The sequence below is a fragment of the Staurois parvus genome, unplaced genomic scaffold (assembly GCF_062004578.1).
Source record: "Staurois parvus isolate SC_StPar_1 unplaced genomic scaffold, SC_StPar_1.0 ptg000783l, whole genome shotgun sequence".
NCBI lineage: Eukaryota > Metazoa > Chordata > Amphibia > Anura > Ranidae > Staurois > Staurois parvus.
The window spans coordinates 3,494,097-3,747,500 of record NW_028318579.1 but is presented as its reverse complement, the minus strand read 5'-3'; the positions used below and the strand labels follow the sequence as shown (position 1 = coordinate 3,747,500).

At 43.8% G+C, this 253,404-nt stretch overlaps 1 protein-coding gene across 1 annotated transcript; it reads right to left on the bottom strand.

Moving 5' to 3' along the window:
- Nucleotides 1-10,638: 10,638 nt before the first annotated feature.
- On the bottom strand, nucleotides 10,639-237,626 carry FAM135B (family with sequence similarity 135 member B). Its single transcript, XM_089654648.1, has 20 exons — nucleotides 236,887-237,626; nucleotides 134,567-134,662; nucleotides 131,130-131,209; nucleotides 121,041-121,180; nucleotides 118,304-118,374; nucleotides 116,748-116,921; nucleotides 100,955-101,081; nucleotides 95,854-96,007; nucleotides 90,276-90,325; nucleotides 71,839-71,994; nucleotides 69,350-69,423; nucleotides 66,077-66,231; nucleotides 63,872-65,681; nucleotides 41,024-41,184; nucleotides 38,202-38,293; nucleotides 35,433-35,530; nucleotides 31,554-31,705; nucleotides 21,461-21,571; nucleotides 16,257-16,370; nucleotides 10,639-14,294 (listed from the first exon to the last, which is right to left on the bottom strand). Exons 2-20 carry the CDS (start codon nucleotides 134,641-134,643, stop codon nucleotides 14,089-14,091), a joined length of 4,002 nt encoding a protein of 1,333 aa, XP_089510774.1. The 5' UTR covers nucleotides 134,644-134,662; nucleotides 236,887-237,626; the 3' UTR covers nucleotides 10,639-14,088.
- Between the last annotated feature and the right edge of the window lie 15,778 nt (nucleotides 237,627-253,404).

The window sequence follows — 253,404 nt, the reverse complement described above, 5'->3', positions numbered from 1 at the left end:
CAAGGTTATAACCCAGGAACCCAGGATTCTCAACTAAAACAGGTTGAGGGGCTCTAGGTTTGCTTAATACAGAGGAAACTGTTTTTTTAGTTTCCTCGTTGGTTCGTAAGGCTGTTTTCGGATCTGGGGCCTGGTGATTTCTATAAATACCTGGAACATTTAAATCATTTATTTCTATTTGGCTAATAGGTATTTAAAAAAAATAAATATGAACAGAAAATAATTGCAGATAAGCAAAATGCTAAAATATAACATCATTTTTATAAATTATTATTAATTATACATTATTTATTATTATTATTAATAATAATAATAATAATAGTAATATATATATTGTGGCAGTGTGGTATCCTGTCATGGTCTAAATAAATTATTATTAATTATACATTATTTATTATTAATAATAATAATAATAATAGTAATATATATATTGTGGCAGTGTGGTATCCTGTCATGGTCTAAATCAAGGTTATAACCCGGGATTCTCACCTAAACAGGAGGGGCTCCAGGTGGTTTGCTTAATGCAGAAGAAACTGGTTTTTCATTTTCCTCATTGGTTCGTAAGTCTGTTTTGGGACCTGGGGCCTGGAAATTTCAAAGTGATTTGGGAGGGATGAAACCTCCAATCCTGGGTCCATGTTTTCTGAACCCCCAGAACAGTAATTGCACAGGTGTGTCACATGATTGGAAAAGGTCCCGATTGCAAGGGGAGATCGGGACCTTTCCGTGAGTCACGGACATATGTGCTGGGAGCTCGCAGGGCGTGCGCTCTCAGCACATATGTTTTTTCTAATGGCAGGCAAATATGCGGCCGCTCGGCTTCAAGGCCCAGACACCGAGAGGCCGAATATTTGTGTGCACTCGGCCTCTAGGGGTTAAATAAAATTGGGCACAAGTGACCCTTAAAAGCAAGAAAGCGAGTGGCAGTGTACTTCAAAGCTCTACCCTTGATGCTAGTTTTCACAATATATATATATATATATAAAATCATTATATATTTCTATTTATTTATTATATATTGCTATCTATTTATATATATATATATATATATATATATATACATACATAGATACATACATATATACATACTCACTGACCACTTTATTAGGTCCACCTTGCTAGTGCCAAGAAAATCTCCCCCACACCATTACACCACCACCACCACCAGCCTGAACCATTAATACAAGGTAGGATGGATCCATGATTTCATGTTGTCTACACCAAATTCTGACTGGACCATCTGAATGTCGCAGCAACCAGTCTGCCCATTCTCCTCTGACCTCTGACATCAACAAGGCATTTTCCTCCACACAACTGCCACTCACTGGATATTTTCTCTTTTTCAGACCGTTCTCTGTAAACCCTAGAGATGGTTGTAGCGTGAAAATCCCAGTAGATCAGCAGTTATTTAAAAACTCAGACCAGCCTGTCTGGTACCAACAACCATGCCACACAACTGCCACTTGCTGGATATTTTCTCTTTTTTGGACCATTCTCTGTAAACCCTAGAGATGGCTGTGTGTGAAAATCCCAGTAGATCAGCAGTTTTTTTAAATATTCAGACCAGCCCGTCTGGTACCAACAACCATACCACACAACTGCCACTCACTAGATATTTTCCCTTTTTCGGACCATTCTCTGTAAACCCAAAAGATGGTTGTTGTGTGTGAAAATCCCAGTAGATCAGCAGTTTTTTTAAATACTCAGACCAACCCGTCTGACACCAACAACCATGCCACGTTCAAAGTCACTTAAATCCCCTTTCTTCCCCATTCTGATGCTCAGTTTGAATTTAAGCAAGTCATCTTCACCACGTCTAGATGCCTAAATGATGACATGCGATTGGCTGATTAGCAACTTGTGTTACCCAGCAACTGAACAAGTGTACCTAATAAAGTGGCAGGTGAGCGTATTTTTGTAATTTTATTAATACTTACAATAATGTATAATTGATGTACAATTAATGCATAATTGTAGCTATATATTTATTCTATAAATAAATGATACATTATACATTAGAATGATACATTAATTATAAAATTATTTTACCAGTTATTTATGCAATTTATGCTTTTCCATGGGGCCATGTAAAGTAAAACCTGTCAAGTGATCTCAAGTGTTTAAAAGTAAAAGTCCAAAAATGTGCTTTCTATCATTTCTTGATTACTTTACTCTTTTTATACTCTTTTATAACTTTTATACTCTTTTTCTGTGTGCCGTGACAAAGCTTCATCTTGTCACACTGTCAGACAGGGAACATTTCACACAGGATTCTCACTGGTAGGTAAGGGGCTCCGCAATGTACTGTATGTGCTGAGTGGAGAAAATTGTTTTTGCAGTTTTCTTTGGTGGTGGTAACTCCTAGTTTGGGTTATGGAGTCGGGAGGCTTTGAAGAGTCTTGACAACATGACAATACACCGCGCCATCACAGTACCTATATGAATCTAGTTTTCTTTTTTTTAATTTTTATTTTTTTTACTGGGGGCTTAAGGTTACATCTTAAATCCAGGCAGATATAAAATTTGGAATGGCAGTTTTACAATTTTATATGGCAACTGCAAGCCAAGTGACAAATGCAAAGCCGCTTTTACAAACGAAGAGAAGCCCGCATAGCCCATTAACCTCCCTGGCGGTATTCCCGAGTGTAGCTCGGGGTAAAGTTTCAGCACCACAAGCGGTAACCCCGAGCTACACTCAGGAATACACTGTAGCGTTGCTCCGGGATCTCTTCTTCACTTACCTTGTCCTTTGCTCCCGCGATGTCCCCCCTGCAGTGTCCCCTGTAATGTCCTCTGGCCGATGCCGGCATCTGTCATCTGGGTTCAATTCCCTGCGACGTCGGGACGTACGGGGGACGGAATGGCGGGAAATTTAAAAATGTCAAAATGTGACATTCACTAAATACACTAAAATCACATAGTATAACATTACTATATCAAACCATTTCACATACATTTTGTCCCGAGTGCTTTGTCCGGCGCCCTGCCTGCATTTTTACTGTTCTTTCTGCCTGGAAACTGAGAAAAGTCCATGGCGTCCAAAAAGCGTCCATTTAGGTCAAAAGCGGTTTTAGACCGGCTAGAGAACAGCGATAGTAAATCAGAACCACTTGCAGAATTGAGTGATAATGATTCGTGGGGGAAATTCCTCATCAGACACTGAAAACGATTCTGCAACTTTGCTCAGCGATGTGCGAGCTTGGAGCTATAGTTCAAATTTCAGTGTTTTTGGTTTGATTATATTATTGAATTAAATTTATTATTATTATATTATTATTTTTTATGATTATTTATTATATTATAATTTATAATTTAGTGTTTCAAGTTTTATCATACCCGGGATGTTTACTAGACTCTTGTTCGGACAGATTTCAGTGAGTTATTCCTAACAATTACAGGCCTACAATAAAAAAAAGACATATCTCCATGCAAAAAAAATGTACCGCTTATGGCATAGAAATATGGACATAATCAGACCGCTAGGGAGGTTACTATATTTGGCCCTTTTTATCTTGGCATACTAATTAAATTCTTTATAGATGCAAAAAAAATTCTAATTTCATATGTGTCAATTATAAAAAAAAAAACTAGGGAATCTAAGTGTGAAGAACTACAGAATGGAAATGGCATAACCCATTGATTATGTTTTCTTTTTACAATTCTGAAAAGGAACAAGAGGAATAAAGCAGCAATCGATTTCCAGCCATTACAAATTGGCTCTTGAATGGTTTCTGTTCTCCCAGATCAGAAATGAAATAACAATCTTAAAACATAGTTTCTATTTTACATGTGTGGCTATTTTAATTTATTCTATCATGTATGAAGATATTAAATATTTTATTACACTAGGACAGCGTTTATCACCCTTTTTAATAAGAAGGAAACCTTGAATCCCTGCAGAAGCCAATTTATTGGGGGTTAGGGGGACATTGCCCGTACGTTTGTGGCCATTGGGAAGAATATTCCTTTAACATTTTTGCCTTCCTCTGGATCAACTGTGGGTATAGGATAATAACTTTTTTTTCTTTTTTTTTTGGTTGAACTGGATGGACTTTTGTCTTTTTTTCAGCCAGACTACCCACATAAAAGAAAAATATATCTGAAATATATTTTAAAAATATTCTTCCCAAATATATTGACATATATTTGAAATGCTACAATTTTGGCAATAGTCGATATGTTTCAAAATGTGTTTCAAAATGTATTTATTTATATATTTATATTATTATTATTTTATTAATATATTTAATATATATTATAATATATTTATTATATATATATATTATTATTATACAGTATTTATATAGCGCCAAAAAGTTTGCTCAGCGCTGTACATTATAGTGGGGGGACAGTACATGAGACAATACAGTAACAATACAATACACGAGGGGTACGAGGGCCCTGCTCCTTGGAGCTTACAATCTAGGAGATATATATATATATATATATATATATATATATATATATACACTGTATGTTGAAATGCGTTTTTATGACATAAAATATGAAAAATATTTTTAAAAATACGTCTCAAATATACTGTATGTCTTTAAAAATACAAATCAACATTTTTGGAATGCATTTACAAATATATGTGAAAATATATGTTAAAATTACTTTTTTTATATGTTAAAAAAATATGAAGAATATATTCAATAAAAATATATTTTTAAAAATATATTTTTTTTAAATATGTTTTTCAGATTTTAACTTATAAAAAGGTAATTTTAACATATGGTTTTACATATATTTGTAAATGCATTCCAAAAATATAGATTTGTATTTTTAAAGACATACAGTATATTTGAAATGTATTTTTAAAAATATTTTTCTTATATTTTGTAATAAAACGTATTTCAGCATACAGTGTATTATGGCCAAAATTGTAGCATTTCAAATATATGTCAATATGTTTGGGAAGAATATTTTTAAAATATGTTTCAAATATATTTTTCTTCCATATGGGTAACTATATGGTGCCCACTAGGCAGAATGTTCCCCTTACACTGGTGGCCACTTTGAGGAATGTTCCTCTTACACTGGTGGCCACTTTTAGGAATGTTCCTCTTACACTGGTTGGCCTTGTGAAGAATGTTCCTCTTACAGTGGTGGCCATTGGGAAGAATGTTCCTCTTACAGTGGTGGCCATTGGGAAGAATGTTCCTTTTACATACGTGGCCATTGTGAAGAACGGTCCTTTTATATAGGTGGCCATTTTGAAGAATGTTCCTCTTACAGTGGTGGCAATTGGGAAGAATGTTCCTCTTACAGTGGTGGCCATTGGGAAGAATGTTCCTTTTACATACGTGGCCATTGTGAAGAACGGTCCTTTGTAAGAGGAACATTCTTCAAAATGGCCACCTATATAAAAGGACCATTCTTCACAATGACCACGTATGTAAGAGGAACATTCTTCCCAATGGCCACCACTGTAAGAGGAACATTCTTCCCAATTGCCACCACTGTAAGAGGAACATTCTTCAAAATGGCCACCTATATAAGTGGTGGCAATTGGGAAGAATGTTCCTCTTACAGTGGTGGCCATTGGGAAGAATGTTCCTCTTACATACGTGGTCATTGTGAAGAATGGTCCTTTTAAATTGGTGGCCATTTTGAAGAAGGTTCCTCTTACAGTGGTGGTAATTGGGAAGAATGTTCCTCTTACAGTGGTGGTAATTGGGAAGAATGTTCCTCTTACTGTGGTGGCCATTGGGAAGAATGTTCCTTTTACAGTGGTGGCCATTGTGAAGAATGTTTCTCTTACATTGTTGGCCATTGGGAATTGTGTTCCTCTTACATTGGTGGCCATTGAGAAGAAGGTTTCTCTTACATTGGTGGCCAATAGGAAGAATGGCCCCCCTTACAGGAAGCTACGAAAATCATTGGTGTCATGCTGCAATCTTCCAAGTGCTGCTGGACCCAAAACTATGTGGGCACCATCAAATGAGAGTTCAATCAGCCACAGCTCAAGGAACCCCTAGTAACCTCTGGAGAAACCCATGGGAACCCAAGATTTCTTGGTGACACAACTCTGCATAAGGTTGTCCAATTTTAAATATATTTTGAGGGGATATTTTAGGAGGAACATTACAGTGGGATTATGTACTGCACTGTTGTGTGTGAGCCTAGTAAATGTTCTTAAAGTAACTAAATAAAATAAAAAATTAGCATATGACTGTGGCATGTAAAATCCAATGACATTGGGGCCATTAAAAAAATAAATAAATAAAAAAAAAATATATAATTTTTTTAAATTATGTATTTAATATGAACCTGACGTAGCACGTACTACATGCAAGTTTTGTTAATTGAAACATTTTTAGGCCATGTCAGCTTTACTTTAATTGGTTGCATAATACAAGAAAGGTTTCTATTGCAGAAAACAGCATACTCCATAAATACAATACCTCTGTTTGTTACCCCACTCTTTTTAGAATATTCTGGAAAAGGAAAATATTTTAGAAGCAGCTATACATGTCTAAATTAATACAAACATATTTTATATATTGAAATATATCTGGTTAATACTATAAGATGATGATTATTTTTTTTTTTCAGCATTAGTATCACAAACATACATTAAAATCATTTACATGATAACATTTGTATAACATTCAAACAGATATACATTACATTTTGTACAATTTTATAGAGGAGGTGATCCCAGATGAGTTTTATTTACAAAATTTACATCAGATAGTGCCTTCTTTTCAAGCAGAGGATGTATGCCACACTATTTTAACTATTTACTAAGCTGTTATTGCTAGAATGTTGAAGTGAGTTTTGGTGGTGTATATACTGTAAAAAAATACCTCTCATTGCTGGTAGCATCCAAAGTTATTTACACCATAGAAAAATTACTATATACCAGAGGTCTATTCTATGTTTTTGTTTTTGCTCCATTTCACAATATAATAATAATAAAAATAATAATAATAATAAAAGTATTGTTATTATTATTATTAATAATAATAATAATTATTATTATTAATATTATTATTATTATTATTATTATTAATTAAATAATGGCAAAACCATAAAAAGCATGGATTCAAATGAGACAAAAATATACCCGTGTTTCGGTGATCATGTCTAAGCCTCTACAAAGAATAAAATGATATAAATGGATATAAAGATGACTTTATATTGTTTTAAAATAAATTACGGAGATATTCTGAAAATGCTTTTACAAAAATATTTTCAGAGCTATTTATTTTAACCTTTGAATATCACGGCTTCATACACCAAATAAATTATTTACAATTGAATGAATATGCAGTGCAGTTGTAATGTTAAGCACATAACTAACTAAACCTTTGTCTCCAACAGTTGTCTTTTTTTTAGTGGAAAAATAATCTATTTGAGATTTTTGGTTTTTTGGTTTTGATTTTATCCATAGCCCTGAAATAGATTACTGCTGTTTTTTTTTGTCTCCAATGTTATAAATTAAAATGTACAAAATAAGCTTTACTTACCAGACACTATATAAAATATAAAGCCAAAAAAAGAAAGATAATTACTGTACAGAGGGAAAAATCCATCAAGGAGTAGGGAACCAAACATTTTCATAGGGAACAAAATAACCAAGAAAATTATACACAATTGTTCCCTGCGATTTTAATTCCCAAAAAGTTGAAGTATTTCACATGTACATTTAGTGCCAATAAACATTATTTGTCCTATTTCTGGATGTTCAACCCATGGTGGCTTAAGTAAAAAATTTTAGTTGTTTTTATTTTTTAGATCTGTTTTGAATTTCTATGTTGGAGAAAAGAAAACACATCAATTATATTGTGAAATAAACCGTCTATTAGAGTAAATAAATATTAAAAAAAGCTGGGCAAAATGTATAAATGAATGTATCACATGTCAACACATAATTATATTTTATATGAAGGATAAATAGGCCAGAGGAAAAATAGCGATATAAAATAAATATGTCCAAAAGCCTATAACATCGCGCATCATGAATGTAGTAATCTCAATAGTTGATTTAATTAGAGCTGCTATTATACAATAATTTGACTAATAAAATATATATGTGAATAAAACCCCACAAAAAACAGCACTCTCAAGCTTCAACTATACATATAAAATAAGTGATAAACCTATAATAAATAATAATAAAGAAATAATATATAAATAAAATTAAAATGAAATTAAAAACATTTAATTTGGTGGTTGTTTTTCATTTACTTTTATTTATAAATTATTTATGTATTATTTATTATTTGTTTATCACTTATTTTATATGTATAGTTGAAGTTTGAGTGCGCTGTTTTTTGTGGGTTTTTTTCACATATATATTTTATTACATAATTATATTTGCTCACACCTGCCCAATAGAACCCCCCAAATGTTCTACAGAAATACCATTTTTCTGAAAGTTTGAGCATAGACATGTTCCTCCAAGCACACCCCCTCAATGGGTCAAGGACTGGGCATTGCATGTTAAAATAGAACTTCACTCTCTCGATCAACATTGACTATTTCCGTATGTGGCTAGCATTAGTAAATACATAGGAAAGTATATCATATTTATTGTAAACCTTTTTCTTTTTTTAACGTTTCTTCAGTTACTTCCTGGTTTCTTGCCTAGGCAAATGATGTCATACATCCCAGGAGTCTTCAGAAACGATTTTCTCTGCTAAACACTCCCTGCTGCTTGTATGCCTGAACTAAGGACAGAGGGATCCTGGAAAGTAAATGCTACGTGAATCATTTTCCCCTACTCAAGATAGCCACGACTAAGAAATGCTAGGGGCAGGGACGGACTGACCATTTGGAAACTCGGGCACTGCCCGAGGGCCCGGGGTCAGTAGGGGGCCCCATGAGATGCCCCTGTTACCTTTTTCATAGGCTTTTTTGAGTTTGGGCAAGGACACAGGGGCCCCATGATCCCCTATTGCCCGGGGGCCCCATGAGTTGTCAGTCCGCCCCTGGCTAGGGGGGTGTTTTTCAAAGTGATTTCTCAGCAAAATAAATCATGGAGAAATGGATGGGTGGGAGAGTTTGCTTTTGAATATTAACAATCAATTAAATTTCATTTTTTTCTTTGTGGTGCTCAGATACAGTGTTGTTCCACCTTAGGATGAGGGGTGGGGTGTCTCTGCTCTGACTTTGAACAAGTCCATATTGGCATAGGAGAGTAAAGGACTTCTGGGGCCCTTGTTGAGGGTCATTGTGAAGAAAGTATTGTATGTTTTTTTTTTTTTTTTGCATACCTTGTAGAGGATTTTATTTTATCTGTAGTTTTGGTTGCATATGTATGCAGAAGGAAAGGCACATGAAAGTTTGGGCTGAAAAGGAGGGGAAAGGAGGGCGGGGGCAGGGACGGATTGACAACTCATGGGGCCCCCGGGCAATAGGGGATCATGGGGCCCCTGTGTCCTTGCCCAAACTCAAAAAAGTCTATGAAAAAGGTACCAGGGGCATCTCATGGGGCCCCCTACTGACCCCGGGCCCTCGGGCAGTGCCCGAGTTTCCAAATGGTCAGTCCGCCCTTTGGCGGGGATTTGGGGAGTAGCAATAGGACATGAAATTTGAGTTGTTGGAAGAATTAAAAAGTCAGGATATTAGGAGGAAAAAAAATCCAGTGTTGTCATGAAAGTTACTTCCACTTGCCCTTGTAAAGAAGGGTTGGTGATTACGGGAGTGAGGAAGGGCCCCTAGGGTGTACTAGGGTTTGTTGGGAAAGAATAACTACTAATGTGGAATCACCCAAAGAGAATTAAAAAAGTTGATTACGGACTTTAGAGGCACTGCAACAAAGTCTTTAAAATCACTTTATTGTAGAAATGTAGACCATCACATAGCAAATACATACATATTATTCCGCTAAGAATGCAAGGCCCCCAAAGGGGGGTAGAGCATTCTATGCTGATTACAAAACTAGTCAAAAAATTATTAAAATTAACACAAATGTACCGTAAACCAGTAAGGGTATCAAAAGACATATAGCAGATGTCGATCTTTGTAATCACTTGGTAGTTACTCTGTAGTTACTCGACATGTTTTGTGAGAGTATGGCTTCTTCAGGAGTTACTTCATAAAGGAAGGATTGAATATAAGTATAACAAGATGTCACATAATATGAAATGATTTATTATTTATATAGATCCAAAAATACCTTGAGGTATCAGCTACAGAGCAGAAAGTGTGTCGGGATAAAAGATGGTAACGCATGGAGCAGCCGCATGTCAGGCAAGTCAGCATGGGGATCCCCCAAGGATGAAGCAACACTAGGTAGTCCTTGAAAGGGGGGGGTCTCGAGATCTAAAAAACCTTACCGGGTTAAGGTACATTTGTATCAATTCCAATAATTTTTTGCCGAGTTTTGTAATCAGCATAGAAAGCTCTACCCCTGTAACCCGGTAAGGTTTTTTAGATCTCGAGACTCACCCTCCTTTCAGGGACTACCTAGTGGTGCTTCATCCTTGTGGGATCCCCCTGCTGACTTGCCTGGCATGCGGCTGCTCCATGCGTTGCCATCTTTTATCCCGACACACTTTCTGCTCTGTAGCTGATACTGTTTTAGTCGAGGACTTAATTGTCCAGTGCTTATCTGTTCCTGTCCTAATTTATGACGCTAGCTTTGGAATGTGCGCACACTGAAAGAAACTCACGCTGACACACAAGTTCAGTCTATGAATACTTCTAGTTTATTATAATGAGAAAGTGAGCTTATATATGCAGAATGATGCGAGAGTCATGTGACAACAGCATAAGCATTATATTAGTCTTTGATTGGTCATTTCCACACGAAAACAATCTCTGTCATGGTATAGGTGTGATCTTCTTCCATCTTATCTTATAGAGAAGAAAAACATTCCTTTGTTTCCCAAATCACACGGTGGGAGGGGGTCTGTGTGTGTGAGCAGACATTTCTTAAGCAAGGATTTCTTATAGTACCACAAAGCCCAGCAGGCAGAAAATATTCACACAACATATGTATTAAAGTATAAAAGTAAATATTTATAAAACTTATAGAAATAGCGTATATATATATATATATATATATATTCAATTGGAAACTAAATAGGCATTTTACCAAATCCATCACAATACCTCAAGGTATTTTTGGATCTATATAAATAATAAATCATTTCATATTATGTGACATCTTGTTATACTTATATCAATCCTTCCTTCATGTAGTAACTCCTGAAGAAGCGATACTCTCGCGAAACATGTCGAGTAACTACAGAGTAACTACCAAGTGATTACCAAGATCGACATCTGATATATGTCTTTTGATACCCTTACCGGGATACGGTACATTTGTGTCAATTTTAATAATTTTTGAAGAGTTTTGTAATCAGCATAGAATGCTCTACCCCCCCCTCTGGGGGTCTTGCATTCTTAGCGGAATAATATGTATGTATTTGCTATGTAATGGTCTACATTTCTACAATAAAGTGATTTTAAATATATCTTTGTTGCAGTGCCTCTAAAGTCCATAATTGGCCTTTTTAATTGTCTTTGGTTTACCCTACTTATTATGATGGGGCATGGCACATGGGAGCCTGTTATATGCCCTTACAGTTCATCACTCTGTATTAGGTATCTTGCCAAGATATTACTAATGTGGAATGTTCATTGTTTGGGGAATTTTATCATAGCGCCAGCAGATCCTGGTGTGCCAAAAGAAAGTTTGATCGCCATGTTTTTTGACTATTAATTGGGCAGCACTGTTAAGAACCCGCTTTACTAATCGTAGTTACTGATTTCTTGTTATTGGTATGTTATTGTGATTATTTGCTACTTTTTATCAGGATCAGCACAAGGAAGGGGGGCAAAAAGAGCACATGCCCCAGGCACAGTGTTGCTATGTGGGGGGGGGGGAGCATGCTGGGAGCTTCAACCGCTCCCTCCTCCTGCACCTTACTAATACGGGTGACTTCAGTGTCTCATGTCAGCTGGAATGAAGTGGCCACCCCCAGCACTGGCCTTGTGCTCACTGCTGTAACTTGTTGTAAACATAGAAACTGACTTCCTTCGCTCTCTTCTGTGTTTATTATTGACAACATGCCTCTCTTGGTCTTGCACAGAGTACTCCCTGCCCTGTAGCATGACAGGCAGGGCCCTCTTTGTGGCAGTGGTTACTTCTGGACTGGGTGAGGGGAGGGAGCTGGGGAGTTGGTGGAAGAGCTCTGTACTAGAGGGGGGATCTGTACTGGGGAGGATGGTGGAAGAGCCTTGTAGTGGGTGGTGAGGGGGGGTGATGAAGGAAGACCTCTGTACTGGGGAGGATGGTGAAAGAGCCTTGCCTTGTAGTGGGAGGTGGGGGGGGATGAAGAAAGAGCTCTGTACTGGGGAGGATGGTGGAAGAGCCTTGCCTTGTAGCTGGGAGGTGTGAAGGGGGTGAAGGAAGAGATCTGTACTGGGGAGGATGGTGAAAGAGTCTTGCTTTGTAGTGGGAATTGGAGGGGATGAAGGAAGCGCTCTGTACTGGGGATTATGGTGAGAGAGCTTTGCCTTGCAGTGTCGGGTGGGAGGAGGATGAAGGAAGAGCTCTGTACTGGGGAGTATGGTGGAAGAGCTTTGCCTTGCAGTGGGAGTTTGGAGGGGTATGAAGGAAGAGCTCTGTACTGGGAAGTATGGTGGAAGAGCCTTGCCTTGCAGTGGGGGGTGGGAGGAGGATGAAGGAAGAGCTCTGTACTGGGGAGTATGGTGGAAGAGCCTTGCCTTGTAGTGGAAAGTTGGAGGGGTATGAAGGAAGAGCTCTGTACTGGGGAGTATAGTGGAAGAGCCTTGCCTTGTAGTAAGAGGTGGGAGGAGGATGAAGGAAGAGCTCTGTACTGGGGAGTATGGTGGAAAAGCTTTGCCTTGCAGTGGGAGGTTGGCGGGGTATGAAGGAAGAGCTCTGTACTGGGGAGTATGGTGGAAGAGCCTTGCCTTGTAGTGGGAGCTGGGAGGGGGATGAAGGAAGAGCTCTGTACTGGGGAGTATGGTGGAAGAGCTTTGCATTGCAGTGGGGGGTGGGAGGAGGATGAAGGAAGAGCTCTGTACTGGGGAGGATGGTGGAAGAGCTTTGACTTGCAGTGGGGGGTGGGAGGGGGATGAAGGAAGAGCTCTGTACTGGGGAATATGGTGGAAGAGCCTTGCCTTGTAGTGGGAGGTGGGGGGGGGGATGAAGGAAGAGCTCTGTACTGGGGAGTATGGTGGAAGAGCCTTGCCTTGTAGTGGGAGGTGGGGGGGATGAAGGAAGAGATCTATACTGGGGATGTTGAGGGAAGAGCTCTGTACTGAGGGGAAGGGGTGGGGGAAGAGCTTTGTAGTTGAGGATGATAAAGGAAAGGCTCTGTATGGCTGGGGGGGGGGGGCTTAGTAATGGGGGTGGGAGTGCGAGGGAAGTGCTCTGTACTGGGAGGAAGGGGGAAGAGCTTTGTAGTGTGGGGAGATTGTAAGAAGAGCATTGCACTGGGACAGGGGTTGAGAAAAAAGCTTTGTACTGGGAAAGGAAGGTCATTTTTGGGGCGTGCAGTTTCCCGTCTTCGTCATGGGCATTGGATGACCTTGTCCCACCATTTAATTTTGCTGAAAAGCTGTGCACAAAATATTCCAAAGTCAAAAATTGTGTCTGGATGGGTTATTTGAAGAATCTGTTGATGTTAATTTTGCAACCCTTCCATCTCCCCCCACCCGAGTCAAGTGCCCGTTTTTTTGGGACAACCCTGCCAGGCAAGCCACCTGTAAACACAGACAGGCAAATTGCCATTAAGTTTAGAAAATATTAGACTAAACAATACATAGTGACAAAGGTGAAATAATTATTGTGGCATTTACACCATAGTACAGGAAGAGGGTCTGAAATAATGGTGCAGCTGGGCCACAAATTCATTTTGACACAAAACAGTGGCTTGATTGAGGCCATTAGAGTCAAAGTTATAAAATGATCATATTAGTTATATACACTGCTACAGAAGTGTTCTCCAGAAAAACAAAAATATACTCAAATTATTGATGGGAGATAGATCCACTTTGTGTCCTTTTTTGCTGATATTCCTGTTATTTACTTATACAGACACTCCTCGTTCTTTTTGGTTTACAAGTATAATGGACAATCCCTACTTTCAGAATCCAGCGCTATTTGAAGTAGCTCAGGCCAGCCACGAGGAAAAACTTTTCCAAAAAGAGCTCGGAGTCCAGCACAGCAATGTGAGCGGCTCGTCCAATCAGAGTGTTGGCTGTGTTTGGAAGGGCATGAAAAACGTTGTGCCTGATCAGAGTGCAGTCCTTGGAGTCTATTACCGGCTGTAGCAGATTGTTTATCATTTCGGTGTAGATAGGACCTGGAAGAAAGGTAACAAAGTTGCATTTAGGCAGTGATCATTTGCATGTTGGGCAATGGATGTTTTTTGAGTACAGATAATGTTCAGGTTTGTTACTGTCAGGGATGCGGGTATGACCAGAAGTGTGTGGACTGACACAGGGAAACGCAGGCTTCAGATATAGTAAATAATATAATTTATTAAGAATAACAATACAAACGCAGTGCAAAACTAAACATAACACAGTGCAAACAAACTGAACCAAACCTCCAACAGATAACAAACATACGATACAAGAGTAGTCAGGCAGGCCGGGTCGGTAGCAAACGGGCAAACGGAGTACCAGGAGCAGGCGGGAGAGTGGTCAGGACTAGCCGAGGTCAGTACAGGCAGAGTTCAGGCAGCGTCAGGACAGCAGAAACAGGAACAGGAAACCAGGGCCAAGCAAACAGTACAACAAGGCACAGACTGCAGGTCTGGCCATCCCTTAAATACACCACCTGCAATCAGCCCCAGGTGATGGCTAATTGCCGAAGTGAGCCTCTGCTTGTTGAGAGCACCCGCTGGCCAGCCCTGGTACTGCAGCCCACAAGGCAGGTGAGTCCCACCACTATTGGCAAGTCCATTCCTGACAGTTACCATGGGTTGCAGAAAATCCCCAAAATTTTCAAATTCTCAACTTTCGCCCAAACGTTTACAGGTTGGCAGCAGAAATACACAACAACCTACAATGCAGGACATGGCCTTTGCCCCGTCAGAACCAAGAGCCATTCATTTGAAGTAACGGCTAGTAATTCCATAAATAGTGTATATGAAAGTGTGGGCTTGCAGAATTTCGCCCATGTACCCCAGTCCCTCCAGCGGCTGTACAAGAAGAATGTCTTCAAAATGCATCCCTAATAAAGGCATCTAGTAATCAGTGATGTGCATGGTGGTGGTCAGATCCATCTGAGGAACACCATGTAGGAAGGAGACAGAGCTGATCCCGAGTATTGGGTGCAAACTCCTACGTTGCCTGACCCTGTTGCCAGTGGCCACAAGGAAACCATATCAGGAGTTGTTGAGTTTTGCCTACAAGCCTCTAGCACAAGAGTGACATTTATGAGTACTTGCATTCTTTAGTTCAACATTAAAGAGAATTCTATGCCATGTTGGTACACTCTCCTGTCTCACCCCATGGCAGTGCCGGTTGTCCCATGCCTACTGTTTGACAATAAATTGCTCTACTAATAGCCAGAATAGAATAGCAACATTTGCCTCCCATAGACTTTAATAGTTATCTGCAAAGTTCACAAACTTCACGGAAATTGTGCTACACCGTATGTGAACCTAACCTGGGTGGATTTGCTGATCTCTATTTATGAGCAAAGCAGCAGTGCAAACCCAACAAATAGAACTCTGAGACACTCAGAGCTCACATAGTGCTGAGGATTTTCTGCCTCTAGCTCCATGTGACAGCGCTGGATGCCTGAACAGCCAATGGCCAATCACCAACACTGTCACATGAAAGGAAGAAGAGTTAGTCACATGGTCCCGTTTCCGGACGTACTGGATCTTTTGACTGGTTAAGTGACGTCTTTGGATCCTCTTCCTTTTCCAATCTTCAATACTGCAGAGACTGCAATGCTTATGATGGCAGTGTCCTTCTTGGCAGTATTGTACTGTGAGCCCAGTCTGTTATGATGATGATGATGACACCCTGGGCTCACAGGAAGTGAGTTGAATGATGCTGGGTGTCATTTAGCCCAGAAAATGGCAGGTGATGAACCTCGGAGTGGTATCGTAAGTCAGTGGGGGAAAGCACCGGGGAGGTACGTTTTAAAAGCAAAAGCTGCTCTAATTTTTTTTCAAGTTGGGCTATTTAAAAAAAAAATAAAACTTGTGCTTTAAGCTGAAAACATAAATGATTAGCAAAATTTAACATATAATGTATTTCCAAAGAATTATATAAATAAGCTCCTTGTGTGCTATAAGGTATAGTACCTGTATGCTTGTCCTTAATGGCGTTTTTGCACATTTCAATTCTTGCTGAGTGAAACGGAACATACCGATCTTGGGGAGATGCCACCAAAACAACATTTTTAAAGTACTGAAGACCTGTAGATAGCAAGATGTATATTTCACTGTTATATATAATGCTCCAATTTACAGGAAGTACGTACAGTATATTTGTTTGTAGATTGGATATATATGCATTTGAAGATATGGGCAGTATGTCCTAGTCCCAAGGAAGCGAGGTAGCCACAAAAATGCATAGAAATTACATTGTGAGGACATCTACTGATATGTTGTCTATTTATAATACACTCTGTATTTCTTATATATTCACTTTTATCAAGATTTGTGGCCCTTGTGGACTTTTTATGATATTGTTTACTTAGTAAAATCTTTTGGTGTTTTTTCAGAACGTTTTGTTGCTAGTTTCTTGGCGGTATAATTTAACCACTTGCCGCCCAGCCACTGTAGAAATACGGTGGCATGGCGGCACGGCTGGGCAAAACCACGTTTTAAAACGTGTGTTTTTAAAACAGGTAGGGGGCGCGCGTGAGGCACGCCGCCGCCCTACCCGTCCCGCCGTTACCGGCTATGTCCCGGCGATTAGCGGCAATCAGTGACAGAGAGCACAGCTGCAGTAGCTGTGCTTTCTGTCAGTTCCCTGACAGCTCCAGGACACGCTGATCGGGACAGAAGAGTTTATCTGTCCCGATCAGCGGTGTTCCCTGCAGTACACACCCCCACCCCCTAGTAAAACACTCCCTTCACACAGTTAACCCTTTCACTGAATAATAAAGTTAACCCCTTCCTCCCCAGTGCCATTAGTACAGTGTCAGTGTTTTTTTTTTTGCACTGATCACTGTATTGGTGTCACTGGGGATGTCAGTGACCCAAAGTCAGTTCCCCCCCAGTGTCAGAATGTCCGCCGCAGTCCCGCCATAAGTCGCTGATCGCCACCATTATTAGTATAAAATTTTTTTTTAAATCGCAGTATCTTTCCGGCCATTTGTAAACGCTATAACTTTCACGGAAACCAATTAATTTACACATATTGGGTTTTTTGTAGCAAAGACATGTCGCTGAATGCATTTTGCCAGAAATTTATGACTAAATTTCATTTTTAAATTTTTTTTTACTGGACATGTTTTATAGCAAAAAGTCCAAAATATTGTTTTTTTTCCCTCAAAATTGTCAGCCTTTTTTTTTTATAGAGCAAAAAATAAAAAATGCACAGGCAATCAAATACCACTGAAAGAAAACTCAATTTGTGGGAAAAAAAGGATGTAAATTTCATGTATGTACCATATTGCATGACCGCGCAATTGTCCGTTAAACTAGCGCAGCGCTGTATAGCAAAAAAATGGCGTAAATTACAGTATCTATACCATAGTTTGTAGACGCTATAACTGTCACACAAAGCAATCAATATACACTTATTGGGATTTTTTTTACCAAAAACATGGAGCAGAATACATTTTGGCCTAAATTTATAACTAACTTTGAGTTTACTATATATTTTTTATAGCTGAAAGTAAAAAATATAGTTTTTCTTCAAAATTTTTGGTCTTTTTTTGTTTATAGCGTGAAAAATAAAAAGCGCACAGGTGATCAAATACCACCGAAAGAAAGCTCTATTTGTGTGAAAAAAAGGATGTAAATTTCGTTTGGGTGCAGCATTGCATGACCACGCAATGATCTGTTGAATTAGTGCAGCGCCGAGTAGCAAAAAGAGGCCTGGTCATTAAGGGGCGTAAATCCTCAGGAGGGCAAGTGGTTAAAGTCCTGCATTTGTTTTTGGTGATTGCTGTTCCTTGTTTAATTTCTTCATTCTACTGTAGGCCATTATGTACATGACTGTGATGCTGTTCATAGTAACTGATTCTGGCCAATCAAGCGAGGAGAAGAAAACCATGGGCTGAACATGCCAGAAGATAAGGGTGAAAGAGCCGTTGCAGCAAGGTGAGCAGTGCGCCAGACTACATAGGTGCCAGGAATGGGAGCTAACGTAAGCCACTACAGTACCAGGACACTGCCGGGTGAAGGAAAGTTTCACTATATCTCCATGACAATGTGTTTCTAGTCCTCTGCCTCTTTGTCAAGTCATCTTACGTAATCCATTAACCCTACAGTATGTGCCTTGTGAGCTTTATAATGAATTTCCAACTATTTTGGTTTTCAGCTCATGTACTATGTGATGTTCAGAATGTTCAATTGCCATTACATGGTGCGACAGTATGTTTAGAAGATATATCATGGAGTCACATCACTAGACTGGGTAAGCTTACTTTTTGGTTTGTTTATTCACTAAAGCAATCTCTGAATGGCCCCCATGTCCAACAGCCAACCTCAGCGCGAGAAATGGAAGCTAGTGGAGATGACTGTAGTATACATTGCTACTAAGGTTGCGCCGAGACCAGTATCAGTGCCGATGCTGAGCATTTGCAAATGCTCCGATACCTAAAACCGAGACCAGTATCAGTGCCGATGCTGAGCATTTGCAAATGCTCCGATACCTAAAACCGATACCTTTGCAATGCAATTTGAGCCCATACAAAATAAATGGCTCAAATTGCACTGCAAATTGCACAGGGAAACTGCATGTGATTCAGACAGGAATTTCGCTTATAAATGGCAACCCGCCCCTAGAGTGCCACCGTCCTGCCCTTTATAAACAGCAGGCGGACGGCATGTGGTTAAGCACAGCGCTGTCCTTTTTAAAGCTTGCTACATGTGGCAGTCTCTCCCTTTGTGAATCTCTGGGTGTGCCGATGTACTCACTCTGTCCTCATTGCTCCCACTATTCCCAGGCATTGATCCAGTTCATACCATGTTGTTGAACTGATCCTCCTGAGCCAGCCCCAAACCTAGGGGATCCCTCCCAGCCACTGACAGTCTCCTCAGCACTCCCCTGTCAGCCTGACTCTCTCATATTTATGGGCTGCCTTTACCAGGCCTTCCAAACCTGGGATTGGTTAAGACTCCTATAAACATCTTCCGCCTACTGACTTCTGGAAGGTTCCAATGGTCCTCCAGAACCAGGTGGAGGTGATAGTGTCCCAACCTGTTAAGCCATCCAGTTTGACTTGCAGTAACCTGACCACAGTCACAGATTCAGACAATTACCGTGAGTCATACACAATAAATTTGCCTACACTATTCTAGTAGCTACTAGAGGGTGCTGCATTTGGATAACAGCATGGGTCTTTTAGGGGCAAGGTCATGACATTTATTTTCTCCCATTGACCCCCTGCAATCCTTCCTGGTACTAAGTGAGCTCCCTGTTTACAGTGATATTGTTTTTAACTAATCTAGGTGTTGAAAGTACACACAGAATATTATCTACAGTTGCAAGAAAAAGTATGTGAACCCCACAGTCTGCTGAACATAATACCACACAAACATTAGATGTTGCCATGGTTTAATTGCACATAACATGTAAGCATTCACAGTGCAGAGAGGAAAAAGTATGTGAACCTTTGGACTTAATAACTGGTTGACCCTCCTTTGGCAGCAATAACCTCAACCAAACATTTCCTGTAGTTGCAGACCAGACCTGCACAATGATCTGGAGTCATTTTGGACCACTCTTCTTCACAAAACTGTTTCAGTGTAGCAATATTCTTGGGATGTCTGGTGTGAATCACTCTCTTAACGTCATGCCACAGCATTTCAATCAGGTTGAGGTCAGGACTCTGACTGGGCCACTCCAGAAGGAGTATTCTGTGCTGTTGCAGCCATTGTTTTGTTGAATTACTTGTATGCTTTGGGTCATTGTCCTGTTGCATCACCCATCCTCTGCGGAGCTTCAGTTGGCGGACAGATGGTCGTACGTTTTCCTGCAAAATGTCTTGATAAACTCTGGAATTCATTTTCCCATCAATGACAACAATCCGTCCAGGCCCTGAGGCAGCAAAGCAGCCCCAACCATGATGCTCCCTCCGCCATGTTTTACAGTGGGGATGAGGTTTTGATGTTGGTGTGCTGTGCCTTTTTTTCTCCACACATAGTGTTGTGTTCTTCCCAAACAACTCAATCTTGGTTTCATCTGTCCACAGTATATTCTGCCAGTAGTGCTGTGGAATATCCAGGTGCTCTTTTGCAAACTTCAAACGTGCTGCAATATTCTTTTTGGACAGCAATGGCTTCCTCCGTGGTGTCCTCCCATGTACTCCATTCTTGTTTTATGTTTTCCTTATTGTAGATGTGTCAACAAAAATGTTAGCATGTGCCAGAGATTTCTGTAGGTCTTTAGCTGACACTCTGGGATTCTTCTTTACCTCATGCAGCATTCTGCGCTGTGCTCTTGCAGTCATTTTTACAGGACGACCACACCTAGGGAGAGTAGCAACAGTGCTAAACTTTCTCCATTTGTAGACAGTCTGTCTTACCGTGGACACATGAACATCAAGGCTTTTGGAGATACTTTTGTAACCTTTCCAGCTTCATGCAAGTCAACAATTCTTGATCGTAGGTCTTCTGAGAGCTCTTTTCTGCGAGGCATGGTTCACATCAGACAGTGCTTCTTGAAACCAATAAACCCAAATTAGGTGTGTGTGTGTTTTTTAAGGGCAGGACAGCTGTCAGCAACACATCCAATATCATCACACTGATTGGAGTCAAGGTTGGCTCACTCCTGGCTCCAATTAGCTCTGGGAGAAGTCATTAAGCTAGGGCCTCACATACTTTTTCCTCCCTGCACTGTGAATGTTTACATGTTATGTGCAATTAAACCATGGCAACATCTAATGTTTGTGTATTATTATGTTCAGCAGACTGTGTTCTTCTATTGTTGTGACTTAGATGACATTCAGAGCACATTTTATGCCCAATTGATGCAAAACTCCACGTAATCCCAAGGGGTTCACATACTTTTTCTTGCAACTGTATGCTCCATAACCCCTGAGGAAGCAGACCTTTGGTCAAAGAAACACGTAGAGGATTGGATAACAATGACTGTGACTATAAAAGAAATGTGATATTTGTATACTTGAATCAGTTTGTATGACAGGTTGATGAGTCCTGGTTAGGAGATTATATATTTATTCAGACAAATCTTTTTATTGTATTGTTTTTTTAGAAATATGCTTTTTGAAATAAAGATTTACTGTTTTTTAAAGATATGACAAGTTGTTGATAGAAATTAGTGCCAGTAGTGTCCCTTCTTTTCCAGTTTTGTTTCTATATTTACAAACCTGGTTTCTGGCTGAGCTGATACAGGAAAGATTTTCGCAGATCAGCGTTGTCCCTGAACGTCAACTGTAGCAGTGAGCCAGACTTCTTCAGCTTTTGCATCAGCCACAAGCCTGGGACGGAAATAAAACATATGATGATACATAGCTACATAGTTAAAAGGTTGAATACAGTTTTTCAGAGGCTCCATACATCTACAGAGGCCCCATACATCTACTGAAGTGAAATACATCTACAGAGGCCCTTACATTTACAGAGGTCCAGTACATTTACAAAGGTACAATACATCTGCAGAGGCCATTGCATCTACAGAGGTCCAGTACATTTACAGAAAGCTCATACATCTACAGAGGTCTATAAATCTACAGAGGTCCATACATCTACTGAGGTGAAAACATCTACAGAGGACCATACATCTACAGAGGTGAAATACATCTACAGAGGATCATACATCTACAGAGGTGAAATATATCTACAGAGGCCGCTACATCTACAGAGGTCCAGTACATTTACAGAGGTACAATGCATCTACAGAGGCCATTGCATCTACAGAGGTCCAGTACATTTACAGAAGCCCATACATCTACAGAGGTCCATAAATCTACAGAGGGCTATACATCTACAGAGGTTCAATACATCTACACAGGGTCATACATCTACAGAGGTATATACACCTACACATGTCCAGTACATCTACAGAAGTGTAATGCATCTACAGAGGCTATTACATCTACAGAGGTCCAATACATTTACAGAGGCCCATACATCTACAGAGGTCCATAAATCTATAGAGGCCTGTATATCTACAAAGGCCTATACATCTACAGAGCTCCACTACATTTACAGAAGCCTGTATATCTACAAAGGCCTATACATCTACAGAGGTCCAATACATATACAAAGGCCCATACATCTACATAGGCCCAGTACATCTACATGGGTCCATACATCTAGAGAGGTTTATAAAGCTACACAGGTCTAGAACATCTACAAAGGCCCATACATCTACAGAGGTTCAATGCATCTACAGAGGTCCATAAATCTACAGAGGCCCATATATCTACATTGGCCCATACATCCACAAAGGCCCTTACACCTTCAGTGGCCCATACATCTACAAAGTCCTTACACCTTCAGTGGCCCATGCATCTACAAAGCCCTTACACCTTCAGTGGCCCATACATCTACAGACGTCCAATATGTTTACAGAAGCCCATACATCTACAGAGGTCCATAAATCTACAGAGGTCCCTATATCTACAGGGTCCCCTACATCTACAGAGGTCCAATATATCTACAGAGGTCCATACACCTACAGTGGTCCAGTTCATCTACAGAGGTCCATACATCACAGAGGTCCAATACATCTACAAAGGCCCATACACCTACAGTTGTCAAATACATCTACAGAGGATCAATACATCTGTCAGGAATGGACTGGCCAGCAATGGTGGGACTCACCTGCCTTTTGATCTGCAGTACCAGGGCTGGCCAGCGGGTGCTCCCAGCAATCAGAGACTCAACCTTTCAGCCAGCTAACACCTGGAACTGATGATGCTGGGGTATTTAAGGGATGGCCAGACCCACAGACTCTGCCTTGGTGTTGTGTTTGTCCTGGGCCCTGTTTCTGTCCTGCATCCTGTTTCTGTCCCTCTGCCTGACCCTCTGTACTACGCTGCTTGTTACCTGTTTTGATCCCTGGCTTGTGACCCTGACCATCCCTCTGCCTGACCCTCTGTACTACGCTGATTGCTACCTGCTGAACCTGGCCTGTGACCCCGACCATTCTCTGCTTGCTCCCCCTGTACCTACCTGCCCAATTGATATTGACCCGGCCTGCCTGACGACGCTTGCTTGTATGTACTGTTATCTGTGGGTGATTGGTTGGGTTTGTTTGCACTGTATTATGTTTAGTATTGCACTGCGTTTATGTTTGTATGGTTAGTGTTAATAAATTGTATTGTTTATCACATATCTGAAGTCTGCGTTTCCCTGCATCAGTCACACACCTCTGGTCATACCTGGGAGCCCTGACATTACACCAAGGCCAATCCTGACCAGAAGTGGCTGCACAGGGAAGCCATCTTGGCTTGTTGATGGGAAGGATGGATCTTGATGAGGTTGAATATTTATATCTGCTAGTGTTTGATGACAGGGAGTATGCTTATCAAACTCTGAAGGAGTATCCCCGGGATGAACTGCTAGAATGTATACGACTCGCTCATGTTCTAGTAGATCAGGGCACAGAGTTCTCTGAGGTGCAGCCATTGATTGAGGTTTGTGCTGAGTTGGTTTCATCTGGTTCCCCCGAATGCAGGGATGAATTTTTGCCACCATTTAGTGCAGACCAGGTAGAGTCCCTGGTGTGGTTATTAGAGGATGATGTGGATTACTTTCTGGAGCGTTATTCTGCATGTTCACCACAGACACTAAGAGATTGTATAAACGCAGTGCAGTCATTGACCAGACAGGCTTTGTGTAAGCTCAGCTTTGTTCAACCCATACTGCAGACATGGACAGATTTGTTGCACCCAGCCTCAGTCAGCTTACAAAGACCCAGTCCTGCTTCTAATCTATTTCCTCAAAACTCTATTCCTGTATTCCCAACAGCTCCTCCTGCCCTGCTATCTACCGCATGTCAGTACCCTGTTCCCACTCGCTGCACCTATCCTGCCTTTAACCCTGTAAAAGAGCCCTCTGTAGCAACTGCTCCCTCTCCTGTTCCATCCTCCAGTTCTTCTCTGTCTCCAGCTGCTCCATTCGTTTGCAGACCTGCATTTACTTGCAGTGCTCCAGTAGTTAAAACCAGAAAAAAAACGAAAATTCTTTCCAACCAATACCATCCTGCCAGTATCCAAACCAGTGAGCCTGCCTTCCGTGGTTCAGCCTGAAGCCTCTACTCAGCCTGAAGCCTCTACTCAGCCTGAAGCCTCTACTCAGCCTGAAGCCTCTACTCAGCCTGATGCCTCTACTCAGCCTGAAGCCTCTACTCAGCCTGAAGCCTCTACTCAGCCTGAAGCCTCTACTCAGCCTGAAGCCTCTACTCAGCCTGAAGCCTCTACTCAGCCTGAAGCCTCTACTCAGCCTGATGCCTCTACTCAGCCTGATGCCTCTACTCAGCCTGATGCCTCTCTTCAGCCTGATGCCGGTACGCAGCCTGATGCCTCTCTTCAGCCTGATGCCTCTCTTCAGCCTGATGCCTGTATGCAGCCTGATGCCTCTACTCGGCCTGATGCCTCTACTCGGCCTGATGCCTCTACTCGGCCTGAAGCCTCTACTCGGCCTGATGCCTCTACTCGGCCTGAAGCCTCTACTCGGCCTGAAGCCTCTACTCGGCCTGATGCCTCTACTCGGCCTGATGCCTCTACTCGGCCTGATGCCTCTACTCGGCCTGATGCCTCTACTCGGCCTGATGCCTCTACTCGGCCTGAAGCCTCTACTCAGCCGGACGCCGGCATTCAGACTGATGCCTCTACCCAGCATGATGAATTGATCCAGCCTGACGATCCTATTAGGCCAGTTGACTCGATGCCCGCTGTTGATCCAGATGATCCGGTACCTGATCCGGTGCCCGCTGTCGAGCCAAATGACCTGATGCCTGGTGACCCAGTGCCCGCTGTCATACCTGGTGACCCGATGCCCGCTGTCGAGCCAGACAATCCGGTACCTGATGACCCGGTGCTCACTGTCGTGCCTGTTGACTCGGAGCCCACTGCCTTGCCAGATGACGCGGTGCCCGCTGTCGAGCCAAATGACCTGATGCCTGGTGACCCGATGCCCGCTGTCCAGCCAGACGATCCAATGTCTGACCCAGTGCCAGCGGTCATCCCAGTTGACTCGGAGCCCACGGTTGTGCCTGGTGACTCGGTGCCCGCCGCCCCGCCTGGGGGCCTGAGACCTGTCGTTCCGCCTAAGGGCCCGAGACCTGTCGCTCCGCCTGGGGGTCCGGCGCCCGCCACTCCGCCTGAGGGTCCGAGACCTGTCGCTCCGCCTGGGGGTCCGGCGCCCGCCGCTCCGCCTGAGGGCCCGAGACCTGTCGCTCCTCCTGGGGGTCCGGCGCCCGCCGCTCCGCCTGAGGGCCCGAGACCTGTCGCTCCGCCTGGGGGTCCGGCGCCCGCCGCTCCGCCTGAGGGCCCGAGACCTGTCGCTTCACCTGGGGGTCCGGCGCCCGCCGCTCCGCCTGAGGGCCCGAGACCTGTCGCTCCATCTGGGGGTCCGGTGCCCGCCGCTCCGCCTGAGGGCCCGAGACCTGTCGCTCCTCCTGGGGGTCCGGCGCCCGCCGCTCCGCCTGAGGGCCCGAGACCTGTCGCTCCGCCTGGGGGTCCGGTGCCTGCCGCTCCGCCTGAGGGCCCGAGACCTGTCGCTCCATCTGGGGGTCCGGCGCCCGCCGCTCCGCCTGAGGGCCCGAGACCTGTCGCTCCGCCTGGGGGTCCGTCGCCCGCCGCTCCGCCTGGGGGCACGATGCCTGTCGCCCCGCCTGGGGGCCCGATGCCTGTCGCCCCGCCTGGGGGCCCGATGCCTGTCGCCCCGCCTGGGGGCCCGGCGCCCGCCGCCCCGCCTGGGGGCCCGATGCCGGTCGCCCCGCCAGGGGGCCCGGTGCCTGCTGCTCCGCCCGGGGGCCCGGTGCCTGCTGCTCCGCCTGGGGGCCCGGTGCCTGCTGCTCCGCCCGGGGGCCCGATGCCTGTCGCCCCGCCCGGGGGCCCGGTGCCTGTCGCCCCGCCCGGGGGCCCGGTGCCTGTCGCCACGCCCGGGGGCCCGGTGCCTGCTGCCCCGCCCGGGGGCCCGGTGCCTGCTGCCCCGCCCGGGGGCCCGGTGCCTGCTGCCCCGCCCGGGGGCCCGATGCCTGTCGCCCTGCCCGGGGGCCCGGTGCCTGCTGCTCCGCCCGGGGGCCCGGTGCCTGCTGCCCCGCCCGGGGGCCCGGTCGCCCCGCCCGGGGGCCCGGTGCCTGCTGCTCCGCCCGGGGGCCCGATGCCTGTCGCCCCGCCCGGGGGCCCAATGCCTGTCGCCCCGCCCGGGGGCCCGGTGCCTGCTGCTCCGCCCGGGGGCCCGGTGCCTGCTGCCCCGCCCGGGGGCCCGGTCGCCCCGCCCGGGGGCCTGGTGCCTGCTGCTCCGCCCGGGGGCCCGATGCATGTCGCCCCGCCCGGGGGCCCGATGCATGTCGCCCCGCCCGGGGGCCCGGTGCCTGCTGCTCCGCCCGGTGGCCCGCTGCCTGCTGCTTCGCCTGGTAATCCGATGTGCCTCTGCCCGGAGTCCTGCCCGATGTGCCTCTGCCCGGAGTCCTGCCCGATGTGCCTCTGCCCGGAGTCCTGCCCGATGTGCCTCTGCCCGATGTGCCTCTGCCCGATGTGCCTCTGCCCGGTGTGCCTCTGCTCGATGTGCCTCTGCCCGGAGTCCAGCCCGGTGTGCCTCTGCCCGGAGTCCAGCCCGGTGTGCCTCTGCCCGGAGTCCAGCCCGGTGTGCCTCTGCCCGGAGTCCAGCCCGGTGTGCCGCTGCCCGGAGTCCTGCCCGGTGTGCCAGTCTTTGATATCCCGCCAGTTACCAGACCCGGGCGGTGGAACATTTTGCCCAGCTAGGACTGTTTGGAGCGTCCTGAGGCCGCTCCTTGAGGGGGGGGGTACTGTCAGGAATGGACTGGCCAGCAATGGTGGGACTCACCTGCCTTTTGATCTGCAGTACCAGGGCTGGCCAGCGGGTGCTCCCAGCAATCAGAGACTCAACCTTTCAGCCAGCTAACACCTGGAACTGATGATGCTGGGGTATTTAAGGGATGGCCAGACCCACAGACTCTGCCTTGGTGTTGTGTTTGTCCTGGGCCCTGTTTCTGTCCTGCATCCTGTTTCTGTCCCTCTGCCTGACCCTCTGTACTACGCTGCTTGTTACCTGTTTTGATCCCTGGCTTGTGACCCTGACCATCCCTCTGCCTGACCCTCTGTACTACGCTGATTGCTACCTGCTGAACCTGGCCTGTGACCCCGACCATTCTCTGCTTGCTCCCCCTGTACCTACCTGCCCAATTGATATTGACCCGGCCTGCCTGACGACGCTTGCTTGTATGTACTGTTATCTGTGGGTGATTGGTTGGGTTTGTTTGCACTGTATTATGTTTAGTATTGCACTGCGTTTATGTTTGTATGGTTAGTGTTAATAAATTGTATTGTTTATCACATATCTGAAGTCTGCGTTTCCCTGCATCAGTCACACACCTCTGGTCATACCTGGGAGCCCTGACAACATCTACAAAAGCCCATACCCCTACAGTGGTCCAATACATCCACAGAAGCCTATACATCTACAGAGCTCCATTACATCTACATAGGCCCATACATCTACAGAGGCCTATACATATGCAGAGGTCCATTACATCTACAGAGGCCCATACATCTTTAAAGCTCCTGTACATCTACAGAGGCCCATACATCTACAGAGGTCCAATACATTTACAGAAGCCCATACATCTACAGAGGTGCTATGCATCTACAGAGACCCATACATCTGAAGAGGTCCATACATCCACAGAGACCCATACATCTACAGAGGTCCATACATCTACAGAGCCCCATACATCTACAGAGCTCCATACATCTACTGAGGTTCATACATCTACTGAAGTCCATACAGCTACAGAGGTCCATACATCTACAGAGCCCCATACATCTATAGAGGTCAAATGTACAGTATCTACAGAGCTCCATACATCTACTGAGGTTCATACATCTACTGGAGTCCATACAGCTACAGATCCCCATACATCTACAATGATCTATACATCTACAGAGCCCTATACATCTACATAGGTCCATACATTTGCAGTTAAAAGTAGTTTCCAGAGATGGAATTTACAGAGCAACTGTTTAAAGTGGGCATAGCATTCAATACGATTTTTATGATAAGTGCATGCATTCTATGTGTAAGTGCAACACTGCCAGGTATTCATTAACTCTCAGAAAGATCACAGCACTCCCCTGGCACCACCTTCATCTGCTTTTCTTTCTAGAAGGGCAGCACCATCTTTGTTCAAGCATCATCCAGGACTTTGGTCAAGATCATCCTTGCCTGAGATGTTAGCTCATGCATCTCCTGGTGCTAATCTTGTCTATGTACAAAAAGGTCTGACACGGATAGTTTCTGCTGCAACCTCTCTCCTTGTGCATTGTTACAATGTAGCAGTTTTGGTGGAAGGGAGACTAAGGAAATGCTTTCTCCTGTATGCAGCAATTTGATGACATCATCTGAGCCTAGGCAAAGTTGCCAAACTGGACTTTTGCTATAAAAGGAGGAACTTTTCAGAAAGGGCTTTCTTAGTGCAGTTTGTTGGGTTGCTGAAAGGCCCAGTTTTTGTAATCTTGGAATGTAAACACTTTTTAACCACTTCAGCCTGATCACTTCAAGTACTTCATGGGGGTTTGAGTGGTCATACCTGGATGATGCATGCAGCACACATATGTAAATAGACCTCTTGTGTATATCTAAAGTGGTAATCTGTAAAGGCTTTTAAAGCGTTGCCTGTGGATAATTTAATGTACGTAGTTTGTTGCCGTTCCATGGGAGTGCGCAATTATAAAGCGTAAGATGCTTGGTATCTATTTACTCCACGTAACATCATCTTTTCTATTTTACAAAAAATGTGCTATTATACTGTGTTTGCGTGCACTAAAATTCATTAAAGTGTATTTTTCCAAAATAATAGCGTTTGAAAAACTGCTGCGCAAATACTACATGACATAAACAAATTGCAACAACCATTTCATTTTCTAGGGCCTCTGTGTAAAAAAAAAAAAAATATATATATATATATATATATATATATATATATATATATATATATACCCATGCATATCTGTATATTCTGTCAGATAATGCACCACTTCGCCCAGAAAATTGTTGCAATTACAAATGGTTAGGCATTCTCATGTTTATTTTTTGGTATGACACAAAAATGTAGAGAAACAAAAAGCCAAATCTGACACGTTCCACGCAAAACCCCAAATATGGACTGGACAAAATTATTGGCACCCTCACTTTAATATTTTGTAGCACACTCCTTGGAAAAATAACTTAAATTAATGGCTTCCTGTAGCCATTAATGAGTTTCTTCCACCTCTCTACTGGAATTTTGGAGCACTCTTCCTTCGCCAACTGCTCCGGGTCTCTCAGATTGGAAGGGTTCTTTTTCCCAACTGCTGTTTTGAGATGTCTCCACAGGAGCTCTATGGGACTGAGATCTGGACTCATTGCTGGTCAATGCAGTCTTCTCCAGCGCTTTGTCTGAAACCATTTCTGGGGGCTTATTGACGTGTACTTTGGGTCATTGTCCTCCTGTATGACCTCTGAGGAAGACCCAATTTTCTGACACTGGGTCCTACATTGCATCCCAGAATTATTTGGCAGTCTTTAGATTTCATAATGCCATGAGCACAGTCAAGACATCCAGTGCCTGAAGCAGCAAAGCAACCACAAATCATCAGTGAACCTCCACCATGTGTGACTGTAGGGACTGTATTCGTATCTTTAAAGACCTCATTTCTTTTGCTATCCATGATGTAATAGCAGACGTGGTAACGCACATGGTCAGAATGGCACCAGTTGCACAACTCCCGATGTAAATAAGACAATGTCTTTTGGTGCACTGACCTATGAAGGTCAGTGCTTCCTGTGACTGTGCGTGCAGCCCTGTGCTGCCATCTGTTGGCGAATTACAAAACTAATCTCAAAACCTTTTGATACCACCTCGTATATACATATTTTTTTTTATTTCAATACGTTTTTATTGAGATTTTAAAGAGCACAAATACCTGCAAGTGCAGGGAAACAAAAGAAAGAGGATAAGAAAATGGTTGCCTAGGGCAAGTATCCACATACATCACATTGCAATACAGAGCACTAAAAGTAATAAAAACATCAACAGGCCATTTTCGGTATCAAGCTAACCATGGTTGCCAAGCTTTTTCAAAGGACTTCTGTGATTCTGAGAGCTACTAGTCTTTCAAATGAGTAATGCGACTGGGTAGTGGCTATAATTTCGGACAGATTAGGGGCCAGTTCTCCTCTCCAGTGTCTTGTGATGGTGAGTTTGGCCACCAGTAGGATGTTAGATACTATTTTACGGTAATCTGGCGGAGATCTGGGATTGCTAATTCCGGTTCTGGGGTAGCAAGAATTGCAGAGACACTGGAGAGAAGCTGGAACACACTTCTCCAGAAGCTACGGAAGTTTTTGCAAGCCCAGAAGATGTGGAATAGATTACCAACCTGACCACATCCTCAGCAGCAAAGAGGGAATTGCCCAAGGAAAATTGAGCAATGCGATATGGGGTAAGGTACCATCGGGTGGTAATTTTTTGTGTGAGCTCCCAATGATTAGCACAGTGGGGTATGGCATATGAAAAGCGAAGGGCTGTGGTCTACTGGGATATAGTTTGCGATATGTGTAGATCAGCTTCCCATGCTTGGATAAAGGAGGTCTTAAAATATGTTTGCTTATCTTGTAAGACATTGTAAAAGAACTAAATGCCTTTGGAGGGTGTAGATGATTGTTCATAGAATTTCCATATGTTGGTGAAAATTTTGATGACCAGGAGAGGGAAGGTGAGTAAGAAAAGTCTAATGGATGTTAGTTGAAGGAATTCGGGGTTGGGGATCTTATATTCTTCCTGCAAAACCTTCGTGTTCTTAAGTTTGTTGTCCGTGTAGAAGTTTTCTACCCAACACAGATTGTGTTTATACCAATGGACAATTTTCAGGTGTGGTAGTAAGTCATCAAGTGTTTCAAAGGGAAGTTTCACAGACGTGACCGAGATAGATTGTGTGGTGGATGAGAATAGTACTCTCCAAGCTAAAAGTGAAACTTGAATTGTGATGGGTAAGGATGGTAACAGAAGTGGTTTCCACATGTCAGCCCCTAAGAAAAGTTGTATTATTATTATCATTATACAGGATTTATATCACGCCAACAGTTTGCTCAGCGCTTTACAATATAATATATGCAGTATTTATATTTCCAGCGCAAGAAAGCCTGAGCACCAGAAAACACTTTCTTGCACCTTCCAAAAATATACCACCAACAATATGCGAATCCATAACACCCCCAAAAACTCACCTGTACTGACCAAAGTGCTGTTACTATAGAGAGTCCCCAGGTGGGGTCCAGAAAGGGAAAGGAAGGTGTGCAACTTGTTCAGATAATATCGGAATCGAGGGCGGGTGAGCACCGATCGGATGATGATGTTTCCCAGCGAATGCCCAATAAAACTGCAAAGAGAAAGAAATCACATAATGGTTTATTTTTCCCAAAAATGTCCAAACATTTACAATTAAATTGATGGAACCCCTAAATTAGTGGTATTCAAAGAGGAACTTCAGTCCCCTGTTTAGTGGCTCTACCCAACTCCCTACCATTCTGCCATTTTGGCACGTGAGCAGATGTCCCAGCCTTCAGGTCCTGCCAGAGACCTTCGGCACCTCTGCACACATGCAGGACATTTTAGGACACCAAAGGTCCGAGCCTTCCATAAACATCATCTTTCCACATGCTCAGGGAAAAGTGCTTGTGCCCATATGTGTTGAGGAATCTTACATGTGCGTTGATGTGTTGCAGGGCTCAGCGGGACATGAAGCCCTACAGAACATCTCCACATGCACAGAATTCAAGGGCGGGGAGAGGCAACACAAACTCCATTCTTTTCTACATGAGACATACATAAGGTCCTGTTCACACCTATGCAGTTTGCTTTTTGTCCATTTTGCAGTGCTTTTCACAGTTCGTTTTGTGTTTTTCTACATGCGTGTTTGATGTGTTTTTGATGCATCTTTACCGCATTTTGCATTTTTTTCAGCTCTTTTTTTTTTGTTCAAGTGAATTTGTTTTGTTGCTGGGCAGAATAAAAATGCAAAACGCCGCAAAAAAGCACTACCGTGCATTTCAGAAGCTTCTCCATTAAACTCTATTGTAGCAAAATTGCTGCTTTTTGCTTTTAAAAAAGTCCCTGACCCTTTTCCAAAAATGCAGCAGCTCAAAACAGCATAGGTGTAAACATGTCCCATAGCAAACCATGTTAAATGGACTGTAGTGCGTTTCTACATAAAGCACTAAAAAACGCATTGGTGTGAACGGAGCCCAAGTGCTGACTTGCAGCACAAACAAATCTTTTACATTAAAAAAAGTTATAGCCATTTGAGAGAGAGAGAGAGAGAGAGAGAGAGAGAGAGAGGAGGAGGCATGGCAATATGAGACACCTAAACGGTTAACCATAAACAATTGCTGTTTATTTTAATAAAATACTTGCTGTGAATGAATGAACTACAAGTACTGTTGGCCGCTGCAGCCAACAGCTTGTAGTTCTCAAAAAACTGCAAGAGCGCTAGTGAACGCTTTCATGGTTCATTGATTCTTCCTGCCATTCAGTAACTGTCTGCCCGTATAGGAGTTACAGGCAGACAGCTGACTGAGTTTTATTTACAGGCTGCAGATTAAAAATAAATAAATAAATAAATAAGTGTACATTCTTTTACTTGCAAAAAGATGTGCATTTATTAATTTTGTACATAAGGTGAATTTGGCCTTTAAAGAATTCACCAAACATCCCCATCTGGCTGAATCCACAGTTAGCCGAACTTAACAAAATTTCTGAGGGACTCCAGTGGTCCATATATAGGGTTAACTATGTCCACCATTTGTATGCTGAAAAAAACTTTTTAACCCTTTGTTTAATTGTAAGAAGGATTTCATATACAGTTGGGACAATGACCCAAAGCATACAAGTAATTCAACAAAACAATGGCTGCAACAGCACAGAATACGCCTTCTGGAGTGGCCCAGTCAGAGTCCTGACCTCAACCCGATTGAAATGCTGTGGCATGACCTTAAGACAGCGATTCACACCAGACATCCCAAGAATATTGCTACACTGAAACAGTTTTGTGAAGAGGAGTGGTCCAAAATGACTCCAGATCGTTGTGCAGGTCTGATCTGCAACTACAGGAAACGTTTGGTTGAGGTTATTGCTGCCAAAGGAGGGTCAACCAGTTATTAAGTCCAAAGGTTCACATACTTTTTCCTCCCTGCACTGTGAATGTTTACATGTTATGTGCAATTAAACCATGGCAACATCTAATGTTTGTGTAGTATTATGTTCAGCAGACTGTGTTCTTCTATTGTTGTGACTTAGATGACGTTCAGAGCACATTTTATGCCCAATTCATGCAAAACTCCACGTAATCCCAAGGGGTTCACATACTTTTTCTTGCAACTGTACATAAAACCTGAAAAAATGCCACCAACATACCTTCCAACCCACACCATCATGCCGCCTTCTCGGTACAGTTCTCTTATTGTACCCCTTAAAAATTCTAACCTTGAGACACCACTATTGTATCTAGCTAGAAATAAACTAACTTACCAAATGCTAGTGGGCACACATGGACTAGATGGACAGCCAGACTAACTATGTACCTTATATCTACATGTAGCGCTACCCCCTTAGGAGTCACTGAAGATTTGAGTCCCCTTATAGTGGATGGGGTAAGGGGTGTATGGGATGCCCAAAGGGAATGGTAACTGAGGACAATCTCCCTGGAACTAACTTTTTAAACAGCAAAAATTCTCTTCTGGAGAGCTAGCAAGCTTACTACCCCCCACCCAAGATATTCCTTTATTCACCTGTACTGGGTGAATCCCTGGGCAGGGGATCCAGTGAATGTCACTTTAAAAAGAAGACAGTCCCGGGTAGCAAGCTAATCCAGTTTCCCACTAGAGTGCTCCATCCCCTTTCTGGCCCAGAGGGTGTATGTCTACTCACTCAGTCCTCTGTCTGTGAGCTGATGGGTCGGCGGCTGCTCTCAGGCCTTCTGCTGGGCCACTCCTTCCCTGCTGCACAGATGGTCTTTGCTCTGGGGATCGATGAGGTCCTGAGTTTTCCTTCTTTCCAGCTTCTCTGCCTGTAGGTAAGCCCCTTCCCATTTGGGCTCCCTCCAAGGCTCCTGCTCTCCAGCCTCTCACTTCATCTTCCACCGAACTCTCCTGCTGCTGAGCAGGCTCTGTCACATTTGAAGGCTGCCTTGACCCCATGACAAGCCTCCTGCTTGGGGATTGGCCAAGGTTCTCCAACTGTGCAGGCCAGCCCCTCCTCACTCCCGCCTACTGCTTCTTGAATCTTCTCCAAGATTCTAGAGCAGGGGGAGGTATCAGGGAACTGGCCTGCAAAGCCTCTCAGCCCTGATCCGAATTTGACCTCCCTCTGACTATCACCACAGGCTGCTACTCAGCCTCTGAATAATAATTTAGCACTAGCTCCCCCTAGTTATCTAGGAGGGTGCTATATACACAAGAAAAGAAAGAATTCAGGTGACTACTACTATCGTGGAAGATGATCCAAAGTGGAACTTTGCCTGAAAAGGGAAGTTCAGCTTTTTCTAATCCTCCTCCTCTCCTCTAACATTTTTGTCAGTTTTATTTTCGGGACCGGGTACCTATCTCTGACAGGTATCTATCTCTGACAGGTATCCACTTCCACTTATGCTCAGATCTCCTTGGTATTCCAGCCAGAATTTCGGCAGAAGACAAATGAAGAACCGGCCTGGGTGAGGACAGAGATGTATCCCTGGACTGGTAAGTGTCTGTTTATCAAAAGTCAGAAGCTACAAATACTTTACTTTATTTTATTTTTTTTTGGACTGAAGATCCTCTTTAATTTGTTATCCTGTCCAGGGATAGATTAATACAAAAAAAATTCTTTACTATATTGACTTCACCCAGCATAAGCAATTTAAACTGGGTACATTACAATCCCCCACTTTGTCCCAAAATGTCTAAATATTGGCAATTTTATGCCCGCCATCTGGACATGTGCCCATGTAGAGGGGAGGGGGAGGTGTACGCGTCTGAAATAGTTCATCCAAAAGCACACAAAGTTCACATTTTAGTTTGTACTTCAGATCAATAACTTCTGAATCGCTGGAACATTATGATGTCTTCTCTCACCTTATCCTGGAGATTGAGAGGTTATATAGCTGTATGTGCTGGATAATCTCATCAATCAGCCTGTCAGTCATTGCATCAAAGTCGGCAAACGTGTCATTCTAAAAGAGGAATGAAAAACATCATAATAACTGAGTTTACAACAGAGGAAGAGAACATTGTGTGTGGTTCATACACTATATATTTTGAAAGTCACCCAGGCTTTTCAGCCCGACAGGTTGAGGGGCTCTTGGGTGTTAATATCATATAGAGGAGACTGGAATTTCTACTTCCTCAGAGATCGGAAAAACCTGCTTTGGGCTCTGGAGCACAGAGGTTTTGTAGAGACCTGGAAGGGAAGAAGCCACCAAACCTTGGCCCATGCTTCACCAGTAGCCAGCATTCTGATTGTGCAGGGTAAATATATCTTGGGAATATTAACTCAAGGTCATTCTTCCAAGGATTTGCCAATTCACCACTTACCAATTCTTATATTTTTACAGCATTTTGTACCCACTTTCTTAAAAGAAAGCTTCACAAAACATGGTTCTGCCATGAAGGGGTTTTCAGCACCAAAACACAAGCACTTCATATCAGCCTCCTGGCTTGCTCTTGTAGCACAACTGCTCTGGCCCTTGACTGTTCCTCCAGACAACTCTTTCTTGGGCACACATGCACTCCTGACAGCTCCCTTGCAGCTACACTGACCGCTTGCTGGAGTGGGTGGAGCCCTGAATTATTGCATGTACATAACTCATAAGGGCTGTGCATACCTGCACAATCAGCATGCTGCCTACTGGAAAAAAATATAAACCCAGAATTGGATACTTCATCCTTCCTACATGTGTACGAAGCCTCCAGACTCCAGGACCCAGATTTTTCCAATCTCTGAAGAAACTGGAAATCCTGGATTCTTCATATGACATAAGCAGACCTAAGAACTTAGCACAGAGATACGGGAAGGATCAATACAGGAAGAAACAGAGTCCTCCAGCAGAGCAGAGTATTTCAGTAGAGGAGAGTTATAGAGGAAGGAGCGGAGTCCTCCAGCAGTGCAGAGTATATCAGGAGAGGAGAGTTATAGAGGAAGGAGCAGAGTCCTCCAGCAGAGCAGAGTATTTCAGGAGAGGAGAGTTATAGAGGAAGGAGCAGAGTCCTCCAGCAGTGCAGAGTATTTCAGGAGAGGAGATTTATAGAGGAAGGAAGAGAGTCCTCCAGTAGTGCAGAGTATTTCAGGAGAGGAGATTTATAGAGGAAGGAGCGGAGTCCTCCAGTAGTGCAGAGTATTTCAGGAAAGGAAAGTTATAGAGGAAGGAGCGGAGTCCTCCAGCAGTGCAGAGTATTTCAGTAGAGGAGAGTTACAGGAAGGAGCAGAGTCCTCCAGCAGCGCAGAGTATTTCAGGAGAGGAGAGTTATAGAGGAAGGGGCAGAGTCCTCCAGCAGTGCAGAGTATTTCAGGAGAGGAGAGTTATAGAGGAAGGAGCAGAGTCCTCCAGCAGTGCAGAGTATTTCAGTAGAGCAGAGTTATAGATGAAGCAGAGCAGAGTATTTCAGGAGAGGAGAGTTATTGGAAGGAGCGGAGTCCTCCAGCAGTGCAGAGTATATTAGGAGAGGAGAGTTATAGAGGAAGGAGCAGAGTCCTCCAGCAATGCAGAGTCTATCAGGAGAGGAGAGTTATAGAGGAAGGAGCGGAGTCCTCCAGCAGTGCAGAGTATTTCAGGAGAGAAGAGTTATAGAGGAAGGAGTGGAGTCCTCCAGCAGAGCAAAGTATTTCAGGAGGGGAGAGTTATAGAGGAAGGAGCAGAGTCCCCAAGTGCAGAGTATTTTAGGAGAGGAAAGTTATAGAGGAAGGAGCGGAGTCCCCAAGTGCAGAGTATTTTAGGAGAGGAAAGTTATTGAGGAAGGAGCAGAGTCCTCCAACAGAGTGGAGTATTTCAGGACCGGAGAGTTATAGAGGAAGGAGCAGAGTCCTCCAGCAGTGCAGAGTATTTCAGTAGAGCAGAGTTATAGATGAAGCAGAGCAGAGTATTTCAGGAGAGGAGAGTTATAGAGGAAGGAGCGGAGTCCTCCAGCAGTGCAGAGTATTTCAGGAGAGGAGTTATAGAGGAAGGAGCGGAGTCCTCCAGCAATGCAGAGTATATCAGGAGAGGAGAGTTATAGAGGAAGGAGTAGAGTCCTCCAGCAATGCAGAGTATTTCAGGAGAGGAGAGTTATAGAGGAAGGAGCAGAGTCCTCCAGCAGTGCAGAGTATTTCAGGAGAGGAGAGTTATAGAGGAAGGAGCGGAGTCCTCCAGCAAGCAGCAGAGTCCTCCAGCAGTGCAGAGTATTTCAGGAGAGGAGAGTTATAGAGGAAGGAGCGGAGTCCTCCAGCAATGCAGAGTATTTCAGGAGAGGAGAGTTATAGAGGAAGGAGCAGAGTCCTCCAGCAGAGCAGAGTATTTCAGGAGAGGAGAGTTATAGAGGAAGGAGCGGAGTCCTCCAGCAGAGCAGAGTATTTCAGGGGAGGAGAGTTATAGAGGAAGGAGCAGAGTCCTCCAGCAGAGCAGAGTATTTCAGGAGAGGAGAGTTATAGAGGAAGGAGCGGAGTCCTCCAGCAATGCAGAGTGGTGGTATAGGGGTTCCTTTTACCCTAATGCAAACAGTTTGTGATGGATAATAATCTGCTTATCATTTTCTAAAAATGTTTACTTTGCCCGACAACCATAATGCACAAAAGCACACTAACATATAACACATTTTACACTCCATTGCACAATAAACATCCTAATTATACCAATATACATCCATACACACCTGATTTTTTTCAGACATAAGGAAGTCCAGATTTGACCTCGGTAGACCCAGCTCAAGAAACGTTTTGACCAATCGAAGATCTGCGCTGTTACCTGCAATATTTATTTGATTTTAAAATATTTGCATTTTATTAAAGTGTATCTAAACCCAAAACTCAAAATGTAATATAGTACACTAGTACTAGTTATTGGTGTGGTTACTGTATTTATTTTCTTTTTCAAGCTTCCTTTGCTTTATTTTCACCTGTTAATCCAGCACATAACATACTTCCTGTCCCGGAGTGGCTATGTCACCCCTCCACTGTATCTATGGAGGGAACCATGGTTGTCACCCTAGACTGCTCCCCTGATATGGACTGCAAACATGTCAGTATCTTTTCATCTCATTACATGGTAGGCAGGGCAATTGGTAGATTACATCAGATAGATAGTAAGGAAGATATTCCTTTGTGTAGCACACAGTTCTGGCAAGACCAACAGGTATTTTCTGTACTTGCTGAAAGGAGCATACAAAGCTGCGATATATTGTCTTGTTGTTCTTGGGTTTAGTTATCCTTTAAAGTTATCTTGTTCAACCGCAAAGTACTTAAAGTCCATCTCCAGGCAAAACAAAAAAATGTTTTCCCATGCAGTGGGGCTTTGTCCGCACTGCATGGGTTACCTGCTCTTTTTTTTCTAGGGGAGAGGATAATGGAGATATACTTACCTAATGCTCCGATCCTCCCAGCAACAAGACAGGTCCAGCACCCTAGCGCTCCAGCGCTCTTGAGTTGTGGACTGTACCTAACGTCATAAAGCCCAGAGCAGGTTCCATAGACCAGGAACAGTCCACCATTGGACTGTGAGGGGAGCACCATTTTTGGTGGAACGAAGGATCAGGTGAGTAAGCAGGTTAAATAGACCAGGAACAGTCGACCATTGGACCATGAGGGGAGCACCATTTTTGGTGGAATTATTACATTACATTACATCGAGTTTATATAGCGCCAAAGGGTTTGCTCAGCGCTGTACAATAGAGGGGGGGACAATACATGAAACATTACAGCAGCTACAAACAGCACACGAGGGGTTATAGGGCCCTACTCTTTCGAGCTTACAATCTAGGAGGGAGGGGGTAGTGGTACAGGAAGAAGTGGCTGTGGGGGATGGAGTGGTAGGAGGAATGAAGGAGAGCAGCAGTTAGGTGAGGGTGGGGTAGGCTTCCCTGAAGAGGTGGGTTTTGAGGGAGCGCCTGAAGGTGAGGAGGGAAGGTGACAGTCTGATGGATTGGGGTAGTGAGTTCCAGAGGATGGGGGAGGACCTGGAGAAGTCTTGCAGATGTGCATGTGAGGAGGAGACCAGGGAGCAAGATAGAAGGAGGTCCTGTGAATAGCGAAGGGTACGGGTAGGGTGGTACTTGGGAATCAGGTTGGTTAGGTAGTTAGGGGCAGTGTTGTGAACGGCTTTGTAGGTCAGAGTGAGTAGTTTGAATTTGATGCGTTGGGCGATAGGGAGCCAGTGGAGGGATAGGCAGAGGGGGGTGGCAGAGGTGGAGCGGCTGGTGAGGTGGATGAGTCTAGCCGCTGAGTTCAGGATGGTCTGAAGTGGGGAGAGCCTGCACTGGGGTAGGCCGGTGAGGAGGGAGTTGTAGTAGTCAAGGCGTGAGATAATCAGGGAGTGTACGAGTAGTTTAGTGGTGTCTGGGGTAAGGAAGGTGCGTATTTTGGCGATGTTGCGGAGGTGGAGCCTGCATGTGTTTGTAAGTGATTTGACATGAGATTGGAAGGAGAGGTTAGAGTCCAGAATGACTCCAAGGACTTTGGCTTGCGGGGCGGGATTGATGGTGGTGATGTTAGTAGTGATGGATAGGATGGGGGGGGGGCGCGGGCAGGGGGGAAGACGAGAAGCTCGGTTTTGGAGAGGTTAAGCTTGAGGAAATTTAGGAGGTGAGTGATGCGGGCGGAGAAAGTGGGGGTGAGGTGGGGGGTGGAGAGGTAAATTTGAGTGTCATCAGCGTAGAGGTGGTAGTTGAAGCCGTGGGAGTGTATGAGTTTGCCAAGGGAGGAGGTGTAGATGGAGAAAAGAAGGGGTCCAAGGACAGAGCCCTGGGGGACCCCAACAGAGAGGGGGAGGGAAGGGGAGGTGGCACCATTGTAGGAAACGCTGAAGGAGCGTCGGGATAGGTAAGAGGAGAACCAGGAGAGAGCGGTGTCTCTGATGCCAAGGGAGAGTAGTTTATTAAGGAGGAGGGGGTGGTCAACTGTGTCGAAGGCCGCGGAGAGGTCCAGGAGGAGGAGGACAGAGTAGTCGCCTTTGGCTTTGGCGGTTAGTAGGTCGTTGGTGATTTTGAGGAGGGCGGTTTCGGTGGAGTGTAGGGGACAGAAGCCGGACTGTAGTGGATCAAGGAGGTTGTTGTCAGTTAGGTGGGCGCTTAGGCGGTCGTAGACTAAGCGAATGAAGGATCAGGAATGAAGGATCAGGTAAATATAAGCTTTCGCCTCACCCCTACACAAAATTAGCAGTTGACCTGTGCAGTGCAGACACAGCCCGACTGCACAGAAAATCTTTTTTTTGTGCCCAAAGTTGGACTAAAGGAAACAGTGACAAATAATAAATCAGTAAACAAAAACACAAATGGCTATATGTAAGGTATTAAAGGCACAATTTACAATATTCTTTCGAGAGCTGTCATTCATAAGTGATAACCGAACCTGGAAAACATTTGCCTGCAGACCTGTCTGACTGACGGCAAACCATGCAGTTCAAAAACCCAGGCAATCATTGATCGTATGATCCAAAATGCAATTTGAAAATGCAAGAAATTAAAACAGCGACGTATATTACCATCCAGCCCATGCACACAGATCACAAGATGGATGCCATCTTCCAAGTGCTCCTCTTCTGGTGGGAAATAAGGAAGGTCTGAGGCCAATATGGGGAGGTCACTGTACATGAAACCTTCAAATTTCAGGTCTTCTATAAATTTTTCTTTAGCCTGGTGAAAACTAGAGAAAAGATTTATCAACAGCATGAGGGAAGCAATTGCAAGATATAGGTGTTGGTCTACTAAAACTGAAGAGTGCAAATCCTGGTGCAGCTCTACAAAGAAACCAATCCGCTTCCAGGTTCTATTGTCAATGCGTAAGTGAACAAACTGAAGTTGAAAGCTGATTGGCTACTATACACAGCTGCATCAGATTTTGCACTCTCCAGTTTTTGGAAAATCAACCCCAAAGTATTTAAATTGACCTACCTGCAATTTATAAAACTAGAGTAAAAGGATATTATGTTAAACAGCATGAGAGGTTGATATAGTAAAGAACTAGAGGCCGTTCACCCAGTTTAATTAATAAAGTTTTTTAACTATCCAATCATGTGTGAAAAAAAAAATTATTGGGATTTCTAAGGTGAAAACAATCTTATTTATTTACAGACCTAAGTGAATATTCAGTTTGGAAACATAGTCTCTGCTCCTCTAATAAATCATTAGTATATCACCCCGGTATAGTGTAACAGAGTGAGTAAAACACACATACAGTGGTGCAAAAAAGTATTTAGTCAGCCACCAATTGTGCAAGTTCTCCCACTTAAAAAGATGAGAGAGGCCTGAAATTGGCATCATAGGTAGACTTCAACTATGAGAGACAAAATGAGAAACAAATTCTAGACAATCACATTGGCTGAATTGGAAAGAATTTATTTGCAAATTATGGTGCAAAATAAGTATTTGGTCACCTACAAACAAGCAAGATTTCTGGCTCTCACAGACCTGTACCTTCTTCTTTAAGAGGCTCCTCTGTCCTGCACTCATTACCTGTATCAATGGCACCTGTTTGAACTTGTTATCAGTATAAAAGACACCTGTCCACAACCTCAAACAGTCACACTCCAAACTCCACTATGGTGAAGACCAAAGAGCTGTCGAAGGACACCAGAAACAAAATTGTAGACCTGCACCAGGCTGGGAAGACTGAATCTGCAATAGGCAAGCAGTTTGGTGTGAACAGATCAACTGTGGGGGCAATAATTATAAAATGGAAGACATACAAGACCACTGATAATCTCCCTCGATCTGGGGCTGCACGCAAGATCTCACCCCGTGGAGTCAAAATGATTACAAGAACGGTGAGAAAAAATCCCAGGACCCCACGGGGGGACCTTGTGAATGACCTACAGAGAGCTGGGACAAACGTAACAAAGGCTACCATCAGTAACACACTACGCCACCAGGAACTCAGATCCTGCAGTGCCAGACGTGTCCCCCTGCTTAAGCCAGTGCATGTCCGGGCCCGTCTGAAGTTTGCTAGAGAGCATTTGGATGATCCAGAAGAGGATTGGGAGAATGTCATATGGTCAGATGAAACCAAAATAGAACTGTTTGGTAGAAACACAACTCGTCGTGTTTAGAGGAGAGAGAATACTGAGTTGCATCCAAAGAACACCATACCTACTGTGAAGCATGGAGGTGGCAACATCATGCTTTGGGGCTGTTTCTCCACAAAGGGACCGGGACGACTGATCCATGTACAGGACAGAATGAATGGGGCCATGTATGGTGAGATTTTGAGTGCAAACCTCCTTCCATCAGCAAGGGCACTGAAGATGAAACGTGGCTGGGTCTTCCAACATGACAATGATCCCAAACATACCGCCCGGGCAACAAAGGAGTGGCTTCGTGAGAGGCATTTCAAGGTCCTGGAGTGGCCTAGCCAGTCTCCAGATCTCAACCCCATAGAAAACCTTTGGAGGGAGTTGAAAGTCCGTGTTGCCCAGCGACAGCGCCAAAACATCACTGCTCTAGAGGGGATCTGCATGGAGGAATGGGCCAACATACCAGCAACAGTGTGTGCCAACCTTGTGAAGACTTACAGGAAACGTTTGACCTCTGTCATTGCCAACAAAGGATATATTGAGATGAACTTTTGATATTGACCAAATACTTATTTTCCACCATAATTTGCAAATAAATTCTTTCCAAATCAGCCAAAGTGATTGTTTGGATTTTTTTTCTCATTTTGTCTCTCATAGTTGAGGTCTACCTATGATGCCAATTACAGGCCTCTCTCACCTTTTTAAGTGGGAGAACTTGCACAATTGGTGGCTGACTAAATACTTTTTTGCCCCACTGTATATACGTTATATAGTATATTCTTTGGCAGCCATTGTAACAACAACATCCGCCTATCCAAGGCCTGGGTTTGAAGAATCACCATGAAGGCCATGAAAAACATCAGGATCAGCAGGCTACCATTAGTTTTAGGGCTTGTGTGTGAGCAAATGCAGCATGCTTTCATATGCATTCAGATTCCATATGAAATCAATTTATAGATACAGTCAGGTCCATAAATATTGGGACATCGACACAATTCTAACATTTTTGGCTCTATACACCACCACAATGGATTTGAAATAAAATGAACAAGATGTGCTTTAACTGCAGACTGTCAGCTTTAATTTGAGGGTATTTACATCCAAATCAGGTGAAATGTGTAGGAATTACAACAGTTTGCATATGTGCTTCCCACGTGTTAAGGGACCAAAAGTAATGGGACAATTGGCTTCTCAGCTGTTCTATGGCCAGGTGTGTGTTATTCCCTCATTATCCCAATTACAATGAGCAGATAAAAGGTCCAGAGTTCATTTCAAGTGTGCTATTTGCATTTGGAATCTGTTGCTGTCAACTCTCAAGATGAGATCCAAAGAGCTGTCACTATCAGTGAAGCCATCATTAGGCTGAAAAAACAAAACAAACCCTTCAGAGAGATAGCAAAAACATTAGGCATGGCCAAAACAACTGTTTGGAACATTCTTAAAAAGAAGGAACGCACCGGTGAGCTCAGCAACACCAAAAGACCCAGAAGACCACGGAAAACAACTGTGGTGGATGACCGAAGAATTCTTTCCCTGGTGAAGAAAACACCCTTCACAACAGTTGGCCAGATCAAGAACGCTCTCCAGGATCTCCAGGAGGTAGGTGTATGTGTGTCAAAGTCAACAAAAAAGAGAAGACTTCACCAGAGTGAATACAGAGGGTTCACCACAAGATGGAAACCATTGGTGAGCCTCAAAAACAGGAAGGCCAGATTAGAGTTTGCCAAATGACATCTAAAAAAGCCTTCACAGTTCTGGAACAACATCCTATGGACAGATGAGACCAATATCAACTTGTACCAGAGTGATGGGAAGAGAAGAGTATGGAAAAGGAAAGGAACTGCTCATGATCCTAAGCATACCACCTCATCAGTGAAGCATGGTGGTGGTAGTGTCATGGCGTGGGCATGTATGGCTGCCAATGGAACTGGTTCTCTTGTATTTATTGATGATGTGACTGCTGACAAAAGCAGCAGGATGAATTCTGAAGTGTTGCGGGCAATATTATCTGCTCATATTCAGCCAAATGCTTCAGAACTCATTGGACGCCGCTTCACAGTGCAGATGGACAATGACCCAAAGCAGACTGCAAAAGCAACCAAAGAGTTTTTTAAGGAAAAGAAGTGGAATGTTATGCAATGGCCAAGTCAATCACCTGACCTGAATCCGATTGAGCATGCATTTCACTTGCTGAAGACAAAACTGAAGGGAAAATGCCCCAAGAACAAGCAGGAACTGAAGACAGTTGCAGTAGAGGCCTGGAAGAGCATCACCAGGGATGAAACCCAGCAACTGGTGATGTCTATGCGTTCCAGACTTCAGGCTGTAATTGACTGCAAAGGATTTGCAAGCAAGTATTAAAAAGTGAAAGTTTGATTTATGATTATTATTCTGTCCCATTACTTTTGGTCCCTTAACAAGTGGGAGGCACATATGCAAACTGTTGTAATTCCTACACCGTTCACCTGATTTGGATGTAAATACCCTCAAATTAAAGCTGACAGTCTGCAGTTAAAGCACGTCTTGTTCGTTTCATTTCAAATCCATTGTGGTGGTGTATAGAGCCAAAAATGTTAGAATTGTGTCAATGTCCCAATATTTATGTCCTGACCTCAACTCTACTGAACACCGTGGTGAATTGGAATTTAAATTCCGAGCCAGGTCCTGACCTCATAGTTTTGTTTTGTTTTTTTGGTTGAGTGGCCACAATTCCACACAGATACACTCCAAAATCTCCTTGTCAGAAGTGTGAAGGCTGATAGAGCCACAAAGGTCGATCAACTCCATTTTAATGCCCATGGGTTTGGAATAAAATGTCCAACCAGTTTATGTAGGCATTAGAGATGAGCGAATCGAAGTATCCGAAGTGGAATTCGAGTCGAATATCGGAAAAATTTCGATTCGTGCCGAATCCGAAAAACAGCCTAATTCGGACGCGCGAATCGAAATTTTTCCGAAAATGGCGGCTGACATGTGCGGCGACGGAGCGGGGATGTCGGGGAAGGCGCGCAGACAAGGCGCGCTGCCCCATAATGCATTCCTCAACGACATGTGATCGCATCAGCCAATCAGCAGCCAGCCAGCCAGCACTGTGTAATGGTCGAGGTATATATAGCGGCCATTTTGGAAATCTTCATTTGCCTGCAGTCATTGAACAGAGGCAGACCGCTCTGTACTAGGGACAGGGACAGAGTTAGGGCCACAGAAACGAGAATTGGGGACAGAGAGAAGTTACTTAGGGACAGAGAACCATTACTCAGGGACACAGACTTGTTAATGAGGGCCACAGAATCGTTATTTAGGGACAAAGAAACGCTAGTTAGGGCCACAGAATTCATACTCAGGGACAGACAGAATTGTTACTCAGTGCCAGAGAATTGTTACTTAGGGCCACAGAAACGTTATTAGGGCCACAGAATTTTTACTCAGGGACAGACAGAATTGTTACTGAGTGCCAGAGAATTGTTACTCAGGGACAGACAGAATTGTTACTGAGTGCCAGAGAATTCTTACTCAGGGCCACAGAATTCATTCTCAGGGACAGACAGAATTGTTACTCAGGGACAGACAGAATTGTTACTGAGTGCCAGAGAATTGTTACTCAGGGACAGACAGAATTGTTACTGAGTGCCAGAGAATTGTTACTCAGGGACAGACAGAATTGTTACTGAGTGCCAGAGAATTGTTACTCAGGGACAGACAGAATTGTTACTGAGTGCCAGAGAATTGTTACTCAGGGACAGACAGAATTGTTACTGAGTGCCAGAGAATTGTTACTCAGGGACAGACAGAATTGTTACTGAGTGCCAGAGAATTGTTACTCAGGGACAGACAGAATTGTTACTGAGTGCCAGAGAATTGTTACTCAGGGACAGACAGAATTGTTACTGAGTGCCAGAGAATTGTTACTCGCACAGACACAAAATTGTTACTTGCACAGACACAGAATTGTTACTCGCGCAGACACAGAATTGTTACTCAGGGCCACAGAATTCATACTCAGGGACAGACAGAATTGTTACTGAGTGCCAGAGAATTGTTACTCAGGGACAGACAGAATTGTTACTGAGTGCCAGAGAATTGTTACTCAGGGACAGACAGAATTGTTACTGAGTGCCAGAGAATTGTTACTCACACAAAATTGTTACTTGCACAGACACAGAATTGTTACTCGCACAGACACAGAATTGTTACTCAGGGCCACAGAATTCATACTCAGGGACAGACAGAATTGTTACTGAGTGCCAGAGAATTGTTACTCAGGGACAGACAGAATTGTTACTGAGTGCCAGAGAATTGTTACTCAGGGACAGACAGAATTGTTACTGAGTGCCAGAGAATTGTTACTCGCACAGACACAAAATTGTTACTTGCACAGACACAGAATTGTTACTCGCACAGACACAGAATTGTTACTCAGGGCCACAGAATTCATACTCAGGGACAGACAGAATTGTTACTGAGTGCCAGAGAATTGTTACTCAGGGACAGACAGAATTGTTACTGAGTGCCAGAGAATTGTTACTCAGGGACAGACAGAATTGTTACTGAGTGCCAGAGAATTGTTACTCGCACAGACACAAAATTGTTACTTGCACAGACACAGAATTGTTACTCGCACAGACACAGAATTGTTACTCAGGGCCACAGAATTCATACTCAGGGACAGACAGAATTGTTACTGAGTGCCAGAGAATTGTTACTCAGGGACAGACAGAATTGTTACTGAGTGCCAGAGAATTGTTACTCAGGGACAGACAGAATTGTTACTGAGTGCCAGAGAATTGTTACTCGCACAGACACAAAATTGTTACTTGCACAGACACAGAATTGTTACTCGCACAGACACAGAATTGTTACTCAGGGCCACAGAATTCATACTCAGGGACAGACAGAATTGTTACTGAGTGCCAGAGAATTGTTACTCAGGGACAGACAGAATTGTTACTGAGTGCCAGAGAATTGTTACTCAGGGACAGACAGAATTGTTACTGAGTGCCAGAGAATTGTTACTCGCACAGACACAAAATTGTTACTTGCACAGACACAGAATTGTTACTCGCACAGACACAGAATTGTTACTCAGGGCCACAGAATTCATACTCAGGGACAGACAGAATTGTTACTGAGCGCCAGAGAATTGTTACTCAGGGACAGACAGAATTGTTACTGAGTGCCAGAGAATTGTTACTCAGGGACAGACAGAATTGTTACTGAGTGCCAGAGAATTGTTACTCAGGGACAGACAGAATTGTTACTGAGTGCCAGAGAATTGTTACTCAGGGACAGACAGAATTGTTACTGAGTGCCAGAGAATTGTTACTCGCACAGACACAAAATTGTTACTTGCACAGACACAGAATTGTTACTCGCACAGACACAGAATTGTTACTCAGGGCCACAGAATTCATACTCAGGGACAGACAGAATTGTTACTGAGTGCCAGAGAATTGTTACTCAGGGACAGACAGAATTGTTACTGAGTGCCAGAGAATTGTTACTCAGGGACAGACAGAATTGTTACTGAGTGCCAGAGAATTGTTACTCGCACAGACACAAAATTGTTACTTGCACAGACACAGAATTGTTACTCGCACAGACACAGAATTGTTACTCAGGGCCACAGAATTCATACTCAGGGACAGACAGAATTGTTACTGAGTGCCAGAGAATTGTTACTCAGGGACAGACAGAATTGTTACTGAGTGCCAGAGAATTGTTACTCAGGGACAGACAGAATTGTTACTGAGTGCCAGAGAATTGTTACTCGCACAGACACAAAATTGTTACTTGCACAGACACAGAATTGTTACTCGCACAGACACAGAATTGTTACTCAGGGCCACAGAATTCATACTCAGGGACAGACAGAATTGTTACTGAGTGCCAGAGAATTGTTACTCAGGGACAGACAGAATTGTTACTGAGTGCCAGAGAATTGTTACTCAGGGACAGACAGAATTGTTACTGAGTGCCAGAGAATTGTTACTCGCACAGACACAAAATTGTTACTTGCACAGACACAGAATTGTTACTCGCACAGACACAGAATTGTTACTCAGGGCCACAGAATTCATACTCAGGGATAGACAGAATTGTTACTGAGTGCCAGAGAATTGTTACTCAGGGACAGACAGAATTGTTACTGAGTGCCAGAGAATTGTTACTCAGGGACAGACAGAATTGTTACTGAGTGCCAGAGAATTGTTACTCGCACAGACACAAAATTGTTACTTGCACAGACACAGAATTGTTACTCGCACAGACACAGAATTGTTACTCAGGGCCACAGAATTCATACTCAGGGACAGACAGAATTGTTACTGAGCGCCAGAGAATTGTTACTCAGGGACAGACAGAATTGTTACTGAGTGCCAGAGAATTGTTACTCAGGGACAGACAGAATTGTTACTGAGTGCCAGAGAATTGTTACTCAGGGACAGACAGAATTGTTACTGAGTGCCAGAGAATTGTTACTCAGGGACAGACAGAATTGTTACTGAGTGCCAGAGAATTGTTACTCGCACAGACACAAAATTGTTACTTGCACAGACACAGAATTGTTACTCGCGCAGACACAGAATTGTTACTCAGGGCCACAGAATTCATACTCAGGGACAGACAGAATTGTTACTGAGTGCCAGAGAATTGTTACTCAGGGACAGACAGAATTGTTACTGAGTGCCAGAGAATTGTTACTCAGGGACAGACAGAATTGTTACTGAGTGCCAGAGAATTGTTACTCAGGGACAGACAGAATTGTTACTGAGTGCCAGAGAATTGTTACTCGCACAGACACAAAATTGTTACTTGCACAGACACAGAATTGTTACTCGCACAGACACAGAATTGTTACTCAGGGCCACAGAATTCATACTCAGGGACAGACAGAATTGTTACTGAGCGCCAGAGAATTGTTACTCAGGGACAGACAGAATTGTTACTGAGTGCCAGAGAATTGTTACTCAGGGACAGACAGAATTGTTACTGAGTGCCAGAGAATTGTTACTCAGGGACAGACAGAATTGTTACTGAGTGCCAGAGAATTGTTACTCAGGGACAGACAGAATTGTTACTGAGTGCCAGAGAATTGTTACTCGCACAGACACAAAATTGTTACTTGCACAGACACAGAATTGTTACTCGCACAGACACAGAATTGTTACTCAGGGCCACAGAATTCATACTCAGGGACAGACAGAATTGTTACTGAGTGCCAGAGAATTGTTACTCAGGGACAGACAGAATTGTTACTGAGTGCCAGAGAATTGTTACTCAGGGACAGACAGAATTGTTACTGAGTGCCAGAGAATTGTTACTCGCACAGACACAAAATTGTTACTTGCACAGACACAGAATTGTTACTCGCACAGACACAGAATTGTTACTCAGGGCCACAGAATTCATACTCAGGGACAGACAGAATTGTTACTGAGTGCCAGAGAATTGTTACTCAGGGACAGACAGAATTGTTACTGAGTGCCAGAGAATTGTTACTCAGGGACAGACAGAATTGTTACTGAGTGCCAGAGAATTGTTACTCGCACAGACACAAAATTGTTACTTGCACAGACACAGAATTGTTACTCGCACAGACACAGAATTGTTACTCGCACAGACACAGAATTGTTACTCAGGGCCACAGAATTCATACTCAGGGACAGACAGAATTGTTACTGAGTGCCAGAGAATTGTTACTCAGGGACACCTAATCGTTGAATTAAATAGTATGTCAGACAACATGCAGAGGAGTGGCAGAGGAGGCAATGTTTTAGGAGCGAGCAGACGTGGCAGCAGAGGAAGGGGTCGAGGCAGCAGTATTCGCAGCCAGAGGCCAGTGCTCCCGGTGTCATCCAGCGGTCGTGTCTCCACCGACAACCCTGCCGTCATTGATTGGTTGGCTCGGTCGTCTTCCTCTTCCCAGGTCACCTCTGACACCTACAGCCAACGGTCGGTGGGTACGTCAGACACAACCGTTAGTTGGCATGGCCCGGGACCAAGCCCACTGAAATCACGTGTCCTCTACCTGCCCCTGTCCTTTGCTGTTCCCTCACCAAGCGAAGTATCGCATGCTGTGGGCTCAGCCCCACTGTACAGTGAGGAAGAGCTAACAGAGGGCGGTCAGGAACGGGGGGAGACATCGGCCTTTTCAGCAGCCAAGCGAACAAGTACTGGCGAGGAGAGTGGCTCGGTAGCCGGTCTAGAGACAGGTCTGTCTCCTGACCCAGACGCAGCCGAGGGGGCTAGTAGTGAGGCGGAGACCCTACTTGATGATGAGGAGGTTGATCGCACTTGGCAGCCTCGTCGTCATCAGGCAATTTCTTCCGCATCATCAGGAGAAGAGGGTGGCAGCTTGGCAGCGAGCAAAACAGTCGGTGGGTTGCCCAGGAGACAGCAGCAGGGTCGCATCAGTGTCAGTGGAGCCAAACGTCCACGGAGTAGAGCACCAGCTCCACTGCAGCCTACCACCACGGCCAGTAGTGGTGCCGGTGCGCACGGAGGAAGTAGCAGTCAGCCAGTGAAGAGTAGCGGGGGCAAAGTTTCCTACTCGGTGGTGTGGCAATTTTTCCTCAAGCCGCCCGAGGAAGTAAACGTAGCCGTATGTCGACTATGTGGCCAGAAATGCAAGCGTGGCCAGGGGGCCCATGTTGGGACTACAGCGTTGCGTCAGCATATGCAGCGTCACCATTCGGTGGCCTGGGAAAACCGTGATAAACATACGGCGGTTCTGCCTGCCCCAGCCCCCGCTCCATCACCCGCTCCGTTACTTGCTCCGTCACCCGACGTCGTCAATCGCCCTCTATCAGCCAGTCAAGGCTCCAACACCTCTGCTGAGGGGAGTTGTCGCTCATTGGCATCTTCCGCTCGTTCAGATGCTCCTTCTCCTGCTACTCCTCTTCTCGGATTCCGTCAACAGTCTTTCTTGGAATCCGTATCCAAGAGACAACAGTTTGCGAGCACGCACCCGACGGTGCAAAAGCTGAACGTCCTCCTGTCCAAGTTGCTGGTGCTGCAGTCCCTCCCTTTCCAACTGGTGGACTCAGCACCTTTCCGAGAAATGATGGCTTGTGCCGCGCCGCGGTGGAGAGTGCCAAGCCGTCATTTCTTTGCCCAAAAGGCAGTGCCAGCCCTGCATTCACATGTAGAAGAGATGGTGGGCCAGTCTTTGAGCATGTCGGTCTCTGCCAAAGTGCACGGCAGCGCCGACGTGTGGAGCTGTAACTACGGTCAGGGACAGTACATGTCATTTACGGCCCACTGGGTGAACGTGGTGCCGGCACAGCCGCACCAGCAACTTGGACAGGTCACGACGCTTTTGCCTCCACGTTTGCACGTCCTTGGTCCAGCAAGCATGTCCGCCTCTACCACCTCTTTTTCCGCCGTGTCCTCAGCCGCCACCCCCGTGCCAAGTCCCATTACCCGACCGGCATATCACATGTGCAGGGCGCAACGGTGTCACGCTGTGCTGCACCTGGTATGCCTTGGCGAACGTAGTCACACAGGGGAGGAACTGCTGAGTGTAATGAACAGAGAAATCGACAGATGGCTGTCTCCGCGCAAACTAAAAATCGGAACCATGTTGACTGACAACGGAAAGAACATGGTGTCTGCTCTGCGTCAAGGAAGGTTGTGCCATGCGCCATGCATGGCTCACGTGTTCAATCTGGTTGTCAAGCGGTTCCTAAAATCCACCATCCCACTGCAAGACATCCTTAAAATGTCACGTAAACTGTGCATGCATTTCAGCCATTCCTACACCGCAAAGAACACCCTCATTGAGCTGCAGCGGCAGAACGGAATTCCACAGCATCGCCTGATCTGCGACGTTGCAACAAGGTGGAATTCAACCCTACACATGTTAGACCGCCTTTACGAGCAGCGAAAGGCCATCACCGATTTCCTGATGTTACAAGCGGATAAAGGTACTCCCCTGTGTAACTTAGATGTCAGCCATTGGCAGCTCATGCGTGACACCTGCCGCTTGCTCAGGCCCTTTGAGGAGGCCACGCTATTCGTGAGTCGGCAGGACTATGGGATGAACGACGTCATTCCTCTGTTGCACGTCCTGGAACAAATGCTGTTAACAATGGCTGGTCAGGGTGCGGTAGACGTGGCGCACAGATCTCAACGCCACATGACCCCTGTGGGGGCAGGACAGGAAGAAGAGGAGGAGGTAGAGGAGGACATTTGTGCTCAGGAATTATTGAGTGAAATGGGTGGTTTTTCCACTCAGCGGACAGGAGTGGAGGAGCAGGAGCATCTGGTAGAGGAGGAGGAGGAGGAGACAGAGGACCCAGACGCACCGTGGCAGTATGCTGTGGAGATGGAGGCAGGGAGTCCCTCGCATTCCTTGGCACAAATGGCCCATAGCATGCTCGGTTGCTTGCGTAGCGACAGCCGAATAATAACCATCAGACAGAGGGATGACTTTTGGCTGTCCACCTTGTTGGACCCTCGCTACCGGTCCAAAATGGTGGCCTTTTTCACACCTGCTGAGAGGGAGGCCAAAATTACGTACTATAAAAACCACCTATGTAGTCAGTTGGTCTCTGCCTTTGTGCGCCAACGTCCATCCTCAGACACTGTGGGCCCTGTGCGCTCGCGTTCCGCTGGCATGGCAGCAGGGGAGGGGTGGGGTGGTAGGAGCAGTGGCAGCTCCACCAGCAGCGGCTGCCTCAGTCTGCAGTCGATGATGAGTAGCTTTCTTCACCAGCGCAGTGAGGAAACTACTAACCAGCCGCAGCAGCAGCAGCAGCATCAGGTGGACCTGGAGCAGGAGCTCAAACAACAGGCTTGGGCCTACTTGGACAGCACCCTGCCAACCGAGGTAGACAATCCCCTTGACTACTGGGCAACGAAACTTGACCTTTGGCCCCAACTAGCTGAATTTGCCCTTGAAAGGCTGTCATGCCCGGCCAGTAGCGTGGCATCGGAGCGCGTGTTTAGTGCGGCAGGAGGTATTGTAACTCCGCGGAGGACACGACTGTCCACCCAAAGTGTGGAGAGACTCACGTTTGTGAAAATGAATCAGGCGTGGATTAGTCTGGATTTCAAACCACCAGTTCCTGACACAACTGACTAAATCCGCCATGAATCATGCCTCAAACATGTGCCACTTTCAGGTCTCCTCACACTGCTGGTGTGTTAAATTTTTTGACATAGGGTGCAGGCAGATTACGGGCCTCCTATAGCTGCTGCCAGGCCCCTAATCTGCCATGGGCCCCTATATACCGCCTCCTCATGCTGCTGCCAAGTCCAGAGTCTGTCATGGGTCCCTGTACGGCCTCCCATTGCTGCTGTCTCCATCGCCACACTCTGCTGCCATGTGCCACTTTCAGGTCTCTTCACACTGCTGGTGTGTTAAATTTTTTGACATAGGGTGCAGGCAGATTACGGGCCTCACATAGCTGCTGCCAGGCCCCTAATCTGCCATGGGCCCCTATATACCGCCTCCTCATGCTGCTGCCAAGTCTAGAGTCTCTCATGGGTCCCTGTACGGCCTCCCATTGCTGCTGTCTCCATCGCCACACTCTGCTGCCATGTGCCACTTTCAGGTCTCTTCACACTGCTGGTGTGTTAAATTTTTTGACATAGGGTGCAGGCAGATTACGGGCCTCACATAGCTGCTGGCAGGCCCCTAATCTGCCATGGGCCCCTATATACCGCCTCCTCATGCTGCTGCCAAGTCCAGAGTCTGTCATGGTCCCTGTACGGCCTCCCATTGCTGCTGTCTCCATCGCCACACTCTGCTGCCATGTGCCACTTTCAGGTCTCTTCACACTGCTGGTGTGTTTAATTTTTTGACATAGGGTGCAGGCAGATTACGGGCCTCACATAGCTGCTGGCAGGCCCCTAATCTGCCATGGGCCCCTATATACCGCCTCCTCATGCTGCTGCCAAGTCCAGAGTCTGTCATGGTCCCTGTACGGCCTCCCATTGCTGCTGTCTCCATCGCCACACTCTGCTGCCATGTGCCACTTTCAGGTCTCTTCACACTGCTGGTGTGTTTAATTTTTTGACATAGGGTGCAGGCAGATTACGGGCCTCACATAGCTGCTGCCAGGCCCCTAATCTGCCATGGGCCCCTATATACCGCCTCCTCATGCTGCTGCCAAGTCCAGAGTCTGTCATGGGTCCCTGTACGGCCTCCCATTGCTGCTGTCTCCATCGCCACACTCTGCCATGTGCCACTTTCATTTCTCCTCACACACTGCTGGTGTGTTGAATTTTTTGACATAGGGTGCTGGCAGATTACGGGCCTCCTATAGCTGCTGCCAGGCCCCTAATCTGCCATGGGCCCCTATATACCGCCTCCTCATGCTGCTGCCAAGTCTAGAGTCTCTCATGGGTCCCTGTACGGCCTCCCATTGCTGCTGTCTCCATCGCCACACTCTGCTGCCATGTGCCACTTTCAGGTCTCTTCACACTGCTGGTGTGTTAAATTTTTTGACATAGGGTGCAGGCAGATTACGGGCCTCACATAGCTGCTGCCAGGCCCCTAATCTGCCATGGGCCCCTATATACCGCCTCCTCATGCTGCTGCCAAGTCCAGAGTCTGTCATGGTCCCTGTACGGCCTCCCATTGCTGCTGTCTCCATCGCCACAGTCTGCTGCCATGTGCCACTTTCAGGTCTCTTCACACTGCTGGTGTGTTAAATTTTTTGACATAGGGTGCAGGCAGATTACGGGCCTCACATAGCTGCTGCCAGGCCCCTAATCTGCCATGGGCCCCTATATACCGCCTCCTCATGCTGCTGCCAAGTTCAGAGTCTGTCATGGGTCCCTGTACGGCCTCCCATTGCTGCTGTCTCCATCGCCACACTCTGCCATGTGCCACTTTCAGGTCTCCTCACACTGCTGGTGTGTTGAATTTTTTGACATAGGGTGCAGGCAGATTACGGGCCTCACATAGCTGCTGCCAGGCCCCTAATCTGCCATGGGCCCCTATATACCGCCTCCTCATGCTGCTGCCAAGTCTAGAGTCTCTCATGGGTCCCTGTACGGCCTCCCATTGCTGCTGTCTCCATCGCCACACTCTGCTGCCATGTGCCACTTTCAGGTCTCTTCACACTGCTGGTGTGTTAAATTTTTTGACATAGGGTGCAGGCAGATTACGGGCCTCACATAGCTGCTGCCAGGCCCCTAATCTGCCATGGGCCCCTATATACCGCCTCCTCATGCTGCTGCCAAGTCCAGAGTCTGTCATGGTCCCTGTACGGCCTCCCATTGCTGCTGTCTCCATCGCCACAGTCTGCTGCCATGTGCCACTTTCAGGTCTCTTCACACTGCTGGTGTGTTAAATTTTTTGACATAGGGTGCAGGCAGATTACGGGCCTCACATAGCTGCTGCCAGGCCCCTAATCTGCCATGGGCCCCTATATACCGCCTCCTCATGCTGCTGCCAAGTTCAGAGTCTGTCATGGGTCCCTGTACGGCCTCCCATTGCTGCTGTCTCCATCGCCACACTCTGCCATGTGCCACTTTCAGGTCTCCTCACACTGCTGGTGTGTTGAATTTTTTGACATAGGGTGCTGGCAGATTACGGGCCTCCTATAGCTGCTGCCAGGCCCCTAATCTGCCATGGGCCCCTATATACCGCCTCCTCATGCTGCTGCCAAGTCCAGAGTCTGTCATGGGTCCCTGTACGGCCTCCCATTGCTGCTGTCTCCATCGCCACACTCTGCTGCCATGTGCCACTTTCAGGTCTCTTCACACTGCTGGTGTGTTAAATTTTTTGACATAGGGTGCAGGCAGATTACGGGCCTCACATAGCTGCTGGCAGGCCCCTAATCTGCCATGGGCCCCTATATACCGCCTCCTCATGCTGCTGCCAAGTCCAGAGTCTGTCATGGTCCCTGTACGGCCTCCCATTGCTGCTGTCTCCATCGCCACAGTCTGCTGCCATGTGCCACTTTCAGGTCTCTTCACACTGCTGGTGTGTTAAATTTTTTGACATAGGGTGCAGGCAGATTACGGGCCTCACATAGCTGCTGCCAGGCCCCTAATCTGCCATGGGCCCCTATATACCGCCTCCTCATGCTGCTGCCAAGTTCAGAGTCTGTCATGGGTCCCTGTACGGCCTCCCATTGCTGCTGTCTCCATCGCCACACTCTGCCATGTGCCACTTTCAGGTCTCCTCACACTGCTGGTGTGTTGAATTTTTTGACATAGGGTGCTGGCAGATTACGGGCCTCCTATAGCTGCTGCCAGGCCCCTAATCTGCCATGGGCCCCTATATACCGCCTCCTCATGCTGCTGCCAAGTCCAGAGTCTGTCATGGGTCCCTGTACGGCCTCCCATTGCTGCTGTCTCCATCGCCACACTCTGCTGCCATGTGCCACTTTCAGGTCTCTTCACACTGCTGGTGTGTTAAATTTTTTGACATAGGGTGCAGGCAGATTACGGGCCTCACATAGCTGCTGGCAGGCCCCTAATCTGCCATGGGCCCCTATATACCGCCTCCTCATGCTGCTGCCAAGTCCAGAGTCTGTCATGGTCCCTGTACGGCCTCCCATTGCTGCTGTCTCCATCGCCACAGTCTGCTGCCATGTGCCACTTTCAGGTCTCTTCACACTGCTGGTGTGTTAAATTTTTTGACATAGGGTGCAGGCAGATTACGGGCCTCACATAGCTGCTGCCAGGCCCCTAATCTGCCATGGGCCCCTATATACCGCCTCCTCATGCTGCTGCCAAGTCCAGAGTCTGTCATGGTCCCTGTACGGCCTCCCATTGCTGCTGTCTCCATCGCCACACTCTGCTGCCATGTGCCACTTTCAGGTCTCTTCACACTGCTGGTGTGTTAAATTTTTTGACATAGGGTGCAGGCAGATTACGGGCCTCACATAGCTGCTGCCAGGCCCCTAATCTGCCATGGGCCCCTATATACCGCCTCCTCATGCTGCTGCCAAGTCCAGAGTCTGTCATGGTCCCTGTACGGCCTCCCATTGCTGCTGTCTCCATCGCCACAGTCTGCTGCCATGTGCCACTTTCAGGTCTCTTCACACTGCTGGTGTGTTAAATTTTTTGACATAGGGTGCAGGCAGATTACGGGCCTCACATAGCTGCTGCCAGGCCCCTAATCTGCCATGGGCCCCTATATACCGCCTCCTCATGCTGCTGCCAAGTCCAGAGTCTGTCATGGTCCCTGTACGGCCTCCCATTGCTGCTGTCTCCATCGCCACAGTCTGCTGCCATGTGCCACTTTCAGGTCTCTTCACACTGCTGGTGTGTTAAATTTTTTGACATAGGGTGCAGGCAGATTACGGGCCTCACATAGCTGCTGCCAGGCCCCTAATCTGCCATGGGCCCCTATATACCGCCTCCTCATGCTGCTGCCAAGTCCAGAGTCTCTCATGGGTCCCTGTACGGCCTCCCATTGCTGCTGTCTCCATCGCCACACTCTGCTGCCATGTGCCACTTTCAGGTCTCTTCACACTGCTGGTGTGTTAAATTTTTTGACATAGGGTGCAGGCAGATTACGGGCCTCACATAGCTGCTGCCAGGCCCCTAATCTGCCATGGGCCCCTATATACCGCCTCCTCATGCTGCTGCCAAGTCCAGAGTCTGTCATGGTCCCTGTACGGCCTCCCATTGCTGCTGTCTCCATCGCCACACTCTGCTGCCATGTGCCACTTTCAGGTCTCTTCACACTGCTGGTGTGTTAAATTTTTTGACATAGGGTGCAGGCAGATTACGGGCCTCACATAGCTGCTGCCAGGCCCCTAATCTGCCATGGGCCCCTATATACCGCCTCCTCATGCTGCTGCCAAGTCCAGAGTCTGTCATGGTCCCTGTACGGCCTCCCATTGCTGCTGTCTCCATCGCCACACTCTGCCATGTGCCACTTTCAGGTCTCTTCACACTGCTGGTGTGTTAAATTTTTTGACATAGGGTGCAGGCAGATTACGGGCCTCCCATAGCTGCTGCCAGGCCCCTAATCTGCCATGGGCCCCTATATACCGCCTCCTCATGCTGCTGCCAAGTCCAGAGTCTGTCATGGGTCCCTGTACGGCCTCCCATTGCTGCTGTCTCCATCGCCACACTCTGCCATGTGCCACTTTCAGGTCTCCTCACACACTGCTGGTGTGTAGAATTTTTTGACATAGGGTGCTGGCAGATTACGGGCCTCCCATAGCTGCTGCCAGGCCCCTAATCTGCCATGGGCCCCTATATACCGCCTCCTCATGCTGCTGCCAAGTTCAGAGTCTGTCATGGGTCCCTGTACGGCCTCCCATTGCTGCTGTCTCCATCGCCACACTCTGCCATGTGCCACTTTCAGGTCTCCTCACACTGCTGGTGTGTTGAATTTTTTGACATAGGGTGCTGGCAGATTACGGGCCTCCTATAGCTGCTGCCAGGCCCCTAATCTGCCATGGGCCCCTATATACCGCCTCCTCATGCTGCTGCCAAGTCCAGAGTCTGTCATGGGTCCCTGTACGGCCTCCCATTGCTGCTGTCTCCATCGCCACACTCTGCCATGTGCCACTTTCAGGTCTCCTCACACACTGCTGGTGTGTTGAATTTTTTGACATAGGGTGCTGGCAGATTACGGGCCTCCTATAGCTGCTGCCAGGCCCCTAATCTGCCGTAGGCCCCTATATACCGCCTCCTCATGCTGCTGCCAGGTCCAGAGTCTCTCATGGGTCCCTGTACGGCCTCCCATTGCTGCTGTCTCCATCGCCACACTCTGCCATGTGCCACTTTCAGGTCTCCTCACACTGCTGGTGTGTTCCATTTTTTGTCATAGGGTGCTGGCAGATTATGGGCCTCCCATAACTGCTGCCAGGCCCCTAATCTGCCATGGGCCCCTATACCGACTCCTCATGCTGTGACGTTGCAACAACGTGGAATTCAACCCTACATATGTTAGACCGCCTTTACGAACAGCAAAAGGCCATCACAGATTTCCTGATGTTAAAAGCAGATAAAGGTACTCCCTGTGTAACTTAGATGTCAGCCATTGGCAGCTCATGCGTGACACCTGCGCTTGCTCAGGCCCTTTGAGGAGGCCACGCTATTCGTGAGTCGGCAGGACTATGGGATGAACGACGTCATTCCTCTGTTGCACGTCCTGGAACAAATGCTGTTAACAATGGCTGGTCAGGGTGCGGTAGACGTGGCGCACAGATCTCAACGCCACATGGCCCCTGTGGGGGCAGGACTGGAAGAAGAGGAGGAGGTAGAGGAGGACATTGGTGCTCAGGAATTATTGAGTGAAATGGGTGGTTTTTCCACTCAGCGGACAGGAGTGGAGGAGCAGGAGCATCTGGTAGAGGAGGAGGAAGAGGAGACAGAGGACCTAGACGCACCGTGGCAGTATGCTGTGGAGATGGAGGCAGGGAGTCCCTCGCATTCCTTGGCACAAATGGCCCATAGCATGCTCGGTTGCTTGCGTAGCGACAGCCGAATAATAACCATCAGACAGAGGGATGACTTTTGGCTGTCCACCTTGTTGGACCCTCGCTACCGTTCAAAAATGGTGGCCTTTTTCACACCTGCTGAGAGGGAGGCCAAAATAACGTACTATAAAAAACACCTATGTAGTCAGCTGGTCTCTGCCTGTCTGCGCCAACGTCCATCCTCAGACACTGTGGGCCCTGTGCGCTCGTGTTCCGCTGCCATGGCAGCAGGGGAGGGGTGGGGTGGTAGGAGCAGTGGCAGCTCCACCAGCAGCGGCTGCCTCAGTCTGCAGTCGATGATGAGTAGCTTTCTTCACCAGCGCAGTGAGGAAACTACTAACCAGCCGCAGCAGCAGCAGCAGCATCAGGTGGACCTGGAGCAGGACCTCAAACAACAGGCTTAGGCCTACTTGGACAGCACCCTGCCAACCGAGGTAGACAATCCCCTTGACTACTGGGCAACGAAACTTGACCTTTGGCCCCAACTAGCTGAATTTGCCCTTGAAAGGCTGTCATGCCCGGCCAGTAGCGTGGCATCGGAGCGCGTGTTTAGTGCGGCAGGAGGTATTGCAACTCCGCGGAGGACACGACTGTCCACCCAAAGTGTGGAGAGACTCACGTTTGTGAAAATGAATCAGGCGTGGATTAGTCTGGATTTCAAACCACCAGTTCCTGACACAACTGACTAAATCCGCCATGAATCATGCCCCAAACATGTGCCACTTTCAGGTCTCCTCACACTGCTGGTGTGTTCCATTTTTTGTCATAGGGTGCTGGCAGATTACGGGCCTCCCATAGCTGCTGCCAGGCCCCTAATCTGCCATGGGCCCCTATACCGCCTCCTCATGCTGCTGCCAAGTCCAGAGTCTCTCATGGGTCCCTGTACGGCCTCCCATTGCTGCTGCCTCCATCGCCACACTCTGCCATGTGCCACTTTCAGGTCTCCTCACACTGCTGGTGTGTTCCATTTTTTGTCATAGGGTGCTGGCAGATTACGGGCCTCCCATAGCTGCTGCCAGGCCCCTAATCTGCCATGGGCCCCTATACCGCCTCCTCATGCTGCTGCCAGGTCCAGAGTCTCTCATGGGTCCCTGTACGGCCTCCCATTGCTGCTGTCTCCATCGCCACACTCTGCCATGTGCCACTTTCAGGTCTCCTCACACTGCTGGTGGGTTCCATTTTTTGTCATAGGGTGCTGGCAGATTACGGGCCTCCCATAGCTGCTGCCAGGCCCGTAATCTGCCATGGGCCCCCGTACCGACTCCTCATGCTGCTGCCAGGCCCGTAATCTGTCATGGGCCCCTGTTGTCGCTTGTTGGCATATTCCGCTCGTTCAGATGCTCCTTCTCCTGCTACTCATCTTCACGGATTCCGTCAGCAGTCTTTCTTGGAATCCGTTTCCAAGAGACAACAGTTTGCGAGCACGCACCCGACGGTGCAGAAGCTGAACGTCCTCCTGTCCAAGTTGCTGCTGCCAGGCTCGTAATCTGTCATGCGCCCCTGTACCGCCTCCTCATGCTGCTGCCAGGTCCAGAGTGTGTCATGGGCCCCCGTACCGACTCCTCATGCTGCTGCCAGGCCCGTAATCTGTCATGGGCCCCTGTACCGCCTCCCCATGCTGCTGCCAGGTCCAGAGTGTGTCATGGGTCCCTGTACGGCCTCCCATTGCTGCTGCCAGGCCCGTAATCTGCCATGGGCCCCTGTACCGACTCCTCATGCTGCTGCCAGGCCCGTAATCTGTCATGGGCCCCTGTACCGCCTCCTCATGCTGCTGCCAGGTCCAGAGTGTGTCATGGGTCCCTGTACGGCCTCCCATTGCTGCTGTCTCTATCGCCACACTCTGCCATGTGCCACTTTCAGGTCTCCTCACACTGCTGGTGGTTTCCATTTTTGTCATAGGGTGCTGTATGGCCTCCCATTGCTGCTGCCTCCACCGCCACACTGTGGCTCCACACTCTGGTTTTGGCCCCGTGACTGCCCAAATGAGTGAAGTGTGCGGTGATTCTAAGATCGACGGCACTCATCTGCATGTCATACTGACTGACAGTATTATTTCTCTTCCCCAGCAGACTCCAAGGGCATTTAAATTAAAGGTACAGTGTTCTGCACTAATATTAAGTCTCTCTGAAGCCTAGAAACACCCTTTTTTAAGTTAAATTCACAGCGAATTTATTCGACTCGAATCGAATATTGTCCACGAATTCGCCGAATCAGTCGAATCGAATTTTTCATTTCTTCGCTCATCTCTAGTAGGCATAATGGTCAGGTATTCACACATTTTTGGCCATATCATGTAATTACACTACTTATATGCACTTGGTCTGCAACCCTGAAACAATAAGGAACTCATATTTCCTCATGTCAATATTACAACTCTATGATTTTTAATAGAGTGGAAATGTGTTCTACAATTTTTGGCCATTTGGCCCCACTATATCTTCAACCTCAAATTAGAGATGATTCTTCACCCCTTATGTCCTCCTTTTCACACTGAGCAAACTTTTTATTTTTTTACCTTTTTTTCTTGGTAAAAAATTCAGGACCACCATACCCCCCCCCCCCCCCCCCCGCCCTCCCCCAATGCACATCAATCACCTAGGCAAATGATGTGTATTATGCCCGCTGTGCCTGGGATATGCATGTCACATATTCCAGGAGGCATACTCTTTCTTTGAAAAAGGAGGAGGGGGCAAGCCTAGTGGACTGTGATTGTGAGGCCCGGATGAACCCAGAAAAGCCAATGAGCCTCCTGATGGCATCACATAAGAAGATGCCGGTGCAGGACTGACTGGGGAAATAATTCTGACAGGATTCTGCAGGACACTGCTGGATCCACTGGGTGCGTAAGTACCCTAAAGAGTTATAATCCTCAATAAAGTTTACATTGGTCCAAAAAAAAAACCATAATGGGATGGGGATGGTGGAGATGTGCTTTAATGATGATTTTAAGCCCACCTATGTTAAACTTACATGGTGGACCAAATCTCTCTGCTTGTATATTAAAGTGCACATATGGCCTCATTATATTACCAAGATCTTGAAGACTGACCAAATTAAAAACTAACTTTCATTTGCAGTAACTTTTGAATAAATATCATCACGGTGTGTCCAATGCAGAGGTCCACTTATCAAATAGAAAGGAATACTCTTTGAAAAACATAACAATGTGGAGTCTCACAGTGCTTCTTGTTTTGCATGTTAACCTTTATTGAACAAGCAGGGACACTATGTTCTTTTAATGACACATTTCATAAAATTCATCAAAGGGAATGCAAAACATGGATGGACATCTTTGTTGCTTCTTGATCAATAAAACTTTACATGCAGAAGCGGAAGTTCTGAATAACTTTGCATTTCTTCCCATGATGATAGGTGAAAAAGCCTGGAGTTTTACCAACAGTAAAAGTAGATTGAGAAGCAGTGGTTGGGATATGTAAACTTATAAAAACTTTGAAAAACACCAAAATGCCTGGTCTGGTGGAAATTATAGTACTAAGATGCCTTCGGCCCTCTTAACCCAACTGTCTTGTGCCACTTCTGCCTATCTACTGTATGTTGACCCACTAGTTTTATTATTACGCTGAAAAGATCAGAGATCATACATGGCACATAAAGACTGGGGGTGGAGATACTGGAAGATGTCCCATCTGTGGTAGAACACCTAGAACCTACAACTAACAAATGATGGCAAACTGTGACCCAATTTTGTTAGTAGTTCCATTTTGAGTTTATGGCCATACAGTATGTTAACCGCAAGCATATTTTTTCACTAAAAAAATAAACTTTTTTGATGTAGCAACAATTAGGAACCAAATGGACTGAACTGGAAGGCAAAGCAGCAAACTGTAGCCTTTTATTATACACAGAATTGTACTATTGATAGTAAGCAACATGCAACGTGGCAGCTGGAATGTTATCTCACCTAAGCATTCGTTCATTAACTTCTTCATCGTTATCTGAAGAATTCCCTGAAATAACCCCAAAAGATCCCAGCGGTTGCCTTGTTATCGGGAACAGCGCTTGTTTGCTTGAAAAGCCAGGAATAACTGGAGTGTCCTTTTGTATTGAAGAAAAAGGCAAGCATGTTGCTGTACAAGAAACAGAGAGGTTAACCATATCCACACCTCGCCTTCCATCTGGGGCCAAAACTGTGGTTGAACTTGAGCTTGATTGCGATGGAGAAGTGCACACGTTTTTGCTCAATTTATGATTGGAGTCCATGTCTAACAATTCCTGATCTGAGCCAGAGTAATTATCAAGTAATTGTTCACTACTGGAATCTTCAGTGAGTTCAATCTCTTGCAAATATGGATACTCTTCCATGGCCTCATTAGTTTCGGGCAAATTGGAGAAACGGGCTTGTGACGCGTCATCCTCTATCAACATTTCTAATGAAAATGTTGTTGAGTCCAGCTTTCCAGGCCTTTGGCTCAGACAATCTGAAAAACATTCATCTTCCTGAATATTTAAATTGCACATCAAAGTTCGTCCATAGGGATCGTCACCATCTAGCATGACTTTGTCAGATTCAGAGAACAAATTCTCTAAACTGCTGATGGAATTTGACATGGAACTATCAACTACGGGTTTGGTGTATGAAGACTCAACAGTTACACTGTGAGAATATCCCTCACTACACATTTCTGTGGTCATTACACATTCAGTCCTAGCAGCATCATTGACGTTGACCAAAGTGTTGTCTTGGTTGTCCTCATCAGTCTCCGCTTTTACCACAGTCATTTCATTTGCTATTTCCTCGGGGCTACTGATTTGTGGCGCAGAAACAGATTTAGTTAGTTTTGAAAGTTCCACCTCTCTTTCCTCCTCTTCAAATGGCAAGGAGTTAATGGAAGTCAATGAAGCTTGAATGCCACTTGGTAAGCTCGTGTTACTCTCTGTCTGTACTCCCTCCAGTGAGTTTCGATGCATATCGTACTTTCCAGATAACTGCTGTAAAAGCTGCTTATCGCTGCCTGGGTCTACTGTCCTAGAGCGGGTATCACACCAAGCTACAGAGCTTGGCTCGCTCTCTATTCCCGAGTCAGATATCAAAGATGATGACCGCTTGATCACATCTGAACACAATGAAAAATGGTCAAGCTTATCACTGGGAAAAGAATTTGCTACAAGTGCCTTCTTCAAAGATTTACCTATCAATTCTGTACTATTACTTTTGGACAGAATGTGCATACCTTGGTGTAATCTCCTCTTATTAAGGCTTTGCCCATTTTTAAAATCTCCTGCATCATGCATTGCTATGCTTTCAGATTCTAAACTCTCTTTAGTCAACCCACCCAACCCAAGAGCAGCCTCCATGAGGTTAAACTCTACTTCTGTTGCAGAGCCATGACTAGGAAAAGAACCATTGACAATTAACACAGGTTCTCCTCTGTACTGGTTGACTGTGCTAGGCTTTACTTCAATATACGTTACACCTGTTGATTTATGTTCTGGTGGATCCTCATGAGATATTTCAGGTCCATCTGGCATTGATTCTTGTAGGTCAATTGTAGCCCCAAGCTTCAGAACCTTAGAAACACTTTCTGTTTTCTGGAAAGGTTCCTGGTAACTGTGCACTGGGCTCTTGTTTGAGATGATGTCTTCTGGTATGTGGACACATTGACTGGTTTCTTCAAAAGAAGCATTTTCATACACGGTTGTAGTCTGGATCAAATGGTCACTTATATTGCTACTGCCTAGGATGGTCTCAGATTTATATTTCTTTTCTTCAACTGTTTTAAACAAAAGTGAAAACAAATAGAAGAACATTACATTAAATTAAACTTACAAATGGCAAAATATTATTAGATATTATTAGAAGAGTTGCAACAAATCTAGATGCTGTTTCCTGATTTCATCCCTGTCTGCCAACTCATAACATCACTGGTTATCTGTTTTATTGCTACTTGCTGATTAGAGAGTTCTAGCTATTTGATGACCTCTGCAGACAGACCACTGTTTCAATACAAAGAGTAAAGGTCCTTCTATGCAGCATTATGGCAAGGAACAGGCTTTTCTAGTCAGAATGCGGATGCTTTCTAAGGAAAATGAACAGTAGACTTTGCACACCGTTTGTACTGATGTAAAGTACCTTTATGCATTTCCAGTAGCACTTCAGTGTACCCACCTATCCTGGGATGTTCCACGTATCTGTCTTCAAAAATGATGGGAAGAGAACTCCAGTCTCCATCTATGTCTAGACATTCAACCGGTAGAGGAGGCATGCTGGTGAGGTACTCTGAGCTCCTGACTACCGACGACAAGTTACCGTGACTCTGAATCCTAGAAACAGGTGAAAACATTTTCATGAGAGTGCTGAAAATCCAAAGGAAGATCTTTTGGCTAGGGCAGACAAAATGCATTTATTCAGGGAATTAGAATGTGGTCTGTGTTTTGGATAGTTTAAGTAAATATCCAAAATACACTCACCAGCCACTTTATTAGGTACACCTTGCTAGTTCCAAGAAAATCACCCCCACACCAATACACCACCACCACCAGCCTGAACCGTTGATACAAGGAAGGATGGATTCATGCTTTCATGTTGTTAATGCCAAATTCTGACCCTACCATCTGAATGTCACAGCTGAACCAGTCTGCCAATTCTCCTCTGACCTCTGACATCAACAAGGCATTTTCATCCACACAACTGCCGCTCACTGGATATTTTCTTTTTTTCAGACCATTCAACCCTAGATATGGTTGTGCATGAAAATTCCAGTAGATAAGCGATTTTTGAAGTACTCAGACCAGCCTGTCTGGCACCAACAACCATGCCACATTCAAAGTCACTTAAATTCCCTTCGTTCCTCATTCTAATGCCTGTCTAATGTTTGAACTTCAGCAATTCGTCTTCACCACATCTAGATGCCTAAACGGATTGAGTTGCTGCCATGCGATTGGCTGATTAGCAATTTGTGTTACCAAGCAATTGAACAGGTGTACCTAATAAAGTGGCCAATAAGTGTACATTCCAATACTTCCAATATTACTGGCCATCCCTACAGACCCCTCTCCCCCCACCTCGCATATAATAGCCATGATGCCCTGAGCTCCCGGTGCAGTGATATGTACACCATACACCACAATACACAGCCCCTGAGTGAGTATCCATCATAATGCTTGCAATGGAAGCTTCTCTTTGGTCAGCACAACCATGTGACCATGTTGAACAATTAGAAGTGCATCTGAGGCTTTTTCTTTTAATGAGATTTCCCAGAAGAAAGAAGCCCTTCTCATCGGTCAGCACAGGGGCGTATTTACCACAAGGCAAACAAGGCACTTGCCTAGGGTGGCACTGCCCCCCCCGGAAGAAGGGACATATGCGGCATGGGGACCAGGTGGGATCTGAGAGAGGCTGCGGGCTGCTTGATGGTGTATGCAGAGCCCAACTGTCGTTCCCGGGGATGTCCAGAGCTGGAAAGGTGAGTGTCTCCCTCTCTGTTGCCGGGGGCAGGAGTGTTGTTGGTCACTGCCAACACTGGTCACTGGAGGGGGAGCTGGTCTGGTGTTGGTCGGTGTCAGGCTCTTTCTGGGGGGGGGGGGGCAGTTTGGGGCGTCCAATTTTTGTGTTGCCTAGGGCAGCACAAAACCTAAATACACCACTGGGTCAGCACTGTTGCGCTTTGCAAACAATATGATGAATACCCACTCTGGGCTGTGTATTGCAGTGTATAGAACACTACATTGACAGCATAGGACATAAAGGCCGCTATGTGCAGCCAGGTCCAAAGGAGTCTACAGGAAATTTGTTCACCTATTTCTGAAAAGGTGAACTTATCATTGAAGCAAGCAAAAATGTGGCCTCACTGACCAATGAGAAAAGCTTATTTCTTCTGAGAAACCTTACCAACTGAAGAAGCCTCAGATGTGCTTCTCATTGATCAGGACGGTCACATGTTCATGCTGCCCAATGAGCACAATATGCTCAATGAGTCCAATATGATGGACACTCACTCCTGGGCTGTACTGCCATGTATGGTGTATGGACCGATACACTGGCAGCATGGGGCAACCCAGCCAGTATGCTGCAACAGGGTCCAGGGGTGTGGCCAAGATATTTAGAGTTAGTTCGACTTTTCGTTTCATCTGAACAGGTGAACTTACCCTTTAAAAACTATTTAAAATTACATACTCATCTAAAACTACCCTGTCCGGAAGGTGATATGAAGGATGTCACTTCAGTGTGAACAGTGTGGTCACGGGGGGGGGGCTTAAAAAAACAAAAACAACAGTAATGGTGACAAACTGCAGTATATATTGTACGTCCTTACTAATTTTGCCAATAGTAATTATGGTCATTATCAAAAACAAACCCCGCTGTCACCATCTGGAAGTGACACCATTCATGCTTATGGAAAGCCTGTAGACCACTGAGATAAACGGTGGGCAGTCCTCGCATGGGAATGAATAGGGATTTTCCATGCATATGCGGAAGCAGCAGAGCCTCTTGTTAGAAAGGTAGCCAGAGATTTCTGCAGATTTCTGCTTTTCAGAACCATCTCCCCAGCTGTTAGAGATCCCTGTTGGACCCTTGATGCAATGGGCTGTCTCGTTGAATAATAGAGGAATTCAGGAGGCGGTGGGATTAAGCAGGGCATGGAAAACTGGAGCTTCGTACATAACTTCAGCTGCCTATATCTCTGGATATACTAACCATTTTGCTGTGTGCAACTGACGGTAATCCCTGCCTAACCCTCCATAGTGGTGAACATGTGAGCATGCCCAGTGGTTTATTTAGGTTTTGTGCTGCCCTAGGCAACACAAAAGAGCCTGACATTGACCAAGAACAACCCTACTCTCCACCCTTCCACTACCACTGCCCCCCATACACCAGCCACCATCCCCCATGGCGAGAAAGAGAAAGACACTCACCTTCACAGCTCCGGACATCCTCAGGAACGAGAGTCGGGCTGTGCATACACCATCATGAAACCCACAGCATCTCTCGGAACCCACCAGGTCCCCATGCCACGTGTGTCCCTTCTTCCATCCCTTCTTCCAAGGAGCAGTGCTGCCCCACCTGAAAAATGCCGCCCTAGGCAAATTCCTTGTTTCCCTTGTTGTAAATACACCTCTGAGTGTGCCATTTAGTACGGTAGTACTCTGAACCCATGCAGAGGACACACCCCCAGGGGGTGGATCTATGACAGCCTGGGCTGAAAGGAAGTGGTTTGAATGATTCTGGCTGAGGACATCTGGTGGTGGAAAAGAATTACTGCGGGAAATAGCTCTAGATTGAAAGTGAGTATTGCAGTATCTTTTTTTTTTTACATAGTAATGGGCGAATCTTTTTTTTTTTTTGAGTGGAGATATGATTTTAATGTATATGTTCAGTAATTATTGAAAATATTCTAACATATGGTCAGCAGTGCAGATGAAAGTACTATCACAAACTCACAGATTTTCTTGAAACGTGAGAGCAGCTGGTTTTTCATATTCAGCGTAGAAAAAGGCTTCTGAAAATCTTCTTACCTACAGGAGACACAAGATAAATTAGACATCACAATGATACAGTGGAAGCAGTACTAGCAAATACATAGTAATATCATAGCAGTTGTTATTCGATTTTAATAAACGATAAATAAAAATACTTATATTAATAAAAATACATTATTATTATTAATATTGTAATTATACAATAATAAAATACAATTTTTATTAAACTGTTTTCTGATTTTTTCCACTCTTTCTGTCCTTTCAAATGGAATTTTTTTTTTTACATGAATCAATAAGCCACATGTCAGCTTTGCCAAATCACATCATTATTCGGATAGGCTACAAATGAAAAAAAAAGCTGTTACCATATTCCCCCGTGCAGGGCTGGTGCTAGACTATTTTGTGCCTTAGGTAAGAACAGCTAATTGAGCCCCCCTCCAAAAAAAAAAAAAAATGGAAAACAAAATTGAAAATATTAAATCAACAAAACATGAAACTGCTACATTTCTTTTAATTTGCAATAAAAGGTGCCATAAGACAGATCCCAGGCTGGAATTCCCCAGGTGATGGGGGGGATATAAAACACGTACAGCAGGCATTTCAGCCCACACATACAGAGAACACCTGAACTAAGCGATCCCACACAGTGACCGATCTGACACAACACACCACCACCGACATTGATACAGATCAGTAGGCCCAGCAGGCACTAGAAGAGCAGGCTGTGGGATCGTGATGATGTCATCACTCACTGACACATTGCACATGTGATGGGTGTCCGGCTGGGTCACATTCACACAGCTATGAAACATCAGAGTCAGACATTACCTTCCTCCACAGGCGCAGCTCTGCCTCCGCTGATGAATGGGAAGAGAAGAGCTGGAACTCCACAGTGATCAGCAGCCACCAGCCGGCTTGCAGTAAGGGACTGAGTCTGAGAGGAACACTGGAAGGAGTGGCAACTCAGCTGCTACACTGGCCCCAGACACCAGGCACCTTTCTTCCTCCCCTCTGCAGCTCCTTTCCTCAGCTGAAGGATTGCTGGCCTGTGCTGCACCCAGGTGCCACTAGGTGGCAGTGCACCCTAGGTGGCTGCCTAGTTTGCCTAGTGGAAGCATCAGCCTGTAGTCAATATATAATGAGGAGTATCACCCCCCCTAAGCCTATGAACACTGAAGGAGAGCCAGAATGTCATGTGACCAGTCTGAAGAAATCTGGAGAAGGTAAGTATATGAATAAACTGCTTGGGTTTGAAAATGTATCAAAAGCCAATTTTTGGAGGATAGGGTAGGAAATGGCTAAAACCTCGCTCTCTCTCTCTCTATATATATATATATATAGAGAGAGAGAGAGAGAGATACACTGTATATTGTATATACTGTATATAGTAACTGTAGCTGAAATGTTGGCATTGGAACACATTTTATGGATTTTAGGAGCCGAATCCCATCTGCAATGTTATTTTTGACATTTCATATTGACTATATTATAACTTGCAGTTCAGAAATGCAACTATTCAAACTTTTTCAGAAATTCACTTATTCTCACAAATGGGAGGTACATAAATTGATCGCTAGCTTTGCTTTGGGAGAAACTTTAGGTCACTTCCTGGTGAGTCTTCAGGAAGGGCATTGAGGATAGACTGCAAGTTTCTCTCCTTGAGGTCTACTAAATGGGCAATTTGGCATGTCAGTCTTTAATGTCAATTGGAGTTGATGCTTAGAACTTGTTTCAAGGGCAACTTTTCATCCCACTGGGACCTTAGGGATGTATTATCCCCCTGGATATTTAGCAATCTACTGTTGGAATGGACAAAGAGCCATACAGACTGGAACTTACCACGAAATCCAACGACCATGCTTTCTGACCACAGGCTTCTTCAAAATATCCCAGGTGATCCTACTTGTCTTCCTCAGAGGTTCTGATTGGGTTGCTGATCGCCAATACTTATTGTTGAAATATTAGCCTTTCTCTATCCTGCCAAGCAAGCTAGACTGTGAAACCTGTTTAGGATGGACCACTCCTCTTTTCAGCAAACACATTGATGACTAGGATATTGTAAATGTCTAATTTGGAACTAACAATAAAATGGATTATGTAACAAGGGGATTAGTCATTTAGAGAAATCTTATTGCATAATGTCTGTTATCAGTAAAAAAAAAAACTGTAGGAAAGGAATTTGAGAATTTTGATTAGGATCGTTTTAAATAATATTGATTTTTTTAAAAATTTGGAATTTTTTCTTTCGAAAAAATGACTTTTCTTGTTACTAATGACTACTGAGTGGCAGCTCAAGAGTTCTCAGATGCGGTTACTTGACCTAAGTTCTTCAGGACAGAAAGTATAGGAAGTCCCCCGGAGTACCATAAAATAAAAATAACTTGGGTTCTAACCATTCTACTTAGGGTTTATATGCAGCCTACAAAAGGATGACAAAGACAAGCAACTTACCCGTAGGGTGTGATGTTCTTGCATGAGGTAGGTTGTCACATCGGGGCGAAGTGTCACTATTTCCAGAAATTTGGACCACATCACCAAAAGTTGGGAACAAAGCCAAGCCAGGTCCTTGCTGATCTGCTCGGTTATTCTGTCTGGGCTCTCCAACAACTGCCAGAAGACAAAAAACTAATAATCCTGCTACTCCTCTGGTAAACAATGACTTTCTCAGAACTGTTTTACCCTCTGAGAGCCTTCCCTCCGCTGCCGGTAAGAATTAATGGTGCTGTATACCATGACTAAACAGTTTCCAGTTGATTCGCCAATAACTTTGATATTACTTAAAGGGTAACTTCACTTTTGTGAAAAAAAAAATAGAAAAAAATTAAAAATAAAATAATAATAATTATTATTATTATACAGTATTAATTACAGTATTATTATTATACAGTATAAAGCGCCGATAGTTCGCTCAGCGCTGTACATTACAATGGGGGACAGAACATGTGACAGAACAATACCAATACAATGCAAAACATGAGGGGATCGAGAGCCCTGCTCTTTCGAGCTTACAATCTAGGAGGGAGGGGATGGTGGTACAGGAGGAGATAGCTGTGGGGGATGGAGTGGTAGGAAGAGTGGAGGAGTTCGGCAAGTTAGCAGGGGGTGGGGTAAGCTTCCCTGAAGAGGTGGGTTTTCAGGGTGCGCCTAAAGGAGAGGAGAGTAGGTGATAATCTGATGGGTTGGGGCAGGGAGTTCCAGAGGGTGGGTGACACCCTGGAGAAGTCCTGGAGGCGGGCATGGGAGGAGGAGACCAGGGAACTAGAGAGAAGGAGGTCTTGTGAGGAGCGGAGTGTGCGTGTTGGGTGGTACTTGGATATTAGGTCAGTGTTGTAGTTCGGGGCAGTATGGTGGACAGCTTTGTACGTCAGTGTTAGGATTTTGAATTTGATCCGTTGCGCAATCGGAAGCCAGTGGAGGGATTGGCAGAGGGGGGTGGCGGAGATGGAGCGGTTGGAAAGGTGAATGAGTCTGGCAGCCGTATTCAGGATGGACTGAAGCGGGGATAGCCAGCGGCGAGGCAGGCCAGTGAGGAGGGAGTTGCAGTAGTCGAGTCGTGATATGATGAGGGAGTGGATGAGCTGTTTAGTGGTTATATAATAATGATATAGAATATACAGTAGTTACACAAGAATTGCTTGACATTTCATTCTGCAGTCACAGTAATTTTCTGTAAAATTCAATGTAATATGGCAACCAGTTGTTGTACAGAAATTCCCCAGAAATGTAATTTCCTGCTTGTGTGATTGGCTCATTGATTTTCCCAGAATTCTGCACTAAGATACAAGTCAGATTTTAGACAACCGCTGCAACAGTTCATATTGTTTGGTGAGACACACCCCGATGGTTAATTACTTTTAAAGGGATGCAAACACTTCAACTATTCTCAATAGAAGACTGCAAGTGTATTGGCTGATTGGATTGAACAGACACTCCCATTCAGGAACTAGACTTCCAAGGACATAGAAGAACATACAGCTTTTTCTTAAGAACAGCAACAGGTCGCAATGTGCATAGATCACCCAAGGCTTTTTTTAAATATTACATACTTTACATACATATTTTTTTTTTGGGGGGGGGGGGCATACTAAGCTTTGTTTTAGCAACATTGTCTTGCAAAAATAATATTTTTCTTCTATCAGATCTATAGACAAATAGACATAAAACATACTTTTTTATTTTGAAAATGAAAATTTAAAAATGACTTTCAATGTAATTAAAAAGTGTACATTCTATAATTTGTCCTGTTTAAAATGACAGTAAAATTGCGTTTTCTGTATAAAGAGTAGCAAAGTTATTTACAAATTAAAAAAAAGGATTTTTTTTTTTTTTTATTTGGGACATTTTATTTTTTTGCCACACTAAGAAAAAGACAAAGCGAATGACAATGGAAATAAATAGATCAAAATATAGATAGATATTGTAAAAAAAAGGCAGTTAGTTTAAACAGATCATACCCGTATACCCCATATCAACCAGGGGCAGATTGACCATTGGGAATTCGGGCACTGCCCGAGGGCCCGGGGGCCCTTTGAGATGACCCTGGAACCTTTCATAGGCTTTTTTGATGTGGTTTGAGTGTGGGTGAGGACACAGGGGCCCCATGATCCCCTATTGCCCGTGGACCCCATGAGTTGTCAGTCCGCCCCTGATATCAACCCTTGTTCATCCGGGTTTTTTTTTTTGCAACAACTTTGCTATTACATACTGTTAATGTACATATATACATTGTTTTGTTCTTTTTTTGGGGGGGAGGGGCAAACTAGGCTTTCGTTTAGCTATATTGTCCTGCAAAAATTATGTTTTCTTCTATGAAATGCAAACACATTAGACACACATAAGATGTAAAAAAATGTAAACAATTTTTCCCCATTTATATTGTAAAGCGCTGAGCAAACTGTTGGCGCTATATAAATCCTGTATGATAATAATTTTATCAGTGTTTTATCATTTTTTTTAAAAAAAAAGTGAATATAAAGGGAAATAAATTTTAATTGTAGCTTACAATTAAAAAAAAAGAAACCCCGCCCCGCCTCCCAGTATCTAAAACCCCTTAAAGGGCCAAGAGGCACCAGCGCCAAAGGGTTAAAGTAGTGGTGTCCACAGGTGTGGTATATATATATATTTACATTGATCCAAGCTGGACCATGTATAAATATCCACACATGGCATTCTTCTTTAACCCCTCGCCCTCCAGAGGATTTACCCCCCTTCCTGACCAGGCCATTTTTTGTTATAACGCGCTGCATTATTTTAACTGACAATTGCGCGGTCATGCAACGCTGCACCCAAATTAAACTGATGTCCTTTTTTTCCCATGAATAGAGCTTTCTTTTGGTGGTATTTGATCGCCTGTGTGTTTTTAATTTTTCACGCTATAAACAAAAAGAGACCGACAATTTTAAGAAAAAAACAATATTTTTGACTTTTTGCTATTAAACATGTCCAGTAAAAAATATGTAAAAATCGCATTTCGTCATAAATTTAGGCCAAAATGTTTTCTGCTCCATGTCTTTGCTAAAAATAAATCCCAATACGTGTAAATTAATTGGTTTACATGAAAGTTATAGCGTCTACAAATGGCGTTTTATATACTGAGATTTTTAATTTTATTTTTTACTAGTAATGGTGGCGATCAGTGGCTTATAGCGGGACTGCGGTCTGACACTGGGGGGAAGTGACTTGGTGTCACTGACATCCCAAGTGACACCAATACAGTGATCAGTGCTACTGTACTAATGGCACTGGAAAGGAAGGGGTTAACATGTGGGGCGATCAAAGGGTTAACTGTGTGCTGTTTCACATGGGGAGAGACCTGTGTGGCTGGCGAGTAATCACTGGCCAAGACCCAGGGATTGACAGCCGAGGCCGCAAATGGCAGCGCGGGTAGGGCACATGCCCGGCTCGCGTGTGCCCCCTACACGGAAATACAAAATCATATATATATATATATGTGTGTGTGATTTTCCACACCCCTGCCGCCCTGCAGCAGTATTTCTGCTATAGGGCGGAGGGGAAGAGGTTAATATGAATATCTGTTGTTGTTATTATTATTATATATTGTACTTACTGTATATGATCAGACCTATTTTAACACTAATGACATCATGACTACTAGATGGTGCTGCATTATCAAGAGGGATTGATAATAATAATAATAGTAATAATAATAATAGTAATAATAATAATAGTAATAATAATAATAATACATTTTGCAGTTACTGTTCAATATCAGACCTACATTTAACAGAGTATACAGTACACTCCTAACCTTGCCCCTCAGTGGCCACTAGATGGTGCTGTATTCCGAAAAGGTTTTTTTTATTATTATTATTATTATTAGAGATGAGCGAATTATTCAAAAATTCGGTTCGGCGGATTCGCCGAATTCGCCAAATAAATTCGCTTCGAGCCGAATATATTCGCTGCGAATTTAACTTATAAAAAGGGTGTTTCTAGGCTTCAGAGAGCCTTTATATTAGTGCAGAACACTGTACCTTTAATTTAAATGCCCTTGGAGTCTGCTGGGGAAGAGAAATAATACTGTCAGTCAGTATGACATGCAGATGAGTGCCGTCGATCTTAGAATCACCGCACACTTCACTCATTTGGGCAGTCACGGGGCCAAAACCAGAGTGTGGAGCCACAGTGTGGCGGTGGAGGCAGCAGCAATGGGAGGCCATACAGCACCCTATGACAAAATGGAACACACCAGCAGTGTGAGGAGACCTGAAAGTGGCACATGGCAGAGTGTGGCGATGGAGACAGCAGCAATGGGAGGCCGTACAGGGACCCATGACACACTCTGGACCTGGCAGCAGCATGAGGAGGCAGTACGGGGGCCCATGACAGATTACGGGCCTGGCAGCAGCATGAGGAGTCGGTACGGGGGCCCATGGCAGATTACGGGCCTGGCAGCAGCATGAGGAGGCAGTACAGGGGCCCATGGCAGAGTGGCGGAGCGTAAGCAGCTAAAATTGAAGGCCATACAGAGGCCTATGTTAAAAAGTCCCCCCAGCAGCAGCGTGGGGAGACGACTATCAAGAGTCCAATGGCAGAGTGGCGGAGCAGAAGCAGCTTCAATTGAAGGCCATACACAGGCCTAGGTTTAAAAGTCCCTCACAGTTAATTCCAATAACGAACTCTACTCCTCCGTGCAATCTACTTACGAGACCCTGGGCAGGTCTGGGTCCAATTTGTGGTAGAGACTGGTTTTGTTCAGCCATGCTTGAGCGAGTAATAACAGGTCTGTGCTGCCCTTTGGTGTCTGGCTTAATGCGCACAACACTGAACGTCCCAGCGTTTGTCAACGATTTGCCGTTAAGTGATGCAAACCCGCTGAACCACGTTCATGAGGAGCCGGTACAGGGGGCCATGAATCAGTATGGACCTGGCAGCAGCGTGAGCAGACGACAGAGGCACATGGCGCAGGGTGGCGGTGGCCACACATGTCGCCGCCATTTTTGGGAAAATTCGATTCGTGCATCCGAAGCTTGCTAATCTTCGGATTCGTCGCGAATAGAATTTTTCCAAATCTTCGGAACGAATTCCACTTCGTCATGTTCGATTCGCTCATCTCTAATTATTATTATTATTATTATTATTATTAATAATAATAATAATAATTATTATAATTATTATTAATAATAATACAACTAATAATAATATTAATGACGATAATACATTTAGCAGTTACTGTTTACTTTCAGACCTACTTGCCCGCCACCCTATTGCAGATGCAAGGCTGGGGCAAAATCACATATATATATATATATATATACGTGATTTGCATTTCCGGGTAGGGGGCGCATGCACGCCACCCTACCCACGCCGCTGTTGGCTGCTGGGGATGTCAATCACCGGGTTCCCGGCCGGGACTCCGTGATTATCGGCAAAGCTGACAGCTGAAAGTCCTGTGTGTAAACAACACAGGTCTCTCTCCTGCCAGCAAGGACATGCTGCTTTGTATAGCTCTGCACAGCATGTCTCCCCAGTAAAACACACACAGCACACAGTTAGCCCTTTGATCGCCCCAGATGTTATCTCCTTCCTGCCCAGTTCCATTAGTACAGTGTCTGTGCTTTTTATTAGCACTGATCACTGTATTGGTGTCATTGGGATGTCAGTGGCAGTTAGTCAGTTCCCCCCCCCCCCCCAGTGTCAGAATGCCCGCCGCAGTCCCACTATAAGTCACTGATCGCCGTATACTAGTACTAGTATAAATATTCCGCCATTTGAGGACGCTATAACATTCATGTAAACCAATTAATTTACACGTATTGGGATTTTTTTTAGCAAAGACATGGAGCAGAATACATTTTGGTCTAAATTTATGAAGAAATTTTAGTTTTTACATTTTTTTATTGGGTATGTTTTATAGCAAAAAGTCAAAAATATTGTTTTGTTTTTTTTCAAAGTTGTCGGTCTTTTTGTTTATAGCGCAAAAAAATAAAAACTGCACAGGTGATCAAATACCACCGAAAGAAAGCTATATTTATGAGGAGGGGAGGGATGAAATACATTTAATTTATGTACAGCGTTGCATGACTGCACAATTGTCAGTTAAAATAGCGCCATATCACAAAAAATGGTCTGGTCAGTAAGAGGGGGGGGGGGGTGTAAATCCTCTGGAGGGCAAGGGCACACACATGACCTTGCCCTTCGATGGCCACTAGATGGTGATGTAATACCACAGGTGTTTAATAATATTATTATGATTATTGTGATATTATTATTATTATTATTATTATTATTATTATTAATAATAATAATTTTGCTATTATTGGTTACTATCAGACCTACTTTAACACACAGTGCTCACTCATGATCTTGCCCTGCAGTGGCCACTGGATGGTGATGTAATAACACAGGCGTGTATTATTATTATTAATAATAATGATAATAATAATAATAATAATTTTGCTGTTATTGTTTACTATCAGACCTACTTTAACACACAGTGCACACTCATGACCTTGCCCTGCAGTGGCTATAGATGATGATGTAATACCACATGTGTTTAATAATATTATTATGATATTATTATTATTATTATTATTAATAATAATAATAATAATAATAATGATAATAATAATAATAATAATAATAATTTTGCTGTTATTGTTTACTATCAGACCTACTTGAACACACAGTGCTCACTCATGACCTTGCCCTGCAGTGGCTATAGATGATGATGTAATAACACAGGCATTTAATAATATTATTATGATTATTGTGATATTATTACAATTATTATTATTAATAATAATAATAATAATAATTTTGCTGTTATTGTTTACTATCAGACCTACTTTAACACACAGTGCACACTCATGACCTTGCCCTGCAGTGGCTATAGACGATGATGTAATACCACGTGTTTAATAATATTATTATGATATTATAATTATTATTATTATTATTAATAATAATAATAATAATAATAATTTTGCTGTTATTGTTTACTATCAGACCTACTTGAACACACAGTGCTCACTCATGACCTTGCCCTGCAGTGGCTATAGATGATGATGTAATAACACAGGCATTTAATAATATTATTATGATTATTGTGATATTATTACTATTATTATTAATAATAATAATAATAATAATAATTTTGCTGTTATTGTTTACTATCAGACCTACTTTAACACACAGTGCACACTCATGACCTTGCCCTGCAGTGGCTATAGACGATGATGTAATACCACGTGTTTAATAATATTATTATGATATTATAATTATTATTATTATTAATAATGATAATAATAATTTTGCTGTTATTGTTTACTATCAGACCTACTTGAACACACAGTGCTCACTCATGACCTTGCCCTGCAGTGCCCTATAGATGGTGATGTATTAACACAGGCATTTAATAATATTATTCTGATTATTGTGATATTATTATTATTATTATTAATAATAGTAATAATTTTGCTGTTATTGTTTACTATCAGACCTACTTTAACACACAGTGCTCACTCATGACCTTGCCCTGCAGTTGCCACTAAATGGTTCTGTATTACCAAAATGGTTAATTATTATTGTTTTTATTATTATTATTATTATTATTATTAATAATAATAAGAAGAATAATACTAATAATAATGTTTGTTATCCAATAAATAAAACATTTTTTCCAGTTACAATTTGGTATCAGACCTATTTTAGCACACCTTGCACACTCATAACCTTGCCCTTGAGTGACCACTGGATGGCGCTGTATTACCAGCAGCTGATGAGTCCAGCCCGGTCTCATTCCACAATTCTCCCTGGAAATACTGATGCTGATGCTAGTATAGACACAAGGGAGGATGGAGAGGATATTTACCTATTCTGCGAATTAGATTAGTGATTAAACATGCAGTCATCTTCCTAATTACTTGTTCATTAAATCATAATTAAATGTAATAGGAGAGTTTTGCTTCTAATTCTTCAGCGTCTGCCATTGTGCACACTATAATTAATTGTCGAGCCATGTGTGGGGTTATCCATAGCTATAGCGCTGTAAAAGACACACGCACTTTTAAATGCTTATGGTTATTTCCACATCTTGGCATTTATAGCTGAAATATGTTTTGCCTTCAACTTGACTGCTAGTTTGGCATCTGCTTCAAAGCTGAACTCCAGGCAGGGTTGGACTGGACAGGGGGATGGGGGGGACCTGAGTCCCAGGCCAGTATTAATACTGTTGAGTGGACATATGTCACCATTCAGGGACTGATCACAGCAGACCCTGTAATCAATGACATATGCTGGGCATTACATAGCTATCTGTTCCCCATCCAGATATTCATTCAAAGGAAGTGTTCTAATACCAACTTCCTTTACAGCTTTGAGATATCATGTGATCTAATGCTGGGTGGTCCAAACCGTACTCTCTGCTCCTCCCACGACCTCCTGCTCTCTAGCTCCCTTGTCTCCTCCTCCCATGCTCATCTCCAGGACTTCTCTAGAGCTTCACCTATCCTCTGGAACTCTCTACCCCAATATATCAGACTATCGCCTACTCTGCTCACTTTTAGGCAATCTCTGAAAACCTCTCTCTTCAGTGAAGCCTACCTTGTCCTCAGCTAATAATGGAATCTTTTTTCCTTGTACCAGTCCTTTACCAGCAGTTATTACCTTTTGTACCACTAGCCCCTCCCTCTTAGATTGTAAGCTCCAAGGAGCAGGGTCCTCCTAACCGTCTTGTATTGAACTGTATCTTTGCTGTATTGTCTCCCGTTATATTGTGAAGCAAACAGTTGTCCGTATATAAATCCTGTATAATAATAAAAAATAATAATAATAATGTCCACTAGTCAATGAGGCACCATGCCAAACTTTCCTTAGCTCACAAAAATACTGTATGTCCTTACCAAGAATGGGTCAGTTGGCTGTGTTTGCCCCCCCCAGGCCAAAGGTTCCCATTAAAGCAAGCAAGTCAAGGCAAAGTTGGAACACAAATGGGAATCATTCTACCTGTCAAAAGATTTGGAATTCTGTTTAGATGGTCTTATGATTCAGGCACCCTTCCCAGGAAGCAAAACTAGATCCTGAGCTGATGCCCAATGCCATGGTCAGGGGTCAGGCTTGGAGACCAGTAGCTATAATAGTAAAAAGGCTCCTGCCCCCCAGCTAGTAAAGTGCAGCAGCAGGTCACACTGGTGGATGACATGGGCTCACCAAAGGTGCGGTGTCTAAGCACTAACTGGTGTTCACCAGAGCTTCTTATGGTGGAGATGAGTTTTGCTGCGTGTTAATACCAAGTCACGGTCCTCAGAATCGTCCCACCTGAAGGTGAACAAGCCAGGTCCAGTAGCAGATAAAACAGGTAGGGAACAAGCAGAAGTGTTGTTAGTAAACAAACCAAAGGTCGGTAACAAGTAGTTGGAAGTTGGGATCAAGCAGAAGCATAGTTGAGGAACAAGCCAAAGGTCGGTGACGAGTGGTAGCAGTGGTACAGGTGGCAGCAAGATATTGGCTGGAGAGAGCACAATAATCTGGCAAATAGTAAGTGCAAAAGCACAGTAAAATTAGCAAGTTCATATGAGGAGCAAAGGGTTCAGGATTCAAGAGAAACAATGTTCAAGGCAACATCATTTAAGGAGTTGTCCAGAGAGCTGTCCACCATCCTAGATGACTCATCAAGAAGGGACATTGCCAGACACAGCTGAGGTCGCAGGTTCAGATCTGGTTCCTAATAGCCAGCCTGGTGAAGCATATAACACCAAGGTGTTGATTAGTCAGTTACAGAGCAGCAAGGCACTCATGAGACATTCCCGCTCTCTTCATATCAGATGCTCCTTATGTAGCATGACCATTAAACCAACTACCCTTGATCCAGGCTATCATGGACATGCCCATTAGTAGTCTATACAACTGAGACAGAAGGAGTGCCAAACACGTGTTTAGAGTCCAGAAATGTTATTTATTGATTTCACAAATGGCCAAAAAACAGCAAATGATACCCATTTCAGTGGTAGAACAATCCCTCTTCATTGGGGGTAAAAAATATAGGAATATAAATAAAACAAATCAAAAACATTAAAAAGAATGTGGACAACAAATGACTTCTAATGCATCCCCCCAAAATCCATACCAGACCCTTATCCGAACATGCAGCCCAACAGGTCAGGAAAGAGGGGGACAAGTGGGTGCCCCACCTCCTGAAAGATAACAGGCCACATGCCCTCAATAATGGGGGGTGCTTTTAGGTGGGCAGGGGCTCCCCTCCAAAGCACCTTGCCCCTATGTTGATGGGGACAAGGGCCTCTTCCCCACAACCCTGGGCTGTGGTTGTCGGGGTCTGTGTGTGGGGGGTTTATCGGAATCTGGAAGCCCCCTTTAACAAGGGGCCCCCAGATTCTGGCTCACCTCTACCCATTTACAAAATAAAAGTGTAGTGTAAGTCCTTTATTAAAAACAAAAGTTAAAAAAATGTCCCCCGAAGTAGATCCAACGTCAATCATGATGCCTGCCACCACCGCTGACCCGAAAAAAGAGAAAAAAAACCATGTTCGACCGAGGCTCATAGTAGAGAAGGGAGAAGAAGACCCCTGAACATATATTTGATGGGCTAGTAGTCTCCAGGAAAGGTGTGAAGGAACTTAAAAAAAAAAATGAGCTCTACTTGAAATCTGTCTTTCTGTCAATGTCAGCTGTCAATCTACCCAAAATACTTTGGAAGCTCCAAAGCCGTGTAGACAAAATGAGAAGCCTTGCAAGAAAATGGCAAACCGGTGTCCCTGGTTCCGCTGTAGCTATCATTTCATGAGTTTCCCTTGATCGGCACATGCGAGCATCCGAACGGCAGAGCCCTATAAAGAGAAAGAAGCTGTGTTGCTGAAATTAGCGATAAGCGTGTCAGCGGGGATCCAGTCCAGCTGAGTAAAGACTATTGAAGTTGTACGGGGCCTCCAAGCCGCTCCACTCCGCAGTGAGCAAACACTTTAAGATGTTCGGCATCAGAGGCGTCTGGAGACAGCGGCTGATGTGCAGCAAAAAAAAAAAAGCCTCAGATCAAACGGCGCCGTGATCTAATTAGCCTTTCAAGCTGCTGTATGCATCATGGATTGTGTTCATTGCTGTGAGTTATTCAATTATGTAATGGTTATAAAGGCTCAGAGATGACCCTGCCGGATCACACTTGCTGATACAAGCAGGACGTGCAGCATGCTAAAGCCGAAAAACCAGCGTACGATTCCTTGCCCTGGGCTGTGTTGCTATGCAGCTTCCATTAGGTGAATGCTAGTAGGACCAACCATTCAGAGAACATTCTAGACATCTAAGGGTTCCCAGACGAGTTTTCCTTTTCAATATTCAATAGAGAAGATGGGACTTTCAGGGTGCATGAACATGAATACCAAACATATTAAAAAGTTATATAATTTTTATTTCGTATTTTTGTAAAAAACACAACAAGAAAGGAAAAAATACAGAAACATAAAAACTATTTCAGTACTAAGGGTAAAACTGAGATTCAAACTTGGTTATGTAATTGTAGTTACTCCCTACATGTTTCGCCCTCACGGGCTTCTTCAGGGGGGAGTTTTTTTAAGAAATGTCTACTGCCGAGGCAGTCTAAAGGTATAGGAAAAGGAAAATTATACAATTACCAAACTACTTTAATATGTCCAATACAGAGTATTTAAACAAATATATATATATGGGACTCAATGGCTCACCCTGGATGTGAAAGCTCACGGAGCTAGGAGAAAATGACCTAACAAAGATCTTAATTGGCCTACACATCCAAAACAGTTGTAGAGGATATAATGGGCATCAAATATCATCTAGGCATAATTTTCAATAGCTTCTTATGTATGTACAACATGTAGTTTGTAAATGTATCCATACATGGGTGGTAGAGATGAGCTTCAGCTTCACAGCTACCATGGGTTCTAGGTGAAATCTGTGTGTTTGTGATTGGTGGTCCCAATGTGCAGATTCGCCCGTAGGGAGATGCAGTGTGGTGCAGCTGTAGTGAACACACTACAGCTGCACCACAGTCCGGTTGAAGCTTGTATTGAGCAGAATGCCAAGGTACAGACACCCTAGCGGGAGAGCACAGGTTGGGGAAACAACTCACAGTTCAATGCAGTCAAAGACGTGGCTGAGGACTTGAACGAGTAGCAAATAGAGCAGAGGGGTCAGAAGTGCTTTTTTTTCCTCTGGGTACCCAAGACTGAAACCTTCCCAAGAGGTTTCAGAGGGTGTCTATGGGAAGGTTTGACCATTCTTCCAGAAGCACATTTGTCAGGTCAGGCACTGATGTCGGGGGAGGAGGCCTGGCTCGCAGTCTCCTCTTTAATTCATCCCAAAGGTGTTCTATGGGGTTGAGGTCAGGACTCTGTGCAGGACAGTCAAGTTCCTCCACCCCAATCTGGCTACTCCATGTCTTTATGGACCTTGCTTTGTACACAGGTCCGCAGTCATATTGGAACAGGAAGGGGCCATCCCCAAACTCTTCCCACAAAGTTGGGAGCATGAAATTGTCTAAAATGTCTTGGTATGCTGATGCCTTAAGAGTTCCCTTCACTGGAACTAGAGGGCAAAGCCCAACCCCTGAAAAACAACCCCACACCATAATCCCCCCTCCACCAAACTTTACACTTGGCACAATGCAGTCAGGCAAATACCGTTCTTCTGGCAACCACCAAACCCAGACTTGCCAGGCAGAGAAGCATGATTTATCACTCCAGAGAACATGTCTCCACTGCTCTAGAGTCCAGTGGCGGCATGCTTTACACCACGGCATCCGACGCTTTGCATTGCACTTGGTGATGTAAGACTTGGATGCAGCTGCTCGGCCATGGAAATCCATTCCATGAACCTCTCTACGCACTGTTGTTGTGCTAATCTGAAGGCCACAGCAAGTTTAGAGGTCTTTAGCTATTGACTCTGCAGACAGTTGGTGACTTCTGTGCATTGTGCGCTTCAGCATGCGCTCACCCTGCTGTCATTTTTCATGACCTACCACTTGGTGGCTGAGTTTCTTGTGTTCCCAGTTGCTTCCACTTTGTTAGAATCCCACTAACAGTTGAGTGTGGAATATTTAGTAGCCAGGAAATGTCACGGATGGACTTATTGCACACGTGGCAACCTATCACGGGACCACGCTTGGAGTCACTGAGCTCCTGAGAGTGACCCATTCTTTCACAAATGTTTGTAGAAGCAGTCTGTATACCTAGGAGCTTGATTTTATACATCTGTGGCAATGGAGGGGATTGGAACACCTAAATCCAATGATTTGGAAGGGTGCCCCAATACTTTTGGCAATATAGTGTATCTTTTTCCCCTTGTATCTTCAGTATCATGAAAGACTGATTTGTGCAGTCCTATGAATTCTGCATAATTAAATGCTCTCCTTTCCCCGAGAGAGCAAAAAAGTACTAAATGCTTTTCTGGCTCCAGCGAGGAGATCATTCACTATGGGAAAAACATAGCCTACATCTATTTGCATTTAATTAATATAAAAAGGTTAATTGTGCCATTAGTTATGTGGTTATCTTTAGCAGGATAATGGAGAGGAATGCTAATCAATGGCAGTGCTGAGTGTGTTGCAGAGTCTTGCTGAGGCATCTCTAATGCTGCAGTGAAGGGAAGACGTCAGCATTTTAAAGGAGAACTCAGTCTTTGCCTCCAATCTGTTCTGCTGCAGATTGAACAAATGCTAAATAGTTTCTCTTGGAAAGCTGACTATATACAATACAATCTGCCTGTATGATCACCATTAGATCTATCAACAACTATGTAATGCGAGGGCCTCTCTGGATACAAAATGAATGAATTATTATTATACAGGATTTATATAGTGCCAACAGTTTGCTCAGCGCTTTACAATATAAGGGAGACAGTACAATTACAATACATTTCAGTACAGAAGGAATAGGAGGGCCCGGCTCGTGGAGCTTACAATCTAAAGGAAGGGGGAGGTGACACAAAAGGTGATAGCTTCGGGGGATGATCTGGTGGAGGTGATTCAAGTACAGTTCGTAGGTGGAGGTGGGCTAGGCTTCCCTGAAGAGGTGAGTTTTCAAAGATCACCTAAAGGTAGACAGGGTGGGGGCTGACCGGACATGCTGTGGTAGGGAGTTCCAGAGGATGGGAGAGGCTCTGGAGAAGTCCTGGAGGAGGTGATGAGGGAGCTAGAGAGGAAGATATCATGGGAGGAGCGGAGTGGGCGATATCTGTGGATGAGGTTGGAGATGTAGCTAGGGGCAGTGTTGTGGATGGCTTTGTAAGCTGTGGTTAGTATTTTGAATTTTATATGTTGGGTTAGTGGAAGCCAGTGGAGGGATTGGCAGAGAGGGGCAGCAGTCGCTGATCGGTTGGTAAGGTGTATGAGTCTAGCAGCAGCATTCATAATAGACTAAAGGGGGGATAGCCTGTGTAACGGTAGACCAGTGAGGAGGGAGTTGCAGTAATTGAGGTGGGATATAACCAAGGCATGGATAAGTTGTTTTGTGGTGTCATTGGTCAGGAAGGGGCAGATTTTGGAAATGTTCCGGAGGCTGAGGCGGCAGGATTTAGCCAGTGATTGGATGTGGGGCCCAAAGGAGAGGTCAGAGTCTAGGATTACGCCTAGCACCCTGGCATGAGGGGAGGGACCAATGGTTGTGCTTTTGATCTTAATGGTAAAGTCATGAGTGGGGGACCGGGGAGGAGGGAATAGTATGAGCTCAGTTTTGGAAAGATTGAGTTTGATGTAGTGACATCCCTGCTGATATGTCGCTTAGTAGATTTGTGATACGTGAAGAGATTGAGGGGGTGAGCTGGGGAGTGGAGAGATAGTTCTGGGTGTCATCAGCATAGAGGTGGTATTGGAAGCCAAGGGAGGTTATCAGTTGGCCCAGGGAGAAGGTATAGAGAGAGAAAAGGAGGGGCCCAAGAACAGAACCTTGGGGTACCCCAACAGAAAGAAAAAGTGAATGAATTGTTTAGCCAAGTCTCTACATTATAGTAGGATTAAAAAATCCAGTGTCTGTTAATATTCTCAGGACGTTATTATTCAATGCTGTTAGGATCTGGGAGATAGCTGGGGTCTGATTCATTAAAACAGTAGAAAAACAGTGACAGTTAAAGTGGTGTTTGATACTTGTAGCAATCAATCAAAATTATTGTTTGGTATGAAAAAAAGGGACATAATCTAAAAAAAGCAAATGATTACAGCAGGTAACAAATTAGGCACTTTCTAGGATGGCATCCAATGAGATAAATTCAATACATGAATATAAAAATGTATGTTTCAAGATTTATTAATCACATCATATAGATGTTTGCTATGGTGCCATCCAGCAGATGTTTTGGCAACCTCAACAAAAGAATGAATAATGGTTGGGTGTGTGATGGAGATATCTTCATGATCTTCTAAACATGGACACGTTAAGCACATCCACAAATATATATGTCCCTTGTATATTCCAAACAGTTTGGGTCAGGGTTAGGCTTTATAGTAACAAGTATGAGTCAAGAAATGGGGCAAAAATGCTAATTTCTGGCCTTGTTTCTATTTCAAAAATCGGGAAGGGAGGAAGTCTCCTCCAACACTACCATTGTGTGACGGGACAGTGATATGTCTTGGACCTCTTTATCCTTCAGACCCATATAGAAGGGTATTCCCATGGAAAAAAGTGTATCTTAGATTGCTGTAACCATATGATGTCATAAACTAATTGTGACCACTATACTGAGATCAATGGAATTGCATGGATGTCTTGCAGGCCTTCCACTGCCAATCCTGACGAAGTTGAGTCATCTACAAAACTCCACAACCTGTGAAACAGGAAACTCAGTATATAGCAAGTATTGGTCTTTGTAGTATGTCTAAAAAATTAATATAATTTTGAGCATCATATGTGATCCTTTGATTACACTAGGTGACAAATTAGGCATTTTCTAGGATGGCATCCAAGGAGATAAATTCAACACATGAATATATAAATGTATATTTCCAGATTTATTAATCACATCATATAGACGTTTGCTGTGGTGCCATCCAGCAGATGTTTTGGCAACCTCAACAAAAGAATGAATAATAGTTGGGTGTGTGATGGAGATATCTTCATGATCTTCTAAACATGCACACGTTAAGCACATGCACAAATATATATGTCCCTTGTATATTCCAAACAGTTTGGGTCAGGGTTAGGCTTTATAGTAACAGGTATAAGTCAAGAAATGGGGCAAAAATGCTAATTTCTGGCCTTGTTTCTATTTCAAATATCGGGAAGGGAGGAAGTCTCCTCCAACACTACCATTGTGTGACGGGACAGTAATATGTCTTGGACCTCTCTATCCTTCAGACTCATATGGAAGCGTATTCCCATGGAAAAAAGTGTAGCCTTAGATTGCTGTAACCATATGATGTCATAAACTAATTGTGACCACTATACTGAGATCAATGGAATTGCATGGATGTCTTGCAGGCCTTCCACTGCCAATCCTGACGAAGTTGAGTCATCTACAAAACTCCACAACCTGTGAAACAGGACACTCAATATAAAGCAAGTATTGTTCTTTGTAGTATGTCTAAAAAATTAATATAATTTTGAGCATCATATGTGATCCTTTGATTACACCAGGTGACAAATTAGGCATTTTCTAGGATGGCATCCAAGGAGATAAATTCAACACATGAATATAAAAATGTATATTTCCAGATTTATTAATCACATCATATAGACGTTTGCTATGGTGCCATCCAGCAGATATTTTGGCAACCTCAACAAAAGAATGAATAATGGTTGGGTGTGTGATGGAGATATCTTCAGGATCTTCTATACATGGACACATTAAGCGCATGCACAAATATATATGTCCCTTGTATATTCCAAACAGTTTGGGTCAGGGTTGGGCTTTACAGTAACAGGTATGAGTCAAGAAATGGGCCAAAAATGCACATTTTTGGCCTCGTTTCTATTTCAAGAATCGGGAAGGGAGGAAGTCTCCTCCAACACTACCATCGTGTGACGGGACAATGATATGTCTTGGACCTCTCTATCCTTCAGACCCATATGGAAGCGTATTCCCTGTGGAAAAAAAGTGTAGCCTTAGATTGCTATAACCATATGATGTCATAAACTAATTGTGACCACTATACTGAGATCAATGGAACTGCATGGATGTCTTGTAGGCCTTTCACTGACAAACCTGATGAAGTTGAGTCATCTACAAAACTCCACAACCTGTGAAACAGGACGCTCAGTATAATGCAAATATTGGTCTTTGCAGTATGTCTGAAAAATGAATATCATTTTGAGCATCATATATGATCCTTTTAAAATTTTATATAATGTGATTATTAAATCTTGATTTTTTTTTATATTCATGTGTTTAATTTATGTGCTTGAGTGCCATCCTAGAAAGTCTCTAGTTCTTTGTCTGCACTAATACTTTGCAAACTGTGGGTTGCCAAACTACCCTTTTTGCGTGACTGATTATTCAGGTGGCACTGATGATGCTGCACTGATAGGCGGCACTGATGGGCAGCAATGATGGGTGGCACTGATGGGTGGCAGAGGTGGGCAGCACTGCTGGGCACTGATCATCAGGGTGCTGATCATCAGTGCCCTGATGATCAGTGCTGATAATTTCTCTGACAATTGTTATCGGCAGTACTTTCCTCATGCTGTGACTGCGTGAGGAAAGTGCAGCCGATAACCGTCAACTGTATTACTCGGTGATCTGCTGTGTCATTGGACACAGCTGATCACGTGGTAAAAGGCCGCTGTTATTGGCCGTTTATCATATCACCGGCGGCACCGAGTGCGCACCTCTGGGGGCGTGTTCTGGAATGACGTACATGGACGTCATCCCAGGACTAGGCAACTGCGCTGTAGCCAACTTTCGGCTATAGTTCGGTAGGGAAGAGGTTAAAGGTGAATTAAACAATGAATGTGCTTTTAATACAACCAAGACTATGGGAAAGAAATATACATCTGAGGGTCCATTCAGAACTACTGCAATGCCGCACTGTGGAGCTTGGCATCACCATTCTTTTTGAAAGGTACCCCAATGCACTAATACAACACAACCCCCGACACCTGCGCTGCAACTCACCGTAACACATGGTATTACACACAGTATAATGTGGTGTGCGGATTCAGAAAAAAATGGTGCATTTCTGATTTTTGCTGCATTGTAGGTGATTGACAGATTATTTAGATGATCTCAATGGCCCTTTAATGATTTGGGGGTCAGTAGGTGGCTCCATGAGATGCCCTTTTTCATAGGCTTTTTTGAGTTTGGGCAAGGACACAGGGGCCCCATGATCCCCTATTGCCCGGGGGCCCCATGAGTTGTCAGTCCGCCCCTGGGTACACTATACACTCAAAATCAAAGCTTACAAGATAACTGTCAATCAAGGACTGCTCTAGAGGAGCTCTACGGCAATGACTTACCTGCAGTTGGCTGCAGAGTTGGGACAAAGTTTTTTCAGGCATCATTTCCTCTAGGAAAAAAAAGAGACAATATCAGTGACTGACCAGTCAGCTCTGGCCCCTGTAGGATGGTGTATAAGGGCCCATTTAAAATATCACATTGCGATAGCACACAGCAAGGCATGGGACATGCATTAGTCCAGGGGTGGGCAACTGTGGCCCTCCAGCTGTTGTAGAACTACAAATCCCATGAGGCATTGCAAAACTGACAGTTACAAGCATGACTCCCAAAGGCAGAGGCATGATGGGACTTGTAGTTCACCAACTGCTGGAGGGCCATAGTTGAGCACCCCTGCATTAGTCTAATGCAGTGGCATTTGTTCACTGCACCTTGCTGACTGATATGTGCACTAAGGTGTATTGTGTTGTGCTGCAATGCCAAAAATGCTTATGCACAATTTATGGTGTTGTGTTTGTTTTTTGTGTTGTGTTGGGCAGCCAATTCAAATAAATGTGTAAAGGGTCTTTTTAGTAACCCAATATGACCACATGGCCATATTAGATCAATGATGTCATAAGCACCCCTGTGTGCATCAGCTGTAGGTCAGGGAATCTCCCATCCACAGCTCATTGTTCCACCAATTACAGCAAACTCCCAGGCTCGGAGCAAACCCAAGCTCAAACCCAAGTTCATCACTACAACCCCGAAGTTAGTATTTTTAGAAGAAAAGCTAAGCAATGCTAGTCTCTGTATATTCTCTAAAACCAAAGGCCATGCAAAGTCACATGTATTGATGATATTTACAATCTGTTCAGCATGTAATGTACTTAGTAATGGGGTCCTTTGGACCCTTTAGTCATTAACTAAGTGAACCTACTTCCCACCCTCAGGCCCAGGTACACTTTCTTTTAAAATCTGCCATTCAGTCAGCTAGTGAGTCAGTTTGAACATTTTTAATATTTAACCGGAGGGGGGCAGATGGGAAAAGAAACGCCACCCCCAGTGATTTCATTGCCTTGAGGAGGAATACTACTAGGGATGTACCGAAAATAATGCAAAAGTGAGCATAAATTTTTTATTAACTTCCATAGGCCATTCAAATTTCACATGTTGGTAGAGTGACTCTTCTTCTATAGTAACTCTTCTTCTTTTTCATTGCAGGTAAATAATGCATTCCAGGCAGAAGCAACTTGACATCACTGAGTTCTTGATGAAGGAGGGGGTGCAGGCTTTCCAACATCCACAGAAGGCTACAGAATGTTTACAGAGATGACACCATTGGCAAGAGCAATGTGCACAGATGGATGAAGAAGTTTAAATGGTGTCATCTCCATAAGCATTCTGTTACCTTCTGTGGACAGCCTACACCCCTCCTTCATCAAGAACTCAATGACGACATGCTGCTTCTGTTTGGAATCCATTATTTACCTGCAATGAAAGAATACAAATAAGATGTATCATATCAGTCTCTAATTGATGAAGGGCTGGTTGATTGATGATCTGTACTACACTGACACTCACCATAAGCGCTGTTGCCTATCAGGTTTGGATGGGCCATGATATCTGGTGAGTGCTACTGAATTGGGGGAGGTGTTCCTCTGGAGCACGTGGTGATATCTGAGTGCACTTTACTCCATCAATTTTCATTATGTTGTTCACGTGGTGCGGTGGACCAATAAGGCACTTTGCGCTTTGTCATAATTTTCATTTTTCAGTTGATGGACATATATCAAATAATTTAAATATTTGTGTATATTTATGGTGTAATATTTTGTGTCATATTTTCACTTTGCTAGTGTGATATATATATACAGTCAGGTCCATAAATATTGGGACATCGACACAATTCTAACATGTTTGGCTCTATACACCACCACAATGGATTTGAAATGAATCAAACAAGATGTGTTTTAACTGCAGACTGTCAGCTTTAATTTGAGGGTATTTACATCCAAATCAGGTGAACGGTTTAGGAATTACAACAGTTTGCATATGTGCCTCCCACTTGTTAAGGGACCAAAAGTAATGGGACAATTGACTTCTCAGCTGTTCCATGGCCAGGTGTGTGTTATTCCCTCATTATCCCAATTATAATGAGCAGATAAAAGGTCCAGAGTTCATTTCAAGTGTGCTATTTGCATTTGGAATCTGTTGCTGTCAACTCTCAAGATGAGATCCAAAGAACTGTCACTATCAGTGAAGCAAGCCATCATTCGGCTGAAAAAACAAAACAAACCTATCAGAGAGATATCAAAAATATTAGGCATGGCCAAAACAACTGTTTGGAACATTCTTAAAAAGAAGGAACGCACCGGTGAGCTCAGCAACACCAAAAGACCCGGAAGACCATGGAAAACAACTGTGGTGGATGACCGAAGAATTCTTTCCCTGGTGAAGAAAACACCCTTCACATCAGTTGGCCAGATCAAGAACACTCTCCAGGAGGTAGGTGTATGTGTGTCAAAGTCAACAATCAAGAGAAGACTTCACCAGAGTGAATACAGAGGGTTCACCACAAGATGGAAACCATTGGTGAGCCTCAAAAACAGGAAGGCCAGATTAGAGTTTGCCAAACGACATCTAAAAAAGCCTTCACAGTTCTGGAACAACATCCTATGGACAGATGAGACCAAGATCAACTTGTACCAGAGTGATGGGAAGAGAAGAGTATGGAGAAGGAAAGGAACTGCTCATGATCCTAAGCATACCACCCCATCAGTGAAGCATGGTGGTGGTAGTGTCATGGCGTGGGCATGTATGGCTGCCAATGGAACTGGTTCTCTTGTATTTATTGATGATGTGACTGCTGACAAAAGCAGCCGGATGAATTCTGAAGTGTTTCGGGAATATTATCTGCTCATATTCAGCCAAATGCTTCACAACTCATTGGACGCCGCTTCACAGTGCAGATGGACAATGACCCAAAGCATACTGCAAAAGCAACCAAAGAGTTTTTTAAGGGAAAGAAGTGGAATGTTATGCAATGGCCAAGTCAATCACCTGACCTGAATCCGATTGAGCATGCATTTCACTTGCTGAAGACAAAACTGAAGGGAAAATGCCCCAAGAACAAGCAGGAACTGAAGACAGTTGCAGTAGAGGCCTGGCAGAGCATCACCAGGGATGAAACCCAGCATCTGGTGATGTCTATGCGTTCCAGACTTCAGGCTGTAATTGACTGCAAAGGATTTGCAACCAAGTATTAAAAAGTGAAAGTCTGATTTATGATTATTATTCTGTCCCATTACTTTTGGTCCCTTAATAAGTGGGAGGCACATATGCAAACTGTTGTAATTCCTACACCGTTCACCTGATTTGGATGTAAATGCCCTCAAATTAAAGCTGACAGTCTGCAGTTAAAGCACATCTTGTTTGTTTTATTTCAAATCCATTGTGGTGGTGTATAGAGCCAAAAATGTTAGAATTGTGTCGATGTCCCAATATTTATGGACCTGACTGTATATATAAAGGCAGCACAGTGGCTAAATGGTTAGCACTTCCGCCTGGCAGTACTAGGGTCAGTGGTTTGAATCTCAGCCACGGCACCACCTGCCTGGAGTTTGCATGTTCTCCCTGTGCCTGCGTGGGTTTCCTCCGGGTACTCCGGTTTCCTTCCACACACCAAAGGCATGCTGGAAGGTTAATTGGCTCCTGTCTAAAATTGCCCTAATATGTGTATGTATGAATGTGAGTTAGGGACCTTAGATTGTACGCCCCTTGTGGGTTAGGGACTGATGTGAATGTACAATATATATGTGTAAAGCGCTGTGTAAATTGACAGTGTTATATAATTACCTGAAATAAATAAAATATATATATACAGTAAATTTTTTGCACTGTTTAAAGAAGATGAATAGCTACTATAGAGGAAGAGCTACTCTACCGATGTGAAATTTTAATGACCTATGCAAGTTATTAAATACAACTATGCCCATGTTTGCATTACCTTTGGTAAAGCCATTGTATATTTCCTTACTAGGTCCTGCTAAATGTTCAGTCTTACTGTGATCAGAGGTCAGAAAGTGAAGGCATGGAGACTATGGTGCTGTTAAAGACTTTAGGGCAGAAGTGAACAAGTAAGAGATCCTTTGGACCTCTTCACCAGTTTACTTAATAAATTGTTTTTTTAGCACATTAGTAACCAGGGACAAAAACATGCTTAAAGCGGAGCTCCAGTCAAAATGTAAAAAAAAAAAAAACAGCCACTCACCTGTCCCATGATCTAGCTGTGTGCTCATGGGCTGTCCTCTGTCCCTACCGCTGGCATCTTCAGTGTGGGCACCCGGCTTTGACAGCTTGCGTTTTCACAGCAGGGTGCGCACTGCACATGCTCAAGTAGCGCTGCACCTTGTGCATGGTCCTGTAGTATTCTGAGACCTGTCATGTGTCCCAGAAGTCTACGGGGAGGGAGGGCAACGCTCCCCAAAGGTGCCAATCCTTAATGGGGTGCAGGACATGAAGTCTTAAAGCTGAATACGGCTGCCAGACTCATTCACCTTTCCAACCGCTCCATCTCCGCCACCCCCCTCTGCCAATCCCTCCACTGGCTTCCGATTGCGCAACGGATCAAATTCAAAATCCTAACACTGACGTACAAAGCTGTCCCCCATACTGCCCCGAACTACATCACTGACCTAACATCCAAGTACCACCCAACACGCACGCTCCGCTCCTCACAAGACCTCCTTCTCTCTAGTTCCCTGGTCTCCTCCTCCCATGCCCGCCTCCAGGACTTCTCCAGGGTGTCACCCATCCTCTGGAACTCCCTGCCCCAACCCATCAGATTATCACCTACTCTCCTCTCCTTTAGGCGCACCCTGAAAACCCATCTCTTCAGGGAAGCCTACCCCACCCCCTGCTAACTTGCCGACCTCCTCCACTCTTCCTACCACTCCATCCCCCACAGCTATCTCCTCCTGTGCTACCATCCCCTCCCTCCTAGATTGTAAGCTCAAAAGAGCAGGGCCCTCCATCCCCTCATGTTTTGCATTGTATTGGTATTGTTCTGTCACATGTTCTGTCCCCCTCTGTAATGTACAGCGCCGAGCAAACCATTGGCGCTTTATAAATACTGTATAATAATAATAATAAATAATAAAAAGCTAAACTTCCCCTTTTGGGTGGACCTCCACTTTAAGGCCAGTTGCTTCACTCAGGGTCAAGTCCCACTCCTAAAAATGTGATCCATACATTACGGTTCATAAGCTTTACTACTCCCAGATTGTAAGCTCCAAGGATCAGGCCCTCCTAACCCTCTTGTATTGAACTGTATTGTTGCTGTATTGTCTCCCTTATATTGTAAATTGCTGAGCAAACTGTTGGCGCTATATAAATCCTGTATAATAATAATAATAATATAAATCCTGTATAATAATAATATATAAATCCTGTATAATAATAATAATATATAAATCCTGTATAATAATAATAATAATATAAATCCTGTATAATAATAATATATAAATCCTGTATAATAATAATAATAATAATATAAATCCTGTATAATAATAATAATATATAAATCCTGTATAATAATAATAATATATAAATCCTGTATAATAATAATAATACTTATATGTTAAGCAAGAAATCACTTACCTATTTCAACTTGGGATAAATCTGGGATTTCTTTCAGAAGAGTGGCGTAGTAGGAGGAAAGCCCACTGTAGGCAGACAGCAGCAGCTGGCAAAGATCCTTGTGCCATTTGTAGGCATGTTGTATGCATGTCTCTGATGGCACATAACCATTTCCCTGCAAAGTAGAGATAGCAAATAAACTGAATGTGGTGGCTTTAAAGGTGTATTAAAGTAAAAACCTTTTGGTTTTGGATAGACTATGGAATTATTAAAACCAAGGGCACAACTACGAATCACGGGGGCCCTTGTCAAAATTTTGATGGAGCCTCCCAGATAACTCTTTCTCTATAGTACCTGACAGTGTCAATGGTGACAATAGATATCATTGATCTTAGCAGAAATGTACATAAATCAAGAAGAGACAGCAGGAGAGTTGTCAGCATAGTCAGCACACTACAAGGGAGCAGTGATGTGGATAAGATTCATAGTATTAGTAATAATATTAATATTATCAACCATAATTATATTTTATATTAGTAATGCTCTTGCACACAATTACTATATATCTCTTATACAAACTTTTTAAACTTTTTGCATAACTACTAACCTCAGCTGTCTTATCAGGTTTTAGCTGAGGAGAAACTCTTGGATTTGTAAAGGTCAGAGGGCAATAAATCTACACTGCTAAGACAGTTAAGTAAGGTGTCCGTTTATGACACAGAGAATAGCTGAGATTCAGAGGATCGCAGTTATTCTCTGGTCATTCATAGTTTATGACACTCAGGAGATCAGCGGAGGACATGTTCAGCCCTTCACTGGAGATCTGTGTTCTCCCTTCAGATTCTCCAGCCCAGAGCTGGAGAATCGGAAGGACCGCAAACTAAGCAGAGATAATTTACCTCTGCTTAGTAAACTGATCTTTTACTGTAATCTCGCGAGATTATAGTAAAATCAGCCATTTTCCAGCATTTGTAGACCGTTCTCCAGCGTTTGTAGACCATTCTCCCTTCGTTCGGAGAACTGCTTCATAAAAGGCATTCACAGGAGAACTGTGTTTTCCGAGAATGCCGGAGAACTGAGCAGCGATCATTTACAGTCAGGTCCATAAATATTGGGACATCAACACAATTTTAACATTTTTGGCTCTATACACCACCGCAATGGATTTGAAATGAAACGAACAAGATGTACTTTAACTGCAGACTGTCTGCTTTAATTTGAGGGTATTTACATTCAAATCAGGTGAACGGTGTAGGAATTACAACAGTTTGCATATGTGCCTCCCACTTGTTAAGGGACCAAAAGTAATGGGACAATTGGCTTCTCAGCTGTTCCATGGCCAGGGGTGTGTTATTCCCTCATTATCCCAATTACAATGAGCAGATAAAAGGTCCAGAGTTTATTTCAAGTGTGCTATTTGCATTTGGAATCTGTTGCTGTCAACTCTCAAGATGAGATCTAAAGAGCTATCACTATCAGTGAAGCAAGCCATCATTAGGCTGAAAAAACAAAACAAACCCATCAGAGAGATAGCAAAAACATTAGGCGTGGCCAAAACAACTGTTTGGAACATTCTTAAAAAGAAGGAACGCACTGGTGAGCTCAGCAACACCAAAAGACCCGGAAGACCACGGAAAACAACTGTGGTGGATGACCGAAGAATTCTTTCCCTGTGAAGAAAACACCCTTCACAACAGTTGGCCAGATCAAGAACACTCTCCAGGGGGTAGGTGTATGTGTGTCAAAGTCAACAATCAAGAGAAGATTTCACCAGAGTGAATACAGAGGGTTCACCACAAGATGTAAACCATTGGTGAGCCTCAAAACAGGAAGGCCAGATTAGAGTTTTCCAAACAACATCTAAAAAAGCCTTCACAGTTCTGGAACAACATCCTATGGACAGATGAGACCAACATCAACTTGTACCAGAGTGATGGGGAGAGAAGAGTATGGAGAAGGAAAGGAACTGCTCATGATCCTAAGCATACCACCTCATCAGTGAAGCATGGTGGTGGTAGTGTCATGGCGTGGGCATGTATGGCTGCCAATGGAACTGCTTCTCTTGTATTTATTGATGATGTGACTGCTGACAAAAGCAGCAGGATGAATTCTGAAGTGTTTCGGGCAATATTATCTGCTCATATTCAGCCAAATGCTTCACAACTCATTGGACGCCGCTTCACAGTGCAGATGGACAATGACCCAAAGCATACTGCAAAAGCAACCAAAGAGTTTTTTAAGGGAAAGAAGTGGAATGTTATGCAATGGCCAAGTCAATCACCTGACCTGAATCCGATTGAGAATGCATTTCACTTGCTGAAGACAAAACTGAAGGGAAAATGCCCCAAGAACAAGCAGGAACTGAAGTTGCAGTAGAGGCCTGGCAGAGCATCACCAGGGATGAAACCCAGCGTCTGGTGATGTCTATGTGTTCCAGACTTCAGGCTGTAATTGACTGCAAAGGATTTGCAACCAAGTATTAAAACGTGAACGTTTGAAGTATGATTATTATTCTGTCCCATTACTTTTGGTCCCTTAACAAGTGGGAGGCACATATGCAAACTGTTGTAATTCCTACACCGTTCACCTGATTTGGATGTAAATACCCTCAAATTAAAGCTGACAGTCTGCAGTTAAAGCACATCTTGTTCGTTTCATTTAAAATCCATTGTGGTGCTGTATAGAGCCAAAAATGTTAAAATTGTGTTGATGTCCCAATATTTATGGACCTGACTTTATCTATAAATTACTAATTAGCACACTAAAAAGTTCTAAATAAGTAAAATAAAATAAAATATCCCAAATAAAAAACACTCACTTTCACCCCTGAAAGCTACACAACAAATGAATGAAATCTTTTCTTTTCAAATTAAATAAAATTCATAAAAATATACCGTATTTGCCGGCGTATAAGACGACCCCCCTACTTTTCCTGCTAAAATGTAGTGTTTGGGCTATACTCGCCGTATAAGACTACCCCTCTTCCAATGCACACCAGTGGGAGGAATAGTGCCCCATCATTGATGTCAGTGGGAGGAATAGTGCCCCATCATTGGTATCAGTGGGAGGAATAGTGCCCCATCATTGGTATCAGTGGGGGGAATAGGTGCCCCATCATTGGTATCAGTGGCAGGAATGGTGCCCCATCATTGGCATCAGTGGGAGGAATAGTGCCCCATCATTGGTATCAGTGGGGGGAATAGGTGCCCCATCATTGGTATCAGTGGCAGGAATAGTGCCCCATCATTGGTGTCAGTGGGAGGAATGGTGTCCCATCATTGGTGTCAGTGAGGGGTGGAATAGTGCCCCATCATTGGTGTCAGTGGTGGGAGGAATAGTGCCCCATCGTTGGTGTCAGTGGGGGGGGGAATAGTGCCCCATCGTTGGTGTCAGTGGGGGGGAGGAATAGTGCCCCATCGTTGGTGTCAGTGGGAGGAATAATGCCCCATCGTTGGTATCAGTGGGAGGAATAGTGCCCCATCGTTGGTATCAGTGGGAGGAATAGTGCCCCATCATTGGTATCAGTGGGAGGAATAGTGCCCCATCATTGGTATCAGTGACACCAATGATGGGGCACTATTCCTCCCACTGAGACTTGCTGACCCTGTTCTCGTATGGTGCTGCTGCAGCCAGCATATGTGGTTGCAGCAGCACCTCTACACAGAGCACTTACCTGCTGCTCCGGCACTCAATTTTCGCGGGGCCGCTCGGCTCCGCCCCCTCGCCGGTGATTGGCCGCCTGTGTGCCTTTCCTGAGCTACAGTTCTGGCGGCCAATCACCGGTGAGGAGGCGGAGCCGCGCAGCCGCACGAACATCCAGTGGCCGAACTGAAGGAGACGCCGCGCTTCCTGGACCGGATCATCGTGGGACTGGATCCAGGTAAGAGACGTCAGCCCCTGCAAACCCCTGTACTTAATGCCGCAGCCCCCCTAACATGTGTACCGGCGTATAAGACGACCCCCGACTTTTGAGAAGATTTTCAAGGGTCAAAAAGTCGTCTTATACGCCGGCAAATACGGTATATATATATCCCCAAGTGTGATTCCAAAAAACTATATTCTGAAGGGAAAAAGTCCAGGAAGTGACAAAACGCGTCAGGGACACGTGACGACTGACGTTTTCCGGAAGTGTAGCCGTGGCCATCTTGGAAGTGGGAACATGCGGTAGTTCCCTTATGTGATGTGATTTGTGTCTCTGGGAAGCTGATTTCTACAATTTTAAATGTAAGTTGCCAAATAAATTTCTATACTCTATGGTGCCTTCTCTAATTGCCAATTTACTTATGAGGAGAGTGGAGGAGGAATCCCAGGATTGATCTGGACCCAGGAGTCTGATGCCATCCCTTATGTTCTTTGACAAGCCCTATTGAAACAGTATTGGGGAGATTGGAGGAGGAATCTCAGGATTGATCTGGACCCAGGAGTCTGATGCCATCCCTTATGTTCTTTGACAAGCCCTATTGAAACAGTATTGGGGAGAGTGGAGGAGGAATCTCAGGATTGATCTGGACCCAGGAGTCTGATGCCATCCCTTATGTTCTTTGACAAGCCCTACTGAAACAGTATTGGGGAGATTGGAGGAGGAATCTCAGGATTGATCTGGACCCAGGAGTCTGATGCCATCTCTTATGTGGTTTGACAAGCTTTATTGAAACAGTATTGGGGTAATTATTCAGTACTACACGAGTTGGAGTGTTGTTTGGTTTGGTGCAGTGGGTTGGAATAATATTATTAACCACTTGAGTGGATCACAATTGTTTATTGCAGTGTTCACATATAGAGTTTTTTTTTTTTTCTCTTCTTTCACATGCACAGTTTTAGTGTGTGATGTAATTCACAATGAATGGCACTAATTTCCTTTTTGTATAAGGATAATACACTATGTTGAGTTTTTTTTGTTTTTTGAGGTTTATGAATATTTGGATATTACACGAAGAGTGAAAATAAGAGAAATAATTTTTGGAAGAAATAATTGGAAGAAAAAAAGAGGACTATAGTTTTTTGGAATCACACTTGGGGATATATATATATTTTTATGAATTTTATTTAATTTGAAAAGAAAAGATTTGATAAATTAGCGATCATTTATCGCTGGTTCATAAACGGACACATAAATCCTTACCTCTGGAGATGGTGGTTTGCAGTAAGCAGCTCCAAAAACCAGATTCTCAAGAGAAACGCTTGTCTGGTCCATCGCTAACTCTTGGTTACTTTTTCCCAACCAGGATCCTCTTAGCGGACGGACAAAACTAGAAGAAAATAGAAGCATTGGGAATTGAAGATCAAAGACGGTTAAAGAGGACCTTTTCATTGTCCCCATTTTATCTTTAGGTGCTGGAAACCAGTTCATATTGGCAAATAAGATTTTTTTATAAATGATGGTGGAAACCTCCTGCTCTTAAACCTAAAAACCTTTATCTAATCTAAATAAATAACGGAAGCTGCTAGCATCCAATCATATACCCAAATGATTCAAGATATAAAAAAACGATGATGATAATATTGATAATACTATATAAATAAACATATAAATGAAAAAGTGTATAAAAGTGACACAATTTGCAACAAAAACATAAACAGTGACCTGATCCTCCAGGGATCTATAATAAGTGAACTGATCCTAAATGGATCCAAAGTGTACACAGTGAATGTTAAACCACTCAAAGATGGTCATTTCAGATTTACCAATACTGATCGTATGGTATAATTGTGCATACAACCAAAGTTAGAATCCAAAGTGATAGTGTAAACAGATCAAGCAAAAAAATATATGAACCAGGGGCGGACTGACCATTTGGAAACTCGGGCACTGCCCGAGGGCCCGGGGTCAGTAGGGGGCCCCATGAGATGCCCCTTGCACCTTTCTCATAGGCTTTTTTGAGTTTGGGCAAGGACACAGGGGCCCCATGATCCCCTATTGCCCGGGATCCCCATGAGTTGTCAGTCCGCCCCTGCTACAGCACCTACTTATTTTCCAGCCAGTCTCAAGAACGTGTATTGCTTTGCATGAATGCACCCCAATGCATCTCGTGTGAATGAACCTTGAATGCTTGTTCATGCAACCACCTCTGGATTGTTAGGTACTGTACAGTATGTAGAGAAACAATGTAACTCTGTCTAGGGAGTCCTGGATGGTATTCATTTCTCTCTTGGGATCAGGGGCGGACTGACAACTCATGGGGCCCCCGGGCAATAGGGGATCATGGGGCCCCTGTGTCCTTGCCCACACTCAAGAAAGCCTATAAAAAAGGTACCAGGGGCATTTCATGGGGCCCCCTACTGACCCCGGGCCCTTGGGCAGTGCCCGAGTGCTCGAATGGTCAGTCCGCCCCTGCTTGGGATGTTACTATACCCCTCTTGCATCCTTTAACTCCAGGCAGGTGTTGGATTAAGTAGCATCAGGTGGGGCTTGCTAATTCATAAATGTGAAATGTATGATCCTCACTGTCTGCTTTAGGAACCTTTCACAAATACTTTCCAATCAGGTCCGCCTGACAGTTTTTCAGAATAATATCACTGTAGGCTCTAGGTAAGCATATTGGCTCTCAGTCCATCTAGGTCTGGAAAAAATGCATCGGTAGGCAGGTGCAGTTAGCCTTTCCACCTGTAGGTGGACCAGCACCATTATTGCATGGAAATGGGAGTTTCATAATGGAATTGGACCCTTAGAGATCATGTGCAATGCCTTGAGATGGTAGGAGGAAGGTAGTCTGAGTGACCACTGAACAAGACTTTGACGGCCATCTTTGGTGAGGGAACTTTTTACATAAGGAACCCTACATCATTTTGGTATGCTTCTGGTAAATGAGTGGTAGGGGGAGCAACCTGCTTGTGAGGAACAGTTTTTAGCACAGTTTCAGGTTCCAAAAGAGGAAGGTTAACTCAGGGAAGGCCTTCTTCACTTCATACAGCTGTGTAAGCTGGGTGGAGATGTGGAGCCATTACAGACTGCAGAAACATCTCTGCCTAGTCAAAAAAAGGACACTACCACTAGTAATGGAAACCTATACTGTGAACACTGGGATTGTATACTATTTGGATTACTTATATCAGTACTGAAGAACAGTTATCTGTTGCTGCTACAAACTGTGCAAAAGACATCAGTGTGCTATATACTGTGTGGGAGTATTTCCTCCCAATACAAGGCACCGATTCAATCCCCACATCATTTTCTATTTTTCCAAACCTAAACGTGATGAATGGGAGTTATCTTGATGATGTAAAGTCATGTTGTCCATAGGTTCATTGTCAAAATGCAAAAAAAAATAAAATAAATGGGTACAGAACACAAGAGGGACATCCATCCCATTCTGCTCTCATTCAGCAGGAGATCTGTTCATAGCTCATGGGAGCAGACAGCATTTTGTCTGTGGAACTGAAAAGAAAGAAAGGTAAAGCCCAACTCCCGGCAAAAGAGTGAGGCCTGTGTGTCTGCATAGTCCCTCCCAATAGGTACCTTGTTCGAGGTCCTGCCTACATATGTGTCTCTCAGAAACCAATCTCCTTCATCAGGAAGAATGAGAAAGTGTTTAAAAAGATGAAATAACAGTGATATTCCCATACTTCCTGATGAAGCAGATTGAGTTTTACATGCATCGGTAGGCAGGTGCAGTTAGCCTTTCCACCTGTAGGTGGACCAGCACCATTATTGCATGGAAATGGGAGTTTCATAATGGAATTGGACCCTTAGAGATCATGTGCAATGCCTTGAGATGGTAGGAGGAAGGTAGTTTGAGTGGCCACTGAACAAGACTTTGACGGCCATCTTTGGTGAGGGAACTTTTTACATAAGGAACCCTACATCATTTTGGTATGCTTCTGGTAAATGAGTGGTAGGGGGAGCAACCTGCTTGTGAGGAACAGTTTTTAGCACAGTTTCAGGTTCCAAAAGAGGAAGGTTAACTCAGGGAAGGCCTTCTTCACTTCATACAGCTGTGTAAGCTGGGTGGAGATGTGGAGCCATTACAGACTGCAGAAACATCTCTGCCTAGTCAAAAAAAGGACACTACCACTAGTAATGGAAACCTATACTGTGAACACTGGGATTGTATACTATTTGGATTACTTATATCAGTACTGAAGAACAGTTATCTGTTGCTGCTACAAACTGTGCAAAAGACATCAGTGTGCTATATACTGTGTGCGAGTATTTCCTCCCAATACAAGGCACCGATTCAATCCCCACATCATTTTCTATTTTTCCAAACCTAAACGTGATGAATGGGAGTTATCTTGATGATGTAAAGTCATGTTGTCCATAGGTTCATTGTCAAAATGCAAAAAAAAATAAAATAAATGGGTACAGAACACAAGAGGGACATCCATCCCATTCTGCTCTCATTCAGCAGGAGATCTGTTCATAGCTCATGGGAGCAGACAGCATTTTGTCTGTGGAACTGAAAAGAAAGAAAGGTAAAGCCCAACTCCCGGCAAAAGAGTGAGGCCTGTGTGTCTGCATAGTCCCTCCCAATAGGTACCTTGTTCGAGGTCCTGCCTACATATGTGTCTCTCAGAAACCAATCTCCTTCATCAGGAAGAATGAGAAAGTGTTTAAAAAGATGAAATAACAGTGATATTCCCATACTTCCTGATGAAGCAGATTGAGTTTTACATGCATCGGTAGGCAGGTGCAGTTAGCCTTTCCACCTGTAGGTGGACCAGCACCATTATTGCATGGAAATGGGAGTTTCATAATGGAATTGGACCCTTAGAGATCATGTGCAATGCCTTGAGATGGTAGGAGGAAGGTAGTTTGAGTGGCCACTGAACAAGACTTTGACGGCCATCTTTGGTGAGGGAACTTTTTACATAAGGAACCCTACATCATTTTGGTATGCTTCTGGTAAATGAGTGGTAGGGGGAGCAACCTGCTTGTGAGGAACAGTTTTTAGCACAGTTTCAGGTTCCAAAAGAGGAAGGTTAACTCAGGGAAGGCCTTCTTCACTTCATACAGCTGTGTTAGCTGGGTGGAGATGTGGAGCCATTACAGACTGCAGAAACATCTCTGCCTAGGCAAAAAAAGGACACTACCCCTAGTAATGGAAACCTATACTGTGAACACTGGGATTGTATACTATTTGGATTACTTATATCAGTACTGAAGAACAGTTATCTGTTGCTAAATATAAAAAGAGGGGAAGGTGCGGCGCTATATGATTTAATAGACAATAATAAAATCAAACACACATAATAAACAGTGACTATGTGCTGATAAAATAAAGTCACTAGGTGGTGGCTGTGAAGTAAAAGTAAGCTGCACCCCTATGAGTACGAGCTCTTGCTCAAAACACGTCAGGGAAGGCTACAGTAGGTCGGACGCCACGCCGCCGGCGCCACGAGGGGCCCCGGCGGCCATCTTTGTTTACATCTGGGTCAGTACTTTTCTTTGTTTATTGGATTGTCTCTGCTATCCTGTACCTGTATACAATAAAGATACTCTAAGGATATCACACTATGTGGCGCTCTCTGTTTATTTGAGTCTTGGTGGGAACCAGCCAGACCTTCAGAGCAGCCGCATCTATCCAAGTACCAGGCGTTGAGAGTCATACTGACCAGATCTGACCAGACCAGTTTGATGACACCAGAGGTCCAGTGACATCATATATAAATGCGCATAAAGATTGCGTATCTGGTGAGTGCGCAATCTTTACAATCTTTATCACCTGGCAGTTCCAAATATTGGACGTCTGAGGATCATCTCGGATCTTAAGAGCACCCCTTTACTGGACTCTTTTATTTATTTTTGCACTTCTTTTACTTCACAGCCACCACCTAGTGGCTTTATTTTATCAGCACATAGTCACTGTTTATTATGTGTGTTTGATTTTATTATTGTCTACTAAATCATATAGCGCTGCACCTTCCCCTCTTTTTATATTTACATCTCTGAAGGTTTTATAGGGTGCCTTTTTTGGTGTACAGCTGCTGTTTATTTGCATATTCATTCAAGCGCTCACTTACTTTGTTTTTTTTTATTAGTTATCTGTTGCTGCTACAAACTGTGCAAAAGACATCAGTGTGCTATATACTGTGTGCAAGTATTTCCTCCCAATACAAGGCATCGATTCAATCCCCACATCATTTTCTATTTTTCCAAACCTAAACATGATGAATGGGAGGTATCTTGATGATGTAAACTTTTACAAGTCAGGTTGTCCATAGGTCCATTGTCAAAATGCAAAAAAATAAATAAATAAATGGGTACAGATCACAAGAGGGACATCCATCCCATTCTGCTTTTATTCAGCAGGAGATCCGTTCATAGCTCATGGGAGCAGACAGCATTTTGTCTGTGGAACTGAAAAGAAAGGTAAAGCCCAACTCCCGGCAAAAAAGTGAGGCCTGTGTGTCTGCATAGTCTCTCCCAAGAGGTACCTTGTTCGAGGTCCTGCCTACATATGTGTTTCTCAGAAACCAATCGGCTTCATCAGGAAGTATGAGAAAGTGTTTAAAAAGATGAAATAACAGTGATATTCCCATACTTCCTGACGAAGCAGATTGAGTTTTACTAAACGTGTCGTACATTACCTCCATCCTACTGTTACTCACTAGCATTTGAAGCTGTTACTTACCATCTTTGAAGAATAGAATATTTTGTTCAGCCCTATAGGAGTGATTATGCTGTTCAGTCTATGGTACAGGGAAGATGCATCTCAGCACATCACCTTTTCTCTGCATTTTGCTTTAGCATATACACAAGCTTTTTGGTCACATCCTGTGCACATCATCAAGTGTTATCAATTATAAAGTAGACTATTGCATAAATATGTTTAATGCCCTCTAGGTTAGCTAGGTATGTTTGTTGTTTTTGTAGCTAGAGGCTGAGTAACAGCCTAGGATGAGTCAGCTTGGGAGTGAGGCAGGAGTTCACCTCAGGACAGGCTGGGTGGTTCTACTGGTTAGAGCTTCTGGAGCCCTCCCGCCTTTCCAGAAACCCGAGAAATTTCTGGAAGAGGAGAGAGAGGAGGAATCCCAGATCTTCATGTTTGAGTGACCTTGGCAAAACCCCTGGCAGAAGGCTGGGCATGGTGACCAGGACAACCCTCAAATATAACAGAACTTAGGGAGAGAGGGGAGTCAAGTTTAAGATGGATTCAGAGAAGGCTGGAGTGTGAAGTCTGGGAGGGGGCTCCAGAGGAACCTACCTACAGGCTGATTGCTGGATGGGAAGATCTCCACTGCCTAAAGTCTCCTGGGGAGGACATCTTGAACAGCAGGGAAGGAGCCAGCCCAGCAAAAGGCCTCAAAGTAGCTACCAAGCCACCACACTGACATTACAGGATAGTGTGAGTATTTCTACACCCCCTGGGCCAGATAAGGGGAGAGGCAGTCAGATGCAAGACCCAACTAATCTGCCCAACTGCAAGCTCTTGTGACCCCCTTGCTCAGGGATACCCTCAGCACAGCTGGGTGAAGAGGAGGTTTCATCCGGGGTCTCAGGAGGTACATCAGAAGGAGACAGTGCTTTGCTTTTTTGCCAGATTGCCTTTTTTTTGTACATAGTTGCTAAAAAAGTTGTCTGCCAGTTCTACAGTCCCTTGGACATCCCATATACCCCTAGACCACATCTCTTAATAAAAACAACTAAAAAAAACAGATCATGGACTGTTTTCCTAGCTCTGGAAATACAAGTGTGGAAAATGCGTGTTGCCTGGCTGTGCAGAGCCTAGGGGGACCCAAACCAAATGCAGCCCTTATGAGGGTAGTGCTACATATGCTACACAGGCACACGTCACGTGATCAAACCAGCCTATGAAAAATCTACTATTTTCTGGCAATTTGTTTAAGGATATAAGAAAAACATCTCTCCAGGTGATGACAACTATTCATTCTCCTAAAAAAATTAAAACCATTGTTAAATATTCAATTTTTAAAATCCAAAATAAACAATGGGGTTGATTTACTAAAACTGGAGAGTGCAAAATCTGGTGCAGCTCTGCATAGAAACCAATCAGCTTCCAGGTTTTATTGTCAAAGCTTAATTGAACAAGTTAAAGTTAGAAGCTGATTGGCTGCCATGCACAGCTGCACCAGATTTTGCATTCTCCAGTTTTAGTAAATCTACCCCAATGTGTGGTGAACTTATAGTAAGTGGTTAATAACACCATTTGGAACAAGTGATGCAAAAGGTTAGGGAAATTTCTTTGATATCTTGATCAGGGGCAGTGTTAGGTTCCTAAAAGACCTGAGGCACTTCTGATGTCTTAAATTGAATTACTGAGGGGTTTGTAGTATACTATGAAAAAAGTGGGTGCTCCTTACATTGGTCATCAGTTGGAAGAATGCTCCTTACATTGGTCGTCAGTTGGAAGAATGCTCCTTACATTGGTGATCAGTGGAAAGAATGCTCCTTACATTGGTCGTCAGTTGGAAGAATGCTCCTTACATTGGTCGTCAGTTGGAAGAATGCTCCTTACATTGGGGGTCAGTGGGAAGAATGTTCCTTACATTGGTGATCAGTGGTAAGAATGCCCCTTACATTGGTGGTCAGTTGGAAGAATGCTCCTTACATTGGTGATCAGTGGGAAGAATGTTCCTTACATTGATGATCAGTGGGAAGAATGTTCCTTACATTGATGATCAGTGGGAAGAATGTTCCTTACATTGATGATCAGTGGGAAGAATGTCCCTTACATTGGTGATCAGTGGGAAGAATGTCCCTTACATTGGTGATCATTGGGAAGAATGTCCCTTACATTGGTGATCAGTGGGAAGAATGTCCCTTACATTGGTGATCAGTGGGAAGAATGCTCCTTACATTGGGGATCAGTGGGAAGAATGCTCCTTACATTGGTGATCAGTGGGAAGAATGTTCCTTACATTGATGATCAGTGGGAAGAATGTCCCTTACATTGGTGATCAGTGGGAAGAATGCTCCTTACATTGGTGATCAGAGGGAAGAATGTTCCTTACATTGGTGATCAGTGGTAAGAATGCCCCTTACATTGGTGGTCAGTGGGAAGAATGCCCCTTACATTGGTGATCAGTGGGAAGAATGTTCCTTACATTGATGATGAGTGGGAAGAATGTTCCTTACATTGATGATCAGTGGGAAGAATGTCCCTTACATTGGTGATCAGTGGGAAGAATGTCCCTTACATTGGTGATCAGTGGGAAGAATGTCCCTTACGTTGGTGATCATTGGGAAGAATGTCCCTTACATTGGTGATCAGTGGGAAGAATGTCCCTTACATTGGTGATCAGTGGGAAGAATGCTCCTTACATTGGGGATCAGTGGGAAGAATGCTCCTTACATTGGGGGTCAGTGGGAAGAATGCTCCTTACATTGGTGATCAGTGGGAAGAATGTTCCTTACATTGATGATCAGTGGGAAGAATGTCCCTTACATTGGTGATCAGTGGGAAGAATGCTCCTTACATTGGGGGTCAGTGGGAAGAATGCTCCTTACATTGGTGATCAGTGGGAAGAATGCTCCTTACATTGCTCGTCAGTTGGAAGAATGCTCCTTACATTGCTCGTCAGTTGGAAGAATGCTCCTTGCATTGGTGGTCATTGAGAAAATTGCTCCTTTAATAGTGGTCCCCCTTACATGTAGTTGAAACAATCTGATTAGTGTCAGTGGTAATTTAACAATTTATCTAGGAGAGAGAAATTACTCACTGCTCAAGGAACCCCTTGCAACCTCTGCAGGAACCCTGAGGTTTTACAGAACCCTGATTGAGAAAGGCTAATTCTTGGGTTGACAGCAACAATTACTGCAAAGGGGACCCGGGGCACTTACTAGAAGACCAAGGGAACATAACCTGGGACCCAGGGTCTAGTATTGCTGCTCATCTTGATCCTCAACGGGGATAGATTGTTGATATTTATGGGATTAAAATGCGTTTGTGATTTAGTGTACATTTAGTGTACATTGGAGAAACCACACAACGAATGAAGGACCAATTTCAACACATAAAGCAAATCAATAAAAAGATGAAGGTACCTCCACTACCTAGAAATTGTGCTGGGAAAGACCTACACCCATTCAGCCGAGGTTTCATGTTTTGAGGAAAGGGGGATAGGAGTTTAAATTTGAAACAGTGGGAAGTATCAGGGACTTGTTCCAAACAGCACATCCTTAAAGGTTACCAAAATGGTAGTATATCTCATAGAATGTAGTATCTGCCAGATACTTGGATGTTGGATGCATAATTCCGTCCCTAAAAATTAAGATTTCAGAATACTTCCAAGATACCAACAATTTTAATACTAAAAACATATCTAATGTATCCAGACACTTTAATTCATTTTCTTTCTTTGGTATTGAACAGTTTAAGAAACCTGTGAGAGGAGGCGACACACATAGCATCTTGTTTCAACATGAGGTGTGGTGAAACCATATGCTTCAGACTAGGTCTCCACACGGTTTAAATAGTAGAATGGATGTGAATCTTTTCCTAAAATAATTTACTTAGCTCCACCTGTATAATGCAACCTGTGTATAATTATTGAATTTAAGAATGTTTATAACTTATAGCAGGCATCACTAAATGCTGGACCACTTAGCACCACTTAGCACCCCTTAGCAGCTTGAGTGGACTCCTCTCCTCTTGCCACTGTTAGAAATGTGGAGGAATGGCAGGGTGAACTCCTAATATGTATGTACTCACTTGCTGCCGCCATAGTCGCTGCTGCTGTCGAAGTCACAGCAGGGAAGAAGGTGGGAGGAATGTAAGGAAGGTCTCTTCTTCTGAATGTACCAGCTTGCTGCCGCTGCTGCGACGCTCAGGCCAGGGAGGAGGGCAGGAGGCACTGCAGGTCTATAGGGGGAGTGGTGGAGGGGAGCCAACCTTTCATATTAACAAGCGGGTCACTTGGTTTTTCACAAGAAGAGTTGGGCAGCTCACGCCCTCAGTGGAGACCTTTTGTGCCTCCTGCCCTCCTCCCTGCTCCGAGTTCAGAGGCGGCAGATGCAAGTCAGTACATTCAGAAGAGGAGTCCTTCCTTCCATTCTTCCTGCCCTCTTTCCTGCTGTGATTTCAACAGCAGTGGCGACAATGGTGGTGACAGGCGAGTACATGCAGAACAGGAATCCACCCTGCCATTCCTCTCGCCCTCCACAATGCTGAGTTAAGGTAGGGGGAAGATTATGGGGGGGAGGGGGTTTTGATTTTAGAGGGGGGATCTGTGATATGTGGGAGGTGGTGAGAGGGGGAACTGTGATATGGGGGAGCTGTGATGTGGGGGGCTGTGAGAGGGGGATGCTGTGATATGGGGAGCTGTTAGAGGGGGGAGCTGTGATATGGGGGGCTGCGAAGTGAGAGGGGGATCTGTGATATGGGGGGCTGTGAAGTGAGAGGGGGGAGCTGTGATATGGGAGGCTGTGAAGTGAGGGTGGGGGGAGCTGTGAAATGGGGGCTGTGATAAGGGGGAGATGTTATGTGAGAGGGGGGAGCTGTAATACTGGGGGGTCTGTGATGTGAGAAGGAGAGCTGTGATATGGGGGGCTGTGATGTGACAGGAGGGAGCTGTGATATGGATAGTCTGTGATGTCAGGAGGGGGGAAACTGTGATATGGGGGGTTGTGATTGCAAAGGTGACTGTGATGTCAAGGAGGGACTGTGATGTAAGCAGGGCTATAATGCTGGGTGGCTCTGACATGAAAGGGAGTTGTGATGTATGGGGGGCTGTGATGGGAGGGACTGAGGATATTAATTATGAACTGTGATGTGAAAGACCTGAGTAATAGAAGAAAAATTACATTTGGACCTCTGCAGAAAGAACATGTTACCAACTGGACCTCTGTGCATTTTAATTCAGTACCACTGGCTTATAGGTTGCTTATTTCCAGTTCTCTATTGCTTTTTTTCTGCATTTTTTGCTGTTTGGTTTCCTCTCCATGTGGCAGTAATTTTCCTAATTGCTTTTATTTGATACACCTCCACATTAGAGCTTTCTGGGTAGTATTTTCTATACTATATATATTGAGTTTTTAGTAGTATTTTGTATGCTATGAATAATGCTTTGTGAAGCCGAAACGTGTCAGCTTTATGGATCCTGTATTTATACAACCAATAAAGATTCCCATTAAGCTTTCCGAGTTGCCGGCCTCTTGTATTGTGGATATTTGCTTTGAGTAGTGGACTCCTCAGTCAGTGCAACGGTCTCCTGTCTCCATGTGGTGAACAGAGCATTTGAGCTTGGGTAAGATTTGTTTTTACATCTTTGGGGGTTAAACTGTGTTTATGAAAATATTAAAAAGATTATTTTGGATATAATTATTTTAATTACTTGGAATTTTTTTAGCCAATGAAATATCTGACAACACCTGGAGAGGTGATGATTAGCTTATGTATATCCTTGAACAGCTTGCTAGAAAGTGATTTTTATAGGTTGGTTTGATCCTGAAATATATAGGCCACCTTTTACAAAAATTTAATAAACGTATCCACATTAAAAAAAAAAAAAAGTTATATAGTTAGTCTGGTTCAAAAAAGACAAGTCCACCCATTTCAATCAATGTTCACTTATTAAATGTTTGAACTGAAGCCTGTAGAGCTTTGCAGTTGCAATAAGTGTGCAGGCAGGTGCAGTCTGCTTTCTCCACTATGGTTGGCACTCGACTAGAGAACAGCCTGGAGAAAAAGTCAGGAGAAATCTGGTTTTATTTATGGTTTCCTGGGTCTTGAAGGCAGTGTTCTGGTTGACTACGCTGCATCCAAGTGACCTCTGGAGGCCATCTTGAGTCAGCAGAGTCAGCCCCTGCCCCAGGCTTTGGCACACATTTGTGAAGTGCCTAGTGTAAGGAAAGAGTAATCATCTGTCAGGGAAGGTGATAGGAGCAGGGAAAGGTTCCAGACAAACAAAGACAAGCTGTTCCTTACAGAAGTACCTTTGGGACCAGACCAGGGGCGGACTGACCATTTGGAAACTCGGCACTGCCCGAGGGCCCGGGGTCAGTAGGGGGTCCCATGAGATGCCCCTAGTATCTTTTTCATAGGCTTTTTTGAGTGTGGGCAAGGACACAGGGGCCCCATGATCCCCTATTGCCCGGGGGCCCCATGAGTTGTCAGTCCGCCCCTGGACCAGACCTGCCAGGCCACATTCCGCCCTCTTAGGAAGACGCTGTCTGTGCATCTCCTCCCGCTTTATATCTGCATTGAATTGAGCTGTGAGCATTACCCTAAGTGACACTCTCCCACTGGGGTTGTTTGTGTTTGGCATTTTTTTTCAATACAAGTTTCGAATTTTACTGCAACCGGACTGTATTTACTGCCACCAAACTATGATGCACCTACCCACAAGTGTGTCTCAGGTGCAAGGCACAAGCTTCTGCAATGCTTGCATCCCAGCCCTAGGTCAGTACCAGGGGCGGACTGACCATTTGGAAACCAGGGCCCGGGATCAGTAGGGGGCCCCATGAGATGCCCCTGGTACCTTTTTCATAGGCTTTTTTGAGTTTGGGCAAGGACACAGGGGCCCCATGATCCCCTATTGCCCGGGGGCTCCATGAGTTGTCAGTCCGCCCCTGGTCAGTACAGAGCTATGGAAGCTTCAGTTAAGGGGCTAAAGGTAGCAATCAATGGACTACAAGTGGATGACTTTGCTGCCCTTGTGCTTCACTGAGTCCCTCTGCCGTGATAGGACTTGATGTCTTTCCATTCATAGTTTCCTGCTAATGGATCTGTAAATGGATGACATGGTTGTTGTGCTCAATTAAAAAATCAACAGGCGACTTCATAGAAAATTGTAGTATGATCCTCCTGAGCTCTTAATTAAATTGCTACTGACCGTGGGGAGCTGCTAACACCCAATCATATACCATATGAAAATTCAACAATAATAATTCAAATGGTGCGGCGCTAACCTGTAAATAAACTATTAACCAAAATTATACTAATATAATTACATACGTGACAAAAAACATGAACTTGATCCACTCTGGGATCTTATAGTGAAAAAAAGTGGTTGAACATAATATCAGAAAGTGAAATCAAACAAGTCTAAATGGGACTAGGACAAAGTGAACTGATCCTACTCAAGGATCCAAAGTGACTTCCACAAAGTGATTGAAAGTGGTGACTTAAAAAGAAATATATTATGAATCCAAAAGGAAGGAAGTCACGTGATAATGGGACGTAACGCGTAGGAACGTGGTGACGTATTACCGACGTGGACGCCATCTTGCTACACCCAAAACCCATGCAAGTACACCCATAGCATGTGGTTTTAATGCTTGAGTTTATTTTACACAAAGTGAGTGGGCAATTGGCTCAAATTGATTTATATATTAAATTAAATGGTTTTACTCTATGGAAGATCTCTTTCATGTGTTTACTGTGATTACAATGTGAGTTGGCTGTATCACATCTATACACACCTGGAGGGGATCCTGCTGCCTTAAACGCACATAACTGAAGGGGATATCACCGCTTTGGAAGGATATCATCCGCAGAGGAGATTCTTATCGTGGAGGATCCTTTTGTGATCCTACAAGAGTTTTGGCCCGTTTGGGTCGCTGCAAGGAGGTGAGGGGGCAATTCAGCAGTTTAAGGATTATTTCCCATTGGTTCTATGCACATCCACCATATCACCTGCACGTTTGAAAAGTCATTGGACCACCTGGTGTTTATGCACCTTTGAAATTTTTCTATATATATTTGTGTATATTATTAAAAAAAATTTTATATGGTACTTTATAACATTCCATTTTTGTTATCTTTATTATTTACATTCAATTTTATGTTTGCTGTATATATATATATATATATATATATATATCATTATCCACAATTAAGGGATGGTGATGTTTTCTATGATTATTTATTATATTATCACTAGAGCTTTTTGGAGATTTAACACAGCATGCACCTCTATAGAGGAGATTTATCCCCTATTAGAGATTCACTTTTCTATCACTTGAATTTGAATTTTTATTTATTTTTAGACAAGCATTGGTCACTGTGATTTTGTTTTGTTTGAGTGATATTAATTAAGGGATCTGTGACACATTATTTATTTGGTGTTTTCACATTTTCAGTCCCATTTGGACTTTTTTTTTTTGGATTCATAATATATTTCTTTTTAAGTCACCACGTTCAATCAATATGTGGAAGTCACTTTGGATCCTTGAGAAGGATCAGTTCACTTTGTTCACTTTGTCCTATTCCCATTTGGACTTGTTTGATTTCACTTTCTGATATTATGGTCAACCACTTTTTTTCACTATAAGATCCCAGAGTGAATCAAGTTCATGTTTTTTGTCACATACCTGTATGTAATTATTCTAGTATAATTTTGGTTCATAGTTTATTTACAGGTTAGCGCCGCACCATTTGATTTATTATTGTCGACTTCATAGAGAAACACCCCATTTCCCATTTGAGGGTCAGGGGTTGGGGAAGGTGGTCATGTTTAACCAATTCAATACTGGGCAATTTTACCCCGTTCCTGCCCAGGCCAGTTTTCAGGTTCCAGCGCTCTCACACTTTGAATGACAATTGCGCGGTCATACAACATTGTACCCAAACTAAAATTTTATCATTTTCTTCACACAACTAGAGCTTTCTTTTCGTGGTATTTAATCACCGCTGGGGTTTTTATTTTTTGCTAAATTAACAAAAAAAGACCAAAAATTTTGAAAAAAAACTTTTTCTTTGTTTCTATTATAAAGGTTTGCAAATAAATAATTGTTCTTCATAAATTTAGGCCGAGATGTATTCTGCTACATGTCTTTGGTGAAAAAAACCCAAATTAGGATGTATTTTTTAGTTTTTAGGAAAGTTATAGAGTTCACAAACTATGATATAGATCTGAATATTGATCAATCCTGAAGTACTGACAGCCAATCTAATTTCTTGAGGTCCAAGAATGTCAGGACAGTACAGATATCCCCCAAATGTCAGAACAGTACAGATATCCCCCAAATGACCCCTTTTTGCAAAGTAGACAGTCCAACGTACTTCATAAGAGGCATGGCGAGTTTTTTGAAGTTGTATTTTTTTGTCATAATTTTTCAGAACATGAAAAAATTAAAAAAATTAGTTTCACTATTTGTTTTTTACATATTGTCACCAGTGCAGTACAGCGTCATCATATAACTGGCATGGCGGTGACCAGGGACACTGACTGGTGACAGTATGAAAAAAAAATATATTTTTTTTTTCTTTTTTTTTTTTAATACATTTTTTTTCTTTTTTTTAAGATTTTTTTTTCATATTTCACTATGACCAAAGTAGTACAATGTTACCATAGTAACATTGTACTACTTTGGGGAAGTGATCAGTATTTTTTTTTTTTTTTTACACAATTTGCTTATAGCAAAGAATGACTTTGCTATAAGCAAGCATTTACCTGAATGACTTCGATTCATACAGGGTTTTTTTTTTGTGCTTAGCTGTGATTTGGTCACAGCTAATCACATGACATGTGCATGTGATTAGCTGTGACCATTCACAGCTAGGCAGTAGTATACAATGGATGGCATGAATGAAGCCATCCATTGTATACAACTGTCATGTGACCTGCTGTGTTTGGTCACAGCAGGTCACATGGTACCGGCAACGGGGGCCGATACTCAGATCTGTCATCGGCCGTGTCCGAGGTACATGGCCGGTGACAGATCGCGCCGCTGCGCCACTCTGCAGGAGCGCAATCTGCGCATGTGCGGGAGGACGCCATATGGCGTCCACCCGGAACGAATGGTTAATATTACACTTGAAATATGGTTGACCCATGCAACATGGTCACCAAGGTGCACTAAACCTTTAATGACTTTTGCTGTTTTTTCTTTCCAGAGGAAGTGTACATAAGACGGCATTGCTGCTGATGCGGAAGGAGGTCAGTCCAGAAAAAATAGTTTCCTTCTCTCGTATTATTTTCACTGCTCTCCAGTTTTGTATGGTAGGACAAGCGATTGCTTACAAGGCCATGCAGGCATAAGAGGCAGGCATCTGCTGTGTCTGGTACTGTACCTGGTAAACGGCTGATGTAAGGCTAGCAGTGAAGCGTGCACCGTTACGGAGATCACCGACAAGTGGAAATAGTCGAACATGACAGGAACATGGTGGTGCAAACCTCTTCGCGGATGGAAATGAAGACCTAAAGTGCGGCTGCTGATCAGGGGGACGGCGGAGATGTCTTTCAGTCTGGAAGAAATGTTTACACTTGTTAGCAACGCTCATGTTGTTTTTTCTTGTTAAAGATTCCAGAATTTTATCAGCAGAAACTTGACAAAATGCTGAGCAAAGGCAGGAGCAGAACAGGGCTTTGCTGTATGTGTGATATGGATATATCTACGGGAGGCCAGGGAGGAGATTTACAGTTTTGATGATAAGTTTAACTGCATCCAGACTGCCATGACAAGAAAAGAAAAAAAAAGAAGTGAAAGGAAAGGAAAGAAAAGGAAAGGGAAAGGAAAGCAAAGTTAAGGAAAGGAGGAAGGAATAGAAAAGAAAGAAGGGAAAGAAAAAAGAAAGGGAAGGGAAAGAAAGGGAAAGGAAAGGAAAGGAGAGGAAAGGAAAAAGAAAGAAGGAAGGAAGGAAGGAAAGAAGAAAGGAAGGAAAAGAAAAGGAAGGAAAGAAGGAAGGGAAAGGAAAGAAGGAATAAAAGAAAGGAAGGGAAAGGAAATAAAAAAGGAAAGGAAACAAGGAAGGAAGGGAAAGGAAAGGAAATAAGGAAGGAAGGAAAAGGAAAGGAAGGAAGGAAAAGGAAGGAAAGAAAAAGGAAGTGAAAGGAAAGAAAAAGGATGGGAAAGGACAGAATAAGGAAGGGAAAGGAAAAGGAAAGGGAAGGAAAAGAAAGGAAAGGAAAGAAAAGGAAAGGAAAAAGAAGGAAGGAAGGAAGGAAGGAAGGAAGGAAGGAAAGGGTAGGAAGGGAAAGGAAAAGGAAACAAGGAAGGAAAAAGGAAAGAAAAGGAAATAAGGAAGGAAGGGAAAGGAAAGGAAATATGGAAGGAAGGGAAAGGAAATAAGGAAGGAATGGACATAAGAAAGGAAGGAAAAGGAAAGGAAGGAAGGAAAAAGGAAGGGAAAGGAAAGAAAAAGGAAGGGAAAAAGGAAGGAAAAGGGAAAGGAAAAGGAACAGGGAAAGGAAAAGATAAAAAAAATGGATGAAGTTAACATTTATCTATACTTAAAATATTTTCTTATATTGAACAGGGGTTGTGTGTACACACACACATTTTATAAAAAAAAGGAAGGGAAGGAAGGAGGGAAGGGAAGAAAAGAGAAGAAGGAAAGGAAGAAGGAAATGAATAAAATGGATGAGGTTAAAATGTATGAAAGAAAGAAAGTCCATGTAAAGGAGATAAAGAGGAGAAAACATGTTTGAAGTACAGTCCAGGTCACATCTCTGACTGTTTCCATAGATATAGTGTAGTTAGTGAATGTAGCCACCCTGGGGCAGGAAGTATTTTTATTTGCAGAATTAGCAGGTTAAACCCTGAAAACAATAAAACTGATGCAGTCACCAGGTCTAAAAATAATAGATTTATTAACATACATTACCCATGAGGCATTGCAGTACTCACTGCTGCTCGCTGTCTGTAAAATGAAGGTCTAACTTCAGTTGGAAATCCACTTCGCTGAGAGCATCTTCTACCTGAAAACAGAACCAAGATGACCAAATACATTCCATAAGACAGTGTATGCAAAATGCAATGTCCCTTGCAATGTAAACAGTCTATTTGACTTTAGTAATTCCGCCTCAGTGTCAAACAGGGGCAGACTGACCATTTGGAAACTCAGGCACTGCCCGAGGGCCCGGGGTCAGTAGGGGGCCCCATGAGATGCCCCTGGTACCTTTTTCATAGGCTTTTTTGAGTTTGGGCAAGGACACAGGGGGCCCATGATCCCCTATTGCCCGGGGGCCCCATGAGTTGTCAGTCCGCCCCTGGAGTGGAGATAAACAAATGACGTTAAAGTAGAACGTTAGAAAGTTAAACATTTTATTTTTGCACACAGTGGGGCTGTGCCCACAATGCATGGGTTTGTTTAGGGGCTCAAGGTAAAATTATACTCACCCATTCCTCCGATCCTCCAGAAAACTACACTCCCCTGTATCCAGTGGTGGACTCTTCCTGCCGTACTCTGGAGCTGATCTATGAGCGTGATGACGTCAGGAACAGCACATTCACAATACCACTAGCGTATGGGGGAGGGCAGGAGCGGCGAATTAGGTTAGTATATCTTCACTTTCTGAGTCCCTAGACAAAAACAAGCATTTAACCCATGCAGTGCGGGCACAGCCCCACTGAATGGGAAAACAAAACATTTACCCAGATTCCTTCTTCAAAGTAAAACTATAGGCAAAACTTTCTTTTATTTTTAATTTTGTCTAGCATAAGGGAGGGTTAGAACCCCTGTCAGTTCTATTTTATGTCATCCATTAGTCAGATTTACCTTCAGTTCCTGTCCTGTAGATAAAACAGGAAGTGAGAGGAAATCCCTGCAAATTAAGGGAATCCCTTTTGCCCCCCAGGTCATCAGAACTAAAGCCCCCATTGGAAGATTTCACCTTCATTACTTTTCTGAGGACAGCCCAAAATTTCGGATTTTCTTTTTCTTTCACTTTCAATAATAATGATGAACATGACAAATAGAGAGGGCAAATTTCCTTAAAGTGTTGCTAAAGTCTGCATTTCAATGAAAGTAACAAACATGTAATACTCACCTGCTCTGTGCAGTGGTATTGCACAGAGTGGCCCTGATCCTCCACTTCTCGGGTCCCCCACCAGTGATCCTAGCTCCTCCTCTTCTTTGTGTGTCCCCATAGCAAACTGTTTGCTATGGGGACACACGGTGTGTGTTTGCTCCCATCCTCCCAACCTGCCTACAGAGCCACGCTCCATAGTCATACACAGCGGGACTTAGCCCCCCCCCCACCTTCCTCTTCTTACATTTGATTGACAGCAGCAAGAGCCAATGGCTCCTGCTGCTGTTCGAGTGCCTGTGTGAAGTGGAAGAGAGAGAAGAGATATAGCCATACACAGTGCTGATCTCTTCTCCCCTCTCTTCCCCTTCACACAGAGAAACTGAAAATTATTTTTTACTTAATGCAAGCAATGCATTCAAGTGTTACTAAGCCCAGGACCCTGCATTCACTATATCTGGTCTTACCGGACCCTGCATTCACTATATCTGGTCTCCCCGGACCCTGCATTCACTATATCTGGTCTCCCCGGACCCTGCATTCACTATATCTGGTCTCCCCAGACCCTGCATTCACTATATCTGGTCTCCCCGGACCCTGCATTCACTATATCTGGTCTCCCCGGACCCTGCATTCACTATATCTGGTCTCCCCGGACCCTGCATTCACTATATCTAGTCTCTCCTGACCCTGCATTCACTATATCTGGTCTCTCCTGACCCTGCATTCACTATATCTGGTCTCCTCGGACCCTGCATTCACTATATCTGGTCTCCCCGGACCCTGCATTCACTATATCTGGTCTGCCCAGACCCTGCATTCACTATATCTGGTCTCTCCTGACCCTGCATTCACTATATCTGGTCTCCCCGGACCCTGCATTCACTAAATTCCGTCTCCCCGGACCCTGCATTCACTATATCTGGTCTCTCACTTTACACACAACATTGAGGTGCAATTATTTTAGTAAATATAAACTGCTAAATAACTTTTTCTCATCAGCAATTAGACAGTCTTGTGACCTCTGTCAGTGTTCAACAGAGCACTGGTTACAGCTTGTAGGAGGAGATTTCATTTTGCTCTAGTAGAATGCAGGACTCCTGACCTCTGTCTGGACAGCGCTGATTGGCCCTGTGCTCTGTGATCATATGCACTCTCCCAAGAAAAAAAAACCTCTCTAGCAATACACACTAAACTGAGCATGTGCAGAGTGACTCCACAGGATATGTCTTATCAGGAGATAAGAGGGGGACACTGGAAGAAGGGGAGGATCAGAGAAGACAGGATAAAACAGCCGTTTTGCACAATGCAGAGGATTAACCCCTTAGGTTCCACAGTGACTATAACAAGCATTCTTTACTGCATCTACAGACTGATTGTACTGTTGGGGGTTTAGTAACACTTTATATTAAAAACTTTTTTTTAGATTTAGCACCACTTTAATGGTGGTACAGACAACAATAAAAAATTGACAGGAGTTCTAATTCCTCTGCATTCGAATCCAAAACTAAAAAACATTTTGCCTTTAGTTAGTACTTCAAAGTGAACTACTACACAGTGTACATTGTTTTTTCTTATCAGTAATACAGTCTATATTAGTAACGCCAAGTACAAACCCGTTCTCCATCCAGGAAAAGGTGGGCTTTGAACAGCATGACATCATTGATATCGATATCTTCATTCCTATAGAGGATCTGGAGGATCCGGCTGTACACGACATTATCATACACACACGGAGAATACGTTCCAGGGTCATCTGTAACAGGAGACAAATTGAAGATATATTTTTTTTCTTTGTAATGTTACGCAAATTCCTTCAACGCAGTTGTTTGTATAAATGTGATTCATATAATTTCACCTATGAACCTACTGATTTGGAAAAATTAATTGTCATAATTTACATTTTTTTCTTTTACTGCATCTTAACCCTAGGTTCACATCTGTGCGGGTGGTGCCGCTGCGGATCCGCAAAAAAATCTCCATAGGCAATGCATAAAAGTTTATACAGGTTACCAGTTTATAGTTAAGCCTTTGGCGCCAGCACCTCCCAATCCTTTAAGGGGTTTGTGTCGCTGGGAGGCGAGGCGGGGTTAGGGTGTCAGGGATGCGGGTGTGACCAGAAGTGTGTGGACTGACACAGGGAAACGCAGGCTTAAGATATGGTATAAATAAGACAATTTATTAAGACTAACAATACAAACATAAACGCAGTGCACCAAACCCCAAGCTAACACAAATACATACCACAAGGTGAAACAAACCCAAACCTAAACTGATATAGATACACAGGTACATACACATGTAGAGCACAATGTAGTCAGGCAGGCCGGGTCGATAACTATCGGGCAGGTAGGTACAGGAGGAGCAGGCGGAGAGAATGGTCAGGGTCACAAGCCAGGGATCAAACAGGAGAAGTCAGCAGAGGTCAGGATCAGGCAGGGTCGGCAACAAGTCAGGCAGAGGCAGAGGCAGAAACAGGAACAGGAACGCAGGTTACAAGATACAGGGGCCCATGGAAAAACACACACCAAGGCACAGACTGCAGGTCTGGCCATCCCTTAAATACACCTGCAATCAGCCCCAGGTGATGGCTAATTGCCGAAGTGAACCTCTGGTTGTTGAGAGCACCCGCTGGCCAGCCCTGGTACTGCAGCCCACAAGGCAGGTGAGTCCCACCACTATTGGCAAGTCCATTCCTGACATAGGGTCATGTAACCACCACAAGTAGCGATCAGGATCTTTCCGTGAGGCATGGGTAAAAGTGCCACGACCGTGCAGGGCGCGCACTCTCAGCACATCCTTTGTTTACATTGAATACGCAAATACACAGCCCCTCTGAGCCAAAGGCCCAGCCACAAAGTGGCCGCATATTTGCGTGCGCTCAGCGCCAAGTGGACAAACAAGAAGTCTGGAGCTTGAATTATTGCACTCCCTTAATTTGCAGGAATTTCCTCTCAATTCCTGTTTTAGCTATGGGACAGGAACTGAAGGGAAATCTGACCAATGGAAGACAAAAAATAGAACTGACATTGGTTATAACCCTTCTTTACTCCAAAATTAAAAATTATTGATGTTTGTGGCGTATACCTCACGTGTGTGATGCAATTACATGTAATTACTGTTTACATATCAACTTTTTTTGACCAACATCCCTTGTGAAAGCTGGGGCAGTGACAGGTTCTCTTTACTGAAAGATCTGGGGTCTATTAGACCCTTGATCCCTCCTCTGCCTTTCAAAGCAGCCAATCAAAATGAAACTAGTTTGATTGGCTGCTTCATTGGCCGGTAGTGGCCAGTAATAAAGAACCAAAAGTGATGAAACCCTTGGCGCTTTCAACTTCATTTGTCAAAGAGGAGGGGAAGAAACGATGCTCCTCCCTGTCCTCTGTCTGCAACTGGCCCTACAGTTTGTAGTGGTCCCAGGCTCCATGGAAAATAATCTGCAGCAGTTTAGCAAGTTCTGTGGTGAGGCCATGGTCTGTAGAGCTGGTCTGCTGCACCCTATGTGAGTGTAGTGGTCTCCCTGCAATGGCCTGTCTAACATAACACCCGCAGAAGTCCTATTTGCACCCTCAACCTCGCCCCCATTCCCACTGACCAAAAATTAAAGCTCCTCACCCAGGAGGCTGAGGTTTTCTGTTTGAAGTACTCTAGCTCTGAGTCAGTGGGCAAAGGGGTGTGGGGGCATGTAGGACTGCTGCTGGCACATAGAGTGCAACAGCCCAGCACTGCAGCCTGTGGCCCAGCCACTGGACTTTGCAGCTTCAGATTATTTCCTACACACAGTATAAAAGTAAGCCTTTATGACATGATTATTTGATGATGAACCTGCCAGTTTAAAAAAAATAAATGTACACTTCCCCTTCACCTTATACTTAGGAGATAATGCTTGTTTAGTCTAGAACAGTGGTCTTCAAACTACGGCCCAGGGGCCAGATATGGCCATTTGATTGCCTTTGTGTGGCCATTGGTGCACTATTCCTCCCACTGAGACATGGCACTATATCTCCCACTGACCCCAACAACTGGGCATAATTCCTTCAGGGACACCAATAATGGGACACTATTCCTGCCCCGGATACCAATGGGGCACTGTTCCTCACACTATTACCAATGATGGGGCATTGTTTACCCCAACTGACATTGGGACATTTTATACTCACACTGGCCACAGTCTGACCCCACAAAATCTGAAGGACAGTAAACTGACCCCTTGATTGGAAAGTTTGGAGATCCCTGGTCTAGGAGGAATGCAACAGAGAGGAATACTTCACTTCTTCCACCTCCCCATGGCTGAGGTCTTCTTTGCATCCTCCCTGGAATATGGGTGGACCTCTAATGTCATCGCACAAAATGAAGTACCAGTATTACTGCATTATAAACAATGATTTTGGCAAAAATAGAAGAGACATAACCGGAGAGGAGGGGAGGCTTTGTAGACAGCGGTCATCACTGCCGCAACTGGTGAGGAGAAGCAGACAGGACCATGAAATCAGGTAAATATTACTCTCTATCATACACCCCTAAACCAGCCATTCTTAACCAGGTGTCCATAGAACTCTAGGGTTCCTTTGGAGGTTGCTAGGGGTTCCTTGAACTGTGACTGATTGACCTTCCATATGATGGTGCCTGCGTAGTTCTGGAGTCAATGCCAATCGGCAGAGCCAGCTGCATAAACTCCGTAATCTTTTTAGATGTCTGCCCATTCTGATCACAATTGTAGAGGGGGTAGGGGGCATTTTTACAGCTGACCACCAATGTAAGGGGCATTTTTCTCATTGACCAACAATAAATTGGTTTTATCAGGGGTTCCCTGAGACCTGAAAATTATTTCAAGGGTTCCTCTGGCATAAAAAAGTAGAGATAGACTGCTCTAGACTAAACAAGCATTACATCCTGAACTTACAAAGAGGGGGGAACCCTCATTTTTTTAAGTATTAAATAATGGGCAGAGTTGGTTTTTTAGGTTTTTGGAACTTATTAGCCAATAAAGTACTCTGGAATACCACATCAAAACCATAACTGTGTTAGATATCACATTGGAAAGCTAAATCTAGTCCTTCGCAATATGAAGGTCCATTAGAAAGTTTATGAATATTAAGCAATGAGATGGAAACTGCTGAACATCCAGATTTGTCTCAGAAGAATTGCAGGTTATATACCGAGCTATTGAACACCGTATTGGCCACCATAAAGTAAATGTGTAGTTCATTTCATTTCACAGGCAGAAAGACAAGAAGAGCATTTTGGAACTTGGTTTTTTGATTGCTCAAGTGAAGCATAAACTGATTAAATCTCACCCTCACACATAGATAATCTTCCATCAGTTCCTGGCCGGCATCCAGCAGCTCCATAAACATATTGCCATCATCGAGAGTGTGCACTTTATTTAACTAACGGGTTTATGAAGCAATCCTTAGAGAAACCAATTGTGGAAGCAGGACTTCTTGTTTATCCCTTCCTACATCAACAACCTATTTCCTAATGAAAAAAAAAAACAAGATCCAGAATATACTAATATATAAAACCCCCCAACGGCTCTAGAGCCCGTCCTGGGAGTGGTACATCTGCTCATGCCAAACCCCCGCAACACTAAAATATTAAGGGGGAGGCACATCCAAAAAACATCAGAATATACTAATACCCTACATTAATGAGAGCAGAATGATTTCAACAAAACTGAGTTCACCTTATAATTAAAGATTTTGTCTTTGTCAATATACAGTTAGGTCCATATATATTTGGACACAGGCACAATTTTAGTTTTTTTTCATGTATTTACCAAAACATATTCAAGCTATAGTTATATAATGGACATGGCCTGAAAGTGCACACTCTCGGGTTTAATGTATAGGGTATGTACATCCAAATTGGAGGAAGGGTTTAGGAATTATAGCTCTTAAGCCTGTGTCCAAATATATATGAACCTAACTGTATTTTCTGCCGATTCAAAATTTACTTAACCTCCCTGGCGGTATGATTATTTCCCATTTTTGGTGCTGAAAGCGGTACCATTTTTTTGCATGGAAATATGTAGTTTTTTATTGTAGGCCTGTAATTTTTAGGAATAACTCACTGAAATCTGTCCGAACAAGAGTCTAGTAAACATTCCGGATATGATAAAACTTGAAACACGAAATCATAACTTATAATTTAATTAATAATCATAAAAAATAATAATATAATAATAATAAAAAATTTAATTCAATAATATAATCAAACCAAAAACACTGAAATTTGAAATACAGAGGCAAATTCACACATCGCTGAGCAAAGTCGCAAAATCGTTTTCAGTGTTTGATGATGAATTTCCCTCACGAATCATTATCATTCAATTCTGCAAGTGGTTCTGATTTACTATCGCTGTTCTCTAGCCGGTCTAAAACCGATTTTGACCGAAAGGGACGCTTTTTGGACGCCATGGACTTTTCTAAGTTTCCAGGCAGAAAGAACAGTAAAAATGCAGGCAGGGCGCAGGACAAAGCAGTAGGGACAAAATGTGTGTGAAATGGTTTGATACAGGAATGTTTTGCTATGAAATAATCGTTTTAAAAAAAATGTAATTTTTTAAAAATTTTCAAATTTGCCGCCGCTTCCGGCGCCCGTACGTCCCGACGTCACAGGGACCGGAACACGGAAGCCAGATACCGGCATCGGTTGGAGGAGATGGCCGGGGACGCTGCAGGGGACACATCGCGGGAGCGAAGGACAAGGTAAGCGCTGCAGGGACTCCCTGAGCAACGCCGCATGGTAAGCCCGAGTGTAGCTCGGGGTTACCGCTTTTGGTACTAAAACTTTACCCCGAGCTACACTCGGGAATACCGCCAGGGAGGTTAAAGATTTTGTCTTTGTCAATATACAGTTAGTTCCATATATATATTTGGACACAGGCACAATTTTAGTTTTTTTCATGTATTTACCAAAACATATTCAAGCTTTAGTTATATAATGGACATGGCCTGAAAGTGCACACTCTCAGGTTTAATTTGAGGGTATGTACATCCAAATTGGAGGAAGGGTTTAGGAATTATAGCTCTTAAGCCTGTGTCAAAATATATATGAACCTAACTGTATTTTCTGCTTATTCAAAATTTACTTAAACAAACGTTTAAGAAAACCTAATTAGGTTGTTTTTCTAAGTATTTTCTGTTTCCCTTTTGAGTGTGTGTATTTTAATGTTTGTGTTTCCATAAAAAGAAAGAATTAAGGTGAAAGACACAAGAACATATGTGACTTTTTCCCTATTTGTGGTGTATTTTACTTTTATTTTGGTATTTTTTATACAAAAAAAATTACAAAAGATAAAAATGAGTTAAATTAAAATGTATTTGTTGCTTCAATTTAAATTTTATTTTAAATAAAACTGTGACAAAAATTAAAGTATAATTAAAGGAAATACTTTTTTTTTTGTTTTTGATAGAGTGGAGAGGGATTAGAACATTTGTGAGGTTTACTATTATTGCCGGAAGTGAAAGAAAAAAAGAAGATCCCAGATTTTGGGTTGTCCCCAAATTGAGGGGAGATCTTCCAGTGTGGACCCTAGTTCTGATGACAATCAGGAATTCCCTCACTTTGAGGGGATTTCCTATCACTTCCTGTTTTGTCTATTGAATAGAAGGGGATATCTCCCCAATGGGATATAGATGACAAAAATAAAACTGGCAGTTTATTGTTTGTTTAACCCTTTGAGGACCGTAAGATTTTGGAACGCCAAAAGAATCAATTTTTTTGTTTTTAAAGTTCGTACACTTCAGTTGCTGTAACTAAGCCATTTCATGAAATAATTGGCAAAAAGCTAGATCCACTTGTTGTTTGTTGATAAGAACTAATATTTTGACTCAAACCAAAAAAAAAAAAAAGAGTTTTAAGTTCTTAATCAGATGATACGCACAATTACAAACATGGGACAAATACGTCACTTGGTCCTCAAAGAGTTAAGGCCACTGCCGTATTTGCTCAGTGATGTGAACCACCATCCCCACCCCTCTGTTCGCATTCACCTGTCAGAAGGAATCCTTAGTGGCTGGGTGGCCACTGTACTTTATCATTATCATCCAGTTAGGGTTAAGATCTATTTTATATTTCAATATTTTTATTGAAAAATTGGTATACACAGAAATAGAAACGTTACCCACCTACATGGTGAGTTGGGGTGAAAAAACATGTTCAGAAAATAAAATATATAGGCACATAAGAAAACATTAGTCAACAATGTTGTAAACAGGAAACACCATCCCCATAGGGTAGCAAATGCTCCATCAGTCAGTAAGCTTAGGCAGTTTCATATAGATATTTAACAACAATAAGAAAACCGAAAAAAATATTAGAAATAGAAGAATCAAAAAAAAAAGATCAAGGATAAGTCAGAAAAGAAGGGGGGGGGGGGGGGAGGGGAGAAGAGGAAAAAAAAGGGAGAGAGGATCAGCCGTAGTTCTATTAAAAAATAGAGATATAGCTGATCCATGGTTCCCACATAACCTCAGATTTAGAAGTATCATTATTGACAATGCTCGTAAGTTTATCATTTATCATTGTCCAATGAAGTTTTTGTTTAACCCCGTCTAGCTGAATTGATGATTGTCTCCAACACCTAGCTATGGCAATATGTGCCGCTAATAAGAGGTAAAGAATTAATTCAGTTGATTTCTTGGGAATGTCAGTAAGATCTATTTTAAAGGGTAATATTGTTATGTGTTGTCCTTGTTGAACCTTCAAAAATAAACCCAAAGAAGTAAAAAAAAAAAAAAATTAAGTTAAGAAATGATAAAAAGAAAAGCAAAAATACAAAACATCACTGTCTACCAGAATAAATAAATATATGGTGCCGCGCCCTCTATAGGTCCAAATATCTATATTATAATAATATAATAGTGCAATTCAAGCAATTAAAGAACATATGTTAAATTGCAATAGGTATGGAATACACATATGCCGACGACACACAAATCTATCTCTCAACCCCCCACCTCACCCCCTCGGTCTCCGCCCGAATCACACACCTGTTGAGCGACATATCAGACTGGATGTCGCTCCACTTCCTTAAACTGAACCTCTCCAAAACCGAGTTTCTTGTCTTCCCCCCAGCTCGGACACCACCCCCCATTGACTTCTCCATCATGTCCAACAACGCCACCATCAAACCCGCCCCGCAGGCCAGAGTACTTGGTGTCATTTTGGACTCCAACCTATCCTTCCAGCCCCAAGTCCAATCTTTAACAAACTCGTGCAGACTCCACCTCCGCAACATCGCCAAAATCCGCACGTTCCTAACTCCAGAAACCACTAAACAGCTCATCCACTCCCTCATCATATCACGACTCGACTACTGCAACTCCCTCCTCACTGGCCTGCCTCGCCGCTGGCTATCCCCGCTTCAGTCCATCCTGAATACGGCTGCCAGACTCATTCACCTTTCCAACCGCTCCGTTTCCGCCACCCCCCTCTGCCAATCCCTCCACTGGCTTCCGATTGCGCAACGGATCAAATTCAAAATCCTAACGCTGATGTACAAAGCTGTCCACCATACTGCCCCGAACTACATCACTGACCTAATATCCAAGTACTGTCCAACACGCACACTCTGCTCCTCACAAGACCTCCTTCTCTCTAGTTCCCTGGTCTCCTCCTCCCATGCCCGCCTCCAGGACTTCTCCAGGGTGTCACCCATCCTCTGGAACTCCCTGCCCCAACCCATCAGATTATCACCTACTCTCCGCTCCTTTAGGCGCACCCTGAAAACCCATCTCTTCAGGGAAGCCTACCCCGCCCCCTGCTAACTTGCCGACCTCCTCCACTCTTCCTACCACTCCATCCCCCACAGCTATCTCCTCCTGTGCCACCATCCCCTCCCTCCTAGATTGTAAGCTGGAAAGAGCAGGGCCCTCAATCCCCTCATGTTTTGCATTGTATTGGTATTGTTCTGTCACATGTTCTGTTCCCCTCTGTAATGTACAGCGCTGAGCAAACTATTGGCACTTTATAAATACTGTATTATAATAATAATAATAATAATAATATAGAAACAGCAGTTATTAGACTACTAGAGGAAAGTCCAACTGAATTTAAATGTCTTTTCACAAGGTTATACTCACACTTATAAGATTTAACCTGTAAATACCAAATGTTAAATTGCAGGAGTGAGGGAATACCCTGATGTACCGCTCTATGAGGAGCTGAATGGGTTAATTGCCTCTTCACTCTTAGGTGTGTCACTTGTAAGTAAATCTGAAGTTTAAATTCTTCCTTCTTTAGGGCTTTCCTTTCCTGGATGTATTGCTGTGAGTGAGCTTGAGGCATGGATCCATCCCTCCCTATGCCATACACTTCATCTCCGCATACATGCCAAGGATAAAAGAAAGAGAAATAGTGTCTTATCCTCAATAAAATATACAGCTTTATTTGTGCCCATATGCACTCACATTATATGCAGTAAAATTGCGCTTGTAAAAATGCCAAATGTCGGTGTGACCAGCCTGGACGGCGTGTAGACACACTGGGGTTTATTTACTAAAGCTGGAGAGTCCAAAATCAGACTCCCTTCTGCATAGAAACCAATCAGCTTCTAACCTCAGCTTGTTCAATGAAGCTTTGGCAATGGAACCTGGAAGATGATTGGTTTCTATGCAGAAGTGAGTCTGATTTTGGACTCTCCAGCTTTAGTAAATAAACCCCACTCTGTCTATACTCGCCATACGAATGGAGTCGGGTACGTGGTGACGTCGGAGGGGCATCGACTTTCCTCTAGGGACTTTCCTCGACTTTCCTCTAGTAGTCTAATAACTGCTGTTTCTATATGTGTATTCCATACCTATTGCAATTTAACATGTGTTCTTTAATTGCTTGAATTGCACTATTATATTATTATAATTTATATTTGGACCTATAGAGGGCGCGGCACCATATATTTATTTATTCTTTTCAACACACATATATGAGTATGTAGAGAGGAGCCAGCAAACTCATTTTCCACTGATTAGCTTTGATATATATCACATTTTTAGTGGCTCACAGGCACTCTCACTTTTTATATCACTGTCTACCAAATGTGATCCTCCACAACGGAATTATTATTAATATTATTATACAGTATTTATATAGCGCCAAAGGGTATGCTCAGCGCTGTACAGTAGCAAGGGGGACAGAACATGAGACAAGACAGTAACAATACAATACACGAGGGGTTCGAGGGCCCTGCTCTTTCGAGCTTACAATCTAGTAGGGAGGGGAAGGTGGTACAGGAGGAGATGGCTGTGGGGATAAAATCAAAGCTGAACGAAACCCTATATATAAAATGACTCAACTGCAATAAGTAATACTCCATGTCCAAAGGACTCCATCAGGGTTCAGGGTTCAAATAAAAAAACGGATATGCAGGTAGGTGGGCAACTAAGTGAATCAAAAGGATAGGAGGTTATACTTCAAGTGAAAGGTTAGAAAAAACTGACTTGTTTGATTTGGGTTGCTGTAGTTATTTGGCAACTTTTTATTCCAATGGCTGAACAAAGAACAGAGATATGAGTTGCATATGGTGGGAAATTGTACCATCCATGTACTGTTGGTAAGGATGAACGGGATCCAAGAGCAGGCCAAGTTATGAAATATCCTCCTACAAAGCACCACACTTACCTTTACTTTATATGCATTGTGATTTAAATCAAACAAGATATAAATTTGGCAATTACTCTTCTATAGATCTTTCTCCTTACCTGTTTGTCCCATAAGCGTTGCCGTCAGTTTGTGTGGTGTCCTAGATGACACTTTTAATGAGGCCCTTACGTGATAGTACCTAAAAGAAGAAAAATGAAATTGCTGTTTCTTTGGTTGTTCTTTTTTTTTACATCAGAAGACATTTAGAGTGGTTACACTAAAGCCCAACTCCAGCCAAAATGTTTTACTTTTTTTTAAGACAGACCTCTCAAAAAAAGAAAGGTCCTCTTATATGGTCAAGGCCACCTTCCTTTAAAAATCTCCTAATGTTAGTAGTTCCAAAAAGTGGTTGCAAGGAAGTTAGACCTTACACCCCTCCGTATTCTTCCCATGACACCTAAGAAAGAATTATATCACTCCAGTGAGATCCTGGGGAATGCAGAGCAGACAAAATCTTGTGATAAGATGTTCTTGTAATAGACTGTAGCATGTTCTCACAAGATTTCACCTGCTCTGCACTCCCTGGGAATCCTCTAGAAAAGACGGTGATGACAAGGCCAACGATACAGAATACAGAGGTAAGGTAAGTATAAATACAATCTTTTTTTCTGTACAGGTACATTTTTGACCCAGTAACATTAGGTAATTTTTAAATGGGGAGGGGCCTTGAATATTACGTGCAGATCTTGCTTTATACAGTGGAAGGCAAGTCACGCCCCAACTATCCTGGTTTTTTTTATTGCTGGTGGTGGTGGGGTTTTTTTTCGGTGTGGTGGTGGGTGGTAGTGGTTGAGTTCTCTCTTTTGGTTGGTAGGTGGGTGGTGGGAAGCCCCAACTATTCTGAGGTTGCTCCAGTCCAGTCACATGATTGGCAGTCCAGTGCCAGCTTTGTTGAAGAGGAGAGATCGCTGTCAGTGGCTGCAGAGACTGGGTGATGACATCACCCAAAGGCTAACTATGGGGCATCCGTTGTTGGGTGTCCCTTCTCTACATTCGGATCATGTGACCAGACCTGAGCGACTTCAGAATAGGTAAGCATACAGATCTTTCCTTTCACACAGCAGATAGAATATGCATAGAATGGGGGAGGGTGTAGGTTTAAGTTTAGTTAGGGTATGACTTGCCTTCCACTTTAAGTTTTGGAGATGGTTAGGGGTGGTTAGAATCTCTGTCTTTGACTCTGTAGGCCTGTTTTTCCTTTGCTTCTTGTGTGGTCTCCAGGAAAAGAAGGGAAGGAAAATCTTCCGGACATTGAAGAGAGCAACAAAAACCCTTCCCTACTTTACAACATCTTGCACATTAATTCAGCTTTGCATGTCTGCACCAGTTTTACATAAACCCGATGAATTTGGTTCAAATTTGTATAGCTGATACTTTTTTCTTTTGTTTTTAAGTAGAGATGGATTAGAACCCTGGTCAAGATTTTCATGTTTAGTAGATTCATCCTCTTTATTTCTGCAGATGGTCATTGTCAACAACACTGATGGCTTAAAGTTAGAATTGTATGAATATAAGTTAGGGACTTTAGATTGTACGCCCCTTGAGGGTTGGGGACTGATGTGAATGTACAATATATGTATGTAAAGCATGGAGTAAATTGACGGCGCTATATAAGTACCTGAAATAATAATAATTGTGACTAGTTTCATGAATCTTGCTCAAAATTTGGCCAACCTGAACTTTGCAGTCAGCCCCAGTGAAGTTTATGGGGGATGTGGTTATTTAATTGTGGCCATACTCAAGCTGTTGTGAAATAGGAGGCTGGGCACTGTCATGGGGATATATACCAATGCCATGAAATAAAAAATTTAAAAAAACAACAGCGGGAAGAGATATTTTTTCTGCAAGGGTGACATTAAAAATGCAAAATTAATTTAAACTAAAGGCTTGGGACATGGTGTTACCAGACATGGTACCATAGGATATGTAGCCCACCACTGCAATCCACAGTATATCTCCCATTACCTACACATAATTGTCAGCTCTCCTAACAGTTACAATACACACTGACAATATGGCTGATGTGAGCCCACCCTTCTATTTTAAAAAGGACTGGATTATCCATTATTTCTGATTATTGGCTCTTGTAACTCAGCTGACCAGGGGCAAAAACTAAGCCATACATTATGGGCCCGTTAAGACATTCGGTGCTCTCTGAGGAATGATTCACATTTAGGCTGCCATTTAGAGAGAGAGAAAACAGGTGGCGCACACACCTAGTGCATTATCCAAGGTTTATTGTGGAGTGAAAGAATAATAAAAACATACTCACAGGTGAAGCATGTATCTAAAAAGCATAGAAAAATGACGATGGTCACAACGGCAGGCAAGGTGTTCTCACTGTCAGTGCAGCAAGCAAGGCTCTTACTTTCCATTCATCATACATCAGCATCAGAGGTTGGTCATCAGCTCTGAGGAAAGGGATTTGTCCCCGAAACGCGTCAGCCATTTGACCGCACTGACAGTTGTGGCCATTGTCATTTTTCTATGCTTTTTAGATACATGCTTCGTCTGTGAGTATGTTTTTATTATTCTTTCACTCCTACAATAAACCTTGGATAATGCACTAGGTGTGTGCACCACCTGTTTTCTCTCTATCCAGTGGCTGATTTCCCCGTCTGAGGAGGGCTGCACCCCTGGAGCATTTCCTTTGGTTGTCGCTGTCCTGGTACCCTTGGCTTCCCTTTTGGCTGTGCATATCCTGAGGCGATGGAGAGTACATATGATGCCATTTAGAGAGCATTTACAGGCAATCAGGAGGCATTGGATTGCCTCCTTACGGCCCGTTTTAACTGTTTGATTGCCGCATCGGCACGCTACAATTGCACGCACTGGATGCAGTTGCAGAGCACTTGCAAAGCAGCACTTCAAAAGGCAGCATTTGCTGGTTGCTACACCTGCAAAAAGCAACAGAGGTTATAATTCATGCCTTGAAACAAAGCAACATGGTCATGCTATGTGTACAACCCCAGCCACTGCCTCTGCAACTAAAGGGGGTAGTAGCTGGGGGACAGTAAAAGTACCCTCCCCCCCCAATTTCACGTGTGAATGAGCCCTATGGGTTGTTTCTAATTTCTGTTGCAAGTTTGCCAATTTAGAAACAAATCGTTTGGGATTTGGCTTTGAATCCAAGGTTAAGGAGAACTCGAACTTCATGCCTAATCACCAAGATAAGAAGTGATGGGAAATCTAACATTTTACAGTTGTTACCAAAACAAGAGGACCTCTACCTCTTGTTTTGGTAACAACTGTAAAATGTTAGATTTCCCATCACTTCTTATCTTGATGATTAGGCATGAAGTTCAAGTTCTCCTCAGCCTTGGATTCAAAGCCAAATCCCAAATCTTCCATTGACAACTGTCCAAGAGGGGAATTTCCCTCATTTTGAAGAGAATTCATTCCATTTGGAACTAATCAACGTTTTATCCAACACAAGGAAAAGTTACAATGTAACAAGTTCTTTCCTGTATACATCGGTATTGAATTGTTTACTCACCCTCTCTGGAATAAGTCCACATTATGGAATTTATGAAGCTCTACCGAGAACTCTAATGTTGCTTGTACTTCAGACATGGTATTATCAGCTCATCACCTAGACAGGGAAAAACAAACATAATGCACTCTTGTCTCTGATAATACACAAGACATTGTCAGACATGCACAACTCTTGGCAGATAAAAGCATTCAGTGATCTGATAACGCACACTGGCCATGAGTCACTGCTACAGTGCAAAAGGCAGAAATTTCACTTAATGTGTTCTATAAACACCTTATGATTACTCTTCATCAAAATCAAGCAGGGCGTTCATTGTGATTCTGACACTGCAGCCGTTTGCCAATTATTCTCAACTGTGCAACCTTTCTCCTGTATACCTACAGCAGTGTGAGTGCAACACCTCCTGTAGACTGGAGAAAGGATGGAACCAAGCTGTAATTTTCCTTTGATGACTCAGGGTGTGCAGAAGAAGTATCAAAGTAACAGAGTAACATAGTTAGTCATGTTGAAAAAAGACACAAGTTCATTAAAGGTAAAATGAAACCATAAGCATAGTGAAGTGAGACACAACTCTAGTTCCTACACACAAACGTGGCTCCATGAGATGCTGCAAGAGAAAGGAGCCACCCTGAAACAGGAAACCTGGGGCAGTGGTCATGGCACCAGATTAAACTAGAGCATAGGCAAGGGGTCATTTGGGTCATTGGGCAGAATGCCCCTTAAATTTGGGGTCAGTGGGAAGAGTGCCCCTTACATTTGTGGTCACTGGGAAGAATTCCCCTTACATTTGGGGTCATTGGGAAGAATTCCCCTTACATTTGGGGTTATTGGGAAGAATGTACCTTACATTTGTTGTCATTGGGCAGAATGCCCTTTAAATTTGAGGTCAGTGGGAAGAGTGCCCCTTACATTTGTGGTCATTGGGAAGAATGCGCCTTACATTTGGGGTCAGTGGGAAGAGTGTACCTTACATTTCTGGTCATTGGGAAGAGTGTCCCTGACATTTATGGTCATTGGGCAGAATGCCCCTTAAACTTGGGTCCAGTGGGATGAATGCCCCTTACATTTGAGGTCAGTAGGAAGAATGCTCCTCACACTTGTGGTCAGTGGGAATAACTCCCCTCTTACAAAAAGCTAAAAAGATCATTGGTTTCAGTGGTAACTTTTCTAAGTAACACAAATTGCCTTTTTCCTGAAAAACCTTTAGCAAACTCTGAAGGAACCCCAGGGTTCCACCAAACCCAAGTTGAGAAAGGCTGGTGTAGGTAATCAAGCACAATTTTAATTTACCTAACCAAGAAGGAAATCGAAAAAGTTACTAAAACAAACCGTTCACGACACAGGCTCTTACAAGTAAAATGTTATGACTCTCCAAATTCTATGCTTTTATTTTTATAAACTCAAAGAATAATTTTTCCGCTGAGTCACTTTGATGGTAGACTTCTAAAACGACAAAAGCACCATTGGAACTAATGTTGGGTTGTTCTGTCGAAACAGAAGTACATTGAAACAATGGTGATTATACCCCTAGCATATCACCTGCTGCTCTGAGGCACAAAGTGTTATTGGCGCTTTCTGATTTCTGAGGTTACTGTAGCAAATCACATGTTAGAGCGCGGTTACTCCACATAGCAGAAATGGTGCTACAGATCATAGTTATTTGCTGAGGTACATCACAATGATGACACTTTGCTGAATATTGTAGCAAATGAGAAACATCCACGATGGATATCTATCTATCTATCTATCTATCTATCTATCTCATATCTATCTATCTATCTATCTATCTATCTATCTATCTATCTATCTATCTCATATCTATCTATCTATCTATCTATCTATCTCATATCTATCTATCTAACTATCTATCTATCTATCTATCTCATATCTATCTATCTATCTATCTATCTATCTATGTAATTTAAACAGAGAGGAAATATTAGATTACACTATTTTGTAAAGGTTGATGCTTTGTTATCCCATATGGAAGAAAAATATATTTCAAATATATTTAAAAAATATTCTTCCCAAATATATTGACATATATTTGAAATGCTAAAAATATATATATATATATATATATATATATATATATATATATATACACACTGCATGCTGAAATGTGTTTTGATTATGAAATATATGAAACATATTATTAAAAATATATTTCAAATATACTGTATGTCTTTAAAATACAAATCTAAATTTTTGGAATGCATTTACAAATATATGTATATATATAATATATATATATATATATATATATATATATATATATACACTGCATGCTGAAATGCATTATTTATATATTAAAAAATATATGAACAATATTGTTAAAAATATATTTTTTAAAAATATATTCAGATTTTTTTGACGTGTAAAAAAGTAATTTTAACATATATTTTTAAATATATTTGTAAATGCATTCCAAAAATGTAGACTTGTATTTTTAAAGACATACATTTTGTAATAAAAACGCATTTCAACATGCAGTATATATATATATACACACATATATATATATATATATATATATATATATATATATATATATAAAACTTTTTTTTAAATATATTGAATACGGCCAAAATTGTAGTATTTCAAATATATGTCAATATATTTGGGAAGAATATTTTTAAAATATATTTCAAATATATTTATCTTCCATGTGGGATGAGTCTTTTAAGAGTATTCTCTACTTTAACATATATTTTTACATATATTTGTAAATGCATTCCAAAAATGTAAACTTGTAATATTAAAGACATACAGTATATTTGAAATGTATTTTTAAAAATATTTAAACCGCATAAAAATGCATTTCAACATGCAATATATATATATATAGTTATTATTGAAATATATTTTGAAATATATTGAATAAGGCCAAAATTGTAGCATTTCACATATATGTCAATATATTTGGGAAGAATATTTAAAAAATATATTTCAAATATATTTTTCTTCCATGTAGGATAGACCCCCTCCCTTTTACACGATGGGGTTTAATTATAAATTTTTTCACCCATGGTTCATACAACTTTCACCCAGAATCTGCACATTTTTCACTTTAATCCATTTAATATAAACACTGTGACCCATGAGACAAGATCTTTTTCATCACTTGAACTATATGCACAGGTTTTGAAAAAGTAGACTTTGTTCCAAGAAATGCAGCTGATGAAAATCTGCATGGGCAGCACAGTGGCTAAATGGTTAGCACTTCTGTCTGGCAGTACTAGAGTCGCTGGTTCAAATCCCAACCACGGCACCACCTGCCTTGAGTTTGCATGTTCTCCCTGTGCCTGCGTGGGTTTCCTCTGGGTACTCCGGTTTCCTCCCACACTTTAAAGACATGCTGGAAGGTTAATTGGCTCCTGTCTAAATTGTCCCTAGTATATGACAAAAATATTCACAACCTATCATTCCTAGATACTCTTGCTCTAATGCCAAGGAAATTCGCCAGCAACAGGTAGGTGCAAACAATAGGTTTAGGAGACCAAGTGAATACAGAACTATCAATCTCGGCTGATTATAAAGGGTCACTCCTGCCTTAGGCAGCATGCCCTCATATGTGTCCATGGAGGCCTGTGGTTGTGTGCTTAGAGCATGTACATTGTGTGCTAATAATAGGACTTTTGGTTCTTGGGGACTTTTTTTTCTAATGGTCCTGACCCACACCACCCTTTTGGCTTCAACCAGAATTATGTGTCCTGCCTCAGCGGCCCCCTTAGAGACCCCATCATATATCCCAGGAGGCTGAAGGAGCCCATTCACAGAATGGCCAGGGACAGAACTTCCACTTGGGGGGTGGAGTAAGTCTGAACCTAGGAGAGGAAGCTGGCTGAGGAGAACCAAGATGGCGGAGCAGGACATAGGCACAGGCGGAGTGCTGCAGGACAATGCTGAGCAGGTGAGTGTGTATTTTTTAATTCAACTCAGCATAATAGGTAAGTGGGGACGGGTTGTAGAAAAGGTAGGTGGGGAGTGAAGTTCCTCTTAAAAGCAGGGTGTCTACATTAGCATGCCACAAAACATCCCTTTTACTTTTGGGTTTTTAAATTGGAGTTTTTGAATTTTTATATTAATTTTGAGGATATGGTATGCAAGGTAATGAATCATTTCCTTTTCATACAATAATTCATTATGAAGTTTTAGTTGCGCACATTAGAGGGAAGCTTGACCTTCCCATCTACAACACGTACAAATCATTAGTAACACCTCATCTGGAATATGCAGTTCAGTTTTGGGCACCAATTCACAAAATGAACAGGAAACTGGAGAAAGTACAGGGAAGGGCAACCAAACTGATAGGAGGCATGTAGGAGCTCAGCTATGAGGAAAGATTAGAGGAACTGAATTTATTCTGTCTTGAGAAGAGGAGTCTAAGGTGGGATATGATCAACATGTATAATACATAAGGGGAGATATGATCTCCATGTATAATACATAAGGGGGGATATGATCTCCATGTATAATACATAAGGGGGATATGATCTCCATGTATAATACATAAGGGGGATATGATCTCCATGTATAATACATAAGGGGGATATGATCTCCATGTATAATACATAAGGGGGGATATGATCTCCATGTATAATACATAAGGGGGGATATGATCTCCATGTATAATACATAAGGGGGGATATGATCTCCATGTATAATACAAAAAGGGGGATATGATCTCCATGTATAATACATAAGGGGGATATGATCTCCATGTATAATACATAAGGGGGGATATGATCTCCATGTATAATACAAAAAGGGGGATATGATCTCCATGTATAATACATAAGGGGGATATGATCTCCATGTATAATACATAAGGGGGGATATGATCTCCATGTATAATACATAAGGGGGGGATATGATCTCCATGTATAATACATAAGGGGGGATATGATCTCCATGTATAATACATAAGGGGGGATATGATCTCCATGTATAATACATAAGGGGGATATGATCTCCATGTATAATACATAAGGGGGGTATGATCTCCATGTATAATACATAAGGGGGGGTATGATCTCCATGTATAATACATAAGGGGGATATGATCTCCATGTATAATACATAAGGGGGGGATATGATCACCATGTATAATACATAAGGGGGATATGATCTCCATGTATAATACATACGGGGGGATATGATCTCCATGTATAATACATAAGGGGGATATGATCTCCATGTAAAATACATAAGGGGGGATATGATCACCATGTATAATACATAAGGGGGATATGATCACCATGTATAATACATAAGGGGGGATATGATCACCATGTATAATACATAAGGGGGGATATGATCTCCATGTATAATACATAAGGGGGATATGATCTCCATGTATAATACATAAGGGGGGATATGATCACCATGTATAATACATAAGGGAGGATATGATCTCCATGTATAATACATAAGGGGGATATGATCACCATGTATAATACATAAGGGGGATATGATCTCCATGTATAATACATAAGGGGGGATATGATCACCATGTATAATACATAAGGGGGGATATGATCTCCATGTATAATACATAAGGGGGGATACGATCTCCATGTATAATACATAAGGGGGGATATGATCTCCATGTATAATACATAAGGGGGGATATGATCTCCATGTATAATACATAAGGGGGGATATGATCTCCATGTATAATACATAAGGGGGGATATGATCTCCATGTATAATACATAAGGGGGGGATATGATCTCCATGTATAATACATAAGGGAGGATATGATACACAGAATATAACTGGATATAACATTTATAGGTAAAGTTGATCCAGGGAATCTAGGGATTGCCTCTCAGGGGATCAGGAAGGAATTTTTTTCCCAGCAGGAGCAAATTGGATCATGCTGTTTTTTTGCCTTTCTCTGGATCAACTGTGGGTATAACTTCTTTTTTTTTTTTTTTTGGTTGAACTGGATGGACTTTTGTCTTTTTTCAGCCAGACTAACTATGTAACTATGTTAGTAGAAAAACAGTTATACCTTAAATGTATTATTTACTTCTCTGTATTATTGATAATTTAATTTTTATTATCATGCACTATAATTCCATATGCTTCGTATTAATAACTATTAAAGATTTTATGGGATTCTTTAATTTCCCATTATAAATGCAGTTATTGTTTGAATTTTCCATTGTAACATATATTACCTTATACTTCTGTATACTGTGACTCTTCTCACTCATCACTCATGTAATCGTAACAGTTATTATTTTCCTTTTTATATCATTACTCAATACAAATGTATTGAAACAAATAGCACATTATAATAAAGATGATGCAATAAAAATAATTGCTGATTCATCGCTTCTTTTCTTTTAATTACCTGGATACTTGTGTTTAGGTATATCTAACCTTTTGGGTATTCAGCAATTAAGTGTGTGCTAGTTGTGAGACATAAATTGTATGTCTGCAATGTACTATATGTCTGTATACATAGGAGAATTTAAAAAAACCCAGTTCCCAATTAAGCACATGATAAATGGAACCAATAATGTGAGTTTTCTTTTACGGTGACTCTTGCCACCTGCATATGTTTTTTTTTTTTTTTAAATAATGGAACCGATCCGGAGCCCCTCTGCGGTTCATTGCAGCCTGCCATTATAGAAGTAATGTTCTCTTGGAGGAAAACAAATGACTCATAACACCTACAGACGCTGGTACCTATTTTCTGATCGTTCTGTCTTTTATCCTCATGTTCAGGTCCATTATCCAGCTGCTTTTTGCTTAGATGTAATGTCTGCATATTTAGAACTGTAAGAGAATAACAATATACAGCATATGGTAATGCTTCAGCTGGCAAAGCAGAACTTCACCTAAAACTATTTCTTTTTTAAAATTTTAATTTTAGGCAAAGATGGGTCATGCAGAAGGAAATAAGGATTTAGGGCACTTTCATATCGTTGGGTAAGTCTGCATCTGTGACGAATATTTGCTTTACTGCATGGATCGTCAGCAAAAAATTCATGTCCCTGTAGACTCTTTAGATGCCAGTGGCCCAGGGGCCACATGCGGCCCTTTATCACTTATGGCGCAAGCAGAAAATCAGTGCTTTGCTGCTTGCTCAAGCCAGTAATAAAAATACATCCAGCCTCCAACTAAGCAATGGAGTGGGAAAGTGAGTACAAGTGGCTCAAAAAACAGTAAATGGGCAAACTGATATTGGCTCAGTATTAATTATTTAAAGAGGATCATTTCTAATTTTCTACTATTTTGTTATTTTTCTTATATATTACTCTATATTTACAAAAAAAACCTTACTGCTTTTGTGTTTCAGTGTGTGCAGTGGGCTTTCTAATAAGTGTGCATACTGGGCTTTTTTAATAAGAGAGCCAAGCACTAGCTTTGGACTTGACTTAGACATCAGTTAAGAAGGTAAAAGGTCTGGAGTTGATTCTAAGTGTGGTATTTGCATTTGGAATCTATTGCTGTGAACCTCCATCATGCGTTTGAAGGAGCTGTCCATGCAAGTGACACAGGCCATTGTTAGGATTCAAAAACTAAACAAATCCATCAGAGAGATCGCAGCAACATTAGGAGTGGCCAAATCAACAGTTTGGTCCATTCTGAGGAAAGAAGAACGCACTGGTGAGCTCAGCAACATAAAAAGGCATGGATGTCCACGGAAGACAACAGTGGTGGATGATCACAGGATCCTCTCTATAGTAAAGACAACATCCAGACAAGTAAAGGACACTCTCCAGGAGGTGGGCGTATCATTGTCAAAGTCTACATTCAAGAGAAGACTTCACGAGAGCAAATACAGAGGGTTCACCACAAAGTGCAAACCATCCAGACAAGTAAAGGACACAACATCCAGACAAGTAAAGGACACTCTCCAGGAGGTGGGCGTATCATTGTCAAAGTCTACATTTAAGAGAAGACTTCACGAGAGCAAATACAGAGGGTTCACCACAAAGTGCAAACCAGTCATAAGCCTGGAGAATAGAAAAGCCAGATTAGACTTTGCCAAAAAAACATCTAAAAAAGCCAGACCAGTTCTGGAAAAGCATTCTTTGGACGGCTGAAACTAAGATTAATTTGTACCAGAATGACGGGAAGAAAAGTGTGGAGAAGACTTGGAACAGCTCATGACCCAAAGCATACAACGTCATCTGTAAAACATGGTGGAGGCAGTGTGATGGCATGGGCAGGCATGGCTTCCAGTGGCACTGGGTCATTGGTGTTTATTGATGATGTGACAGAAGACAGAAGCAGCCGGATGATTTCTGCAGTGTTTAGAGATATTGTCAGGGATCCCCTCGGTCCTCACCGCGATGGTCCCGGCGCAGGCGCAGTGTGCCGCCCTGTGCAGGGACTCGAGCATTAGGTCCAGGCCGGCCGCGGCGTTCGAGTTCGCGCATGCGCAGTAGAAGCCGCGGCCGCCCGCTGGGCACCAATGGCAGCGCAGGGCGGGATATTTAAATGGCCCTGAGCTGTCATTCAGTGCCTTCTGGTCTTACCTGTATCCTGTATCTGCGAACCTGTGAATTGTAAGTTGCTGACCCGGATTGTGCTTGACCTTGCTGTATTTCTCCTGCCCTGACCCTTGCTTTGCCTGACCTCTCTCTTGAATGCCCCCTATTGGATCTGAGCTGCTGTTGCTGACCTGGCGTGTGACCCGACTATTCTCTGCCCGCTGCCTTGTACCGTACCGTCCTCCCTGTTACGGTCCGTCGGCTTGTCTGACCCCGCACCTGCTCAGCCATCCATCCATCCATCCGTCCATCCCTCCCAGTGGGGTCTCCTGACCTCCTCATATCAGGCTCTTCCCCGCAGGAGCCCTCGGCGAATACCACTACCACTAAAGGGTTTGCCCAGTAGTCACGACCTGGTCTCGGGGGGCTCCAAGTCCATCCCCACCATCAGGGGCCCTGGTGAACAAGCACCCTGGGACTTAGACTCCGTGCTCTGGAAACGCCTAGTTAGTGGAGTGCTAGTGGTACCGCCGGGTGGTCCCTTACAGTACCAGAAGGCCATGACGGAGCCTCGAGGAGGACCCTCCCCGCTGGAGGAAGTTTGTAGGCACCTGGCTTCCCTGACGCAAGCTGTAAACGTATTACAGGACAGGTGTTTACAGATTGAAAATCGGTTCCAGGCCTGCACGATATCTGCCCCTGCACCACAGGCCCCGACCCCTGCACCTCCGCCCGTAGCGGCCCCTGGGCCTGCTTCAGGGGCCCCCGCATCACTTCCTATGGCCGAACCCTGGGTACCCCTACCAGAGCGTTTTCATGGGGACCGCACACGCTTCAGGTCGTTCCGTGAATCCTGCCTTCTCTATTTTGAGTTGCAACCTCGTACCTTTTTGACGGAATCAGTAAAGGTGGGGTTTGTCATCTCCCTCCTGCAGGGTGAACCCCAAGACTGGGCCCACCGACTGAGAGGGAACAATGACCCCCACCTAGGCTCAGTTAACGTTTTTTTTGACGCAATGGCCATCTTATATGATGACCCACAGCGGGCAGCTTCGGCCGAAGCAACCATTTACACACTCCGGCAGGGCCGACGGGCGGCGGAGGAGTACGCCTCTGACTTTAGGCGTTGGATGGGGGACACACGCTGGAACGAGTTTGCCCTTGTGCACCAGTTCCGTATGGGCCTGTCAGAGGCCCTGAAAGACGAGCTCGCCCGGGTAGAAATGCCTGAGGCGCTTGAAGACTTAATTGCACTAACCATCAAGATTGACCGAAGACTGCGGGAACGCAGGTTTGAGAGGTCCGGTCAGGGTCGAGGAGGTACCTGGGGGTCTTTCCAGGGCCACAGCCAATCCACTAGGCCACAGTTCCTGAACCCACCACCGGAGGATACTCCTGAACCCATGCAGCTAGGCCTGGCGCGACCTAAGCTATCTCCAGAGGAACGCCAGCGCAGACGCTCCCAGAACCTATGCCTCTACTGTGGTGAAGCTGGTCACATGGTACGATCCTGCCCGCAGAAACTGAGTAAGTGCACCTCTTCTTCCTTATCTGTTGGCGATGTTCATTCTTCCCAATACTTAGTTGTACCCCTCTCCTTTCAGCTGCCAGAAAGGACCGTGGAAGTGACAGCCATAATTGACTCGGGGGCATGCAGCTGTTTTGTAGATATTAATTTTGCTCACCAGCAGGGTATTCCCCTCCAACCAAAAGAAAAGGGGTTCAACGTATTTCTGGCCGATGGGTCCCGGATAAGATCAGGGGTGGTTAACCAGGAGACCCCTTCCATTTCTACCACCATTGCCAGCCAACACCAGGAACTCCTCCGCTTGGATGCCATCGCATCACCCCTTTTTCCAGTCATTCTGGGGCTTCCGTGGTTACGGGCTCATAACCCCCAGATTGACTGGGAAACCAGGGTAGTCTCGTTCCCTTCCTCATACTGTCGGGAACACTGCCGCACTTCGGGCCCGGGGGTTCCCCAGGTCCTTGTGTGCTCAGAGGGGGATGCCGACTTAAGGCAGGTCATTCCTGCAGCCTACCATGAATTCCTCGATGTATTCAGTAAACGGGGAGCAGATACTCTACCCCCCCACCGCCGGTATGACTGTCCTATCAACCCGTTACCTGGCTCAGAGATCCCTTTCGGGCGGATCTTCCCCCTTTCGGAGCTCGAATTGGGGGCCCTGAGGGAATACATTGAGGACAGCCTGCAGAAGGGATTCATCCGCCCCTCTACCTCTCCGGCAGGGGCAGGGATTTTCTTTGTAGAAAAAAAGGACAAGACCCTGAGACCGTGTATTGATTACCGGAATTGAATAGAGTTACAATCAAAAACCGTTACCCCTTGCCGTTGGTACCAGAGTTATTCCAGAGTTTAAAGGCGGCAGTGGTGTTCACAAAACTGGACTTAAGGGGAGCATACAACCTGGTTCGCATAAGGGAGGGGGACGAGTGGAAAACGGCATTCCGCACCCGCTTCGGCCACTTCGAATATCTGGTCATGCCGTTCGGTCTGTGCAATGCACCGGCCACCTTCCAACACTTTGTGAATGACATTTTTAGGGATTTCCTGGATGTCTTTGTTATAGTCTACTTAGACGATATTTTGATTTTTTCACCTTCTCTGGGGGAGCACAGGGTTCACGTAGCAAAGGTATTAGGGCGGTTGCGGCAGCACGGCTTATACGCCAAAGCTGACAAATGTTGCTTTGAACAGTCTAGTATTACTTTTCTGGGTCTGATTATCTCCACCGCGGGGGTCGCGATGGACCCTCAGAAAGTCTCTGCAATACTGGATTGGCCTGAACCCACAGACAGGAAGGGCATCCAACGGTTTGTCGGGTTCGCAAACTTTTACCGCAAGTTCATCAAGAACTTCTCGGGTCTGGTCTCCCCCATTACTCAGCTAACCAAGCTTGGAACTCGATTCAGGTGGACGCCAGAGGCGCAGGAAGCTTTTGAAGCTTTGAAGAAACTATTCACTTCGGCACCCATCCTGGGTCACCCCAATGCCGCCTTACCCTACATCTTGGAGGTAGATGCGTCAGAGAATGCGGTAGGTTCCATCCTATCCCAGCGAAAGGGCACCAGGGAATTGCTCCACCCTGTGGCATTCTTCTCACGGAAACTCACCCCGGCGGAAAGGAACTACGATATCGGCGATCGTGAACTTCTGGCGATTAAGACAGCATTAGAGGAATGGAGGTACCTGCTGGAAGGTGCCTCACACCCCATCTTAATATTTACGGATCATAAGAATCTGGAGTACCTGAGGACCGCCAAACGCTTACGCCCACGACAGGCAAGATGGGCACTGTTCTTCTCAAGATTCAATTTCCACATTACATACAGGCCGGGATCAAAGAATACGAAGCCAGATGCGTTGTCACGCATGTACGAGGACGCCAAGGAGGTCCCAGCGCCCGACACTATCCTGTCTTCGGGAAACTTCTTGGCGCTCCAGACGGACCTTCGTTCCAAGATAATGGAGGCGTCCACGGCCATATCCATCCCAGCCGGGGTGCCCCTCCAGAACAAGGGGGGACTCCTGTGGAAGGAAGATCGGATTGTGGTGCCAGAGGAAATCCGAACTCTGGTCTTGGGCCATTGCCATGACCACCCGATGGCAGGGCACTTTGGGTCGGCCAAGACCTTAGAGCTCCTCCGACGCTCTTTCTGGTGGCCTGACATGGCAAAAGACTGCAAACACTACGTTAACTCCTGCATCACCTGCCAGAGGAACAAACCATCAAGGTGCAAGGCTTGGGGTCTTCTGCGGCCTTTACCGATTCCCGAACGGCCTTGGCAGAAAATTTCAATGGATTTCATAGTCGAGCTCCCACCTTCACGAGACCACACAGCAATTCTTGTGGCCGTGGACCGTTTATCTAAGATGGCCCACTTTATACCATTAAGGAAGACTCCGTCAGCAGCCGAAACTGCGCGAGTATTCATTCGAGAGATTGTAAGACTGCACGGGGTCCCTGAAGACATCGTCTCTGACCGAGGGGTTCAGTTTACCTCAAGATTTTGGAGGGCTCTGTGTAAAGCTCTGAACATCCAACTGTCCCTCTCTTCTGCATTCCACCCTCAGTCCAACGGACAGACCGAGAGAACCAACCAGACTCTGGAGCAGTACCTGCGCTGCTATACATCTTTTGCCCAGGATGACTGGATACCACTTCTACCCTTGGCGGAATTCGCGTACAACAACGCGTGCCATTCGGTAACGGGGCAGTCCCCGTTCTTTTCCAATTATGGGTTTCACCCTACCTTCCTCCCGGACTTGGTCCCTGAATGCCCAATTCCAGCAACACAGGATACATTGACGTTCTTCTCCTCGAACAACAAGAAGCTACAGGAAGCCCTAATTCGGGCCCAAGATGACTACAAGAGGGCATTTAACAAGAGACGAAGGGGAGATCTGGTGTTGCGACCCGGTGAGAAGGTTTGGTTGTCTACTTCCAACTTAAAGATGCTTTGCCCCTCAAAGAAATTAGGCCCTAAATTTATAGGACCCTTTTGCGTTAAGCGGATGGTCAACGAGGTGGCCTACGAACTTGTCCTCCCTGACACACTCAAGATCCACCCAGTCTTCCATGTGTCCCTGCTGAAGCCAGTGGTCCTAGATACCTTCCCTGAACGAGAATCTAGACCTCCGCAGGCCATATCGGTAGAAGGGGAAGAAGAATTTGAGGTGGAATCAATCTTGAAGTGCCGAAGGAGGGGGGGCCAGACCCAATTCCTAATCAAATGGAAGGGCTATGGCCCTGAGGACAATTCTTGGGAACCAGCCCATAATGTCCATGCACCTAGACTTGTCCGGAGGTTCTTTCGCGATCACCCGTGGTGGAGAGATCGGGTGGGCATCCGGAGGTTGCCCGTGGGGGGGGCAATGTCAGGGATCCCCTCGGTCCCCGCCGCGATGGTCCCGGCGCAGGCGCAGTGTGCCGCCCTGTGCAGGGACTCGAGCATTAGGTCCGGGCCGGCCGCGGCGTTCGAGTTCTCGCATGCGCAGTAGAAGCCGCGGCCGCCCGCTGGGCACCAATGGCAGCGCAGGGCGGGATATTTAAATGGCCCTGAGCTGTCATTCAGTGCCTTCTGGTCTTACCTGTATCCTGTATCTGCGAACCTGTGAATTGTAAGTTGCTGACCCGGATTGTGCTTGACCTTGCTGTATTTCTCCTGCCCTGACCCTTGCTTTGCCTGACCTCTCTATTGAATGCCCCCTATTGGATCTGACCTGCTGTTGCTGACCTGGCGTGCGACCCGACTATTCTCTGCCCGCTGCCTTGTACCGTACCGTCCTCCCTGTTACCGACCCGGCTTGTCTGACCCCGCACCTGCTCAGCCATCCATCCGTCCATCCCTCCCAGTGGGGTCTCCTGACCTCCTCATATCAGGCTCTTCCCCGCAGGAGCCCTCGGCGAATACCACTACCACTAACGGGTTTGCCCAGTAGTCACGACCTGGTCTCGGGGGGCTCCAAGTCCATCCCCACCATCAGGGGCCCTGGTGAACAAGCACCCTGGGACTTAGACTCCGTGCTCTGGAAACGCCTAGTTAGTGGAGTGCTAGTGGTACCGCCGGGTGGTCCCTTACAGATATACTGTCAGCCCAGATTCAGCCAAATGCAGTAAAGTTGATTGGACGGCGCTTCACAGTACAGATGGACAATGATCCAAAACACACTGCGAAAGCACCCAGGAGCTTTTGAAGGAAAAGAAGTGGAATATTCTGCAATGGCCGAATCAATCACCTGATCTCAACCCAATTGAGCATGCATTTCACTTGCTGAAAGCAAAACTAAAGACAGAAAGACCCACAAACAAAGAACAACTGAAGACAGGTGCAGTTAGAGCCTGGAAAAGCATCAGAAAGGAGGAAACCCAGTCTTTGGTAATGTCCATGGGTTCCAGACTTCAGGCAGCTATTGCCAGTAAAGGATTCTCAACAAAATATTACAAATGCATATTTTATGATTATACTTATTCATTTTTCCAATTACATTTGAGCCTCTGAAAATGGAGGGACTGTGTATAAAAATGGTTGCAGTTCCTAAAATTTGTACTTGATATTTATAATCAAACCCTTGGATTAAAGCTGAAAGTCTGCACTTCAAATTCATTTGTTTCATTTTAATTTATTCTGGTGGCATACAGAGCAAAAAGGATGAAAAGTGTGCCTGTGTCCAAATATATATGGACCAGGGGCGGACTGACAATCCCCGGGCAATAGGGGATCATGGGACCCCTGTGTCCTCGCCTACACTCAAACCACACCCAAAAAAAGGGAAAGGTACTAGGGGCATCTCATGGGGCCCCCTACTGACCCTGGGCCCTCGGGCAGTGCCCAAGTTCCCGAATGGTCAGTCCGCCCCTGATATGGACTTAACTGTATGACCTCACTTAGCAGTTTGGTCACATACACCAGGTGAGAGCACATCCGGTGAAGGTTCACACACATTGGTTTGCAGTGTTTTATCGCACCAGGGGTTTCAAGAAGTTGGTTGTAATTTAAGCATCTGTGAACATACCAATTTATGGACACTTATAAAAAGATGTTTATAAAAAAAGTTTATATTGGTTGCTTTTGGTTAAAAATCGGAAATGAAGAGCAGCCCTTGAATGATATGTAATATTGTAACACATTTTGTATGGGAGTGTGAATAGTGTGAGAGCGAGCCACAACTTTGTTTTATTTCATTTTATTTTATAGTTTATTATTGATATTTTGAAATTATTTAGCATCACGGATTTGGCACAGCAGCTCACATGATTTGGAACTCCATTTATAGATCCTTTGAATGTATTTAATCAGTGCATTTATCTATTTAACTGTCGGCAGAGTCAATAGCTAAAGACCTCCAAACTTCATATGGCCTTCAGGTTAGCACAACTGCGCAATGAGCTTCATGGAATGGGTTTCCATGGCTGAGCTGCTGAATCAAAACCTTACATCAAGTGCAATGCAAAGTGTTGGATGCAGTGGTGTAAAGCATAAAGCCACTGGACTCTAGAGCAGTGGAGACATGTCCTCTGGAGTGATGAATCACGATTTTCTGGCAGTCTAATGGACATGTCTGGGTTTGGTGGTTGCTAGGAGAACAGTACTTGCCTGACTGCAATACACCAAGTGTAAAGTTTGGAACGGGGATTATGGTGTGGGGTGAGATGGAAGTGTAGCTTGTAGCTTCTACCAGTCTAGGAGCTAGAGGTTGGAAAGGGGATTATGGTGTGGGGTGAGATGGAAGTGTAGCTTGTAGCTTCTACCAGTCTAGGAGCTAGAGGTTGGAAAGGGGATTATGGTGTGGGGTGAGATGGAAGTGTAGCTTGTAGCTTCTACCAGTCTAGGAGCTAGAGGTTGGAAAGGGGATTATGGTGTGGGGTGAGATGGAAGTGTAGCTTGTAGCTTCTACCAGTCTAGGAGCTAGAGGTTGGAAAGGGGATTATGGTGTGGGGTGAGATGGAAGTGTAGCTTGTAGCTTCTACCAGTCTAGGAGCTAGAGGTTGGAGGCTCTTTCCAGATATTCTGTACACTTACTGGAAAACACCTGATAAACGTTATACCTTTCACATGTTTTACAGTTGATCTGGCAATGTATCTTCTTAATATAGCTGAAAATTATCCCTGTAGATGGGGGTCAGCAAAATGTCGATGCTTTACCAACCCCAGCTTAGGTGCCACTCCTTTCCCCCCCCCCCAGCCTCCACCGCTCTCATCCTCATGGCAGAGCAGAGGGTGGGAGGCAGCACAGCTCAGGATGGAGGGTGGGAGATGGCCAAGTTAACTTTTTATGTTAACCAGCAGGTGCATGGTTGCTAGAACACAGGGCAATGCTATCAACCAAGCACCAATTTGTAAATATGGGGGGTGCATGTCCAAGGCTGCACTGAGGCTGGTTCTGTAGTCGCTGAACTCTGCTTCTGCCCTGGAGATCTGCATCTTTTCAGCACATTCCACCCTCTGGTTACCCTTGCACAGGCTCCTATACCCCCCTCTGACACTCCGAGTGCCTTGGAATGCCCCTCTGGCTCTATCTCCTAGATTGTAAGCTCGAAAGAGCAGGGCCCTCGAACCCCTCGTGTATCGCATTGTATTGTTACTGTACTGTCGCATGTTCTGTCCCCCTTTGTAATGTGCAGCGCTGAGCGAACCATTGGCGCTTTATAAATACTGTATAATAATAATAATAATAATTTACCTGAAGTTCCGTTTTAGGGTTTTGCAGTCTTAATAAATGAGCGTGTTATGAGTTCTCTTTAAGTCACCGTTCCCCTACTTTGCACCAGCGGAAAGTAAAGCATGAACATTCCGCTATGCTCATGTCCTCCAGAGAGAACCAGAATAGAATGGAGATTTAACATTTATTAGCATTTTAATTAATACAGGCTGACTCCCATAGGACTGAGACATAAAAACTGGTTTATTATACGGTTAGATTTAGCAATGCTTCTGGGAATTTCCAGGAACATTTATACTTGTATATACTGTGTGTTATACAGTTCTGCCTCCACAAAAATCATATTTATTTATGTCTAGAACAGCACTTTATTTCCCGCTTCGCCATGAACAGAGGTGAGAACATTTTTTCTAATCTGGTTCCACCCAAAGCTAGAATTTCTGCAGATTTCCAACTATACTAAGTCACAGAAATGTTCTTTTTTTTTAAAGTGTAATATCCTGTAGTTTACCAGTCCATAGATACGGTGACTGCATTAATTTTCCTTTTCTCAGGCTTTTCTTTCCTTTAATTTTCACCTGGTGATCCTACCAGTAACACTCTTCCTGTCCTAGAGTGACACCACCCAGTTACTCTACTGTATCTCTGGAGGGAGCTATGGTGGCTGTTTTGGGTGGACTTCAAATATTTTCTCCTCTCTTAAACTATCACTGTACCTGGGGAATGGGGAGAGTAGTAGTATATACAGTAGATGGCAGGGGCGGACTGACAACTCATGGGGCCCCCGGGCAATAGGGGATCATGGGGCCCCTGTGTCCTTGCCCAAACTCAAAAAAGCCTATGAAAAAGGTACCAGGAGCATCTCATGGGGCCCCCTACTGACCCCAGGCCCTCGGGCACTGCCCGGGTTTCCAAATGGTCAGTCTGCCCCTGGTAGATGGATAATAACATTGTTCTATGCTTTCTGTTCAGCTCACAGGACGTGAAAGGAACACTGGATTTCTGGCAGAATCCACAGATAATTCCTGTCCTTGCTGAAAATCTTCTTTAAATTGCTTCAAGATGCTTTCACATGTGACCACTGCGGACCGTCCACTAAATGTGATTGTTAATTAACCCTCGGATAGTATGTCGGTGTAATGTTACTGATATTCCATTTTCCATGTTTCACCAGTAACAGTGAAGTACCTCTATGTGTGGACATTCCTTCATTTAGGGATATAAAGGTCAGCGGCTGGGAATGTTGGTAGGAGGCTTCTGGCATGGAGTGGGGCACTGCATGGCTGAGGGTTAAAGCCTCAGCAAGAGGGTCACTCTTTTAGCACTGGTCACAGCTCTCAGAATGTATTCCCTTTATAATACATGACCAGCAGTCCTGCATAGTACAGGAGGATGCCAAGGGCCCGTCTATATTCCAGAGCACCAGGCAGGGGAGGACAGTGCTGGCTGAAAGGGGAGCAAAGAGTAAGGTAAGTATATTGTAAGGTAAGTTATTCATCATGCACTAAGCAAAACAAGCAGTTGGCCACTGCCGTTGGGAGGAGGACCTACATCAGAGGTAAATCTCCAGAGTTCAACTATGAGTTTCACATAGCACTTCATGTACATGCTTTAGGGTCAACATAAAACTATATGCCCTCTATGTAGAATATTTGAGTCAAAATCGAAAATGTAAGTATAATTAAAGCAAATTTTTTTAGCTTTAAATGAAGTGGTGAGGATTTAGAACCTTAAAAGGTTATCATTTCTGCCTCTACTTCATAATTGTGGTTGTCACTGGAATAGGAATATTACACTTACGGCCCTTCCACTTTTTATTTTTATCATGATGTAACGCCATCTAGGCTACCTAGGTTTGTTGTTGTTTTTCGATAGAGGTTGAGTAGCAACCTGGGATGAGCCAGCCTGTGAGTGAGGTAGTGAGTTCACCTCAGGTACAGGTAAGGTCTTTTAGAGCCCTCCCATCCTTCCAGAAACCTAGAGAACTTTCTGGAAGAAGGGAAGAGGAGGGGAGGAGGACCAGATCTAATCCATAGGCAGGAGGTTGGGCATGATGACTGAGGACAACATTTAAAAGTGGCAAAGCCTGTGCAGCAGGGGAGTCACGTCAAAGATGGATTGCGAGAAGGCTGGAGTGTGGAGCCTGGGAGGGGGCCCCAGGGAAGGGAGCCTACCTACAGGCTGGTTGTTGGATTTTCACTGCCTAAAGTCTCCTGAGGAGGACATCCTGAGCAGAAGGGGAGCCAGCCCAGCAAAAGGCCTGAAACCAGCTACAATCCCACCACACTGACAGGAAAGGACAGTGTGAGTACTCCTACACCCCTTGGGCCGGATAAGGGGAGAGAGTGGCCAGGTGCAATATCCAACTAGTCTTTACCTGGGACTGCAAGGCCTTTGATCCCCCTTGCTCAAGGACACCCTCAGCACAGTTGGATGAAGAGGAGGATTCATCCGGAGGTACACCAAAACCAGGACAGTATTTTATCTTTGCCAGTCTACCCTTTTTTTGTACATAATTGTCAAGAAGTTGTCCTCGAGTTCTATATTTCCTTGGATATCCCATATACCCCTAGACTCCATCCAAGTTGTTAACCCCTAAATTAAAAAAAACAACTAAAGTTCAGCTCAAGGACTGTTTTACTGACTCTGGAAGTACAAGTGTGAAAAATACGTGTTGCCTGGCTGTGCAGGATTTAGGGGGACCCAATCAAATCCAGCAGCCCTTACGAGGGTAGTACTACAATAATAAATTTTGAACTCTGCTAACTTCAGTATTAGTGTATATACTGTATGTGTACAATGTACGCTTGTACTGCAGGTGGCATGGTGGTTAAGCAGCAGAATGGTGGAGTCACCCCATATCGTTACTCCGCAGTATGTTTGTTTGCAGACCTTTGATGTTTTTATGGCTGCCTACATCCGATAAACACTGTGCCAACTCGAATACAAATGTTGTCTCTGTATGGAATAAGTGATAAGGGGATTTCTGATCATCTGCTCTGCTTTCTTCTCCTAATACACTTGAGAGCTAAAACTATGAATGCAAGTTACTTGCTAAGGGTAAAACCTCTGGGGGAATCAAGGATGGAAAAGGATTTGGGGGTCCTGGTTGGCAACAGACTCAGCATTCAATAGCCAACATGCAGCAAGAAAGGCCAGCAGACTATTAGTGTGCATTAAAAAGGGTATTTACTCAAGAGATAAAACTAGTATTCTACCACTTTACAAAACTCTGGTTTGGCCACATCTTGAGTATGGCGCCCAGTTCTGGTCACCAATCCTCAGGAACTGGAGAGAGTCCAAAGAACAGCAACAAAGGGGGGGCTATAGGACCTCAGTTATGAGGAACAATTGCAAACATTAAACTTATTCTCCCTGGAGAGGAGATGCTTAAGAGGGGATATGATCGCAATATATGAATGTTTAACCACTTCCAATCGGCCGTTGTATATAAATGGCCAGACGGTGGCAGTGCAGGGGTGGGTGGCTGTTTATAACAGCCTCCCCGCCCCCTGCTTGTGTGCGCTCCCTGGGCCTTTATGGGTGTAAAAGCAATCAGTATTAAAAAAAAAAAAATCTTCATCACCCCCCACAAGTAGTACAGTGTCACCATGGTGACAGTGTACTGCTAGGGTGACAGTATGTAAAAAAAAACAAATAATAATATAAAAAAATAAAATAAAAATCTAAAAAATAATTTTTAAATTATAATTTTTGGTTATAAACTAATTTGGGTTATTTCGTTTTTACTAAAAAGATAACTGAATACATTTTGGCCAAGATTTATGATGAAATATTATTTATTTGCAAAATTTTATAAGAAAAACACTTTTTTTCAAAATTTTCATTTATATAGCAAAAAAAATTAAAATCCCAGCGGTGAATAAATACCACCAAAATAAAGCTTTATCTGTCTCAAAAAAAGTGCTAAAAAATGACCAATCACAGCTCTCAAAGTATTTCTCAATGGCTGCAAGAATGGAGCCAGAGAGAAGGAGAAATGATTGCTTTTACAGCCTTTATGGGTGTAAAAGCAATCAATGTAAAAAAAAAAAACAAAAAAAAAAAAACTTCATCACCCCCCCCCCCCGCACAAGTAGTACAGTGTCACTATGGTGACACTGCACTGCTAGGGTGACATGTAGGTACAGTGTTGCATGACCGCGCAATTGTCATTCAAAGTGTGATATCGCTGAAAGCTGAAAATTGGCCTGGACAGGAAGTGGTTAAATGGTGACTCTAGCATTGGGAGGAAACTATTTAACCTAAAGTCTCTAAATAAGACATGCGGTCTCACAATGCAGTTGAGAAGCAGTTTAATCTTTAACTGTGTAAGGGGTTCTTTACTGTTAGAGCAGTAGGGATGTGGAACTCCCCTCCACAGTTGGTTGTGTCAGATGGGAGTGTAGATAAATTTAAAAAAAACAATGTTATGTGTTTTTTAGTGAACACAACGCAACGGGATATTGAAAATGGTAGGGACGCAGTGTGCACTACAACACCGTGATCTTGTGACAGATTTGCTTCAGGAGAGGAACTCCAGTCAGGAAATGTTTGTTTTTTCCCTAGATAGAGTATGAAAGGGTAACTGCTGTCTGTGTCCCGGTGCGATAACACTTGGTGACACCCCCTCTGACGATCCCCGCAGAATGGATTGGATCTGCGGATTGAGCATAATGGATCGGACTCCGATCCATTATGCTCAATCCGCAGATCCGATCCATCCTTTGGGGATCGTCCAGGGGTGGACTGACCATTTGGAAACTCGAGCACTGCCTGAGGGCCCGGGGTCAGTAGGGGGCCCCATGAGATGCCCCTGGTACCTTTTTCATAGGCTTTTTTGAGTTTGGGCAAAGACACAGGGGCCCCATGATCCCCTATTGCCCGGGGGCCCCATTAGTTGTCAGTCCGCCCCTGTAGGGACGTAAACACACATGTTCAGGATGAATCTGATAGACTGGTATCTTTATTTAACATAACCAACTACTGTATGTGTACCTATGTAACAACACTGCTTCTGCTGTACAGGCTGCCAATTATATCCAGGAACATAGACCTATTACTTTCCATATCTTCTTTAATCCCACCTTGTCTCAGCTGTGAACACTTTACCAAGTAAAGCAACGGCAAGAAGAATGTAGTGGGAGGGGAGTCAGTCTCTGCATTCTTCTTGCCATTTCTTATCTCAGGAAGGGGCTCACAGCCTAAACAAGCTGCAGCTATATATCAACCGTCTCCATAAGGCTAGGTTCACACATGTGTGGGTGGTTACAGGAGTTAACATCGCGCTTTTACAGATGCGCGGGGCTGCCACGTATACAATCGTGCAGTGCATTTGCAGGTGCGGTGAAAAAACGCCATGCAATTTCTGTATGGTTGTGGTTTTAAGAGGGTACAGGGACCGTTTTCCTCCATTTCCTGCAAAATGCAGGCTGCAACAAATGCATACGTATGATCAGGGGCGGACTGACAACTCATGCGGCCCCCGGGCAATAGGGGATCATGGGGCCCCTGTGTCCTTGCCCAAACTCAAAAAAGCCTATGAAAAAGGTACCAGGGGCATCTCATGGGGCCCCCTACTGACCCTGGGCCCTCAGGCAGTGCCCGAGTTTCCAAATGGTCAGTCCGCCCCTGGGTATGAACCAAGCCTAAGACGCATTGTCAGATCGGCTACGGCAGAAGGGGAAGGAATGGGGGGCAGGCCAGATCTCATAACTAGAGTTCGAAAGCACGTAGAAACATGGGATGATGTACTACATGTACTTTCTCTTATAGGGGACACATCTCTAAAATAAAAATTATAATGATAAATATTATTTAAAGGACAACATTAAAGCGAGTTCCACTCACTTTTTTAACCTCCCTGGCGGTTTGATTATTTCAGATTTTTGGTGCTGAAAGCGGTACATTTTTTTGCATGGAAATATGTAGTTTTTTATTGTAGGCTGTAATTTTTAGGAATAACTCACTGAAATCTGTCAGAACAAGAGTCTAGTAAACATCCCGGGTATGATAAAACTTGAAACACGAAATCATAAATTATAATTTAATAAATAATCATAAAAATAATAATATAATAATAAATGTAATTCAATAATATAATCAAACCAAAAACACTGAAATTTGAAATATAGCGCCAAGTTCGCACATCGCTGAGCAAAGTCGCAGAATCGTTTTCAGTGTCTGATGAGGAATTTCCCCCACGAATCATTATCACTCAATTCTGCAAGTGGTTCTGATTTACTATCGCTGTTCTCTAGCCGGTCTAAAACCGCTTTTGACATAAAGGGACGCTTTTTGGACGCCATGGACTTTTCTAAGTTTGCAGGCAGGGCGCAGGACAAAGCAGTAGGGACAAAATGTATGTTAAATGCTTTGAAATAGCAATGTTTTGCTATGTAATAATAATTGTTTTAAAAATGCCATTTTTAAAAAATTTCAAATTTCCCGCCGGTTCCGGCGCCCGTACGTCCCATCATCACAGGGACCGGAACACGGAAGTCGGATGCCGGCATCGGCCGCTACGGTTAAGCCCCAAAAAGGGCGAAACGCGTCGGAGGAGTTCTCTACAGGTGGAGAACAGGAAGCCATCTTTTATGTATCTCATTACATTTATGCAACAGAGAGTCGGTGGCTGTGTGTAGACAGCCACCATTTTGTTGAAGTCTACTGGTGTGTAGCTGGTTATAGCCGCTGACTATATATGGATGTGGATACATCAGTGGTTCATATAGTGAACTCGGTGTAGAGTTATTCACCCTGAGGTCATCACAGAGGACAAGGGGGCACTCTTTATGTCTGGAGGAAAATAAATGTATTCTCCAAACACGGAAAGGTTTCTTCACAGTGAGAGCTGTGAAAATGTGGAATAGACTCCCTCAAGAGTTGGTTCTGGCCAGCTCAGTGGATTGCTTTAAAAAAAGTCCTGGATTCTTTCTTGGATACACAGAATATAACTGGATATAACATTTATAGGTAAAGTTGATCCAGGGAATATCCGATTGCCTCTCGGGGGATCAGGAAGGAATTTTTTTCCCAGCAGAAGCAAATTGGATTGTGCTTTGCTGGGTTTTTTTTCCCTTCCTCTGGATCAACTGTGGGTGTAGGAATATAACTTTTTTTTCTATGGTTAAACTGGATGGACTTTTGTCTTTTTTCAGCCAGACTAACTATGTAACTATGTAATAGCCACTGGGACTTTTCTTTATTAGTCTTCAATTTTCATTATTTAATTGTCACCTTTTTTAAAATATCCTCCTCAAACCTTCCTTCCCACTTGGTTACTAAGCATCTCGAACATATCAAATCTCTTTGGTTCTTTTTTTTTTTCCAAGGGAATTTGTTTCCTGATAAACATCATTAATCTTGAGATCTGTAGCAAAAAAAGAAATTAATTACTTTCCCATACAGAGCGCGGTACTGAATTGTTTTGTGCATTTATATTCTCCATTTGTTGATCATGTCTTTCATAAATCATCGCCGCTTTCTTTTGTTGTCTTAGGGGGGGCACAAGAAAAGGCTGAGTGTTTCAGCTTATCAACTTTTATATTGTATTGTATGGCTAACAACGCCTACCTCTGTGCAGTCTGAGCTGCAGAACCACACAAAGAACAATGCTAAATATATAGTGTCACATTGTGATGTATTACTTTTCCGTTTGTTTGTATATTGAATGTTTAACAGAGTCTGTGGATATTCATGACTGTTAGATGGCACTGTTGGGCTTGTGTTCATACCGTGCACAGCAGGTCCCCTATGTTGTTTTGCGGACATTTGGCTTTCACTGCCAGCCTTATGGCTGAGCATCATTGGGTGGAGGTTACATAGTTAGTCTGGCTGAAAAAAGACAAAAGTCCACCCAGTTCAACCATTAAAAAAAAAAAAAGTTACAATCCTATACCCACAATTCATCCAGAGGAAGGCAAAAAAAACCCAGCAAAGCACGATCCAATTTGCTCCTGCACGGGAAGAAATTCCTTCCTGATCCCCTGAGAGGCAATCGGATATTCCCTGGATCAACTTTACCTATAAATGTTATATCCAGTTATATTCTGTGTATCCAAGAAAGAATCCAGGACTTTCCTACAGCAATCCACTGAGCTGAGTTGGTTGGTTGGCCAGAACCAACTCTTGAGGGAGTCTATTGCACATTTTCACAGCTTCACTGTGAAGAAACCTTTCCGTATTTGGAGATTAAATTTATTTTCCTCCAGCCGTAAAGAGTGCCCCCTTGTCTTCTGTGATGACCTCAGGGGGAATAACTCTACACCGAGTTCACAATATGAACCACTGATGTATTTATACATGGAGATCATATCCCCCCTTATGTATTGTACATGGAGATCATATCCCCCCTTATGTATTATACATGGAGATCATATCCCCCCTTATGTATTATACATGGAGATCATATCCCCCTTATGTATTATACATGGAGATTATATCCCCCCTTATGTATTATACATGTTGATCATATCCCCCCTTATGTATTATACATGGTGATCATATCCCCCTTATGTATTATACATGGAGATCATATCCCCCTTATGTATTATACATGGAGATCATATCCCCCCTTATGTATTATACATGGAGATCATATCCCCCCTTATGTATTATACATGGAGATCATATCCCCCCTTAATCTCCTCTTCTCAAGAGAGAATAAATTCAGTTCCTCTAATCTTTCCTCATAGCTGATCTCCTCCATGCCTCTTATCATGCCTCTTCTCTGTACTTTCTCCAGTTCCCCAATGTTTTTTTTGTGAATTGGCGCCCAAAACTGAACTGCATATTCCAGATGAGGTGTTACTAATGATTTGTACCGGGGTAATATGATATCTCTCTCTCTGGAGTCTATACCTCTTTTAATACAAGAGAGGATTTTGCTCGCTTTAGAAACCGCAGCTTGGCATTGCATGTCATTATTAAGCTTGTGATCTACCAGAACCCCCAGATCCTTCTCCACCATTGACCCCCCCCCCCCCTAGTATGTATGATGCATGCATATTTTTAGCCCCCAAGTGCAGAACTTTACATTTATCAACAATAAACCTCATTTGTCACATAGTTGCTTAGACTTTCCTCTGGGCTTCCTCCCAACATGGGTTTGGCCACATGCCCTTTCTATACCAACCTGGGCCGTATTCCAGACTGTGGTGTGTAGTTGCCTGGGCAATATGATCGCGCATTCCCAGCAGTGTGAGCAGCGCTGCCGGATGATGTCATCGGTTGAGCCATTGTCGCGGCCCTCGGGTGTGCAAACGGTGGCGGTGGGGGCACATAAAAGGAGTGGAACACCAGACACCTGGTGTAGGAGTCTTGGCATGGTACTGTCTGTGAGAGTTCATTGGATCGTTTGGTGAGATATGGGGACTTACATGATGACTGGTGGCTGTTTGAGAGGCAATAGAGGAGCATTTATGGGTGCATGATTGATCAATTTAGTTGTTCAAAAAAGATAGCCAGTCCATAATGACATTAGGTGTATGGTCTGCCCGGTTATATACAAGGATGTCATTCATTAAATTCTATTGGGAAGGACATATAGTTTTAAATTTATTTGAAAATTATTTATAGTATATTTTAATAGGTATTATAAATACACAAATATTACAAATAAGATACATATATACCGTACATATTATAATGTTTAATATGTATATATTATTATATCTTTATAAATACTAATGTAGTATTTATATTTTTTATAAGTGCTATTGTAGTACCCTTCTGCATTGTACAGGTTGCTAGGTAAATTTATTTCTGCCCCTCTGTAGTCAGTGAAGCAGGGGTTAATTGCTCGGGCCTGCTCGGTGTCGCAAGGACTGATGCTTTGATTACCTCTTCCTGTATTCTAACCCCTCGCCTACAGGACACTTTCACCCCCTTCCTGTCCAGGCCAATTTTCAGCTTTCAGTGCTGTCGCACTTTGAATGACAATTGCGCGGTCATGCAACACTGTAGCCATATGAATTTTTTATCATTTTTTTTCCACACAAATAGAGCTTTCTTTTGGCGGTATTTAATCACCACTGGGTGTTTTATTTTTTGCACTATAAATGAAAAAAAAAAATCTTAAAGAAAAATTTTTGTTTCTATTATAAAATGTTGCAAACAGGTAATTTTTCTCCTTCAATTATGTGCACTGATGAAGCTGCACTGATAGACACTGATAAGCAGCACCAAAGGCCACTGATGAGGCGGCATTGATAGTCAGCACTGATGAGCACTGATAGGCTGCACTGATGAGGTGCCACTGGTGCCACTGACAGGCAGCACTGCTGGGCACAGAATAGCAGCACTGCTGGGCACAGATTGACAGTGATGAGCAGCATTGGGGTTGCATTTGGGGTTGCACTGATGATCAAGGCACTGATTAGGCGGCACTGATAGTCAGCACTGATGGGCACTGATAGGCTGCATTGAAAAGGCACCACTAGTGGCACTGACAGGCAGCACTGCTGGGCACAGAATAGCAGCACTGCTGGGCACAGATTGACAGTGATGAGCAGCATTATTAGGCACTGATGGGCATCACTATTGGGCACTTTTGGGGTTGCACTGATGATCAGGGCACTGATTAGGCGGCACTGATAGCACTGATAGGCTGCACTGATGAGGCGCCACTGGTGGCACTGACAGGTAGCATTGCTGGGCACAGAATAGCAGCACTGTTGGGCACAGATTGACAGTGATGAGCAGCATTGTTAGGCACTGATGGGCATCACGGTTGGGCACTTTTGAGGTTGCACTGATGATCAGGGCACTGATTAGGCGGCACTGATAGTCAGCACTGATGGGCACTGATAGGTTGCACTGATGAGGCACCACTGGTGGCACTGACATGCAGCACTGCTGGGCACAGAATAGCAGCACTGCTGGGCACAGATTGACAGTGATGAGCAGCATTGTTAGGCACTGATGGGCATCACTGTTGGGCACTTTTGGGGTTGCACTGATGATCAGTGCCTGATTATCAGTGTAGATCTCTCCTTTAACAGTTGCCGGTTATCGGCAGCACTTTCTTCACGCTGTGACAGAATGAGGAAAGAACTGCCAATAACCGGCAAGTGTATTTACATGGTGTTCAGCTGTGATTGGACACAGCTGATCACGTGATAAAGGGCCACTGTGATTGGCCCTTTAACATGTCATGTGAGCAGCTGTGTCCAAAGGCTGCAGCGATCTCAGCCAGCACCAGGTGCACGCCGCTTGGAGTGCACGGGGAGGCGCGTTCTGGGAGGACATCATATGACACCCTCCCAGAACTGGACGACCATGCTGTAGCCATCATTCAACTATAGCGCGGTCAAGTAGAGGCTAGAGGATTCTAGAATTATAGTGGGAGGAAGAATAGAGGAGGCAGCCTGAATATTTGTAGAATTTCAGCCAATCGCTGGGGAGGTTTGCCAAATAGGGGCTTGGAAAGCCCATAAATATTCCGAATCCTGAGCAGAAGTGAGAGAGTTCCTGGAGCCCATTCTTCCAAAGGAAACCCCTGTGCAGGTGCCCTGCACCTCGACCATGATTGATGGAGGTGCCATGTAGAAGTCATCAAGGTCCCAGATGGATCTTTATCTGGGGGGGGGGGGGACTATTTGTAAAGCCGGGTCCTGGAGTTGGTTTGAGTCTGGAGAAACTCACAAAAGAGTACCAGGAGGAAGTTGGGGGAAAGGTATCCAGCTGTGCTATGTTGGAGTGAGTCTGTGTTTCCATCACTCCGAGAGTACCCAGAGGATATTGAAAGGAGGCAACCATTGATCCTGCGGCACTGTGAGTAAATTTCCCCAGTGCTGGACTGTGATTGAGTGTAACTCTCAGTTCTTTGGAAAAAGTCTTAGTCACCCGCTATTTGTGCAGCTCAGTTTGATAGAAAAAAGTCTTCAAAGAGTTTAGTTCAGCAGTTTTGGTGGTATCATATGCTCCCTTTACCCCATCCAAGTTCAACCTTACAAGCACTAAAAAGACGAAAGAGAAAAGAAATGCTGTGTGTGCCATCAAGTTCACCAGTGGCTCCTTCGGGGGTGAGCTGCACTATAAATATGATTTTCTAAATATATAAATATTCATGAAATTGCACAGCAGTGTTGTCACCCTGTGGACAGGTTAGTCCTGGAATATACTGTAAGTAAAACATTAATGTTTTAAACTGACTTTGAAGGTTCTATTTAGAAATGATGATTGTTAGAAATATTATATTTATATATTTAAATTTAAAAAAATATATTAAATATATATATTTAAATTATGTTTTTAATAGGTATTATATAATATTTTAACCTCCCTAGCGGTCTGATTATGTCAGTATTTCTGTGCTCAAAGCGGTACATTTTTTCTCATGGAAATATGTATTTTTTTATTGTAGGCCTGTAATTCTTAGGAATAACTCACTGAAATCTGTCCGAACAAGAGTCTAGTAAACATCCCGGGTATGATAAAACTTGAAACACGAAATCATAAATTATAATTTAATAAATAATCATAAAAAATAATAATATAATAATAATACATTTAATTCAATAATATAATCAAACCAAAAACACTGAAATGTGAAATATAGCGCCAAGTTCGCACATCGCTGAGCAAAGTCGCAGAATCGTTTTCAGTGTCTGATGAGGAATTTCCCCCACGAATCATTATCACTCAATTCTGCAAGTAGTTCTGATTTACTATCGCTGTTCTCTAGCCGGTCTAAAACCGCTTTTGACCTAAAGGGACACTTTTTGGACGCCATGGACGTTTCTCAGTTTCCAGGCAGAAAGAACAGTAAAAATGCAGGCAGGGCGCCTGACAAAGCACTCGGGACAAAATGTATGTGAAATGGTTTGAAACAGGAATGTTATACTATGTGATTTTAGTGAATTTAGTGAATGTCCCTTTTTGTCTTTTTCAAATTTCCCGCCGTTCCGTCCCCCGTACGTCCTGACGCTCGCAGGGGACGGAACCCAGATGACAGATGCCGGCATCCGCCGGAATACATTGCTGGGGACACTGCAGGGGGGACATCGCGGGAGCGCAGGACAAGGTAAGTGATCGAGGGATCGCGGAGCAGTGCCGCATGGTATTCCCGAGTGTAGCTCGGGGTTACCGCTTTTGGTACTGAAACTTTACCCTGAGCTACACTCGGGAATACCTCCAGGGAGGTTAAATAAACAAGTAATTTCTAATAATATTATTATTTTTAAATATTTTTAACAAGATTAAAACAACTTTTTCTTAATATTCACACATTTACTAATTCCATTAGAAAAATGTCAAACTCTTGGATGAAAGTTGTATGGTTGGCGGCTCCTTCCTCAGCATGCAGAAGTGATCAGTTGTCTGTACAAAAAGAATGTATCATGTTGTGATAGTAACTTGGCAGCTGTAAAAGTTTTAAAAGAAAAATATCTTCATCAAGGACTCTTTAGTGGAAAGGGGAAGGGTTAAAACGTCTGCCAGTGTTTTATTGCTGCCTGTGCCTGAGAAAACCATCCCTATTTCCTGTATTGGTGTCACAGAGCAAGAAATGAGGTTAAGTCACCAAAATGGGGTCACAGACAGAAATAATGTAAAAAGTAAATAATTAAAATACACGCCCTCTTAATTAAGAAATAATCTATAGTAACTTTTTCTAAGCAAATTAAACAGAAGCACCTGAAATTGTGAGAAACTGAGAGTTTCAGCGTCAGTGAAATTTAGCGAATGGGAAATCACTGCCTAATCAATTTTTCCAAAATTGCTCCTCTAATCTCCAATGAGTAGTGATGATTATCAGTTTTTGGTATTCTTCACAACATTTCCATGCAGAATTCCCTGATCTGCCATCCATAGTGCAATTCATTAATTTAGGCAATTGTGACTTATGAATTCTATAAATCTTGGCAAAGTGGACAAACCTGCATGCCTTCATTTAAGTACATCAAAAAACCTAGCATTTGCTACATTCAGCTCATTCATAAAAGGTCTAGACCCCAAATATGGAAATAAAAAGGAGCACAATACTGACAAAAACCCATAATCAATTTATTCATGTACAAACTATGCAGCTGTTTATATTTTGTGTGTCAACAACAATTGTGCTTTTAAAAATGTAATACATTTTATTTCTAGTACAGAGGTCTCCAAATTGTGGTCTTGGGGCCAGATGTGGCGCTTCGCTTGATCTTATCCAGCTCTTGGGCCATTGACTCCAACAAAGGGGCATAATTCCTGCCACTGACACCAACAATGGGACACTATTCCTCCAAATGACACCAATGATGGGACACTATTCCTCCAAATGACACCAATGATGGGGAACTATTCCTCCCACTGACACCGATGATAATACATTACGCATTTCACTGACACCAATGATGGGGCACTACGGGGTTAATTTAATAAAACTGGAGAGTGCAAAATGTGGTGCAGCTCTTCACAGACATCAATCAGCTTCCGGGTTTTATTGTCAAAACTTAATTGAACAAGCTGAAGTTGGAAGCTGATTGGCTACCATGTACAGCTGCACCAGATTTTATACTCTCCAGTTTTAGTAAATCAACCCCTATTCCTTTCAGTGACATTAACAATGGGCACCATTCCTCCCATTGATGCCGTGAATTGGGGTACTATTTATCCCATTGATATCAATAACGGGGTACTATTTCTCCCATTGATATTAATAATGGGGTACTATTCCTCCCATTGATACTAATAATGGGGTACTGTTCCTCCCATTGATACCAATAATGGGGTACTGTTCCTCCTATTGATACTGGGTGGCACAGTGGCTTAGTGGTTAGCACGTCTGCCTTGCAGTAAATGGGTCATGGGTTTGATTCCCAACCATGGCGCCTCCTGCATGGAGTTTGCATGTTCTCCCTGTGCTTGCGTGGGTTTCCTCTAGGTACTCCGGTTTCCTCCCACACTCCAAAGACATGCTGGTAGGTTAATTGGACTCTGTCTAAATTGTCCCTAGTATGTGTATGAATGTGAGTTAGGGACCTTAGATTGTACACTCCTTGAGGGTTAGGGACTGATGTAAATGTTCAATATATGTGTAAAGCGCTGTGTAAATTGACAGCGCTATATAAGTACCTGAAATAAATAAATAATGGAGTACTGTTCCTTCCATTTATATCAATAATAATTCCTCCCATTGATATCAATAACGGGTACTGTTCCTCCTATTGATAACAATAATGGGGTTCTGTTCATCCTATTGATAACAATAATGGGGTTCTGTTCCTTCCATTGATACCAATAATGGGATAATATTCTTCCCACTGGCACAAATGATGGGGCACCATTCCCCCCACTAACACCACCAAAGTTGGTGTGCCCATGAAAAAGTTCACTCATCACATCAGAGTCCCAGATCACCATACAGTTCCCCCCCTGAAACACAGAGACCTCCCATCCATTTCTGATCCAGGACAAACTGGACCTCATGTTTGAGGCACTCCAGGGGTACCCAAAGGGCCTCCCAGGGTGATGTGGCACGCTGGTTGAGAAACACTGGTCTTTGTATGCTGTGGTATTAACAGTGCCCTCCCCTAGAGAAACCTAAACTAAACCATTGGGAGGGGCATGCAGTTACTTTTGGCTATATGAAGTGGGTGTAATGGTAAGGTGTCTCCAAATATTTGATCATATAGTGTATATACTGCTGGAATTATTTTGGCCCTGAAATATTTTACACTGTTGCACAATTCAAAAGGAGAATTTTTGAAAGTTTACTTGTTAATGAAATAGTGATCAGTAGAGTTTCCTTTTACATACGGCACAATGATTTCCTGAACGAGCTTCACCGCGATTTGCACAGTCAGCAAGCTCTAAATTATGTAATCCATGGTAATGCAAATGTTTCTTCCACCGAGTGAGCACAGCTGAAGCCTTAAGCAGAAAGCTGACTGAGCTCTAATGTCAATTTAACAGCTTTCCTGGCATCACTGACGGAGTGACGATAATGAGACAGGATAGCGGCGGCTGGCGGTTCCATAAATTCATATGTACATCAGGAATCAACATCATGGAGGCAGAAGGGATGTAGTTGTTATTATACCAAAGCACAATGTATGCTACCTATGTAGCCAGCTAAGCTGAGGCACATGCTCAGTAGATAGGTGAGTAGACCTTTTTCTAGGGAGTTCTGCTTGCCTGACCGGTATTTTTTTCCAGAAATACTCCAGAAATAACCCCCATAGATCAGTAGTTTGGATCTGGTCATGCTGGTTATGCTTGGACCCAAACATTCTGCTATATGCCTCCCTCTTGCTCGACCTAGACTATAGATGCCATGTCAACCAATTTTTAAATCATGCCATAGCAGAATTTATTGTAGCTGCCATTGCTGGCCCTCCAATGAAATCAAAATTCTAGTTATCTGGCCAGACTTCTATGTGTGAAAAGGAGCATTAAGTTCATGTGGGTGCAATAAACAGTCATTCCCTCCCCCCAAAATAAAAGTTCATGTATGTGTAAAGGCAGGCATCCCAATAAAGTATATCTATCTATATATATATATATATATATATATATATATATAGATAGATAGATAGATATATATATGGTATAACTTTATCCATTTAAATCTATATAATCAGTGGTGACATCTTTGAAGGCATTGAGGAGATATTTGATTTTCGGAATCAGTCACTCATTGGAGTAAATGGCATGTGCTTGGGATTTGGCACAGAGTTACATAGATTTTAGATACTGCTATAACATATTCCAGTTTACATACCATTAGCAGATATATTTGAAGGACATCACCAGCCCCAAAGGAATGTTCTTCAATTAATTCCTCACCATTAGCCTTTCCAAGGACACTGTTTATGCAGAACTTTTTGAACTCAAACCTTGAGGACGGTTATACTGAGTTGGGCTTAAGCTATATCTTTACAGATTTGCATGTATTGTATAGTCATTTGACTGCAACTAAGAATTCTATCTACTATATATGAGAAATGCCGATGAGGTTTCTTATTTTTCTTAGCTCACAATTAATACAGTATAGAGCCACTTAAGCCTAACATCAAGGTTAAGGATGCCATTCATAAGATAAATTGATTGGTTTCTTTCAACTGTAGTGCACCCCTTCGGAGCTGCTGGTGAATTTGGTCTTATTTCCGTCTTAGAGTACACACAGCCAGGCACACTGCATTTTTCTGTACTCTTCCATTGGCTCCAAAGAACAGTCTATTTATTTGGGGGGTTTTATTGGGAACAATTGGAAAATTATGGGGAGAGGGAGCATGGCACACCCCCAAAAAACTGTAGTGCTGAATAACTTGAAGACTCCTTAACTAACACAGAGTTCCTTGTCCTCAGCAGCTATGGCAAATTGCGTTGGAATCACCACGCACTTTCTCCAGAATTCCTTGAGAGGGTCTACCTGGTCTGCATATTCTAAGGTGTGGCAAGAATGACCTTTTGTCGCGCATTGGAGTGGGTTTGGTGGGTATGGAACTTCGCCCCCTCCTGTTATACTTTATCTGTTTAAATTTTGAACAAGGTGTGTCTATCTCAGCCATCAATCGCAAGTTGGCGGGTTTGGCCTTCTTGTTCAAATTGTTGGTTGTTCAAGATTTCACTATGGACTTCTTGGACAAGCAGGCCTTGAAGTGTTATTGAAGGGGTTGCCGTAGTCAGGGCACTCGCCATCCAGTTACCTTTGGTATGCTGCAGGAGTTGTTGGATCAATTACGTTTTGTCTGTTCATCCTGTTACGAAGCACTGTTGTTCATGACGGCATTTGTGTTGGCATTTTATGGGGCTCTCCATATTAGCAAATTGGTTAGTCCTTCCAAGGCAGGGCAGGGTAGTCTACTGTTTCAGGACGTCAGCTGTTCCCCTTCTTTGTTGGTCCTCTTTGTTAGACATTAAGATGGGTCAAATGGGCAGGAGTATGTATTTGCACCTCTACAGATTGTGGGGTTTTTCTTTTTGCCCGGTTTCCAAGATGGAGGAATTCTTTCATTTCAGGCCGCAGCAGGAGGGTTCCTTCCTTACGCACCAGGACATTTTCGCTTTGTTCACTTTTCAGTTTGTTTTTCGGCGCTGCTTGTCGGCCACAGGTTATTATGCAGGAAGCTACTCTTTGCACTTCTTCCGCATCAGCGGCCACCCAGGCTGCCAGGTGGGGTTTGAAGGAATCTGTTTGGAAGCACATTTGACGGTGGGAATCTGACTGTTTTAAGATTTATTTGTGTCCACACTTGGTCTGGGTTGGTTTTTCTGTTCCTCTGACTTGTCCTTGTCTGTTAGTAGTGTTGCTAGATCTTTTTTCTTTTATTTGTTTTTCTTTGTTGTCTTGTTTTGTCAGATGCTGCTGCTTGCCTTATTTGGATTCGGGCCACTCCTTTGTGTTTTGGGGGGGTTAAGTGGCTGATGTTAGGCCTAAAAGGTGGCAGTTGGGCTTTTCTAGGTCAGAGGCATTGGTTAGGTGGATAGGCTTGCTATGGTGCAGCGTTCTTCCGGAACTGCATCGTTTCACTTGGCTGGACAGGGTACCAGACATATTGGTGCTGCATGCAGGTTGTAATGACCTGGTCATTTGGTCCATGCATCACCCCATCTGTGACATTAAGTTTAATTTTCTTCAGCTGCACACTGCCTTACCAGCCATGGTCAGAAATTATCGGCCGCACTTTGTGGCATTTTGCACGGTTGGTCGAGAAGCTGAACTAAGCACGCATCAAACTCAGTAAGGAAGTGGTTGTTTTGTGGTGGTTTTGTTATTCGGCATCTGGAACTTGAGGTGGATACCTGACGGTATCTATAGAGCGATGGGGTCCGCTTGAATGCGGTTGGAACAGATTTCTGGGGCTAGAGGATAGGGTTCAGTGGGCTTTGTGTTTGTGGCGGGACTCTCAGGTGTAAGGTGTTACACCTGCAAACAGTGACGGTTGGGGTCTTTGGAGGCATTGCCATTATTAACCAGTTCACAGAGAGTAGATGGAGTTGCTGGGGGTATAAGGGGAGGAGATCCAAAGCCCTTGGAGCAATGGGTGTGAAGGAATCTTTCCGTCCACCCGCCCTGCTTTTGTTCAGTTCATTTGATCTTTGGGTCTTTGGCGGTTAGGGTTTTCGGAAGCGTTAACATTTTCAGAACAGTTCATAGTAGTGACCCATCTAAGGTATGGCGTCCTCTGTTGGATCCCAGTTAAAGGGGTATTATCTGGGAAGTGGTAACAAGTAGGTATCTGCAGAGAAGTGGATTTGTCCCTGAGCCGGTGTTTTGCGGCTGGGGATCATTAAGTAGTAACGCAGATAAACAACCTGATGTTGGCCTTTAGGTGCCTTAGGTGACTGGCAACCTGTATCTTATCATTACTGGATTATGAATATTGTTTCTGATTTAAGGAATGTTATCTTTGGTTATTTCTTAACAAATGGCCAAGCTGGTCAAAATTTTCTCCAGATTGTGTCTTCAGTCATTTGTTCTTAGAATAAGTTGGCAGAGGGAGTTATCTATGGTGACAAGTTTAACTGACTTGGAGACATATGGGGTACCCTAGTCATGTTGTCTCCTGCTCAGATTTATTCACAACCACACAGACAATGAAAAAAATAATATTTTTAAACACATCAATTGATTGATTGCCAATGCAACAAATGGTCATCTGATGACTTTTACTTGTTTCGAGAGACAGCATGTGCACCTTGCTTTTCTTCTAGAACTAAAACTTTCAATACTTTATCCATATGAGTTCAGTATCTACTAGAATTCCCATCAGCTCTAATGGAAAGTGAAGGCTCATACATAACTGTGTGTCTGTGGCTCACCGAACCGATAGATCCACTAGGTAGTATAAATAGTTCTCAGACAGCACAACAAAATCAATAGAACAGCAATGCAGGTAAAAATAGAATCACTAATAAGAATTAAATTATAGGAAAGCCAAATTTCAAGACAACAGGCTAAAATCCCCAGGCTGATCATTATACACATACAGAACACAATGGTGCAAAATATAGAATTCATTTAAAGGATAACTGAACCCAAGGATAAATAATAAAAATGTAAAATATATACTGTATACAACTATATACCATGCAAGAGTCATAGGCAGTTTTGAAAACAAATGCTGTAAATGAAGAATACTTTCAGAAATAGAAGCGTTAATAATTTATTTTGATTAATTAACAAAATGGAAAGTAAATGAAGAGAAGATAAATCCAAATCAACTCAATATTTGGCGTGACCACCCTTTGCTTTCAAAGCAGAATACATTCTTCTAGGTACACCTGCACACAGTTTCTGAAGGAACTCGCAGGTAGGTTGTGCCAAACATCTTGGAGAACTAACCACAAATCTTCTGTGAATGTAGGCTGCCTCAAATCCTTCTGTCTCTTCATGTAATCCCAGACAGACTCCATGATGGTGAGATCAGCGCTCTGTGGGGACAAACCAACACTTCCAAGACTTCTTGTTCTTCTTTAAAATGAAGATAGTTCTTAATGACATTGGCTGTATGTTTGGAGTTGTCCTGCTACAGAATAAATTTGGGGTCAACCACATGCCTCCCTGATGTTATGGCATGATGGGAGAAGTATCTGCTTGTATTTCCCAGCATTGAGGACACCATTGATCCTGACCAAATCTCCAACTCCATTTGCAGGAATGCAGCCCCAAACTTGCAAGGAACCTCCACCATGCTTCACTGTTGCCTGCAGACACTCATTATTGTTCGGCTCTCCAGTCCTTTGCAAACAGATTGCCTCCTGCTACAGCCAAATAATTCACATATTGACTCACCAGTCCAGAGCACCTGCACCACAATTCCTGTTTTCCTGTATAGTTGAGTCGCTTAGCCTTGTTTCCACATCGGAGGTATGATTTTTTGGCCGCAATTCTTCCATGAAGACCACTTCTGGCCAGACTTCTATAAACAGTAGATGGGTGTACCTGGCTCCACTGGTTTCTACCAGTTCTGTGCTGGACATCTTCCGATGTTGAAGGGCAGAAAAATGATATATCTTTCATCTGCTGCATTAAGTTTCCTCGGCCAACCACTGATTCTATGGTCATCAATGTTGCCATTTCTTTGTGCTTCTTCAAAAGATCTTGATGAATTCAATTGATTCTGGTTTGAAGCCAAAGGGTATTTATACCAAATATTGATTTGATTAAGATTTTACTTCACTTTGCATTTTGTAAATTGATAAAATGAACAATTAAAAAATATATTTTGAAAGCATTCTTACTTTACAGCATTTCTTCACACCTGCCTATAACTTTTGCACAGTACTCTATCTATTATTCTATCTATCTATCTATCTATCTATCTATCTCATATCTATCTATCTATCTATCTATCTATCTCATATCTATCTATCTATCTATCTATCTATCTATCTATCTATCTATCTCATATCTATCTATCTATCTCATATCTATCTATCTCATATCTATCTATCTATCTATCTATCTATCTATCTATCTATCTATCTATCTATCTATCTATCTATCTCATATCTATCTATCTATCTCATATCTATCTATCGATCTATCTATCTCATATCTATCTATCTATCTATCTATCTATCTATCTATCTATCTATCTATCTATCTATCTATCTATCTCATATCTATCTATCTATCTCATATCTATCTATCGATCTATCTATCTCATATCTATCTATCTATCTATCTATCTATCTATCTATCTATCTATCTATCTCATATCTATCTATCTATCTATCTATCTATCTATCTATCTATCTATTACTATCTATCTATCTATCTATCTATCTATCTCATATCTATCTATCTATCTATCTATCTATCTATCTATCTATCTATCTATCTATCATTGTTTTCTTTTTTTCAAGCTTAGTTTTCTTTATATTTACTTGGTGGTCCTGCCAGTAACACACATGAAGTCCTAGGCTTACAACGCTCACTCACTGTACAATGTAGGGAGTAGCAGCATTGTCACTCTAGGCTGCTTGCATAGGTTCAACTACAAACACCTCCCTCTTTCCTCATCTCCACTACTTGGGGGGGGGGGGGTTGTTGTAGTTTACAGAAAATAGCTTGAAAGGATGATAGCATTGTTTAAGATTTCAGTTCAATATACAGGAAGGGACAAGCCCACTGGATTTCTATTGAGGCCAATGGGTATTTTCTGCACTTGCAAAAAAAAAAAACCCCTAAAGTTTCTGCCACATTGAAGAACTGCTAAGCTTCAATATATTACATTTGTGTTTTTAGATATACTTTAAATATACCATTGCGAGCATTTTGTTATATTTGTTCTAGTAATTCTACTGGAAATCCATTAACCCCAGTGATCTTTGTCTGTGCTGCTGAAAGCTTAAGCAGTGTTATGAGCTCTACCCAATTCTCTTCTGAGGACTGCAGAACACCTCCCCCTTATGTTATGTAAATAGAACAAGGGGGAGGTGTTCTGTCGACCTCACACACTTCCTGTCTTAGGGTGAAAATGTTGCTCCTCCATAGATACAGTACGATGAGTAAGTGTAGTCACCCTAGGACAAAAAATGTGTTACTGGCAGGATCACCCAGAGACATTAACCACTAGCCCTCCAGAAGATTTACCCCCCTTCATGAACAGGTCATTTTTTGCTATACAGCGCTGAGTTATTTTAACGGACAATTGCGCGGACATGCAATGCTGTACATAAATGAAATTTATGTAATTTCTTTCCCACAAATAGAGATTTCTTTTCGTGGTATCTGATTACCTTTGGGTTGTTTATTTTTTGTGCTATAAACAGAAAACGACCAACAATTTTGAAAAAAAAAAACATATTTTTTTACTTTTTGCTATAAAACACATTCAATAAAAAAAAATAAAAAAATAAAATTTCTTAGTAAATTTAGTCCATTATGTATTCTGTTACATATCTTTGATGTTAAAAATCTTACTAAGCATATATTGATTGGTTTGCTGAAAATTTATAGTCTCTATAAACTATATATACAGTGTATGTACTGTATATATACTGGATTTATTTATTTCAAGTACTTATATAGCACCGTCAATTTACGCAGCGCTTTACAAATATATTATACACAGGGGCGGACTGACAACTCATGGGGCCCCCGGGCAATAGGCGATCATGGGGCCCCTGTGTCCTTGCCCAAACTCAAAAAAGGTACCAGGGGCATCTCATGGGGCCCCCTACTGACCCCGGGACCTCGGGCAGTGCCCGAGTTTCCAAATGGTCAGTCCACCCCTGATTGTACTTTCACATCAGTCCCTAACCCTCAAGGAGTGTACAATCTAAGGTCCCTAACTTACATTCATACATACATGTACTAGGGCCAATTTAGACAGGATCCAATTAACCTACCAGCATGTCTTTTGGAGTGTGGGAGGAAACCAGAGTACCTGGAGGAAACCCACGCAGGCACAGGGAGAACATGCAAACTCCAGGCAGGTGGTGCCTTGGCTGGGATTCAAACCCATGACCCTAGTACTGCCAGGCAGAAGTGCTAACCACTTAGCCACTGTGCTGCCCGGATTTTTTTTATAGTGGTGGCGTTCAGCAACTTATAGCGGGACTGCGATATTGCAGCAATCTGACACTACCTGACACTTTGTGGGAATCAGTGACACTAATACAGTGACCAGTGCTACAAATATACACTGTCACTGTACTAATGACACTGGCTGGGAAGGGGTTAAACATCTAGGGCAATCAAAGGGTTAACTGTGTGTCTAACCAGTGTTTATGTGTACACAGTGTGGAGATTTTACTAGGCAATCTGCTGGACAATCCAGCAGATCACCACTATTTACAAAGCTAGAGCTGTGTCCTGTCACTCTCCTCGCCGATCGACTCATGCCGGCACCTGTTGATCAGCTTCTGTTGTGATTAATCACAGCTAAAGTGGCACACCAGGGGCATTTGTATGCCCCCTACACCAGGGAGTGCAAAATCATACATTTTTAGCACAGTGGCTAAATGGTTAGCACTTCCTCCTGGCAGTACTAGGGTCGTTGGTTTGAATCCCAGCCACGGCACCCCCTGCCTGGAGTTTGCATGTTCTCCCTGTGCCTGCGTGGGTTTCCTCCCACACTCCAAAGACATGCTGGTAGATTATTTGGCTCCTGTCTAAATTGTCCCTAGTATGTGCATGTATGAATGTGAGTTAGGGAACTTAGATTGTACACCCTTTGAGGGTTAGGGACTGATGTGAATGTGCAATATATATGTAAAGTGCGGCGTAAATTGATGGCGCTATATAAGTACCTGAAATAAATAAATAATATATATATACAGTATATATATGTATATAGTATAGCAGTATATCTGCTATAGGGCAGTCAGTAAACGGTTAAAGAAAAGCAAGTCCAGGAAATAAAATTAGAAAACGAATGCAGCCACCACATCTACATACTAGAAAGCTGCAATTTATTAGATGTTTGTTCAAGGGTTTAGATACGGGTTAAATTCAGGCAACTTGACCTCTTAGAACAGTGGTTCTCAACCTTCCTAATGCCGTGACCCTTTAATATAGTTCCTCATGTTGTGGTGACCCCCAACCATAAAATTATTTACCCAGTAATTATAATTCATGAAGTGTCCTTTTACCTCCAATACTGCTGCTTTCTACACAGTAGCTGCTTTTAACAGAGTAGCTGCTTTCAACACAGTAGCTGCTTTCTACACAGTAGCTGCTCTTTACACATCGGAAATATGTGTTTTCTGATGGTCTTAGGCGACCCCTGCGAAAGGGTCGTTCGACCCCCAAAGGGGTCGCGACCCACAGGTTGAGAACCACTGCCTTAGAACAAGAAGCCAACAATGGAAGCTGTAATAATCCTCTAGCGACAGGTTCTCCAAAAGCTTTATGACTTTTGATACACACTGTTGAAGGCTATGCCCAGGCACGAAAACGTTCATTTACATATATCCCTCAATAGCCACAAGGGATTTAAATCCAGTTTGTGAGCATCAAATGCCATTGGAAACCCAGAAATGAATATGTAGAAGTAACAGTGACATCATCAATCACAATGTTACAGCAAGGTTGATGGCTCTCTTGGATGAACCAGACTGGAGGCTGCATTTGGAAACGTGAAGGATTAACATGGCTTTGATTGTTCATCCGCCTGTATACAAGCATGAGCATGATGCGTTTGGTCTCTCCGTTGGGGAGTTTGGCAGTGAGAGGTTTCACAGAGGGGAACACAGGGTCAAGTGACACTTTTCCCTAAAAGTATCCTCTTCACTCTTGGTGGCCAACCTGAAGCCCGAGGGTCATGTGTGGCCCTTTGGTACTTGCTGTTCGGTGCTTTAAAGACCCAAACAGTCATTAATAAATTAATTCATTTCTAAAGGCTATAATGACTGTGATCTCTAGCAGTCTCATGTAGTCTGTCCTCAGTTTACTGTATATCTCCTGTAATGCCTATTCCAACCACCATGCTTCAGGAGCACCAAATGCCATTGGAAACCCAGAAATGAATATGTAGAAGGAACAGTGACATCATCACTGTGCTGTACCTAGCCTGTACGGGAGCATATCTGTGGGAGGAGCCCAGAAGGCCTCACCCAATACAGATTTCTTGCAGAAAACTGAAGGGGGTGGAGACCAGACCAGTCACCATGCACGAGGACAGAGAGCAGCAGTGAGAGGTCTTTATTACACAAAGTTCCTGCACAAAGGAAAATCTCACACTGGGTTACTGTACAGATCTGGAAGAAATACACAAAGCGCACCAAGATTCCCAGAGGAATACACATGATGGATGTGAATTCAGCTTTAAAATGCATGCCCGTCAGGTCAAGCATCGTCTGCCTGTCTAGCTACTCGCTTTGATACGCTTCGCAGAAAACAGCTCCCTTTCCTCCAGCCTGCCACGAACCCAGGGACGGAAAGTACACACTGTCCTCCCTATTATTCTTGCTTATGTTGAATATGAATTGTGTGACAATGACATCCCCCGTTCCTTTTCAGGCGACGTCGCCTTAATGAAATTACTGAAGCCAGTCTCCTCCAATTCTCTGAAAAGCAATTACAGAACCAATTAAGGTGGTAATGAAATTTGGGGAGGTGCATGTTAAGAGTCTAATTCAAACAAGGGTAAGCGCTTGCGGAGACACACGGCAGCCACGATAAATCTTCTTTCGAGCGGGGCTCTGCCTGCTTAATTCACATAATGGCAAAACAATGTTACAGCAAGGTTGATGGCTCTCTTGGATGAACCAGACTGGAGGCTGCATTTGGAAACGTGAAGGATTAACATGGCTTCGATTGTTCATCCGCCTGTATACAAGCATGAGCATGATGCGTTTGGTCTCTTCGTTGACGAGTTTGGCAGTGAGAGGTTTCAGAGAGGGGAACACAGGGTCAAGTGACACTTTTCCCTAAAAGTATCCTCTTCACTCCTGGTGGCCAACCTGAAGCCCGAGGGTCATGTGTGGCCCTTTGGTACTTGCTGTTCGGTGCTTTAAAGACCCAAACATTCATTAATAAATTAATTCATTTCTTAAGGCTATAATGACTGTGATCTCTAGCAGTCTCATGTAGTCTGTCCTCAGTTTACTGTATATCTCCTGTAATGCCTATTCCAACCACCATGCTTCAGGAGCACCAAATGCCATTGGAAACCCAGAAATGAATATGTAGAAGTAACAGTGACATCATCACTGTGCTGTACCTAGCCTGTACGGGAGCAGATCTGTGGGAGGAGCCCAGAAGGGCTCCTGTAATGCCTATTCCAACCACCATGTGTCAGGGCTCCCGGTAAGACCAGAGATGTGTGAACTGACACAGGGAAACGCAGGCTCAAGTATGGTGTAACAATATAATTTATTAAGGGTTATACACAAATATAACGCATAATATAACAAAACCAAACCTCCAACTGATAACGGAATGTACACAGATAAGAGCAGTCAGGGCTGGTGAGGTGGAGTGGTCAGGCGTGCCGGGTCAGGAATCATCGGGCAGAAAAAACACAAAGGAGTAGGCAGAGCGTAGTCAGACGGGCCGGGTCAGGAACAATCAGGCAGACAAGGTACCAAAGGAGCAGGCTGGAGAGTGGTCAGGAATAGCCGAAGTCAGGACAGGCGGAGTTTATTCAGGGTCAGGATCAAGCAGAATCAGGAATCAGGCAGGAAGCAGACAGGATGCAGGTACAGGGGCTCATGGGAAACATACACCAAGGCACTGACTGCAGGTCTGGCCATTCCTTAAATACACCTCCTGCAATCAGCCTCAGGTGATGGCCAACTGCAGGAGTGAGCTTCTGGTTGCTGAGAGCACCCGCTAGCCATCCCTGGTACTTCAGCCCACAAGGCAGGTGAGTCCCACCACCAATGGCAAGTCCATTCCTGACACCATGCTTCAGGTTGGAAGTCTATAATAGTCTCCTCTACTATGTCTAAAGTCTCTAACAGTCTTTTGTCATATACATTTAATCACAAAAATTGGCCTAACAAATACCTTATTAAGTTTATGATCTACTAGAATACTGAGATCCGTCTCCATCATTGACTCACCAATTCCCCCTCCATCATTGGCTCACCTAGAACCATCTCTATCATTAACTCAACCAGATCCACCTTCATCCTTGACTCACCCAAATCCTTCTCCATGACTGGCTCAGCTTGGATTCTTTTCCTTTTATTGACTCACTCAAATCCTTCTCCATCATTGACTCATCCAAATCCTTCATCATTGATTCACCAGATCCCTCTCCATTATGGCTCACCCGGATTCTTCTCCTTTATTTACTCACTGGATCTTTTTCTACCATTAACTCACCCAGATCCTTCTCTATCATTGACTCACCCACATCCGTCTTCATTATTGGCACACCCAGATCTTTCTCCAACATTGACTCACCCAGATCCTTTTCCATCACTGACCCACACAAATTCATCTTCATCATTGACTCAGCCAGATCTTTCTCCAAAGTCAACTCACCCAGATCCTTCTCTATCATTGACTCACCCAGATCCTTCTCCACCACTGATTCACCCAGATTCATCTTCATTAATGTCTCACTCAGATCTTTCTCCATCATCAACCCTGTCAGATCCATCTCCATCATTGGCACACCCAGATCCTTCTTCATTATTGACTCACTCAGATCCTTCTCCGATCACCATGTATAAATACATAAATATTCCATATAGTGAACTTGGTGCAAAGATATTGACTTTAAGGTCATCAACCCTCATCACTATGTCCATACTGTGGATAAAACACATCAGGGATGGAGTCTTGTCTGGTAGGGAGAGACATCTGATTGGCCATGCCTGGTGTCAATAAAGATTATTGTGATTCAGTGCCCTGATTGTTTATATGTCTTCTCTGGAGGAGGTGGCTTCCAAAAGCCCTGCACCCATTGTTTATTGATGCCATGAGGCTGCCCTCAATGGTGCCATTTGCAAACATTGAGCATCATCACAAATGACAGATGAGTACACTTTTTGTGCCTGAAGGAAAAGAAGTTTAACCTCTACATATGGAAAGGATTTTTTACGGAAAGAGCTATGAAAAGAAAAAGTTATAACACAATAGGTTGTTGACCCACATAATATCTACCGTATTTTTCGCTCCATAAGACGCACTTTTTTCCCCAAAAAAAAGGGGGGAAAATGTCAGTGCGTCTTATGGAGAGAATGTAAAGCGGCCGGTCCGGTATTTCTGCCACCACCATGTCAGAATATCGGGCCAGCCGCTCAGCTCTTCTCTCCTGCAGGACTTTACTTGTTCCTCGCTCCAGCGCTGCAGTCTTCCTGCGGCGGCTTCTGTGACAGCCGGTTGCCCACTGCGCATGCGCGAGAAGCACCTCGCTTTGTGAATGGTCCAGCGTCTTCTGGGACACATGACAGGTCCCAGAAGGCTCCGGGCCATTCACAAAGGGAAGGACAACTCTGCGGAAGTGGGAACGGGTACCTGTCAAATTCAGGTACCAGCTCCCCCTCCCTCCCCAAAGGTCCGCAGTCTCTGGTAATCTCCTTTACTGTCTGCAGTCTCTGGTCATCCCCTGCATTGTCTGCAGTCTCTGGTCTTCTGTATTATGTCCACAGTCCCTGGCCATCTCCTGTACTATGTCCGCAGTCTCTGGTCATCTCCTGTACTGTGTCCGCAGTCTCTGGTCATCTCCTGTACTGTGTCCGCAGTCTCTGGTCATCTCCTGTACTGTGTCTGCAGTCTCTGGTCATCTCCTGTACTGTGTCCGCAGTCTCTGGTCATCTCCTGTACTGTGTCTGCAGTCTCTGGTCATCTCCTGTACTGTGTCCGCAGTCTCTGGTCATCTCCTGTACTGTGTCCGCAGTCTCTGGTCATCTCCTGTACTGTGTCCGCAGTCTCTGGTCATCCCCTGTACTGTGTCTGCAGTCTCTGGTCATCTCCTGTACTATGTCCGCAGTCTCTGGTCATCTCCTGTACTGTGTCTGCAGTGTCTGGTCATCCCCTGTACTGTGTCTGCAGTCTCTGGTCATCCCTGTACCATGTCCTCAGTCTCTGGTCATCTCCTGTACTATGTCCGCAGTCTCTGGTCATCTCCTGTACTGTGTCTGCAGTGTCTGGTCACTTCCTGTACTGTGTCTGCAGTCCATTGGTTCAGAATATTTTTTTTCTTGTTTTTCTCCTCTAAAACCTAGGCGCGTCTTATGGAGCGAAAAATACGGTAACTGCCTTAGAAGATCTGGAGGGAATTTGTTGCCTTTTGAAGTGATTTGCACTATGATTTATAAGTGCTTTTTTTTGCCTGTATCAGGATCAAGTATGGGTATAGGGTTCAATGAAGGCAGGTTTTCAATAAATGTATTTCTTTTTTTTATATTGGTTGAACTCGGTGGACATGTTTTGTTTTGTTTATTGTTTCGTTTTGTTTATTGTTTTGTTTTGTTATTTCAACTTAACTCTAACTATAGGTTTCAATGACAAAAAAGGTTAAATTTTCAGTGGTTTAGATTGGAATAATTCTACAATTAAAATGTAATATGCACCCTCCCCTGACATTCACATTTCTAATTAGACAATTATACAGACATCTGAAATTCTGATTGCTAATGTAAATATGAGCAAAAGTGTAAACACTAGACTAGCATTCAGAATATAAATAAATTTTCTAAGGATTGACTTGGGAAGAAATGGGGCTTTATATGATGGGACCTTATAGAATTTCTTACTGTATATAGTGCCCTCTGACTCCCCATTTTTTCGTACTTAGTTAATGAGGTTAAAAAACGGGGCAAAAGTCCTCTGAGTTTAACCAATAGAAAAAAGCTAATTATTAAATATACTGAAAACCTCTATATACAGATCCCTATACATACAGTTGATCCAGAGAAAGGCAAAAAAAATCATTTTACATTTTTTCCAAATGAAAACACTGGGGGGGAAAAAGTTCTTCCTGATCCCTTAACCCTTTCGCTACCAGAGCACACGTTTAAAAAATAATTTTAGGCCTTAAGATTACACAAAACCCCAAAACATTAAATATTTTTTGAAAGCAGACACCCTGGAGAATAAAACAGTGGTAGTTCCAATTTTTTATGTCAAACAATATTATTGTAAAGGTCTAGGAAATGTAAAATTTCAGTAAAAATCACACTAAAGTGAATTTTAGGGCAAACCAATGCAATAAATTGCCCACATTTTGGTAAAATATAAAAGACAAGGTTGTGCTGAGTAAATAGATAACCAACAAGCCAAACCTTAAATTTGTGTGCACCTATGAAATTGCGTCAAACTTCAGTACCCTATATTTTCCAAAGACAAATCTTCAAAAGCCTCTATAGGTCATCAGTTTCGTGTTACGAAGGAGGTCTGGTGCTAGAATTATTGATCTCACTCTGGCGTGTGGGGCAATATGTAACATGTGTATTTCAATCAACATTTTCACATGTAGGCTCCCCAATGCGTGCGTTTACGTTCGTACGTGTGTATATGTAGGGGTGGAGGAGGCCTCAAAATTTTTTTTGGGGGGGATGTTACGTGCTTGGGTGTAACTTTATTTATTTATTTATTTATTTTCAATTTAACTTTTTTTTCATCACATAAGGGACATAAATTCCCCTGTGTGATGATTTTTTGATGACAGGTTTTCTTTATCGAGAAATGCAGGGTCTAAAATACCCCCAATGTCAACTATGGGCTCCATTAGATGTATTGCAATGAAAATCATATTGCAGTACATCTTTCCTCGGCTATTCTAGTCAGGAAAGTGACAGCTGTGACAGAGAAGTGACGTCATGGACGTCGCCTTCCAGGTCACACAAAGAAAGGGAGGGGAACGGACGCTTGTCCACTTTCCTCTCTCCCCTACACCTGCCATGGCTCTCCCAGGGCCCACAGATGGGCAAGCGGAGCACGGTTACATGGTTGGAGCGTGCCCGTGGGGGCTGAAGCCACTGGATTGTGTATAAAAACCCCTGCTGTCAGGTCAGTACAGAGTATGGACCTGGCAATGAAAGGGTTAGGGCAATCAGCTATTCCCTGGATCAACACTCTCTGGTGTTATTACCTACTAAATGAGTAATTAACCTTTCAGAGCGCAACCCTACTGCAGCAGATATTTTTAAGTTTCCTTGAGCTGGACTTTAAGTGCATCAAAACAAAAGGTGTTAAAAATCTCACAAATCTATTTCTTTAGTAGGCAGCCACATACGGAGTAGAAAAGCCTGTCCCCTGCCAGCATACTGCAGAGAGCGCTCTCTGTGTAGAAGCAGTTGTAACATGACAAAATGTGGAAAATTTCAAGGGGTATGATGACTTTTTTCAAGGCACTGTATACCACAAGTGAACAGAAGCGGACGAGGATGAAGATTTGCCCAGGTCTATAAGTATTAGTAGCCAGCATAACAATTAAAATGGCCTGGATAGTAATTATTATTATTATTACCGTATTTTCCGGCGTATAAGACGACCCCCTACTTTCCTGTTAAAATATAGGGTTTGAGCTATACTCGCCGTATAAGACTACCCCTCTTCCAACACACACCAAATAAAAATGAAAAAACATCAGATTTGATTTCAATATGGTATGCTATGTCAGTATGGTATTCCAATGATGGGGTGCTATTCCTCCCACTGACACCAATGATGGGGTGCTATTCCTCCCACTGACACCAATGATGGGGCAGGATTCCTCCCACTGACACCAATGATGGGGCACTATTTCATCCACTGATACCAATGATGGGGCACTATTCCTCCCACTGATACCAATGATGGGACACTATTCCTCCCACTGACACCAATGATGGTGCCCCATCATTAGTGTCAGTGTGTGAGGAATAGTGTCCCATCATTAGTGTCAGTGGGAAGAATAGTGCCCCATCATTAGTCAGTGGAAGGAATAGTGCCCCATCATTGGTGTCAGTGGGAAGAATCGTGCCCCATCATTGGTGTCAGTGGGAGGAATAGTGCTCCATCATTGGTGTCAGTGGGAGGAATAGCACCCCATCATTGGTGTCAGTGGGAGGAATAGCGCCCCATCATTGGTATCAGTGGCAGGAATTGCGCCCCATCATTGGTGTCAGTGGGAGGAATTGCGCCCCATCATTGGTGTCAGTGGGAGGAATAGCGCCCCATCATTGGTATCAGTGGAAGGAATAGTGCCCCATCATTGGTATCAGTGGGGAGAATAGTGCCTAATCGTTGGTGTCAGTGGAGAGGAGGAATAGTGCCCCATCGTTGGTGTCAGTGGGGGAGGAATAGTGCCCCATCATTGGTATCAGTGGGGAGAATAGTGCCCCATCATTGGTGTCAGTGGGGAGGAGGAATAGTGCCCCATCGTTGGTGCCAGTGGGGAGAATAGTGCCCCATCACTGGTGTCAGTGGGGAGGAGGAATAGTGCCCCATCGTTGGTATCAGTGGGGAGAATAGTGCCCCATCATTGGTGGCAGTGGGGATGAGGAATAGTGCCCCATCGTTGGTGTCAGTGGGGAGGAGGAATAGTGCCCCATCGTTGGTGTCAGTGGGGGGAGGAACAGTGCCTCATCATTGGTGTCAGTGGGGGAGAGGAGCGGCTGCTCCTTCTTGCAGTTCGGCCGCTCGATTTTCGCGGGGCCGCTCAGCTCCGCCTCCTCGCCGGTGATTGGTCGCCTGTGTGCCTTTCCAGTGCTGGGGCCCAATCACCGGTGAGCGGCCGAACTGAAAGAAGGAGCAGCCGCGCTTCTTGGACCGGATCGTCGTCGGACCGGGACCGGAGCCAAGTAAGGTACAGCAGCCCCTCTGCCCACCCCTGTACTTAGTGTCCGTTGGAGGAGGAGGGGGGGCGGCGCTGCGCCGCCCCTCGAAAAAGTGCCGCCCTGACATCGGCTCGCCGTATACCGGCATATAAGACGACCCCCGACTTTTCAGAAGATTTTCATGGGTTGAAAAGTCGTCTTATACGCCGGAAAATACGGTAATAATAATAATAATAAGAATTCATACGGAGCCAATAGTTTGTACAGCACTTTACAATGTAAATGGAGACCATATAATTTGAAAAAAGAAGGTTATAAGAACCATGGCCAGAAAATATATGATCTAAAGGGAAGGGAGAGTGATAGAAAGCCAGGCATTGTGGTAAGGAGTTCCAGAGGATGGAAGAGGCTCTAGAGAGGTTCTGAAGGTGATCATGGGAGGAGGTGATGAGGGAGCTAAAGCAGGAGGTCTTGGGAGGAGCAACAGAGACAGTTCCAGTGATATTTTGAGACGAGGCTGGTGATATAGTTGGGGACAAAGTTGTGGATGGCTTTGTATGTTGTTATTTTGAATTTTGTTCATTGGGCAATGGAGGGATTGGCAGAGAGGGATTTGCAAAAATGGAGCGGTTGGTAAGACGGATGAGTCTGGCTGCAGCACCCATGATAGACTGTGGTGGAGATAGCCTATGTAGAGGTAGGCCAATGAGGGGGGAGTTGCAGTAGGAGAGGCAAAAAATTACAAAAGAAGGAATTAGTAGCTTGGTGGTTTAATTGGTCAAAGAGGGGCAAATTTTGGAAATGTCATGGAGGCAAGACTTGGACAGTGACTGGATGTGGGGCTGAAAGGACAGGTCAGGATCCAAGCTTACACCTAGCACCCTGGTATAAGGGGAAGGAAGTTGTGCTACTGATCTTTATGGAAAAGCTGAGGGAGGGGGCACAGGGGGAGGAAAATATTATGTTACGTGCCAAGGACTGGTACAAGGGGTGTACAGGAGGGGCAGCTGCCCTGTGCACAGTGGAACAAGGGAGCAGAGAATGGACACACGACAGTAAAACCCTTCTACTACATGCGTTGACAGTGGAGGATGCAGTGCAGCATCCTCGCCCTGGGCGCTAGATTAACTTTTCCCGGTACTGTATGCGCCAACTCCTTCATGGCCATGGCACCTTAGATCATAGCTTAGTGAAAAAGTCCCAGGAATGTGCCACCCACTTCCTTGAGGGGCCACATAAGAGATAATTTACATAGCATACATGGTAAGGGAAAAAGAATTCCATGTGTGTCACACAGCATGTTTCCACTGGGAATACAGCATGTTTTCAAACACTTGTCACCGAATCAAAGCGCAGAACGATTTTTACAGACTTTCAGCCTAATTATCTACAGCCGCCAGTATTCCCATCTAAGACAATGCAGATAGAAATGACTTTTCCTTCCATCTAGTTGTGTCTTTTAATAAAAGACGAGGAGCAATTAAATATGCTTCCAAAAATAAATTACACTTGAGGAAGCGATTGAATAAGTCAGAACAACATATTCTTGTTTAGAGATAATTATCCAGGCAATAAAAATCTGTAGGAGACAAGTTTACCAGAGGCAAATTAGAGCAAGTCATTGGCTTTTCATTGGCCTTTAACATGCTAGTGGCCATCTTAAGTAATGCTGACTCCACATTGTCAAGCTAAATTTATATTCATGAAAAATTTAAAGCTCAACGCCAGCCAAAACCCTTCAGCTGTATTCACACCTAAGTCCTTGTGGTATAACACATTCAACTGTATGTTAAGGTAAGTTTTTTGTTTTAGCTTTGTATACAGTGGAAAAGATTAGAACTCCCAGGTTTGGACCAACCCACTGGAACCAACGGAGGATCTTTTTGGGCCCTGTATATGTAAGGCCTTGCATTGGTGGATTACACCAAGGTCAATGACAGATAGGTGCTAGCTTTGCCATGATAAATGATCTGGAAAACAATCACAGTACAGAAGGGCACTATAATATGGAGAGCTCAGGATCACCAAACATCCATTTGTAAAAAGTAAAACAGTCTTTGTTGTTTCCAAAAACAAACAAAACAGATTTCTTCAGCCAGAAAGGAAACAAAACAGTTCAAACTAAGGGTACAAAAATCAAACTTTCAGCTCACCGCCTGTAAAACCTGTCCCTTAACAGGGTTACTACCTAGGGGTTCAAAAGGTAGGTCACCAGCTGCTTGGCAGGGTCTCAGTCACAGCTGCCCACCACTATGTCTCCAAAATGTTTCCAGTCTCACACTCCACCTCACAGATTCCTGCTTTCTGTTTCCTCTTCCTTTTAAAACCTCCTTTTCAGGTGGGTTACTCTTTCAGTCCCTGTAATCAGAGTTGGAGATTATTTCCTACCCATAGTCTCTCTGAGCCTCCAAATTCCAGATCCCATATAAGTGCGTACTACTCTTGGGCAAACTGTAAATCAGTTTACCCCTTTCCAACCGGAAACCCCTCACCCTGCACTCCAAAACTGCATTCAAATTGCCCCCCTTAAAAGGACCAAAATAACAGGGAAACATATCCTCCATTGCTGCCCAGCAAGTGCTGTCAATCGCTTTTTGTTCTGATTGGTTTTGGGGAGTGGTGTTGCCCCAAAACACATTTTTACTGTATGTGGATTTTTAACAATTAAAATGATCTTGGACTCTTCCATCCAGATTTGGTCAGGTGCTCTTTTCTGTATTTTTATAGTTTGAGCTATTGTTGGGTGCCCATGAAGGGAAGCCTTGCTGTGTGGGAGCCTTCTTGCCAGAACTATTGGGCTTGTTTGATGTTTTCCTTTATCTGACTTCAGGCAGTCCCCGGGTTATGAACATGTAGGTTTGTTCTTAAGTTGAGTTTGTATGTAAGTGTGAACAGGTACATTTATTAAGTGTAGCTCCAACCAAAAAAAAAATTTTTTTAAGGGTTTTTTTGGATAGCATAGGGAAGGGTTAACACCCCCCGAATATTTGTTTTGCTGTCTGTGCTTCTGTTTAGAAGATTTCACCTTGTTTTCTGTCCCTGTGACAATTGGATTTTGAAAATTTTGGGTTGTCATGGAAACAAGGATTGGTGATAAAGCTTCAGTAGAGACACCTTTTTTCCATGATAATTCTTACGGGACTGAATTTCCCTTTCTAGGGGTAGATTTCCTCTCACTCCTTGTTTCTCCCTCTGTTCATAAGTAGGAGTCATTTGCAACTCAGATGATTGTAACTCAGGGACTGCCTGTACACATACAGCACATGTGAGCAGGTGGTAGCACCCCTTTTAGAAAGACCACTCTCCCAATGATGTCATTGGGTGGACTATGGTGCCCTTTATATTCTGGAGTGGATGGGGCCCTGGGCACAAGGAGAATGGGACTTGGCTACCCCCGACCTACAGGGTATAGATTTGTAGCCAGATTAGTATCATAGGCAGCAGACTCCATGGGAGGACCCACAACTGGGGGACTCATGAAAGAGCATTTGGGAAGATGGCTATACTTTAAGCATTTGAGTTTTTGGCACCAGAGTGTTCTACACTTTAATGTTGAAGATGTGAAGTTGAGATGTTGTGTGCCAAGCACTGTCTTTGAAGGTCTTCAGTAAAGTTGAAGCAGCACTCTGTGGGACATTCTTTATTTAAGAAGGTTGGCCTAGTGCCGGAAAACTGTGAGTACTGTGACGGGAGTAGGTCTCAGACCTGAAGTAGCTAAGAAAAAAGGAGGAGCAACCTTCCAAGAGCATGTAGGCAGGGGTAGTGATGTATGTGGACCTTCCTGCATTTTGCCCTCGTTGAGCACCATGCTGTGAGGTCATATAAGAGGAATACCCCGGGGTGGTTTCTTTTGGGCTATGCTAGGCACCTAGGATGGGGTCACTTGCCTTGTACATGGGACGCCTATACTGTGCCGTGCTCATCCATGCCATTGGACAAGGTGGAGGCCGCTTTCAGGGATAACTCAACCTTAAGGCGAACCTCCAACTTAGAGATGGCCATACACTGTGTACACTGAACAGTTAAACTGGACTATAGCTAACTTTCTTGTTCCTGTGTTGATGTACATCTTAATTGTAACTTTTTGCAATTAGGAGGGACATGCTGAGCCTCTGCACTCTCCACTTCCCCAGTAACAGAATGGGGTCCCACCAAGCCCCTTTCTCAGACTCCATGTGCACACTTAAGTAACTCTTCCTCTTCTTTATCTAGTGACTAGGCCAAGGGCTTCTGCAGTGCGGTACTATGGGAAACAGACCACTCATAGAGAGTGCTGACAGTGACCCTCAGCTGCTAGAGGACATCCTAACTGCCACAGATACTTGCTCCATGACATGCCACTTGTTTTAGCAGTGAAATTTCCATTACCCCTGGTACCCACTAGCTGTTCTTTAAACCATATCAACTCTTCATATCCCAATGTGCTTTACTGACCTAGAACTCTTGAATGTCTATGTGTGGTGTGCCCATTACTTTCATACACCCCTTTGAATAACTTCAGACCAGCCATGGCAAAGATTCAAAGCTTTACTTAAGTAACATCAGCAATACAGTCAATAAAAGGCAACAATCGGTCCCTAACCTAAACCCTAACTCAAGTTTGGCTGCCCTAGCATACCTGCAAAGGTGAAGTTCATGGCAACGAAACTCCATTGTGGCATATCTTCAAAACTGGTATCTTCAGGGTGGACTTCAAGTCCCAGCAGTCCCACTACATGTTAAGACAATCCTCTGACTCTGCGTCTACAGGCTGTGATCGTGACTCTATAGCTCAGGGCCCTGACACCTGGACTATTGTCACTTTAATAAGCCACAGGATCAGTGGGCTGGACCCAAAAAGCCCATGAAGAAAGGCCTGGGAATGACAGCAGAATAATTAACTCCCTCCTGACCGCGACAGCAACTGGCTAAACTAACAGTAGGAAACCTACCTATAAGCAAGTATGTATGTACACTATCTCAAGAAGAAGCTTGGTAAAGCGCCTAGCCACCTAGCAGGAACCAGCAGCTAATCCAGCTTGCCACCAGAAAAGTCTAGAAGTTCCCAGCGCCTCTTTTGTTCTGGAATACAAACCAGAACAAGGCATGGTAAGCCAGTAATGTGGACAGATCAGCTAGAGGGAGACCATAGGCTGGTGACTAGTTTTTTGCCCTCTTCTTGCCTTTTCTTTTTTGCTAGTGGGATATGTTTATCCGCATTTACAGTTTGAGCTTTGATTGCTTGTTCCTGGCACCCTTGGAGTAGATAATTGCATTAATAGCAATGGTTTCCTTGTACAGCAGCAGGCTTTCAAATATTTTGCATTTCAGACTACAATCATAGCCCTGTTGTCAACCATTACTTCAGCGTATAATACACTCTACATCTGAACATCACTTGTGTCCTAGATTCTACCGCCTTTCTACTGTATATCGAAGCATTAGTAGGGTCCCTGCACCAGAAAACGGCAAGATAATTTTTAGAAGTCTAGAAACAAACACAGGGAATCAAAGAGTTATTCTTAGACCTTGCCACATCAAAATATTCATTGTCCTATGGCTGGGGTGGCTTGCTGGTTATATTTTAGAAGTTGTGATGTGCCACTTCTGTTTAGTGTATCTAAAGTGTTTAAGGATTAGAACTCATAGTAGTTTTGTTTTTGTTTCTACTTGTCCTAGCCACCAATGACCATTGGCAATTGGCCAACTGAAAAGCACACAGAAAACATATAACACTACTGCTTTTTGCAAGGCAGGGCTTTAGTGTTGTCAGCCTCTAGGCAGGAAGAGGCTGCAGTATATCCTCCAACCTGAAGGTGGCAATATGCCATATATCTCAAACTCACAGATACACATTGAAGATGAACTGTCTCCTACTATCAGCTTCAGGCTGCCATCTTGGAAAGGACAGCAATCCCATTGGATACCAAAATCCTGCAAGATATGGGCAGCCATTTTGACTGAGAATTGCATAAATATTGGAGTTTTGTGTCATTTGGTGTGCCCACAGTGTGTAAGATTGGGATAGAGTCCCTGCTGGTTAGGGAGAAAGCATTAGGGAGAGGTACCTGTCAAGGAGGGAAAGAGTAGGTTTCCCCTTATAGAGCGTCCTCTCTGTCAATTTCCAGGAAGAGCCTTCTACTGGCAGGACTCTGCAAGGACATTTGGGGATTGCGGTGTTGCAACCCTCAGGTTTAGCTAGTGGGAGCTAGTCAGGTTTTTAGGCAGAGGCTGAGTAGCAGCCTGGGATGAGTCAGCCAGGTTACTCAGGGTCAGGGCTGAGGGCTCTGCAGGTTGGTTCCCTGGTACCTCCCCTTTGCTTTTTGTTTTAGTTTCTAATAGGCAGTGGGTGGGGGTGAGAAGGGGTTGATCTGCATACTTAAGGGATCTTGGCCAATTCCCAAGCAGGAGGCTTGGCATGGGGCCAGGACAACCCTTAAGTATGAGGGAGCCTGATCAGCAGGAGTAGCATCAGGTGGAAGATGGAGTGAAGTCTGAAGTTTGGAGCCTGGGAAGGGGCCCATGGAGGGGCCTTACTACAGGCAGGAGCTGGAAAGGAAAATCTATCTGCCACACTGTCCCCTGAGAGAGGACAGCATGGGAAGCCAGGAAGGAGCCAGCCCAGTGTAAGGCCTCAAGGCAGCCACCAACCCACAAAGTTTACAGGAGAAGACTGAGTGAGTAATTATTACCCCCTGAGCCAGATAAAGAGAGAGGGCAGTCAGCTGTTAATCCCAACCAGCTCTTCATCTAGGACTTCTTTATTAAAGAGGCAGCTTCTAGGTCCCCTTGCCCAGGGATTCCTTCAGGCAGCTGGGTGAAGAGATGGATTCACCTGGAGTCTGAGGTGGTACACCAGAAGGGCTGGAGAGCTCTTCAAAAGTGAGACTTATGTCTATGTACTTGTACATAGTTGCTAAGGAGTTTGTCCTCAATTTTTGCAGTTTTCTTGGACATCCCATATACCCCTCAACCCTATCCAAGTTATCAACCCCTTAATAGACTCCAACCTATCCTTCCAGCCCCATGTCCAATCACTGGCAAATTCATGCAGGCTCTACCTCCGCAACATCTCCAAAATATGTTCGTTCCTAACCCCAGACACTACTAAACAACTCATTCACTCCCTTATTATCTCACGACTCGACTACTGCAACTCCCTTCTCACCGGCCTACCTCATCACAGACTCTCCCCGCTTCAGTCTATCCTGAACTCAGCGGCCAGACTTATCCACCTTACCAACCGCTCTGCATCTGCCACCCCCCTCTGTCATTCCCTCCACTGGCTTCTGATTGCCCAACGCATAAAATTCAAACTACTAACATTGACGTACAAAGCTATTCATAATACTGCCCCAAACTACCTCACCGACCTGATATCCAAATACCACCCAACCCATACTCTTCGCTCCTCACAAGACCACCTACTCTCCAGTTCCCTGGTCTCCTCCTCCCATGCTCGACTCCAGGACTTCTCCAGGTCCTCCCCCATCCTCTGGAATTCACTACCCCAATCCATCAGACTGTCATCTACCCTCCTCACCTTTAGGCGCACCCTGAAAACCCATCTCTTCAGGGAAGCCTACCCCGCCCTCAACTAACAGCCGATCTCCTCCACTCCTCCTACCACTCCATCCCCCACAGCCACTTCCTCCTGTACCACTCTCCCCTCCCTCCTAGATTGTAAGCTCCAAGGAGCAGGGCCCTTGAACCCCTCGTGTATTGTATTGTTACTGTATTGTCTCATGTTCTGTCCCCCACTATAATGTACAGCGCTGAGCAAACTTTTTGGCGCTATATAAATACTGTATAATAATAATAATAATGTGTGAAAATGTGTGTCGCCTGCCTGTGCAGGACTATAGGGGGACCCAAAAACTCAGCAACTCCTAAGAGGGTAGTGCTACAGCAGTTCACTCCAAGGGTAGCGCTCCTCTGGCATTCTGTGGTATGTAAGGGACTGATATATTACTATGGGACCTAGCGGGCAGTAGATAAACAGCACACTTCTCTGCCTGAAGACATGTATGACCTGCTGCAACATATGTGTAAACTGCCTTTTTCCTGCAAACAGTCAATGTCTACATTCAATACTCAATTCTCAGGTATGCCGGTCTGTCCCAACTAATCAGCTTGCAACAGGAAGTGCTGTTACTGGCAGGAACTCCAAGTAAGACATTTTGAAACAGACTAAAGAAAAAAACTACAGTTTGAATTGTCCCCCAAACAGGAACAGAGGGGAAAACTTTTATTGGGGACACTAGTGTTGGGGACAACTGTTCATTCACACATGTGACTATGGGCATTAACACCAGGCAAGCAAGCCATGCTTTTACTACCTGCCTAAATGAGGGCCCGCCCACATGGAAGAAAAATATATTTGAAATATATTTTAAAAATATTCTTCGCAAATATATTGCCATATATTTGAAATGCTACAATTTTGGCCATATTCAATATATTTCAATAAATATATATATATATATATATATATATATATATACTGTATGTTGAAATGCGTTTTTATTACAAAATATATGAAAAATATTTTTTTAAAATACATTTCAAATATACTGTATGTTTTTAAAAATACATTTAATCTACATTTTGAAATGTATTTACAAATATATGTAAAAATATATGTTAAAATCACTTTTTTATATGTTAAAAGAAATCTGAAAAATATATTTAAAACATATATTTTTTAAAATATTTTTCATATATTTAGTTATATATAAAAATGAATTTCAACATGCAGTGTGTATATATATATATATATATTATATTGAAATATATTGAAAACGACCAAAATTGTAGCATTTCAAATATATTTCAATATATTTGGGAAGACAATTTTTAAAATATATTTCAGATATATTTTTTTTTCCATGTGGGCTAGACCTGTAAGAGTTACTGAGTTGCAGCAGAGAAAAAAAATTCAGGTCTCCTGCCCTGCCAGACAAAACTATGACAGAGCTGTGTAAACCTCAGGATTGGATGGTCAGAAATACAAAATGGCACGATAAACTGCTAACTGTTATACATAAAGCCATGGAAATAGGCGCTCTAAATCCAACACAGGAGGCGTCGCTGGTGTGCCCTCCTGCAGCCGCCGGAGCTAGTGACTCCGAATTTCATCGCTGCTTTTAGATCATACTAAATAAATTATTTTAAACTGTGTTGTGACACTGCATCAGCCCTCGAGCACCCCTAATGCCTGGTTGCCAGGCAACCCATTATAAATGAGACTTCGTTCTTCCAACCCGGCAGAGAGCGAGTGACAACAGATGTATCGGGGACAAGACTGAAACAAATGAAGTCTGATTGACAGATTAATCCAATATGATTATATGTTTAACGAAATTCTAATTTGCAAAGCTATGCGCCCTTTAATTTGATTGCAAACGCTTTTCAACTCTTTCGATGATTAAAAAATGAACTTTAAATGCTGAGCTCGATACACTAGAATGTAGCTAATGTCAGAGTTCTGTGCAAAAATTGATATTACGTTTTCAAGTGAAGAGATACAAGTGAAAAGTACCGTAGAAGAAATTGTGATTGGAATACATTGACATTGCACATGGAGGTGCAAAGAACGGATGTTGGGGTGGTGAGGGGGGAGGAGGTATTAGGGAGGTGAGGAAGGGAGCATGGGCTGGCAAGCCTTCTATAGATTAAGGCCCCATGTACACGGGGACACTTCTGAATGATGGAAACTGACTGCTGGAAAACATAGGTTAAAAAACGTCTGTTTAGTCGCGTTTACATACTGCGTTTTTAAGCATTTGCGTTTAGAAGCGTTTTTTAAAGATAACCTTCCAAAATGCCCAGAATGCACTGAAAAACAGTAAAAAATTAACAATTTCAGACATTTTGAGAGAAATAGAGAAAGCAGAAGCAGAGAGCAGTATGTGTTGAGATTAGCTGTCTTTTTTTTGTGTGGTGTTTGGATGTGTTCCAGCTCATTTCTGTGCACAAATTATTGCAGCAGTGTCTAACATATTTTCTTTTGTACAAAACCTCAAAGTATGGTGTTCCGGGTCCATTTGAGTACCGGGAAAACGCTTTGCGTGCATTTTCTTGATGAAAAAAGGCTCCGGACAGCATCTGGAAATGGAAGAGTTAAAAAAAATTTCAAATTTTTAGCCGCGTTTACACATGTTTACAAGCGCTTGGCGTTTGAAACGCAGATAAAATCTACTACTGAACTCAAGTTTTCTGCGTTCAAAAAAACAACTGTAAACTCAAATGCCTGTAAACGTATGTAAACGACTATATATACATGGACACATAGGAAAACATTAGGGAGAGTTCAGGGGCTGCCAAAAAAAATGCTGAACAGCTCCTAAAAGTGCGTTTATCAGCTGCAATGTACATGAGCCCTAATGTGATGGGGAAATGAGGTACCCCTGTGATCAACATCATTCTTAGTTTGGTGGGGTAAAAAGAAAAAAAGGAGGGAGAGCAAGCTGTTAGTAGTGAAAAGAGAAGGAGTGAGAGGAGCAGCAGATCATGACACCTTAGTGAAGTCTTGGAAAGAAAGAAATCCAAACAGGAGGAAGAGATGGAAAGAGAGAGGTCTTGACTTCTTTCTATGTTGTGGAGTGTTATGGTAGTCGCAGAATCCTCACCAGGACTTCTAATGGAACTCATAGAATCTCTATTAGAACATCCAATTGGACTTTCAGAATCCCTGCCAGGACTTCCTATGGTGATCATAGAATCCTTGACAGGCTTTCCAATGGTACTTGCAGAATCCCCATGTTGAGCTCCAGTCGTACACGTAGAATCCCTGCCAGAACTTTCAAGAGTACTCATAGAATTCCTGCCAGGAAATACAATGGTAGTCATTGAACCCCTGCCATGACTTCCAATGGTACTCACAGAATTGCCACCTGGACTTCCAATGGTACTCACAGAATCCCTGCCAGGAATTCCAGTGGTAATTATGGAATCCTTGCAAGACTTCCCATAGGATTTACAGAATCCCCACCTGGAATTCCAGTGGTACTACTAGAATCTCTGCCAGGAATTAAAATTATACAAATAGAACCCCTTCCAGGACTTCCAATTCTACTTTTAGAATCCCTACCTGGAATTCCAGTGGTACTTGTAGAATCCCTGCCAGAATTCCTGGCAGGACTCCAATGGTATTCATTGAACCCCTGCCAGAACATCAAAGAGTACTCATAAAATCCTGGCAGGATTTCCAATTACACTCATAGAATCCCTGCCAGGACTTCCAGTGGTGCTCATAGAATCCCTGCCAGGACTTCCAGTGGTGCTCATAGAATCCCTGCCAGGACTTCCAGTGGTACTCCTAGCATCCCTGCCAAGACTTCCCATAGTACTTACAGAATCCCCACCTGGAGTTCCAGTGGTACTCCTAGAATCCCTGCCAGGAATTCAAATTGTACTCATAGAATCCCTTCCAGGACTTCCAATTGTACTTTTAGAATCCCTACCTGGAATTCCAGTGGTACTCATAGAATCCCCACCAGAATACCTGGCAGGACTCCAATTGTATTCATTGAACCCCTGCGAGAACTTTAAAGAGTACCCATAAAATCCTGGCAGGATTTCCAATTGCACTCAAACAATCCCTGCCAGGACTTCCAGTGGTACTCATAGCATCCCTGCCAAGACTTCTTATAGTACTTACAGAATCCCCACCTGGAATTCCAGTGGTACTCCTAGAATCCCTGCCAGGAATTCAAATTGTACTCATAGAATTCCATCCAGGACTTCCAATTGTACTTGTAGAATCCCTGCCAGGAGTACCAAGGGTACTCATAAAATCCATCAACATTGTTACTTGGAATGCTGGAAGTCCAGGCAGGGATTCTAAAAGTACCATTGGAGATCCTGGCAGGGATTCTGTGAGTACAATGGCAAGTTTTGCCAATGTTTTTATGTATATACACATAGAAATCTGTTATTGTTTCAGATTTTGATCTTGAAAAGTCATAATAAAACCCCTGGCATGGGACAATTGTAACATGACCTTCATCATGCTAATGACATCGTAGTCCTGAAGAAGCGGACACGATCTGTGAAACGTGTAGATGTTTTTTTGATGTTCCTTATAATACAAAGTAACAATAGTTTATATAGTAATATATGTACAGTGTATATATATATATATATATATATATATATATATATATAAATACAAAGAGAGATTTCTATTCAGGGTGACTACAAGATTAAATATATACTTAGCCATATTTTACCCATTGTTATGTTTAATATGATAATAATAATTATTATTATTGTTATTATTATTATTTATTTGGATTTTATCATGTCATGAGATATATTTTCATAAATAGTTTTTATAATAAACTTTTTTTTTCTATGAGCCTTCTCTGTCAAAGATTTCTTGCATGTGTTGACAAGTAAAACCTGATATTGTTTTTACTGTTAATTGAATGTTATTATGAGTGGCCAACATTGCAAATACATTACCCATGACCTCCAATCCCCTTACTGTAATCATTCAGGGAATAGAGACTGAAGGGAATAGATAACGTGCTGTGTAATAGATCAGATTTATGTGAATACAGGAAATAATAAATGACTTGAAAAACACGGTTTCTCCCTTCTTATTCCACGGTATTTACGACCTCATATGTCACACTCCTTATGTGGTTTGTGAAATATGTTCACCCTGGGAATTCTGCATTTACAGTTCTTGAATGCAGAATAAAATGTATTATATATATATATATATATATATATATATATATACTGGTATATATTCTGTATATATAAAACGACAGTGTATATTTATATCATTTATATCAGGTACTTAGATAGCGCCATCAATTTACACAGCACTTTACATATGTATTGTACATTCACATCAGTATATATGAAATATGTAGTCCTTAGAAATGGAGGAGATGATGCAAAGCACGCATGGAATCCAGGAAGTTGTGGAAACAGACGGCCAGTAGATAGGTAGAAGGACAGGAGATTGTTAATAATAACTATTGCTTGTATTATTATTAAAAAGTTGATGTTATAAAATGAAAGTGTATGCTGCGCCCACAGATCTCCTTTACTCACAAGAGAAAAAAAATTAGTTTACCAATCCTTAGACATGGTGAAAATAAAGGGAAAAAAACGCCTGAAAAAGATGAAGCCACCAAATTTAAAGCAGAACTTTACCTATATCAACTTGATAAAAAAAATAATGTTCTATAGCAAGGAGCATATACTATATTGCCAAAAGTATTAGGCCAGCCCTCCAAATCATGTGATTCAGGTGTTCCAATCCCCTCCATGGACACAGGTGTATACAATCAAGCACCTAGGCATGCAAACTGCTTCTACAAACATTGGTGAAAGAATGGGTCGCTCTCAGGAGCTCAGTGACTCCAAGCGTGGTCCCGTGATAGGTGGCCACCTGTGCAATAAGTCCATCCGTGACATTTCCTGGCTACTAAATATTCCACGCTCAACTGTTAGTGGGATTATAACAAAGTGGAAGCAACTGGGAACAACAGCAACTCAGCCACCAAGTGGTAGGCCACGTCACATGACAGGGCGGGGTCAGCGCATGCTGAAGCGCACAGTGCGCAGAAGTCGCCAACTGTCTGCAGAGTCAATAGCTAAAGACCTCCAAACTTGGTGTGGCCTTCAGATTAGCACAACAACAGTGTGTAGAGATCTTCATGGAATGGGTTTCCATGGCCGAGCAGCTGCATCCGTGCCTTATATCACTAAGTGCAATGCAACACATCAGATACCGTGGTGCAGGGGTCGACTGACAACTCATGGGACCCACGGGCAATAGGGGATCATGGGGCCCCTGTGTCCTTGCCCAAACTCAAAAAAGCCTATGAAAAAGGTACCAGGGGCAACTCATGGGGCCCCCTACTGACCCCGGGCCCTCGGGCAGTGCCCGAGTTTCCAAATGGTCCGTCCGCCCCTGCCGTGGTGTAAAGCACTCCGCCACTGGACTCTAGAGCAGTGGAGACATGTTCTCTGCACTGATGAATCACACTTCTCTCTCTGGCAATCTGATGGATGTGTCTGGCAGTTGCCAGGAGAACGGTACTTACTTGACTGCATTGTGCCAAGTGTAAAGTTTGGTGGAGGGGAGATTATGGTGTGGAGTTGTTTTTCAGGGGTTGGGCTTGGCCCCGTAGTTCCAGGGAAGGGAACTCTTAAGGTGTCTGCATGCCAAGACATTTTGGACAATTTCATGCTCCCAGCTTTGTGGGAAGAGTTTGGGGATGACCCGTTCCTGTTCCAACATGACTGCACACCAGTGCACAAAGCAAGGTCCATAAAGACATGGATGAGTGAATTTTGGGGTGAAAAAACTTGACTGGACTGCAGAATCAACCCAATAGAACACCTTTGGGATGAATTAGAGTGGAGACTGTGAGCCAGGCCTCCTCCCCCGACATCAGTGCCTGACCTCACAAATGTGCTTCTGGAAGAATGGTCAAACATTCCCATAGACACCCTCCTAAACCTTGTGGACGGCCTTCTAAATGTGGATATTTCATGGACTTAAGTTCTTCCTAAATGTGGATATTTCATGGACCTAAGCCCTTTTGAAATGTGGATCTCCTTTGGACCTAAGCCCTAGGGTAATTGTGGGCATTTAGATGCAGACTTATTCCATGCATTTTGGACATGCCCTAATAGCAAGTACATCAGGGTAACCATAAAGTGATGTGCTATTTCATATCTAGGTAATTACCTGACCCTTTCCCTGGAATGGGCACTTTTTGGTCTGATAGACATCCCTGAAGTTAGAATTTCCAAGGGCTATAAATTAATGCTTGCTGCTGTCATTTCTCTTGTGACCAAAAAGACCATCTTGCATAAATGGATCTACGTTGATCCCCATTTTATCTCATTATTCAGAGAAAATTTACCTATGTATTCCACATGGAGTGGGTGGAGGCCTCTTTAAACAAAGACAAACAGGTCTAAAAATGTTTTCAATATCTAGGAGTCCTTTAGTCAAACCTTGATCACCGACATGCAACAGTCAATACCTTCCAATACACACAATGCTAACAGACCAGATTACTACTCAATGACCCTCCAATTGAACTTCATCACCCTACCTTAATTACTCTCCTAACCATATTGACAGAGCCCCCCCCCCTTCCTTAATGTGTTTTAAGTGTAAGACGGAACTCCTACTGCCCACCAAATGTTTGATGATTAATCACGGATCCCAATTCACTAGATCTCCAAACTTTCTAAACAAAGAGGCAGTTTACTGTCCTTCAGACAGGGGGGAAGGGCTGTGCCTGTGATAGTAGCAGTTTGGGGGTAAGCAAGGCCTCAGGCTTGGTAGTCAGTAGAAGGAGGGATAGTGCAGCATCTTTGGTGTCAGTGGGAGGAATAGTGCCCCATCATTGGTATCAGTGGGAGGAATAGTGTCCCATCATTGGTATCAGTGGGAGGAATAGTGTCCCATCACTGGTATCAGTGGCAGGAATAGTGCCCCATCATTGGTGTCAGTGGGAGGAATAGTGTCCCATCATTGGTGTCAGTGGGAGGAATAGTTCCTCATCATTGGTATCAGTGGGAGGAATAGTGCCCCATCATTGGTGTCAGTGGGAGGAATAGTGCCTCATCATGGGTGTCAGTGGGAGGAATAGTGCCCCATCATTGGTATCAGTGGGAGGAATAGTGCCCCATCATTGGTATCAGTGGGGGGAATGGTGCCTCATCATGGGTGTCAGTGGGAGGAATGGTGCCTCATCATGGGTGTCAGTGGGAGGAATAGTGCCCCATCATTGGTATCAGTGGGAGGAATGGTGCCTCATCATGGGTGTCAGTGGGAGGAATGGTGCCTCATCATGGGTGTCAGTGGGAGGAATAGTGCCCCATCATTGGTGTCAGTGGGAGGAATAGTGCCCCATCACTGGTGTCAGTGGGAGGAATGGTGCCTCATCATGGGTGTCAGTGGGAGGAATAGTGCCCTATCATTGGTGTCAGTGGGATGAATAGTGCCCTGATAACAGTGATATAAAAGTAGAGGGAACAGGAATTATTTAGCACAGGAAGTGATTAGCTCAATAAAAACAGAAAACTATTGTAAAAAGTGGTAACCAAAAATATTAATAATATCTAAAAAATAATATAATATATTTTTTGTTTGGTTTTTTTTTCTACCATTTTTATCCCCTTCTTGCCCAGATCTGGCACCCTTTAACCCCTTGACTTATAAAAGATTTTACCTGCTTCATGACAGGGTATTTTTTGCTATTCAGCACTGTGCTACTAACTGGCAACTGCTTGGTCGTACAACGCTGTACCCAAATGAAATGTATCCTTTTTTTCACACAAATAGAAATTTATTTTGGTGGTATTTGATCACCACTGGGTTGTTTATTATTTTGTAATTATATAAATAAATATAAATGCTACATGTCTTTGGTGAAAAAAAATCCCAATAAGTGTATATTAATTGGTTTGTGCAAAAGTTATAGCGTCTACAAACTATGGTATATATACTGGAATGTACGCAGCTATGGAGCTGGTAATAGTGGTGATCAGTGGGACTTTAATAGTGTGGTGGGCAATCTGGTGCTAGATGACTTACTGACACTGACATCAATATTGACACTAATGCAGCGATCAGTGATAATACTGTAAACTGTCAATCAGGGGCGGACTGACCATTTGGAGACTCGGGCACTGCCGAGGGCCCGGGGTCAGTAGGGGGCCCCATGAGATGCCCCTGGTACCTTTTTTATAGGCTTTTTTGAGTTTGGGCAAGGACACAGGGGCCCCATGATCCCCTATTGCCCGGGGGCCCCATGATCCCCTATAGCCCGGGGGCCCCATGAGTTGTCAGTCCGCCCCTGCTGTCAATCTACTAATGGCAGTAGTTTGAAAGGGGTTAATACTTAGGGGCCATCAAGGGGTTGTGTGCCTAACAAGGTGTAATGTGTGTAATATGTGCTGCTTTTACTTTACTATCTGGCTGTTTTTTCCTCCCTGCTTTGCAGGGAGAAGAAACAGCTGGATTGCTGTTCCATGTACACAGAGTTATGTATTTTTGTAAACACAGAACTCCGGGGGTTGATTTACTAAAACAGGAGAATGCAAATCTGGTGCAGTTCTGCATGGTAGCCAATCAGCTTCCAGGTTTTATTGCCAAAGTTTAATTGAACCAGCTGAAGTTAGAAGCTGATTGGCTACCAGGCACAGCTGCACCAGGTTTTGTACTCTCCAGTTTTTGTAAATCAACCCCACTGTATGTGATTGGATACAGCTGATCAGCTGACTTCAACTTCCAAACTCATGGGGTGTGTCCCCCCTACATGCACCCCATACCTGGAAGAAGGCTGATCACGTACATACAAGCATGTGATCGTGCCCGCACCTGCCAGCTGCTCACAGTATATGTATTGTGAGTGGTCAGCAGGTGGTTAATAAGGTCAGTACACCCAGGGGGTGGGAAGGATTTGCGATCATGTGACCACTGTGATTGGCCGTCACACTGATCACATGATCTGGAATCAGTCCCGACAGCTACAAACCAATAGTGGGGACTGAGAGCTGTTCCTTCACTATTTAAAATTAAGAAAAAGGTTTAGGCTGGACATACATTGTAATTCTATAAGGCAAAGAACAACATGCAAAATGCAGCAACCAATCAGGGGGAATCTTTCTGACTTCAGCCCCTCTGATTGGTTGCTGCCCTCTACAGATTGTCCTTTGTCCCAGCACTGATTGCCTATAAATAGGACTTGTACTCACTCTGAATAATCTGGATCTTACAGCTCAGGGCTGGTGTGTTAGAAATAAAAGGTGTTGATAGAGCTTTGTGTCATCAGTTTATTAATACATCTGCAAAGTGACTAATAGAAGATCTCCAGCCCTCCCTTCAGTCTTGCACAGTTGTAGCGGCTCCTCTCCTGGACTGAAATGGCTTCCTCTGATTTCACTGCACACCAGGCCTGGACTGGCCATAGGGCACACCGGGCATTTGCCCAGTGGACCGGGGCCGCCTGGATAGGAGAGGCAGTCGATCAGCACATAGAGGACCGTGCATTTCTCGGTTCCTCTATGTTCCACCCAGCCGCCGCTACTATCCATCTCCTGCAGGCTGCATGCCCTGGGCTCCTGTATGCTCCCCCCATGGTCAGCCCCCCCTCATCTACTGGAGCACTGCGGGGGGGGGTGGGTTTGGGGGAGGGAGCTGACAGCATATGCCATCCCCAGTGCTGACAGTTCCCTCCCCCCACCACAGACGGGAGAGGAGAGAGAAAGCTGCTCCTCCTCCTCCCACCCTCTCCTGTGTCTGCCCACACTTCCAGACGGCCTTGTGTGTCACTTTTTTATTTTCTTTCTTTCTTTCTTTCTCTCTCCTTTCTTTCTTTCTTTCTTTCTTTCTTTCTTTCTTTCTTTCTCTCTCCTTGCTTTCTTTCTTTCTTTCTCTCTCCTTGCTTTCTTTCTTTCTTTCTCTCTCCTTGCTTTCTTTCTTTCTTTCTCCTTTCTTTCTTTCTCCTTTCTTTCTTTCTTTCTTTCTTTCTTTCTTTCTCTCTCCTTACTTTCTTTCTTTCTTTCTTTCTTTCTCTCTCCTTTCTTTCTTTCTTTCTTTCTTTCTTTCTTTCTCTTTCTTTCTCTCTCCTTTCTTTCTTTCTTTCTTTCTTTCTCTCTCCTTGCTTTCTTTCTTTCTCTCTCGTTGCTTTCTTTCTCTCTCCTTGCTTTCTTTCTCCCTCCTTTCTTCTTTCCAGGGAAAAAGCCTGGAAAAGAGGGAAAACTAATGCAGCCACCAAATCCATTGACTGATAAGATGCAATATATTACATTGTTGTATTTAGGTTTAGATACACTTTAAACATATTTGGGGAGTGGGAGTTATTGACTGTCTGTATATAGAAAGTCAAAGTCACTTTCATGTGTCAGTACATTCCTGCAGTCAGCTGTATTGTGTGACCCCGTCTCTCATTGATCCCAGAGTCCTTTCATGTCATGCAGAAACCCTGCCGTTGGATCAATGGACTCGATCCATTCCCTGCAAGGAGCAAGGATTGTGTTCATTCCAACATTCTTCATTGCTTATCGGATTCTAGTTAAGCAATGCAATGTAATACCCAAGATTATAATAGATAGATAGATAGATAGATAGATAGATAGATAGATAGATAGATATGAGATAGATAGATAGATAGATAGATAGATAGATAGATAGATAGATAGATAGATACACTATATTGCCAAAACTATTGGGCCGTCTGCCTTTCCACGCACATGAACTTTAATGGCCTCCCAGTCTTAGTCCGTAGGGTTCAATATTGAGTTGGCCCCGCCCTTTGCAGCTATAAGAGCTTCAACTCTTCTGGGAAGGCCGTCCACAAGGTTTAGGAGGGTGTCTATGGGAAGGTTGGACCATTCTTCCAGAAGCACATTTGTCAGGTCAGGCACTGATGTAGGGGGAGGAGGCCTGGCTCACAGTCTCCGCTCTAATTCATCCCAAAGGTGTTCTATGGGGTTGAGGTCAGGACTCTGTGCAGGACAGTCAAGTTCCTCCACCCCAAACTGGCTCCTCCATGTGTTTATGGACCTTGCTTTGTGCACTGGTGTGCAGTCATGTTGGAACAGGAAGGGGCCATCCCCAAACTCTTCCCACAAAGGTGTGAGCATGAAATTGTCCAAAATGTCTTGGTATGCTGACACCTTAAGAGTTCCCTTAACTGGAACTAAGGGGCCAAGCCCAACCCCTGAAAAACAACCCACACCATAATCCCCCCTGCACCAAACCTTACACTTGGCACAATGCAGTCAGGCAAGTACCATTCACCTGGCAACCGCCAAACCCAGACATGTCCATCGTTTGGCCAAACAGAGCGCGATTCATCACTCCAGAGAACACATCTATACTGCTCTAGAGTCCAGTGGCGGCATGCTTTATACCACGGCATCCGACGCTTTTCATTGCACTTGGTGATGTAAGGCTTGGATGTAGCTGCCCGGCCATAGAAACCCATTCCATGAAGCTCTCTACGCACTGTTGTTGTGCTAATCTGAAGGCCACACCAAGTTTGGAGGTCTTTAGTAGAGATGAGCGAATTATTCAAAAATTCGATTTGGCTGATTCGCCGAATTTCAGGAAGAAATTCGATTCGATGCGAATTAATGCGCTACGAAGTTAACTTATAAAAAGGGTTTCTAGGCTTCAGAGAGCCTTTAAATTAGTGCAGAACACTGTACCTTTAATTTAAATGCCCTTGGAGATGAGGAAGGAGAAGGAGAAGGATGAGAAGAAGGAGAAGGAGAAGGATGAGAAGAAGGAGAAGGATGAGAAGAAGGAGAAGGATGAGAAGAAGGAGAAGGAGAAGGAGGAGAAGGAGAAGGAGAAGGATGAGGAGAAGGAGAAGGAGAAGGATGAGAAGATGGAGAAGGATGAGAAGAAGGAGAAGGAGAAGGATGAGAAGAAGGAGAAGGAGAAGGATGAGAAGAAGGAGAAGGAGAAGGATGAGAAGAAGGAGAAGGATGAGAAGAAGGAGAAGGAGAAGGAGGAGAAGGAGAAGGAGAAGGAGAAGGATGAGAAGAAGGAGAAGGAGAAGGATGAGAAGATGGAGAAGGATGAGAAGAAGGAGAAGGAGAAGGATGAGAAGAAGGAGAAGGAGAAGGATGAGAAGAAGGAGAAGGATGAGAAGAAGGAGAAGGATGAGAAGAAGGATGAGAAGAAGGATGAGAAGAAGGAGAAGGATGAGAAGAAGGATGAGAAGAAGGAGAAGGATGAGAAGAAGGAGAAGGATGAGAAGAAGGAGAAGGATGAGAAGAAGGATGAGAAGAAGGAGAAGGATGAGAAGAAGGATGAGAAGAAGGAGAAGGATGAGAAGAAGGAGAAGGAGAAGGATGAGAAGAAGGAGAAGGATGAGAAGAAGGAGAAGGAGAAGGATGAGAAGAAGGAGAAGGAGAAGGATGAGAAGAAGGAGAAGGATGAGAAGAAGGAGAAGGAGAAGGATGAGAAGATGGAGAAGGAGAAGGATGAGAAGAAGGAGAAGGAGAAGGATGAGAAGAAGGAGAAGGAGAAGGATGAGAAGATGGAGAAGGAGAAGGATGAGAAGAAGGAGAAGGAGAAGGATGAGAAGAAGGAGAAGGATGAGAAGAAGGAGAAGGAGAAGGATGAGAAGAAGGAGAAGGATGAGAAGATGGAGAAGGAGAAGGATGAGAAGAAGGAGGAGAAGGATGAGAAGAAGGAGAAGGAGAAGGATGAGAAGAAGGAGAAGGATGAGAAGAAGGAGAAGGATGAGAAGAAGGATGAGAAGAAGGATGAGAAGAAGGAGAAGGATGAGAAGAAGGATGAGAAGAAGGAGAAGGATGAGAAGAAGGAGAAGGATGAGAAGAAGAAGAAGGATGAGAAGAAGGAGAAGGATGAGAAGAAGGAGAAGGATGAGAAGGAGAAGGATGAGAAGAAGAAGAAGGATGAGAAGAAGAAGAAGGATGAGAAGAAGAAGAAGGATGAGAAGAAGGAGAATTCCAAGCCGGCAAAAAGTGTATCTGCAGAGCTCCGCTATTTCTTAGGCTATTTCTGACAGTTCTGTGACATTCACTCCATACAGCGGTTGAAACATTGTATCTATTTGTTTCCATAAATGGATCCATTTATGGAAACAAATAGATACAATGTTTCAACCGCTGTATGGAGTGAATGTCACAGAACTGTCAGAAATAGCGGAGCTCTGCAGATACACTTAGCGGAGCTCTGCAGATACACTTTTTGCCGGCTTGGAATTATTCTTATTTTCATCCTACTTCTTCTTCTTCTTCATCCTCTTCTTCTTCTTCTGAGGATGAAGAAGAAGAAGAAGAAGAAGAAGTAGGATGAAAATAAGATTAATTCCAAGCCGGCAAAAAGTGTATCTGCAGAGCTCCTCTAAGTGTATCTGCAGAATAGAGGAGCTCTGCAGATACACTTTTTGCCGGCTTGGAATTATTCTTATTTTCATCCTACTTCTTCTTCTTCTTCTTCATCCTCATCCTCAGAAGAAGAAGAAGAGGATGAGGATGAAGAGGAAGAAGAAGAAGAAGAAGAAGTAGGATGAAAATAAGAATAATTCCAAGCCGGCAAAAAGTGTATCTGCAGAGCTCCTCTATTCTGCAGATACACTTAGAGGAGCTCTGCAGATACACTTTTTGCCGGCTTGGAATTATTCTTATTTTCATCCTACTTCTTCTTCTTCTTCTTCTTCATCCTCATCCTCTTCTTCTTCTTCTGAGGATGAGGATGAAGAAGAAGAAGAAGAAGTAGGATGAAAATAAGAATTCCAAACCGGCAAAAAGTGTATCTGCAGAGTTCCTCTATTTCTGACAGTTCTCTGACAGCTCCTTCACATGTACAGCGGTTGAAACATCTGTTTCCGAATAAAAACATCTGTATCCTAAATGGAAACAAATAGATACAATGTTTCAACCGCTGTACATGTGTTCCTTCTGTCAGAGAACTGTCAGAAATAGCGGAGCTCTCTGCAGGGACACTTTTGCCGGCTGATCGGGAAAAATCCGATTCGCGCACCCGAAGTAGGCAAATATTCGGATTCGACGCGAATCGAATTTTTCCTGAAATTCGTATCGAATTCCGGTTCGCCTGGTTCGATTCGCTCATCTCTAGTCTTTAGCTATTGACTCTGCAGACAGTTGGCGACTTCTGCGCACTGTGCGCTTCAGCATGCGCTGACCCCGCTCTGTCATGTGACGTGGCCTACCACTTAGTGACTAAGTTGCTGTTGTTCCCAGTTGCTTCCACTTTGTTATAATCCCACTAACAGTTGAGCGTGGAATATTTAGTAGCCAGGAAATATCACGGATGGACTTATTGCACAGGTGACAACCTATCACGGGACCACGCTTGGAGTCACTGAGCTCCTGAGAGTGACCCATTCTTTCACAAATGTTTTTAGAAGCATTTTATACACCTGTGGACATGGAGGTGATTGGAACACCTGAATCCAATGATTTGTAGGGTAGTCCCAATACTTTTGGTAATATAGTGTATATTGTATAGTTACAACCCATACACAGGAATATATTAACATACGTTAAAGCATGTCTAAAGTCCTGAGTACTTACCTCTGATTCAAGGGTCTGACACCCAAGAGGTCCATTGCCAGCAACAGCAATTTCCCACATCTTCATGCAGGTGTCAGTCTTTGGCCATCTTAATTGGCCAGCATGATATAACTCCTGTGCACATGCAGGAATTCAGTCGTTTCGCCACACAAGCACCATGCAGAAATATAAACTGAGCTGTGCATGTAGCCTGTGAACAGGCAGGTGCGTTTACGTGGAACTACAGCCTCTTATCCTTTATAGCCAAGGCAGCTGCCATCTTAGCCATAAACGATAATTGTCAGATTTGCTTCTGCTCTCAACCGGACTGTCAAGCATCAAATGGCTGGTGCCGCAATTGATCACATGTGCACAGGGCCACTGTTAGAAATCATGGGGCCCCATACAGCTTATATGCCAGGGCCCCCTCTTGGGCACCCATAAGTGAATTATGAGGTCACTCATGGGTGTAACAAACTAGTGTTACTAGTTGCAGGCTGCTCAGAAGCTTCATTCAGAGCCGCACCATCCCGTACCTGCACCAAGACAGAAAGACGATGGGATGAAGATTCAATGTCGTGGACAGAGCTCCCTGTGCACCCATTGGCTGAGGAGCCAGCAAGAGGTGGTGCAACCTGTAGACTATAGGCTACACCTCCTCCTGCTGCCTCCTCAGCCAATGAGTATTCCAAAGTTCCCTCATTAGACCCTCCCTCCTGACATCACCTGGGATCTCCTGATAGCTTACTATGTAGGTCGGCTGGGACTCGTGTAGTACATACAGGCTGATCTCCTATCCTGTACATCCTCCCTCCATGGCCCCTCTGCTGACCCTAAAGGACTCAAGCCCCGTATGGGGGGATAGCCTGTACCTCCTTATTGGTGGCCCTGCATGTGCAGCACAAAGGCAACTGCAGGTCAAACAAAGGCTAAGATGGCAGCCTCCTTGGCTGTAAAGGACATGGAGGTTTAGTTCATCTTTAAAATTGATGGCTGTGTTTGACAGCAGTGAGAGTCAATGGCTCCCACTGCTGTCTCTGAGCCAATGAGGAGGGAGAGAGCAGAGAGAGCCTCTGCTCTCAGGCACAGGAATGGATCAAGATCGGGATCAGGTAAGTATTAGGATGGAAAGAGGAAGTGGGGAGAGAGAAGGTCTCAGTCACATGTCCTGTCCATGCTACTAATCAAAAGAGACGATTATGCCAGTATTTCTATGTTCTAAGATGCCCATAGCTTCTTGAGTGTATCACTGAATCTTCATGACAAACAGAGTATCTCTGTCCTATTACTATCTCACATGCACAGTACCAGATAACTAGAACTGTGTTCCAAGCTGGTTGGGAAATGGCTGGACGAGGGTCTCCCCATCACCACAGATCTTGTCTCCAGATCTCTGACACAAAAGACAGACGCTGTATCATCCACAGGGGCCCCTGCAGTGGAACTTTGCTGCAACATTCTCCTGTAGGTATCTTTTTAAATAACTATATACCCTGGTATACAGTATGTGCACAATTCCATCTGGACCCGGGGCGGACTGACCATTTGGGAACTCGGGCACTGCCTGAGGGCCCGGGGTCAGTAGGGGGCCCCATGAGATGCCCCTGGTACCTTTCATAGGATTTTTTGGGTGTGGTTTGAGTGTGGGTGAGGACACAGGGGCCCCATGATCCCCTATTGCCCGGGGGGCCCCATGAGTTGTCAGTCCGCCCCTGATCTGGACTCCTATCGGGCCCATTGCTGGTACTACCTGCTTGGATGTACAGTGAAGGAAATAAGTATTTGATCCCGGCTGATTTTGAACGTTTGCCCACTCACAAAGAAATTATCAGTCTAAAAATCGAATGTTCGGTGTATTGTAACACTGAGAGACAGAATAGCAACAAAAAATTCAAAAGAAATGCATGTCTAACAAATGATGACTGATTTGCATGTTCATGAGGTAAATAAGTATTTGATCCCCTATCATTCAGCAGGATTTCTGACTACCAGGTGTCTTTCATACAGGTAACAAGCTGAGATTAGAAGCAGTCTCTTAAAGGGAGTGCTGCTAATCTCATTTTGTTACCTGTATAAAAGACACCTGTCCACAGGAGCAATCAAACAATCAGATTCCAAACTCTCCACCATGGCAAAGACCAAAGAACTGTTCAAGGATGTCAGGGACAAGATTGTAGACCTACACAAGGCTGGACTGGGCTACCAAACTATCGCCAAGCAGCTTGGTGAGAAGGTGACAACAGTTGGTGCAAAATTCACAAATGGAAGAAACACACATACTTATTTCCTTCACTGTAGGTACTGTTATTAATCTTTCTTATATAAAGCTTGTATTACTTCTATACTGGTGTACATCCAGGGCTTTTTGTCTGAGAGCATAGGTGCAAACACTCCACCCTTCTGAGTCACCCCTTGTCTCCGACCCTACCCACCTCCAAGCACTGTCCCTTAGTCCCACCCCCTACCCACCTCCAAGCACTGTCCCTTATAGTCCCATCCCCTACCCACCTCCCAGTACTGCCCCTTTTAGAGAATACAAAATCAAGTATCATTTTGCGATAAGTCATTTTTGTGAAATTTGTTAATAACAAGAAATGCAGTAAAATAGATCCCATGCAGCCAGCAACAATAGACCCCCCAGCTGCAGTAAATTCACAAGCAACAATAGATCCCACAACAACAATAGCCCCCCAGCAACAACAGACCCCTTCACAACAAAATACCCCCTGCAACAATAGATCCACCCCAACAACAATATACCTCCCAGTAGCCAGCAACAATAGACTCCTTCCTCCAAAGTAGATCCCTTCCAGCAACAATTGACCTCCCCGTCAGCAACATAAGACCCCCCAGCAATAATAGACCACTTACCAGCAACAATAGACCACCCTGCAACAATAGATCCCCCAGCAACAATAGACCACCCTGCAACAATAGACCCCCTACCAGCAACAATAGACCACCCTGCAACAATAGACCCCCCCACCAGCAACAATAGATCCTCAAGCAACAATAGCCCCCCCTAGCAGTAACAATAGACCCCCCTGCAACAATAGATCCCCCAGTAGCAATAGATTCTCCAAATGAGAACTCCAATGAGGGTGTAAGTTCGACTCAAACATCGGCTGTTTGTGTGTTCAGCGAACACACGAACGGAAAGGGTGTTCGGCGGGCTGTTTGCCCTCCATGCTCCACAATGCACTGCCCTTTCACAGTGCATTGTGATTGGCCACATCAATGCACCTGACACAGGGTATGTGCAATGCTTTGGCCAATCACAGCACAATTGTTCACATCTGACCGGTAAATGTCAGATTGTGGTGAGTGCTTGGTGGGTGTGGATGGGTCAGTGGGCATCATGTTTTTTTTTTATTTCGGAGAGTCGTTTTGACAATGCTGGACACCATGCTTGACAATGGATTACAATGAAGGAACTATTTTTTTTGCCTTGTCAAAAACAGTTTTGTTTTTTGTTTAATAAAGGAATTTTTCAAAAGACTGGTCTCTTTATTTTTAACTACAGTTAACCCTTTATGAATGGGTAAGGGTACAAAGAGGGGGAGGCAGCGTCAGGGTGCCCCCTTATTTAAAGGGATACCTTAATGCAGTGGTTCTCAACCTGTGGGTCGCGACCCCTTTGGGGGTCGAACGACCCTTTCACAGGGGTCCCCTAAGACCATCAGAAAACACATATTTCCGATGTGTAAAGAGCAGCTACTGTGTAGAAAGCAGCTGCTGTGTTGAAAGCAGCTACTCTGTTAAAAGCAGCTACTGTGTTGAAAGCAGCTACTGTGCTGAAAGCAGCAGTATTGGAGGTAAAACGACACTCATGAATTATAATTACTGGGTAAATAATTTTATGGTTGGGGGTCACCACAACATGAGGAACTGTATTAAAGGGTCGCGGCATTAGGAAGGTTGAAAACCACTGCCTTAATGCGAATGAGCTTCTCTGATCCCCACAACCACCAGACCAGGGTTGTGGGGAAGAGGCCCTTGTCCCCACTAGCCTGAGCACGTGGCCTGGTAAGCCACACCCACATGGAAGAAAAATATATTTGAAATATATTTTTAAAATATTCTTCCCAAACATATTGACACATATTTGAAATGCTACAATTTTGGCCGTATTCAATATATTTCAAAATATATTTCAATAAATATATATATATACTGTATATTGAAATGCGTATTTATTACAAAATATATGAAAAATATTTTTAAAAATACATTTAAAATACATTTTTGGAATGCATTTACAAAAATATGTAAAAAAAAATCAGAAGAATATATTTAAAAAATATATATTTTAAAAAATATTTTTCATGTTTTGTAATACAAAAAATGCATTTCAACATGCAGTATATATATATATATATACATATATTTGTAAATGCATTCCAAAAATTTAGATCTGTATTTTTAAAGACATACAGTATATTTGCAATGTATTTTTAATAATATTTTTCTTATATTTTGTAATAAAAACACATTTCAACATGCATTTTATATATATATATATATACTGAAATATATTTTGAAATATATTGAATATGGCCTTGAAGTGAAGTGATTGTAGCCGTATTAGTGCATTTGTGACAGAAACAATTGAGTACTGTCCGTGATACTTTTTTTATTTGCACTAACATACAATTTTGAGGACAAGCTTTCGGGGATTGCCCCCTTCTTCAGGTCTAGGCAGTACTGCTTAGACCTGAAGAAGGGGACACTCCCCGAAAGCTTGTCCTCAAAATTGTATGTTAGTGCAAATAAGAAAAGTATCACGGACAGTACTCAATTGTTTCTATTGAATACGGCCAAAATTGTAGCATTTCAAATATATGTCAATATATTTGGGCAGAATATTTTTAAAATATATTTCAAATATATTTTTCTTCCATATGGGAGAGCTTGTTGCCCCCCCCCCCCCTTCCCTTTCCTGCCCTGTCAGGCCTGTGCTCAGATCAGGGGTTTGGTAGGAATTTAGGGGGGAGGGGCCCACATTTTTTTCCCATTTTTGGGTGGATGGGGTTCCCCTTAAATGTCCCACCAGACCTAAATTTAATGTAAAAAAAAATATCAGTCCTGCTGCATCAGGTTCTATACATTGTACAGATGTGCAACATTGCAGGTAGTTTAAGGGGACCCCCCAGCCATGATATTTAAAGGATTTTTTTTTTACGTTAATCACTTGCCTACAGGGCACTTATACCTCCTTCCTGCACAGGCCAATTTTCAGCTTTCAGCACTGTCACACTTTGAATGAAAATTGCGCGGTCATGCAACACTGTACCCATATGAAATTTTTAGCATTTTTTTCACACAAATAGAGCTTTCTTTTGGTGGTATTTAACTACCGCTGGATGTTTTATTTTTTGCGCTATAAATAGAAAAAGAGCAAACAATTTGGAAAAAAAAAGGTTTTCTTTGTTTCTATTATAAAATTTTGCGGGTCATTTTTCTCCTTCACTGATGTGCGTTGATGAGGCTGCACTGATAGAGAGCACTGACGGGCACTGATGAGGCAGCATTGATAGGCAGCACTGATTGGCACTGATAGGCAGCACTGATGGGTACTGACAGGAGGCACTGATAGGCTGCACTGATAGATGGCACTGATGAGCTGGCACTGATAATGCTGCACTGATAGGCGGCACTGCTGGGTGGCACTGCTGGGCAGCACTGATGGGTGGCACTGCTGAGCAGAACTGATGGGTGGCACTGCAGGGCACAGCTGGGTGGCACTGATGGGCACGGGTGGGTGGCACTGATGGGTACAAGTGGGTGGCACTGCTGGGCACAGGTGGATGGCACTGCTGGGCACAGGAGGGTGGCACTGCTGGGTGGCACTGCAGGGCACAGGTGGGTGGCACTGATGGGCACAGGTGGGTGGCACTGATGGGCACAGGTGGGTGGCACAGGTGGGAGGCACTGCTGGGCACTGATTATCAGTGCCCTGATGATCAGTGACGATCCCTTCGCTGACAATTGCCGGTTCTCTGCAATACTTTCCTCATGCTGTGACAGCGTGAGGAAAGTGCAGCCGATAACCATCAACTGTGTTTACCCGGTGATCTGCTGTGTCACTGGACACAGCTGATCATGTGGTAAAAGACCTCTGTGATTGGCCGTTTGCCATATCCCGTGATCAGCTGTGTCCGCCGGCGCTGGGTGTACGCTGCTGGGGGTGCGCAGGGGGCATGTTCTGGAATGACATCCATGGACATCATCCCAGAACCAGACAACCGCGCTGTAGCCTTCCTTTGGCTATAGAGCGACTGGGAACTGGTTAAGCAATGAAAAATGACTGCCCCTTTAAAAAAAGTACTATTTAAAATTTTTTTTTCACTAATTCATGTCCCGCAGGGTAATACCCGAGGCCCCATTTCCCTTTTAAGACCAATAACTTCCATATAAGCCTTCAAACGTGGGCACTTTTGAATTTACAAGTTTGAGTTCTGTAGACTTGCATTGAGTTCGAAGTTTGCAGTTGAACATTCGTTAGGTTCGACCACAAACTGAACGGGGGGTGTTTGGCCCATCACTACCTGTCGATTGGAAGCTCAGGCTTGCAGGGAGACAGGTAGGGTTTTATATGCTTCTTCATACCTTGAAATACAAACATTTTTATAGGGTAGTAACTGGGATCAAAACTTGAGCAATGAAGGGCAATGAAGATGAATATAGTCATTGGAGGGTGCATGGGACAGAGCCAGGGGTGGCCCTGTACGTTATTTTACTGACCGACAAATGTTCTTTAACTCTTACTTCTTGAAAAGACACAACAAGCTATATAAAAATATATATCTAAAGACACATTTTCAAAAAAAAGTATCGTTCCCCAAACTCATCCTTCAGGAAATATTGACCATTCCAATTTAATTTTAGGATGGAAAAAAGCCTTCATATATTATATTCGATGTCTGTGCTGCGTTCGCCTAATCAAGCTAATAACACGCAACATATCTTTAGCCTAATCATGTTAATTCATCAAACTCTGCCTTATTTCAGATCCGAAAATAACTTGGATGATCAAGAAAATTTCCTGCAGTTTCCTATCAAGATGACATAAATGCGAGCAAATTGTGACAAAGATAGCTAAGAGGAAGCGTATTTAAAAAAAACAGATCCTTTTCCAAAAATAAGCTAGTTAAAGTCTATGAGGTCTATTTATACATGTCTTTGCTCATGGTGTACACCATTTTCACCCAGGATTCGCATATTGTTTAATTGGATCAAATTAGAAAATGTGTGTATCCTGTACAATACAATTCTATACATAGAACACTATATCCCCAACATAACCCACCACTGGACACCATCATAATACAATTCTATTACACTCTATACATAGAACACTACACCCCCAACATGGCCGACCACTGGACATGACCATAATACAATTCTATTACACTCCATACATAGAACACTACACCCCCAACATGACCCACCGCAGGACATGACCATAATACAATTCTATTACACTCTATACATAGAACACTACACCCCCAACATGGCCGACCACTGGACATGACCATAATACAATTCTATTACACTCCATACATAGAACACTACACCCCCAACATGACCCACCGCAGGACATGACCATAATACAATTCTATTACACTCTATACATAGAACACTACACCCCCAACATGACCCACCACTGGACACCATCATAATGCAATTCTATTATACTCCATACATAGAACACTACACCCCCAACATGACCCACCACTGGACACCATCATAATACAATTCTATTACACTCCATACATAGAACACTACACCCCCCAACATGACCGACCACTGGACATGATCATAATACAATTCTATTACACTCTATACATAGAACACTACACCCCCAACATGGCCGACGACTGGACACCATCATAATACAATTCTATTACACTCTATACATAGAACACTACACCCCCAACATGACTGACCACTGGACATGACCATAATACAATTCTATTACACTCCATACATAGAACACTACACCCTCAACATGACCCACCACAGGACATGACCATAATACAATTCTATTACACTCTATACATAGAACACTACACCCCCAACATGACCCACTACTGGACACCATCATAATACAATTCTATTACACTCTATACATAGAACACTACACCCCCAACATGACCCACTACTGGACACCATCATAATACAATTCTATTACACTCTATACATAGAACACTACACCCCCAACATGACCGACCACTGGACACCATCATAATACAATTCTATTACACTCTATACATAGAACACTACACCCCCAACATGACCGACCACTGGACATGACCATAATACAATTCTATTACAGTCTATACATAGAACACTACACCCCCAACATGACCCACTACTGGACACCATCATAATACAATTCTATTACACTCTATACATAGAACACTACACCCCCAACATGACCGACCACTGGACATGATCATAATACAATTCTATTACACTCTATACATAGAACACTACACCCCCAACATGGCCGACGACTGGACACCATCATAATACAATTCTATTACACTCCATACATAGAACACTACACCCCCAACATGACCCACCACTGGACACCATCATAATACAATTCTATTACACTCTATACATAGAACACTACACCCCCAACATGGCCGACCACTGGACATCATCATAATACAATTCTATTACACTCTATACATAGAACACTACACCCCCCAACATGACCGACCACTGGACACCCTCATAATACAATTCTATTACACTCTATATTATGTAAAAGGAGCACATACAGTACTCTTTGCATGGCAGCCCCATCAGTGTTGATAAAATATAAAAACATTATTACCACTATTTTCATTTTTTAACCCCCCAAAATTTAGGGGGAACTGATTGCTGGCATATATCTCTCTATCATATCTCTCATCACATCTCTGTATCTTTTTTTGCCTCTTTGCCTCCATTACAGCTTTAAATATTTCCATCTCACTAAAATCCTTATTCTTAAAACCAACAAGTGGTGCCATTCTGATAGATTTTTCAAGGGTAAAAAGGTGCTTTATGTGAATTGTTTAGCGAACGTGTTCATGGTGCAATTTGACATTATTGTTGTCACCATGTTTGGCCAGTTCACCCACACAAATCCCTGGCTGCTGTTTGTTTGCTGTAAACCATCAAAGGATCTGTCTTTTAGCAGTAACAGCACTACAACCACTAACTGACAAATCCCCGGGTGGCTTCTGGTGGGTAACAAACCAGTCTGGTAGGAAGGTTAGTCCCTCCTAACCTTCCTACCAGACCTAAAGGGCCTAGTAAGCATTAGTGGGGGTGTCTCCACGCTGCTTTTTTTTTTTAATAAAAATGTCATTTTTTGAGAAAAAAGTCAGTCCTGCTGCAGCAGGTTCTTTACATTGTACAGATGTGCAACTTTGCATGTAGTTTAAGGGGACTCCCAAGGCATGATATTTAAAGGATTTGTTTTTTTTTTATTTTAAGCAAAGAAAAATGTCTGACCCCTTACAAATTGTACTTTTTGAAGAAAAAAAATTACTGATTCATGTCCCTCAGGGCAGTACCCAAGTCCCCATACCCCTTTTATGCCCAATAACTTGCATATAAGCCTTCAAAATAGGCACTTTTGAATTTACAAGTTCAAGTCCCATAGTTTTGCATTGAGTTCAAAGTTCACCAATGTAAAGAGCATTCTTTTCAATAACCACTAATGTAAGGGGCATTCTTCCTACTGAACACCAATGTAAGGGGGATTGTTCCCAAAGACCAACAATGTGAGAAACATTTTTTACACTGACCACCAATGTAAGGGGCATTCATAGTTACACAGTTACATAGTTAGTCCGGCTGAAAAAAGACAAAAGTCCATCCAGTTCAACCATTAAAAAAAAAGTTATAATCCTACACCCACAGTTAATCCAGAGGAAGGCAAACAAAAACCAGCAAAGCATGGTCCAATTTGCTCCTGCTGGGAAAAAAATTCCTTCCTGATCCCCCGAGAGGCAATCAGATATTCCCTGGATCGACTTTACCTATAAATGTTATATCCAGTTATATTCTGTGTATCCAAGAAAGAATCCAGGACTTTTTTAAAGCGATCCACTGAGCTGGCCACAACCAACTCTTGAGGGAGTCTAAGCCACATTTTCAAAGCTTTCACTGTGAAGAAACCTTTCCATGCTTGGAGATTAAATTTCTTTTCCACCAGACGTAAAGAGTGCCCCCTTGTCCTCTGTGATGACCTCAGGGTGAATAACTCTACACCGAGTTCACTATATGAACCACTGATGTATTTATACATGGAGATCATATCCCCCCCTATGTATTATACATGGAGATCATATCCCCCCTTATGTATTATACATGGTGATCATATCCCCCCTTATGTATTATATATGGAGATCATATCCCCCTTATGTATTATACATGGAGATCATATCCCCCCTTATGTATTATACATGGTGATCATATCCCCCCTTATGTATTATATATGGAGATCATATCCCCCTTATGTATTATACATGGAGAGCATATCCCCCCTTATGTATTATACATGGAGATCATATCCCCCTTATGTATTATACATGGAGATCATATCCCCCCTTATGTATTCTACATGGAGATCATATCCCCCCTTATGTATTATACATGGAGATCATGTCCCCCCTTATGTATTCTACATGGAGATCACATCCCCCCTTATGTATTATACATGGAGATCATATCCCCCCTTATGTATTCTACATGGAGAGCATATCCCCCCTTATGTATTATACATGGAGATCATATCCCCCTTATGTATTATACATGGAGAGCATATCCCCCTTATGTATTATACATGGAGATCATATCCCCCCGTATGTATTATACATGGAGATCATATCCCCCCTTATGTATTATACATGGAGATCATATCCCCCTTATGTATTATACATGGAGAGCATATCCCCCCTTATATATTATACATGGAGATCATATCCCCCCTTATGTATTATACATGGAGATCATATCCCCCTTATGTATTATACATGGAGAGCATATCCCCCCTTATGTATTATACATGGAGATCATATCCCCCCGTATGTATTATACATGGAGATCATATCCCCCCTTATGTATTATACATGGTGATCATATCCCCCCTTATGTATTATACATGGAGATCATATCCCCCTTATGTATTATACATGGAGAGCATATCCCCCCTTATGTATTATACATGGAGATCATATCCCCCCTTATGTATTATACATGGAGATCATATCCCCCCTTATGTATTATACATGGAGATCATATCCCCTTATGTATTATACATGGAGATCATATCCCCCCTTTATGTATTATACATGGAGAGCATATCCCCCTTATGTATTATACATGGAGATCATATCCCCCTTATGTATTATACATGGAGAGCATATCCCCCTTATGTATTCTACATGGAGAGCATATCCCCCCTTATGTATTATACATGGTGATCCTATCACCCCTTATGTATTCTACATGGAGAGCATATCCCCCCTTATGTATTATACATGGAGATCATATCCCCCCTTATGTATTCTACATGGAGAGCATATCCCCCCTTATGTATTATACATGGAGATCATATACCCCTTATGTAATGTACATGGAGAGCATATCCCCCCTTATGTATTATACATGGTGATCCTATCCCCCCTTATGTATTATACATGGAGATCATATACCCCTTATGTATTCTACATGGAGAGCATATCCCCCCTTATGTATTATACATGGAGATCATATCCCCCCTTATGTATTATACATGGAGATCATATCCCCCTTATGTATTATACATGGAGATCATATCCCCCTTATGTATTATACATGGAGATCATATCCCCCCTTATGTATTATACATGGAGAGCTTATCCCCCCTTATGTATTATACATGGAGACCATATCCACCCTTATGTATTATACATGGAGATCATATCCCCCTTATGTATTATACATGGAGATCATATGCCCCCTTATGTATTATACATGGTGATCATATCCCCCCTTATGTATTATACATGGAGATCATATCCCCCCTTATGTATTATACATGGAGATCATATCCCCCCTTATGTATTATACATGGTGATCATATCCCCCCTTATGTATTATACATGGAGATCATATCCCCCTTAATCTCCTCTTATCAAGAGAATAAATTCAGTTCCTCTAATCTTTCCTCATAGCTGAGCTCCTCCATGTCTCTTATCAATTTGGTTTCCCTGTTCTGTACTTTCTCCAGTTCCCCAATGTTCTTTTTGTGAATTGGTGCCCAAAACTGAACTGCATATTCCAGATGAGGTCTTACTAATGATTTGTACCGGGGGAAATGATATCTCTCTCTCTGGAGTCTATACCTCTCCTAATACAAGAGAGGATTTTGCTCGCTTTAGAAACCGCAGCTTGGCATTGCATGCCATTATTAAGCTAATGATCTACCAGAACCCCCAGATCCTTCTCCACCATTGATTCCCCCAGTTGTACCCCCCCCCCCAGTATGTATGATGCATGCATATTCTTAGCCCCCAAGTGCAGAACCTTACATTTATCAACATTAAACCTCATTTGCCACTTAGTTGCCCAATTAAACAGTGCATTGAGGTTGGCTTGTAAATTGGAGACATCCTGTAAGGACGTTATTCCACGGCACAGCTTGGTGTCATCTGCAAAGACTGAAATGGGATTTATAATCCCAGACCCTATATTGTTTATAAATATATTAAAAAGTAAGGGTCCGAACACTAAACCTTGGGGTACACCACTGATGACCCTAGACCATTCAGAGTATGAATCATTAACCACTACTCTCTGAATACCATCTTTTAGCCATTCTTCCCACTGATCACCAATGTAAGGAGCATTCTTCCTACTGATCACCAATGCAAGGGGCATTCTTCCCAATAACTACCAATGTGAAGAACATTCTTTATTCTGACCACCAATGTAAGGAGTATTCCTGCCACTGACCACCAATGTAAGGAATATTCCTGCCACTGACCACCAATGTAAGGAGCATTTTTCCCACTGACCACCAATGTAAGGAGCATTCTTCCCACTGACCACAAATGTAAGGAGCATTCTTCCCACTGACCACCAATGTAAGAAGTATTCTTCCCACTGATCACCAATGTAAGGAGCATTCTTCCCACTGACCACAAATGTAAGGGGCATTCTTCCCACTGATCACCAATGTAAGAGACATTCTTCCCACTGATCACCAATGTAAGGAATATTCCTGCCACTGACCACCAATGTAAGGAACATTCTTCCCACTGATCACCAATGTAAGGGGTATTCTTCCCACTGATCACCAATGTAAGGAGCATTCTTCCCACTGATCACCAATGTAAGGAGCATTCTTCCACTGACCACCAATGTAAGGAGCATTCTTCCCACTGATCACCAATGTAAGGAGCATTCTTCCACTGATCACCAATGTAAGGAGCATTCTTCCACTGACCACCAATGTAACGAACATTGTTCCCACTGATCCCCAAAAAATTAGTTTTAGGAGGGGTTCCCCATGACAAAAATTAATTTTCAAGGTTCTTCAAGAATAAAAAAAGGTTGAGAAAGGCTACATTATATACAGAACCTCCTGTACAATCCAACTACTGGACATAATCACAATACAGTTGAAAATAAGCAACACCTTACATGCTGGCCCCTTATTTCAGTGCTTGATAGAGATTATAAAATCACTCACATCAGTCCTTGCCCTGGGGGAGCTTCCAGTTGAATGCTTCTTTCAGCATGATACACACAGCATGGTCCAATCGGCTCAAAACCAACTGACTAACCGTAAATCTTTGGATTGTGAGAGAAAACCAAGACTATACAACAAAGAAGGTCCTTAATAGAAACTGAGCCTAGGATGCCAGCACTGCAAGGCAAGATTGCTAAGCACAGATTTAAAACACCATCCTTATATCCAGGACCAAAGCACTAAATATCCTCAAAATACAATTCCATTACACCTTGTACAGATATAAAATAGCCATTTTTTCCAATTTTTTTGTCTCCATTCCTCTGAATTTAGACTGATATAGAAACTCACAGCCCAACCTGCACCAAGTCACCTCCTACACAGTACGTAGCTCCTCCAGGACCATTATTTTCTCATATCTCTAAAGAAATACATTCGAAAAATGCCTGGAACTGTTATTTTTCTCTGGCTCTGCAGAGATCCTTCTTCTGACTCATCTGACTCCAGCTAGCCAACTACCAACCTCCTTCATTATACAATGGATTCATCTGGGCCAAGCTAAATATATATATGTTAATAATCCACTGTGATAATTGACACTATGGCACAGCTGGGAGCAACACCTACACTATGGATATGAGATCCATCTACAGGTGATTGGTTCTCATTTACAAATCTTATCCTGTACCATATGATGCATTTAAATAATATAGAGCATGGAATTAACACAAGAAATGATGGCACTGCTCGTTATTGGATAAATATATACAATGCTAAGCGGGTGTGTGTATATTGTGTGTGTACATATTTAAAAAACAATAAAAAAAAAATATTAAGTTAATACCCACACACACATATATAAATATATATATATTTATTCCAGGTACTTATATAGCGCCGTCAATTTACGCAGCACTTTACATATATATATTGTACATTCACATCAGTCCCTAACCCTCAAGGGGCGTACAGTCTAAGGTCCCTAACTTACATTCATACATACACATACTAGGGCCAATTTAGACAGGAGCCAGTTAACCTACCAGCATGTCTTTAGAGTGTGGGAGGAAACCGGAGTACCCGGAGGAAAGCCACGCAAGCACAGGGAGAACATGCAAACTCCAGGCAGGTGGCTGGGATTCGAACCAACGACCCTAGTACTGCCAGGTGGAAGTGCTAACCTATATATATATATATATATATATACATACATACATATGTATATATATATATATACAGTGAGGAACAGAAGTATTTGAACACCCTGCGATTTTGCAAGTTCTCCCACTTAGAAATCATGGAGGGGTCTGACATTCACATTGTAGGTGCATTCACACTCTGAGAGACAGAATTAAAAAAAAAAATCAGGAAATCACATTGTATGATTTTTAAAGAATTGATTTGCCTTGCACTGCTGAACATAAGTATTTGAACACCTAAGAAACAGCAAGAATTCTGGCTCTCAAAGACCTGTTACTGTGCCTTTATAAAGTCCACCTCTACTCCACTCATTAATCTAACTTAGTAGCACCTGTATGAGCTCTTTAAAGACACCTGTCCACCCCACAGTCAGTCAGACGCCAACTACTACCATGGGCAAGACCAAAGAGCTGTCATAAGACACCAGAGACAAAATTGTGGACCTCCACAAGGCTGGAAAGGACTACGGGGCAATTGCCAAGCAGCTTGGTGAAAATAGATCAACTGTTGGAGCAATTGTTAGAAAATGGAAGAGGCTGAAGACGACTGTCAGTCTCCCTCGGACTGGGGCTCCATGCAAGATCTCACCTCGTGGGGTATCACTGATGATAAGAAACGTGAGGAATCAGCCCAGAACTACAAGGGAGGAGCTGGTCAATGACATGAAGAGAGCTGGGACCACAGTTTCAAAGGTCACTGTCGGTAGAACACTACGACGTCATGGTTTCAAATCATGCATTGCACGGAAGGTTCCCCTGCTCAAGTCATCACATGTCCAGGCCCATCTGAAGTTTGCCAATAACCATCTGGATGATCCAGAGGAGGCATGGGAGAAAGTCATGTGGTCAGATGAGACTAAAGTAGAACTTTTTGGTCTAAACTTCACTCGTCATGTTTGGAGGAAACCATCCCTACTGTGAAGCATGGGGGTGGTAACATCATGCTTTGGGGGTGCTTTTCTGCGAAGGGGACAGGACGACTGCACTGTATTAAGTAGAGGATGAATGGGGCCATTTATTGTGAGATTTTGAGCAACAACCTCCTTCCCTCAGTCAGAGCATTGAAGATGTCATGTTGGAAGACCCAGCCACGAGCCAACGACCCGAAGCACACAGCCAGGATAACCAAGGAGTGGCTCCGTAAGAAGCATATCGAGGTTCTGGAGCGGCCTAGCCAGTCTCCACACCTAAATCCAATAGAACATCTTTGGAGAGAGCTGAAACTCCGTGTTGCTCAGCAACAGGCCCAAAACCTGAAGATCTAGAGGAGATCTGTGTGGAGGAGGAGGCCAAAATCCCTGTTACAGTGCAAACCTGGTCAAGGACTACAGGAAATGTCTGACCTCTGTAATTGCAGACAAAGGCTTCTGTACCAAATATTAACATGGATCTTCTCAGGGGTTCAAATAGTTTTGTTCAGCAGTGCGAGACAAATACATTCTTTAAAAAACATACAATGTGATTTCCTGAATTTGTTTTAAATTCTGTCTCCCAGAGTGGAAATGCACCTACAATGTGAATTTCAGACCCCTCCATGATGGAGAAGTGGGAGAACTTGCAAAATTGCAGGGGGTTCAAATACTTCTGTTCCTCACTGTATATACACACATATGTATATATATATATATTATTATTATACAGTATTTATAAAGTGCCAATAGTTTGCTCAGCGCTGTACATTACAAAGGGGGACAGAACATGTGACAGAACAATAACAATACAATGCAAAACATGAGGGGATCGAGGGCCCTGCTCTTTCGAGCTTACAATCTAGGAGGGAGGGGATGGTGGCACAGGAGGAGATAGCTGTGGGGGATGGGGTGGTAGGAAGAGTGGAGGAGGTCAGCAAGTTAGCAGGGGGTGGGGTAGGCTTCCCTGAAGAGATGGGTTTTCAGGGTGCACCTAAAGGAGAGGAGAGTAGGTGATAATCTGATGGGTTGGGGCAGGGAGTTCCAGAGGATGGGTGACACCCTGGAGAAGTCCTGGAGGCGGGCATGGGAGGAGGAGACCAGGGAACTAGAGAGAAGGAGGTCTTGTGAGGAGCGGAGTGTGCGTGTTGGGCGGTACTTGGATATTAGGTCAGTGATGTAGTTCGGGGCAGTATGGTGAACGACTTTGTACGTCAGTGTTAGGATTTTGAATTTGATCCGTTGCGCAATCAGAAGCCAGTGGAGGGATTGGCAGAGGGGGGTGGCGGAGATGGAGCGGTTGGAAAGGTGAATGAGTCTGGCAGCCGTATTCAGGATCGACTGAAGCGGGGATAGCCAGCGGCGAGGCAGGCCAGTGAGGAGGGAGTTGCAGTAGTCAAGTCGTGATATGATGAGGGAGTGGATGAGCTGTTTAGTGGTTTCTGGGGTTAGGAACGTGTGGATTTTGGCGATGTTGCGGAGGTGGAGTCTGCACGAGTTTGTTAAAGATTGGACTTGGGGCTGGAAGGATAGGTTGGAGTCCAGAATGACACCAAGTACTCTGACCTGCAGGGCGGGTTTGATGGTGGCGTTGTTGGATGTGATGGAGAAGTCAATGGGGGGTGGTGTCCGGGCTGGGGGGGAAGACAAGAACCTCGGTTTTGGAGAGGTTCAGTTTAAGGAAGTGGAGTGATATCTTTAAAAAAATTAAGATTTTATATATATATATATGCATACAGTATATATATTCACACACCCGACGCAGATATATATTAAATAAAAATAAACTATCTATCTATATCTATATATATATACATATAAATGTATATTAATTTTAAAAAGCACACACACGCATATGTATAACATACTGGTATATATATATATATATATATATATATATATATATATATATATATATATATATATAAAATTTTATTCATTTTTTTTATTTTCTCTGCAAATTATTGGGTGTTCAAAATGTACCCAGGTTCACTTAACTATAAGACTTGACTATAGTAAACTACCCCCTACTAAAAAGGGGCACAGGAGTAATAATTAAACATGATTCAAAAGCATGAATGCATGTGCCTATGCACATAAATTTGGAGTGCTAATGTATCCTGTTTGCACAGGTTTCATGAGTATTCAGCACTTTTGATGATTTGAATATCTGTGTAGTACCACATATTGAATTGGTTTGGTTGTGTCAGTGTGATAATGATCAATTAGGACCCAGCACTTCATATTTATGAGTACATACATTTGTATATGCTGGGTTTATAGGCACCCAGCACTTTTGAAAGATCTTCATATAGCCTGGAAATACATAAATTATATAGATATTGATTTGTATATGCTTGTGTTAGTTAGATATTTTGACCTGTGATTTTTGGAGGGCTGCACATTTTTAAAAATGTAAATTTTATGGTAAACAGGAAAATAAGTTGGCCGATTAATCAGGGAGCACAGTGTATGAACCAAAGTGATTATGTGATAATGAAGTATGGGCCAAAAGGTTTTCTGGCTTTGCAACTGTGGTTTGGGTAGGACATCATTCCAGAAGTGGACAGGTAAGAGTTTCCAAGAAGGCTGGTATTTTGTCAGCACAATAAGTGGACAGATGAGAAGTCCAATAGGGGTTGGGAGAGGCATCCATACAGAAGTGGACAGGTAATAGGTCCAAAGGAGGTGGGTGGAGTGTCAAACTAGAACTGGACTGGTAAGGGGTGCAAAAGATCTGGGTCGGGCATCAGTACAGAAATAGATAGGTAAGAGGTTTAAAGGAGGTGGATGGGTGCATTAGTATAGAAGTGGGCAAGTAAAGGGTCCAAATGAAATGGGTGGAGAATGAGTACAGACGTTGACAGGTAAGGGGTCCAAATGAGATGGGTGGAGAATGAGTACAGAAGTGGACAGATAAAAAGCCAAAGGTGGGTGGGGCAAAAAAGAACTGAACTGGTAAGGGTGCAAAGGAAGTGGGTTATGAACCAATATAGATATATAGAGGTAAGGGATCCAAAGGAGGTTGAGGGGCATCAGTACTGAAGGGGACAGGTGAGGGGCCCAAAGGAAGTGGGTGAGGCATCAATACAGACATGCACAGGTAAGGGGTCCAAAGGAGGTGGGCAAGATATCAATATAGATATGTATAGGTAAGGAGTCCAAAGGAAGTGGGTGAGGCATCAATACAGATATGCACAGGTAAGCGGTCCAAAGGAAGTGGGTGAGGCATCAGTACAGATATGCACAGGTAAGGGGTCCAAAGGAAGTGGGTGAGACATCAATACAGATATTCACAGGTAACGGGTCCAAAAGAGGTGGGCAAGATATTAATACAGATATGTACAGGTAAGGAGTCCAAAGGAAGTGGGTGAGGCAGCAATACAGATATGCACAGGCATCAATACAGATATGCATAGGTAAGGGGTCCAAAGGAAGTGGATGAAGCATCAATACAGATATGCACAGGTAAGGGGTCCAAAGGAAGTGGGTGAAGCATCAATACCGATATGCACAGGTAAGGGGTCAAAATGAAGTTGGTGAGACATCAATACAGATATGCACAAGTAATGGGTCCAAAGGAGGTGGGCAAGATATCAATACAGATATGTACAGGTAAGGAGTCCAAAGAAAGTGGGTGAGGCATCAATACAGATATGCATAGGTAAGGGGTCTAAAGGAAGTGGGTGAAGCATCAATACAAATATGCACAGGTAAGGGGTCCAAAGGAGGTGGGTGAAGCATCAATACCGATATGCACAGGTAAGGGGTCCAAAGGAGGTGGGTGAGGAATCAATACAGATATGTACAGGTAAGGAGTCCAAAGGAAGTAGGTGAGGAATCAGTACAGATATGCACAGGTAAGGGGTCCAAAGGAGGTGGGTGAAGCATCAATACCGATATGCACAGGTAAGGGGTCCAAAGGAGGTGGGTGAGGAATCAATACAGATATGTACAGGTAAGGAGTCCAAAGGAAGTAGGTGAGGCATCAGTACAGATATGCACAGGTAAGGGGTCCAAAGGAATTGGGTGAGACATCAGTACAGATATGCATAGATAAGGGGTCCAAAGGAAGTGGGTGAGGCATCAATGCAGATATGCACAGGTAAGGAGTCCAAAGGGGGGGGCGAAACAGAAGTGAAATGGTAAGGGGTGCAGAGGAAGTGAATGGGGTGTCGATGCAGAAGTGGACAGGTAAGGGATCCAAAGGCGTTAGGTGGGCATCAATACAGAAGAGGACTGGTATGGCATCCAAAGGAGATGATTGGGACATTAGTACAGAAATGGAATAGTAAGGGGCCCAAAGAAGATGGATGGGAGAAGCTGACTGCCAAGGATCCTTTACCAATTCATCCAATTCTGGCCATCAGGATTGGCTCATCACTTTATATCACAATAAATAACTAGGGAATATCATAGGCTTCTATAGACAGCTAAGCTTTCCAGGAGCTCTTGGAACATTCAGTGGTAACAGACGGTCTGATAGAACCAGAGAGAGAATTCCAGAAAAAAAAGGTGAAGCATGGGAGAAGTCTCGGATGAGTAGGAGCTGGTTACACTCATTATACATCCCTGTATATTCCATGTTAGTCATAATCCGTCATCAAAAAAGCTTTGTACAATAAAACCTAATTCAATTAAATCTATCATACAAAGTCCTGAAGAAAACCTCAGCCTCTCGGAAGGATGACTAAAACAACATACGAACCATTGAATCTGCACAGTATAGAGGATTATGCTGCATTATTCCAAAATCTAATTGTCTTGGTGTTCATAAAGACTTTATCACATCAGAGGTAATGACGTGGAACATTGTACAAGATGTCCAACCGGCTAATCAGCAGAACGACATCCAGCATTGCCCAGATCCCAACCACTACAGCTGGAAAGGTCATACATCGCATCAATGTATTCCCAGAGCACATGAAGTCCATCTTCTATAGGGAAACTATGGAAGAGTTCAATGCCAGGGTGAAGATGTATAACACACCAGTGAGAAGAGGAGGAGAAAGAGAGATAGAGAGAGGGGGAGAGGAGAGGGAAAGAGAGAAAGGGGGAGGGGGGGGAGATAGAGAGGGGGAGAGGAGGGAGCAAAAGAGGGAGAGGAATTGGGGGGGAGAGAAGAGGAAAGGATAGCAGGAGCAAGAGAGATGGGGGGGGGAGATAGATACAGGGGAGAGGAAGAGATAGAGAGAGAGGAGAGGAGAAAAGGAGGAGTGGGAAAGACAGGAAGAGAGAAAGGAGATGAGAAGAGAGTGGAGAGGACAGGAAAGAGAGAAGAAAGGAAAGGAGAGAAAAAAGGGAGAGGAGAGGAAAAGTGACGAGAGGGGAGAGGAGAGGAAGAGAGAAAGGACAGGAGAAGAAGGAGAGAGATAAGGAGATAGATAGAAGAGGCAAGAGAGACACAGGAGAGGAGAGGAGAGGAGAGGAGAGGAGAGGAAAGGAGGAGATAAAGGAGAAAAGAGGAGAAGAAAGAGATAGAAGGAGAGAGAGAGATAGAGGAGGGAGAGAGAGACAGAGAGAATGGAGAAGACAGAAAAGAGGAGAGAGGAAGAGAGAGGTGTGGAGAAGAGAGGAGGACAGGAAGAGGAAAGGAGATGAGAAGAGAGAAAAGAGGAGAGAGGAAGAGAGAGGTGTGGAGAAGAGAGGAGGACAGGAAGAGGAGAGGAAGAGAGAAAGGAGAGGAGAAGAAAGAGGAGAGAGAGAGATAAGAAGAAAGAGGAGAAAAGAGAGGAGAGGAGGGGAAGGGAGGGTAGAGGAGAAGAGAAGAGGAGAGGAAAGGAGAGGAGGGAAAGGGAGGGTAGAGGAGAAGAGGAGAGGAGGGGAAGGGAGGGTAGAGGAGAAGACGAGGGGAAGGGAAGGGAGAGGAGAGAAGAGAGGAGAGAGAAATGAGAAGAGAAGAAAGAGAGAGAGGAAGAAGAAAGAGATAAGGAGAGAGACAGAGGGGGAGAGAGAGACAGGAGAGGAGAAGAGAGGAGAGGAGAGGAGAGAAAAGCAAAAAGGGGGGGGGGGTGAGAGAGGGAGAGAAAGAAAGAGGGAGAGATAAGGGGAAAAATAGATAGAGAGATAGAAAAATAAAGATTGTAAACAAAGAGATGTAATACCCAAGATTATGATAGATAGATAGATAGATAGATAGATAGATAGATAGATATATATGAGATAGATAGATAGATAGATAGATAGATAGATAGATAGATAGATAATAGATAGAGAGATAGATATGAGATAGATAGATAGATAGATAGATAGATAGATAGATAGATAGATAGAGAGATAGATAGATAGATAGATAGATATGAGATAGATAGATAGATAGATAGATAGATAGATAGATAGATAGATAGATAGATAGATAGATAATAGATAGATAGATAGATAGAATATACAAAATGCCAGTTGTAAAATAAGGTGTATACATGATTTCACTAATAAATAACAACAAACACCATTTCTAAAATTAAATAACTATAAAAATACCGACAAATCATATTGTTCTCCTGTTTGAACAATCATTCTAGAACCAATTCTACATTCAGTTCTTTCTCTCATCACATTGGGACTCACCTGCCTGCACTTCATACAATGACACCTTAAGGCGGACATGGAGGAAATATACAGAATAAAGATGAAACAAGTCAGGATGTACTCCGGCTGTGAAACTAAAACCAACGCTGTAGAAGGGTGAGATACAAACTAAAGAGACCTGCCAGTGTCATCTCTGTCACAGGATTAGCATTCTGCACTGAGAGAGAAGAGGCCCCATAGACAAGACAAGGATGACTGAGAACCCTGACAGACAGAGCTGGCATATACAATGATAATCATAGATGAGCCAATATCTATCCCTGTTTATGTAGCATCAACCTATGCACCAGAGGGTTGCAATCCAAGGTTTGGGAGTTTAATGTAAGGTAACAAATGCACAAAGAGGATCCTTTGCTCAAGAGCTTGCAATTTAATGTGGCAAACAGTTAAAATCAGAGGGGTTCAATATAAGGAATAGTGAGACCACCCTTAAGAACTTGCAATCTATTAAAAAAGGGAATATGAAAGATGAGAAGCAATGACATGAAAGGGAAAAGAAAGCCTGTTCTCAGGATCTTGCAATCTAATAAAAAAGGGAGGAAGAGAAGGATGGGTGCTTATTTAGAACAAAAGACCTATCCTACCTAATTAAAATATAATAATTCTATATTGGCACTCATCAATCATTAAAATAATGAATGATCATTCCTGTGTATCATCATGCTATGCCACACATGGGTTACAATGTTTAATGTAAAGTAACAAACAAGGATAGAGAAGACAAAGGAGCCTGCCCTCAAGAGCTTGCAATCTAATACTGCAGAGGATAACAATGAGAGGTAGATGAGTGTAATATAAGGTAACAAAAACAATATAAAAGGCAAGGCTTCCCTTAAGAGCTTACAGTCTAATGCTGCAGAGGGTTACAATCAGGGCTAAAGGGTTTTAAAGTACGATACGTGAAAGGACATGAAAGGCAAAGGCAGCCTGTTCACAAGAGCTTGCAATCTAATACTATAGAACATTGGTCTCCAAACTTTCGAAACAAAGGGCCAGTTTACTGTCCTTCAGTCTTTAAGGGGGCCGGACTCTGGCCAACGGAAATACAAAATGTCCCAGCACCAGTGGGAGTAAACAATCCAAGGAATTGTGCCTCATCTTTGGTGTCATTGGGAGGTATTGTGTCCCTTCATTGGTGTCATTGTGCCCCATTGTGGATGTCATTGGGCAGAACTATGCCCCATCATCTATCTCATTGGTAGAAATTTGCCCATCATTGGTGTTATTAGGAGGAATAATGCCTTTCATTGGTGTCAGTGAATTAAATAATGTCTCAAGGATCAGATAAAAACAAGAAAAGGGTCGCATTCGGCCCCCAGACAGTGGTTTGGAGACCACTGCTATAGAGGGTTACAATCAGGGGTACATGGGGTTTAAGAGCTTGCAGTCTAATATAGCAAAGGGTTAACATTAGGGGTACCGGGGTTTAATGTAAGGTGTCAGAAACTACATGAAAGTCAAAGGGAACCTGCCCTCAAGTGCTTGCAATCTAATGCTGCAGAGAGTTACAAGCAGGAGTACAGAGGTTTATTGTAGGGTCACTAAGAAGGTACAAAATTCAAAGGGAACCTGACCACAAGAGCTTGCAATCTAATGCTGCAGTGTTACAAGCATGGGTACTGGGGTTTTATTTATAACAAAAGAGAACCTGACCTCAAGAGCTTGCAATCTAATGCTGCAGTGTTACAAGCAAGGGTACTGGGGTTTTATTTATAGCAAAAGATAACCTGACCTCAAGAGTTTGCAATCTAATGCTACAGAGCATTACAAGCAAGGGTACTGGGGTCCCATTTATAATTAGAAAAGCTACAATTTCTGGGAAAATTGTGTGAAGTCTTCTTTCCTCCACCAGTAGTCTACAACTGGAGTGGGCAGAGTAACTGGGTGGGGTGGCTTGTCACTCTTTTGCCTGCTCACACACCTGGGTTCCTATGGCAACTCACTCTACAGCAAGGGCAGAGAAGAGCGGTTAAAAACAAACTGCTCCAACTTGCTCACTTCACTGGCGGTTGCCATCTTCAAATGGTTGTAGTTTAAAAAATATAAATTCTACACTAAATAGCTTTATATTGTGAGAATCACAAGACCCAGACCTACATTTTGATGCATAGTATGTCTCTGAAATATTAAAAATGAAGCCACAGTCGCAGTTTAGAAATTGCCCTTCAAATTTGAGGTGGCTAGAGTGGAGTTTCAATGAATGTCAATGGGCAGCATGAGTTGCAAACAAATGGTCATATTGTGAAAACTATCAGGACTATGGCTTCGCCGTGGACATTTTTAGTGACAGCAGGGATAGCTGAATGTTTTGATATAAGATATGTGTAGGTGGGCTTGAAAATGAGGGAGAGATGGCAGTTTAGAAATCATGTCCTGATTTTTCAGCTCACACTCTAGCTTTTGTCAGCTCCCACTCTAGTTTTGAACATTCCGCCATTCATTCCTATGGGACCAATTTCACCACAAAAATGGTGATATTTCGTGAACCATTAGGCGAAACGTTCCACAAAGTAAGAGCACACCAATCGGGAACAATCCGCACGTTTCCGTATATTACTGTCTATGTAGTGTAAAAACTGTGGGAGGAGTTAGGGGGGTAATTTGGCTATAATAATAAGAATATATATGTGAGATAACAGGAAGTGGTCGCCATGCAAGAACACTTAATAACAAAAAAGGACTTGAAATGCAGAGGGAGCCTGAACTCAAGCTCTTGCGATCTAATGCTGTAGAAAGGGTTATGATCAGGAATACAACGTAAGGTCACAAAGAGGTTACAAATGAGAAAGGGAAACTGACCTCAGAAGCTTGCAATCTAATGTTATAGAGAGTTACAATCAGGGGTATAAGGAGTTCATGTAAGGTAACCAATAATTACACAAATTGAAGTCTTTGCTCAACAGCTCACAATCTAATGTGGCAAAGTGTTACGATCAGGGGTACAAGGGTAAGGCAACAGCACAAAAGGCAAGCTAGCTTTACCTCAAGAACATGCAATCTAATGCTACAGACAGGGGCGGACTGACATCAGACCCGCTCGAAGAAAAGGTAAGTTGTAAAGAAAGTCGACGATCCTAGGGGCGGACTGACAACTCATGGGGCCCCCAGGCAATAGGGGATTATGGGGCCCCTGTGTCCTTGCCCAAACTTAAAAAAGCCTATGAAAAAGGTACCAGGGGCATCTCATGGGGCCCCCTACTGACCCCGGGCCCTCGGGCAGAGCCCAAGTTTCCAAATGGTCAGTCCGCCCCTGGATGATCCCCACAGGATGGATCGGATCTGCGGATTGAGCATAATGGATTGGAGTCCGATCAGGGGCGGACTGACAACTCATGGGGCCCCCGGGCAATCGAGGATCCTGAGGCCCGTGTCCTTGCAGAAACTCAAAAAAGCCTATGAAAAAGGTACCAGGGGCATCTCATGGGGCCCCCTACTGACCCCGGGCCCTCGGGCAGTGCCCGAGTTTCTAAATGGTCAGTACGCCGCTGGCTACAGAGTTGCAATCAAGGGCAAGGGGCAAGGCAACAAAAAAGACATGGAAGGTGAAAGAAAGCCTGATCTCAAGAGCTTGCAATCTAATAAAAAAGGGAGGCACAGAAAATGATAAAACAAGTGTTTATTTGGAACAAAAGAGTGGTCCTGTCTAACTATAAAATATCCCCAAACTGATTATCACTCCAAACTATGCCACAGAGGTATCACATAACACAAAAGGCAAAGGGAGTCTTTCCCCAAGAGCTTGCAATCTATCAGAAAAGGGGGGGGGGTAGATGGGAAACAAATGCTAATTTGTAACAAAGGGCTGTCCCTGTCTAAATATAAAACATATTTTATATCAGATGACATTGTTACATAGTATTACATTTTATACCAGGTGACCACATTCTCCTCAAGAGCTTGCAGTCAAATATCATATATCATATAATATTGTTACTTGTTATATCAGATGTCTTTGTTACATAGTATTACATTGTATACCAGGTGACAATGTTACATGCATTTAATATCAGATGATATTGTTATATGTTATTACATTTTAGATTAGAGGACATAACTACATATTATATTTTATACCAGATGACATTGTTACATATATTTATTTTTACTAGCTGACATTGTCACTATTGTTACGAGATAGATAGAGAGAGAGAGAGAGAGAGAGAGAGAGAGAGAGAGAGAGAGAGAGAGAGAGAGAGAGAGAGAGAGAGAGAGAGAGAGAGAGAGATAATGTAGATAGATATGAGATAGATAGATAGATAGATAGATAGATAGATAGATAGATAGATAGATAGATAGATATGAGATAGATAGATAGATAGATAGATAGATAGATAGATGGATAGATAGATAGATAGATAGATAGATAGATAGATAGATAGATAGATAGATAGATAGATAGATATGAGATAGATAGATAGATAGATAGATAGATAGATAGATAGAAAGATAGATAGATAGATATGAGATAGATAGATAGATAGATAGATAGATGGATAGATAGATAGATAGATAGATAGATAGATAGATAGATAGATAGATAGATATGAGATAGATAGATAGATAGATAGATAGATAGATAGATAGATAGATAGATATGAGATAGATAGATAGATAGATAGATAGAAAGATAGATAGATATGAGATAGATAGATAGATAGATAGATAGATAGATAGATAGATAGATAGATAGATAGATATGAGATAGATAGATAGATAGATAGATAGATGGATAGATAGATAGATAGATAGATAGATAGATAGATAGATAGATAGATATGAGATAGATAGATAGATAGATAGATAGATAGATAGATAGATAGAAAGATAGATAGATATGAGATAGATAGATAGATAGATATGAGATAGATAGATAGATATGAGATAGATAGATAGATAGATAGATAGATAGATAGATAGATAGATAGATAGATAGATATGAGATAGATAGATAGATATGAGATAGATAGATAGATATGAGATAGATAGATATGAGATAGATAGATATGAGATAGATAGATAGATAGATAGATAGATAGATAGATAGATAGATAGATAGGTAGATAGATATGATATTATTACATTTTATCTTAGGTGACATTTACACATAATGTTACATTTGATATTAGATTACTTTGTTACATTTTTACATATATTTTATATCAGTTGACATTGTTATATATTGTTACTTTTTTTGTATCAGATTGTATTGTTGCATATTATTACATTTTAAATGAGCTGACATTGTCATATATTGCTACATTTGATATTAGCTGACACTGGTACATTGCTACCTATATATTATATCAGCTACCATTGTTGCATATTGTTACTTTTGTACCAGATTGTATTGTTGCATATTATTACGTTATATTCGATGACCTTGTCATATATTGCTACCTTTGATATTAAATGACTTTGTTACCTATATTTTATATCAACTAAGACTGTTACATACTGTTACTTTTTTATCATATTGTATTGTTGGATATTATTTCACGTTATATTAGATGACATTGTCAGATATTGTTACATTTGATATTGGATGACTTTGCTACATTGTTACTTATATGTTATATCAGCTAACATTGTTACTTTTTTATATCGGATTGTATTGTTGCAAATTATTACATTATATTTGATGACATTGTCACATAGTGCTCCAATTGATATTATATGACATTGTTACATTTGATATTAGATAACTTTGTTACATTGTTACCTATATTTTATATCAGCTGACATTGTTGCATATTGTTACTTTTTTAATCAGATAGTATTGTTGCATATTATTACATGTTATATCCCATGACATGGTCACTTATTGCTACTTTTGATATTAGATGACTTTGTTACACATTGTTACATTTTATATTAGATGCACTGTTACATTGTTACCTACATGTTATATCAGCTGATGTTGTTACATATTGTTACTTTTTTTTTATCATATTGTATTGTTGCATATTGTTACGTTATATTTGATGACATTGTTACATAGTGCTACATTTGATATTAGATGACTTTGTTACATTGTTACCTATATTTTCTATCAGCTGACATTGTTATATATTGTTACTTTTTTTTATCAGATTGTATTGCTGCATATTATTACATGTTATATCCAAAGGCATTGTCACATAGTGCTACATTTGATATTAGATGACATTTTTACATGTTACATTAGTTGACATTGATACATATTATATATCAGATGACATTGTTACATATTAGGTGACATTGTTTCATATTGTTACATATTATATTAGTTGACGTTGTTACACATTGTTACATATTATATATAGATGGTATTGTTACATATTATATATAAAATGATATTGTTACATATTATATATCAGATGGTATTTTTACATATTATATATCAGATGGTATTTTTACATATTGTTACATATTATATATCAGACGGTATTTTTACATATTGTTACATATTATATATCAGATGATATTGTTACATATTATATATCAGATGGTATTGTTACATATTATATATCAGATTATATTGTTACATATTGCTACATATTATATATTAGATATTGTTACATATTATATATCAGATGGTATTGTTACATATTATATATCAGATTATATTGATACATATTGTTACATATTATATATTAGATATTGTTACATATTATATATCAGATGGTATTGTTACAAATTATATATCAGATTATATTGTTACATATTATATATCAGATTATATTGTTACAAATTATATATCAGATTATATTGTTACATATTATATATCAGATTATATTGTTACATATTATATATCAGATTATATTGTTACATATTATATATCAGATTATATTGTTGCATATTATTTATCAGATGGTATTGTTACACATTATATATCAGATATTGTTACTTATTATATATCAGATTATATTGTTACATATTATATATCAGGTGACATTATTACATAGTATGACATATTATATATATCAGGTGACATCACATATTATATATATCAGGTGACATTATTACATAGTATGACATATTATATATATCAGGTGACATTATTACATAGCATGACATATTATATGATCCCAGAGCAATGACTGGATCCTATACATGAGAGTAGTTTGCAGGTCTTACCTGCTGTGGTTGGCCCCCCTTCTTTTCCTCCTGCGGTCCGCGTCCTTGAAGCGCCGGGTCCCCTCAGCGGGCACATAGGTGAGAAGCGTCGGCAGACTGTGGCCCCCGGTCCCCCGTTCAGCCCTCACTGGCGGATGCTGGCAGAGACGAAGGCTGCCTCGTTGCACGGGGGGAGAGCGGTGTGGAGGGAAGAGGCTGCCTCCTCTGTTGCCATGGTTATTGAACTCCGAGCTCTTGTGCAACAGCTGCCCGGACCGGCTCCACAATGCGGCTCTGCTGGCCCAGGCATGTGCCTGTGTACGGAGGGGGCTGGCAGGGGGGGCCCCGCGCCGTCCTCACCCTCTCCGCACCGCCTAAGGGGTTACAAAGAGGACGCCGGCCGCGGAGCCGGCTCCTCGGGTTTAACCCTTTCAGAGCAAAAAGAAAAAAAACTGCATTGCACCCAAAGGTCACCGCGACTGAGCGCGACTGGCGGATCAATTCTCCGTACGGTTCCGCGCCGTCTTTGCCGTGGAGTGTAATTAATGGGAGAGGCTGACGTCAGTGGAGCCGCCGAACGTGCTCGGATTGCTCGTCTCTCTCCAGCGCCGGACACAAATCTGTCGGAGATGACGAGATAAGAATCTTTTGTTTCCAGAGCCCGGCGATGTGTGATCAGGAGGGGAGACACCGGGAGACATCGGCGGCTGGAGGCGACACTTATCGCCAATTCATGATCTGCGCAAACATCGCATTCACATGGACCTGTCAGATGTACATGTTCACCTGCTTGGTGTGGGGGGGGGGGTGATGTGCTGGTGGGGGGGGGTGATGGGGGGGGGGTGATGTGCTGGTGTGGGGGGGGGGGGGATATGTCCCCAGGAAAAAAAAAAGAGTGACTAAATACGCAGCAGTTCACTAATCGGCTACAAAAATGCATCTGTTGGAGAGCAGACCTGAATTATTTTTTTCTGTTGGTTTTGGATTAAAAAAAGGAAAGAGTTAACACATCTGCCAAGTTTATAATGATGCCTCTGTCCCCATTAGGGAGATTTGCCTTCACTTCCTGTCCCTGTGACACCCATACAGGAAAAATGAGGGTGAGGGTTGTCACTGTGACTCCCATACAGGAAAAATGAGGGTGAGGGTTGTCACTGTGACACCCATGCAGGAAAGCTGAGAGTGGGGGTTGTCACTGTGACACCCATGCAGGAAAGCTGAGGGTGGTGGTTGTCGCTGTGATACCCATGCAGGAAAGCTGAGGGTGGGGGTTGTCACTGTGGCACCCATACAGGAAAACTGAGGGTGGGGTTGTCACTGTGACACCCATACAGGAAAACTGAGGGTGGGGGTTGTCACTGTGACACCCATGCAGGAAAACTGAGGGTGGGGGTTGTCACTGTGACACCCATGCAGGAAAAATGAGGGTGGGGGTTGTCACTGTGACACCCATGCAGGAAAAATGAGGGTGGGGGTTGTCACTGTGACACCCATGCAGGAAAGCTGAGGGTGGGGGTTGTCACTGTGACTCCCATACAGGAAAAATGAGGGTGAGGGTTGTCACTGTGACACCCATAGAGGAAAGCTGAGAGTGGGGGTTGTCACTGTGACATCCATGCAGGAAAGCTGAGGGTGGGGGTTGTCACTGTGACACCCATACAGGAAAGCGGAGGGTGGGGGTTGTCACTGTGACACCCATACAGGAAAAATGAGGGTGGGGGTTGTCAATGTGACACCCATGCAGGAAAACTGAGGTTGGAGATTGTCGCTGTGACACCCATACAGGAAAGCTGAGGGTGGGGGTTGTCAATGTGACACCCATACAGGAAAAATGAGGGTGGGGGTTGTCAATGTGACACCCATACAGGAAAAATGTGGGTGGGGGTTGTCACTGTGACACCCATACAGGAAAAATGAGGATGGATGGTGGCACCCGTACAGGAAAACTGAGAGTGGGGGCAGGGCATACTGACAACTCATGGGGCCCCCAGGCAATAAGGGATCATAGGGCCCCGTGTCCTTGCCCACACCCAAAAAAGCCTATGAAAAAGCCAATGCCCGGGCCGTGTTTGATCAGGAAGGGAAGACATCGGGAGGCGGGAGACATCGGCGGCTGGAGGCGACAGTTATCGCCAATTCATGATCTGCGCAAACTTCGCATTCACATGGACCTGTTATATGTACATGTTCACCTGCTTGGTGGGAGGGGGGGGGGTGATGTGCTGGTGGGGGGATGATGTGGGGGGGGGGGTGATGTGGGGGGGGGGTGATGTGGTGGTGGGAAGGGGGGGGATGATGTGCTGGTGGGGGGATTTGTCCCCAGGAAAAAAAAAAGAGCGACTAAATACGCAGCAGTTCACTAATCGGCTAAAAAAATGCATCTGTTGGAGAGCAGACCTGAATTATTTTTTCTGTTGGTTTTGGATAAAAAACGGAAGGAGCTAAGACGTCTGCCAAGTTTTTAATGATGCCTCTGTCCCCATTAGGGAGATTTGCCTTCACTTCCTGTCCCTGTGACACCCATACAGGAAAACTGAGGGTGGAGGTTGTCAACGTGATACCCATACAGGAAAAATGAGGGTGGGGGTTGTCACTGTGACACCCATGGAGGAAAGCTGAGGGTGGGGGTTGTCACTGTGACTCCCATACAGGAAAACTGAGGGTGGGGGATGTCATTGTGACACCCATGCAGGAAAGCTGAGGGTGGTGGTTGTCGCTGTGACACCCATGCAGGAAAACTGAGGGGGGGGTTGCCGCTGTGATACCCATGCAGGAAAGCTGAGGGTGGGGGTTGTCACTGTGGCACCCATACAGGAAAACTGAGGGTGGGGTTGTCACTGTGACACCCATACAGGAAAACTGAGGGTGGGGGTTGTCACTGTGATACCCATGCAGGAAAGCTGAGGGTGGGGGTTGTCACTGTGACACCCATGCAGGAAAGCTGAGGGTGGTGGTTGTCACTGTGATACCCATGCAGGAAAGCTGAGGGTGGGGGTTGTCACTGTGGCACCCATACAGGAAAACTGAGGGTGGGGGTTGTCACTGTGACACCCATACAGGAAAGCTGAGGGTGGGGGTTGTCACTGTGACACCCATGCAGGAAAAATGAGGGTGGGGGTTGTCACTGTGTCACCAATGCAGGAAAGCTGAGGGTGGGGGTTGTCACTGTGACACCCATGCAGGAAAGCTGAGGGTGGGGGTTGTCACTGTGACACCCATGCAGGAAAAATGAGGGTGGGGGTTGTCACTGTAACACCCATACAGGAAAGCTGAGGGTGGGGGTTGTCACTGTGACACCCATGCAGGAAAGCTGAGGGTGGGGGTTGTCACTGTGACACCCATGCAGGAAAACTGAGGGTGGGGGTTGTCACTGTGACACCCATGCAGGAAAGCTGAGGGTGAGGGTTGTCAATGTGACTCCCATACAGGAAAGCTGAGGGTGGGGGTTGTCACTGTGACACCCATACAGGGAAACTGAGGGTGGGGTTGTCACTGTGACACCCATACAGGAAAACTGAGGGTGGGGGTTGTCACTGTGACACCCATGCAGGAAAACTGAGGGTGGGGGTTGTCACTGTGACACCCATGCAGGAAAAATGAGGGTGGGGGTTGTCACTGTGACACCCATGCAGGAAAAATGAGGGTGGGGGTTGTCACTGTGACACCCATACAGGAAAGCGGAGGGTGGGGGTTGTCACTGTGACACCCATACAGGAAAAATGAGGGTGGGGGTTGTCAATGTGACACCCATGCAGGAAAACTGAGGTTGGAGATTGTCGCTGTGACACCCATACAGGAAAGCTGAGGGTGGGGGTTGTCAATGTGACACCCATACAGGAAAAATGAGGGTGGGGGTTGTCAATGTGACACCCATACAGGAAAAATGTGGGTGGGGGTTGTCACTGTGACAGCCATACAGGAAAAATGAGGATGGATGGTGGCACCCGTACAGGAAAACTGAGAGTGGGGGCAGGGCATACTGACAACTCATGGGGCCCCCGGGCAATAAGGGATCATAGGGCCCCGTGTCCTTGCCCACACCCAAAAAAGCCTATGAAAAAGCCAATGCCCGGGCCGTGTTTGATCAGGAAGGGAAGACATCGGGAGCCGGGAGACATCGGCGGCTGGAGGCAACAGTTATCGCCAATTCATGATCTGCGCAAACATCGCATTCACATGGACCTGTTATATGTACATGTTCACCTGCTTGGTGGGAGGGGGGGGGGGGTGATGTGCTGGTGGGGGGATGATGTGGGGGGGGGGGTGATGTGGTGGTGGGAAGGGGGGGGATGATGTGCTGGTGGGGGGATTTGTCCCCAGGAAAAAAAAAGAGCGACTAAATACGCAGCAGTTCACTAATCGGCTAAAAAAATGCATCTGTTGGAGAGCAGACCTGAATTATTTTTTCTGTTGGTTTTGGATAAAAAACGGAAGTAGCTAAGACGTCTGCCAAGTTTATAATGATGCCTCTGTCCCCATTAGGGATATTTGCCTTCACTTCCTGTCCCTGTGACACCCATACAGGAAAACTGAGGGTGGAGGTTGTCAACGTGATACCCATACAGGAAAAATGAGGGTGGGGGTTGTCACTGTGACACCCATGGAGGAAAGCTGAGGGTGGGGGTTGTCACTGTGACTCCCATACAGGAAAACTGAGGGTGGGGGATGTCACTGTGACACCCATGCAGGAAAGCTGAGGGTGGGGGTTGTCACTGTGATACCCATGCAGGAAAGCTGAGGGTGGTGGTTGTCGCTGTGACACCCATGCAGGAAAACTGAGGGGGGGGTTGCCGCTGTGATACCCATGCAGGAAAGCTGAGGGTGGGGGTTGTCACTGTGGCACCCATACAAAAAAACTGAGGGTGGAGGATGTCACTGTGACACCCATACAGGAAAGCTGAGGGTGGGGGTTGTCACTGTGATACCCATGCAGGAAAGCTGAGGGTGGTGGTTGTCGCTGTGACACCCATGCAGGAAAACTGAGGGGGGGTTGCCGCTGTGATACCCATGCAGGAAAGCTGAGGGTGGGGGTTGTCACTGTGGCACCCATACAAAAAAACTGAGGGTGGAGGATGTCACTGTGACACCCATACAGGAAAGCTGAGGGTGGGGGTTGTCACTGTGATACCCATGCAGGAAAGCTGAGGGTGGGGGTTGTCACTGTGGCACCCATACAGGAAAACTGAGGGTGGGGTTGTCACTGTGACACCCATACAGGAAAACTGAGGGTGGGGGTTGTCACTGTGATACCCATGCAGGAAAGCTGAGGGTGGGGGTTGTCACTGTGGCACCCATACAGGAAAACTGAGGGTGGGGTTGTCACTGTGACACCCATACAGGAAAACTGAGGGTGGGGGTTGTCACTGTGATACCCATGCAGGAAAGCTGAGGGTGGGGGTTGTCACTGTGGCACCCATACAGGAAAACTGAGGGTGGGGGTTGTCACTGTGACACCCATACAGGAAAGCTGAGGGTGGGGGTTGTCACTGTGACACCCATGCAGGAAAAATGAGGGTGGGGGTTGTCACTGTGTCACCAATGCAGGAAAGCTGAGGGTGGGGGTTGTCACTGTGACACCCATGCAGGAAAGCTGAGGGTGGGGGTTGTCACTGTGACACCCATGCAGGAAAGCTGAGGGTGGGGGTTGTCACTGTGACACCCATGCAGGAAAACTGAGGGTGGGGGTTGTCACTGTGACACCCATGCAGGAAAGCTGAGGTTGGAGATTGTCACTGTGACACCCATACAGGAAAGCTGAGGGTGGGGGTTGTCAATGTGACTCCCATACAGGAAAGCTGAGGGTGGGGGTTGTCACTGTGACACCCATACAGGGAAACTGAGGTTGGAGATTGTCGCTGTGACACCCATACAGGAAAGCTGAGGGTGGGGGTTGTCAATGTGACTCCCATACAGGAAAGCTGAGGGTGGAGATTGTCACTGTGACACCCATGCAGGAAAGCTGAGGGTGGGGGTTGTCACTGTGACACCCATACAGGAAAAATGAGGATGGGGGCAGGGGCAGACTGACATCTCATGGGGCCCCCAGGCAATAGGGAATCATAGGGCCCCCGTGTCCTTGCCCACACTCAAACAACACCCAAAAAGCCTATGAAAAAGCCAATGCCCGGGCCGTGTTTGATCAGGAAGGGAAGACATCGGGAGCCGGGAGACATCGGCGGCTGGAGGCGACAGTTATCGCCAATTCATGATCTGCGCAAAAATCGCATTCACATTGACCTGTTACATGTACATGTTCACCTGCTTGGTGGGAGGGAGGGGGGGGGGGGGTGATGTGCTGGTGGGGGGGAGATTTGTCCCCAGGAAAAAAAAAGCGACTAAATACGCAGCAGTTCACTAATTGGCTAAAAAAAATGCATCTGTTGGAGAGCAGACCTGAATTATTTTTTCTGTTGGTTTTGGATAAAAAACGGAAGGAGCTAAGACGTCTGCCAAGTTTTTAATGATGCCTCTGTCCCCATTAGGGAGATTTGCCTTCACTTCCTGTCCCTGTGACACCCATACAGGAAAACTGAGGGTGGAGGTTGTCAACGTGATACCCATACAGGAAAAATGAGGGTGGGGGTTGTCACTGTGACACCCATGGAGGAAAGCTGAGGGTGGGGGTTGTCACTGTGACTCCCATACAGGAAAACTGAGGGTGGGGGATGTCACTGTGACACCCATGCAGGAAAGCTGAGGGTGGGGGTTGTCGCTGTGACACCCATGCAGGAAAACTGAGGGGGGGGTTGCCGCTGTGATACCCATGCAGGAAAGCTGAGGGTGGGGGTTGTCACTGTGGCACCCATACAGGAAAACTGAGGGTGGGGTTGTCACTGTGACACCCATACAGGAAAACTGAGGGTGGGGGTTGTCACTGTGATACCCATGCAGGAAAGCTGAGGGTGGGGGTTGTCACTGTGACACCCATGCAGGAAAGCTGAGGGTGGGGGTTGTCACTGTGATACCCATGCAGGAAAGCTGAGGGTGGGGGTTGTCACTGTGGCACCCATACAGGAAAACTGAGGGTGGGGGTTGTCACTGTGACACCCATACAGGAAAGCTGAGGGTGGGGGTTGTCACTGTGACACCCATGCAGGAAAAATGAGGATGGGGGTTGTCACTGTGTCACCAATGCAGGAAAGCTGAGGGTGGGGGTTGTCACTGTGACACCCATGCAGGAAAGCTGAGGGTGGGGGTTGTCACTGTGACACCCATGCAGGAAAAATGAGGGTGGGGGTTGTCACTGTGACACCCATACAGGAAAGCTGAGGGTGGGGGTTGTCACTGTGACACCCATGCAGGAAAGCTGAGGGTGGGGGTTGTCACTGTGACACCCATGCAGGAAAACTGAGGGTGGGGGTTGTCACTGTGACACCCATACAGGAAAGCTGAGGGTGGGGGTTGTCAATGTGACTCCCATACAGGAAAGCTGAGGGTGGGGGTTGTCACTGTGACACCCATACAGGGAAACTGAGGTTGGAGATTGTCGCTGTGACACCCATACAGGAAAGCTGAGGGTGGGGGTTGTCAATGTGACTCCCATACAGGAAAGCTGAGGGTGGAGATTGTCACTGTGACACCAATACAGGAAAAATGAGGATGGATGGTGGCACCCGTACAGGAAAACTGAGGGTAGGGGCAGGGGCGGACTGACAACTCATGGGGCCCCCGGGCAATAGGGTATCATAGGGCCCCCGTGTCCTTGCCCACACCCAAAAAAGCCTATGAAAAAGCCAATGCCCGGGCCGTGTTTGATCAGGAAGGGAAGACATCGGGAGCCGGGAGACATCGGCGGCTGGAGGCGACAGTTATCGCCAATTCATGATCTGCGCAAAAATCGCATTCACATTGACCTGTTACATGTACATGTTCACCTGCTTGGTGGGAGGGAGGGGGGGGGGGGGGGTGATGTGCTGGTGGGGGGGAGATTTGTCCCCAGGAAAAAAAAAGCGACTAAATACGCAGCAGTTCACTAATTGGCTAAAAAAAATGCATCTGTTGGAGAGCAGACCTGAATTATTTTTTCTGTTGGTTTTGGATAAAAAACGGAAGGAGCTAAGACGTCTGCCAAGTTTTTAATGATGCCTCTGTCCCCATTAGGGAGATTTGCCTTCACTTCCTGTCCCTGTGACACCCATACAGGAAAACTGAGGGTGGAGGTTGTCAACGTGATACCCATACAGGAAAAATGAGGGTGGGGGTTGTCACTGTGACACCCATGCAGGAAAGCTGAGGGTGGGGGTTGTCACTGTGACACCCATGCAGGAAAGCTGAGGGTGGGGGTTGTCACTGTGACACCCATGCAGGAAAACTGAGGGTGGGGGTTGTCACTGTGACACCCATGCAGGAAAGCTGAGGTTGGAGATTGTCACTGTGACACCCATACAGGAAAGCTGAGGGTGGGGGTTGTCAATGTGACTCCCATACAGGAAAGCTGAGGGTGGGGGTTGTCACTGTGACACCCATACAGGGAAACTGAGGTTGGAGATTGTCGCTGTGACACCCATACAGGAAAGCTGAGGGTGGGGGTTGTCAATGTGACTCCCATACAGGAAAGCTGAGGGTGGAGATTGTCACTGTGACACCCATGCAGGAAAGCTGAGGGTGGGGGTTGTCACTGTGACACCCATACAGGAAAAATGAGGATGGGGGCAGGGGCAGACTGACATCTCATGGGGCCCCCAGGCAATAGGGAATCATAGGGCCCCCGTGTCCTTGCCCACACTCAAACAACACCCAAAAAGCCTATGAAAAAGCCAATGCCCGGGCCGTGTTTGATCAGGAAGGGAAGACATCGGGAGCCGGGAGACATCGGCGGCTGGAGGCGACAGTTATCGCCAATTCATGATCTGCGCAAAAATCGCATTCACATTGACCTGTTACATGTACATGTTCACCTGCTTGGTGGGAGGGAGGGGGGGGGGGGGTGATGTGCTGGTGGGGGGGAGATTTGTCCCCAGGAAAAAAAAAGCGACTAAATACGCAGCAGTTCACTAATTGGCTAAAAAAAATGCATCTGTTGGAGAGCAGACCTGAATTATTTTTTCTGTTGGTTTTGGATAAAAAACGGAAGGAGCTAAGACGTCTGCCAAGTTTTTAATGATGCCTCTGTCCCCATTAGGGAGATTTGCCTTCACTTCCTGTCCCTGTGACACCCATACAGGAAAACTGAGGGTGGAGGTTGTCAACGTGATACCCATACAGGAAAAATGAGGGTGGGGGTTGTCACTGTGACACCCATGGAGGAAAGCTGAGGGTGGGGGTTGTCACTGTGACTCCCATACAGGAAAACTGAGGGTGGGGGATGTCACTGTGACACCCATGCAGGAAAGCTGAGGGTGGGGGTTGTCGCTGTGACACCCATGCAGGAAAACTGAGGGGGGGGTTGCCGCTGTGATACCCATGCAGGAAAGCTGAGGGTGGGGGTTGTCACTGTGGCACCCATACAGGAAAACTGAGGGTGGGGTTGTCACTGTGACACCCATACAGGAAAACTGAGGGTGGGGGTTGTCACTGTGATACCCATGCAGGAAAGCTGAGGGTGGGGGTTGTCACTGTGACACCCATGCAGGAAAGCTGAGGGTGGGGGTTGTCACTGTGATACCCATGCAGGAAAGCTGAGGGTGGGGGTTGTCACTGTGGCACCCATACAGGAAAACTGAGGGTGGGGGTTGTCACTGTGACACCCATACAGGAAAGCTGAGGGTGGGGGTTGTCACTGTGACACCCATGCAGGAAAAATGAGGATGGGGGTTGTCACTGTGTCACCAATGCAGGAAAGCTGAGGGTGGGGGTTGTCACTGTGACACCCATGCAGGAAAGCTGAGGGTGGGGGTTGTCACTGTGACACCCATGCAGGAAAAATGAGGGTGGGGGTTGTCACTGTGACACCCATACAGGAAAGCTGAGGGTGGGGGTTGTCACTGTGACACCCATGCAGGAAAGCTGAGGGTGGGGGTTGTCACTGTGACACCCATGCAGGAAAACTGAGGGTGGGGGTTGTCACTGTGACACCCATACAGGAAAGCTGAGGGTGGGGGTTGTCAATGTGACTCCCATACAGGAAAGCTGAGGGTGGGGGTTGTCACTGTGACACCCATACAGGGAAACTGAGGTTGGAGATTGTCGCTGTGACACCCATACAGGAAAGCTGAGGGTGGGGGTTGTCAATGTGACTCCCATACAGGAAAGCTGAGGGTGGAGATTGTCACTGTGACACCAATACAGGAAAAATGAGGATGGATGGTGGCACCCGTACAGGAAAACTGAGGGTAGGGGCAGGGGCGGACTGACAACTCATGGGGCCCCCGGGCAATAGGGTATCATAGGGCCCCCGTGTCCTTGCCCACACCCAAAAAAGCCTATGAAAAAGCCAATGCCCGGGCCGTGTTTGATCAGGAAGGGAAGACATCGGGAGCCGGGAGACATCGGCGGCTGGAGGCGACAGTTATCGCCAATTCATGATCTGCGCAAAAATCGCATTCACATTGACCTGTTACATGTACATGTTCACCTGCTTGGTGGGAGGGAGGGGGGGGGGGGGGGTGATGTGCTGGTGGGGGGGAGATTTGTCCCCAGGAAAAAAAAAGCGACTAAATACGCAGCAGTTCACTAATTGGCTAAAAAAAATGCATCTGTTGGAGAGCAGACCTGAATTATTTTTTCTGTTGGTTTTGGATAAAAAACGGAAGGAGCTAAGACGTCTGCCAAGTTTTTAATGATGCCTCTGTCCCCATTAGGGAGATTTGCCTTCACTTCCTGTCCCTGTGACACCCATACAGGAAAACTGAGGGTGGAGGTTGTCAACGTGATACCCATACAGGAAAAATGAGGGTGGGGGTTGTCACTGTGACACCCATGCAGGAAAGCTGAGGGTGGGGGTTGTCACTGTGACACCCATGCAGGAAAGCTGAGGGTGGGGGTTGTCACTGTGACACCCATGCAGGAAAACTGAGGGTGGGGGTTGTCACTGTGACACCCATGCAGGAAAGCTGAGGTTGGAGATTGTCACTGTGACACCCATACAGGAAAGCTGAGGGTGGGGGTTGTCAATGTGACTCCCATACAGGAAAGCTGAGGGTGGGGGTTGTCACTGTGACACCCATACAGGGAAACTGAGGTTGGAGATTGTCGCTGTGACACCCATACAGGAAAGCTGAGGGTGGGGGTTGTCAATGTGACTCCCATACAGGAAAGCTGAGGGTGGAGATTGTCACTGTGACACCAATACAGGAAAAATGAGGATGGATGGTGGCACCCGTACAGGAAAACTGAGGGTAGGGGCAGGGGCGGACTGACAACTCATGGGGCCCCCGGGCAATAGGGAATCTTAGGGCCCCCGTGTCCTTGCCCACACCCAAAAAAGCCTATGAAAAAGCCAATGCCCGGGCCGTGTTTGATCAGGAAGGGAAGACATCGGGAGCCGGGAGACATCGGCGGCTGGAGGCGACAGTTATCGCCAATTCATGATCTGCGCAAAAATCGCATTCACATTGACCTGTTACATGTACATGTTCACCTGCTTGGTGGGAGGGGGGGGGGGGTGATGTGCTGGTGGGGGGGAGATTTGTCCCCAGGAAAAAAAAAGCGACTAAATACGCAGCAGTTCACTAATTGGCTAAAAAAAATGCATCTGTTGGAGAGCAGACCTGAATTTTTTTTTTCTGTTGGTTTTGGATAAATAAAAGGAAAGAGTTAACACATCTGCCAAGTTTTTAATGATGGCTCTGTCCCCATTAGGGAGATTTGCCTTCACTTCCTGTCCCTGTGACACCCATACAGGAAAACTGAGGGTGGGGGTTGTCACTGTGACACCCATACAGGAAAGCTGAGGGTGGGGGTTGTCACTGTGACACCCATGCAGGAAAGCTGAGGGTGGGGGTTGTCACTGTGACACCCATACAGGAAAGCTGAGGGTGGGGGTTGTCACTGTGACACCCATACAGGAAAGCTGAGGGTGGGGGTTGTCACTGTGACACCCATACAGGAAAGCTGAGGGTGGGGGATGTCACTGTGACACCCATACAGGAAAAATGAGGATGGGGGCAGGGGCAGACTGACATCTCATGGGGCCCCCAGGCAATAGGGGATCACGGGGCCCCTGTGTCCTTGCCCACACTCAAACAACACCCAAAAAGGCCTATGAAAGGTACCAGGGGCATCTCATGGGGCCCCCTTCTGACCCGAGTTCCCAAATGGTCAGTCTGCCCCTGGGTGGGGGTTGTCACTGTAACACCCATGCAGGAAAACCGAGGGTGGGGGTTGTCACTGTGACACCCATGCAGGAAAACCGAGGGTGGGGGTTGTCACTGTGACACCCATGCAGGAAAGCTGAGGGTGGGGGTTGTCACTGTGACACCCATGCAGGAAAACCGAGGGTGGGGGTTGTCACTGTGACACCCATGCAGGAAAGCTGAGGGTGGGGGTTGTCACTGTGACTCCCATACAGTAAAGCTGAGGGTGGAGGTTGACATTGTGACACCCTTATAGGAAAGCTGAGGGTGGGGGTTGTCACTGTGACTCCCATACAGGAAAACTGAGGGTGGGGGTTATCACTGTGACTCCCATACAGGAAAGCTGAGGGTGGGGGTTGTCACTGTGACTCCCATACAGGAAAACTGAGGGTGGGGGTTGTCACTGTGACTCCCATATAGGAAAGCTGAGGGTGGGGGTTGTCACTGTGACTCCCATATAGGAAAGCTGAGGGTGGGGGTTGTCACTGTGACACCCATACAGGAAAGATCAAGCCCAGCTACTCCAATGAGTTGGTTCCATTGCCGACTTCTGGAGACTTCGGCTCCCCCCGTATCTCTGCAGGGTCTGGACAGCCCATTCAACATTGGGTGACAGAGCCTGAGCCAGCTGTTCTCCCAGATCTTGCACCTACTACTCCATAATGATGCCCTGAGAGCCAAGCAAGGCAAGGAGCGGGGTTAGCACCGTGGTGAAAACCCAAAGTGCAGTGGACGGAGCAACGGGAAGGGCAACAAATGCCCTTTTGCAAGCCCACAGCAGCGTTGATGCACCAGGAAGTTAGGGACATGCAAGCAGGCACCCAAAATGTCCACAAAGGCCAGGATGTCCCCCATGTAGAGAGAAGCAATGACTGACCTGGTAAATTCCAAGCAGGACTTCTATACCTGAGGGAAGGTGTTGAGAACCTTTAGATCTAGTATAGGACAAAAGCCCCCATTTTATCTAGGAAATATTGAACATTCTCCTGGACAGTGGCAATGACACCCTGTGGGAGAAGTTACTCAAAAGCAGCTTGGAGGACTGCTAGACTCTGCTGGGGCATTGACCAGATTGACAAAATGAAGCAGGGTGTGGGTGGAGCTTGTAATTAACCACTTGACCTCCAGAGGATTTCCCCCCCTTAATGACCAGGCCTCTTTTTGCTACTCGGCGCTGCACTAATTCAACTGATAATTGCGCGGTCATGCAGCGCTGCACCCAAACAAAATTTATGTCCTTTTTTTCACACAAATAGAGCTTTCTTTCGGTGACACCTGATCACCTGTGTGCTTTTTATTTTTCACGCTATAAACAAAAAAAGGCCAAACATTTTGAAGAAAAACAATATTTTTTACTTTCAGCTATAAAAAATATATAGTAAACTCAAAGTTGGTTATAAATTTAGGCCAAAATGTATTCTGCTCCATGTTTTTGGTAAAAAAAATCCCAATAAGTGTATATTGATTGCTTTGTGTGGAAGTTATAGCGTCTACAAACTATGGTATAGATACTGCAATTTACGCCATTTTTCTGCTATACAGCGCTGCGCTAGTTTAACGGACAATTGCGCGGTCATGCAATACAGTACATAAATGAAATTTACATCCTTTTTTTCCCCACAAATTGAGCTTTCTTTCAGTGGTATTTGATCGCCTGTGCGGTTTTTATTTTTTGCGCTATAAAAAAAAAGGCTGACAATTTTGAGGAAAAAAACCCCAATATTTTGGACTTTTTGCTATGAAACATGTCCAGTAAAAAAAAAAAAATGCAAAAATCAAATTTAGTCATAAATTTCTGCCAAAATGCATTCTGCGACATGTCTTTGCTAAAAAAAAAGCCCAATACGTGTAAATTAATTGGTTTACATGAAAGTTATAGCGTTTACAAATGGCGGGAAAGATACTGGGATTTTTAGGGTTTTTTTTATACTAATAATGGCGGCGATCAGCGAATTATGGCGGCGATCAGGGACTTATGGCAGTGACCAGCGACTTATGGCGGGACTGCGGCGGACATTCTGACATTGGGGGGTACTGACTTGGGGTCACTGACATCCCCAAAAACACTAATACAGTGATCAGTGCAAAAAAAATAATCACTGACACTGTACTAATGGCACTGGGGAGGAAGGGGTTAACTTTATTTTGCAGGGAAGGGTTATAGGAGTGAGGGGGAGTGTTTTACTAGGGGGCGGGGGTGTGTACTGGGCGGGACAAGGCTGATCGAGAAAGAGAAACTGTTCTTTCTCGATCAGCTCATCCTCGAGCTGACAGGGAAGTGGCAGACAGCACAGCTACTGCAGCTGTGCTCTCTGTCACTGTTTGCCGCCGATCGCCGGGAAACAGCCGCTAAGGACCCGGCTACTCACATCTGCGGCGGTGATCGGCGGGACAGATAGGGCAGTGGCGCGCCTCACACGCGCCCCCTATTTGTTTACAAAACACACGTTTTAAAATGTGGTTTTGCCTGCGAGTGCTGCCCTGCCGCCGTATATCTACAGTGGCTGGGCGGCAAGTGGTTAAATCAGAGTTTTTCAAATGATTAAATTGGACATATCAGTATCTAGTATTTAGAAGTCTGCACGATACATTACTGACATGTCACAATATATTACAAGAGTATCATTAACTACTTGTCTACTTTTTGCTAGAAATTATTGTAATCCCTCCAAAAAGTATAGATTTTCTCAAAGCAGAAACCCTGGAGAATAAAATGGTGGTGGATGCAATTATTTATGTTGCAGAATATTTGCACTTTTTATCAAAAGCATATTTTCAGGAAAAAATACACTAAAATGAATTTTAAAGCAAACAAACACAATAATATACCTAATTGTTAGTAAAATATAAAAGATTGGGTTGAGTCAAGTAAATAGATACCAAACATGTCAAGTCTTAACACTGGACATGCCAGTGGAATCACAAAGAGCTATAGTACTCCAAATCATCCATAGGCAACACTTTTAAAGCATTTACAGGTTATCAGTTTGGAGTTAACTATGTTTTATGGTCCTAGAGTTATATCTCTCTGCCGTTTGTGGTGATACCTCACATGTGAGGTGCAGTTGACATACAGTTTAAATACACGTGCTTGCCCTGTGCTGTGCTTTGTATATTGGGTGTGCACAGGTGTGCTTTGAAAAAATTAATACCTTTTATTGATGTAACGCCCTTCAGGGTAAGCTAGGGGGAGTTAGTTAGATAGAGGCTTGTTAGGAGCCTGGGTGCGAGTCAGCAAGGTTATCTTAGGTCAGGGCTGAGGGCTCTGCGGGTCAATTCTCTGTTACCTCACCCTGCTCTAGAAGTTGGAAAAGTTTCTAGAAGTCAGTGGGTGGTGGTGAGGTGGAGCTGGCATGCATACTTAAGGGACCTTGGCCAATCCCCAAGCAGAAAGCCTGGCATGGGGCCAGGACAGCTCTTAAGTATGATTGAGCCTGATCAACAAGTCAGTGTCGGGTGCAAGATGGAGTGAAGGTTGGAGTGTGGAGCCAGGAAGGGGGCCCAGGGAAGGCAGGAGGTGAAAAGGAGGATCTCTCTGCCTCAATGTCTTATGAGAGAGGACAGCCTGTGGAGCAGGGAAGAAGTCAGCCCAGCGTCAGGCCTGAAGGCAGCCACCAACCCACTAAGCTTACAGGAGAGACAGAGTGAGTAATCCTACACTCCCTTGGCCGGATAAGTGGAGAGAGCAGTCAGATGGAAAACTCAACTACAGGGGCGGACTGATAACTCATGGGGCCCCCGGGCAATAAGGGATCATGGGGTCCCTGTGTCCTTGCCCAAACTCAAAAAAGCCTATGAAAAAGGTACCAGGGGCATCTCATGAGGCCCCCTACTGACCCCGGGCCCAGTTTCCAAATGGTCAGTCCGCCCCTGCTCAGCTAGCTCCTCATCTGGGACTAATTTAAGTTGGCCGTTTCTGGGCCCCTTGCCCAGAGAATACCTTCTGTACAGCCAGATGAAGAGGAAGATTCACCTGGGCCCTGAGGAGGTACACCAGAGAGCTGGAATGCACTCAGAGGAGAGACTATTTTGTCCACATCTGTACATAATTGCTAAAGAGTTTGTCCTCAAGTTGCAGTTCCCTTTGGCATCCATACACCTTTCAACCCTATCCAAGTAATCAACCCCTTAATAAAATTGCAAAACCAAGCTCAAGGACTGCTGAATGCAATGTGTGGAAGATGGTAGGGGCGGGAACACAGAGAACCCTGTCCCATTCTGCATGTTGGGCAGTCAGGGTGGACTTTAGCAGTTTAGTTAGTAGCAGTGCCAGTGTGAACAATTAACCCCCGCCCCCACCCCCTCC

What these genes read in the sequence shown, in the direction of transcription:
- FAM135B (XM_089654648.1), bottom strand. Translation starts at nt 134,643, where the DNA reads ATGTCTGAAGTACAAGCAACATTAGAGTTCTCGGTAGAGCTTCATAAA. An exon ending in AACGCTTATGGGACAAACAG is followed by an intron (nt 121,181 to 131,129) that starts GTAAGGAGAAAG and finishes CTCCTGTTACAG; the next exon opens with ATGACCCTGGAACGTATTCT. An exon ending in TTATGTCTGAAAAAAATCAG is followed by an intron (nt 35,531 to 38,201) that starts GTGTGTATGGAT and finishes TTCCTCTTTTAG; the next exon opens with AATGACACGTTTGCCGACTT.